This window comes from Erpetoichthys calabaricus, chromosome 9 (assembly GCF_900747795.2).
Source record: "Erpetoichthys calabaricus chromosome 9, fErpCal1.3, whole genome shotgun sequence".
NCBI lineage: Eukaryota > Metazoa > Chordata > Cladistia > Polypteriformes > Polypteridae > Erpetoichthys > Erpetoichthys calabaricus.
The window spans coordinates 6,737,502-7,025,859 of NC_041402.2; the positions used below are offsets into that span (position 1 = coordinate 6,737,502).

Sequence of the window (288,358 nt, forward strand, 5' to 3'; positions counted from 1 at the left end):
CTATCTTATATATAAACATCTACGTCTGTGTGTGTGCGTCTGTTTGTACGGCCCGTAAGTGAGAGGTTAACAGAAAACTCGCTTAGCCGCTAATAACACAAGCGAGGTGAGCACATCAGCAAAACGAGACCTCAGAAGAAAGACAAAGTCGCTCAGCCGCTAACATTGGCAAACCAGTATCCCTTTACTTTACCTCCCGCCGCTAATGCACTAGCGAGTTGAGCACGTCGGCAAAACAAATCCTCCTAGGAGAGAGACGCCCAGAGTAGTTTCTTTCAATTACCTGACATCTCTACATTTCAATTTTTTATCTGACAATTTCAAGTTTCTAGGACCCCAGGCTTTTTACAGCAGAGGCTTACAGAGCTATATATATTATATATATTGTAACAAGGCGCTATATAGGCACCTGACCCGACACAGATAGACACAGAGGCATGTATAAAACCAACAAGACTTTTTTATTTTTCTTCACCCGTGGGCACGTCTTCCCCGTGACCCACAGGCAATACACAGTCCAACAAGCACTATTACAACGCACCCTTTTACCACCACTCCTCCTCAAGCGTAGTCCTCCTCCTCCCGACACTGGCTCCTCGAGTGGTGGTGGCTGGCCCTTTTTATAGCCCACCCAGAAGCGTTCCAGGTGATTGACCACCTGGTCCTAATTGCACTTCCGGGTGGGGCTGAAGATTCGTCCAGCCAGGCTGTTGAAACAAGACCACCCCCCCCAGCAGCCACCCCGGGCCCCAACCAGGTTGTGGAAGACTTCATCTCCCATGGAGCCCTGCGGCAGGTTGGGGAATCACCGTCGGCCAGGGAGGCTGCCATCAAGCGTCCCGGGGGAGGTACTGAGCTGCCCATGACTGCTCCCCTAGAACATAAGCAGCAGGGCCGTCCCGGCCGTTCACCATAATATGTATAATAAACACACACACCAGCCACTTTATTAGGTACACATTGCTAGTCCCAGATTGGACCCCCTTTTGCATTCAGAACTGCCCCCATTCTTCATGGCACTGATTCAGGGATTTTGGTCCATATTGACATGATAGCATCACACAGCTGCTTCATATTTGTTAGCTGCACATCCATGATGTGAATTCACCATTCCACCACATACCAAAGGTGTTCTACTAGATTGAGATCTGGTGACTATGGAGGCCATTTGAGTCCAGTGAACTCATCGTCGTCATGTTCATGAAACCAGTTGGAGATGATCTGAGCTTTGTGACATGGTGGGTCGTTCTGATGGAAAGGAGCCATCAGAAGATGGCGGTCCCAAAGGGATGGACATGGTCAGCAACAATACTCTGGTAGGCTTTGGCTTTTAAATGATACTTAATTGATACTAAGGGGCCCAAAGTGTGCCAAGAAAATAATCCCCATACCATTACACCACCACCACCCTGAACTGTTGATACAAGGCAGGATGCATCCATACCTTCATGTTGTTGACACCAAATTCTGACTCTAGCATCTGAATGTCACAGCAGAAATTGAGACTCATCAGTCCAGGCAACATTCTTCCAATCTTCTGTTGTCCAATTTTGATGTGAATTGTAGCCTCAGTTTTCACTTCTTAACTGACAGGAGTGGCACCTGGTGGCTTCTCCTGCTGCTGTAGCCCACCTGCTTCAAGGTTTGACGTGTTGGGTGTTCAGAGCTGCTCTGTTGCACACCTCGGTTGTGACGAGTGCTAATTTGAGTTCCTGTTGCCTTTCTGTCAGCTCAGACCAGTCTGGCCATTCTCCTCTGACCTCCGACATCATTTTCACCCAGAGTACGGCCGCTTACTGATATTTTCCCTTTTTCAGACCATTCTCTGTAAAACCCTAGAGATGGCTGTGCGTGAAAGTCCCAGTAGATGAGCAGATTCTGAAATACTCAGAGCAGCCCGTCTGGCACCAACAGCCACGCCACACGTTCAAAGTCACTTCAGTCCCCTTTCTTCCCATTCTGATGCTCGGCTGGAACTTCAGCTGGTCGTCTTGACGATGTCGGAATTGAGTTGCTGCCACGTGATTGGCTAATCAGATATTTGGTTTAACTCTTTGAGGGCTGAATATTTTTTCCAAAGAATGATGGTTTCACACAGAAATCAACATAAAACGTCTGTTGCTGCATGCTGTGGCTGCCAGTTTGCCAAGAATGAGTGGCAGGCTTGCTGCCAGGCTGTCTTCACATGGCTGGGACAGCAACGGTGGCAGTCACGGTCGCAGTGCATTACAATCTGGATTCTACCTCTTGTTGGTTTTAAGTGACAGTCCTCCCTGATGAACATTGTCAGTAACACTACTAGCTGGGAACTGATCAGCTGAAGCTGGAACCTAACATTCATTTTCGATCACTTGTATCAAAATCTGATTCCAACAAGTCATAGTCCAGTTCAGAAATGATAGGCAAGACGTCATCCATGGAGCATTTTGCTTGTCACATTGCTTGCCAGATCTCAGTGCTATTTTTGCCATTGTGTGCGCCTTGCTATTCACGTGAGCGCAGGGAATCTCGGTCAAACCAATGAATCTAACTTTCCTTCTAGCAACGAGAGTCCAACGTAACGGTTGGTTTAGTCACAGTTTACAGTTGATTACAATCGTCAACTCGTCCTTTTGACAAAAGTCGACATCAGCCCTGAAAGAGTTAACAAGCAGTCAGACAGGTGTGCCTGTTGAATTGAATTGATAAAACAGTAAACTGAAACTTCTGATCAAACAAATGTGCTGCCTCTGTGGAATCCGAGCACACCCTGAGCAGCCGTACGATCAGAATGCTGCTGTCTCACAATTACAATCAGTTAAGGGGCTCAGTGGCCAGCACTCGTCCTTGTTAATCCGTTCAACACAAAAATCCCAGAGCAACTCTCAACGGTCAGTGATATGCATAAATAATGGATTAACAATTCCCCAAGTAAAGGGAAAAAGCTTACATTACAACATAATTCCCCCCCCACCCCCACCCCAACAACAAATACATTATCAAATCATAGTCTAATATTTACAAATTAGGGAGAATGATGACATTGTAAATATTGACTCATCTCAGCAGAAAGTCACAGGCCGCATTTTAGTCTTTCTAGTCCTGGAGTCGTCAATGGAATATTTAGTTTCTGTTCTGTTAGTGGAGAAGCACAAGGGTAGCAGTAAGGAGAGTGGCGTTCGAGTCCCGGGTCCTCCCTGCCTGGAGTTTGCATGTTTATTTATGTTCTGCTACTCTTATTTATTTACTGTATTTATTTATACATCTCCACAACTGTGGCACAAGAATTTCGCTATGCAGTGAAATTCAGTGTATCTGACAATAAAGATCTCTGATGTAATCTAATGTCCACTTCTACTCAAAATGGTCTTAAAGTAAGCCCCCTTTATAGGTTATTATTTTGCAGTAGACGATTTTCTAATCCAACTCTGGAGGAGTGTGATGATTGTGCGCTAGTAGTGTCACGCCTGTTGCCACTAACTGCATTACATTGAACTGTCTGAAGAAGACTAATCTTGCACCGTTATCTTGTTTCCAGTGGCGTAGATAGGGGGCGGTCCACCCCGGGCAGCACATTTTTGGGGGCGGCATTATTGGCCAAAAGGCTCAGTACAATTCATGTGTAAGCAGCAGGGTTCGGAAAAAATATCACGCATGAATGAACAACGTAAAATTCTCAAATTTTTATCCACAAATGCTTCAAAAATAATTGTCAGACTGTCCTTCTGTGACGGCATCAGGCACGGCAGTTGAAATTTATGAGGCAATAACAAAAATAAACAGAAACATTACACCGGTAATAATTTCTAGAAAGATAAACAACTAATTTACAATTGATAATTTCATTTCATTATCAATCTGAATGCGTTCTTGACCTGCGCAGAAAACATCCCACCTGTCACTTGTACACTACACTGCTTCTGGTTTTCGCAGCACAATTATATTAAACTAATAATCAGAACACGGCTTATCAGTGCGTCTATACTATATTCTTGTATAGTTGATGCTTATAAATAATTATGTGTGAAAAATTATTGGTGTTTCTCTATATACGAGGGGGGACCCAAAAATAACCGGAATTTTGTTGTTGTTAGGTTGGTACTTGTAGTACGTGGTTGGGCCGTTAGGGCGATCTAGTTACACTCCTCACAAGTCAGTCTGCCAAGTGCCATCAGTCTGGAAGGCTGTGCTTGTGTTCAGTGAATTTTTTTTGTAAAAGTAGGTTGCGCAACAGTGTGAGAAGGAAACGCCCCGATTTGTGGGAGTCGGGCGATTGGTTCTTTCATCATGACAACGCTCCATCTCACACTGCTCTCAGCATTTGCCAATTTTTGGCAAGAAACGGTACGACAACCCTGAACCACCCACCCTACTCACCGGATTTAGCTCCGTGTGATTTCTTTTTGCTCCCTCGGATGAAAAAAGATTTGAAAGGAAGGCGTTTTGCTGACGTCGAAGAGGTAAAACAAGAAACGACCAGAGCATTAATGGGCATTACTTCAGACGAATTTAAAAAATGTTTCAATCAATGGAACAAACGGTTAGGTAAGTGTATTTCCGCCAATGGAGAGTACTTTGAAGGAGACGAATTGTAGTTTGTACAGAAAATTAAATTAAACACGTTTTAAAAATATTTCCGGTTATTTTTGGGTCCCCCCTCGTATGAATAAATCTACGCAAATTTTATCTTAATTTTTCTCTATACGTCATTTTCATTTTCTATTTAAATAGGTTAACACATTCAGATAGCGTTGGAGGGCAGCAAATTGAAGTCCCGCCCCGCCCCGAGTGGCACGAACTCTCGCTACGCCACTGCCTGGTGTGTGTGTGTGTGTGTATGTTTGTCCTGTGATGGACCGACGACCTTGTCCAGGGTTTGTTCCCTGCCTTGCCCCCTATGCTAGCTGGGATAGGCTCCAGCAGACATCCCGTGACCCAGTTCAGGATTAAATGGGTTAGAAAACAACTGACTATTCTGTTAGCGCCCTGACAGGTAAGCTTTAGAGTTCAACCATAAGATGCACGTAAGAAAACAAAAACAAATAAAAAGTTGAAAAATGGAATTGAACCCCAAAAACGAAAACCAGGAATCAAAGTCAAAAGAACAAAAAGGGTCAGAACCAAAAGTAACACACAAGTAGAGAGAATTAACAAGGTTGTATTACTCAAGCACTGGTGGGCCGTGGAGAACCCCATAGGAAAAATCACACCCACCCTTACCGCTCTGACGATCGCGTTGATTTACAGCGATAGCAGGTGGATTGTGGCCAATCGCAGGCAACCTTCCTAAAACAACAACAACAACATTTATTTCTGTTGCACATTTTCATACAAGTGATGGAGCTCAAAGTGCTTTACAAGATGAAGAAAAGTTAAAAATATAAAAATAAAATTAGGTAATACTAATTGACAAAGAATAAGGAAGTTCTGATGGCTGGTGGGGGGGGGTCAGGAAAAACAAAAAAAAAACCTCCAGAGGGCTACAGAAAAAAAAAATCTGCAGGGGTTCCAAGGCCACGAGACCACCTGGCCGGCCCCCACTGGGTATTCCACCTAACATAAATGATCTCAATCAGTCCTCATGGTTTTCAGGCTTCACAGGGAAGAGTTAGATGATGATGATTGTCACGCACGCGCGATTAGGGAGCTGTGGAACGATCTAAACTGTAACGCAAAAGCATATACCAGACGGGAATGGCGGAGTACTAACCTCTCTCTCTTTATCTCAACAGAAAGAAAGACACAACACCGCCATGAATCTTCTCACCCCGATGACGTCAGCAATCCCATCATCCATATCGGTTCCTTCCCATCAGCCCATTCAACCATTTCCGGTCCCCCTTCATAAATGTTTCCCCATCCGCCATGATGGCGGACGGTGTTATGAAATTTGTACTTTTTAAATTCAATATTCTGCACTTTCCTACAGTATACGGGGCCGGAAAACCCCAAACCTTTATCTGCATTTTTGTGTCTTTTTTACATGATGATGGCCTTCAATCCATCAAGGTAGGGACTGCATGGTGCCCTGATCAGGCTGACTCGTGATTCATGTCACACATTTGACGATCGTGTGGGACATCCCCACCCTGCTTAGACAATTGCTATAAATTAACAGAAAAACCCAAACCCTGGTTTGTGCCGCTAAATTCATAGATGTGGGGCTCACCCCCCTGTGGCTCGCAGACACGCAGGCAGGTCAAAAGCTGGGCCGTGACGCGTCTTTTTTTCTTAAAGGGTTTTGGAATCTGCATTTCGGATTAGGAAACAAATTTCAAATCTGTCCTTTCACCTTGTCGTGTCAACGACCAGGGGTCACAACCTCAGAGACCACTCCCCTAGAAACACAGGAAGCAGACCTAATGCTGTATTCCATTTATCTCAGAAGTCGGATGTCTGAGCTGGGAAAGACGTAACACCTGAGATGACTGCGTTCCAGTAAAACATTTGGGAAAACCAATATGGACGCATTCCAGGAAAAGCTTTGTTCTGCTTGCTCCATTGGAATAAATAGCAGTCGATACCACCACATTGCAAAGTATTTTGCACATCCAAGCACCGCAGCAACATGTCCATGGATAGCACTATGTGTACGACAGATTTAATGAGACACAAATAGACACAAGTGCTAATAAACAGTATAAAAGGACAGCTTTCACTAAAGCTCGCGGTGTACGTCACCATTTTGGACTGACAACAGGGTCTGAAGTCAGAAAATCTCCAACCTGACAGATCAGCCCACAGTTTCCGAGGTGGAAACGTGGCTTGTGGAGGCATTCCAGTTGAACATTCCAACTATCAAGTCAAGTCAAGCTGGGGAGCATGCACTGGTACAGAGCGTTGCCGCACCCACTACACGTCGAAACAGCTCGGGATCCCGGCTGGCAACACCCCAGGCAGACACGCTGTCCAGTCCTACCCTCCGGAAATGACCCTTTATCTGCCGCAGCCAGGTGTTACGTGGGCGACCCCTTGGCCTGGTCCAGCCACTTGGGTCCCCAACAATGAGGATCTTATGAGCCGGATCACACTCGGGGGACACGCGCCACATGGCCGTAGTGCCATAACTGACGCTCCCTCACAATGCAGGTCCTGTGCCTCATTCGGGACTCCATGAGCAATGCAAAGTCAAACCAACGGTTCCCAAGGATTTTCTGAAGAGACACAGTACCAAAGGAGTCCAGTCTTTGTCTCAGGTCACTGGATAGCATCCATGTCTCACAAACAGGAAGCACCAGGACTCTAAAGACTTGGACCTTTGTCCTTTTGCATAGATATCAGGAGCGCCACACACCCCTTTCCAGCGATCTCATGACCCCCCATGCTCTCCCAATCCATCTACTGACTTCATAGGAAGAGTCACCAGAGACATGAATGTCTCTGCCAAGTTAAGTAAACCTCTCAATGACGAGGTCAACACTCTCTCTGCAGACAGACACACTGCTGATGGCCGTGCCCAAGAGGTCATTAAAGGCCTTGTTCTTGGTTTTTATCAGGACACTCACAAGTCCAGACACTCAAACTCCTCACTCAGTCTCTCGGGCGCCCCGATCAGAACCTCCATTGACTCCGCAAAGTTCACAGCATCATCAGCAAAGTCAAGATCAGTGAACCTTTCTTCACCAACAGATGCTCCACAGCCACTGGACCCCACGACCCTGCCCAACACCCAGTGCATGCCAGCATTGAACAGAGTAGAAGCAGAACACACCCCTGACGAACTATTCCATACTATTCTTCAAAAATAACTATGAACTCAGAAATTCCAACTTCCTACTTCAAGTGGAACACAACATAATAAACAGTACAATACAACAGCTTACCCTAAAGTTTTTGGAGTACGTCGCCATTTTGCATTGACATCATGACCTGAAATTGGACAAACTCTGGCTTGACAGACCAGCCCAGAGTTTCCAAGTTGAAAATCTGACTGAAGGAGGGCATTCCAGTTGAATATTCCAGCTAGGAATCAGAAATTCCAGCTTCCCAATTCAAATGGAATGCAACATAATAAACAGTGTATAATACTACAGTTTTCACTAAAGTTTGCGGTGTACATCACCATTTTGAACTAACGCCATGATCTGAAGTCGAACAAACTAGGACTTACTTGACAGACCAGCACAGAGTTTCTGAATTGGAAATCCAACTTGTTGAGGTATTCCATTTGAACATTTAGTCTTGGAAATTCTGACTTCCCACTTCAAATGGAACTCAGCATAATACCCAATAATACGCCTTTCACTAAAATCTGCTGTGTACGCCGCCATTTTGGACTAAAATTATGATCCGAATTTGGACAAACTTGGACTTGACAAATCAGCCCCGTGTTTTCTGAGTTCGAAATCCGACTTGAGGGGGCGTTCCAGTAGGAACTGAGAAATTTCCGACTTCCTGCTTCAAATGGAACACGGCACAAGAATGGGAATCAAAATGGCGGCATCTGGGGACCCAAAATGGAGGTCGAGAACATAGCAAAACAAAACGAAAACATTGCAAGGAAGCTGCATACGATCGAATTATGACATTACAAAAATAGTTTTATTTATTTAAAATCAGGCAAAATCTTATTTTAAGGAAACAAACAAAACAAAACCTTAGAAATAAATGTTTTTACAAGGAAGTGCATAGGCAAAGTGCAAACGTTTTGGTCCAGATATTTATGTGTCGTTAAGCTGAAGCTTAATCACGGTAGAGAGATTACATATAGGCTTATAAACACAATACAGCATGGTAGACAAATGTTATTATTATTAAATATAATCACATGTATTTAAAATATGGAACTTTTACACTCAAAAAAGCATCACACCGTAAATAAGCTCCACTAAAATTACATCTCTGTACGTCACTTTTAGCAGAACAGTAGCAGAACTCTCAGTCATTGTTAAAGGTGAAGCAAATCCATAGACTGATGGAGGGAGTTTAAAAATGAAGACGCCGTTATTAATAAAGTGAACATGAAGGTGTTTGTGGCCACAAGCTGTGCCGTGCAGCGCAAAGTAAAGCAACCGAACAAACCGAACGACCGATCTGTACGGCATAAAGCGCCCTGAAGAAGCCAACACTGCCACACGTCACGATGTGGTGAGCGACCTGAGGAAGAGTGGGGCACAGACAAAGTTCTGCAGACATCACACGTGCATTCAAAGTCATGGAAAATCCCCAGCTTCCATACTTCCCGTTGTGTTACGTACTGTAAATATGGAGATACTGGCATCTCTTTAAGAAACAGAACGAGGGAAGAAAACCCGCAGTTACGTTTTATTTAGTCCATCTTGACAGAAGACTCGGCTGTTCACTTGTCGTTCTGGTGGACAACATGAGGGTCTCTTGAAATTCTTCACGTCTAATTGTATCCACACAAATAAACAGGAAAAAAAAAATCACGTTGTTTATATACGGTGAAATTATAACTTTTAAATATTTTTTTTCTTATAGCGCTTTTAAGTCATAATTTGTCTTTTGCTTCTAAGCATGATTGGCTAATAATTCAGTTAAGTTTAACTGCCTTCACAATTTATCTATCATGGAATCACAGCCCCAGTGTAAATACTCACAAATCTAAATAACATTTAAATTTAAAATCTCTCCAAGCATGATGTCAACTACAAAACAATTAACATATTAGCCACAATTTAATAAAGATGGTGCATATATGACCAGCCTAGAGTAGAAAAGCATAGGAAGCAGATATTCAGTACGTTTCATTTTAAATGGACGTGTGAAAGTCTGGATATTTTTCTTTCGCAAACGTTAAGATTTTGAAAAGCAGCCAGGCTGGGTAACGACTTAAAGAACAATTCCATAAATTATAAAAGTTCTGCCCTCTTAATGAAAAGAAATAGCAGACTTGCTACACTTGAGAGGTGTGTGGCTCTGCCCGAGACCCCAACAAGACCCTTCATAGGCTCCCCTATTTGATTTCATCTTGTTTTCAGCGAATTGTGAAGTACGGTAAAGACTTTTCAAATGATTACACCTTAAAGCGTCTCGATTATCAGCAATTTAAAAATTTCATTTCTTGAAAAGGAGCTCATTTAATTCTCTTTAGGCATTCAGTGGTCATTCTTGGTGCAGCGGACAGACATCAGGCATCTTCCGGTGGCCTCCATCATCTTCATTGTTAAATCCAGCTCTTTGTTGGTCTACCTAATTAAAAGACATCCCTCCTGGTACAAAAATAAATAAATAAATAAATTTAGTGCCCATCAAACCATTAAAAGATGATAATATTCAAAGCCAAAAAAGAGAGGCACTCTGGTGTTCTTCATATTAAAACAAATCACTTACAAGAACAGAGGCACCGGTAGAGGATCTAATGATTGTCACACGTGTACACCCGTGGATCATCCTCAGGACTCCTCGAGGGTATGTAGTACCACCTCGGGGACAGAGGGGGGCGCTGTTCTTAACTATGTTCTCTCCTTTTCCCTCCAGCAGAAGACGCCCCCTGAGGGCACCTGACTCCGCCTCTTCTGGCTTTTTTCCGTGATATACTGCGAGCTGCCAGAAGGTGGCGCCACTCTGTGGGCACAGCACCACAACGGTCCTGTAACCTGAAGTGAACTTGAACTGAGCTAACTAGCAGCTTATTATTTTGTTGCCTTTGCTCCTGTATTTTTGTTAAACTTTTGAAGAAGTAAACGGGGACGACCAATTTGGCACCCCAACATTCCCATAATCAATCAACAAATTTTATAAGAATAATTAGTTTGAAAATTTTTGTTTCCCGAAAAAAAAATTTTTTTTTTTTGGTGATTCTGCTTCAAGGTAACCCCAATGAAATTTTAATTTGACTGCAACACATAGGAAATCGGAGACGCACGATATGAATGTGAAATGAGTTTAGTGTGTGTTCTGTCTAAAACTTGTAGGGAAAACTCGGGGGGTTTGTGGCAGGATTGGCACTCCAGCCAATCTTCAGTGTGGTACTGAGACGTCACCCGTTGCACAACTGCACTTGGATCTCAATCCAGGTGGTTCACCATGTAGTGGGTGCGGCAACGTACAACATACTCCCAACCTCCTCATCCTCTTCCTCCTCCTAAATCTAAAACGGTGTTTCTCAGCCACTGGGATGCCAGTTGTTATTGTGTATAAATGGTGGTGGGTTGTAAATGTTGTGAACTGGGAATCCCAAGCATTAAAGAGTTCTGAAGCACGTAGTCCCAAACACTTCCAATAATGCCCATATTTTGGAGTCACCATCAAACCCTAGCTATTAATAAGGGCAAGCACCAAATCTTAAAAGGTTTCAACTCACCTCACTGTAATCATGAATGCTCTTTCATCTTTAGCCAAGTCAGAGGTGTTTTAAGGTTTGTTATATTTACGAGGGGGGACCCAAAATAACAAAAATTTTTTCAAAAGTAATCATCTCTCTATTATATAAAAAAATCCTGGGTTCGAGACGTGACCTTCTCGGAAAGACACTTTGACATCCCACGAGAACAACCAATTTAAAACAAGATCACGGACATCTAACCTCTCAGTTGTCGGAATGCTTTTGGCAGACACACTTCATTTGCTCTCAGCTCTTAAAAAAGTTATACGTACTAGATGGCACGTCAACGACTAAGCGAAGAACAAAGAGCAGAGCGTCGAAAAGAGACCCAAAAGCGTTGGAGTAGAAAATAAGGCAAAAAAAGAACAATAATAATGTATATGCAAATTCTGAAAATAAGGAAAGTAATAATCAGCCCGGACCAAGTGGAATTGAAAATCTCATAGGTCCAAACGGGGTCAGAAATAAAAGACTTCATAAAGACGATCAAAAACGTTGGCGCGACACACATGCAGCGCAAGTTAAAGAATATAAATTCAAAAGTATCAAAAAAAAAAGAAAGTAAAGATTGCATTAGCACAAACAAACGGAAATTATTACTCAGTGAAATAACAGAACAGAAAAAAGAGACCGAATACATGGTGTGGAAGATGACCCGGACACAGACAGGCGGACATGTTGAAATGACCCAACACACGTTTATTCACCTTAATAATAATTCATTACATTTATATAGCGCTTTTCTCAGTACTCAAAGCGCTATCCACACAGGGAGGAACCAGGAAGTGAACCCACAATCTTCCACAGTCTCCTTACTGCAAAGCAGCAGCACTACCACTGTGCCACCTGTGAGGACCTTCTCCATATTTACAACTGTGCCACACAACCCCAAAGTCCCCAAAAGTCTGAGCCCACAGTCCAATGCCTCACTTCTTCAGGTCGCCTCCTTGCCTCCTCCCAGACCTTGTCCTTCTTGCACCCGACTCAAGCCCCTGAATGAAGGGAGGCGGCCCCTTTTATCATCACCCAGGTGCTCCAGGTGCCTCCTGACAATCTTCCATTGGCACTCCCAAGTGTGGCGGAATTGCCGGCTGCGCACCCGGAAACACTCCGGGTGTCCTCGATCCTCTTTCCCCCAGCACTTCCGGGTGCATTGGGGCGCCCCCCCCCGGCGGTGACCACGGGCCTCTACAGGGTTGAGCTTACAAAGCTCTATACCCGTGGTCCCCATAGCCGCCAGGGCGGTTACCCCCACATGGTCTGGGGGAAGCGTAAGCCCTCTTCCGGTCCTCCAGGGTGTCCCGGCCAGGTCACCATCCACCCCCCCCCCCCCCAGCCACCTGCGACAATGGACATATGTGATATGTCAGAAGTATGTAGCTATTGTTCAACTTTAAAGTTTAAGTCAGAGACTTGTAGATCGTCTAATTCATGTTGCTATCAGGGAAAAGTAGTGTAGCCTCCCAATGAAGAGGCCTATCCGCAAGAATAAAAAGATTTGTTGTTTGGTGAAAGTGAAATCCACAAACACTACCGGCAAAATGTCCAAGTCTACAATAAACTTTTCGTATTCGCATCATTCAATGCTCAAAACGTAGATTTACACGATTCAGGACCATACGCTAGGAGAATCTGTGGTCCCGCAACAATTAAAGCTACGACAAGTTTAATTTCGAAGAAACTAGAATTCGGTCAGGTGTATATTTATGATCACGGAGAAGCGATGCAACAGAGAATCGAAAGAGTATGTAACAATTCCCATGAAAATAACAATCTCTTTAAATTGTATATCCGCTCACCCACCCCTGGGGTTGGTTATCCGGATAGATAGATAGATAGATAGATAGATAGATAGATAGATACTTTATTAATCCCAATGGGAAATGTGAATTTCCCATTGGGATTAATAAAGTATCTATCTATCTATCTATCTATCCGGATAACCAACCCCAGGGGTGGGTGAGCGAAGCAAGCAGGGGGCGGAGCCTCCAAGTTTTATTTTAAATATTTAAAAACATTTACTAGTCTCCTTCAAAGTACTCCCCCACTGGAGGACACACACTTCTCCAATCTTCTTTTCCACTGATCAAAACATTTTTGGAAGTCCTCAACTGGGATGCTATTTAGTGCTGTCGTCGAAGCAGAGATCATGTCCTCCACACTGTTAAATCGGCACCCTCTCAAGTCCCTTTTCATTCTGGGAAACAAGAAAAAGTCACAGGGGGATAAGTCCGGTGAGTAAGGGGGGTGGGACACGAATGTCATGCCCTGACTGGTCAAAAACTGGCAAATTCACAACGCTGTGTGTGCTGAAGCATTGTCAAGGTGAAGGAGCCACAATTCCGGCCTTGTCCTCCACACTCTCTCTCTCTCTCTCAGCCGTCTTAAGACCCCCAGATTGTACTTTTGGTTGACCATCTGACCCCTTGGAACAAATTCTTCTAATGTCAAAGAAACAAATCAGATTCAATCTCAGCTGTCTGGCTTTTTTGGGCCTTGGTGAATCAGGATTCTTTCACTGGCTCGATGCTTGTTTCGTTTCAGGGTCATACCCGTAACATCAACTCTCGTCACCTGTTATGACCCTGGACAAGAAGTCTGGGTCACTTTCAAGCTCCATTTTCAAGTCTTTGCACACATTGAGTCGAGTGTTCCGCTGGTCATCTGTTAGCAGATGGGGGACAAATTTGGCTGAAACACGCCTCACGCCCAGGCCTTCAGTCAAAATGCGCTGAACTGAGCTCCATGTTACTCTTGTAGCTTCTGACAACTCGTCAATTGTGTAATGACTGTCTTCATTTATTTTATCCTGGATTTTTGCAGGGCGTCCAGAACGGGGTTGATCCTCGATGCATAAATTTCCATTTTTGAAGAGCGAAACCCATTCAAAAACTCTCGCCCGATTCAGAGAACAAGTACTTTGTTCCATGAAATTAGATATCACAATTTCGACAGGGTTGCGAGAACAGCTTCTAAAAACAATGACTGCATGACACGTGAGATTGACTCAGAGAGGCGAGGGATGAGAGAACAAGCACTGACCTTGATCCAACTCCCTCCACTCGCCGTCCAGCCACATGGTGGCCAGTCTTGTTTCTTTAGGGTCCCCCCTCATTTTATTCATTATGTTTTGTTATGTATTATTTATACATAAAATATGAAATAAAAAAACAAAAATACGCGATTGCACTAAATGGTACATGATGGGAAAATTTAAAACGTGATCTTTATGATCAGCAGGCCAAAATCCATAAGGTACACACTAGTGCTGGGTGGTGTACACCAGTTAATATCGAAAACTGTTTTCTATTTTTGTTATGATATGAATTTTTCTTATACCGCAACACCGGTTTAAACAGCCTAAACAACGTTCGGAACGTGGCGCAGCAGGAACTACATGCATTAGTGGAGGTATTGAGCAGTGAAAATGGACAGAGAACATTCCGGAAACTGAAGTTGTAGCCGACGATAAAGTTGAACATGATGACACAGAAGAAGTTTTGCCAAATAAAGGAGCCGTGTCTGTTATCTGAAGATACTTTGGTTTTAAAAGGTCAGATGTGGACCAAACAACTATTTACTGCAAATGCTGTTGAGCTAAAGTTGTCAACACAAGCAATTTGCTGCACCACCTTAGCCACAAACATGCTTTGGAGTACCATGAATGTCACATCACTTCAATTGTAGTCTGCTGGGTATGAAAGCCATTGAGCCACCTCTCTCTGCGCTGTTTTTTAACTCCATTGTAAAAAATATTTTTAATGTCATCGACTAACACACGTAATCACATTTTATAATTGCCATAACTTTTGAATACGACTCACTGTCGCACAACTATCTAATAAACAAAAATGTACTAACTGACTGTTGGATGAAGTAAATAAATAATGTGAAATTTCTCCACGTTTCATATCCGTTACTCAGGGCCGTCTTAATGTACAGGCACCATGGGCACTGGCCGGGGGCCCCAGGAGCATTGGGACCCACAGTGTTACTGATGCCTATGTATGTTTCTGCTTTGCTGTCAAAACAGGGGCCACAGTGCACTACTTTGCCCCACGGGGTCTATCATGCTGTTAAGATGGCCCAGTAACTTGAGTGTGATACCATGCCAACTACTGTCTAACCTGTTAATAAATTTACAAAAATTCTAAAATCATTATTCACTTTGTGTTGTGGTATGAAATTTTGCATACAAGTTGATAAATATTTTGTATGTCTTTATTTGTAACTTGGGCAAAGTAATGTAATATTAGTGTTACATTAGTGAGAAGCATTCATGTTTACCCCCTAGGACTAAGTCAGGACAGTGAATTTTACGACAGGGTTGGGCGAAGTGCCTCAGACCAGTTTGGCCAGTGATTCTCTGCAGGACCCTCTCAGTCAACCCCCACAGGAAAGCCAGACCACCTAGCTGGCATGCGTCACCTTAACAAATGGTTTTGGGGGCAGGTGTGAAGGTATTCTGTGCCCCATTGGTCTGAAGTATGGCTGTTTGGAATTGGCTTGTATCAGAAGCCTTTAAGTACCACAACGCCCTATTGGCTGTTGGGTTTGGCCAGAGAGTCTATATATTTGCTTGCTTTACCCCCCCCCCCCCCCCCTCTTACAAACATCTGATGCGAGAGCATCTCACACACCATGAACTGAAAAGGACAACACAATGAAGAGCACAGCTCGGCAGCCATATTGAGACAGGCATGCGGCCCGTTCTGAATTCAAATGTACTTTGCTTATTGTTATTATCTCTTATATATATTTCTCTTCTGGTTCGTCCTGCTTCCACTTCAAAACCGGTCCCGCCCACGCGCAGCCGACACGGCATTTCTCGATTCCTATTCGTCGTCTTCCATGTCATTCACTATACTGGCCTGCTGAGCGTAATCCATCCAACAAGTACTCGAGGTGCTGCCACGACGGTAAAGTAGCTTTACCACCTTTGCAGGAGCTACCTGTGTCTTCTTACACAGCAAACATCAGAAGCTAAAAATTATCGTGAACACATTTGAGAATACAACTCTTCTCTAGCGTTTGCTTCCATGGGTGCACAGATAACTCAACCTCCTGGCCACGGACCATACTGTTTTAAAATACACGTGCAAATTTATCACCAAATCTCTCCACTATACGCTAACACTTCTACCTCTCCAGGATATGGACAGCTGTATGTTTTTGAGACAGCGCAAGCTACTGAAGTACGATTACAAAATAAAGCAAACTCAGCATGCAGCGAAAATGTACTTCTCCAGCTAGATTCCATGCTCAGAACCATCAACCCCTTCGCTAAATCATACAAACACATGCATGAAGTCGCTCAGTCCAATCCAACAGCATCTGTACGAATGGTTTTCAAGGAAACTCCTAGGCAGGATTTACGACGATACAATGCCCCGACGTGTCACACCGATGTTGCAGCGATTTTCGTCGGAGAAGATGGCGAAACACCTGCAAAAAGGGACATTTGCATCTATCCCATAGGCAACTCCTGTAAACGGATTTCCACGCTCAATATGAATTGCAATCCTATGGTTTACCCACTTTTATTCCCTTATGGAGACATTGGCTGGCACAAAGATTTACAACATGTTCCCGATAAAAGAACCGCCAAGCGAATAAGGCTTACTCAATGCCAATTTTAGGCGTACAGATTAGCAATGAGGCATACATTTAGTATTTTGCACTCCGGCGGCAAACTATTCCAACAGTACGTCGTAGATGTGTATGTTAAAATAGAGGGCGCGCATCTCTACTATCTCTGATTACATCAACAAGATCTGCGCGTCGAACTATCAGACGCACTGCAAGGAAACGCTGAAAATAACGTACATGTAGGAAAAATGATCATATTACCATCCACATTTCCAGGAAGTCCAGGATACATGCAACAAAACTATCAGGATGCCATGGCCATAGTACGTAAATTCGGAAAGCTGGATTTATTTATCACTTTAACATATAATCCTGCTTGGCCGGAAATTCTACATGCACACTGCGTCTTTCAAGAAGTATTTATTTCTTCTTGATTTCTGAATTCCTTTCTCACCGTTTTCCGTTCCTATTCTTACGCCGCTGTATGCTACGGTAGGCGTCAGCTAGTTTATGAATATTATCAATACTACTAGGGGGCTCTGCCCCCTGCTCGCTTCACACTCCAACCCCCCTGCCTGCACTACGCACTAGCCTCTTTGCGGTTCTGTCGCTCGCATATGGGGATGCGGTTGTACAATTTAAACAGATTTTTTTATTTTCATGGAAATTGTTACATAACCAAAATAGAAATATTTTACATTACAGCGAGTAATTAACCATATTAAAAAAGAGTAAAACGTAATAATTTGAAAGTAATTATGTTTCATGTTGTGTTACAGTTATTCATTGCGTAATACGATTTTGTTCTGTTTGGATTTGAAATTAACAAGCAAATACTTTTTAAACACTGTAAAACTTCAGTAAAAACAATTTTTTGAAAGAAATTTTCGTCAATATTGTATTGAATTTTGATTCTGTGTTTAGACTTTCATTGTGACAATGCAAGGTACAGCTGCCCGTGAATGAATTTCGTTTCTTTCTCTCTATTAAATAAAACAATTTTTTCAAATGTTTGGCTCTAAGATCTGTTAATTGTCTTTGTAAAAGCTATTCTAATGGGAAACTATAAACATTTTAATATAAATGCAAAGAATTATTATTATTATTACAAATGGCATATCAAGATCTCCTTTGTTGTATAATGTTATCCCCTGAAGATTACCTTTACCTTTCTTGGATACATCCTTCTTTCAACAGTATTTCGTGCGGTGGACAACCGGACGGCATTAACGGTTGTAGATATTCTTTGTGATATTGTTAGTTGATGTTTTCATCTTCCGCACCATCACCACCAACTGTTTCAGTAGAGTCTATTGATACGCATTTAACCAATTGGCAGTGTAACCGATGGGACATTTTTGGTATTAATTTGTTTGACTTCATCGTTTCTCGGTGCTAGGATTGCCCGTGTACTCATCATGTCTTCTGTTGATAACCCTTCATGATGAAATTCTTCAATAAGATTTGGACATTAGAACATTAGAACACTCTAGACGAGAACAGGCCATTCAGCCCAACAAAGCTCGCCAGTACTATCCACTTATTTCTTCCAAAAAAACATCAAGTCGAGTTTTGAAAGACCCTAACGTCTTACTGTCTACCACACTACTTGGTAGCTTATTCCAAGTTTCTATCGTTCTTTGTGTAAAGAAAAACTTACTAATGTTTGTGCGAAATTTCCCCTTAACAAATTCTGTGTCCCCGTGTTCTTGATGAACTCATTTTAAAATAACAGTCTCAATCCACTGCACTATTTCCCTTCATAAGTTTAAACACTTCAATCATGTCACCTCTTAATCTTCTTTTGCTTAAACTGTAAAGGCTCAGCTCTTTTAATCTTTCCTCATAATTCAACCCCTGTAGCCCTGGAATCAGCCTAGTCGCTCTTCTCTGGACCTTTTCTAGCGCTTCTATGTCCTTTTTGTAGCCTGGAGACCAAAACTGCACACAGTACTCAAGATGAGGCCTCACCAGTGTGTTATAAAGGTTGAGCAGAACCTCCTGTGACTTGTACTCCACACATCGTGCTATATATCCTAACATTCTGTTAGCCTTCTTAATGGCTTCTGAACACTGTCGGGAAGTCGATAGCTTAGAGTCTACTATGACTCCTAAATCCTTCTCATAAGGTGTACTCTCGATTTTCTGACCGCCCATTGTGTATTCAAACCTAACATTTTTACTTCCAATGTGCAATACTTTACATTTACTGACATTAAATTTCATCTGCCACAAATCTGCCCAAGCCTGTATGCTATCCAGGTCCTTCTGTAATGATATAACGACATAATAAGTCTTCTTTAATTGGGAACTTAAAACGAGGAAAACATTAAAATTTATAAGAGCGGAGAGAGCAGGAACTGTGTCTGTGAAAAGCATTCACACCAATGAGAGGTGAGAGGACCGCGGGTGTGGTTGAAAATGGATGAGAGGAGGGCCAAAGTCTCGACTTGTGGAACTTGAAAAAATCTTCCAAAAAGTCTCATTGCATTGCAGAATTTTTTTTTTATATAATAGAGAGACATTATTTAAATTATAACTTAAAACTCCTGCTTGTCTTTTACTACACCTAATTGCCTAAGGTTATAAATGTAGAAGAGAAGGTGGGGAGACGTTATATGGTACCATACCTTACAAACAATGGTAAGTCTGTGAGATCTGAGGCATTCTGACAAAGGCTACATATTAACAATACAAAAGGGGAAAGTAGAGCAAAACCAAGAAAAAACACTTTGTAATTGTATCGAGTGTTTCTGGATGATGGAAAAAAATAAAATGATTTTAGCACAAGACGTCAGTAGAGAAAAACATAAAAAAGTGCAGGGGTCTGAAGTGTTTCTAGATCCACCGCATGTTAAAAACAACTTTATAATGAATGTCAGAAAATGTAAAATGATTTTTCCAGTTCTGTTGTACTCACTCTTTGAACGCTCCTGCTAAACACAGTAGTCATGATATCTTCAGCAGTTTTTAATGTCCATTTTAAGGGATGGTCTCCTCGTATTCCACCGCTCTTGCGCTACCTCATCCATGACATCGCCGATCATCCCGTTGACCGATCCCCAGATGTTTCTTCTTCCTCTTGTAACTCTGCTCATTGGCCCCAAGTCGGACACTAAAAATCTGCCTTGCTTTTGAACGATTTCCACATCTGATTGCTTACATTTTGAATCCATGAGGAGAAAAGAGTTCTCGTCAAAAATACTTTTTCGAAATTCCTCATTTACGGTAAGCACGATGATATTAATTTTTCTTTTTTCCCCTTGACACACCACAAATGGTTGCAATTTAGGTCCATACATTTTATTAGCTGTCTGTATGACATGGTTGAAGAAGTTATTTGCCAAATGTTGAACTGATATTTTGGCTTCATCGATGGCATCTCGTAATTCATTTTCATCCATATTATGCTCCGCTAGTGTAGATGCCAACAGAAACCTTTGCAGTGTTAGGCATTGCTTAATTATTCCAGAAGGTTCTTTATGAATCCTACTATTTAATTCCGGAATTGATGGATTGCATGAACCACTTTGGCAAACTTTAGAAAATTTGGAATTGTTCCCATCCGTCTCCTGGCTTCCTTTTCCTGTACCTTCCTCTTTTCGATCAGTTGATTTTTCCGTCGTCAAGTCTTTTTCAAATGACCCGTAACTCTTTGGATCTTCATCTCCCGATGATGGATCTTCATCTGGATCATTGGAGTAGGAATCATTTTTGCGGTCTTCCAAAAGATGAGATATATCTTCTGCTCTGACCAAGACCCCATATTTGGGAGGACAACTAAAGTACTGAATACCTTGAAATGTGCCATTGTGATAACCTTCTGGTTTATCTAAAGCTACTCCTGCCCAGTATCCACTTGAAAACTTTGTGAGACCTTTAAACTTGAGCACTCCGGGTTTAGATAGGCAAACCAAAACCCTGTCCCCGATCCTGAATGAAGACAGGGGGTCGGAGTTTTCATCATCACTTTCAGTAGGCTTTAGAGTTACAAAAGGAATCTTCTTCTCGGAACCATTATGGCCAATTATTTCATTTCCTCGAGTTTCTTCAGTATGAGTGTCTCTTTCCCTGCTTGTTGAATTCTCCAAAGTCTCAGGTGGGGTCTCACATCCTTTAGGATTATTTCTCTTCATCTCCTTTGTATGAATACTTTCCTTGGCTGTAAAGAACATATCTTCTGAAAGGGATGGTAGGTCCAAACTTTTATCGGAATGATCATCAGCCATACATTGCAATGTTTCTTCGTCAGAATACAAAATGTCATCTGGAGGAGGAGGTAAATCAAGACAATCTGAAATCAGCTCCTCGTTCATCGATGTATGAAGGTCTTCATTGAAAGGCACAGGTAGACCCAGCAGGCTTTCCTCGGATTTAAAATCCTGCTCTGTTTCAAGAGGGCAGGTTAACCCAGCACTTTTGTTTGAAAGGATTTCATTCACTGTGGCCAAAGGATTGACACTTTGCTCTTGGTCTGCAGTGCTGTTATCCAGTAAGGCGAGATCGACATTGTGACTTTCCATCAGGACCTCGTCTTCCACCGAGGAAGGCAGATCTTGGCTGCTCCATGAAAATTCCTTCGATTCCTGCTCACATTCTGAGAAACTTTCATTGCAGGAATACGAGACGTCAAGGGAGCTACTGAAGCTTCTGGATTCTGAATTCATTTCTGCATATTGAGGTACGTTATCTTGACTTTCCCCCATACTATTAACTTTTTCAGGACTTCTTTCTTGACCTTTCATCATGTCATCTGTTAGAATGCCCTCTTCCTCACATTTTACTGATTCCCGGATGGATGAAAGTTCACTATTCTTGCTTACCGAGAAGTCATTGTTCATTTGACTGGTACATACAAACATGTGATTTGTCACATTATGTGGTACTGTATTGCCAAGTCCATCAGTGACATGCTTTTCATGGTCCACATCCTTATATTCATCCCTAATTGCAAACACCTGATCCATATTAGGAGAAATGTTTACAGATGCCAGTTCCTTATACTTCTGATTAGCATCTTCCAACCGTTCATAGTCAGAATCATCTGTGTCTAATGGGATATCCTCTTCAATTTCAGTGGATGACAACGAGGTCTCACTGAGAATGACTTGCACAGCAGATAACTGTTGGAATTCGGAGAGTGAAGGACAAGATTCCATGTTTTTATCAGAAGGGATGGGAGAGAGCCGGAGCTTTAGCAGGTCACTGGAAAATGGCAAGTCTTCTTCACGATCGGAGCTACGTTCTTCTACTGGGTAATGCTCTCTGTTCACAGAGTCCAAGTCATGTTTATCCGTAGACCTTTTGTCAGCCATCCAATTATCTGTAAGAAGTGACAAGTGAATTTCATGAAATTCAAAGTTAATATTGGAATTGCACAATTATTTAAAATGTCTTTTTCAGCAATACGATAATGTATCACAAATTAATAAACATACACTCACGGAGCAAATTCTTAGGACCGCTGCACTAATACTATGTAGGGTCTCCTGCTAATCAATCTTAATTCTTGGCGTCAAAGATTCGCAAGATGTTGGAAGCATTTCTTTGAGATTCTGGTCCATGTTGACATGACTGCCTCATGTAATTCCTGCAGATTTGTCACCTGCACGTTCATCTTCTGTCCTACCACATCCCTAAGGTGCCCTTATAGATTGGCATCCAGTTGCTATGTCTCTGTTATATGTCACCTGGTATCGGAATCATAAAATCAGTTCTAATGTTTGTGTTGCGCCATCTGTTGGAATGACAAATGCAATTTTAAAGGATAAAGATTCTCTCTCTCCTCAGTACAGTACTATACTGTATGTAGTTACTTTTACTATTGCTGTATTATTATGATGATGATGATGTGCAAGATATTTTAGTGAATCTTGATGAATTTCTCAAGTGTTTTATAGGAATAGAAGAGTAAAATCTATCTAATAAAGAAGCAAAAAAGTCTCTCTGTCCTGATGTTGGTCACAACGCAATAACCATGTGGTAGGAAGATTACTGTATATAATCACGTATAAGTCGCGTCTTTAAACCCGAAAAATCAATAATAAAATCAGACACCGGACTTATACGTCCATTCAAAAATACGACACTTAATTTTTTTTTTTTTTTTTACATCTTCTTGCCTCCTCCAATCTCGCATCAGTTTTTCAGATGAATTGAATTTTGTTGTAGCAGCGCAGTTACCAATTTCTTTCGCCACTTCAATGACTTTCAATTTAAAACCAGCTTCATATTTTCTTCTGATCGAAGGCTCCATTGTAGATAAGGGAAGCTCTTACGATAATGGTGTGTGAGGGTGTGAGATACAAAAAACACAAAACAGTGCAAACGTAGCTTCGGAATAGCTCAGGTATTACCGTGTGGGCAGGTAGGCACAATACATAGAAAAAAAGGGCAGTGTGCTCCCGGGTTACTCTCTCTGGTGGGCGTTGGCATATCAGAATCTCTTGGACTAATAGCGTGAGTTTTCCACATTCGACTTATATGACCGACATTATAAAATTCCCGGAAATGAATAAGATAAAATCAAGCCCTGACTTATCCGTGGGAGAACTTAAATGCGAGTTGTGGAACGAGCCCCGGACACAGACAGGCAGACATGTTATTTTTGCACCACCACACGTTTATTTACACTACTACTATTTACAATGGCTCTAAGTGCACCACAAACCCCAATCTTCCCCAAAGTCCAGGCCAACCATTATGCCTCTTCGGACCGCCTCCTTCTCTCTTTCTCCGACCTTGTCCTGCTTCCTCCCAACTCCAGCCTTGAATGAAGGGAGACGGCCCCTTTTATCTCTACCTGATTGTGCTCCGGGTGTGCAGTGGCAATCCCGCGGACACGCCCCAGTGTGGCGGAAGTGCCTCCCAGAAGCACTCCGGGTGTTCCCTCTCTTCTTCCCCCCAGCACTTCCTGGTGTGGCAGAAAGTAGACGCCCCCCTGGCGGTGACCACGGGCCCCTACAGGTTTGAGCTTCCAAGCCATGTACCCGTGGCCCCAAATACAACCAGGGCGGACGCCCCCTCGCATTCTGGAGGAGGTATGAACCCTCCTCCTGTCTCCCCGGGCATCTCGGCCGGGTAGGTATCCCAGCCGGGTGCCACAGAGTATATACAGTAAATATCCAAAAGCTACAGTTTCGGTCATTAATAAAAAATTTAAATGTGTGACTATGATTCAAAAAATTAAGGAAAACAGTAAATTCTAATTTAATTCAGAAAAAAAAATGAATGTAAAAAGTAATCGAGGCTACTATTCTAACCGGTGTCGGAAAGGGAGTGGACGTTTTCATTTCAGGTATACCTATGATTTTCCAGTAACTAGGAAGGCCGCTGAAGAACACTGAACTCATTGTCATGTTCGTGACACCAGTTTTCTTTCTGACATGGCGTATTATCCTGCTGGAAGTACCCATCAGGAGACCTGTGACAATGAAGGACTACACATGGTGAGCAACAATGCTCAAATGGGTAGTGGCATTCAAGAGACGATTGGTTGATATTAATAGGCCAGTGGGGTGCCAGGGAAACATTCCCCACACTATCACACCACCCCACCACCAGCGTGGACTGCTGACTAAGGGCATGGATTCATGTTGTTGGACCCAACTTCTTACCCTACGATCAAGTGTGCCTCAGCAAATACGGAGATTCGTCAAACCAGGTTACATTTTTCAAGTCTTCAACTGTCCAGTTTTGGTGAGCCTTTGTCTACTGCAGCCTCAGGTTTCTATTCTTGTCTGAAAGGAGTGGAACCTGATGTGGTCTTCTGCTGTTGTAGTCCATCTTGATGTTTTGTTGGAAGAAATAAGTGGATAAGACTGGCGAGCTTTGTTGGGCTGAATGGCCTGTTCTCGTCTAGAGTGTTCTAATGTGGCTCAAGGTTCGACGTGTTGTGCATTCTTGAGATGCTCTTCAGCTCACCCGAGCTGGTTGTCTGAGTTACTATTTCTTTTCTGTCTACTTGAACAAATCTGGTCGTTCTCCTCTGACCTCTCTCATCAACAAGGTGTTTCTGCACGCAGAACTGACACTGCTTGTTTTGCCTGAACATTTACAAAATGTTGGTGTCCACAACTCACATTTTGCATTAAAACATCACAAAAAATATTGAGTTCACCTGCAAGTGCATTTTGTAGGTCTGTATGCATTTTCTAGTGTATCTCACACTACTGAATTAAAACATGAATGCTGTCAAAACAAAACCATGCAATCACAAACACACAGATCTGACTTATTCATTTGTCATTTTGTCACATGTCACTGTGTCACTTTATTCACAGGTCCAGTCGCATGTCTGATGTGTTGTTTAGTTAGTCAGATGACTGGCACTGAGGTGTCTGGTGGATTGGAGCCACTGAGGTTCACTCTGATGGAGTCGTTTAAATGTTCGTCTGTCAGTCTTGTTCTGAAGTTTCATTTCATGACATTCATGTCAGACTCACAGAGGTATGGAGACCCAAACAAAGAAGACATTTTCAGAGCCCCTTGGTGAAGATTCTTCTAGTTATCTGGCTCTACTGAGTTCCAGAAATGCTGAGAATGCTGTTGAGACTTGAACTGCACATTAATTTGAAGGTTTACTACTATATAATATGTAAAATCTACTGTCTGTATGTCTGTCCGCTTTAAACGAGAGAACTACTTAACGGATTTAGATCGTTTTTTTCTGTAATTTGCTTGAACATTCATTTGATTTTGCGACTTCTCTCATTTCGCTATGTATCACAGTTCACTTGCAGTACAGATTTGCGCAAATCTGAGATCTACGCAGCGGGCAGAACGGCGGGGCTCTCCTCACTCACTCGCCAGCTTCGGGGCGTGGTCCTCAACTCTACAAACGAGAGAACAATTGAATTCAACTTTGTTTGACATTTAAAATAAAGTGTTACTTAGGTCTTGATGAGTTTGAGTCCGGATATTCTCTTAAGTGTCTGCCTCACTGAAAAGAGAGATTGCAATTCAGAGTGTGGATCGTGATCTTGTGTTACAGCGCATCCGGAAAGTATTCACAGCGCATCACTTTTTCCACATTTTGTTATGATACAGCCTTATTCCAAAATGGATTAAATTCATTTTTTCCTCAGAATTCTACACACAACACCCCATAATGACAACGTGAAAAAAGTTTGAGGTTTTTGCAAATTTGTTAAAAATAAAAAAATTGAGAAAGCACATGTACATAAGTATTCACAGCCTTTGCCGTGAAGCTCAAAATTGAGCTCAGGTGCATCCTGTTTCTCCTGATCATCCTTGAGATGTTTCTGCAGCTTCATTGGAGTCCACCTGTGGTCAATTCAGTTGACTGGACATGATTTGAAAAGGCACACACCTGTCTATAGAAGGTCCCACAGTTGACAGTTCATGTCAGAGCACAAACCAAGCATGAAGTCAAAGGAATTGTCTGTAGACCTCCGAGACAGGATTGTCTCGAGGCACAAATCTGGGGAAGGTTACAGAAAAATTTCTGCTGCTTTGAAGGTCCCAATGAGCACAGTGGCCTCCATCATCCGTAAGTGGAAGAAGTTCAAAACCACCAGGACTCTTCTTAGAGCTGGTCGGCCATCTAAACTGAGCGATCGGGGGAGAAGGGCCTTAGTCAGGGAGGTGACCAAGAACCCGAGGTTCTCTGTGGAGAGAGGAGAACCTTCCAGAAGGACAACCATTTCTGCAGCAATCCACCAATCAGGCCTGTATGGTAGAGTGGCCAGATGGAAGCCACTCTTTAGTAAAAGGCAAATGGCAGCCCGCCTGGAGTTTGCCAAAAGGCACCTGAAGAAAATCCTCTGGTCTGATGAGACAAAGATTGAACTCTTTGGTGTGAATGCCAGGCGTCACGTTTGGAGGAAACCAGGCACCGCTCATCACCAGGCCAATACCATCCCTACAGTGAAGCATGGTGGTGGCAGCATCATGCTGTGGGGATGTTTTTCAGCAGCAGGGACTGGGAGACTAGTCAGGATAAAGGGAAAGATGACTGCAGCAACGTACAGAGACATCCTGGATAAAAACCTGCTCCAGAGCGCTCTTGACCTCAGACTGGGGTGACGGTTCATCTTTCAGCAGGACAACGACCCTAAGCACACAGCCAAGATATCAAAGGAGTGGCTTCAGGACAACTCTGTGAATGTCCTTGAGTGGCCCAGCCAGAGCCCAGACTTGAATCCGATTGAACATCTCTGGAGAGATCTTAAAATGGCTGTGCACCGACGCTTCCCATCCAACCTGATGGAGCTTGAGAGGTGCTGCAAAGAGGAATGGGCCAAACTGGCCAAGGATAGGTGTGCCAAGCTTGTGGCATCATATTCAAAAAGACTTGAGGCTGTAATTGCTGCCAAAGGGGCATCGACAAAGTATTGAGCAAAGGCTGTGAATACTTATGGACATGGGATTTCTCAGGTTTTTTATTAATAATAAATTTACAAAAACCTCAAGTAAACTTTTTTCACGTTGTCATTATGGGGTGTTGTGTGTAGAATTCTGAGGAAAAAAATGAATTTAATCCATTTTGGAATAAGGCTGTAACATAACAAAATGTGGAAAAAGTGACGCGCTGTGAATACTTTCCAGATGCACTGTAAAAGGATCGTGATATGATTTTTTTGGAAAGATCGCCCACCCCTTATTTGACTAATCAAGTTTTCAAATTTATGTAGGACTCATTAACCTTTTGGCGAGCTACCAGTAGCTCGTGAGCGACGTGTTGGAGACCCCTGTTCTAGAGACTGTTGTGTGCCAATATCCCAGGAGATCAGCAGTTACAGAAACACTCAAACCAACCTGTCGGGCACCAACAATCATGCCATGGTCGAAATAACTGAGAGGACATTTTTTTTTCCCCCCATTCTGCTATTTGCTGTGAACGTGAAGCTCCTGACCTGCATCTGCACTGGTGCCACGTGAAGGAGTGGAGTGGTGAGTCTGACGTTAGGGATCTGCGCCGACAAATCGGAATCCCATAAAACGCCAAAAGTGACTCTACTCCGTTGGGTGCAAGGCCCTTAACCTGCAATTGCTCCGTTCCCTGGGTATGACGTTATTCTGTATCCAGCCATGAAAGCAGCTCCTCCAACTTGCAGGGAAAACTTGGGCACACCAGCCACCGTACAAAAAAAAGAATGAAACAACTCCCACTTTTCCTGTTGTGGTGCTGAGGTGTCACCTGATGCCACTCGGGTACCAATCCAGGTGGTTTGTCGTGTGGTGGGTGTGGCAACACGCTATATCAGTGCATGCTCCCAACTGCTGCCACGTGATTGGCTGATTAGATAATGGCATATAGATTAGCAGGTGTTCCTAATAGTTTGCTCAGTGAGTGTACACTATACGTTGCTTTTATTCTATTTATAATCATTACCTCTAGTAACAGTGGAGGCGTCAGAGGACAGTCCGTGTGGGTCAACGGTGGAGTCATTCTGAAGCTGTGTGTTGTCCGAGTCTGCGTCATCCACTGGACACACTTCCATACCTTCAGAAGATGTTGCAGAAGCCTTACGATCTTCACGCGACAAATGACTACCGTCAGGACATTTACCGTCTCCCAGGTCAGTAGTGACAACTCCCATTTCAAAGGATGATGCACAGGAAGAAAGAGTCTGGATATCTGGATGTGAGGAACACAATTCCATGTTCTTCTGCAGTTTCTGCGAGTCCTCACTAGGAACAGATGACATCTGATGTTGTGCACGGTCTTCAGAAATAAACAAGTTGTCGTCACGACCTGCTCGGTGATGCTTGATGTTTTTACATTCTGATTCTTGAGCACAAAAAGCTTCATCTTCAGGGCTTTGTTCATCTGCAAGAAACACAGTGTGACGTCAATTAGGAAAATCGATATTTTGCTCTTACATCAATTACACTGGTCTACAAAAAAATATTTTTTGTTTGCTACTGCACTCTATTAAGTTTTTTACACTCATTTCTTATATGACATCGGAATTAAGCTAGCACGTCAGGCTTTTGGAATGCACATCATTGCCGTTTTGACACTTTTGAATATCAATATATCAACACGATATCTAGCGTTTGGACTCTGTCCCACCAAAATTGTTTTGATGTGTTTATTCTGAAAACAAACCAGAAGACGATACCAGAGACCCTTTAAAACATTTTTATGTCAGTTTAACTCAATATAAAAGTGAGGTCAGCGTACCCAAAATTGTCTGAGGCACTCACTTTTGCGCTTGTACTACACATCCGTCTCTCTTTACATGAAACAACAGTAGTCACCCCATCATGCTCGGAGTGAATTTTCCCTGATGTCAGTTTTCCATCACCTTTATATCTTGATGAAATCTTTCTCCATGCTCATCTCTGACATCGCTTAGATTTGGTGGAAAAAAGTCGAGATGAGAATGTAAAAAATGACGTCTTCAGTGACCTTCTGGGTCCCATAAGCTGAGACGCTTTCAGCATATTCTCCACAAGCTCAGTATAATTCTCTGCTCTGTGACTGTCAAGAAAATTCTGGACAACCCGCATGAATGAGGGGGCTGATTCAGTGGGCTTCAGTTTCCTTTTGAACTCATCGTCAAGCATCAGTTCACGGATTTCAGGGACAAAGAAAACACCTTCCTTAATTTTGGCTTCACTTTTCTCAAAACCAAACTTATTTCTTAAATGCTGAAACGCATCGCCTTTACTGTCCAGTCACCCTAGCTGTCCAAGACTTGGAACATAACCAAAAAATGGGACGTGCTGGATGAAAACGGTTTTCAGATTTGGACTCAGCAAGTGAAATTTGTTAAAGTACAAGTGAAAGAATCCCAGCAGCAAAATGTTTGTTGACCAGTGATATGAATTTGTTCACCAATTCAACACTCCATCTTCTGAGCCCAGTTTTTACATTGATGGGTTGAAGGGAGCTAGCAGGGCCAATCTCCATATGCCATCACACGGCACACTCATAGAAGACCCAGTGGGAGAGAATGAAGATTTTGGGCAAATTATGGATGAAATTAGGGCAAGATGAGATAAAATGATTTATTATTAATATGCAATTCTGGAAATTAAACACATCCACTTAAATGAAAGGACAAGTGGCCATGTGTCTATGTATCCATCCAGTTTCTGTGTCTCTATTATCCAACAGATGGCACATTACAAACCTTTGCACTGCTGTTAAGAATCCCATACCAAATGGCATGTAACAGAGACATAGCAACTGGACAAACACACTGCAGTGGAAAATGTTAACGCTGAATACGTCTAACAGAGAGTAACCATCAGAATACTAAAATCTGTTAAATAACCTTTGTCCTTTTGCTCTCTTACTTACTGTGCACTTTATTACCACAAATAGGTCTTACGTTTACATCATATTGTATTGTAATATCGTACAATATTACATTGTCTATATTGTATATATTATGTATAGATATTGTATCCATATAGCATATAGCAATCACTGTGAAACGATGTGCAATATTTTCTTTCATATTTTATTTCACCCACTGACTGGCTTACATTTATATATATCATTTGTATTTATTGTTGAGGGCAGCATGGTGGCACAGTGGGTAGCGCTGCTGGCTTGCAGTTACAAGACCTGGGTTCGCTTTCTAGGTCCTCCCTGCGTGGAGTTTGCATGTTCTCCCCGTGTCTGCGTGGGTTTCCTCCCACAGTCAAGACATGCAGGTTAAGTGCATTGGCGGTTCTAAATTGTCCTGTGTGAGTGTGTGTCCTACGGTTGGCTGACACCCTGCCCCGGGTTTGTTTCCTGCCTTGCGCCCTGTGTTGGCTGGGATTGGCTCCAGCAGACCCCCATGACCCTGTAGTTAGGATATAGCGGGTTGGATAATGGATGTATTTATTGTCTGTACTGTGCTGCCTTGTGCTGTCTTACCTACTTTCTGTGTAAGAAGTGAAATGTTTGTAATGTCTGTATGTTGTCTTGCGTGAACTTGTCTTTTATGCACCTGTCTTTTATGTCTACACATTGAGCCTGAAAAACAAGAAAAAGGTACTAGAATCAAGCAAAATTATCTGCCAATATAGTGAGAAAGTTTAACTTGTTAAATTTTCTAAAAATGAGATTATATATCTTACACATACAAATCTACTCAAGTCAGTTATTCTTACAATAAGAAAAACAAGATCTATTATCTCTTTTCAAGATTGTCTGGCTTGTTAAGATTTCATTTTTTGCAGTGTAGTAGTTGCTATGTCTTCAATTATCCACAGACATTTGCACTGCTTTTATGGTCCCCCTAATCCAAATGGTATATAACAGAATGATAGAAAATGGACAGACACACTGCACTGCAAAAGATTAATGCTGAATATGTCTAACAGAGAGAAACTACCGGATGGACAGAAATCAGCTTATTCAGCTTAATAAAAGGTGTGTGTGTGTCTCTGCATCTGCGTGTCCATCCAGTTGCTATGTCTCTATTATGTGTCACCTGGCATCGGATTCGTAAAACTAGTTTGAATGTTTGCATTTGTCATTCCAACAGATGGCGCAACACAATTTTAAATGATAAAGATTCTCTCTTCTCTTTCTTCTCAGTACATACTATATGTGGTTACTTTTAATATTACTGTATTATTTTTATGTGCTAGGTATTTCAGTGAATCTGGATGGGTTCCTAAGTGTGTACAGGAATAGAACGGAAAAATATATTTAATAGATAGATAGATAGATAGATAGATAGATAGATAGATAGATAGATAGATAGATAGATAGATAGATAGATAGATAAAGAAATTTTGTCTGTTCCAATGTTCATCACAATGCAATCACCAAGTGAGAGGAAGGGTGAATATCCAAAAGTTACATTTTCAGTCATTAATAACAAAAAAAAATGTGTAACATGATTTGAAAAATTAAGGAAAACCCTAAACAGTAAATTCAAATATAATTTGGAAAAATTGAATGTATCAAGGTTATGAGAAATGTGGCAACAGTGGCATGTCATCCACATGTAATTGAGGCCACCAGAATCGGAAAGGAAGAGGATTTCATTCCATGTTTACCTGTGGTTTCCAATGAACTCCTTTTCAAATTCAAAACAACTTCAGCTTTCAGTACGCCTCATATTTGCGATGTCCAAAAATAAAGAGCAACGCCAGTGACTTCAAGTTACTGGAGTTTACCTCAAAGAACTGTGATTTTCACACGGCCAGCTATATGTCGCCTGTTCTAGAGAAGGATCAGAAAAGAATTTATATGTTCTTGCTCCTAATGACGAAATGAAAAACGTTGTGTATCATAAGGCACTCGAAATGATTCGCAACTATAATCCGTCATTCGTTAATAATGGCAGTTTAACTTCTGAACAATATTCGAATAATAAATTATTTAAATCGAAACTGTTTCACCTTTTGTCAACCCAAGCGACAGCAGGCATCTCTGCTAGTACTACACCTGTATAATAATAAGACAAACATTTTATTAACTGGCACTAAATAAGTATGGTTTGGACCTGCTCTGTCTTGCTTACAAATTTGACACCTACATATTAGACTTAGGAACAGATTTCATTTATAACCCAGAGACTACCTGTACAATATTTGATTAAATACAAATGGAATCCACCTTAATAAAAGGACAGGTATCTGTGTGTCCATTCTGGTTTGTCATGTCTCTGTTATACATCAATTGCTATGGGATTCATAAAAGCAGTGCTAATGTTTGTGATGTGCCATCTGTTGGAATGGGAAATACAGTGCATTTTATTGTTACAAACGTCTGCTGCACCATCTGTTGGAATGACAAATGCAATACATAAATCTCTGTTATATGTCATTTGGTTTGGAATTTGTAAAAGTAGTGCTAACATTTGTGATGTGCTATCTGTTGGAATGGGAAATGCTACTGTCACAGGTGGCTGGGTGTGGTCGGCATTTGGCTGCCTATAAAAGGGTCCGCCTCCCGACAATCAAGGCTGGAGTCGGGTGAGGAGGTGGACGACGTCGGAGAAGGAGGTGGGCGAAGAGAGGCCTGAAGAGTGAGAGAGAGAGAGAGAGAGTGACGGCTAGTGAAGAAGCCAGGACTGTTGAGAGACTGTGGGTGGTGTTTGGTGGCGGTGCACATAGGACATTGTAAATAATAGTTGTAGGAATAAACGTGTGGTGATGGCTAAGACGTGTCCTCCTGTCTGTGTCCGGGCTGTACCCTTTCACACTACACACATGTCTTTGTTATATGGATATGGTAGCGGATTCATAAAAGCAGTGCTGATGTTTGAGATGTGCCATTAGTTGGGATGAAAAACGCCATGCATTTTATTGCTACAAATGTCTGCTGCACCATCTGTTGGAATGAGAAACGCAATACATAAATCTCTGTTATATGTCATTTGGTTTGGAATTTGTAAAAGCAGTGCTAACATTTGTGATGTGCTATCTGTAGGAATGGGAAATGCTGCACACACGTCTTTGTTATATGGATTTGGTAGTGGATTCATAAAAGCAGTGCTAATGTTTGAGATGCGCCATTAGTTGGAGGGACAAATGCAATATATTTTATTACTACACACATTTGTGATGCTGCACCTGTTGGAATGCATTTGCATTACAAAATATATTCCCATTGCTGGTGCACTACAAACGTTAACACTGAGGTCTATTTTGATTACTGAGATTTCAACCTGTCTAAGAAGAGTGGCACAGCTGGTAAACTATAAATGTACAACTTCTTATCATAATTTACTGTAGCTGTTCACTTTATCACGTCTCTGTGTGTACTCCGACAGTGCAAGTGTTGTACAGCCTGCGACAACGTGACTTATGGGTTCTTCTGCCTTGTTACATAATCGACATTGACTGTCTGCTGGCTCTAACAAGATGTTTCTCTGGTGGTATCTGGTGTTGAGTGCCTGGTCCTGAGCTGCGATTATCAAGCTCTCTGTTTCTCATTTAAGACCAGAACTGCTTAGCCATTGCAGAGATGCTTCTCCATCAACACAAGTCTCGATAGAACTGTGTTTTTCTTTAGTAGTTCTATTTTCTATTATTATTATTATTATTATTACATGTGTCCTTCAGGTCTGACAGGCTATGGAGAACATAACATGATACTGTCTACACGTCCCTTCACTACAGGGACAGACTTGAGTGGAACACAGGCGGTATTATACTGTATACCATTTGAAAAGAAAAGTAAAACTTTTCTATAAGCTGCTATTTCATCCCCATGACATCCGATGCTATGCAAGGGATTGGTAAATAATATAATCTTTATATTCTGAAAAGTAATCTACAAAGGAAAATAATGTTTTGTAAACACTGGTCACTTTTTAAAATTGAAACAAAATGACCCAATTCAGAGATCTCTGCTGGTCTACCTCCCATGCTAATCAGTAACGGATTTCGATAATCCATCCTTGTAATTAAAAGAGGCTCAACTGAAATAATATCTGGGACTAAAAAAACAAAGAGGCCATAAGGTGAATAGCCTGCTCTACCAACTACTCAATAGAAGATTGTTAGCTTGAGACCCCCTCGTTTTCTGCACACTTTCCCGTGTTACAGATATAATTTTATATGGATACAATTGTCATTTTTCCCATCAATCTACACTCAATAACTTAAAATGACAAAGTGAAAACAAGAAAGGTTTGCAAATTAGCTACAATCCTTCCCTATGCAACTTGATTCAGGACTTTCTGACAGGCCGACCCAGGACAGTCTACGTTGGAAAGACTATCTCCAGCGCCATCAAGCTGAGTACTGGTACCCCTCAGGCTGTGTACTTCTGTTCACTCTGCTAACCCATGACTATACGGCTGCACGTAGCTCAAGCACCATCTTCAAGATTGTAAATGATGTAACGGGGGGTAGGGGGGTCGAGTCATCTCAAAGAATTGAGATAGGATTGATAGCGGACTGGCGCAGGAGCAAAAATTTGTCTGTTAAGGTGGACAAGACAAGCGAGAGGATTGTTGACCTCAGAAACACCCGCACTTCAATGTGGGTAACGACACAACTTCTATAACTTTGTGATGGCCAGTGTGGTGTGCTGGGCTTAAGAGAGGCTCACCAAATCAAAAGGTTAATTAAAAGGGCAGGATCAGTTATAGGGCACACTCCGGACCCACCTGGAGGTTGTGGTGAAGGAGGGAATTTAAACAAAACTGAGTGCCATTATGAACAGTGCTGCACAATCCTCTCTGACGCACCAACACTGAGGACCATAAGAAGTGTGATAAGAAATGCGACAGGGGGGTCCTTAATGCCAACTGCAATACACCTGTATAGCGCCTCACATGGACTGCAAAGTCAGACGTTTTCTTATTAAATTTTCTTCCTTTTTAGTCAGTCTGGTGTGTGTTCAGACCATAGTGTGTGTGTGTGTGTGTGTGTGTGTGTGTGTGTAGCCATTGCACAGTGTATATCTATCTATCTATCTATCTGTTTATTTAAAGGGCCTCTGTAAAAAGACAAATTTCACCCTGGGGACAAATAAAGTTCATTTGGTTTTCTTTCTTTTCTATTGTTATCCTTTTCCTCAACCCTCCTTTAGTTTCTTTCTTTTTCTTTCTTTCTTTCTTTCTATTGTATTGTGATCCCTGAACTCATCGTTCCTTTAGTTTTCTTTCTTTTTGTATTGTGACCCCTGTACTCAGCCCTCATTTAGTTTACTTTCTCTTTCTTTCTGTCTTTTCTATTGTTATTCCTTTACTCATCCCTCCTTTAGTTTTCTTTCTTTTTCTTTCTTTTGTATTGTGATCCCTGTACTCATCCCTCATTTAATTCTTTCTTTCTTTCTCTTTCTTTCGTATTGTGAACCCTGTACTCATCCCTCATTTAGTTCTTTCTTTCTCTTTCTTTCGTATTGTGACCCCTGTACTCATCCCTCATTTAGTTTTTTTTCTTTCTTTCTTTTCTATTGTTATCCCTTTACTCATCCCTCTTCTAGTTTTTTCTTTCATTCTTTCTTTTGTATTGTGATCCCTGTACTCATCCCTCATTTAGTTTTCTTTCTTTCTTATTGTGATCCCTGTACTCATCCCTCATTTAGTTCTTTCTTTCTTTCTCTTTCTTTTCTTTCTTTCTTTCTTATTGTGACCCCTGTACTCATCCCTCATTTAGTTTTTTTCTCTTTCTTTCTTTTCTATTGTTCACTCTTTACTCATCCATTGTTTAGTTTTTTTTTCTTTTTGTATTGTGATCCCTGTACTCATCCCTCATTTAGTATTCTTTCTTTCATATAGTACCTTTCATATTTCTCTTTCTTGTATGTCAGCCTCCTTGGAAAATGGATAAATAACCCTATAAGAAAGACTTTTTACATAAACAATCTTATCAGCGTTAAGAAAATAGATCTTCTTACATTGAGTGAAACATGGCTCAGCTCTGATGGTGCGGCAGTGTTAACTGAAGCAGCACCTCTGAATTACTATTTTGATCATTTGGTTAGCCAGGGTTAAAAATGGCGACAGTTTAAGGATTATTTCTCAAGATGATTAAACTGTAAAGATTCTGGTTTTAGTATTTTTGTGTTTTTCGATTATCCTGCCATGGTAATTAAAAGAATGTCATAGTCTCTCGTATTGACAGTTTATAATATGCTAGCTATCCCCTGCGGCTATGCCTGCGTAGTTGTGAAACAGGACAAACTTTAAAAATCAATTAAAAAATGTAAAAAAAAAAAAATTTAATTATTTGTATTGAGAAGAATTTATATTGATAACTTTCATATCTGAGGGTGTCTTGATATCCAATATTTTTGGTTTTGCTATCGGGATGAGAATGTAGCTGTGATCTCTTTGCCAAAAATGTAAAAAGTTGGCAAGGTATCTCTGGCCAAGCAGAAGGTAGGTACGCTCCAACGCCACACACTGACACTTTATCTGATCGTGTTCAGCTCTGATGGGAGAGCATCCCCCGTGTGGGGAGAAAAGCATGTGGCTGTGATAGCATGTGGCCAATCAACAGCTACCCTCTTAAACACACGTAGCTCTGATCTCTCTGTCAAAAACATCCAACGTTACTCCTTAACAATCTGTAGATGATAATGTCTGCTGAACAAACCGGTATCACTAGCTAAGCGGAGGCGAAGTGTGCGCCAACACGTGGTGAGAGGTACTGTGACTCGAACGGAGGCTGGTGAGTGAAGGAGTGAGGATGGCCCCACCCGGCTCCCTATTCCTGAGGTTCTGCCTCCCCATCCCCTTGGCCCGCTGCGTGTCTCTCGGGTTTGCGCGAATAAATCGCTACCACAAGCAAACTATGATTATTAGCACAATGAGAGAAGTCACATAATCAACCGGAATGTTCAAGCAAATTATAGAAAATAAAACACGATCTAAATCAATTAAGTAGTTCTCTCATGAAAAGCAGAAAGCAGACAGACAGGTAGACAGACAAACGCTGGATTATTAATATATATATATATATATATATATATATATATATATATATATATATATATATATATATATATATATATATATATATATATAGTCGCAGTTTGAGGCCCTTGTCGTCCTCTTGAACCCTCTGACTCGACTCCAGACACCAGGTAAAAGTCCAAATATTACTTTTACTTAGACAATACAGTGCACAAAGCACCCTCCACTCCACAATACTCATAAACTAATCAATAAACACACTACAGTAATCCCTCGCTATATCGCGCTTCGCGGCTTCACTCCATCGCGGATTTTATATGTAAGCATATTTAAATATATATCGTGGATTTTTTGCTGGTTCGCGGATTTCTTAGGACAATGGGTCTTTTAATTTCTGGTACATGCTTCCTCAGTTGGTTTGCCCTGTTGATTTCATACAAGGGACGCTATTGGCAGATGGCTGAGAAGCTACCCAACTTACTTTTCTCTGTCTCTCTTGCGCTGACTTTCTCTGATACTGACGTAGGGGGATTGAGCAGGGGGGCTGTTCGCACACCTAGACGATACGGACGCTCGTCTAAAAATGCTGAAAGATTATCTTCACTTTGCTATCTTTTGTGCAGCTGCTTCCTGAAACGACATGCTGCACTGTGCTTCGCATACTTAAAAGCTCGAAGGGCACGTATTGATTTTTGATTGAAAAACAAACTCTGTCTCTCTCTCTCTCTCTGTGTCTGCTCCTGACAGAGGGGGTGTGAGCTGCCGCCTTCAACAGCTTTGTGCCGCGGTGCTTCGCATACTTAAAAGCCAAACAGCCCTATTGATTTGTTTGCTTTTCTCTATCTCTGTGACTTTATATGCTCCTGACGGGCACTCCTTTGAAGAAGAAGATATGTTTGCATTCTTTTAATTGTGAGACGGAACTGTCATCTCTGTCTTGTCATGGAGCACAGTTTAAACTTTTGAAAAAGAGACAAATGTTTGTTTGCAGTGTTTGAATAACGTTCCTGTCTCTCTACAACCTCCTGTGTTTCTGCGCAAATCTGTGACCCAAGCATGACAATATAAAAATAACCATATAAACATATGGTTTCTACTTCGCGGATTTTCTTATTTCGCGGGTGGCTCTGAAACGCAACCCCCGCGATGGAGGAGGGATTACTGTATAACCAATAATCAATCCTCCACACTCCCAGACACTTCGCCACCCTTCCTCCCAGCTCAGCTCAGCGTAATGGTTTCCCAGAGTCCTTTATATAGTCCCTGACCCGAAAGTGTTTCTCCCTTCTGTCCATGGGATCATGAACACTTCCGGGTCGGATAAAAAGCTCCTTTCTTCAACCCGGAACCACGTTGTTTCCTCTTGTCATGTGATCATGACGCACCTCCGGGTTATAGGGTAAGTAAGAGTCCGGCAGCCTCCCCACAGCGACTCCTGGTGGTCCCCATGGTATCCAGCAGGGCTGTGCATATAAACTACAAAGTCCATGAGGCCCTGCTGGAATTCGGGGAACGTCCACGCTGTTGGGAGAGCTCCACCTGGCGGCCTGGGGGTGAGGGCCGGAATATTTAGCCGGCCACACACCACAATATATATATTATATATAAACAATCGACCCTTGATATACGACCGGCCTGACATGCGAACAACTTGATTTACAACCAAAATTTTTGTTTTGATTTACGACCAACATCTTGCATTATGACCCGAATGCGGTCATGTGTATCCGATTGTGCAATTGTAAACAATCAGCCGAGAGCATTTGTAAGCGTTAGTCGGAGCCCAGATACATGTTTTTTTGGATGTAATTTCGGTCAGTGCAGTGATTTATATAATTTATTTCGATAATTGCTAAGGAAGGAAGAGAAGGTAACGAAGGTAAAGAAAGCGATCACAACCGAAACGAAAAAGGAAATTGTGCGGAAATATGAGAGCGGTGTTCATGTGACCGATCTCACTAATATGTACAGCATGTTGAAATCCACCATCTCGACAATTTTACAAAGAAAAGGTTTGCATAAGGAGGCTCCTTCCAAACAATAACCACCTTCCATTTCATTCTCCTCCTCCTCCTCCCTTTCTGCAGCCCAAAGATGTCAATTAAATGGTAAGTACAGTATGAAATTGTTGTTTCTGGTAGGCTAGGCACTTTTTATAACTTTTTGGTTAGTACATTATAGAAATTATTGGTGTTCTGGTAAATTATGCACATTATACAACCCTTTTTATTATGAAAAGGTTAAGTAAGTGTTACTGTGGGAGGTTCGGAACGCAGGACACACACAAACACACCCACACACCAAGCACACACTAGGGCCAATTCAGAATCGCCAATCCACCTAACCTGCATGTCTTTGGACTGTGGGAGGAAACCGGAGCCCCCGGAGGAAACCCACGCAGACATGTTCTACAAATAAATGTTGTTGTTGTTGACTGAGCTGTTTGGAGAAGGCAGAGATGGAGAACAGGAAGAAGATTTTGCCAACAGAAATGATTCCCTTTGTTACCAACACTCCACTGATGAGTCATTCTGACCCTTGAATGCTGGTGACTTCAACCAAGAAACTTTGTTCCTTCTAAACGTCTATCAGCATGTTCCACTTGTGGATACTACAAGCTTGGCCTGCTCTATTCAAATGCTAATACCATCCATCCATTATCCAACCCACTATATCCTAACACAGGGTCACGGGGGGTCTGCTGGAGCCAATCCCAGCCAGCACAGGGCGCAAAGCATGAGCAAACCCTAGGCAGGGTGCCAGCCCACCTCAGGGCACACACACCCACACACCAAGCACACACTAGGGCTGATTTAGAATCGCCAATGCACCTAACCTGCATGTCTTTGGACTGTGGGAGGAAACCGGAGCACCCGGAGGAAACCAACACAGACACGGGGAGAACATGCAAACTCCACGCAGGGAGGTCCCGGGAAGCGAACCTAGGTCTCCTTACTGCGAGGCAGCAGCGCTACCACTGTGCCACCAAATGCTAATACCTTTAAATGTAATTTTGTGGCACAACTGGGCAGATCTGACCACATCTTACACCTACAAACCTGTTACAGACAACAGTAGCTCTCTTGTGATCCAAGTCAGAAGTTCTTCTGAGTGTTTGTTTCTGAGAAATGTGGTTTGTTATAATATTTTTTATTTTTCTTGATCTCCTGTAAAGTTTTAATCTCCAACTAGAGACAGGATAGACCTTAATGACACTTCCCTTTGTTTGAGGTCTATACAGTGATCCCTCGCTATATCACGCTTCGACTTTCGCGGCTTCACTCTATCGCGATTTTTTCTCACACACGGTTACGTCACTACGCATGCGCTTTCTGAGAACTTTTATCTAAGCCCCACGATGACTCCTAAACGTGCTGCTTTTTCCAAGCCTTCTGACAATGAAACTAAGCGCCGGAGGAAGATGCTTACCATCCAGGAGAAGGTGAAACTCTTGGATATGATCAAAGATGGCAATACCCTACAAAAGCCTCCTCACGCATATGAAAAGACAGCGCCAGCAACTGCCTATCAAGATGTTCTTCAGCCGCTCTCCCAGACACCCACTGCCTACACCTAGTACTCCTTCAGCGGAAGAAGACAACGACACACCTGCTGAAGATACTGCACCACCTGAAGACTCTCCTACTGAGCTCGTGCCTTCATGGGTTAGTGGTTGTGTGTAAGAACTGTGTGTGTGTTTAATTAAATGTACAGTAAAATAATAATAATATGATATTTGTAATGTCTAATATGCCTTATTTTGTCTAATATATTGGGTAATACGAGTGTAATGGTGACTAAAGGGTGTTATTTCATGTCTAGAGGGCTCTAATAATGTTAAAAAACGTATTTATAAGGTTGTAAACAGGTTTTCTATACTCTAACTGTGAAAATATTCGATTTATAAATAAAGAATCCTACTTCGCGAAAATTCATTTATCGCGGTAGAGTCTGGAACGGATTAACCGTGATAAACGAGGGTTCATTGTACAGACATCTCAGCTGAGAGACCATTAAACAGATTTATAGATTTTTCAACAAATGGAATGAAACAAAAGGTAATGTCAGAGTGCCGACAAAACCAGTTCAGCATCAAGTGACACGTGTTTGGTTTTTTTTTTTTTAACAAGACACTTTATATGTGAAGGACTGCATTTTCACATTTTGACTGGAGACCCATGATTCAGATCTCCTGTTCTTCCTAACCCACCTGTCTTTGTGCTGTCAGCTGTAGAGTGCTGAACTTCTTCACAACTGGCTTCTTTGTTGTCGCTGGGCTTTTCCTCACTAGACTGGTTGTCTGCGTCTTCATTCCTCAAGTCAGACTGAATTATGTTCACAGAATACGGATCATTTTCCATAGATCTGTCATCAGATTCACCGCTTTTTCTTGGCTGGTTGTCCAGTATTGAGTGAGGAAGTCCAAAACTGTACCCTGTGGTCTTTTTAAACCTTAAAGAATTAGAAACATATACTGGTATTTTAGAAACGGGCATTTTCAAATTTTTTTGTAATAAAAGGATGGAGCAAGGCATTAAAAACGTGCAAACTTGCGGAAGCACACAACAAACTAATTAATGTAAACGTCTCAAACTATAGACAGAATGGATAACATAATTATGCAAGATAGCGCATTGAATCAGCCATTGACAATCACATCCACTGAAAAGAAAGAAACAACTTAGAAAATGTAAGCACAGTTCTGTAAGGCTCTGCACTGTAGCCGTCCATGGACCGAGTCCAGTTAGGTGGGTTCTAGAACCTTCACAATCCATTTACTCTGTTGGAATGTATTTTTGTAATGAATGTAGAGAAAAGCCAAGCAAAATTACACCTTTTATTGGCTAACTAAAAAGATTACAATATGCAAGCTTTCCAGGCAACTCAGGCCCCTTCTTCAGGCAAGATCTAATGAATCTATATATATAAAATCCCTATGTGCGTCCAGGTGTCCGTGTGTGGGTGTCTTCTGGTGAAGTGCGCATGCGCAGGGCACGGTGCGATGCGCAATATTACTGTCAGAGAAAGTTAGAGGCGTTTTACGGAAATACAAACCAGTATTACTGCGAGAGGAAGTTAAAGGTACACAATACAGTGACGCATATTACAGCCACATACAAGCCAGTATTACTGTCAGAGGAGATTAAAGGCATATTACCGACGCGCACGCCTGTATTACCGCCAGAGAAAATTAAAGGTATATTATGGACATACAAGCCAGCGGACGTACAAGATGGTATCCTTCAATAAGGGCGCGCACCAAAAGGCGAGCCTCAAAAGGGCGACCTCAATTGGTTGCAGCAAATAAAGGCGCACGTAAATAAAGATCTGCACCTGTTGCTCTTCACATATTCCAGAGCCATTTGAACTAAATTATCTACGAACGCCTTTATTCGCCGCGCTCAATTGAGGTCGCCCTTTTGAAGCTCACCTTTTTGTGCGCGCCCTTATTGAATAGAGCCGTACAAGACAGTATTACTGTCACAGAAAATTAAAGACACACAATACACGGTGGCAGCCCACGAAGAACGGTCAGCTCAGCAAGTAAACATCAACAAAAGAAAGGCTGAAAGAAAGAAAAATACGACCAACAAACAGAATGAGGTCAAAGTCCCTTGCCATTTAATATAGACTGTTCCTACTAATGTTTATGCACTACTGTTCTAGCGCCCGTTATTGTAACAGGCTAAATGACTAGTGTAGTAATAAAATGCATTGTAACTAGTGATGGGCAGTTTTGTGCAAGTTCACAGCTCACAAGAACTCACTTAAAGTTCAGTTCACACAGATTCAGATGAATACATTCACGTTCATAGTTCACCATTTCAATTTTGAACTTGTTCATGTTCAGTTCCATTTTGTATTTTTTAAGGAGTGAGAATAATTGACCCACGAGTTTACTTTTTCATGCCTTATATTAGGCTATTACAGTGTTCTTGAGTAAAATACAATAATTATGAAGACTTTTTTAATTTAAATACACTTTATTGAGTTATACCAACAACAAACACGTATAACCCTATATGCTAATATCCTCCCGGTCAAAATAAAACACAAATGGTGACAGTAGAGCCAGAGTGTTGGTGAACTAACCCTTTATACTGCCGGTCAAAATTCATGTCACATCTTGCATGTTGTGAACGCTGAAAGTCGGAAACAACGGAAGACAAACACCAATTTAAAGTAAAAAGCAATTTCTTTATTCTTGGTGAATAAAAGAGCCTGCAGCGGCTAATAGTTCTTGCTCTGACCCAAAAAACCCAGCCTGCCTGCCAAAAAGAAAAATTCCTCTCTTTATATTACCTAGCTTATTCATTAACCAAAGAGAAAAAAATATGGCAGTTCATTTTGAGGTCATAAATAGATTACTGAAAGTTACAGTTACATCAGAGCACAGAGTTTCTTACCAAAAGAGTTATCAGGGCACTCACATTCCTAACAAATACACCCTTATCAGCACACACACACACAAGATGAGTTTAAAGCAGTTTCTTATAGTTCAGTACATTAGTTATAAAGAAATTACATTCTTACAGCTTTAATATCTTCATTAGATTTTGTTTTGTTAGATTAAAAAATCCTTATTTATTAATTCATAAGTGACATGTTTCTTATAGTTTTAAGCAAGAATTCAGAAACGGTCATAACTGATTTATAATATCACAGGGTGTTCTGTTAGTATCAAGAGGTCAGCATTTTCTCATAAAAGAATGCAAGTTACTCTCATAACTCTGTGCACAAGCCTAATTCTTTTTCTACCTAAATGAAGAACAAATCATATAGAAGTAAAAATCATATACAGTATCTCTCTGCAGCATGATTAATACAAAATACAGTACAGTACTTGGTATTATGAAGTAACTACTTATAATCATTATAGTTAATAATGGTTTTTCTTTCTCAATGTCCAACGGGGAAAAATATAAAGTGGCCTCGTGAAGTCCAACTTTTTCCTAAAAGCGAAAGCGGAGCTTCACTCCGTGCTCATGTCAGTGGGGGTGCAGCTTAAGCACAAGCAGGCAGACACACATGGTGCCTATTTGATTTGACGTTACTTGTTCTGAATACAAATAAATGGCAAAAAATTCGTACAAAATAAATATTCATCAAAAATCTACTATTTGTACTTATCTGGATACTGTAATCGGATTCGGCTCCATCCCTACATTACAGGGTAAGGCAGAATGTTTAAACTGCATCTAAACCAGATCCATAATGTCACATAAAACTGAACTCGCTCACGTTCAAGTTCTTCACTTGCAAATATGTTACGCTAATTTCACCGTTCTTAGAAAAATTTTAAATGAACGCGCTCTTTTGAACTAGTTTATGCATAACACTGATGATGGGCGATTCACAAACAACTGGTCAAGTGAATCATATGATCCAATCTGTGAGAACGAACAAATCAAATCAGTGGAGCTCAACTGGAGCGCTAAAGCGCATGCGTGTCCTTCCTGTGTGGTATCGTCAGCGTCTTCCATTTCGCTGACAGATGTTTAAAGTGCATGCTCAAGGACCACCTGAATCAGGAGTCTTGACAAGTTTCATGAACGAGTCACTACCGGGGAATTAGTCTAAGGATTCTTATTCACCTCTCCTTTAACCGTCACCTTATCGTGGTGGAGGGGTTTGCGTGTCCCAATGATCCTAGGAGCTCTGTTGTCCGGGGCTTTATGCCCCTGGTAGGGCCACCCAAGGCAAACTGGTCCTAGGTGAGGGATGAGACAAAGAGCGGTTAAACAAACCTCCTATGACGAAAAACAATTTTGGACGGCGTTTTCCCTTGCCCGGACGCGGGTCACCGGGGCCCCACTCTGGAGCCAGGCCTGGAGGTGGGGCTCGATGGCGAGCGCCTGGTGGCCGGGGCCTGCACCCATGGGGCTCGGCCGGGCACAGCCCGAAGAGGCAACGTGGGTCCCCCTTCCATGGGCTCACCACCTATGGGAGGGGCCAAGGAGGTCGGGTGCAGTGTGAGTTGGGTGGTGGCCGAAGGCGGGGACCTTGGCGGTCCGATCCTCGGCTACAGAAACTGGCTCTTGGGACGTGGAATGTCACCTCTCTGAAGGGGAAGGAGCCTGAGCTAGTGCGCGAAGTTGAGAGGTTCCGGCTAGATATAGTCGGACTCACCTCGACGCACAGCTTGGACTCTCCTTGAGAGGGGCTGGACTCTCTACCACTCTGGAGTTGCCCCCGGTGAGAGGCGCCGAGCAGGTGTGGGTATACTTATTGCCCCCCAACTTGGAGCCTGTACATTGGGGTTTACCCCGGTGGACGAGAGGGTAGCCTCCCTTCGCCTTCGGGTGGGGGGACGGGTCCTAACTGTTGTTTGTGCGTATGCACCGAACAGCAGTTCGGAGTACCCACCCTTTTTGGAGTCCCTGGAGGGGGTGCTAGAGGGCATACCTTCTGGGGACTCCCTCGTTCTGCTGGGAGACTTCAATGCTCACGTGGGCAATGACAGTGAGACCTGGAAGGGCGTGATTGGGAGGAATGGCCCCCCTGATCTGAACCCGAGCGGTGTTTTGTTATTGGACTTCTGTGCCCGTCACGGATTGTCCATAACGAACACCATGTTCAAGCATAGGGGTGTTCATATGTGCACTTGGCACCAGGACACCCTAGGCCTCAGTTCGATGATCGACTTTGTGGTCATGTCGTCGGACTTGCGGCCACATGTCTTGGACACTCGGGTGAAGAGAGGGGCGGAGCTGTCAACTGATCACCACCTGGTGGTGAGTTGGCTTCGATGGTGGGGGAGGATGCCGGTCAGGCGTGGTAGGCCCAAACGTGTTGTGAGGGTCTGCTGGGAACGTCTGGCAGAGCCCCCTGTCAGAAGTAGCTTCAACTCCCACCTCCGGCAGAACTCCGACCACATCCCGAGGGAGGTGGGGGACATTGAGTCCGAATGGGCCATGTTCCGTGCCTCTATTGTTGAGGCAGCTGACCGGAGCTGTGGCCGTAAGGTGGTCGGTGCCTGTCGTGGCGGCAATCCCCGAACCCGCTGGTGGACACCGGCGGTGAAGGATGCCGTCAAGCTGAAGAAGGAGTCCTACAGGACCCTTTTGTCCTGTGGGACCCCGGAGGCAGATGATAGGTACCGGCAGGCCAAGCGGAATGCGGCTTTGGTGGTTGCTGAGGCAAAAACTCGGGCGTGGGAGGAGTTTGGGGAGGCCATGGAGAATGACTTTCGGACGGCTTCAAGGAGATTCTGGTCCACCATCCGGCGTCTCAGAAAGGGGAAGCAGTGCAGTGTCAACACTGTATATGGTGGGGATGGTGCGCTGCTGACCTTGACTCGGGACGTTGTGGGTCGGTGGGGGGAATACTTCGAAGACCTCCTCAATCCCATTAACATGCCTTCCAATGAGGAAGCAGAGCCTGGGGACTCAGAGGTGGGCTCCCCCATCTCTGGGGACTGAGGTCACCGAGGTGGTCAAAAAACTCCTTGGTGGCAGGGCCCCGGGGGTGGATGAGATATGCCCGGAGTTCCTCAAGGCTCTGGATGTTGTAGGACTGTCTTGGCTGACACGCCTCTGCAACATCGCATGGACATCAGGGACAGTGCCTCTGGACTGGCAGACCGGGGTGGTGGTCCCCCTCTTTAAGAAGGGGGATCGGAGAGTGTGTTCCAACTACAGAGGGATCACACTCCTCAGCCTCCCTGGAAAAGTCTATTCAGGGGTCCTGGAGAGGAGGGTCCGTCGGATAGTCGAGCCTCGGATTCAGGAGGAACAGTGTGGTTTTCGTCCTGGTCGCGGAACAGTGGACCAGCTCTATACCCTTAGCAGGGTCCTGGAGGGTGCATGGGAGTTTGCCCAACCAGTCTACATGTGTTTTGTGGACTTAGAAAAGGCATTCGACCGTGTCCCTCGGGGAATCCTGTGGGGGGTACTCCGAGAGTATGGGGGTACCGGCCCCCCTGATAAGGGCTGTTCAGTCCCTGTACGATCGGTGCCAGAGCTTGGTCCGCATTGCCGGCAGTAAGTCGAACCCGTTTCCAGTGAGAGTTGGACTCCGCCAGGGCTGCCCTTTGTCACCGATTCTGTTCATAACTTTTATGGACAGAATTTCTAGGCGCAGCCAGGGTGTTGAGGGGGTCCGGTTTGGTGGGCTCAGGATTGGGTCACTGCTTTTTGCAGATGATGTTGTCCTGTTTGCTTCATCAGGCCGTGATCTTCAGCTCTCTCTGGATCGGTTCGCAGCCGAGTGTGAAGCGGCTGGGATGAGAATCAGCACCTCCAAATCCGAGACCATGGTCCTCAGCCGGAAAAGGGTGGAGTGCCCTCTCAGGGTTGGTAGCGAGATCCTGCCCCAAGTGGAGGAGTTCAAGTATCTCGGGGTCTTGTTCACGAGTGAGGGAAGAATGGAGCGTGAGATCGACAGGCGGATCGGTGCGGCATCCGCAGTAATGCGGGCATTGCATCGGTCTGGCGTGGTGAAAAAGGAGCTGAGCCGCAAGGCGAAGCTCTCAATTTACCAGTCGATCTATGTTCCTACCCTCACCTATGGTCATGAACTATGGGTAGTGACCGAAAGAACGAGATCGCGAATACAAGCGGCTGAAATGAGTTTCCTCCGCAGGGTGTCTGGGCTTTCCCTTAAAGATAGGGCGAGAAGCTCAGTCATCCGGGAGGGGCTCAGAGTAGAGCCGCTGCTCCTCCGCATCGAGAGGAGTCAGATGAGGTGGCTCGGGCATCTGATCAGGATGCCTCCTGGACGCCTCCCTGGCGAGGTGTTCCGGGCACGTCCAACCGGGAGGAGGCCCCGGGGAAGACCCAGGACACGCTGGAGGGACTATGTCTCTCGACTGGCCTGGGAACGCCTTGGGATTCTCCCGGAAGAGCTAGAAGAAGTGGCCGGGGAGAGGGAAGTCTGGGCATCTCTGCTCAAGCTGCTGCCCCCGCGACCCGACCTCGGATAAGCGGGAGACAATGGATGGATGGATTCTTATTCATTTGTGAAACAAAATGTCTTTTGAGAACATATACAAAATTATAGTAATCTAGACAAGAACAGGTCATTTAGCCCAGCAAAGCTCACCAGTCCCTGGAATCATCCTAGTTGCCCTTCTCTGGACTTTCTCCAGTGCTGCTGAGCTGTCCCTCTGTGATGATTCAATAGAGTCTTGATTATCTGCCAATCCACCTATCTTAGTATCATCTAGAAACTTAACCAGCTTGTTATTTATATTCCTATCCAAATCATTTATTTGTATTAAAAATGGAAGCAGCCCCAGCACTGGTCAGCACTCTTAACATCGGCCAGTTCTGATGACGTTCCTCGCACCATCATTCTCTGCTTCCTGTGTCTGAGCCAATTCCGCACCCATCTACAAACATCACCCTGACCTTCCACTTCTTTCAGTTTGATGCCCAACCTCTCATATGGCACCCCATTAAATGCTTTCTGAAAGTCAAGATAAATAATATTGGATGCCCCACTCTGGTCGTATCCTTTATTTGTTCCCTCATGGATTTCTAGCATGTTGGTAAAACATGACCGCTCTCTTCTGAACCCATGCTAACTGTTCAGTAAAACTCCTGTTCTTGCCATGTGTTACTCAATTTTATCTTTAATTATTCCTTCCATTAATTTGCTTACGACGCAGGTTAAGATAGATAGATAGATAGATAGATAGATAGATAGATAGATAGATAGATAGATAGATAGATAGATAGATAGATAGATAGATAGATAGATAGATAGATAGATAGATAGATAGATAGATAGATAGATAGATAGATAGATAGATAGATAGATAGATAGATAGATAGATAGATAGATAGATAGATAGATAGATAGATAGATAGATAGATTTATTAATCCCAAGGGGAAATTCACATACTCCAGCAGCACCTTACTGATACAAAAAACAATATTAAATTAAAGATTGATAATAATGCAGGTAAAAAAAACAGACAATAACTTTGTATAATGTTAATGTTTACTCCCCCGGGTGGAACTGAAGAGTCGCATAGTTTGGGGGAGGAACGATCTTCTCAGTCTATCAGTGGAGCAGGACAGTGACAGCAGTCTGTCGCTGAAGCTGCTCTTCTGTCTAGAGATGATCCTGTTTAGTGGATGCAGTGGATTCTCCATGATTGACAGGAGTCTGCTCAGCACCCGTCGCTCTGCCACAGATGTCAAACTGTCCAGCTCCATGCCAACAATAGAGCCTGCCTTCCTCACCAGTTTGTCCAGGCGTAAGGCGTCTCTCTTCTTAATAATAATAATAATTCATTACATTTATATAGTGCTTTTCTCAGTACTCAAAGCACTATCCACACAGGGAGGAACTGGGAAGCGAACCCACAATCTTCCACAGTCTCCTTACTGCAAAGCAGCTGCACTACCACTGCGCCACCCAGCACACCACCGCATAGAAGAGGACGCTCGCCACAACCGTCTTGATAGAACATCTGCAGCATCTTATTGCAGATGTTGAAGGACGCCAGCCTTCTAAGGAAGTATAACCGGCTCTGTCCTTTCTTACACAGAGCATCAGTATTGGCAGTCCAGTCTAATTTATCATCCAGCTGCACTCCCAGGTATTTATAGGTCTGCACCCTCTGCACACAGTCACCTCTGATGATCACAGGGTCCATGAGGGGTCTGGGCCTCCTAAAATCCACCACAAGCTCCTTGGTTTTACTGGTGTTCAGGTGTAGGTGGTTTGAGTCGCACCATTTAACAAAGTCTTTGATTAGGTCCCTATACTCCTCCTCCTGCCCACTCCTGATGCAGTCCACGATAGCAGTGTCATTAGCGAACTTTTGCACGTGGCAGGACTCAGAGTTGTATTGGAAGTCCGATGTATATAGGCTGAACAGGACTGGAGAAAGTACAGTCCCCTGCGGCGCTCCTGTGTTGCTGACCACAATGTCAGATGTGCAGTTCCCAAGATGCACGTACTGAGGTCTGTGTTTAAGATAGTCCACGATCCGTGCCACCAGGTATGAATCTACTCCCATCTCTGTCAGCTTGTCCCTAAGGAGCAGAGGTTGGATTGTGTTGAAGGCGCTAGAGAAGTCTAGAAACATAATTCTTACAGCACCACTGCCTCTGTCCAAGTGAGAGAGGGATCGATGTAACATATAGATGATGGCATCCTCCGCTCCCACCTTCTCCTGATATGCAAACTGCAGAGGGTCGAGGGCGTGTTGAACTTGTGGCCTCAGGTGGGTGAAGCAGCAGCCTCTCCATGGTCTTCATCACATGTGATGTCAGAGCAACAGGCCGGAAGTCATTCAGCTCACTAGGACGTGATACCTTTGGGACTGGGGTGATGCAAGATGTTTTCCAAAGCCTCGGGACTCTCCTCTGTTCCAGGCTCAGGTTGAAGATGCGCTATAGAGGACCCCCCAGCTCCGATGCACAGACCTTCAGCAGTCGTATGTAATCTAATGTCCACTTTTACTCAAAATGGTCTTAAAGTAAACCCCCTTTATAGGTTATTATTTTGCAGTAAACAATTTTCTAATCCAACTCCGGAGGACTGTGATGATTGTGCACAAGTAGTTTCACTCCTGTTGCCATTAACTGCATGATATTGTAGCGTCCCAGCCAGGTTGAAGGCCTTTTGGAGTGACTGTTGGGTCTGATTGAGGGAGGGAGGAGAACAGTGCGGAGGAATGACGGCAGGGGTATGATTGACACAGAAAGGGGGGGGGGGCGGTACCCGGGATGGAAGGAGGGTGGAGAGGTTCGTTGGTGAAGGGGCTAGAAGGTTGTATTGTGGGGTTACAAAGTTGGTGTTTTTCTTTTTCTGTTTTTGCTTTTCTTTAGCAGCATCTCTCAGGACCACAAATATGAGAGAAATATAGGAGATTGTAAATAGTTCAAAGTCAAAGACGTTCTTTTTTTTTTTTTACTGTTACAACCCTGTATTTTTTTTTTTATTCTTTATATTTCAAGTAAACTGTTTTGTGAGCTTTACTTCGTCCATCTGTTTTTTTCTTCTTTTCGAACCTGACGCGAAGGTCGCTACAATATTGAACTGTTTGAAGAAGTCTAATTTTGCACCATTATCTAGCTACTAGTGGTGTAGCTAGGGATGGACGGAGGGGGCAGTCCACAACGGGTGGTATTAATAATTCTTTGCATTTATATAGTGCTTTTCTCATATTGGCCAAAAGGCTCAGTACAATTCATATGTAAGCAGCAGGGTTCGGAAAAATATCACTCACGACTGAAAAAAGTAAAATTCTCTGATTTTTATCCACATATGCTTCAAAAATAATTTTCAGACTGTCCTTCTGTGATGGCATCAGGCACAGCAGTTGAAATTTATGAGGCAATAACAAAAATAAACATAAACATTACACCGATAATAATTTCTAGGAAGATAAACAACTAATTTACAATTGATAATTTCATTTCGTTATCAATCCGAATGCGTTCTTGCTCTGTGCGGAAATCATCCCCACCTGTCACTTGTACACTACACTGGTTCTGGTTTTCACAGGGTAATTATATTAAACTAATAATTAGAATACGGCTTATCAGTGCGTCTGTAATATATTCTTGTCTAGTTGATGCCTAAAAATAATAATATGTGAAAAATTATTGCTGTTTCTCTATATATGGATAAATCTATGCAAAATTTATCTTAAATTTTCTCTATATGTCATTTTAATTTTCTATTTAAATAGGTTAACATATTCAGATATGTTGGAGGGCGGCATATTAAAGAACTGCCCCACCCTGAGTGGCACGAACTCGAGCTATACCACTGTTAGTTATACTTCCCTCACTGAGCTAATCAACTTTGTGGTTCATGCACTTTTTCCTATAAGTAATTCTATTTATTTATTTTCTTGTTGCACAAATACAAAACAAAACAAAATAGAACTTACATATATACAGTAAATCCATATTTATAGACATGCAGGGCGAGGTTTGCACAGGAGATTTCATAGTAAAAATGTTCTTTTAAAGACTAGGGGGCTTCGCCTCCTGCTCGCTTCACTCGCCAACCCCAATCCACGGCCTGCGCTATGCGCCAGCTACTTCCCATCTCTGCCGCTCGCATACGTGGATTTCACTTTCACCAAACAACAAATCTTTTCATTCTCCCGGATATGCCTTTTCATTGGGAAGAAACAGTACTTTTCCCTGATGGCAACACGAATTAGATGATCTACAAGTCTCCGACTTAAAGTTTAAATCCGAACAATATATTCGATCTCTTTTCGCTGTTCCGTTATTTCACCGAGTAATAATTTCCGTTTGTTTGTGCTAATGCGATCTTTACTATCCTTTTTTTGAGACTTACGAATTTTCATATTTCCATTATCTCTAACCTGCTCTGCATGTGTATTGCGCCAACGTTTTTGAATTCTTTACGACGTTCTACTTTGTCATCTACTCTTTGTCTTTTATTTCCAGCCCCAGGCATGATTAAATCTCTTGGCACAAAGTCTTGTCTCACGGGACATGAAAGTATCTCTCTGAAAAAGTCGCATCTCGTCACAGGCTAAAAAGTCTCGTCTCGTCCCAGAATTATTTTTATTATAACAGAGAGAAATAAACCTGGAGGTCTCTGAGTATCTGTACATACACATGTACAGGCAGTCCCCGGGTTACGTATGAGATAGGGACTGTAGGTTTGTTCTTAAGTTGAATTTGTATGTAAGTCGGAACAGGTCCATTATTTCAATAAATGCAATTGTTGACCGACTGTAACCAAGTGCTCTGCCAATGAATGATGGAGTTTCACCTCTCTCTGACCTTTTTATTATTTCTGCTTTATTTTCCATGGTGATGGTTTTTCTCTTCTTTACTGTATCACCAGCACTTGCATCAGATTTATGTTTCAGAGACATTCTTGAAGGGTGAAGGCAAAAGTTTAAGATGAGCTCTTCTGCACAGCACTGTACACGCTATCACAGCAGGAAGGCACCAGTCGTCAACACGTCTGATGTACTGACAACAGACAACTTCCTGCTAAGTGCGTAACAGTACAAGCAGGCTTGCTATTGAGAATGAATGGCGCAGTGAGGGGCGGTTCACCACACATTCACCTCCACTACAGTATGCTGCCTGCAGCGTCCGCCTACCGAGAACGAACACGGTGCGGCCAAAGGCCCACCACCACCCCCATTCAACAGGCAGCCAACCAAGGCACACTACAATGCTACCCCCCGCCGCCTCGTTCACCCTCAATGGCCTCCGTTCACCCACAACCGGGTCACCGCTTGCAGCATTACCAGCAACCCACCAAGAACAAACAGGGCAGCCATGTGTGGTGGGCGGGCAGCAAAACGCCCCATCCAGCCTCCGTCCTGCACACGAGCGGTTGTCGCTACCCGATCTGTGGTTCCTGCCCGATTTGTGCGCGCATGCGCACAAAGACATCCCGAGCCATGCGCAGAGCTTTACTATTATGACCCTGCCCAATCTGCGTTTTTTTACTTTGCGACACAAGTCCCCATCTGATTTCTCTCGCGCACGTGCTCTCTGCTTAATTAAAATTGATTTCATGACGCTTCCCAATTTGTTCTGCGCACGTCTAATGTTTTACGACACACATCACTCGGTTTGACTTGTACTTACGAGTCGTTTTTGAGTTGCCGTTTATCTCCATCTGTAAGTGGACTTCTTACTGGAAAAGATGGCAACTTCTGAATTTTATAACATCTTGAAAGAAGATGTCCATCCATCCATCCATTTTCCAACCCGCTTAATCCAAACACAGGGTCACGGGGGTCAGCTGGAACCAATCCCAGCCAACACAGGGCACAAGGCAGGAACCAATCCCGGGCAGGGAGCCAACCCACCGCAGGACACACACAAACATACCCACACACCAAGCACACACTAGGGCCAATTTAGAATTGCCAATCCACCTAACCTGCATGTCTTTGGACTGTGGGAGGAAACCAGAATACCCGGAGGAAACCCACGCAGACACAGTGAGAACATGCAAACTCCACGCAGGGAGGACCCGGGAAGCGAACCCGAGTCTCCTAATTGCGAGGCAGCAGCGCTACCCACTGCACCACCTTGCCGCCCGGAAGAAGATGTGTCACCTGAAAAATTTAACTCCACTCGAATGAAGAGGGAGCGAAATGAAATGTGACGTGTGTCTGTGAACTTTATAACTGATATATACAGCTTTTTGTAACTACATCATTTTTAGTTGCAATACCTCATAATCTCATGGTTTAATCGTAAAAATCACAGTATTTTCCATGTTATGGACCCCAGGTTAATGCTTGCCGCCCACTGAAAATGAATGGGGTGCGCCCGAGGGACACTACACTGTGCAAGCAGCAAAATCGCCCCACCTCCAGCATCCGTCCAGCCACTGCCTGCAGCGTCCCCAGGCCGAAGAGGAGCAGCAGTTACTGAGGTGCATGCGTCGCGTCCCCCAGGTAGATAAAGCAGCAGCTGCGGCCCCGTTCGTAAGTCATATGTCCATAACTTGGGGACTACCTGTATATACACACATTCAACACATTGGATTTAACTGTTAAAAATATTATTAATTATACTAACTAAGGCGGCATAACTTGCCACCTATATAACACTGATACTTGCCGCTTTTTCACTTTTCCAGTATTGACTGACGACTTCTCCTCCGTGGTCTTGTAGCACTCCATCACACTACTGGGGATTTTGTGTTGTTCACCGGCAATTGAGCCAACAGGAACACCATAAAGTATTTTTTCTAAAGACTTGATGTAATCCAGACCCTGTGCAGTTAAAGATGAGGTTATTTTATGTGCATGGGGTTATCTATTATCAAACAGTGGATTTTAGAAAGAACACTAAGACTACAATATCTTGGTTAATTACATGGCTATGCACTATGACATTTTTGAAATGCAGATTAAGTGGACAAGTTGATAACCTGGTTCTGTGAAGAAAACCCTTCATCTCTAGCTTGGATTCTTCTCCAACTCCGGCTATATAGACTGCTCTTCTCTTTTGGACCTTCAGATCATTATATATTTTTCTTTTCTTAGGATCCGATTCTTGTTTCAGCACAAGATGGAAATCCTCCTCACTCTTTCTGACTCCCTCCATTCCTCTCTCGTCTCACCTCATCCTTTGTATGCTAACTGGACACCTCAACCTAGACAAGGTTAACAACATTTTTCTTCCTCTCAAATTGTTCAAAGAATAATTAAAATGTCTTTGCAAATTAATGATAAAATACTGCAGTCCAATAAGGCAATATAAAGCTCATTACAAGGATAACATGACATTTTCAAGACTTATGTTGTGGTCACTAGTATATTTATACCTCACCCTCTCCCGATAAGCAGACATGCCAACTATCATCAAAACATGTAAATACCACAGTATGCCAGATATCACCTAATCGCTTTTATTTAACAAAATTACATTACTAAATTCGAGATAACGTACATGGTTCCTTTCAGATAAAATTTTGGTAACATCTTAAATCATACCTTGTTTTCTGGGTCTCCTTGAAATGGACTCAAGTAAACGTCATCCCCCAGTGTTTCCTGCTCTCTGCTGATCAACTGCAACAAGCAAGGAATTTATTTTTATTCACTTAAAAATAGACTGTATGCATTAAATTGCAACTGGAGATTTTTAATCTATGTCTAAGTGCCTTGAGCATGGGAAACACTCTATATAAATAAAATATATTATTTTTATTATTATGATGATGATGTATGTCGTGATGGTTCACTACTTAATACTTTTTGGAGCTTTTGACCAAAATGATTTTTACTCAGAGCTACTGGTATTACTTGTCTTTTCCACAAATGGCGTACCTGTGTCTTTTCCAAGTCTTTTTTCAGGTTGCCAATTAAGTGATCGATGGCCAGTTCTCTTTTCAGGTGGTCAGCAGAGACTTCTTGTAAATCTTTGTGTAACTGAGCAGCGGACTGCTGGATTCCCACAATCTCCTTCTGGTGCTGTAGTAGAAGTTTCCTTTGTTGTCGAGCAGACTGATGCAAATTCTTAAGATGCTGGATTTCGGCCTGTAGTGAAAACAGACACACGCTGTAGCACTCCAAATACTTTTAATTACGTGCGTTCGCATGTCATGCACAAAGCACCTATTGCAATAGCTATGTCTGCTTGTCTGTCTGTCTGTCTGTCTGTCCAAATGAAACAACTCGGACCCATGTGGACAAATTTTATTGAAATGTGGCAGACTTATTCTTTATGGAAATTTGTCCATGTAGTTTAATTTTCGTCGAGATATCTTGTATTTCAAAATCGTCAACAAATTCCTGAACTCATCAAACTTATAACGGAGAAACGTTGTGTGTGACTTCAACTACGAATAAGTTGACTGTTTCATTGCCAAGATGATCAAGAACCAGACAAAAACAGAGAGTGCAGCCATACATTTGTTTACACTTCTAGCAGTGTGTGCAGTCGTATACTGTATGCTCATTTGTGAAAGGTTGATTTTTTTATTTGCTTGTTTTTTTTTTCCCCTGTGCCCTGATCCCTCACTGATGATGAGGCATTTTTAAGCATAGGAATACACGTTACACAAGTATCCCAGTCTTGGACTTTGAAACTATGGTCCCCCCGCTGTAATTTACCATCAGACTGTCACATTCGCCCGATATCTCCAATGGTCACTCACTGTAATAAAGTTTGTCTTTCAATTTTCCTTAACATTTGTGATAACTGAATAGCTTTGCAAGTCCCATTCCATAAGAATTACTATGGCTAGACATGCTCCAGCAAATAAGAAATTAATTATAAAGGTTTTCTTGATATTTTTTATTTAGGTTATATTAATTGGCAACCTCGCATTGTCACCGTGTGTAAATATGTGTGTGTGAGAGTGAGTGAGAGGGAGAGAGAGACGTTCTTGTGATGGACTAGAGTCCCGTCCAGGAATATTTTCAGCTTTTTGCCCAATCCTGGTTGAATTACCTTTGGCCCCTGAAATGGATTAAGAAGGCTCTTAAAATCCACCTACTGAGCTCAGGCCACATGGAGGGCCACAGTGTCTGCACCTGAATGTTACATCATGTGAACATTTTCTAGCTTATTATTATTATTAAAGAATTATTGAGAAGAAAGGTGCAATAAAAAAAGTTTTATCTCCAGATAGATAGATAGATATGAAAGGCACTATATATAATAGATAGACAGATAGATACGAAAGGCACTATATAATAGATAGATAGATAGATAGATAGATAGATACAAAAGGCACTATATGATAGATAGATAGATACGAAAGGCACTATATAATAGATAGATACGAAAGGCACTATATAATAGATAGATAGATAGATAGATAGATAGATAGATAGATAGATAGATAGATAGATAGAGAGAGATACGAAAGGCACTATATAATAGATAGATAGATAGATGTGAAAGGCACTATATAATAGATAGATAGATAGATGTGAAAGGCACTATAGATAGATAGATACAAAAGGCACTATATAATAGATAGATAGATAGGAAAGGCACTATATGATAGATAGATAGATAGATAGATAGATAGATAGATAGATAGATAGATAGATAGATAGATAGATAGATAGATAGATAGATAGATAGATAGATAGATACGAAAGGCACTATATAATAGATAGATAGATAGATCTTTATTTGTCCCCAGGGGGATGTTTGCCTTTTTACAGAAGCTCTTTAAATAAATACGTATATAAAACAGTATATAAGTAAGTAACTAAATAAATAACTATACACACATTTTTCAACACACACCGGTTATCTTTGTAACATTTAGATTTTTACTGAGCTTCATAAAAACACAAGAAAGTTTGACAAATGAATGGAGACCATTCAGTCATAAGCTTGCCTGTTTATTACATTATAATTCTCCTTTGTGATCCAACATACTAAGCAAAAAAAATATATGTAAATTATTACTTAAAATAATTTTGAAAGTAATCTTATCAACTTTTCTATGCTCTGCAAAATATTGCTGAAAAACATTCAATTTGACAACACACGTAATGAACCGTCAGGATGCAGTTTACTGTACATAATTCACACAAAACACGACTTATATATACAGTATGTTGCGATATTGTGAATTATCTAAACAATGCTGCACGAGTTTAGCAACTGTTGGAAGTTAGCTTTGGTGCACCGAAACTTCATATTGAGCCGATCCATTAAGACAGGTATTACTGTACAGCCACTGAGAGGTAGCAGATGCCATACCATTGAGAGGAAGAGAATTTGAGAGAAGCAAAAGTGAGTGAATAAAAGAGATAATGACGCAGTGTTGAAATGAGACAGACAGGGCATGTAGGCAGGTCTGAAGCCGCTCTGAAGAGTCATGCTACGAAAGTGCAGTCCTACCTAAAATGAAGGTGAGGCAAACATCATTGCAGTGCACACTTTTAAAGAACACCTGAGTTGGATTAAGAAGAATGAACTTGCACGGACATCTCTGTCCTGGTTATATTAAAGCCCATCTTGCTTTCGTGGGCATGGATTTCAATCATTTAGGCTGTATCTTTTCTTCTACTTTTGACTTTTAATATTTAAGGCTTTGTTTCTCTTTAAATGAATATAATTTATGATTAAAGTTTGAACATTTCCTCACTAAATCTTGTCTTGTTTATTGATATCATCTGCCCCAGTGTACTTGTTCAAGTGATTTGTTACTTGTTTAGCTCGTTCAAACGTAGTGATCTGGCCTTGTTGGAGTAAGTCCTTTATGCTTCTCCAGATGAGAAGTGTGATCCTTCCGTTAGAATTGTGCAGTGCTTTCAGGGGTAATGATGAGAGAGCTGAAGGATATAGGTATCTCTCTGGATTCTGCTAAGGTGCTGAAACTTGAAGTCTCCAGTCTTGGCCATATTGCTAGATTTGATTTGTGTTATTGAGATACGAGTGATGACTGGATGTCACATTGAGAAGTAATGCAGAGTGGACATGTAAACCAAGGCCAACAATTTAGGTATTTTCAGTATTTAAAATGTATCATTGTTAAAATGTACTTTTATTATTAGCATCATTATTATTAACTTATCTACCAATGTAAAGTAAACCTTTGAGGCTTTTGTGAACACCACAAAACAAAGACAAAGGTGACTTTACTGCAAATACATACAGTGCAGTATAAAAAGGACTGAAAAAAAATCTCTCTTAGTGGTATAAATATAGAAATCTACTTGTTGACCTTTTTTTGCATGGTGTAGTTTTACACATCTCAAAGCTATCTACAAGACTGGATTATAAATGAAATCTAGTGGTACGATTGTTTTTACCTGTTCCTGGCGCAGCTTTTTCACAACCTCCTCCTGCTTCTCTAGGATATCAGCGAGCTTTTTTTCATCTCCTTTTGCTAAGTACCTGCTAAATGGAATGCAAACCAGTCATAAACGACAAAAGCAGAATTTATAAACCTCCACAACAGACCAAAAATTAGAAAATAAAAAAGGAAACCCTTTCTGCAGATCCCATCCCACATTTCAACTGGTGAAAATTAGACTCAACAAATAAAACTTGAATATACAAGCAGTGGGCGGCACGGTGGTACAGTGGGGTAGCGCTGCTGCCTTGTAGTAAGGAGGCCTGGGTTCGCTCCTGCGTGGAATCTGCATGTTCTCCCCATGTCTGCGTGGTTTCCTCCCAAAGACATGCAGATTAGGTGCATTGGTGATCCTAAATTGTCCCTTGTGTGTGCTTGGTGTGTGCCCTGCCCGGGGTTTGTTTTCTGCCTTGCACCCTGTGTTGGCTGGGATTGGCTCCAGCAGACCCCTGTGACCCTGTAGTTAGGCTGTAGCAGGTTGGATAATGGATGGATGGATATACAAGCAGTCTAACAAATACTGTAACTCATTATATTACCTGGTGCAATAGTATTCTATAAATTTTGTGTTTCATAAAATCTTTAATAATGTTAGTAAATAAACAGCACTTTACACAGTTGTTTCTGAAAACTTGTTTTCATTTTGTCATTGTGGGATACTGAGTATAGATTGATGGGCAAAAAGTGGCAAATTTATCCATTTAAAAATTAAATCTGCAACACAGCAATGCATGCAGCAAGTGAAGGGGTCTGAATACCTTCTGAATCCATATATATATACATATACATAGTACACACACACACACACACATACATATTATATATATCTATATATATAAAATTCTTTTCGTGTTTGAAATGGAAATTACGTATGACCACAGAGGAACAGGAAAAACATTCCTAATAAACCTGATTCTTGCCGAGAGAGCAAATGGTGACATAGCTCTGGCTGTAGTGTCATCGGGAATCACTTCTACATTATTAGATGGAGGCCGTACAGCACATTCGTCATTGCAATTACCATTAAACCTCGCTCACGACGAAAATCCAATTTTGCAACATACGCAAGGGCTCTGGAAAGGCAAAAGTCTTGCAACATTCAAAGATAATAGTTTGGGATGAGTGCACCATGGCACATAAAAGAGCTTATGAAGCCTTGAACTGAACAATGCAAGATCTCAGAGATCCTACCAAAAATAATGGGAGGTACTGTCGTTTTACTCGCAGGAGATTTTCGTCAGACATTACCAGTTATTCCACGAGGGACACCAGCAGATGAACTCAACGCGTGTTTAAAATCCATGCTTTTCCCACGGTCAGTTATATGTCGCATGTTCTCGGGTAGGTACACCAAAAAATGTATACATTTATGCACGTAATGGGCAAACAAAAAATGTAGTTTACCCGAAAGCACTGCAGTAGTACTCAATGTATCTTTACTTCTTAAATGTTAATAGATAGATAGATAGATAGATAGATAGATAGATAGATAGATAGATAGATAGATAGATAGATAGATAGATAGATAGATAGATAGATAGATAGATAGATAGATAGATAGATAGATACTTTATTAATCCCAAGGGGAAATTCACAATGTTAATGTTTTACTGTTTAATAATTTATACGCTTCTTATATGTTGTTCAAATTCTTTTATCAAAATATTTTACTGTTTAAAAATGTATATTTATATGCAATGTGTTTCTTATATATTACTTCATATTCTCATATGATAATGATGTTAATAATGTTATTTATATTGATTTCTATGTTATTGTAAATGCTCTTTATTTGTTGAAAAATAAAATTGGCAATTAAACTTTTTTTATAAATACTACATTTTATTTTTTTTCCCTTGCACTCAGTGAGCGAAGCCACTGGGTAATCAGCTAGTATATATATATACATATTGTGGGAAACAGCCCGGACACAGACAGGTAGACATGATTTTATCACCCCAACACACGTTTATTTACACTATTTACACAATAAGTGACCCACACAACCCAGTGCCGCAGCACCAATCACCCCAAAGTCCAGGCCTCACAATGCCGCTTCTCTCTTCTCAGGTCCGCCTCCACTTCTCTCCTCCGAGCTCCATCCTCTTCCACACGACTCCAGCCATCGAATGGAGGGAGGTGGCCCCTTTTAAACCAACCCGGATGTGCTCCAGGTGCCTCCCGATGATCTTCCGCCGTCACTCCCCAGTGTGGCGGAGTACCGGCTGTGCACCCGGGAAGCACTCCGGGTGTCCCTGGTCTTCTTCATAGGCATTGGGGCACCCCCTGGCGGTGACCACGGGCCCCTATAGGGTTGAGCTTCCAAGCTCAGTTCCCGTGGTCCCCAAAGCCACCAGGGCAGTCACCCCCTCGTGGTCTGGAAGAGACATAAGCCCTTTTCTGGTCCTTCTGGGCATCCCGGCTGGGTACCACCCCCAGCCGCTTGCCACAATATATACGCTAACCAAGCAGGTAATAAAGTAATTTAAAAATGTTTAAGATGGAGAATCTTATCTGTGGCACCTCTGCATGAGAACCACCTTTTTCAGCCCTCGCAAACATATGCAGTTTTTAATATCTGGAAAACATTTGGGATTAAATTGCTTAGAGATCTTTATATAGACAACATCTTTGCATCCTATGAACAATTACATTCCAAATTTAATTTTCCAGCAACACATTTCTTTCATTATCTTCAAATTAGAAACTTTGTTAAACAGAACCTGCCTGATGTTTCTCATCTCCCACCTTCCTCTATGCTGGAAAAAATATTGCTTAGCCTTGAGGACTCACAGACAGCATTTCTATAATATATAAAAATATTTTACAGTCCCTCCCTTTCAAAGATCCAAGAGGATGGTGGGAAAAGGATCTCTCACTCAACATATCAGAAAAGGAGTGGAAGGGAGCAATGCAGAGAATTCATTCGAGCTCCATATGCGCAAAGCATACAATTATTCAACTCAAAATTATATATCAAGCACATCTGTCTCGCTTGAAATGTCCAAAATGTTTCCAGGGCAGGGTGGCACAGTGGCGCAGTGGTAGTGCTGCTGCCTCGCAGTAAGGAGACCTGGGTTCGCTTCCCGGGTCCTCCCTGCGTGGAGTTTGTATGTTCTCTCTGTGTCTGCGTGGGTTTCCTCCGGGTGCTCCAGTTTCCTCCCACAGTCCAAAGACATGCAGGTTAGGTTGATTGGCGATTCTAAATTGGCCCTAGTGGGTGTGTGTGTGTGTGGGTGTGTGTCCTGCGGTGGGTTAGCGCCCTGCCTGAGATTGGTTCCTGCCTTCCGCCCTTTGTTGGCGGAGATTGGCTCTGGCAGACCCCCCGTGACCCTGTGTTCAGATTCAGCGGGTTGGAAAATGGATGGATGGATGTTTCCAGGGCAAGATCCAACCTGTGAACGCTGCAATCAAGCAGCTCCAGCCTCACTGGGTCACATGTTTTGGGCCTGCACCAAATTATCATCATTCTGGACCAAAATTTTTAAGTGCCTTTCAGACAGCCTTGGTGTCCCAATCCCTCCTAATCCACTAACAGCTGTGTTTGGGGTTCTTTCAGATGGGCTTAAAATGGAGAAGGACAAACAAACTGTGATTACCGTCACTACACTATTGGCACGCAGACTTATTTTGCTAAACTGGAGGAATCCTAGCTCTCCTCTTTTAAGTCAGTGGGTAACTGATGTTTTATATTATTTGAAATTGAAAAAAAAATCAAATTCTCACTTAGAGGATCTGTGCAGAACTTTTTCAAAACTGGCAGGATCTAATCAATAATATTTTCTTCTCCATTTATCTGTATCCGCCTATTAAACTCATCAATGTATTTATTTTTACTATTTTTAAGTTTTATTCCATTGTCCATGCTCTCTTTCTCAGGGGTGGGGGTTGATTTGTTTTCAATCCTATATTTTTGTACAAATTGATCTATTTATATGGAATGATTACAATAAAATCAATAAAATTAAAAAAAAAAAAAAGTTTGCTATCTCTTGTCCTGCATGCACTTTCAGCTACTTTCCCCTGTATTTGTGTGTGTGAACATTTCTAGACTGGTGCTCACTTTCTTGAGTGCCTTCCCATAAAGCCTGCCTCTCAGACACTGTCATTATTTTCAAAGCGCAAAATCTGTCCACTTTCAGATTTCATCTTTGAAGGTGAACCTTTGCATGACCTCCCTATGCCATTTTTCCCCTTGGTGGTGCCACCATAGCCAAACTGACCAATCAGATTTCTCAGAAGGACAGGATACAGACTTCAGTATTTTATTTTATAGCAGATATATTGTGCTGCGGTGGGTTGGCACCCTGCCTGGGATTGGTTCCTGCCTTGTGCCCTGTGTTTGCTGGGATTGGCTCCAGCAGACTCCCGTGACCCTGTTTTCGGATTCAGTGGGTTGGAAAATGGATGGATGGATATATTGTGATGGATGGACCAGCAGCCCACCCAGGATGGACCCCTCGTCTATCGCCTGGCCAGGAGGCAAGCAGAACGGATGGTCAGGAAAGGAGGTGTGACATAGCTTTGAGGTGGTCCCTGAAGAGACGGAGCCACCTCCCAAATCACTGGCAGGAGCTGTGCCCTCCTCTCTGTAAAGCTGGAGGGTCTCTCACAGTTCTTGGTGGTTCATTTCAAAGTTGTTTGGGAGTCTGGTGAATGTTTTCTAATTTATCCATCCATCCATCCATTGTCTCCCGCTTATCCGAGGTCGGGTTGCGGGGGCAGCAGCTTGAGCAGAGATGCCCAGACTTCCCTCTCCCCGGCCACTTATTCTAGCTCTTCCGGGAGAATCCCAAGGCGTTCCCAGGCCAGTCGAGAGACATAGTTCCTACAGTGTGTCCTGGGTCTTCCCCGGGGCCTCCTCCCGGTTAGACGTGCCCGGAACACCTCACCAGGGAGGCGTCCAGGAGGCATCCTGATCAGATGCCCGAGCCACCTCATCTGACTCCTCTCTATGCGGAGGAGCAGCGGCTCTACCCTGAGCCCCTCCCGGATGACTGAGCTTCTCACCCTATCTTTAAGGGAAAGCCCAGACACCCTGCGGAGGAAACTCATTTCAGCCACTTGTATTCGCGATCTCGTTCTTTCGGTCACTACCCATAGCTCATGACCATAGGTGAGGGTAGGAACATAGATCGACTGGTAAATTGAGTGCTTCGCCTTGCGGCTCAGCTCCTTTTTCACCACGACAGACCGATGCAGCGCCCACATTACTGCGGATGCCGCACCGATCCGCCTGTCAATCTCACGCTCCATTCTTCCCTCACTCGTGAACAAGACCCCGAGATACCTGAACTCCTCCACTTGGGGAAGGATCTCGCTACCAACCCTGAGAGGGCACTCCACCCTTTTCCGGCTGAGGACCATGGTCTCGGATTTGGAGGTGCTGATTCTCATCCCAGCCGCTTCACACTCAGCTGCGAACCGATCCAGAGAGAGCTGAAGATCACGGCCTGATGAAGCAAACGGGACAACATCATCTGCAAAAAGCAGTGACCCAATCCTGAGCCCACCAAACCGGACCCCCTCAACGCCCTGGCTGCGCCTAGAAATTCTGTCCATAAAAGTTATGAACAGAATCGGTGACAAAGGGCAGCCCTGGCGGAGTCCAACTCTCACTGGAAACGGGTTCAAATTACTGCCAGCAATGCGGACCAGGCTCTGGCAACGATCGTACAGGGACTGAACAGCCCTTATCAGGGGGGCCGGTACCCCATACTCTCGGAGTACCCCCCACAGGATTCCCCGAGGGACACGGTCGAATGCCTTTTCCAAGTCCACAAAACACATGTAGACTGGTTGGGCGAACTCCCATGCACCCTCCAGGACCCTGCTAAGGGTGTAGAGCTGGTCCACTGTTCCGTTTTCTAATTTAGTTCTTTGTTTTTTTTAGGATTCATTGGATTTTTAAGTTTTTCGCTGTATACTTTGACTATTCCTAAGATTTAATATTGGGACTTGTTCCCCTGGGATCGTCCTTGTCGGCAACTCCTTTATACCTTGTGTGCTCTACTGAGCTTCATGTATTTACAGAACTTTTTGTGAAATAAAACTTTTTATTTAATAAAGATATGATGCTTGCCCTTATTACTAGCCAGAGAGGTGAGATGGGAGAATCGTGAAGAATTACCAATTGTAAACTACCTTGACACCAAATACATACTTTTTTTGATGATCAAGCCATGCCAACTCAGCAGACGTTTTCTCACTCAAAGCTTCTTCTCTCAGTTTAAAGAGGGCACTATGGTATCGGGCACGGAGTTCTTCATCACGCAAAGACTGATTGGAAAGTTCCGCAGAAAGGCGGCTTAGCATGTCTCCCTGAACAAAAAATGGGCTCAGGTCATTGCACTTAGGAAAAGAAAGAAAACACAGAATTTCTCAGCTGAGGTTCATAACAAATCGGATTATAGTTTCAAACAGCTTTAATTATGTATTTTAACAAAATTATAGTATTACAATTACATTATTACAGAGTTTTTATGTTAACTCAACAGTTTAACTGATTAATTCTGGGGAATGCAAAAATATAATGTAGTCAGTGACTGCCAATTATCATATACTGCAGCACTACATAGGCCTTACCTCACTGGTGGCTTCATTGTTATCCTCTGTAGAGCTGGCATCAGCGCCCTCTGATATTACACCATTAACATTTAGAGGTTCTGCAACATAGAAAATGATATCCAAATTTTAAATCACTAAAGAAATAACTAACTTACTAGTTGCCTGGAAAACCTGTGTCATACCAGCATTGATATCACTTGTAGTTATAAGCAAGTTATTATAGGCTGAAATGGCTCTTGTGGGATAGCGCTTTATAGGTGCCGACCCGACACAGACTCACAGCAGAAACATGGGTAACATGAATTTTCTTCAGCCATGGGACACGGCTTCCCCATGTCCCACAAGCCCTACACAGTCCCCAAAACACGCACAAAAGAAAAACACAACAGAAATCACTCGTTCTTCTCCTCCACTACTCCTAGGCAGCTTTGTCCTCTTCCTCCCGACTCTGGCACCCTGAGTAGTGGCTGCTGGCTCCTCTTATAGCCCACCCGGAAGTGCTCCAGGTGATGATTGACTTAATTCAGGCTGTACTTCCGGGTGCAGCTCCCCTTGGCGGTGGCCACAGAGCCCAACAGGGCTGAGCTCCGATCTTCCACAATTGTGGCCCCGATGCAACCCAGGGGGGCTGTCACCAAGTGTTCCGGGGGATGTAGTGTGCATCCTATGGCTGTTCCACCGGATCCAGTGTCAAAGGGGCGTCCCGGCCAGGCACGGGTCCCGGCCGTCCGCCACACTCTGAATGCCTGCTTCCAAATGAAAGACTGGGAAATGACAAGGGGATGATACTGAGGGATTCAGCCGCTGCATCACAGAATACAGTAACTCGGAACATAACTCGGAACACAGGGGGACTATAGAAGAAAGGGAAGAGCAGGATCTTTATTCTTAGAAGGCTGCGTTCCTTTATTGTGTGGCATCCTTTACATGTTCTATAACTCTGTGATGGCTAGCATGGTGTGCTGGACTAGTAACATCATTATAAGAGATGCCCACAGAATCAACAAACTAATTAAAAGGGAAGGTGCAATTATAGGACACACTCGGGACACCCTGGAGGTGGTGGCAGAAGAGAGAATGAAGACAAAACTAAGTTCCATAAAGAACAATGCTGCACATCCCCTCCATTACACGCCAACACTGACAAGGGTCAGACAACAAATTATTCTGCAAAAGTGTGTCAAGAAACCCTATGGGGGCTTCTTTATACCAACAGGAATAAGCCGGTACAGTGCCTCACTGGGATTAGGACTGCCAAGTCAGAAATGTTGTTACTTTTTAAATTTTCTTCCCTTTTAAGTCATTGTTGTCTGTATTCAGACCATATTGTTTGTGCATGTGTGTGTGTGTATATGAAACAAGGGTGGACATTTCAGCAAGACAAGGATCTCAAACACACAGCCAAGGAAACTCTCTATTGGTTTCAGAGAAAGAAAATAAAGCTGCTAGAATGGCCGAGTCAATCACTCGACTTGAATCCAATTGAAAGTCTACAGAAAGAACTGAAGATCAGAGTTCATAGAAGAGACCCCCGGAATCCTCAAGATTTGAAGACAGTTTATGTGGAAGAATGGGCCAAAAATCACACCTGAGCAATGCATGTGACTCGTTTCTCCATACAGGAGGTGTCTTGAAGTTGTCACTACCAACACAGGCTCTTCTACCAAGTATTAAATACATTTCAGTAAGTGTGTTCAATAGTTATTCCCTGTGTCATTCCACTTACATTACACATAATTTAATTTATGAACTTATTTGTTGCGATTTCTTTGTATGTGTGGATTACTTGGGTTGTTACCAACATCTGGTGAAAATTTCATGTCAATAGCCCCATTGGACATATTTACTAAGACAAATGTTGATGCGTTCAATACTTATTAGTTTATATACTGTCACACACCCACACACGGGAGGCAGCACAGGGTTTAGCTAACGTTGAAACGCAGGGACAGGGAATAAATAGATGTTCTAATGCCTCTTCTTCCATTCTTACAGGAGCAGTAAGACCTAATTCTCTTCCGGCTCCAGACCACGCCCCTTGATGACCTCACTTCCATTTCTTCCCCAGATGACCCACCTCTTCTGTTCCCTCAGCTATAAATGTCTACCACCTTTGCTCTGCAGTCAGACCCTGACCGTGACTCTGTCTCAGAAGACTACTTGGTGGAGTATCATGCAGTTTTCTTGAACCCAAAACTATCAATATACATGGGTATCAATATATATATATCATATATACAGTACTGTACAAAAGTTTTAGGCAGGTGTGACAAAATGCTGTAAACAAAAAATGCTTTCAAAAATGGAAGTGTTAATCATTTATTTTCATCAATCAACAAAATGCAGTGAATGAATAAAAGAGAAATCTAAATCAAATCAATATTTGGTGTGACCACCCTTTGCCTTCAAAACAGCATCAATTCTTCTAGGTACACTTGCAAACAGTTTTTGGAGGAACTCGGCTGGTAGGTTGTTCCAAACATCTTGGAGAACTAAGCACAGATCTTTTGTGGATGTAGGCTTCCTCACATCCTTCTGTCTCTTCATGTAATTCCAGACACACTCGATGATGTTGAGATCAGGGCTCTGTGGGGCCATACCATCACTTCCAGGACTTCTTGTTCCTCTTTACGCTGAAGATAGTTCTTAATGACTTTGGCTGTATGTTTGGGGTCGTTGTCCTGCTGCAGAATAAATTTGGGGCCAATCATACACCTCCCTGATGGTACTGCATGATGGATAAGTATCTGCCTGTATTTCTCAGCATTGAGAACACCATTAATCCTGACCAAATCTCCAACTCCATTTGCAGAAATGCAGCCCCAAACATTCAAGGAACCTCCACCATGCTTCACTGTTGCCTGCAGACACTCATTATTGTACCGCTCTCCAGCCCTTCGACGAACAAACTGCCTTCTGCTACAGCCAAATATTTCAAATTTTGACTCATCAGTCCAGAGCACCTGCTGCCATTTTTCTGCACCCCAGTTCCTGTGTTTTCATGCATACTTGAGTCGCTTGGCCTTGTTTCCATGTCAGACATATGGCTCTTCCATGAAGACCACTTCTGGCCAGACTTCTCCGGACAGTAGATGGGTGTACCTGGGTCCCACTGGTTTCTGCCAGTTCTGAGCTGATGGCACTGCTGGACATCTTTCGATTTCGAAGGGTAATAAGCTTGATGTGTCTTTCATCTGCTGCAACAAGTTTCCTTGGCCAACCACTCCGTCTACGATCCTCAATGTTGCCCATTTCTTTCAAAAGAGCTTGAACAGCACATCTTGAAACCCCAGTCTGCTTTGAAATCTTTGTCTGGGAGAGACCTTGCTGATGCAGTAGAACTACCTTGTGTCTTGTTGCTGTGCTCAATCTTGCCATGACATGAAACTGTCTTCCACAACCTAACCTTGGTAGCAGAGTTTGGCTGTTCCTCACCCAGTTTGAAGCCTCCTACACAGCTGTTTCTGTTTTAGTTCATGACTGTGTTTCAACCTACGTGTGACATTGATGATCATTAGCACCTGTTTGGTAGAATTGGTTGATCAGACACCTGACTAGAATCCTACAAAATCCCTGACTTTATGCAAGGCAAAAGGTGGTAACACCAAATATTGATTTGATTTAGATTTTTCTTTTGTTCGCTCACTTTGCATTTTGTAAATTGATAATAAACAATCATTATTTATATTTCTGAAAGCACTCTTTGTTTACAGCATTTTTTCACACCTGCCTAAAACTTTTGCACAGTACTGTATATACACATATACTGTATATACATACATCTTTGCCTTGCTTTACAAGGCAAAGAAGTGGAATATTCTTCAATGGCCAAGTCAATCAACTGACCTCAACCCAACTGGACATGCAGTTCACTTGATGAAGACAAAACTGAAGGCAGAAAGTCCAATGAACAAGCAGCGCCTGAAGACAGCGGCAGTAAAGGCCTGGCAACGCTTCACTGGGGTGGACACCCAGCACTTGCAGATGGCCATGGGTTCTGACTTCAGGCAGTCATTGACTGGAAAGGATTTTCAACCAAATATTGTAAATAATTATTATATTTATGATTATGTTAGTTTGTCCAAATACTTTTGAGTCCCTGAAAATGGGGAACCATGCAAAAAATGGCATTCGTTCCTGAACAGTTCATGCGATATTTTTGTTAACCCCCTTGAAATAAAGCTGAAAGTCTGCACTTCAATCACATAATGATTTCTTCATTTGAAATCCATTGTGGTGGCTTACAGAGCTAAAATTATTTTTAAAAATTGTGCCACTGTCTCAATACTTATTCATACTGCATACTGAGACATGCATGCACATAGAGGACAGCTAAAGGGCTCTAGTATTAGTAATAAGGGTTGGCGCTGTGTACTAATGTCTCTTTCTGTTCCGCTCTGTGCAGACTGGAATACTAACAGCATGACCACCACTAATACAGTGGGGAAAAGAAGTATTGAACTCGTCTTTTTTTCACAGAAAATATACTCCTAATGGGGCAACTGACATGAAATTTACACCAGATGTCGGTAACAACCCATGTAATCCACACACACAAAGAAATCAAAACAGATCAGTCCATAAATTATGTGTAATAAAGTGGAATGACACATGGAATAAGTATTGAACACGCTTACTAAAATGTAATTACCATATATACCCGTTGTGACAGTTTAAGGTCTCCGTGACCCCTTGAACCCTCAGACCACACGTCAGACACCAGGTAAAATCCAAAGATGAATATGTATTATAATAATAAAGTGCATAAAGCACCACCACCCCACTATACTCAATAACCAATCAATAATCAATACAATAAACAACACTCAATCCTCCACTTCCAGACACTTAGCCACCCTGCCTCCCAACTCAGCTCACTGTCTGAGATTTCCCATGGTCCTTTTATAGTCCATGACCCGGAAGTGTTTGTCCCTTAGTCCATGTGACTTTCTATCACTTCCGGGTCAGGCAAAAACTTCTCTTTTTCTTCAGCCCGGAAGTATATCATTTCTTCCATTTCCGTGAGTTGGAAATACTTCTGGGCTATATGGAAAATATAAATCTCTGGGCCTCCCTGCAGCGACTCCTGGCGGCCCCGACGTTATCCAGCAGGGCTGTGTATTAAAACTCCATAGTCCATGATGCCCTGCTGGAATTCGGGGCATCTCCACGTTGCAAGGAGGACTCCATCTAGTGGTCTGGGGGTATTGGCCAGGATGAATGGCCGGCCATATCTCACACCGTGTATAAGTCGTGTCTTGAAACCCGAAAAATCGATAATAAAAATCAGACCCCGACTTGTACGCCCGTTCAAAAATGCGACAATTAATAAATTAATTTTTTATATTCCTGCCTTCTCCAATCTCACATCAGTTTCTCAGACACATCGACTTTTGTTGCAGCAGCACAGTTACCAATTTCTTTCGCTATTTCAATGACTTTTAATTTAAAACCAGCTTCATGTTTTCTTCTGATCGATCGCTCCATCGTAGGTAAGGGATGCTCTTACGATAAAGGTGTATGAGGATGTGAGATACAAAAAACACAAAACAGTGCAAACGTCGCTTTGGAATAGTTCGGGTATCACCGCGTGGTCACGTAGGCACAATAAACAGAGAAAGGTTAGGAGCACACGGTGACTCAGTGCATTGCTGCACCCACACAGAAGAAAAAGGCCGTGTGCTCCGTGGTTTCTCTCTCAGGTGGATGTTAGCATATCATAATCTCTTGGACTTAGCGTGAGTTTTCCACATTCGACTTATATGACCGACAACATAAAATACCAGAAATTGTACTGTAAAATCAAGTCCCGATTTATCCACAAGTATATATGGTAAGTCCATAAATTTAGTTATGTGTAATAAAGTGGAATGACACAGGGAATAAGTATTGAGCATATTACTGAAATTTATTTAATACTAAGTACAAAAGTCTTTGTTGGTTATGACAGCTTCTGGTATAAATTTCATGTCTATAGCCCCATTAGAAATACATTTACTGAGAAAAACGTTGACGTGCTCAATACTTATTTTCACGGCTGTATCACTTCCAGTGTCCATCGGCAAGGGCCCATGTCTTCCTGCTTGAAGTCCTCAAAGCCGGAGAGATCCACCATTTTAAGGCAGTAAAGAATGAGATTTGCATCTCAACGTTTGTTTAACGTGTTTATTTTCATTTCAGTTATTTGGGGTTTGCTTTCAGGTGCCCCAACCCTTTATGCTGCCCGGTCTATTCTCTTACAATACATAAATGAAAGAATCTTAAAGAGTTGAAAGGATTCTCCCTCCTATAGTCTTTTGCTTCTTATCCTGCACAGCTTAAAAGATTTGATAAACAACCTGATTTAAACCTCAAGGCTACCATTTTTATTTGATTTCCATTGTTTATGATTCTCACCATCAAAAAAGTCAAGGAAGGCCGTCTAATTTCAGAGCTAAGCCAAAGGGGCTGTGAGCAGCTTATGCAAGGGAAAAAAAAGCACCATTATAACAGCTAAATATGTCAAAATGCTGAGTAAAATGGTTATTATTATCATAAGGAGATTGAGGGCAGAGTCATTGTCTTGGGATTGAAAGAGCAAGCCGTGAGTTTTAAGAGGTTTTAGAGGAGGGCTAAAAGATTTCAGTCCCCTCAGACCAGAAGATATTGCAAAGAGGAAACACGACAATGTCCTGGGATTTAGGTCTGATCCCCCTGCCTTGTATGGGATACAAGGACAGGCTTTGGGAAGATTTGTCCAGACTTCAGTGGGGCTGGCTGACTCATTACACAAATGAGTTTCTCCGTCTTTTCTCTTTTGTTCTGCTGAAGGTCGGGGTCAGCATTACAGCTCGAGCGCACAAATTACTGTTTAAAGTGCATGCGAGGGTCACTGCCGGAACATGCAACTGTATGAATCGGAACAGACGGTCCATAAATCCGATGTGCAGATAATAAACGTTGCTATTGTAACAATAGATAAATAAAAAATAAATAATCTAATTACCTGAAAATTACATCCATTCAAATGAGTAAAGATATTAATTAGTAAAAGACAGGATAAATCACTTTATCCTTAACAGCATTTAAAAACTGCATCATTTAAGAGGAAAGAATCATTTTAAGTAAAACCAGAATTTGTAAATGCTAACACAGATACACTTTTAATGTACTGTAAATACTTGAGGAACTGATTTGAAGACTACGTTTAAATGTTAAGTTTACTGTTATTTTTACAGTGGTGCACTATATTGCCAAAAGTAATGGGACGCCTGCTTTTAGAACATTAGAACACTCTAGACGAGAACAGGCCATTCGGCCCAACAAAGTTCGCCAGTCCTACCCACTTGTTTCTTCTGAAATAATATCAAGTCGAGTTTTGAAAGTCCATAAAGTCTTAATGTCTACCACACTTCTTGGTCACTTATTAAGTGTCTAGCGTTCTTTGTGTAAAGAAAAACTTCCTAATGTTTGTGCGAAATTTACCCTTAACAAGTTTTACACACACATGACATCCCATTCTTAATCCATAGGCTCAAAAGTCTGTTACGGACTATAAACCCTCCCCGCCCCCCTGTGATGATAACACAGACTTCCTCAACATGCTTAACATATATTTTAGCCGGTTTGAGGAAAATAACAACACAACAGCAATAAAAGCCCCTCTCACTATGGACGATGAAACACTCTGTCTCGACCACAGTGATGTTCGGAGAGCCCTGCGAAGGGTCAACCCACGGAAAGCTGCAGGTCCCGACAACATACCGGCGTGTGTACTCAGAGACTGTACCGACCAACTTACAGTTGTTCTCACAGACATCTACAACATCTCCCTAAGACAAGCCATTGTTCCTCAGTGCTTCAAAGCCACTACCATTACAGTGATCCCTCGCTATATCGCGCTTCGCCTTTCGCGGCTTCACTCTATCGCGGATTTTATAATGTAAGCATATTTAAATATATATCGCGGATTTTTGCTGGTTCGCGGATTTCTTAGGACAATGGGTCTTTTAATTTCTGGTACATGCTTCCTCAGTTGGTTTGCCCAGTGATTTCATACAAGGGATGCTATTGGCAGATGGCTGAGAAGCTACCCAACTTACTTTTCTCTGTCTCTCTTGCGCTGACTTTCTCTGATCCTGACGTAGGGGGTGTGAGCAGGGGGGCTGTTCGCACACCTAGACGATACGGACGCTCGTCTAAAAATGCTGAAAGATTATCTTCGCATTGCTACCTTCTGTGTGCAGCTGCTTCGTGAAGCGACATGCTGCACGGTGCTTCACATACTTAAAAGCTCAAAGGGCACGTATTGATTTTCACTGTTTTGTTTTTCTCTGTCTCTGTCTCTCTCTCTCTCTGCTCCTGACGGAGGGGGTGTGAGCTGCCGCCTTCAACAGCTTTGTACCGGCGGTGCTTCGCATACTTAAAACCCAACAGCCCTATTGATTTGTTTGCTTTCCTCTCTGTTTCTGACAGCCTGTGCTCCTGATACGCACTCCTTTGAAGAGGAAGATATGTTTGCATTCTTTTAATTGTGAGACAGAACTGTCATCTCTGTCTTGTCATGGAGCACAGTTTAAACTTTTGAAAAAGAGACAAATGTTTGTTTTGCAGTGTTTGAATAACGTTCCTGTCCTCTCTACAACCTCCTGTGTTTCTGCGCAAATCTGTGACCCAAGCATGACAATATAAAAATAACCATATAAACATATGGTTTCTACTTCGCGGATTTTCTTATTTCGCGGGTGGCTCTGGAACGCAACCCCGTGATGGAGGAGGGATTACTGTATTCCACTGCCAAAGAAATCACCAACATCATCACTGAACGACTATCACCCTATAGCACTCACACCCATCATGATGAAGTGCTTTGAAGGGTTGATCAAAAATCACATCCAGACTGCCTGCTACATTTGATCAACTTCAATTTGCATACCGCCCAAATCGCTCCACTGATGATGCCATAGCAACTGCACTCCATCTGACACTGGCTCATCTGGAAAATAAGAACAGTCATGTGAGGATGCTTTTTATTGACTTCAGCTCCACCTTCAATACTGTCATCCCACAACACCTGATAAAGAAACTAAAGCCACTAGGCATCAGCATCCCTCTGTGTAACTGGTTATTAGACTTCCTCACAGACAGACTCCAGACAGTACGTCTTAGAAAAAACACCCCTGAGACTACCACCATGAACACTGGGGATCCCCAGGGCTGTGTTCTAAGCCCCCTACTGTTCACCTTGTTGACTCACAAATGCTGTGCCAATTACAACTCGAATCACATCATAAAATTCGCAGACGACACAACAGTAGTGGGTCTCATCAGTAATGACGATGACTCCGCATACAGAGAGGAAGTCAATCAACTCATTGCATGGTGTGGAAAAAACAACCTGGCACTGAATGTCAACAAAACAAGAGAGATCATCGTTGACTTCAGGAGAAATCACATGCCACACCGGCCACTTACAATCCATGGAAACAGTGTGAAGTCAGTGAGAAGCACCAAGTTTCTGGGAGTGCACATTACAGATCACCTGACATGGACCACAAATACCACTTCTCTTGTCAAGAGGGCACAACTGTGACTTCATTTTCTCCAAAGGCTGTAAAGAGCAAACCTTCCCTCTCCTGTCCTCACAACTTTCTACAGACGCACTATAGAAAGTATATTGACCAGCAGCATCTCAGTTTGGTATGGTAGCTGCACTGTGGCTGAACCAAGGTTATTATAGTTAATGAAAACTAAGATCAAAACTGAAACTATTATTAAAAAAACATATTCGTAAACTGAAATAAAATAATTAAAGCCGAAATGAAAAACTAAAACTAAACTAAACTATTAAAGTAGCTGGTAAGACTAAAATAAAATAATCATTTACTAAAATATTTTTAGTTTTCGTTTTTGCATGAATATTCTTGCTGTTAGTCTTTAACCCTTTTAACTTTTAACGGGTGTTCACACAGCATTTGCGTCAATATGGTTGGTACAAAATAACAAAGCCCAGAATGGGAGATTTTTTTAATGTAATATTGAAGGCATTTATTATAAGCACATTGTCTTGGAGCAGGAAATGTTGTATGGTATAGACATCTGGAGTAAAAAAAAAAAATCCTCAAATATTAAAATCCACCTAAATTTCATTACAAATTGGCCCATTCTGGGCAATAAAAGAAAAAAAGATGCCAACAGTCAGCGCACATTTGTTCAGCACAAATGACATAGAAAATATTTTTTTAAATTTTAAAATTGTATAACATTGTTCATATTCAGTATATAGTTTTGATTATGCTTGTTTTTACCAGACAAAAACAAAACCAGATAGTAAACGATGTCGTGTTGTAAGCATATCCTAACCCGTTAAGCATACAGTTCTGATTGTGACGCAAAACTAAACTCCATAGTAGCTCTTTAACCAGACCATAATTACTAAAACTAAAACTGAAACTAATAGATGTAAAAATAAAATAGCAATGTCTTTGTGAAGTAAAAACTAAATTAACTTAATTTTAACTGTTGATTGTTGGCGTCAAACTTCAAAGAGTTCACAATCAATGCACTGCCATGTCAACCTACAGGTTTGTAGCGGTCCGGTGCCGCTAAGATTCACACCGTAGAAGAGACGGTGATTTATTTATTTTTTTTTTTTTTGGTGGAGACACCAGGAACCTTGGCCCGACCTGCACACACACTCACAAGCAGAGACACAGAATAAACGAATGAATAAATAGTCTATTAAATGATAACCCAACACAAAACAACAACAAGCAGACAAACCTCCCCCTTTCCCCTACGGCGATACAGTTATAACATAACAATGAACCACAACAATAAACACTCACGACAACGTCCTTATACAGTTCGATACAGGAAAAGCAGGTGAAATGGTATGGTGTGATGATGAGAATCCCGAAAACAGAAAATGAGTGAAACGTTCCTTTCGAGTGGTCCTGGGAGGCGAGGGGTGAGAATTACAAGAGCGCTCCTTTTGAAGATGCACGGTGATAAATCCACTGCTGTAACACACGACAGCCAGGCACGAGACAGTCCATTCATCCTAACGGGAAACAATCCTGGGCACGATCGACTTTTTAGATGACACGTTGGACAGGATACACAAAAACACCAATCTCACTGGTCTACAAAAAATATTTTTTGTTTGCTTCTGGGAACTTCAGAGCAGCTCTTTATGAAGTTTCTTACACTGATTTCAAATATGAACGTCAGGTTTCTTGAAATACACATCATTGACGTGTAATATCAATCTATATATATATAAAATTCTTTTTGCCTTTGAAACAGAAATTACGTATGACCACGCGATATGGAAATTACGTATGAAATGGAATTACGTATGACCACAGAACATATATATAATACAGGAACTAATCACTTCGTTTGTGGACACCATATATCGTCTTTACAAATTGTTATTATTTGTGTGAGAGTTATTTTACTGATATTAAAAGAAGTAAACACAAACACGCCGAGAAGTTTTATTTATTCGTCCACGTGACTGTCGCGGAAACTGACACATTGTAACATTTTTTTAGTTGGCAGTACTTGATAGTAGAAGAGATGAGCAAAACAGCTTTACGTCTTTCTACTTTTTTAACTGCACCGAGCTGTAAACAACAGGTCAGGCAGTGCCCTCTCTTCTCGCACTGTTTGTGACACTTCAAGTGCAATGAGTGTAATCAGCGCCATCGATGCAGGACTCTGTTTGTCCCTTAAGGTGAGTTCGGGTCACTAAAACCCTGCAACATTCAAGGTTGCTTTTGTGATCAATTATTTTAACAAGATGGAGAGTTTACATCTAATAAGATGTACGGATCTCTTCATGTAAAGTGTTGGACTTGGGCATTGTTTGGACCTTCTGTCCATTAAGCGCGAAAGGGCAGCGTCCACATTTATCAGAATTATTTTCTCTTAAATCACAGGCACATAGTGGAAGGTTGTCAGGCAGAAATTTGGACGATCACATAGAAAATGTAATTTCTATACCACAGCGGTCATGTAGCGTCTTTCAAAAGGGATCTACTACCGACAGATGATCCAAATACATTTTAGCTGCTGTTAGTACTACTTACCTAATTAAAATGTAGTTTACACAAAACCACTCCAGTAGTGCTCAATGTATCTTTACTTCTTAAAATGTTAATGTTTTACTGTTTAATAACTTAGACTACATTTTATTTTGTTCCCTTGCACTCAGTGAGCGAAGCCACTGGGTAATCAACTAGTATAATATATCAACACGATACCTGGAGTTTGGAATCTGTCCCACCAAAATTGTTTTGATGTGTTTATTCTGAAAACAAACCAGAAGACGATACCAGAGACATGTTAAAGTATATTTATGTCAATTTTCCTTCAATATAAAAGTGAGGTCAACATGCCCAGAAATGTTGGAGGCCCTCGCTTTTTAGCTTGTACTGCACGTCCGTCTCTCTCTGCAAGAACCAACAGTAGTCACCCATCATGCTCGGAGTGAATTTTCCCCGATATCAGTTTTCCATCACCTTTATATCTCGAAATCTTTCCCCATGCTCATCTCTGACATCGCCCAGATTTGATGGAAAAAAGTCGAGATGAGGGCGGCACGGTGGCGCAGTGGGTAGCGCTGCTGCCTCGCAGTTGGGAGACCTGGGGACCTGGGTTCGCTTCCCGGGTCCTCCCTGCGTGGAGTTTGCATGTTCTCCCTGTGTCTGCGTGGGTTCCTCCGGGCGCTCCGGTTTCCTCCCAGCAGTCCAAAGACATGCAGGTTAGGTGGATTGGCGATTCTAAATTGTCCCCAGTGTGTGCTTGGTGTGTGGGTGTGTTTGTGTGTGTCCTGCGGTGGGTTGGCACCCTGCCCGGGGTTGGTTCCTGCCTTGTGCCCTGTGTTGGCTGGGATTGGCTCCAGCAGACCCCCGTGACCCTGTGTTCGGATTCAGCGGGATGGAAAATGGATGGATGGATGGAAGTCGAGATGAGAATGTAAAAAATGCGCCTTCAGTGAAATTCTGGCTCCCGTAAGCTAATAAACTTTCAGCATATTGTCCGCAAGCTCAGTATAATTCTCTGCTCTGTGACTGTCAAGAAAATTCTAGACAACCTGCACGAATGAGGGTGCTGATTCAGTGGGCTTCAGTTTCCTTTTGAACTCATCGTCAAGCATCAGTTCATGGATTTCAGGACCAACAAAAACACCTTCCTTAATTTTGGCTTCACTTTTCTTGAGACCAAACTTGTTTCTTAAATGCTGAAATGCATCGCCTTTACTGTCCAGTCACCCCAGTTGTCCAAGACCTGGAACATCATAACTAAAAAATGGGACGAAAACGGTTTTCAGATTTGGAGTCAGCAAGTGAAATTTGTTAAAGTACAGGCAAAAGAATCAGAGTAGTAAAAATGCTTGTTGACCAGTGTCTCCTGTTGCTCCATCAGGCCCCTCTTTTAAACTTTCCCGCTGGCCTCTTTCATCCCCAGCAGCCCCTACTTACATTCTAAACATCCTATGTGGGTAATCCCCCTTGGGCTGCTGGGAAATGGAGTTCATCTCATGGTAGCACTGCTACAGGTGTCAAAGTAACCTGCTGAAGCACCTTGAACCTTCTACTATAAAGAAAAACAAGCAGCCATTACAAAACCTTGAACACTCAACACCACAGCCCATTTGCCTGCGGAACTTTGCAGAGATTGAAAAAGCAATCAGCCACATAAACAAATATGAAAATATGAAATAAATAACTTGTTTTGTATGTTGATGTCTAATGCAATTTTTATCTTCTGATAAAAGATTATCTGTATCTTACTAGTAAGATCTTCAGATCCTCCGGCCTGATTTGCAAAGCCTAAATGCAAAAAAACGAATAAACCTTTTGAGAAAATACGTTTTAAGGCTGATCCTTTATGAACTTCGAAATAAAAATACTAATGAAACATAACAGGATTTCTTTCGAGCTTTCTTAGTAGGATTTGATTTGCCTGGAAATAATGATTGGCTTTCACGGCTGATGGATGATTTTTTCGAAAGAGGGAGAGAGGAGAAAAAAAAAAATTCTCTTTGTGTTTTTGCAGCCTGATCCTCGATTTAAAGGGGATTTCTGTTTCTTTGCGACTTTGGGCAGGGTCTGTGGACGTAAAAACAGACCCATTAATATTCTGAGCTAGGCCATTATGCACAAGTCAACTCGCCAAATCCTGCTAAAAGCCTTGCCAAGTGCTTATCTTCTCCAAGTCTCGTGTTTTCAGAATTTTTCAAAAGGTTTTTTCCGCCTCTTTATAAGTAGTCGCCATACAGTCTTAAGGTAAGTTGTAAAGAATCAGAGCACAACGGTGTGCAAAACACAACAATTAAAAAAGGAAAAAGTGTCTCACTCCCAACTTAAAAATTAAAAAGGATTACTTATGGAAGATTGATTTATTAAAACAAATGCCCCACTTCTGACTGTGTTTTCACAACAGAATTTCTTTTTGCCGGTGTAATGCCGTGGGCATGTTATTTGGTTCCTTCTTCATTTTATAAACAAATGGACTCTGCTAAGTGACAGCGAGTATGAACTTCACAAAAAGGCAAAGTGTCACGGGTAACAATTAATACTTTACAATTGCTATTATCATATTAGACAAAGGTCTTTGCTTAATATGTTGTCAGCAGTGGTGAAGGCAGAAAAGCCTGGAAATATCTACATGAGCAAGCCATAAGTAGTTTTTAAAATTCTAAAATTTTTTGTGGACCAGCAGCAAGTTTAGTGTGACTCCACTCATTTATGATTTATGTAAGATCCATGTCCTCCTTAAAGTCAACCCGGCTTAATTCATTCAAGTTTTATATAAAGTCCCCCTTGAAGTTTAGCACCACTTGGTTAATTCACCATCTAAGGTCCACGTTCCCTTGAAGTTTACCAGAGCTGGACTCTTTAAACATTTCCATAAGGTCCATGTCCCCCTTGGAGTTTAGCACCACTTGATTTTTTCAAGATTGAGCTAAGCTCCAAGTCCACTTTAAAGTTTAGACTGGCTTGATCCATTCACTATTAACCTAAGAAGGTCTATGCCCTCCTTGTCCCCTCTCAATTCATTCAAGATGAACCTAAGGTCTATGCCCCCCTTAAAGTTTATCATGGCTCAGTTCATCTAAGATTGCATCAGGAATGGGCTGGAGGAGGTGTATAGGGACCTAATCAATGACTTTGTTAAATGGTGCGACTCAAACCACCTACAACTGAACACCAGCAAAACCAAGGAGCTGGTGGTGGGATTTTAGGAGGCCCAGACCCCTCATGGACCCCGTGATCATCAAAGGTGACTGTGTGCATATGGTGCAGACCTATAAATATACCAATAAATATCTGGGAGTGTAGCTGGATGATAAATTAGACTGACTGCCAATACTGATGCTTTGTGCAAGAAAGGACAGAGCCGTCTATACTTCCTTAGAAGGCTGGCGTCCTTCAACATCTACAATAAGATGCTGCAGATGTTCTATCAGACAGTTGTGGCGAGTGCCCTCTTCTATGCGGTGGTGTGCTGGGGAGGCAGCATTAAGAAGAAAGACGCCTCACGCCTGGACAAACTGGTGAGGAAGGCAGACTCTATTGCAGGCACGGAGCTGGACAGTTTAACGCGCTCAGCAGGCTCCTATCAATTATGGAGAATCCACTGCATCCACTAAATAGGATCATCTCCAGACAGAGGAGCAGCTTCAGCGACAGACTGCTGTCACCGTCCTGCTCCACTGACAGACTGAGGAGATCGTTCCTCCCCCAAACTATGCGACTCTTCAATTCCACCCGGGGGGGGGGGGGTTAAACGTTAACATTTAACATTATACAAAATTATTGTCTGTTTTTCACCTGCATTATTATCAATCTTTAATTTAATATTATTTATTGTATTAATATGCTGCTGCTGGAGAATGTGAATTTCCCATTGGGATTAATAAAGTATCTATCTGTCTATCTATCTATGTTCCCTTTGACATATAGCATGACTCGATTCATTTACAAATCGACCAAAGGTCCATGTCCCCCTTGATGTTTAGCACAGCTTGATTTAATCAAAATCAACCTAAAGTCGTTGTCCCTCTTTAAGTAAAGCATGACTCGATTTATTAAAAATCTATCTAAGGTCCATGCCCCTTGAAGAGTACCAGAGCTCATTTCATTAAAGATTAATCTAAGGTCCATGTCCCTCTTGATATTTAGCATGACTCAATTCGTTCAAGACTGAGCTAAGGTCCAACTCCACTTTGAAGTTTAGCATGGCTTGATTCATTCACTATCAATCTAAGGTCTATGACCCCCTTGTCCCCCCTGTAAGCATAAGTTCAATATGTCACTGTGCTCTGTGCAAACATATCTTATAAAGCCTGATTTTTACTCACATGCGGTACATATAGTCAGATTAAGCACAGAAATGGATATAGGGAACTGCCAGGCAAGCAATATGACAAAAAGATGGACTAGGACAAATGGAAACCATGCACAGTCAGACTGTGAGATGCTGTAGCTGTGTACTATTTCTATCTGTTCAGTCAGCACAAAGTTGGATCCTTGTTTGGTGAGCATTGTTGCCTTATTTGGAATTGCATGTTCATCTGAGAGGGCCCTGGATATGAAGAAACAGTATAAAGCCTTGGAACATTGCTCGCTACAACTTTGAAGCCAACGAACGCATGGAAGACGTCGCCATCTGTTCCTGAGAATGCCTTCCATATCTGCATTGACGGCACGGATGACTCGGGCCCCCACTCCAGGACCGGGTTTTATCACTGGCTTCAATAGTCTTTGTAATATCTGCAGTGTAAGCCAATACAAAACAAAGTTATGTTATTTCTCCTATGTGGTTTCTTACTGCCGTATCACTAGGGAGGGGGTATCGACTTTTATGTTATATCAGAAGAATCAGAAGAAGAAGAATCAGAATCAGCTTTATTGGCCAAGTATATGTACACATACAAGGAATTGGACTCCGGTTTTACCTAGTATTGTCCCTGATGCTGTGAGATTGACTTAAGTGTTCATGAGAGTGATGGCCTGAGGAAAGAAACTGTTCACATGTCTGGTAGTTTTCAGGTGAAGTAACATGCCACAATCACAAAAGAACTCATTCCCAGAGAGCGAGCATCCCCCTAGTGGACCTACTCCCTCAATTCATTCAAGATGGACCTTTAAAGGTTAGTACAGCTTGATTTATTCATATTCAACCTAAAGTCCATGTCCCTCTTAACAATTCATCAAAGGTCCATACCTCTTGAAGTGTACCAGAGCTCAATTCTTTAAAAGACTAGAGGGCGGCTGCTCGCTTTGCTCACCCACCCCCGGGTTTGGTTTACCGGATATACAATTTAAAGAAATTGTTAGTTTCATGGGAATTGTTACATATGCATTATTTTTACTTTAAAACTTTTGTAAAAACAATACTTGTCCTTTACTTGCGGCCCTGGGCATGGTTACATCTCTTTCTCGCAGGACGTATAATGCTGCTCACATTGTGAAGGGGGTGCGGCTGAACGCACACGAAGGAGAAGAGGTCGGATCATCTGCTGGCTTTCTGCTGCTGGCGAGCTACGTGTTTTGCTTGTCACTTGTCGTTGTTTTAAGAGCTGGGAGCACATGATGCGTGTCTGCCAACAGCATACCAACAACTGCTAGGTTAGATGTCCGTGGACTTGTTTTAAATGATGTGTCACTGCCTTGTCTCGCATGACGTTGTAAAAACAATACTTGTCCTTTAATTCCGGCCCCGCGCGTGGTTAAATCTTTTTCTCGCAGGACGTAAAACACTGTTCGCGTTGTCAAAGGGGGGGGAGGGCTATTGAACACATGCTAAGGAAATGCCGTCGGATCATCTGCTGTCTTTCTGCTGCTGTTGTTGCTGTTGCGCTGCCCGTCGATCATTTTAAAGCCTGTACAGCAGCTGTCCTTTTTGCCACTTCGCATCTCTGCCGCTTGCGTTGTAGAGGGGGGGTTAGGGTGGCTGAACGCACGCAAGTAGAAGCGGTCGGATCATCTGCTGGGTTTCTGCTGCTAGTGAGCTACGTGTTTTGCTTGTCGCTTGTTGTTGTTTTAAGAGCTGGGAGCAAGTTAAAGTGTCTCTCGCGGGACTTCAAATTGTCTTCCAAGAAGATCACGTCTCGTCTCCCTTGTCTCCCTCCCAAAGAATTTTTTTTTTTTATAATAGAGAGATTTCTCTAAGGTCCATGTCCCCCTTGAAGTTTAGCATGACACAATTCGTTCAAGATTGAGCGAAGGTCCAAGTCCCTCTTGAAATTTAGCAAAGTTCCACCCATTCCAGATCGATCTAAGATCCATATCCCCCGTGCAGCTTACCAGGGCTCGATTAATTTGTGATGGATATAAAGTTTATGGGGGTGGGGGAGCAGCTCAAATGTTTGACAATGAACAATTAACATAAAATCACACAAAAGTGTTTGGGGGGGCCCCTCCTCCTGTTGCTTCGCCCCTAGTGTTCAATCATTTTCATGTAATTAGAAAACAAAAACACAATAAATGTGCAAGTTAAATACTTGATTTCTGTGCCAGATCTTCTTAATTATCACCCAAAGGTTAATTCACCTCACTTTGTTCTGCACAGCAGATGGAAAGTAAAAGGATCAGAGGAACAAACGTGTTAAAGCCTAGCCGCATTTGTAACTAAGAGTTTTCACCGATCTTTTGGCCAAAACAAAAACAAGACCCTAAATCTCAGTTCAAGGACATGGCAGATAATCTTTAATTTGAAGAAACAAGAAAATCAAAAGCACACAGAAGGTCCACTGTGGATGACCCAGAATGTGTAGAGTTACGTGGTATACCACTAATGTAACAGAATTTCAAGATTTCAGTATTGGAATAAACATCAGCTTTCCTCTCAATCCCCTACTACCTTGAAAACACTCATTATTGCAGTTATAGAATATTGTTGTGGACTTTATGAAATTAAACTTCTTCATAAGGAACACCCGCTATTGCTTTGATGCATTCGGCATTATATGCCTATCAAGACAGAAGGTGTGTGCAGTGTGGCGCAGTGGTGCATCACAACAGGGAGGTGATCAAATCAGCAGTTCAGTAGGATTAAGACAGGGGGTTTTGGAGTCCTCCATTGCTTCAGAACTGTTTTGTTACTATTACAGAGGTCCAAAAGCAGGTCTGAATATCGAAAACAAAATTTTAGTACTGATCCAACACTAGCTGAGTGATCTTTAACGCTGTTGTGAAGATGATGTCAGATGTCGTATATTAACCAAGCCAATACCATATTGACATACCAACAACCACAACACAAAATGGTAAGGCCTAAAAATGCAAGTAGTCTTTTTAAGAATAGAGAGCCACCAAAATGAGTTATGAAAAGAGCAGAGCATCCATTCAGGCCGGTATTACATTGGTGTCAGCAGTGGGATGAAAAGAGGAGCTGCCATCCAATTTTGCATAGAGCAAAAGCCCTATAAATGGACCCATTTGGCTCTCAGAGAAGTTGTTGGAGATTGGGGATGTTGAGATCTGGAATCTTTAGATTAGACAGACAGACAGACAGACAGACAGACAGACAGACAGACAGACAGACAGACAGACAGACAGACAGACAGACAGACAGACAGACAGACAGATAGATAGATAGATAGATAGATAGATAGATAGATAGATAGATAGCAAAGGTACTATATGATAGATAGATAGATAGATAGATAGATAGATAGATAGATAGATAGATAGATAGATAGATAGATAGATAGATAGATAGATAGATAGATAGATAGATAGATACTTTATTAATCCCAAGGGGAAATTCACATACTCCAGCAGCAGCATACTGATACAAAAAACAATATTAAATTAAAGAGTAATAAAAATGCAGGTAAAAACAGACAATAACTTTGAATAATGTTAACTTTAACCCCCCGGGTGAAATTGAAGAGTTGCATAGTTGAGAAACGATCTCCTCAGTCTGTCAGTGGAGCAGGACAGCGACAGCAGTCTGTCGCTGAAGCTGCTCCTCCGTCTGGAGATGACACTGTTTAGTGGATGCATTGGATTCTCCATAATTGATAGCAGCCTGCTGAGTGCCTGTCGCTCTGCCTCAGATGTCAAGCTGTCCAGCTCCATGCCATTTGTAGCATTAGTTGCGTGAGACAGCCAAAAGACTGCTATCTTTGCAGTTGGTACTCTTTTGGGCTCAAGGAACTGGGAAAAAGTATGGCAGATCAAGTTGCCACTGACCCTGGGAGGGCCACATGAAGCAGAGCTGTTGGTAAAACTGCACAGGTAAAAGGATGAGGCAAATCAAAGGGGAATTACAGGGTTAATCTTCCTGATTAAATATAAATTTAGAGTTGGCCCTCACACATGCCTTTCACTCAGGATCATCAAGATGGCAAAACTTGGTACTTTATATCATCACTTACCATAATGAATACTTGCTATTCCTTTAGAGACTACGTGTTTGGATCCAATGGATGCAGCCACTTGTTTTGTTTCCTTGTCTCTTTGTTGACTAGAACAAAATAAAGAATAAAAAATGTTATAATAGAGAGCTTTTAGAGATAACATCCATCCATTCATCCATCCATCCATTATCCAACCCGCTATATCCTGGATTGGCTGGAGCCAATCCCAGCTGACACAGGGCGCAAGACAGAAAACAAAGCCCGGGCAGGGCGCCAGCCCACCGCAGGGCGCAACACACACACACACAAGGGACAATTTAGAATCACCAATGCACCTAACCTGCGTGTCTTTGGACTGTGGGAGCAAACCAGAGTACCCAGAGGAAACCCACACAGACACGGGTAGAACATGCAAACTCCATGCAGGGAGGACCTGGGAAGCAAACCCGGGACTCCTAACTGCGAGGCAACAGCGCTACCACTGCGGTACCGTGCCGCCCAGATAACATCTGAACATTATTAAACATCACCACCTGAATGGCAGTTACTTGGTTAACAAGACAATATGCATTTACTATCACTGGTCAGCCACAGTGGCATTGGGTTGCTAGGAGGTACAAAGCCACCACGGTGTACATTGCAAGGAAGAAGTCTTACCAGTGGCACCTAAACCACAGGGATTTCAGGCTGCCCGCCCAATTATTAAAGAGCCTCTACACATTAACTATTGAGAATGTGTAGACACAAAGTATTATTGCATGGTTTGGGAGCAGCACGACCATAAGGCTCATTGCTAACCTCCAGGATATCAATACCAAGCAATGTCAGACCAGGGCAGAGAAAATTATCAGAGATACCAGCAATCCGAACAGTAGCCACTTCTTTATGCAGTAGTCAGGGAAACACAATGGCTGCCTGAAGACCAATTCAGAGAAACTGAGGACAGTCCATATGCACCCTAAATGAGGACAGTGTCTACAGCTATGTGATGCCCTTTTGTCAACAACATAGGCTCAACAGACTGATGCCAATTATTAATAATACATTTTACTTACTGACGCAGATAATACATCTCTCTATTATATAAAAAAAAAAATCTTGGGAAAGACAGAAGACACTTTGACGTCACGCGAGACAAGGCAGTGAGACAAAAGGACAGCTGCTGTACAGGCTTTTAAATGATCGACGCGCAGCGCGACAAGCAGAACACGTAGCTCACCAGCAGCAGGACAGCAGCTGATCCGACCGCATCTCCTTAGTGTGTGTTCACAACGCGAGCAGCATTATACATCCCGCGAGAAAGACATTTAACCACACCCGAGACCGGAAATAAAGGACAAAGAGTAGATGACAAAGTAGAACGTCGTAAAGAATTCAAAAATGTTGGCACGGTACACATGCACAGCAGGTCTTCTCCGAAGACACTTTGAAGTCCCGCAAGACTACTTGCACATCACGCCCTACTTACAAACACTTTCTCGGAAACACTTTAACGTCTTGCGAGACAAAGAAGTGAGACAAAATGACAGCTGCTGTACAGGCAAAACACGCAGCTCGGCACTAGCAGCCCCGGGGGGGATAACTCATTCACTACAACTTTATTACTGGCAAATATCAAGAAATAAAAAATGAATGAAAATGAATGACATGAAAATAACAATCTCTTTAATTTGTATATCTGGTTAACCAAACCCGGGGGTGGGCGAGCGAAGCAAGCAGGGGGCAGAGCCCCCTAGTTTTATGTATAAAAATGGATTTTTCAGCTTCAGAACTTGACAAAAGGGCACCATGCAAGGTTTTCAACGAGTGAAGTTTGCCATAACGTCCGTTTTATTCTTCACACTTTTTCAGTTGCAATAGTCATTTTATTTAGGAACACGCGTCTCTATTGTCAAATGCGTGAGTGAGTGCAATGAGTATCTCACAGACTTATTCATTCCTGAAAATACGGGGAATGGTTTGGATGCAACATTTAAATCATTTCAAAAACTAGGGGGCTTTGCCCCCTGCCAGCTTCACTTACTAACCCCTGTGATTGTGCCACGCGATAGCCACTTTGCGGTTCAGCCGCTCCCGTATGGAGATAAAGTTGTACAATTTAAACAGATTGTTATTTTCATGGGAATTGTAAAATATGCATAATAGAACTAACTATTTTACATTAGATTGAGTAATTAACCATATTAAAAAAATAGTAAAAAAATAATAAATTTAAAGAAAATTATGTTTCATGTTGTGTTAGAGTTATTCTTGTGTTATATGATTTCATTCCGTTTGGATTTGAAATTAACACTCAAATACTTTTTCAACTTACGCTTTTACTGTAAAACTTCAATAAAAACAATTTCATCCATCCTCTTCCGCTTATCCGAGGTCGGGTCGCGGGGGCAGCAGCTTGAGCAGAGATGCCCAGACTTCCCTTTCACCGGCCACTTCTTCTAGCTCTTCCGGGAGAATCCCGAGGCATTCCCAGGCCAGCCGGGAGACATAGTCCCTCCAGCGTGTCCTGGGTCTTCCCCGGGGCCTCCTCCCGGTTAGACGTGCCCAGAACACCTCACCAGGGAGGCGTCCAGGAGGCATCCTGATCAGATGCCCGAGCCACCTCATCTGACTCCTCTCGATGCGGAGGAGCAGCGGCTCAACTCTGAGCCACTCCCGGATGACTGAGCTTCTCACTTTATCTTTAAGGGAGAGCCCAGACACCCTGCGGAGGAAACTCATTTCAGCCGCTTGTATTCGCGATCTCGTTCTTTCGGTCACTACCCATAGCTCATGACCATAGGTGAGGGTAGGAGCGTAGATCGACTGGTAAATTGAGAGCTTTGCCTTATGGCTCAGCTCCTTTTTCACCACGACAGACCGATGCAGAGCCCCCTTCACTGCGGACGCCGCACCAATCCGCCTGTCGATCTCACGCTCCATTCTTCCCTCACTCGTGAACAAGACCCCGAGATACTTGAACTCCTCCACTTGAGGCAGGATCTCGCTCCCAACCCTGAGAGGGCACTCCCCACTTTTCCGGCTGAGGACCATGGTCTCGGATTTGGAGGTGCTGATTCCCATCCCAGCCGCTTCACACTCAGCTGCGAACCGATTCAGAGAGAGCTGAAGATCACGGCCTGATGAAGCAAACAGGACATCATCATCTGCAAAAAGCAGTGACCCAATCCTGAGTCCACCAAACCGGACCCCCTCAACACCCTGGCTGCGCCTAGAAATTCTGTCCATAAAAGTTATGAACAGAATCGGTGACAAAGGGCAGCCCTGGCGGAGTCCAACTCTCACCGGAAACGGGTTCGACTTACTGCCAGCAATGTGGACCAAGCTCTGACACCGGTTGTACAGGAACCGAACAGCCCTTATCAGGGGGTCCGGTACCCCATACTCTTGGAGCACCCCCCACAGGCTTCCCGAGGGACACGGTCGAATGCCTTTTCCAAGTCCACAAAACACATGGGCGAACTCCCATGCACCCTCCAGGACTCTGCTAAGGGTGTAGAGCTGGTAACAATTTTCTGAATTGACTTTTTGTCATTATCGCATTGAATATTGATTTTGTGTTTGGACTTTCGTCGTGACAACACAACATATAACTGCCTGTTATTTCTTTCTCTTTATTAAATAAAACGACTTTTTTTGAATGTGCCTCTGTGATTTGTTAATTGTCTTTGCAAAAGCTATTCTAACGAGAAACTGTTAACATTTTAATACTGTGGAGACAGGCCAGGACACAGACAGGCGGACACCGAAGGTTCAAAACCACACACACGTTTATTATTCATAATTATTTACAAGTGCACACACAACCCAGTTCACCAGCACCACCTCACAGGTGGCGCAGTGGTAGTGCTGCTGCTTTGCAGTAAGGAGACTGTGGAAGATTGCGGGTTCGCTTCCCGGTTCCTCCCTGTGTGGATAGCGCTTTGAGTACGGAGAAAAGTGCTATATAAATGTAATGAATTATTATCCTCAAAGTGCTGGCCTCTTCTCAATGCCTTTACTCGTTCTGACCGCCTCCACTCCTCTCCTCCGAGCTCCGTCCCCTTCCACCCAACTCCAGTGTGGCAGAAGTGCCGGCTGTGCGCCCGGAAGCACTCTGGGTGTCCCTGGTCTTTGTCCTCCCTAGCACTTCTGGGTGTGGTGGAAGTGCTGAGGGCCAGGGCTCTTCAGGCATCTGGGCGCCCCTTGGCGGTAACCATGGGCCCCTATAGGGTTGAGCTTCCATGCTCCTTTCCCGCGGTCCCCATAGCCACCAGGGTGGTCAGGTCGTGGTCCGGAGAAGGCGTAATCCCTCCTTTGGTCCTTCCGGGTGTCCCGGCTAGGTACTGCTCCCAGCCACTCGCCACAATACGAATTGGGCATTGGGTGTGACAAGGATGGACAGGATTAGAAATGAGGACATTAGAGGGTCAGCTCAGGTGGGACGGTTGGAAGACAAAGTCAGAGAGGCGAGATTGTGTTGGTTTGGACATGTGCAGAGGAGACATGAGGGGTATACTGAGAGAAGGGTACCAAGGATAGAGCTGTCAGGGAAGAGGAAAAGAGTTTTGAAATTTTTGAAAAAACTCCGCTAAGGCAACATCTAACGGGAGCAGCCGCAATAAGATTATTATTATTATGATTATTATTAATGATGTGTGTAAGAATTACATGTAAAACACATACAACGAGGTAAACAGGCTGCCTCCATCGGTCTGGAATTGTTGGTGGGTGTTGGTGGAGAAGGCTATCCTGGCCAAAACAAATTCTGAAAGGCTTTCTGGTTGGAAGTCTATTGTTTGGCCATTTAACTTGACAAGCAGCCAAGCATATCCATCAACACACACAAGTTTGAAAAACAGATTAAAATATTCAATTTGAATTTAATCCAAAATCAGCTTACTGAAATCTCATTATGTCCTGTTTTTTTTTTTGTTCCCCATAATAAGCTGCTCATTTTGTTGCTGCCCTCTGCTTGCCTAAGAAATCTCATAACAGATTAGCATGAGGATGTTTTCTTGCCAAGACGGCATGTTTTTCTGTTATTGCGGTCTTGTTTTAATATGTGGCGTAGAGGAATGTGGAATAACTGATTTGTAGATTGTGCACAGCAAAACACACATAAGGACTACATTTGAGAACAACAACAATAAGTCAGCCATATCTACTGTGGCTCTCCAGCTCAATTCTTATCATAGCACTCTTCACAGAGTACAGGCTCAGAGCCCTTGTACTGTAGATATTTACAGCTATCTGTATTTGTATGTATTAATAATAAAGTACAGTATACATTTGTGTACAGTGTCACACGTGTGCCTGGGGACCACCTTCCTGGCTCTGATGAGGTAAATAATACTACTCTGGGATGAGAGGGGACCCTGATGCTAACTGTTTCTTCTCTTTCCACCACAGGTACAGGAAAAAAAAAACACCCAAAGAAGATGCCTAGCCCCGCCCACAGCATCCAGAGCTGACTCCGCCTCTTCCATCTAGGAGACCATAAAAAAAACAGGCGGCCCCCAGAAGATGGGGTTCAGTCTGGACCCCGACCCTCAATGTGGACAGAACTCCTGCTGACGTTCCTTATTTTGAGAATTTGGTAGGCTGCGTGAAGCCAAACTTATTATGTGCCAACAGCATTGTTATTTTGTGTGCGCCAATTAAATTTGGTAGCCCGGCTGATGCCCCAACTATTCTTTTTGTGTTCCTCAGCTTGTTCACCCAGTCACAACATTGAATTATGACAACATGAAAGTTATCACCAAACAATGAAAGTCAAAACTCCTTCCATCCATCCTCTTCCGCTTATCTGAGATTGGGTCGTGGGGGCAGCAGCTTGAGCAAAGATGCCCAGACTTTCCTCTCCCCGACCACTTCTTCTAGCTCTTCCGGGGAATCCCGAGGCATTTCCAGGCCAGCCGAGAGACATATTCCCTCCAGTGTGTCCTGGGTCTTCCTCCCGGTTAGACGTGCCGGGAACACCTCACCAGGGAGGCGTCCTGGAGTTATCCTGATCAGATACCCGAGCCACCTCATCTGACTCCTCTCAATGCGGAGGTGCAGCGGCTCTACTCTGAGCTCCTCCCGGATGACTGAGCTTCTCACCCTGTCTTTAAGGGAAAGCCCAGAAACCCTCCGGAGGAAACTCATTTCAGCCGCTTGTATTCGCGATCTCATTCTTTCGGTCACTACCCACAGCTCATGACCATAGGTGAGGGTAGGAGCGTAGATCGACTGGTGTATTGAGAGCTTTGTCTTTCGGCTCAGCTCCTTTTTCACCATGAAAGACCGATGCAGAGCATGCATCACTGTGGACGCCATACCGATCTCCTGCTCCATCCTTCCCTCACTCGTGAACAAGACCCCGAGATACCTGAACTCCTCCACTTGGGGCAGGATCTCGCTCCCAACCCTGAGAGGGCACTCCACTCTTTTCTGGCTGAGGACCATGGTCTCGGATTTGGAGGTGCTGATTCCCATCCGATCCAGTGAGAGCTGAAGATCACGGCCTGATGAAGCAAACATGACAACATCATCTGCAAAAAGCAGTGACCCAATCCTGAGCCCACCATACCGGACCCCCTCAACACCCTGGCTGCGCCTAGAAATTCTGTCCATAAAACTTATGAACAGAATTGCAGACAAAGGGCAGTCCTGGCAGAGTCCAACTCTCACTGGAAATTAATTTTGACTTACTGCCGGCAATGCGGATCAAGCTCTGGCACCGATCGTACAGGGACCGAACAGCCCTTATCAGGGGGTCCGGTACCCCATATCCCGGAGTACCCCCCACAGGATTCCCCGAGGGACACGGTCAAATGCCTTTTCCAAGTCCACAAAACACATGTAGACTGGTTGTGCAAACTCCCATGCACCCTCCAGGACCCTGGCAAGGGTGTACAGCTGGTCCACTGTTCCGCGACTAAGATGAAAACCACACTGTTCCTCCTGAATCCGAGATTCAACAATCTGATGGACCCTCCTCTCCAGGACCCCCAAATAGACTTTTCCAGGGAGGCTGAGGAGTGTGATCCCTATGTAGTTGGAACACACCCTCTGGTCCCCCTTCTTAAAGAGGGGGACCACCACCCCGGTCTGCCAATCCACAGGCACTGTCCCCAATGTCCATGCAATGTTGCAGAGGCTTGTCAACCAAGACAGTCCTACAACATCCAGAGCCTTGAGGTACTCTGGGTATGTTAAATTTTATCATAACTAGGGGCCTCCCCTTGGGCGGAGTGGTGGCTCTGAGGCTAGGGATCTGCACTAGTAATCGAAAGGTTGCCGGTTCAAATCCCATAAATGCCAAAAGGGACTCTTGAGCAAGGCCCTTAACCTGTAATTGCTCCGTCCTGGGTATGACGTTAATCTGCATCCGTCCCTGCATGTAGGCCCTCCAACCTACTGGGAAAAACTTGGGGGTTGATGGCAGAATTGGCACTCCAGCCACCATAAAAAACACTCCATCTGAACTAGTGAGGTGCTGTGGTGTCACCCGTTGCAAGGTTGCACTCGGGTCCAAATCTGGGATCCTGAGTTGGTTTGTCGTATGGTGGGTGTGGCAATGCGCTGTATCAGCGCCTGCTCCTAACCTCTCTCTCTCACTAGGGGGCTCCACCCCCTGCTCACCTTGCTCGCCCACCCCTGGGTTTGGTTACCCAGATATACAATTTAAAGAGTGTTATTTTCATGGGGCGGCACGGTTCGCTTCCAGAGTCCTCCCTGCGTGGAGTTTGCATGTTCTCCCCGTGTCTGCGGTGGGTTTCCTCCCACACTCCAAAGACATGCAGGTTAGGTGCATTTGCGATTATAAATTGTCCGTAGTGTGTGCTTGGTGTGTGGGTGGGTGTGTGTGTCCTGCGGTGGGCTGGCGCCCTGCCCTGTGTTGGCTGGGTTTGGCTCCAGCAGACCCCCGTGACCCTGTAGATAGGATATAGCGGGTTGGATAATGGATGGATGAGATATTATTTTCATGGGGATTGTTACATATGCATTATTTTCACTTTTACTTTAAAACTTCAGTTAAAACAATCCTTGGAATTAACTTTTCTTTACATTGAATTTTGATTTCGTGTTTGGACTTACATCGTGACAACGCAACATATAACTGCCTGTGAGTGAATATTTTCTTTCTCTCTAATAAATAAAACGACTTATTTGAATGTTTGTCCCTGTGATTTGTTAACTGTCATATATTGTATTCTGCCAACGTTTTTGAAAGTCTTTATGAAGTTCTACTTTGTCTTTTACTCTTTGTCTTTTATTTCTGACCCCAACTGGACCTGCGAGGTTTTCAATTCCACTTGGTCTGAGCTGATTATTACTCTTTCCATATTTTCTGAATTTGCACATAGATTATTATTGTTCTTTTTTGCATTCTTTTCTCTTCAACGTATTTGGGTCTCTTTTCGACGCGCTGCTCTTTCTTCTTCACTTAATTGTTGACATGTCATCTAGAATGTATACAGTTATTGTCCTGATAAAATTTGTAAGAGCTGAGAGTGCAGGAAGTGTGTCTGCCAAAAGCATTCACACGACTGAGAGGTTAGATGACCGGGACTTGCTTCCAAAGGTTGTACGTATGACGTGACTTGAAAGAATCTCAAGTTAAAAGTCTCCATCTCGCAGGACTTCATTCCAAAAAGTCTCTTCAGAAAATCACATCTCGTCCCAAGATTTTTTTATTATAATAGAGAGATGTAGCTATGGTGGACTGAAAGTCCCCAAAGTATACAAGCCCCAAAAGCACTTCCAAAAATGTCCATTAGTGGGGGAAACTCTTGTCAAAAACCCTGGCTAGACACAAAATAATCCCTTTGTATCTTTATAAAATAAATTGGTTTATTCCTAATGAAAAAGTTCAGACATAACATGAAGCTTCGTCAAGTGCAAAAAAAAAAACCAAAGGAGATGCCTGAAACAGGCAAATATGAAGGCAAAAATCAAAGGAAAAGGTCAAAAATCCAGAAATCCACAGAAGAAGTAAACTCACCAGTTACCTAGCACAATCACAATCAACCACCAGCAATTGTAGGAGACCTGCTGGAATTTAAAGGGCGGAGGGCAGTTCCTGCCAATCTTTGGGGTGGACCACCCACAGCATAAATGGAACATCTCTGAGGCATTGAAATAAACACAAACGATAACAAATAAACATAAATAAAATTTCGTACAAAAGAACTGAATAAAGATAACATAAAATGCGAATTTGAACCCCAGCAAAGGGACGAACTCTACTAAGATATGTCAGTAGCAAGCATTTATGTGTGATGAATGGAGACCATGCAGTGTTTTGTTTTGTTTTTTTTATATTCCCCCTTTTCCGGCGTTGTGATTATTTAAGCAGTTATTTACTGTCACCATCTAGTCAGAATTTCTAAGTTCCCAGTAGTGGGTTTCAACCGGAACACCCCCACAAGTTGGAATTCCTCCTCAGAACGTCAGGAGAGCCTCACAAACTTTGACCTCAAAATCCAAGATGGCTGTACTGTGCATCAACCGTTAAGTGAAAGCTGAAGAATGATATTGCAGCGACTCCCCCACCCCATAACAGGTTTGGAAGAAAGATACAGCGGGACAAAGAAGTGATTGCAAGAACAGTTTACAACAAAAACTACACAAAGAACTGTACAAAAAAAACTGTATGGGAACTATTTACAATGACCCATAATCCTCTCATTGTTGTGACCATGAAAGATGCCCTAAATACTCCGCCTTCCTACACAGAACCCTCCTCTGCTCCCACACTCACCCTTTTATACCCCCACCTTCCACAACTTCTTGTGGTTCCCCTGAATCGTCCAGAAAAATCGCACCCCCTTTTCCAGCTCCTCCATTCAGGGTACCACCCCTTCTCTTCCTTCTAACATCAATCATTTACTTGATGGCAGTCCTCCACGCCAGACTCAGAAGACATGCCACGCCAGTCTACACTCTGGCTGGGATGCTACAATGCTGCTTCTTAGCACTTCTGCCTATTTGTATCCCATTAAATCAGTCTCACATGCACAGTGCTATCCAACTTCTAACTTCTGTGTACGTGTTGCTATGGTGTTTGGATGCAAAAAAAAACACGTAATGCGTTGCCGAGCAGTTGTTTGTATTCTGCAAGAGCAATGAAAACAAAGGTTTTCCTGGAGGCGTCTGTATCTGTTTTCTGAATGTTTTACTGGAATGCAATCAACTCAAGTGTGACGTCATTCCCAGCTCTTATGCTGCATTCGACTAAAACTCGAAACTCGGAACTACCAACCTCCAACAATTAAAACAGATAACAAAAACGCAGGCTGAACTTGGAAATCCTATTCAGAAAGTCTGGCCTGGTCTCTCAAGTCCGAGTTTGTTCGACTTAAAATTATGACATGAACTCAAAATGATGACAAAAACACCACAATCCGGAAGTACAGAGACACTTTACATGTTTCATTTGTTTATTAGAAGAATTTACTCGAAATGAATCACCGCAATCTATAATATTGATTATTGACAAGGTATTAGTTAACATTAACTGCATCTTCTAAGCCTTCTGGTGGTAGTGAGCCTAAGCGCTAGAGGAAGACCTTGACCATTCAGGAGAAGGTAAAACTCCCGGATATGCTTCGGGAAAGAAAGCGTTACATGAACGTCGCTCGCCATTACAAGTTTACATGTGTTTAAAGTGTGGGAGGGGTATTTTAAGGCTTAAACTATAAAAAAAAAAAAAAAAAAAATGTTTATTTATATGGTCTTTCTATATCATGGATTTTCACCTATCGCGATAGGCGGGGGATCACTGTATATATAAACATCCATCCATTATCCAGCCCCACGGGGGTCTGCTGGAGCCAATCCCAGCCAACAAAGGGCGCAAGGCATGAAACAAACCCCGGGCAGGGCGCCAGCACACACACACACACACACACACATACACCAAGCACACACTAGGGTCAATTTAGAATCGCCAATGCACCTAACCGGCATGTCTTTGGATTGTGGGAGGAAACCCACGCAAACACGGGGAGAACATGCAAACTTCCACGCATGGAGGACCCAGGAAGCGAACTCCGGTCTCTTAACTGCAAGGCGGCAGCGCTACCCACCGCCCGTCGTATAAACATGTAATAAGAAAGAAAGAAAGAAAGAAAGAAAGAAAGAAAGAAAGAAAGAAAGAAAGAAAGAAAGAAAGAAAGAAAGAAAGAAAGAAAGAAAGAAAGAAAGAAAGAAAGAAAGAAAGAAAGAAAGAAAGAAAGAAAAACTATATGATAGATAGATAGATAGATAGATAGATAGATAGATAGATAGATAGATAGATAGATAGATAGATAGATTAGTTAAGCATTTCAGTGCGGGGCTTTACAGCGTCTTGCCTAAACCAGGGGTGGGCAGATTCAGTCCTGGAGGGCCGCAGTGGTTGCAGGTTTTTGTTCCAACCCAGTTGCTTAATTAAAAACCAATCCTTGTCAATTATTTAATTGCATGGCTTGTGAGTGCTTTAACTCTGCCATGTCAGGTCATTCTCATATCCTAGATTTATTTTCCTTTCTAAGGATATCATCCAAATGATTTGAAGTCTAAAACAGATGAGTAATTCTCAGTGCTTCACTTTTTTCTCTTCACTTTCCTTCCAAGTATTTAATTAAACCAAATAGTGCGTGATAAATACACACAGGTGTAAATGAAAACAAGCTAAATGGAGAAATGCTGGTCTCTTTTGTCATTTGCATGGCATTGCTAATTAGGAGCAATTAAAAACCAAGAATACAGCTGTTTAAGACTAAAATAAGCAATAAGGTTCAAAATCTTAACGAGCGAGACAACTAACGTGAAGCTGAAGTGTTACTTGAGCAATAAGGGTTTCTAATTAAGCAATTGGGTTGGAGCAAAAACCTGCAGCCACTGCGGCCCTCCAGGACTGAATCTGCCCACCCCTGGCCTAAACTGCCGCAGTTTTATCTCAAGCTACTAAAAGCGGCAGATCGCCTCGGACAGGCCCGGAGTGTAAATGCTATCCGGTTCAGCACAAGCTGAAAGTAGCGTGGCGAGCATGGAGCCGGCCAACCCCCTCATAGTTGTCTGTTATCCGCTTGGCTTTCTTTTTGAAATCCTCTTAGTGCCGAGAAAGACAAATGTAATTTTTTTTTTTTTGGTTTTCTACGAACACGCAGCGCCATCTGTTGGTGTCGGACGGACATTTTTTCCCGATAAAGTAATGTATTCCAGTTTGCCTGGCGCTTCTCATTGTACGGAGAGTCAGACGGGGGGGACGGACTCTCTGGAAGTGCTTGAGGCTGCCCTGCTTCACACGTCATCCTGGCAGTGAACGCTGTGCTACCCCCCCAACAATTTTCGACATGTAAATGGGTTTGAATAAAATGAACGGAAGGATCGTTTCAGAAGCGCGTGTAATGTCGTTATCTGTCGCTAAATCTGACATAATTTTATATTCAAGTCGCGTCTATTTAGCGTTGATCCTAAAACGCCTTTTTAAATTTGAGTTACCTTCGTTCTTGCCTTGCAAACGAACGTGGACTATAAGAAAAAAAATGTATTGAATGGTCCTCCCAGTCCACCCTTAGAAATAATTCCTTACATTTACAGTGGGTATAGAAAAGAATCCCCCACTTTCGAAATATTCCCATTTTTTTGCTTTACAGCCTTAAATGAAAACACACACAAACCAATATTTCTTCTCAACTTTACTTACTCAATGTAACCTATAACATTCAAGTGAAAGATAAAAATCAAAAACAAGAAATCCTGAGATTAATAATGGATCAACCCCCAATGTCAATATCATTTTGTTGATCCACCTTTTGCTTTAATGATAGCCTTCAGTCTGTAGGGATTCTTCTCTATCAGCTTTGCACACCTAGATAATCCCACTCAATGTTTACCCACTCTTTACAGTTTAACTGTTCAAGTTCAGTCACATTGGATGGTGAGTGTTGGTGGTCTGCTATCTTCAGATCTTTCCACAGATTTTGACTGTGATTTAGGTCTGGGCTCTGACTGGCCACACCAGGACATTCACTTTTTTTCTCCTTCAGCCACCGTGTGGTCAATTTTGCTGTGTTCTTCGGGTCGATGTCGTGTTGAAAGGTGAACATTCTGCCCATCTTTAACTTTCTGGCAGAGGGTAGCAGGTTTTCCTCAAGAATTTGATGGTATTTTGCCCAATCCATTTCTCCTTCTACCCTAACGAGAGCCCCAGGCCACCTACAAAGGATACTGCCCCCTCCATGCTTTACTGTAGGTATGGTGTGTTGTGGATGGTGAGCTGCACTGGTGTACCGTTTGGTATAGAGGACAAATAGTGTGATTTTGGTCTCACCTGACCATAAGACCTTTTTCCCACTTGGCATCAGAATCTTCAAGGTGCATTCTGGCAAAGCTCAAATGAGTCTTAATGTGGCCTTTCTTGAGAAGTGCGACCCTCCCGAACAAGCCACAATGATGGTGTGCTTGTGAAATTGTTGTTCCAAATTTTCTGAATTTGCACATAGATTATTATTGTTCTTTTTTGCATTCTTTTCTCTTCAACGTATTTGGGTCTCTTTTCGACACACTGCTCTTTCTTCTTCACTTAATCGTTGACATGTCCTCTAGAACGTATACAGTTATTGTCCTGATAAAATTTATAAGAGCTGAGAGTGCAGGAAGTGTGTCTGCCAAAAGCATTCACACGACTGAGAGGTTAGATGACCGGGACTTGGTTCCAAAGGTTGTACGTATGACGTGACTTGAAAGAATCTCATGTTAAAAGTCTCCGTCTCGCAGGACTTCATTCCAAAAAGTCTCTTCAGAAAATCACATCTCGTCCCAAGATTTTTTTATTATAATAGAGAGATGTAGCTATGGTGGACTGAAAGTCCCCAAAGTATACAAGCCCCAAAAGCACATCCAAAAATGTCTATTGTGTTCCTTTTATTAAGAGGAGAACACAGCTATAATCTAACAAGGACCCTTTCTAATCTGCCAGCTCATCAAAAGTGGACTATCCTATCAAATAATGGAATTTCTGCAGGATCTCCAATTCATTTAATAGAAGTCTCTTTAATGTTTTCAAGTTAAACCTTTCACCTCATACTGGAAATGCAGCTTTAGAAACTTGGAATAATTACTTCCATGCAAAAAGAAAAAGCCGATAAAGTCGACCTGGCCATAGTAAACAAATGTAACAGATGTAAGTGCAATTGTGTGGATTGTCTTTTTAAGCAAGTGACATGCAATCTCCTTTAAATTGTTAAGACATTTCAGCATAATGCTGTATTAGTGTTATTGTTATTTTTTTCACTTATGCATTAAATATATGGAAATTGAAGGATCATCCTGATTAGGTAACTGTTTATTAGATCCAAAAACTATTTTGAGCTATTGTCTAAATGATGCATCTCGGTGGCTTTTAGTTTTATTCCGATGTAATCTATTTGAGCCCTTTATACAATTTCAGAGAGTAGTGAGCGTGTTTATTTTTTAAATTACAGATAAGGGGCACTGGCTGTCCTAAAAAAAATTCCCTGTTTACCCACAAGCCCTTCAATACTACTCTACAACAATGCCTAGAGCTTCTCAACAATTAATAATTAAAAACCTGAATAAGCACAAGCCACCCAAACTCAGGGTGTTTGTATAAGAAATGTAACTATTTACTTTGTAAGGGAAAAGTACATAATAAACAAGAATAGCCACATCAGGCAATTGAAATATTAAAACGTGTGCTTCAGTTTATATGTTTTAAGTCTGAATATTTTTGATTGTAACAGAAATTTGTCACTTTTCTCTCTCTGAGAGATCCACAGAAGGCTAGTAAAGGATCAAAATTCAAAAATAACATCAAATTCATAATAACTGACTTTGAAGTAGTCCAAAATAATACCCAACATGCTTATATTTGAAATCTGTCATTGTTAACATTCTAGGAGACTACCAATCAAATATCAAAAATCTTTCTATATACAAAAAGTGTCTGTGCTTCTGCTCAGGTATAATGTTGTCCACAAGGGGGCAGGAATATCCAATGAACAAAGGCAAGTGGCGGGTATAATAGTCTACCATGCGGCATGTGTCTGTGTGTCACGCCATCCAGCGTCTAGAACAACAAAGACAGGCAACAGGAAGCACAAAGAAAGAGGGATGAAAGGGCAAGAATTTCCATGGAAGAAATGCAAAAAGACGTACAAAGAAAGAGGGACATAAGGCATATCTGGTGATCAAGTCAAGTCAAGTTGGGGAGCATGCACTGGTACAGAGCGTTGCCACACCCACTACACGACAAAACAACTTGGGATCCTGGTTGACAACCCCCCAGGCAGACATGAGGTCCAGTCCCACCCCCCTGGAAATGACCCCCCCCATCTGCCGCAGCCAGGTGTTACGTGGGTGACCCCTTGGCCTGGTCCAGCCACTCGGGTCCCCAACAATAAGGATCTTACGAGCTGGATCATCCTCGAGGAAAGGCACCACATGGCCATAGTGCCGTAACTGACGCTCCCTCACAATGTAGGTCATGTGCCTCATTTGGGACTCCATGAGCAACACAAAGTCAAACCAATGGCACCCAACGATTTTCCGGAGAGACACAGGAGTCCAGTCTTGGACCATCGTCCTTTAGCAGAGATATTGGGAGCGCCACACACACCCCTTTCCAGCGACCTCATGACCCCCCATGCTCTCCCAATCCGTCTATTGACTTCATAAGAGGCATGAATTTCACTGCCAAGGTAAGTAAACCTCTCAATGATGAGGTCAACACTCTCTCCGCAGACAGACACACTGCTGATGGCTGTGCCCAAGAGGTCATTAAATGCCTGGCTCTTGGTTTTTATCAGGACACTCGCAAGCCCAGACACTCTGACTCCTCACTCAGAGCCTCCATTGACTCTGTGAAGATCACAGCATCGTCATCAAAGTCAAGATCCGTGAATCTCTCTTCACCAACAGATGCCCCACAGCCACTGGACCCCATGACCTTGCCCGACACCCAGTCCATACAAGCATTGAACACACCGCTGACTAACCCCAGAATCAACTGGGAAGAACACAGAGGTCCTGCCTCCACTCTGCACAGCACTCACAGTTTCAGTGTACAGGCCGGCCATGATATCCAGCAACCTTGAGGGGATCTCACGAACCCTCAGGATGTCCCACAGGGCAGCTCAATCAACGGAGTCGAACACATTACGAAAATCGACAAAGGCTGCAAAGAAACTCTGCTGATATTTGCGTTTGGACTCCATGAGAACCCTCAGTACCAGGATGAGGTCGATGATAGACTTCTTAGGCGTAAAACCGGACTGTTCCGGTTGCTGGTAGGTGAGCAAGTGATCACAAATCCTACTGAGGACAACACTAGTGAGGACCTTACCTGGCACCGAGAGCAGTATTATCCCCCTGTAGTTGATGCAATCCAGGCAATCACCCTTCCCTTTCCAGATAGGGACAACAAGTCCTGTTTTCCAGTCAGTTGGGATGATGCCAGTCTCCCAAATGGAAGCAAAGATTGCTTGCAATGCCAGGAGGACAGCCTTACCACCAGCCTGGAGAAGTTCACCCTGGATACCACAGATCCCTGCAGCCTTTCCTCCCCTCAGCTGGTTCACCACCTGTGCCATCTCGGTGAGACTGGGGGGTTCACAGCTAATTGGAAGATCAGCCTCAAGGACCGAAGACCCAGAAATATCCAACGTCCTAGCCAGAGGATCAGCTTTGAACAACTGCTCAAAGTAGCCAGCCCAGCGGGTCACAACTGCAGTGTCATCTGTAAGGACCGTTCCATCAGCTGCCCTGATCAGAGGTTCGTAAATGCATGACGTGATCGAATCAGGTGGACTTACTATTGTATCATTAAGCCTGTTTTTTTAAACCAGCATTTTGCTATACTAGTATGTTCATACTAGCCAACCCACGGCGTAGCATACGCCGCATAATTATTTATTGATGGGTGAACACTTCCTGAAAGACACAGTTGTCCAAATGGGGTGGGTTTGCGGATACGACTGAGTGAATGAAAAGATGGAACTCTGGAGAGAGCAACATAAAATTGTCCGTGACTGAAAACTGGTTTTGGCAGATACAAGCATATGCTTTTGAAAGTTTGGCCCTGTGCCTTATTAATTGTCATTGCAAAGGCCAATCTAACAGGAAATTGTCTGCGTGTAAAAGTAAAAGGCAAATTTGAATCTGATGGGGTCAGGGATATCTCGGAAGTGAATGGGGATAGTAGCTGGAAGCATTTGGGACATTGCCACAATTTCTGCCTCGCCACCATAAACTCCTGAAGTATTCATGTAGTCAGCGTGTTGTTGAGCAGACAGTATGACTATGCTTCCGCGACTAAGAACAACGCTCTGTCGTGCGTACCCCATGCGATCTGCCTGCTCATGCCTCGAGGGTGGACGCAGGAGGAAGGTTAGAGTTGGCGGGCAGGGCTCTGTCTTGTGTGCGTGCGTATCCCATGGTCGGGCGACTTGGTGGATTACATATAGAAAAGCAGCCGGAACCGAAAAGAACAATGAAAAGTCAATGTGGCTCAGAGGTGCATGTGGACTGTAGCAGAGACGAAAGCGACTGAGGCAGTGTTTGGTGAGGTGTTGCGTGTGGGCACATGAGCAGGCAGTGTGCATGCCTCAAGAGCGAGGGTGGACGCGGGAGGAGGGTTAGTGTTGGTGGGCAGAGCTCAGTCGTGCATATTCCATGACGCGGGAGGAGGGTTAGACTTGGCAGGCGGGGCTCAGTCGTGCGTATCCCATGGCCTTAGAGTTGGCAGATAGAGGCATGTCTTTTTGAAAGTTTGGCCCTGTGCCTTATTAATTGTCATTGCAAAGGCTAATCTAACAGGAAATTGTCTGCATGTAAAAGTAAAAGGCAAATTTGAATCTGATGGGGTCAGGGATATCCGGGGAATAAGGACAGTTTGTGAGGTAGCAGCTGCGATAGTTTTACACTCCAGTACATTGCGGTGAATGCTGGTAACAGTCAGGCGGGCGGGCAAGCCAATAAAAACACTATGCTCTTAGTATGGTATGAATCAGGTTTTTGTAGACAAAGGTTTTCCCTGTTCCCGCAGGACCATCTAAGAAGAAGCATGTTTGTCACGGATGGGAATCGCTGTATGCCGCGTGTAAAAATTTGCGAGGGTGGACGCGGTCGTGCGTATCCCATGACGCGGGAGGAGGGTTAGAGTTGGCGGGCGGGGCTCTGTCGTGCGTATCCCATGGTCTCTGTATTGTGCGCCATGGTCGGCTGCTTAGTGAAATGTTGGTGGGCGGGGCTCTGTGAGTTGGTGGGCGTGGCTCTGTCGTGCGTAACCCATTGTCTCTGTCTTGCATGTGTCTTGCGTGCCATGGTCGGCTGCTTAGTGAATTATATATATATATATATATATATATATATATATATATATATATATATATATATATATATATAGATTCATGATCAACAACCTATAAAAATAGCATAAAACAACACTCCACATGACTATGGTACCATCCATCCATCCATTGTCTCCCACTTATCCGAGGTCGGGTCGCGGGGGCAGCAGCTTGAGCAGAGGTGCCCAGACTTCCCTCTCCCCGGCCACTTCTTGTAGCTCTTCCGGGAGAATCCCAAGGCGTTCCCAGGCCAGTCGAGGGACATAGTCCCTCCAGCGTGTCCTGGGTCTTCCCCGGGGCCTCCTCCCAGTTGGACATGCCTGGAACACCTCACCAGGGAGGCGTCCAGGAGGCATCCTGATCAGATGCCCGAGCCACCTCATCTGACTCCTCTCGATGCGGAGGAGCAGCGGCTCTACTCTGAGCCCCTCCCAGATGACTGAGCTTCTCACCCTATCTTTAAGGGAAAGCCCAGACACCCTGCGGAGGAAAGTCATTTCAGCCGCTTGTATTCGTGATCTCGTTCTTTCAGTCACTGCCCTTAGCTCATGACCATAGGTGAGGGTAGGAACATAGATCGACTGGTAAATTGAGAGCTTCGCCTTGCGGCTCAGCTCCTTTTTCACCACGACAGACCGATGCAGAGCCCGCATTACTGCGGATGCCGCACCGATCCGCCTGTCGATCTCACGCTCCATTCTTCCCTCACTCGTGAACAAGACCCCGAGATACTTGAACTCCTCCACTTGGGGCAGGATCTCGCTACCAACCCTGAGAGGGCACTCCACCCTTTTCCGGCTGAGGACCATGGTCTCGGATTTGGAGGTGCTGATTCTCATCCCAGCCGCTTCACACTCGGCTGCGAACCGATCCAGAGAGAGCTGAAGATCATGGCCTGATGAAGCAAACAGGACAACATCATCTGCAAAAAGCAGTGACCCAATCCTGAGCCCACCAAACCGGACCCCCTCAACGTCCTGGCTGCGCCTAGAAATTCTGTCCATAAAAGTTATGAACAGAATCGGTGACAAAGGGCAGCCCTGGCAGAGTCCAACTCTCACTGGAAACGGGTTCGACTTACTGCCGGCAATGCAGACCAAGCTCTGGCACCGATCGTACAGGGACCGAACAGCCCTTATCAGGGGGGCCGGTACCCCATACTCTCGGAGTACCCCCCACAGGATTACCCAAGGGACATGGTCGAATGCCTTTTCCAAGTCCACAAAACACATGTAGACTGGTTGGGCAAACTCCCATGCACCCTCCAGGACCCTGCTAAGGGTATAGAGCTGGTCCACTGTTCCGCGACCAGGACGAAAACCACACTGTTCCTCCTGAATCCGAGGCTCAACTATCCGATGGACCCTCCTCTCCAGGACCCCTGAATAGACTTTTCCAGGGAGGCTGAGGAGTGTGATCCCTCTGTAGTTGGAACACACCCTCCGATCCCCCTTCTTAAAGAGGGGGGACCACCACCCCGGTCTGCCAATCCAGAGGCACTGTCCCTGATGTCCATGCGATGTTGCAGAGGCGTGTCAACCAAGACAGTCCTACAACATCCAGAGCCTTGAGGAACTCCGGGCGTATCTCATCCACCCCCGGGGCCCTGCCACCAAGGAGTACCGATTCCCATTATTTCAAAGTTTTGTGAAAAGGAGTAACTTTGACCCCTCGTATCCCATAAGATGGTCAATCCCTAGGGTTGTTTGATGGGACAGGCACAACTTTATGTCCTTCTGATCATTTAGAATTAATTAGATATACTTTACAGAAGCTCAGCAGAATGAAAAAGTGCACACACACACACACACATAATAGAACAGAATATAATAGAATAGAATATATATAGTTTGATGGAACTGGAATGTCCGTGAGACCCAAACCCCAACACAATCACACAAACACAGTCCCTGGGTTCAAATAATGGATGGTTTATTAACCAAAATCACCTTCAGAAGTTGACAAAAGCACAGGTTCAAGTAATATCTCTTACAGTCTCCTTACAATTCCTCTCCTCTCACCAAAGCACTGCCCTCCTCCAGTCAACTGTTGCCTTCCTTCATCCCAACTCCGACTCGCCTGAATAAGGGAGTACGGTCCCTTTTATTGTGGACCAGAGAGTACTTCCGGTGCCAGAGCTGCTGCCCGCTGGAAGTACTTCCAGATCATATGGAAGTCCAATATAACAGGCAGCACATCTCCCTGCACTGCCCTCTTGTGGCCCGCTCAGACCCCAGCAGGGCTGACTACATCTCCCAGCATGCCCCACTAGTTCCCTACTGGGTACTGATATCTGGGGGCGCTGCCATCTAGTGTATATACTGTAATTTGTATTATTAAATTTATAAAATATCACGGGGCACTGGGAAAAAAAAAAGGTTTGCCTAAGCTGGCCACACAGCAGATTTTGTGGTGAACTCAGCAAAGTCACTGTTGAAAAAACATAGAGAGGCTATCCGAGGAGCTAATCCACATAATCAGGCAAAATTCTTTCAATTCAACAGTGAATCATGTATTTGAAATCACTGGTGGAGATTAAAAGAAAGTTCATTTAACTCTTTGACGGCTGAATATATTTTCCAAAAAAACAATGGTTTTATTAAGAAATCAACATAAAACATCTGTTGCTGCATGCTGTGGCATGAATGTGCGGCAGGCTTGCTGCCACACTGTCCTCGCGTGGCTGGGACAGCAGCAGCGGTCACGGTCGCAATGCATTATAATCTTGTTTCTACCTTTTATCATTGTTAAGTGGCAGTTCTCCCTGACGAACACTGTCAGTACCATAGATAGATAGATAGATAGATAGATAGATAGATAGACAGATAGACAGACAGACAGACAGACAGACAGACAGACAGACAGACAGACAGACACACACACACACACTTTATTAATCCCAAGGGGAAATTCACATTTACCAGACAAACAGATTAGCTGGGCACCAATCAGCTGAAGCTGGAACCTCACATTCGTTTTCGATCACTTGTATCAAAAACTGAGTCCGACAAGTCATAGTCCAATTCACAGATAATGGGCAAAGCGTCATCCACAGAGTATTTTGCTTTACGTATTTGCTTTGACCTCTTGCCAGATGTGACTGCCATTTTTGCCATTGCGTGCGCCTTGCTACTCACGAGAGCGTAGGGAATCTTGGTCAAACCAATGAATCTAACTTTCCTTCTAGCAACGAGAGTCCAACTAAAACATAACGGTTGGCTTTCTCACAGTTTACAGTTGATTACCATCGTCAACTCCTCCTTTTGACAAAAGTCGACATCAGGCCTGAAAGAGTTAAGCCTGAAACCAGGAAGCACTTCACCATACAAAGCGTCATAGGAATCAAAAGCAAACTATCAAGTCATGCAGATGGTGCAGAAGCCGAGACATTTTTTTTTTTTTAAATACGTATATCTTGATCATGGGTGTCAAACTCAGGTCCTGGAGGGCCGCAGTGGCTGCAGGTTTTCATTCTAACCATCTTCTTAATTAGTGACCAGTTTTTGCTGCTAATTAACTTCTGTTGCCTTAATTTTAATTCACTTGACTCAAACTCCTTTGTTGTTTCTTTTTCCTTAATTACCAGCCAAATAATAGTGAGACATAAAACAAGCCGCCTCATGACCAGCTCACCTGTGCCCATCACACAATCTCTGAAAATAAAGAAAAGGTGAAGGTCTCGGTAAGGTTGATCTCTCAGGTCACCAAAACATTAAGACAGTGTTGTAAGAAAAAAACAAAACAGAAAATCAACAATTTTGGAAATGTCTGCTGTGGTAGACTGAGAGCAGCAACAGCTGTGGAATTAAATAACGGGCTTAATTAACAGAAAGAATTGGCTTCTCATTAAGAAAGTGATTGGAGTGAAATTGGTAGGAGTTTGAAGCCCCAATTTAGCTGGTCATCTGTTGGCTCGTTTCACATCTCATTTCTGTTTGGCTGCCATTTAATGAAGAAAAGAATCAATTTAGAGGACTGAATCCTTAAAAACAGGGCTATTAAAATGAAGGGAAAAGGGAGTTAATTAGCAGTGAAAACTGGTCACCGATTAGGAAAAGGGTTAGAATGAGAACCTGCAGTAACTGCAGCCCTCCAGGCCCGGAGTTTGACACTCCTGTTCTAGATATTGAGGCAACTTAGCTACATGCTAACCAAATGAAGAAGACTGCCCAAATGGTCTTCCTCTCTTTTGTCAAGCTTAAGGCCAGCATGGACAGGATAAACTTTCAGGACTTATCTCTGTAAAGTACTGTTACCACACAGCATTGGTAATTTTTTACAAAGGAGTCACATGGGATGAGATACTGTATGTCTGGAAAAATTGTAAAGATAGATATGTCTTCTATGGTTATGCAATGTTGCCACCTCAAAACAGCCACACACTTGTTGGGAACAGAAGAACTAAAGAAGAGAACTCTTTGTTTGGAGCTCCTTTGTCCACAAACTTGTCTACTTGACTGGTGCAGTATGAATCGTTGTGATGAACTGGTTCAATGAGGGTCACACAAAACATGGACACGTTCTTTGACCGCCTACATTTTTTCTGTGAAAACCTCTAAAATCCTCGAGGAAATGCAGTTTTTACATGAAATTGTGAAATTTTATATCATGTCAATTTGCATGGGATGAGTTTAACCAGGGCTTATTTTTCCTTTCACACTTTATATAGAAGGTAAAACGCTACTCACTCACATGGGTGATTCACATGAGATTAAAATGGCTCCGAGGCTAGGGATCTGCACTGGCAATCGGAAGGTTGCCGGTTTGAATCCCGTAAATGCCAAAAGGGACTCTGCTCTGTTGGGCCCTTGAGCAAGGCCCTTAACCTGCAATTGCTGAGCGCTTTGAGTAGTGAGAAAAGTGCTATATAAATGCAAACAATTATTATTATTAAAATTACTGCGGTCTTTCAGTAATAATAACTTTTTCCCACCTCAGCACAGGACTATTTCCGTCCAAATAGGGTTTTACTTTATTAAAATTATTTATTTATTTTTTTCTTACTAGCAACAAAAATGTGAATTGGTTTAAGCAAATTTAAGACATGCATCGAAAAGTTATTGCTTAAGCCAATGATAAATAAGGTGGTGAAAAATGCAAAGAGAAGAAATGAGACAATACCTTACTAAATGACTCGGTCCTAATATCTCCAGTTTGTGGGCTCCCCATGCTCTTTTTGGACTCCATGACCTCTTAACTTCAGGAACTGAAAAATATCATATACCATTATGTCACATACATAAGACCATAACTTGAGGTAGAAAATAAACTTCAACGCAGATATTAAAGATAAACTGTACTTTGTAGTAACAGAAACATGATATATCTGAAAATAACTAACATTTGAAGGAGCGTAATTAGAGCTATTTGACATCTTACTAGGACTAGGCTGTTGTACCATGTTAGCCATTACAGATGTAATAAGAAGTCAAGTAAGATGACACCTTTTATTGGGTAACTAAAAAGATTACAATAAAAAGATTACAATATGCCAACTTTCAAGGCATCTCCGGCCCCTTCTTCAGGCCAGATGTAATCATTTTGCTTGCCTTCTCATTACTTCTTACTAGAGTACCTACTAGGGTAAGAAATAAGGAGACCACGGTTCACATCCAGGTCCTCCCTGCGTGTAGTTTGCATGTTCTCCCCGTGTCTGTGTGGGTTTTCTTCTGGTGCTTCGATTTCCTCCCACAATCTAAGGACATGTAGGTTAGGTGAATTGGTAACACTTAATGGGCCCAAGTGTGTGGTTGATTGGTGTGTAAGCGTGTGCTTACACTGCAATGGACTGATGCCCCATCTAAGGGAACTGTTCCTGCCTTGCGCCCTGCGCTAGATGGGTTAGGCTCCCGTAGCACCCAAACCAGGACCATGTTCGGGAATAAGTGGGTTAGAAAATGACCAACTGTCTCCAAGACTGCACATTAGAACAGGAGTTCTCAATGTCGGTCCTGGGGGCCCACTGTGGCTGCAGGTTTTTGTTCCAACCAACTTCAATTTTTAATTGGAGTCCTGAGCTAATTAAGTGAACTGTTAGAAAACTAAGTTTGGTGTATATATATATATATATATATATATATATATATATATATATATATACATATATATATATATACATATACATATATACATCTATCTATCTATACACATATATTGTGAGACTTGCCTGGACACCACCAGTCAGAACCCACATCTTTATAAAAGCACACGTTTATTTAAAGCACAAATAACACAGTCCCGCACAACACACAGTGCTCCCAGCTCCAATCACCCCTATTCCGGGCTTCTATTTCACAGTCTGTGGCTGCCTTTCCTTACGGGGAGCTTTGTCCTGCTCCCACTCCCGACTCAAGCTCCCAGACTGTAGTGAGGCGGCCCCTTTTATTTCTCCCCGGATGTGCTCCAGGTGTCTTATGACGTTCTTCTGGCAGCACTTCCTGGTGTAGCGGAAGTGCTGCCCTTTGCACAGGAAGCACTCCGAGTGTCCCTGGAAGGCTCTTCCTCCATCTTCCCGGATGTGGCAGAAGTAAATGTTTCCCGGGTCCCATGAGGCTTGAGGCGCCCCCTGGCGGTGGCCACGGGTCCCACCGGGTTGGAACCTCCTTGCTCCTTTCCCGTGGTCCTCTGCTAACCCAGGGCGGTTGCACCCTCGTGACCTGGAAGATATAAATGCCACCTTTCGGTCCTTCCAGGTGTCCCGGCTGGGTAAGAACCCCAGCCATCTGTGACAATATATATATTCACCAAAACTGAAGCTCTTTTAATTGGCCCCCCCCCCCCCCATCAACTTCTTCCCTCTGTAAATTGTATTTCCTTTTCTGACCGTACCATTACCCTCTCCCATTCTGTTACAAATCTGGGTGTCAAGTTAGACTCCTGTCTGTCATTTGATACATTTATCCTTAACCTTTGTAAAATTGCATTCCTTCATCTCTGAAACATAGCCAAACTCCATCCCTGCCTCTCCCTTTGTGATGCTGAAAAGCTGGTTCATGCCTTTGTCTCCTCCAAGCTGGACTATTTTAATGCACTCCTCATCGGGATCTCCAGCAAGAGCCTTCAAAAGCTCCAACAAATTCAAAATAGTGCTGCAAGAATCCTGATGAGGGTGAGGAAATATGAACACATTTCACAAATCCTTCGGTCACTTCATTGGCTCCTTATCCACCTCCGTATCGAATACAAACTCTGTTGGTTTACTCACCAGTGTATCCATGGAAATGCTCCACAATATCTTATAGAACTCCTTATACTACAATCCACTACAACAAACCTCCATTTTACAAATACCCACCGCCTTCACCCCTGTGACCAAACTTCATACAATGCGAGACCGAGCCTTTGCAGCCGCTGCTCCACAGCTCTGGAATATTCTACCAGACAGCCTAAGAATACAGCAGATTGTGAGCTGTTTTAAAAAACAGCTAAAGACTTTTCTATTTAGGAAAGCTTATTAACAAGAATGCTATAATTATTGTTGTTTAACCACTACATCCTAACTACAGGGTCACGGGGGCCTGCTGGAGCCAATCCCAGCCATCACAGGGCGCAAGGTAGGAAACAAACCCCGGGCAGGGCGCCAGCCCATCGCAGGGCATACACACACACACCCCTATACACACACACACACACACACACACACACACACACACACACACACACACACAAGGGGGTTCACCCCCTGCTCGCTTCGCTCACCAACCCCTCCAGCCTGCACTACGGGCTAGCCACCTTCCGTCTCTGCTGCTCGTTGTGAAAAGGGAGGCTGAATGCACCCCAAGGAGACGCAGTCGCTCCTCCGAAACCCCCTCTTAAAACGGTGATACAATGGGAAACAAAAATTTTATTTATTTTTTTTTTTTTACATCCTCTTTGCTCGATCGCTGCTGGCTTGCTGCTGCTAGCTTTAAATATATATACATATAATAGCGGGCTCCACCCCCTGCTTACTTCGCTCGCCAACCCCCGGTTTGGTTAACCGGATATACAATTTAAAGAGATTGTTATTTTCATGTGTGGCACGCGGCTGAGGGTGGTACCCAGCCGGGACGCCCAGGAGGACCAGAGGAGGGCTTGTGCCTCCTCCAGACCACGAGGGGGCGACCGCCCTGGTTGTGTTGGGGACCACGGGTGCAGGGCTTGGAAGCCCAACCCTGTAGGGGCCTGTGGTCACTGCCAGGGGGCGCCCTGATGCCTTGGGAGCCCTGGACCTCAGCACTTCCGCAACACCTGGGGGGGGGGGTTGAGGATCGGGGAAACCGGGAGTCCTTCCGGGTGCGCAGCCGGCACTTCCGCCACACAGGGGAGTGTTGGGAAGCACCTGGAGCCCATCCGGGTGTGCATGAAAGGGGCTGCCTCCCTCCATTCGATGGCTGGAGAGAAGTGGAGGCGGACCAGAGACAGTGAAAGGCCAGGACTTAAGGGGTGATTGGTGCTGCAGCACTGGGTTTCTGCAATTTATAATTATTGTAAATAGTGTAAATAAACGTGTGTGTGGTGAAACATCATGTCTACCTGTCTGTATCCGGGCTGTACCCCACACATGGGAATTGTTACATATGTATTATTTTCACTTTTACTTTAAAACTTCAGTAAATTAAACAATATTTGGAATTAACTTTTCTTCAAGATTGCATTGAATTTTGATTCCGTGTTTCAATTTACATTGTGACAACACAACGTATAACTGCCTGTGAGTGAATATTGTTTCTTTCTCTCTAATAAATAAAACTTTTTCGAATGTTTGTCCCTGTGATTTGTTAATTGTCACAGCAAAACTACTCTAACAGGAAACTGTAAATGTTTTAATACGAATGGCATATCAAGATCTGCTTTTGTGTGTAATATCATTTGCGGAAGATGTACTACATTATCTTTCTTGTTGCCTGTTAAAATTTTACGTTAGAATTGTTTGACCAATTTTTAATACATGTGAAGGACAGCCGGGTCCCATGCCCGGCAGGGACGCCCCTGCTGCACCTGTTCCAGGGGAGCCACCATGGACAACTCAATACCTCCCCCAGGACGCTTGGTGGCAGCCTCCCTGGCGGACGGTGATCCCCCAGCCTAGCGCATGGCTCCAGGGGAGATGGAGTCCTCCACAGCCTGGTTGGGGACTCGGCTGGCCGCTAGGGGGAGCTGCATGGAGTTTGCAGCCCGGCTGGTTGAATCTTCAGCCCCACCTGGAAGTGCAATTAGAACCAGGTGGTCAAGCACCTGGAATGCTTCCGGGTGGGCTATAAAAAGGGCCAGCCACCACCACTCAGGGAGCCAGAGTTGGGAGGAAGGAGACGAAGCTTGCGGAGGAGTGGTGGGAGAGAAAGGATTGTTGTTGTGTGGAAAAGAGCTTTTGGGACTGTATTGCCTGTGGGTCACGGGGAAGACGTGCGCCCACGATGAAGAAGAAAAATAAAAAGTCCTTGTTTTATACGTGCCTCTGTGTCCTTCTGTGCCGGGTCAGGCGCCTATATAGCGCCTTTTCTACATATAACAAATCTTGTCCTATTGCATAGCCCATCACTCAGATATAAATTACGCAATAACATTCCTTCTTTCAACAGTAATTCAGCCGGTGGAAGACCGGACGTGTTAACACTTGTAGATATTCTATGGGATATTGTAAATTAATGTTTTCATCATCCTCATGATCACCACCAACTGCTTCAGCATAGTCTATTGATACGCATTTAACCAATTTGCTGTGTAACCGATTTTCGTGTTAATTCGTTTGACTTCATTGTTTCTTGCTGCCATATTTAGATGAATGGGTGATTCTAAACTGGATCTTCGTAAGTGTGTGTGTGTGTGTGTGTGTGTGTGTGTGTGCATAAGTAAGCCGTTTAATGGATTGGTGTCTGTCCAGATTAAGTGCCGGAATGCACCTGAGGACCATGGTCTGGTTTGAAAATAGTTGTAAGTAGGGCGTGACTTGAAAGAATCTCATGGCCAAAGTCTCTGTCTCACAGGACTTCCTTCCAAAAAGTCTCTTCAAAAAGTCCCATCTCATTGCAGGATTAGTCTCGGCTCGTCTCAAGATTTTTTTTATTATAATAGAGAGATATATTAAAATGTACCAATGTATCTTAATTTTCATTCTATTTTTTGCCGGGTGTTCTAGTTGTTTAATTAATTCATTGTTTTCTAATTAGTAGGTCTGACGCTAAAGTAGTTGCAGCCTTTGATTATTTATTCAGTGTTGTTTGTCTGGCTGTCGACTTTGCTGGTTGTCATTATTAACTCTTTGAAGGCTGAATATTTTTTCCGAAAAACGCAGTTTTGCTGAAAAGTACGCAATGCGATGGTTTCACACATATATTTTCATTACGCTATAACTTATTAAGTTTATTACATAGCGAATTCACAGCACCTGCCCTGCACGTAGAGATTTCACTTAAAATTATTTTTGTTGCCGATAGATGGCAGCACCTGCCCTGCATTCCAAAATGGCGGGGAGATGGTTGTCAGTTGAACAGTTGCATAATTAGATCTGGACCACCCTATAGATCAGGGGTGTGCAAAGCCATTCCTGGAGGGCCGCAGTGGCCGCGGGTTTTTATTCCAACCCAGTTGTTTAATTAGAAAACAATCCTTGCCAATAATTACATTTCATGGCTTTTTAGTGCTTTAACTCTGCTATGTCAAGTCATTCTCAAATCCTAGATTTTTTTTTCCATTCTAAAGATATCCAAATATTTTGAAGTGTAAAACGGATGGGTAATTCACAATCCTTGACTTTTTTGTCTTCTCTTTCCTTCCAAGTATTTAATTAAACCAAATAGTGCATGATAAATACACACAGGTGTAAAGGGTAACAAGCAAAATGGATAACTGCTGGTTTCTTTTGTCATTTGCATCTTATTGCTAATAAGGAGCAATTAAAAACCAAGAATGCAGCTGTTTAAGACTTAAATAAGCAATAAGGGTTCAAAATCTTAACGAGGGAGATAACTAAAATGAAGCAGAAGTGTTTCTAGAGCAATTAGTGCTTCTTATTAAGCAATTGGGTTGGAACAAAAGCCTGCAGCCACTGCGGCCCTCCAGGAATGACTTTGCACATCCCTGCTATAGATCAACATTAAACATCTGTTACGGGGTGCTGTGGCCGCTAGTTTGCCGTCTCTTGTGGCTCAAGCCACTCACAGGCGGCACGACAGCTGATAGGAATGTGTGGCAGAGTGGTTTCCAGGCGCAGAGAAACGCAATCAGGTTTGTATCTCTTGTCATTGTAAGTGGCAGTCCTCCCAGGCAAACATTGACATTGCATCACTGACACAAACATATTCAGCACCCTGATAATAATAATAATTCATTACATTTATGTAGCGCTTTTCTCAGTACTCAAAGCGCTATCCACACAGGGAGGAACTGGGAAGCGAACCCACAATCTTCCACAGTCTCCTTACTGCAAAGCAGCAGCACTACCACTGCACCACCTGTGAGGATTCTTCACCTGTGATCAGCTGATGCTGGTACCATACTTTCATTTTTGAGCTTGAACTCCAGATCACATGCACCAAAATCGGAGTTCGACAAGTCACAGTCCAAAAACAAAGCAAAACGTCGTCAATGGAGTATTTTGCTTTGTGCATTTACGTCACTCTCTCACCAGATTTCGTTGCCATTTTTGATGATGTTTGCTTTTCACTACTCACTCGAGTGCGGGGAATCTTGGGACAAAGCAACAAAACTTAGTTCAACTCACTTTGCTAGAATGAAAGTTAAACGTAAGAGGCAGGTTTTGTCATTGTTTACAAGTTGATTACCAGTCTCAACCCCTGCGGTTGTCAAAAGTCGACATCCACCCTGAACGAGTTAAGATACAATGACGGGAGCAAACTGCACAGAGAAAGGGCAGAATATAATGAAATCAACAAAAGAGAGTTAAGCATTTAAATCTCTAGGAAAAATGGAAATATTCCTAAATGTCTTATAAATGTAAAAATAACGCTGCGGTGCTTTCTTAATGTAGAATAAGAGAAGAGAAAAAAATACCAGCTAATTAAATGAGATCAGTGTTATCTCAGGTGTTGTCACCGATTATGAATCTGGTTGGAACAAAAACCTGAATCCATGGTGGGCCGCCAGGACCGAGACTGAGAACCCCTGCATTAGAAGGCTATAAAAAGACAATAAACAGTAAAATAGTCCACAGCATGCAGCTTGAACTAACCTGAACGGTCTGCTCGTATCTCTCCAACTTCCTCACTCCAGGGAAGCTCCTCACTGATGGACGTAGAGTCATCCAAATCAAGTGCAATCTGAGGCCTGTGACCACCCAGTACAGGTCGTGGCTCTCCTCCAGTTGGCAGCTTTACTTTCCCTCCTCTGGCAACCAGCTTGGCAGCCTGAGTATCGACACGGGCAGCCAGTGCATCAGCCACTTCTCGGAGAGCCTGCACTCTCTCCACTTTAATCAGTAGAGCATCTCCCACTGCTTTGCTCAGGGTAACGCTTCCATCTGAAACGCTACCTTGTAGGGCCAGATCTGCTAATCTCAAAGGACTGGAATTGCAAACAACACTTGCACTGTCCCTACTGATTACATTTTCAGCAGCTCTAGAGAAAAAGAAAAAATAAATGTTGGTTATCAGGCATCTACAAGGTGGAGCGGGGGGTGCAATTTTCAAAGATAGGACGTGTCTTATTCCTGAAACCTATGAAAAAGCTCGTAATCCCGGCCCACCTTCGCACCTCTACCATCAGCGTCTTTTGTTTTGTAAATGCGTCGATCAGCACAAGCAATATGCGCCCAAACTTTACACCAGCTGTTACAAACTGAAATCAAAGGCTTCTTATTTTTGGGCGCATACACCGTAGGCATGGCGCTGTCAGGTCTAAACCCTAGCGTGGCGATTTGCTCGCGTACTAAAGTGACTATAGCTGCAGGTAGAAGTCCCATTTTACTTTATGGTGCCAAGCAGAGTTGTGTTGTGTTGCAGCAGTCTATTAGCCAGCAAAAGTATGCTGTGAAGAAGCTGTCTGTTGTTACAGTCCTGCCTTTGTCCAGTCGAATAGCGGTCATGGGACATCGTATCTTTGATTGCCGCTACAACAAACGGTTCTGAGCAGGCATCAGCCACACCGCCACTCTTGTGAAAATAATGGAGATAAACGGCACCAACTCAGAAAGGGACAGGCAAGTTCATTGTACCACGTGAATGTCACTGAGAGAATAAAACTGAATAATAAAATAGTCAAAGTCAAAGTCAGCTTTATTGTCATCTCACCCATATACAAGTATACAGATAGACAAAATTGCGAAGCTCAGGGTCCACAGTGTAACAACATGACGTGCAAATAATAAATTAAAAATACAATTAAAATTTAAAATTAAAATTACAAACAAAACAAGACATTGTGCAAAGACAAGACAAAGAAGTAGCATCAATATTGATGTGAAAGATATGAAATAAATAAATAATAGATATCTGCGGTGGGTTGGCACCCTGCCCAGGATTGGTTCCTGCCTTGTGCCCATAGATAGATAGATAGATAGATAGATAGATAGATAGATAGATAGATACTTTATTAATTCCAAGGGGAAATTCACAAGTCTGCTCCAGCAGACCCCCGCGACCTTGTGTTCGGATTCAGCAGGTTGGAAAATGGATGGATGGATAATAGAAATAGATAGTAGCGAAATTATCAGTGTATGATAATAGTTCTTTAAGACGTGTAAACAATGACAGGTCAGAATGTTTCACAGCAGAAGGATATCAAGAGTGTCAAAATACTTATAGGTCAGTATGAGATTTTCAGTTCTTTTCTACCTGCACACTCGTCTTTGGAGGACAGTGGCTCGCATGTATAAAAGTTCTGTTTTTAGAGGTGGTTGAGGCCGTGTGGAAGATCCCAGGGGGCAGCCTGGTGTTAAGGAGTCTAACAGCTTGGGGGTAAAAACTCTCCTGCAGCCTGGCAGATCTGGGTTTAATGCTGCAGTATCTTCTCTTGGACGGCAGAAGTGTGAAAAGTCCATGTGAGGGGTGTAAGGGGTCCTGCACAATGCTGCAGGCCTTTGCAGACACTGCATTTGTGAAATATGTCCTGTAGTGAAGGGCGAGGCACCCCAATAATGTTCTCTGCTGTCTTCACCATCCTTTGCAGGCACTTGCAGTCAGATATGTTGCAGTTGCCATACCTGACAGTGATGCAGCTGGTCAGAACACTCTCAATGGTGCCTCTGTAGAACATGGTGAGGATGGAAGGGGGAAGACTTGCTCGCGTCAGCCGCCTCAGGAAGTGTAGTCGCTGCTGGGCTTTCTTGATTAGTGATGAGGTGTTATGTATCCATGTAAGGTCCTCAGTTATGTGCACACCGAGGAACTTGGTACTCCTAACAGTCTCCACATCTAAACCGTTGATGCTGAGTGGGATGTGGGCAGGATGTGATTTTCTGAAGTCCACGATTATCTCTTTTGTCTTGTCAAAACTGAGAGATAGATTGTTGTCTTCACACCATGCAGACAGCCGTTCCACCTCATCTCTGTATGCTGTTTCATCATCCCTGCTTATCAGTCCCAGCACCGTCGTATCATCCACAAACTTGATGATGTGGTTGGTGTTGTGCGTGGCTGTGCAGTCGTGAGTCAGCAGGGTGATCAGCAGTGGACTAAGTACACAGACCTGTGGCGCTCCAGTGCTCAGTGTGATGATGCTGGAAGTGTTGCAGCCCATCTGAACTGACTGGGGCCTCTCTGTCAAGAAGTCCAGGATCCAATTGCAGAGGGTGGTGTTCAGGCCCAACCTGCTCAGTTTTACAACCAATAACAAGCGCTAACTTTTACAAGTAGCCAAAATTTACACCGGGTGTTACAGACTCAAATCAAATGTATGTTTTTATTATATTGTAGAAATAACAATAATAATAGCAGCTCACTACTCAAAACACAGAGCGCCCCGTCTCGAATCCGGGACCTTCGGGTTACAAGGCAGTAGCACCATTCAAGAATACGTGTAAACTCCCTGTCGATTGACATTTGAGTTTGAATTTGTAACTCATTGACAGCCACATGTAAATCAAATGTTTTTTTTTCCATTGGTTATAATCTTGAATAAAAGTGCACGCGTTTATTTGAGATTTGGACTAAAGTCTTCACACATTATACACTTCTCGTCATTATTAGCATAACATGGAAAAAGTTTCTGCTTTAGGTACGTGTTCAGCATTTCTTGCATTTCCTTTCATCCTACACTTACCCCGATCTTTGTAGACACAAAGCACACATGAAATGCATGTAGTCCAAATAACGATATACTGTATTATTTACCCTGTACAACTCCAGGAACCTCACATCACACACAGATAAGGAGCCTTGGCTTGAGCTGGGAGAACTTTTTGCCTGAGTTGAGCTAAGTCAAGGGGGGCGATGGGATAACAGGTTGCTTGTGCTGATCGACACATTTACAACACAAAAGACGCTGATGGTAGAAGGTGTGAAGGGATTTAAGGTGGGCTGGGATTCTAAGTTTTTTGTAGGGTTCAGGAATTCTAGTGTAAAATGTAATATTTAAAAAGAAAATGCAAAAAGGTTAACTGTTCATTGACCACTTCCAAGGCAGAGCTACCCCAACTGAGGGCCTGTTCATTTAAAATTTATCAACTTTACTTAACCCTTGTATGGTGCCCCAAATTCACATGCATACACCAGCAGAAACACAAGGATACAGACTCACAGGACAAATAATACAGCCAATCAATCAAACATGATATGTCAAGTCAGTCCGTCAGTCATTTCCAAATGATATATCTCTCTATTATATAAAAAAAAAACCCCTTCGACGTGATGAGACTTTTGGGAGACGAGATTTTTGCCTTGAGATTTTTTCAAGTCACGCCCTCCTCTCAAACATTTTCAAACAAGACCTTGGTCCTCTTGCACCGAGAAAAGAGAAAGTCAAACAAATCAACACCAAAAATGATGAGCAGTTACACAGCAGATTGGTTAAATGCGTCCAAAAATGTCCATCGGTTACACGGCAATTTGGTTAAATGCATATCAATAGACTATGCTGAAACAGATGGTGGTGATCGTGAGGAAGATGAAAACAACAACTTACAATATCTCGAGAATATCTACAACCGTTAACACCATCTGGTCTTCCACCGCCCAAACTACTGTTGAAATAAGGATATATCCAAGAGAAGGTAACGTAGTACATCTTCCACGGATAACATTGGACAACAAAGGAGATCTTGATATGCCATTCATATTAAAACATTAACAGTTTCCCATTAGAATACCTTTTGCAAAAACAATTAACAAACCTCAGAGCCAAATATTTGAAAAAGTCGTTTTATTTAATAGAGAGAAAGGAACTAAATTCAATCACGGGCAGTTATACGTTGCGTTGATGTATATGTAACAATTCCCATGAAAATAAAAATCTGTTTAAATTGTACATCTGCATTGCCATACGCGAGCGGCAGAACCGCAAACAGGCTAGCGCATAGCGCAGGCCCATGGGTTGGTGAGCGAAGCGAGCAAAGGGAAAAGCCCCCTAGTAATTAAAAAAAATAAATATAAATGAATATTGTTCAGATATTTCAAAATGGCATTTGAAAATAAACTTAACGAATGCCCCGGGAAGAAGCATTCAAATTCCTGGTAAAAGTGGGCTGAAAAGACCCCCAGAGGCGCTTCTTAGAACACCGTGGAGGGATGAACCTGTGGGTACCAAGAGTGCACCTCCTGTAGGGCATGGAGGGTATTTTACTATAGATGGCATCCAATTTTGCTACCATCCCCTTTACTACACCAGCTTCCAGCGTGTCCAGTGTCTGCCCCGAGATGGAGCAGACTTTCCCGATGAGTTTATTCAGGCATTGTGTTTCTTTTGAGCTCAAGTTGCTTCCCCAGGAAACTGCAACATAGACCACCACACTGGCTACTATGGACTGTGTGATGGACGGCCGGCAGCTCATCCCAGCTAACACACTGAAGGCACTAGATGGCGTCTTTCCTACAGCATGGAGGTGCCCCAGATTCCCGCAGGGCACCATGGGAGATGGAGTTCGGCTTCACAGCCCTGCTGGGTGCCATCGTGTGATGCTGCAGGGAGACGCGGGGATTTTTATTTTCACTACAGCCCGAAAGTACTCCCAAGTCACGGGGACGGAAGAACAGAAGTACTTCTGGGCTGAAGAAAAATGCAAGTCTTCATCTGACCTGGAAGTGCTATTAAATCACATGGACAGAAGGACAGGAACACTTCCGGGTCAAGGACTATATAAATGACTATGGGAGACCCAGCAAGCGGAGCTGGAGTTGGGAGGGAGTGTAACAGAGCTGCTAGGAGAGGAGGATTGATTTATTGGATTGTAGTATTGATTTATTGTTTATTGGGGTGATTGTGATGTCTTCTGTGGCCCAATATCGAAAAGAAAAGAAATTAAAAAGATTATTTGTGCTTTTACTTGGTGTCTTGGACGTTTGTCTGCGGCGTTTGAGGAGCGACAGCGCCCTCTAGTGTCACAACTGCTAGAACATTTCCAGTAGCTTGCTGCACAAGTCTCCTTAAGCAAGTACAGTCTGCCCTGGCCCTTCTTATACTTGTCAGACCAGTCCAGTTTGTGGTTTATATGGACCCCTATGTAACCTGTAGTTCTGCACCACTTCTACATCCTCAACCTGAATGGTGACTGGTCTTAGAGGCTCCTTGGCATGATGGAAGTCCACCACCAGTTCTTTTGTCTTGCTGATATTGAATGGCAAGTTGTCGTTCCTGCACCACAAGACAAAGTTCTCCACAAGCTTCCTGTACACCAACTCCATTATTGATGAAGTTTATGATGGACAAGTCATCTGAAAATTTCTGCAGATGGCAAGTACTAGTATTGTGCTAGAAGTCTGTTATGTAGGGGTGAACAGGAAGGGAGACAAGAGGTGCTCCAGTATTACACACCATGCCTTCATGCACAGCAGGCATGACATAGAGAAGCTTGCCTGAGATATTTCTGACCTGCTGGACAATTCCCTGAGAACTTGACGTGGTAATCAATATAAACAGACAAAAAACCCAAAAAAATTCTTCAGTAAAAATATGCAACATTGACCCTCTTAAAGGGGACTAAATTAAGAGTTTGTGCGTCATATTCATCACTTTTGAGGTTTCATATGTTTGTCATGCTCACTGATATGAATTATCATGCGTGCGAGTTATTATTTAGCTGATTTTGCTGCATTTCCCTGCTTGATCAAAGGTGCCATCACTTCCCAGTTTCCACAAAATGTTGTGTACAGATGGGTCAGACTTGTCATAGTTGCCAGGCTACAAAGAAGATAAAGCAACACTATGAGAAGGATTTAGAAGTCAGAGTGGACTCATCACTATCAATTTCCAGACAGTGTTCAGAAGCCATAAAGAAAACAGAATAGAATGTCAGGGTATATAGTGGCGGAGTGGTGGCTCTGAGGCTAGGGATCTGCACTGGCAATCGGAAGGTTGCCGGTTTGAATCCCGTAAATGCCAATAGGGACTCTGCTCTGTTGGGCCCTTGAGCAAGGCCCTTAACCTGCAATTGCTGAGCGCTTTGAGTAGTGAGAAAAGTGCTATATAAATGCAAATAATTATTATTATTAAAATTACTGCGGTCTTTCAGTAATAATAACTTTTTTGAAGCTTTATAACGCACTGGTGAGGCGTCATCTTGAGATCTTCAGTCCTGGGTGCAGTTTTGATTTCCAGCCAACAAAAAGGACATAGCAGCACTAGAGAAAGGTCCAGAGACGAGCAACTAGACTGATTTCAGGGCAACAGGGAATGAGTTATGAGGAAAGATTAAAAGAGCTGAGCCTTTACAGTTTAAGGAAAAGAAGATTAAGAAGAGACGTGACTGGAGTGTTTCAGATTATGAAGGGAATTAGTCCAGTAGTGACTTTAACACTAGAATCCCTGAAGTCTACAAAAAAAAAAAAAGGCATAATACCGGGACACCTTAAATTCGTTCAAACCTCTTCATCATCATCTTTGTTAGGCAAATGTGTCAATCAGCACAAGTAGCAAGCAGCCTGCCATCCCATTTCCCCCACCAACACAGCTGAAGTTCTCCTGACTCACGTCTTGTTTATGTGGGTGTGAGGTGCCTGGAATTGTACAGGGTAAATAATATATTATTATTTGGAATACATATATTACATGCGTGTTCCATGTCTACAACGATCTGGGTAAATGTAGGATGACAGAAAATGCAAGGCAAGAAATGCTGAACACATAACTAAAACAAACTTTTTTCATGGTATAGTACCAATGACAAAATGCTGATGTGAAGTGTAAAATGTGTGAAGACTGAAGTCCATAAACACTTTCACAAAGTGTTTATATTGAAGAATATAACCAAAGAAGAAGAATTCATTCAATTTACATGTTACTGTCAATATGTAAAAACCAAAGCACTTTTATCAATCACATGGTTGGTTTAGAGGTAAGAATGGTTGCTGTTAAATCAAAAGGTTGCGGGTTTGATCCCAGGTCCCCCCTGCCTTTTCCGTTTTCAGTAGTGAGCTGCTATTATTATTACTATTTTACTGCCTATTACCTCACTAGGACGCCAGCTGGGAGGAAGGACAGGGGCAGAGGGCATATGCAAGGCACTGCCGCACCTGGGACATCAGACGGCATCCCCCTGGGTGGTTGTGGCACCATGGCTTCCCGCAGGGCACACTGGGAGTTGGAGTTTGGCACAACCCAGTTGGGTTCCGTGGGGGCCACCAGGGGCAGCTGCAGAACCCTACTTTGGGCTTTCACCACACCTAGAGGTGATTCCAGGTCTGATTAATGAGCCACCTGGAACATTCCCAGGACCAGCTTAAAAGGAGCCGCCTCACTCCATTCAGGGAGCCAGAGTCAGGAGGAAGAGGAGAGAGGAGGAAAGGAAGAGAAAGAAAGAAGAAGAAGAAGAAGAGTGTGTTTTGTGCTCGGTGCTTGTGTTGCTGTTGGAAGTGAGAAAAAAGCATTTCTCCACGGAAATAAAAATGTGTGCTGTACAACATTTGAGTCTCTACTTGACTGTGTTGGGGTAAGGTGGCTGTATGCATCCCAGTGGTCCACAATACATGTATTTTTAAGCATGCACAGCAGAGGATCTCCTTATGCTGTCTCTTAACAATATCATCTCCTTCTCTCTCCACAGTTCAAAGAAACAGTGCTCCGTCCCTTCCAGTTTACTCTTCATAAAAAGAAGGGCTTCCTGTAAGGAGGCATCATTTTTGGCAAGAGCTACCCACCGGATGGACCTCCTCTATAAACTGACCTTGTGACTAACCAGTTGATGACTTTGATATAATTTTTCAGCACCGATACTTGTGGGATGAAGAGCATTTAATTTTGTTTAAATTATTGGACATTAAAACGGGACAACTGGCCACTATATATGACAGACAGATAGACAAATATGCAAAGGGGCGAAGGTCCAAGTCTTTAGAGTCCTGGTGTTTCCCGTTTGTGAGACATGGATGCTATCCAGTGACCCGAGATGAAGACTGGACTCCTGTGTCTCTATGAAGAATCCTTGGGTACCACTGGTTTGACTTTGTGTTGCTCACGGGGTCCCAAATGAGGCACATGACCTGCATTGTGAGGGAGCGTCAGTTACAGCACTACGGCCATGTGGCGCGATTACCCGAGGGTGATCCGGCTCGCAGGATCTTCATTGTTGAGAACCTGAGCAACTGGACCAGGCCAAAGGGACACCCACGTAACACCTGGCCAATTGGTGAATCGAGCACTATGATTAGTGCTGTTCCCCCCCTTTGGTGAATCGAGCACAAACAACAGAGCAGCAACCCAGGGTGACCATTATAAACAATAGCAACTCGTGACCCACCGGCCCACAGGTTAAGAAACTCTGGTTTAGAGCAGCTAGACTGGAAATTAAATTTAATGTTCATTAAATATTATTTTGAATTAAATTATTATTTGTCTTTACACATTTACCAACTCCAAGAAAATCTGTAAACACTATAATGTCAAAAACAGACTGGTCTTTAAAAGTAGTAAACTATTTAATGCTACTTCACCTTCTCCTCCACACAAATCCATTCAGTTCTTCATTAACATGCCGTTCGTCTTGAGGGATTGGGCCATGTGCCTTCCACATCATTTCTTCTTTGTATTTTTTTGCACTTTCATCATGAAGTATCAAACCAGTTAAATGCTGTCCCTTCATCTGGAAGAAAAAAAATATCCTTCTTTAGATACTTTTAATTCCTACATGCCTTTAATAATCACTACTGTTGGTGAAATATGAAGCTTAAAAATATGGTACTGTTGCAATACAGCAGGGGTTCTTACACTTTTAGATCTGAGGACATAAATAAGAACATCAGTAACAAACTACGACTAAGAACAGAATTATTCAAAAGTCTCAATGTGAGAACATTTGCAAACCACACTGATATTCAGACTGATATTTTGGCCGAGGTCCGGCTTACTTGTCTGAACTTATGACTTTAAGATCTCAAGATGCTGGTCTGCTTATGGTTCCAAGGATTAATAAAATAGCAGTGGGAGGTCGAGCTTTTAGTTACAGGGCCCCTAAACTGTGGAATGGTCTGCCTGCTACTATAAGAGATGCCCCTTCGGTCTCAGCTTTTAAATCCCGGCTGAAGACTCACTACTTCAGTTTAGCACACCCTGACTAGAGCTGCTGATTGACAACAGAGATGCAGTCTGTACAGTTAGTCATTAGCACTAAAACATAAATAACATGATAGTTATAATTGGATACTCACCCTCACCTATTCTGTTTCTCTTCTCGGTACTCAAATGTGGCACTTGGTGCCACGGCCCACCTGCCAAGTTGTTTTGCCTGCCTAAGGTAAAGTCATCCCTGATGGAGGATCACAGGAATCATGGGAAAGAGGGGTCCTTTCATCGGATTGGCTGGCCCAACACTGTTTCAGCCGTGGTATGGCCAAATGGGGGAGGCAGCTTGATGGATGAGGTCTCCAGGAGTATAAAATTATCCAAATCTTATTATGTGATATCATCTACTGTACTGTTAAATTCTGCTCCGTACTTCTAAAAAATTTTTATTTTTTATTGAGGATTTGTTCTGTTCTGTGCATTGTATTGTATTGACCCCCTTCTTTTGACACCCACTGCACGCCCAACCTACCTGGAAAGGGGTCACTCTTTGAACTGCCTTTCCCAAGGTTTCTTCCATTTTTCCCTACTAGGTTTTTTTGGGAGTTTTCCTTGTCTTCTTAGAGAGTCAAGGCTAGGGGGCTGTCAAGAGGCAGGGCTTGTTAAAGCCCATTGCAGCACTTCCTGTGTGATTTTGGGCTATACAAAAATAAACTGTATTGTATTGTATTCAAACACTCCATAACCATCAAATATCACCTACTGTACGTGAAAAGCTTTGCAGACTCTTATCACATACTGTATGTGGTCTTTTATTCTTTCATTTCTCTAATATCCTACCTTACGCGCTCCTCGATCCAGCCTCTTGCGCTGACCTGGGCTGTGCCTGGTCTTACCAACGGCCTCACGTTGCTTCTTGAGGACCTCCAGGATTCGCTCTTTCTTGGTTTCCAACTCCAAGTTGGCTTTATGCCTGTCCTGAAGAGCTTGCTTTTTCCTCTCCTGCTCCCTGCGGTCCATGAATGCTCGCACTTCCTCCACATTATAGCTTCGAGCTTTCTGAGGACCCTGCGGCTGGTGCAACTCCGTATTCTCCTTATTTCCGTTAGATGCTATTTTGCCATTTGCTCCACAGTGTTTAGAGGCGGTAGGTGTACGACAAGGTATCGGTGTTTCTAATTTCATACAGTTGTTCTCCGGAGCATTTTTCAAAACAATGGCACCTGGATTGCAAAAAGGGGAAAAAAACCCTTCATTTCATAAAAACATATTTGTTACTCATTGCAAAGCTAATTTTATGATTTGTGGCTCCTTTAGTGCAAACCATTTCAAACTTTGAGCTACAGCAACGTATAAAAAGTATTCAATCCCCTTGAAAGTCACCCTAATTTTCAGCATGACTAAAGATTTGCCCACATATTAAATCCATTCAGTATTTTTAATGTGAACTCCTATGCTGTAACTTTACATCTCCAAAATCTAAAATACAGTCAACTCTGAATAACTCTTAACACTGCTTAACTCGATAATTTAGCCAAGACCCCGACTAAATATTCAGTTTTCTTCTTCTTCCTTTGGCTGCTTCTGTTAGGGGTTGCAACAGCGGATCATCATTTCTTCATCATCCCTCCTTTTAAACCCCTCTGACCACCTTTGACTCCAACAATCCCTGCAGGGACTGCTGGGAGATGCAGTTTTAACTACTAGTAGCACTGCTACACTGTCCTCTTCATCTTGCTTGGTTACCCCCATCACCTGCATGTCCTCTCTCAGCACATCCATAAACCTTCTCTTAGGCCTTCCTTTTCTCCTCTTACCTGGCAGCTCTATCCTTAGTACCCTTCTCCCAATATACCCAGTATCTCTCCTCTGCGCATGTCCAAACCAACGCAATCTCTCCTCTCTGACTTTGTCTCCCAACCGTCCAACTTGAGCTGACCCTCTAATGTCCTCATTTCTAATCCTGTCCATCCTCATCACACCCAATGCAAATCTTAGCATCCTTAACTCTGCCACCTCCAGCTCTGTCTCCTTCTTTCTGATCTGTGCCACCGTCTCCAACCCATATAACATAGCTGGTCTCACTACTCTCCTGTAGACCTTCCCTTTCATTCTTGCTGATAATCGTCTGTCACAAATTACTCCTGACATTGTTCTCCACCCATTCCACCCTGCCTGCACTCTCTTTTAAAAAATATTTGTTTTACTCGATATCAGATAACTCGATAATCCACTTAACTACATAAAACTTAGGCGTCCCCAATGGAAAAAATCCACTCAACTCGATATTCTACTTCTGAGGTGGACACTGAAGAGATCATGAAGTTGTGAAAAGATTTTGTGGAAGTCGCCCATCATCTCGGAAGGAGTTTCTGCACATTTCAATTCTTCGTGGAAAAATCCAGCTGCACGGAAGCAGTTGACAACTGTGCTTTCCTTCACTGCATCCCATGATTCCCAGAGAAGCTCCCCAGCATCCAGCAGACTGAAAGAAAAGTCAACGTTTTCATCATGATCCATCAGCCACTTTAGTGCCAGCCTTCTTTGGCAGAAGTGCTTGATGTTCTTAATGATGCCGCAATACATCGGTTGTGTACGTGCAGTAGTATTGGGAGGAAGAAAGAAGAGTTTGATGGGGACTTCTGTCTTGAAGAATGCAAGCTTCTTGCTTGGCAATTAAATGGGAGCTGGCTTAAATGAGATTCTCTCACAGTTGCGCCAAGTGTGTAGGGTAAAAAAAAAAAGTACTTCAAAAGTCGTATCCGGTGTCACACACGTGCACATGGGAGGCAGCTACAGGGTCTAAATGAGTGTAATTCCACGCCAGACCAGGGGGTGGCGGAGTGCACTGACCTTTTTTTCTCACTTTCCTGCAGACCGTTCACGGGAAACTCTCCCTGGGCCTAATGACCTCACTTCCGGTTTCTGAACACTTGGTTGACTTTACTTCCAGTGAAGAACCCATGACCGAAGAGACTTCCTGTTCCGGCCCTTTTGATGACGTCACATCCGGGTCTGAACCAATGGAAGACGACCCTTCCGCCCTCGATGACTTCACTTCCTTTTCTAGCCTTTAAAACCGCCATATTTGACTAACCCAAACTGTTCTGTTTTGGACCCCATTCTGAGCACATCAGTGCTAGCAATTTACCCATTTGCAGCCAGGGAATATTATACCGGTGGCTGCCTCAAACCTTATTATGACTCTTGTGTCTGCTTTTTGTGACACCAGGTATATCAATAATCCAGTTAAATCGATAATTAACTTGAGCACCAAGAATATTGAGTTATCCGGAGTTGACTGTAAACCATTTTGATTTACCTGAAAATGGACAACTCCAAAGTTAGTCTTTACCTAAGCATTCAAGGCCTACACAGTACATTTCCCAGACACCGCCGGGACTCATACAATCCCACAGAAGAACACTGCAACGACCACCACCACATTTTACTGTGGGTACCATGCATTTTTCATCATACTCCTTGTCCCTTGTGACACCATATAATTTGGATGCCTTCAGTCCCAAAAAGGTTTACCTTTGTCTCATCACTCCAAAATACAGAGTCCCAATAGTCTTAACCTTTGTGAACATGGGCCTGGACAAATGTTAAATGGGCTTTTTTGTGCATGGGCTTCTTTCATGGACAACACCGTTGCATGCCACTCCTCTGCACCATACGTCATAATGTGTCACAGGAAACAAGTCACACCCCCAGTTTGGCTTTGTACTGCTTTAGCTAACTGTGATGAACTTGCACGGCCATTTTCTTCAACTATTTTTATCACAAAATGCTCATGTCGATGCGTTTGCTTCCGTGGATGTGCTGGACATCTGAGAGAGGCTGCCACATGTCCATCCGTTTTGAACTTCTGAATCACTTTTTGCTACTGTATTCTGACCGATTAGCAATGCTTTACTAAATATTCTTGCAGCCTTGAATGATGTTGGTAAAGAAATTACTTTCTTTCTCAGTCTGGTGACATACCTTTTCCATGGGGTGCCATTATTGTCAGCATTGAATGCAAGGGGATTTTACTTGTTAAATACCCCCCTTAGTTGTCAGTTATCTGTTGGTCACTTGTGTGATGAATGATTAATCTCATCGGTTGTTGAATTAAAACATTAGAACAATCAAGATGAGAACAGGCCATTCAGCCCAACAAAGCTCACCAGTCCTATCCACTTAATTCTTCTGAAATAACATCAAGTCGAGTTTTGAAGGTCCCTAAAGTCCTACTGTCCACCACACTACTTGGTCACTTATTCCATGCGTCTTTGGTTCCCTGGGAAAAGAAAAATGTCCAAATATATGTGTGAAATTTAATCTGAACAAATTTTCAACTGTATCCCCGTGTTCTTGATGAACTCATTTTAAAGTCAAAGTCTTGATCCACTGGACTAATTCCCCTCATAATAAACACTTCACTCAGGTCTCCTCTTCATCTCCTTTAAAGGCTCAGATCTTTTAATCTTTCCTCATAACTCATCCCCTGTAGACCCTGAATCAGCCCTGTCGCTCTTCTCTGGACATTTTCTTGTGCTGTTATGTCCTTTTTGTAGCCTGGAGACCAAAATTGCACCAAGTTCTCCAGATGAGGCCTCACCAGTGTGTTATAAAGACTTCAGCAGAAACTCCTGTGACTTGTACTCCACACATCAAGGCACTATATAACCTGACATTCAGTTACAGGCTTCTGAACACTGTCTGGCAGTTGATCATGTGGAATCCACCATGACTCCTAAATCCTTCTCACACGGTGGACTCTCAATTTTCAGACCTCCTGTTGTGTATTCAGACCTCACATTTTTACTTCCTACATGTAATATTTTACATTTACTTACTGTACATTAAGCTGTTAAAACTTTCAACTTCTTTCATCTTTCCTCATCACTCATCCCCTGTAGCCCCCCATAATCTTCTCGTCTCTGGACATTTTCTAGTGCTGTTATGTCCTTTTTGTAGACCAAAACTGCACCCAGTACTCCAGATGAGGCCTCACCAGTGTGTTATAAAGCTCGAGCAGAACCTCCTGTGACTTGTACTCCACACATCAAGGCGCTATATAACCTGACATTCTGTTAGCCTTCTTAATGGCTTCTGAACACTGTCTGGTAGCTGATGATGTCGAATCCACTGCAGCTCCTGGAAATCGGCCCAGTTGCTCCTGTCTGGACTTTTTCTAGTGCTGCTATGTCTTTATGGACACCAAAACTGCACACAGGACTCCAGCTGACACCTCACTAGTGAATTATAAAGCTTGAGGCAGAACCTCATTGGACTTGTGCTCTACACTTCAAGGTGCTATATACTGTAACCTGACATTCGGCTAGCCTTCTTAATGGCTTCTGAACGCTGTCTGGCAGTTGATAATGTTGACTCCACTAAGACTCCTAAATCCTTCTCCTAAGGTGTACTTTCGATTTCCAGATCTCCTATTGTGTATTCAAACCTCACATTTTACCTTCCTATGTGTAATACTTTACATTTACCAACATTAAATTTCATGTGCCACAAATCTGACCTAGCCTATCTGCTGTCCAAGTTCCTCTGTGATGACTCAACAGATTCTCGATTATCTGCCAATCCTCCTAGCTTGGTATCATCTGCAAACTAAACCAACTTGTTATTTATAATCCTATCCAAATCATTTACAAAAAATACACTAAAAATAGCAGAGTCCCTAGCACTGCCCCCTGCTGGACACCACTGTTAACAGAAGATCAGGAAAGAAGCTGGCCCTGATGGAGTCTCACCTCGTATTCTTAGACATGGTGCAGATCAGTTAGCACCCGTCTTTACTGACATATTTAATACTCCTCGTGCAGCTTGGCAAACCTCCGGACTGCTTTAAAGTAGCCACTATCATTCCAGTCACCATGGAGGACAAAAACCTCGGACCTTAATGATAATTGCTTTGCCAATTGTTTTGACCTCATTCGTTATGCAAGTATTAGAACATCTAATACTTTCCTGCCTAAAGTTCATCACTGACCCTCTCCTTGATCCACTTCAGTTCACATATAGGGCAAATCGTTCAGTGGAGGATGCAATTAATTTATGCCTCAACATTCTTCATCACCTGGACTTGCCTAACATCTATGTGAGAGTCTAGTGCGTGGATTTCGGATCAGCTTGCAAATACCATTGTTCCGGAGTTGCCTCAGAGTAAACTAATCCAGTTAGGTGTACCCAGTGCTGGTGGCTAGGTTATTTTGCACCCTTGGTCAAGCTTATTAGTGCACCAACTGTCTGTTCGGTAGCTAACCCATGTGGCTGGGTCCCCCCTCCTAACAAAGTTCTGTGCCCTTAGCAAATGCCTAATTCACCTTATTGGTGGTACCAGCCCTGGGTGTACCCTATGGTGTCTACCAGTGGATTACAGTACGTGTTTCTTGACAGGTAGGAAGCAGTATGTGAGACTGGGCCTTAATCTGTCGAATCCAATGTCAATTAGCATAGCCCCCCCATTAAGGCGGTGTTCTTTCACCCCCCTCCTTTCATTTTATACACGACTGTAGATCTACGGACAAATCTGTAAAAATCCTAAAGTTTGCAGATGAAACAAGCATAGTGGGTCTCATTTCTAATAATAATGTGTCTTCCTATCAAACAGAGGTGGGCCATCTTGTAGAGTGGTGTTTTTGTAACACCTTGGAGCTCAATGCTATAAAGACAGTGGAAATGAGGATTGATATCTGCCGACAAGTCACTAACCATTCACCTGTACAACTTAATGGCCAGACTGTGTTTGTGGTCCAGTCATTTAAAATTTCTGGGGACTACTTTCACGAATACATTAAACTGGAACGTGCACATCACCTCCATCATCAAGAAAGCCAGGCAGAGATTGTACTTTCTTCACCAGCTTAAGAAGCTTGGCATATCAAGGTGTACACTGGTACATTTTTACTCTGCCATCATTGACAGTATTGTGACCTGCTCCATCACTGTTTGGTTTCCTTCTGCCTCCTCTCTTTCTGAGAGTCGGTAGCAGTGGGTGATTTGTTCAACTGAGAAAATAATTAGCTGTTATCTTCCAACATTAAAAGATCTGTTCATCACCAGAGTGAAAAAGACAGCAGGAAAGATTACAGCTGACTCCAGCCACCCCAGCAGCCATCTGTTCATTAAACTGCCACCACAGAGGAGGTGCAGATCTATCGTGACCCGAACTACACACCATCTCCGCAGCTTATTTCCTCCAAGTATTCAGATCCTAAATAAATTTACATAGGGTTATTCCAAACTGTTATTGTAACATAACATGTAACAGAGCGGTTTGTCTATTCGTAAATACTTCATACTTGCTCAACTTATACTATTTGATATCTATACAGTCATATGAAAAAGTCTGTGAACCCCTCTCAGCCTGCATAATAATTGATTCTCCTTTCAACAATAAAGTTAACAGTGGTCTGTCTTTCACTTCCTAGGAACATCTGAGTACTGCGGTGTTTTCCGAACAAAGATTTTTAGTGAAGCAGTATTTAGTTGTATGAAATTAAATCAAATGTGAAAAACTGGCTGTGCACAAATGTGGGTCCCCTTGTCATTGTGCTGATTTGAATGCCTGTCACTGCTCAATGCTGATTACTTGGTGTGATGAGCTCGTTAAGCCTTGAACTTCATGGACAGGTGTGTCCAGTCATGAGATATAAAGATATTTAAGGTGGTCAATTACAAGTTGTGCTTCCTTCCCTTTGACTCTCCTCTGAAGAGTGACAGCATGGGATCCTCAAAGCAACTCTCCAAAGATCTGAAAACAAAGATTGTTGAGTCTCCTGGTTTAGGGGAAGGCTACAAAAAGCCATCTCAGAGGTTTAAACTGTCAGTTTCTGTAACTGTAAGGAATGGAATCAGGAAATGGAAGGCCACAGGCACAGTTGCTGTTAAACCCAGCAGGTGTGGCAGGCCAAGAAAAATACAGGAGCGGCATATGAGCAGGATTGTGAGAATGGTGACAGACAACCCACAGATCACCTCCAAAGACCTGCAAGAACATCTTGGTGCAGATGGTGTATCTGTACATTGTTGTACAATTCAGCGCAATTTGCACAAAGAACATCTGTACGGCAGGGTGATGAGAAAGAAGCCCTTTCTGCACTCACGCCACAAACAGAGTGGATTGTTGTATGCAAATGCTTATTTAGACAAGCCAGATTCATTTGAGAACAAAGTGCTTTGGACTGATAATACAAATTTTTTATATGTGGTCAGAACAAAAAGCACTTTGCATGGCAGAAGAAGAACACTGCATTCCAAGAAAAACACCTGCTACCCACTGTCACATTTGGTGGAGGTCCCATCATGCTGGGGGCTATGTGGCTAGTTCAGGAACTGGGGCCCTTATTAAAGTCGAGGGTCAGATGAATTCAACCCAATATCAACAAATTCTTCAGGATAATGTTCAAGCATCAGTCACAAAGTTGGTTGGATATTCCAAACACAATGACCCAAAACACTGTTGGAAATCTACAAAGGCATTCATGCAGAGGGAGAAGTACAATGTTCTGGAATGGTCGTCACAGTCCCCTGACTTGAATATCATCGAAAATCTATGGGATGATTTGAAGCAGGCTGTCCATCAAATTGAACTGAACTGGAGAGATTTTGTATGAAGAATGGTGAACAATACCTCCATCCAGAATCCAGACACTCATCAAAGGCTATAGGAGGACAGCGTCTAGAGGCTGTTAGATTTGAAAAGGGGGCTCAACTAAGTATTGATGTCATATCTCTGTTGGGGTGCCCACATTTATACACCTGTCTAATTTTATTATGCTGCATATTGCATATTTTCTGTTAATCCAATAAACGTAATGTCACTGCTGAAATCCTACTGTTTCCATAAGGCATGTCAGATATTAAAAGGAAGTTGCTACTTTGAAAGCTCAGCCAATGAGAAATGAAAATCCAAAGAATTAAGAGGGGTTCCCAAACTTTTTCATATGGCTGTATTATTTTATATAGTTTCTCTATTTATCTGAGGATACTACTGAAGTTTGCAAATGTCTTTGTTCAAGAACCTGCTGCATTTGCATAGTGGTCTGCACAGTGTCAGCTAAATGGTGGGTTGAAATGGTGTTTGTCTTGAGTTGGTAGTGTCATGTATTGCATGATTTGCACCAAACCAAAGTCAATTCTGGGATGTTTCACATGCTAGCAATTAAATGATTCTCATTCCAATTCAGATCACCCAATTCTGATAGGGCTCCTTGCTCTATCACACACTGCTTCCTGTGTCTGAGCCAATTACACACAGCACCCTAAACTGCCACTTTCGAGTTTGATGCCTGACCTCTCATGTGGCACCTCATCCAATGCTTTCTGAAGGTCAAGATAAATAACATCGGGTGATCCTTCTGGTCGTATTATTTTGTTGCTTCCTCATAGAATTTCAGCAGATTAGTAAAACACAACCTCCCTCAACTGAACCCATGTTGATTGTTCAGTAAAACTCCTGGAGTTGCTATGTGTTGCTCAGTCTTAGTACCTTCTGGTCCTGGAGGGCCACAATGGCTGCAGGTTCTCATTCTAACCCTTTTCCTAGTCAGTGACCAGTTAACTTCTTTTCCCTTCATTTTAGTAGTCCTGTTTTTAAAGATTCAGTCCTCTGAATTGATTCTTTTCTTTATTAAATGACAGCCAAACAGAAATGGGACGTGAAACGAGCCAATAGATGACCAGATAAACTGGGGCTTCAAACTCCAACCAATTCCATTCCATCCACTTTCTTAACGAGAAGCAGATTCTTGCGGTTAATTGAACCCTTCTTTAGTTCCATGGCTTATTGTTGCTCTCATTCTGCCACAGCAGACATTTCCAAAACTGATTTTGTTTTTTCTAACAACGTTAAAATGTTTTGGTGACCTAAGAGATCAACTTTACTGACATCTTCACCTTTCTTTATTTTCAGATATCGTGTGATGGGCACAGGTGAGCTGGTCATGAGGTGGCTCGTTTTATGTCTCACTATCATTTGGCTGCTAATTCAGGAAAAAGAAACAACGAAGGAGCCTGAGTCAAGTTAATTAGAATGAAGGCAACAGAAGTTAATTAGCAGCAAAAACTGGTCACTAATTAAGAAGCTGGTGAGAATGAAAACCTGCAGCCACTGTGGCCCTCCAGGACCGGAGTTTGACACCCCTGCCTTAGTAGTTCCTTCCATTAATTTACCTGTGATGCACATTAAGCTTACTGGCCTATAGTTGCTTGGATCCACCCAATCACTCTTTTTATATCTCCCTATTATGATAAAAAAATCCTGAGACGAGACAAGACATGACTTTTTCAGAGAGATACTTTCACATCCCGCGAGATGAGACTTTGTGCCAAAAGATTTAACCAGGCCCGGGGCCGGAAATAAAAGACAAAGTGTAGATGACAAAGTAGAAAGTCGTAAAGAATTAAAAAATGTTGGTGCGGTACACATGCAGAGCAGGTTAGAGATAATGGAAGTACTACAATTCGAAAGTCTCAAAAAAATGATAGTAAAGATTACATTAACGGTAACAAACGGAAATTATTGCTCGGTAAAACAGTAGAACAGTGAAAAGAGATCGAATATATTGTTCGGATTTAAACCAGGGAAAAAGTAAAGTAGTGTTTCTTCCCAATGAAGAGGCGTATCCGCGAGAAAATAAAAGATTAGTTGTTTGGTGAAAGTGAAATCCACATATGCGAATGAAACGTGAAGTGGCTAGCATGTAGTGCAGGCCATTGGGTTTGGGGCTTGTGGGTTGTCGAGCGAAGCCCTCTAGTGTTCTTATATAATACAAACGGATAGCCATGGTAGCGTATGTCCAGTATTTTAAATCGCCTGTAGCTCGCAAACCGTTTGACCTATTAACGTGAAATTTGGTACACATATACTACGTGACCTCTATTATCCGCTTTCAGGATGATGATTGACCTCCAAGGTTATTTCCCTTTATAGTTTTATTTTATTTTATTGTAGAATCAACTCTGGGCAGCGGCCAGCAGGGCAGCCGTGCAGTGCATGCGTGTGGGTGCAGTTCTCATCCCTACCACCTTTGCCGTCACTTCCTCTACCTCTTCATACCTTAAATCATTCTTGAGGCAGATTGAAGACTTAAGTGCCAGCTTAAGTGAAAAATTAAGGAAAATGTACTAAGTAATTGGAACACAAACACTGACTTAATCAGTTTTAATGTAAAAAGATGCCAACGGAAGAAGAGAAGAAGCGGGCCGCTAGGGTGGAGAAAAGAAGAGCTGCTCAGGCGCATCAACCTCTGAGCAAACAAATGCTAAACGTACACAGAAAGAGGATGAAAACTAGGAATGATCACGTCAAGTGTATTCACTGCATGTTATCGTGCAGTGCGCCGTTACTGGTAACATAATAATAGTTGTCATTTTCCTTTAGTGCCCAATTGAGTGTCAGTGCCTTAAAAATGTGTGTCAAGGGTTTATATATCCATTCGCGAACTTCCTTAATTCCCACTAATTAGCAATTTGTCAAGTGTTTTTCCCCCCAAGACCTTCATTGGAGTGGACTCATTTTTGCACCATGGTCTTAAAAAAAAAAATTTAATTTTGTTTTTTTTTTTTGTACTGACAAATCTCATTTGCAACCAATAAACCAGATTTGCTGGACTGGTTTTATGGAATAAGATCCCACAGAAAGTATTCATCCTAAAGGGAGACAAAGGATTTTCTGAAAGACCTTTTGCTGTTGTGATAGATGGCTGGCAGCTCAATCTGGTCGGGACGTCCCAGAACAGGAAGAATGGAGAAGTGCAGCCTTTCCAGGACACTGCTTCCCCCAGGACACTAGGTGCCAGCTCCCCTGGACGGTAACTGTACCCCGGATTCCCTCAGGGCATCATGGGACATGGAGTCCATTTTCTCAGCCCTGTTGGGTGCCACCAGGGGGAGCTCATAAAGGACCTGGGGACTCCTATTTTTCCTACAACCCGGAAGTACAGTGGAACCTTGGTTTGCGAGTAACTTGGTTTTGCAAGACGAGCAAAAATTTTTAATAAATTTTCACTTGATAAACGAGCGAGGTCTTGCATTACGAGTAGTATGTACTGAATACGCTTTGTCTGCTGAGCGTCATGTGATCACAACTGAGCTGATGGTTCTTCTCTCTCTCTCACTGCGGGATTGTGGGCAATCGTCTCCTATTCCCCGTCTGAGTCGGCGTGCCTCACTCATATAGTCAACATCTGTACGAGCGTATAGTGTTTACTACAGCATTAGCATTGTGACTGTATGCGCGCGTGTGTGTGTGCATGCGTGCGTGCGCTCGTGTGTGTGTGTGCTGTGACGTGCAAGTCCCAGTCTTGCACCCTAAAACACGAAGCTGAGTTTCAGTACTTTAGCAACACCAGCCTTATTCAGCTTGAAACAGCAACAGCACGGTTATTTATACACAGACACAGCAGTCAGGCAGGGTCCTGCACATTTATAAAGTTCCTTGTATCACCCATTGACAGCAGGTGCTTATAGCATGTCCGCGATCTTTTCAGATTTGCTTTTACGGAGAACTGCTACAGCGCTGGGCGACTGCGATTGCTTTGGGACGCTCTTCCGCGTGTCGTCCCGTTGGGTGCAATCCCACAAGAGTTTACAAACTCACTCACACCAGCCATGATTCTTTTCAAAGGTAAAGTGCAAGTTAATTTGTTTTATGTATTTTTACTTTATATTTTGTATTAATCATTTTTATATGAATAGTTTTGGGTTGTGGAACAAATCATCTGAGTTTCCATTATTTCTTATGGGGAAATTCACTTTAATATACGAATGCTTTGGACTACGAGCACATTTCTGGAACGAATTATGCTCGCAAACCGAGGTGACACTGTACTTCAGAGTCACGAGGACGGAAGCCCACAGTACTTCCGGGATACTTGAGGACTGATGATGTGGCGTTTGACCCGGAAAAAGAGAAGGAGCACTTCCGGGTCGAGGAATATATAAAGGACTGTTGGAGACCCAGCAAGGAGAGCCGGAGTTGGGAGGTTTGGTGACGAAGCTGCTGGGAGTGGAGGATTATTATTGTATTGTTGTGATTATTGATTATTCGTGAATTGTGGCATGTGCAGTGCTTTGTGCACTTTATTGAAGAAAATAATTTTGAAAATTCTTCTTGGTGCTTTTATACGTGTGTCCTGGACGTCTGTCTGGTGGGTTTCACAGGGCAACAGCGACCCCTAGCGTCCACACTGTGTACTCAATTATGAGGACTGCCGTGTATACGTGCACACAATTTAGGTTAACAGAAGCAGTTCTATTAACATAGAGAGCATTATATAGCAATTAAAAGTAAAACATTTGCTTTCAAACTTAGGAAAAAAAATGAGTAAGTACCGCTGGGGCAATCCTGGACTCTTTCCTCTTTCTCAGTCTCCGAGATGAAGTGTTTTGGAGGAGGCCCGAGCAGCAGTCTCACCAGCCTTTGTCCTTCCCGCCAAGACGACACTCTTATGGATTGTTTACCTGCATTAAGACCAGCAGTTCAAGGATTAGTTGAGTCTTCATTGATAAGAAACATTCGCAGTGAAGAACCCCGAGATACTTCTCACAAATGAAGTACGATTTCAAGAAAAATTCTGGGCATCCGGCTCTTTTACTCAATGTCACATTTTCTATAGCCGCATTTTAAGAGGAGTAAATCACTTGTGTTTACGGCATTTTTATCACTCAACAGGAATCTAAACGCACCTTGGGGAGAGATTTGTCGAAGCAGTTAATCACTTTTTTACACCTCATCCCAAGGACAGATCACCGGGAGGTTAAAATGATACTTGTAATGTCGATCACTGGTTCACAAGATATATCAGGGCCTGAATTAGTCGTTAGTATCCGTATGAAATAACACCTATAAATTATGCAGGCATTAAAAAAGCAACATTTTTAATGCTCGTATCAATGAAAGAGGTTAACAAAATTAGCGAAGAATGAAAAACTAAACTGTTTCTCTTCTGTCTCCTTCAACAAACAACTAAAAAAACTGTGCGTACTTTGATTGCTTCATGAAAAACAAAATGGTAAATTCTCTTCCAGTTTCATTTTCAACTTTGTGTTTATAAGATTTTTATAAGGACATTTGATTCCTTAAAAAGGGACTGAGCTGTGGATTAAATGAGCGGGCAAGCACAGCATTTATTTTGTAGAGTACAGAGTACGGCAACATGGGCACAGTGGTTCGCAAAGTGTCATATAAAGCAACAGATTAACATCAGTAAACTAAGTGTTGATCCATTTGTCAACATTATTGCCGTTTACAGTGCCCTCCATAATGTTTGGGACAAAGACGTATTCTCCTTTGATTTCCCCTTCTGTTCCATAGTTTAAAATGGCAAATCAAACAATTTAGACTTGTGATTAAAGTGCACATTGCAGACTTTTAAGGGGATTTGCAGACATTTCAGTTACCACACTTTTTCTTCGTGGTTGCCCCCATTTTAGGGCATCACAACGTTTGGGACACAGTAATGGCAGGTCTGTTAAAGCTGTCATATTTAGGACTTTGTCACATATCCCTGCGATTCATAGGTATCACCAGGTACTGGGGATCTTCTCTGGTGATGCCCTGCCATTCTCATCTCCTTCTTGTTTCGGGGGGCTTACCCCCACCCCCATTTCAGGGCACCATAATGTTTGGGACACAGTAATGGCAGGTCTGTTAAAGCTGTCATATTTAGGACTTTGTCACATACCCCTGCCATTCATAGGTATCACCAGGTACTGGGGATCTTCTCTGGTGATGCCCTGCCATTCTCATCTCCTTCTTGTTTCAGGGGGCTTACCCCCGCCCCCATTTCAGGGCACCATAGTGTTTGGAACAATTGGCGTCCCAGGCGTTTTGTGATCACTCAGGTGGGTTTCATGGCTTCATAAGGCACCTCTGCCTGCTTCTCCCCTTTGGAGTCTGTAGCTGCCATTGTTCAACATGAGGACAAGAGCTGTGCCAATGAAAGTCAAAGAAGCCATCATGAGGCTGAAACACAAGAATAAAACCATTGGATACATCAGTAAAATCTCAGCATGACCAAAATCAAGTTAACATCATGAAGAAGAAAGAACACACTGGTGAGCTCAGTAATCACAAAGGGGAAGACCTGCACTGCTGATAACCGAAGAATCCTCACTACGGTCAAGAAAAAGCCCCCAAACGCCTGTGTGACAGATCAGAAACAGTCTTCAGGGGGCCAACGTGTGTGTGTCAGAGATGACTATCAGCAGACGACTTCATGAACAGAAACACAGAGGACACACTGCAAGATGGAGACAACAAAAACAGGAAGGCCAGATTACAGTTTGTGAAAAAGGACTTCAAAGAACCTGCAGAATTCTGGGAAAAGGTCTTGTGAACGGACGAGACATAGATGAACATCATCAGAGTGATGGTGAGAGCAAAGATTGGAGATGACAAGGAACTGCCCGAGATCCAAAGCAGACCACCTCATCTGTTAAACATAGCGGTGCTGGAGGTGGTATGGCTTGGGCTTGTATGGCTGCCACAGGTCCTGGCACACTTCTCTTTGTTGATAATGGAACTGCTAACGGCAGTAAATTCTGAGGTGTGCAGAAACATCTGATCTGCCCACGTTCCAGTTAGTTAGTTAGGTCCTCCCATGTTCCTTAGCACATCAGGCAGCAAGTGCTCTTCAATGGACTTAGTCAGTTACAGTGAGTTCAGCTGTGAGGGAGTAGGTTGACGGTTTTTCTGGTCCCCCAAAAAAGTTGACCTACGTGGCCTGCCTGGTTTTCATGTCCTCTTTGATGGTATCCAGTGCATGGCGAGCTTTGGAATGCGTTGATTAGGGAGAGTTGGAGCGCAACCCAAGTTCTGTAACGATGTCTTCCGGTGACCTCAGGCCACTCTGCTTCAGCACCTCATCATTTGTAACATTCTCTTTATGTGAGATCCCGAATATTTGTGAGCAATCCGTTTCATGTCCTTCCAGGTTTTGCTGGCATAGATGGCATTTTGACTGTATGCCCCCCCATTGTTATCCAAATTCCAGTAAGTGCCTCATTGGACGGTGCTTCATCCTACAACATGGCAGTGATCCCAAATATACCGCTAAGGCCACACAGGAGTTTGTCAACACTAAAAAATGGAAATTTATTGAATGGCAAAAGCCCATCACCCAATTTCAATCCAGCTGAGGAGGCCTTCCATATGCTGAAGGGAAAACTGAAGGGGACAAGCCCTTAAACCAAGCAGGTAAAGACGGCTGCATTAGACATCAAAGGAGAAGATCCTCAGCACCAGGTGATGACCATGAATCTCAGTCTTCAAGCAGTCATGGCATGCAAGGGATATGCAACAAAGTCCTAAATATGACAATGGCTTTAATAGACCCACCATTGCTGTGTCCCAAACATTATGGTGACCTCAAATGAGGGGATCATTTAGAAAAAGTGTTGTGATGACCAAAATGTATACAAAACCCCTTAAATGAAAGTCTGCAATGTGCACTTTAATCACAAGTTTGATTTGATTTCGAACTGTGGAGCAGAGAGGGTAAAAATCAAAGAAAAATGTGTCTTTGTCCTAAACATTACGGAGGGCACTATAAATCTCCTATAAGCTTTATTGAATCCAACCTTCACGCCAAGTATTCGGACACTGTGTTCATACAGGGAATGAATAGCATGCAAAAGTGGTCATGTTGCCCAACCTCCCATCACACATGAGGAACATGGTCATATGCCTTTTTCCAAATCTGCAAAACACATGTAGAATGGGATATCCTACTACCAGGTACCCAGCAGAAACTGTGCCAGGGACAAGAGCGGGTCTACTGTTTCATGGCAAGGATGTCGATTATAAGACTTCATCAAGGCTGGGTCTCGTCACCACTCCTGCTTGTGGTTTTCACGGACAAGGATATCAAGACACAGCTGAGGATGTGAGGAGGTCTGGTTGGGGAGGTGAGGGTTAGCATTGTTGGTATGTGCAGATGTTGTTGCCCACTTTGCCACAACCAACCACGGCCTTTGGCATGCACTCGAGTGAGTCACTACCAAATTTGAAGCGGTTGGGGTGAGGATCGGCACCTACAAGTCCGAGGTCATGGTACCCTCTTGAAAGAGTAGATTGCTTTCTCTAGGTGAGGGGAGAACAGCTGCCCTTGGTGGAGGAGTTCAAGTATCTTGGGATGTTGCTTTCAAGTGGAGGAAAAAGGGAACATGAAATCAAATGTGGATTAGAGTGTTGCCCCAGTGTGGAAAATCTTCTGGGTCTGAACTGCAGACTGTTTCGATTACATTTTTAATTATTTTGCTTTAACAAACCAGGATGAACTAAATTTACAGGACTTTAATCACAGGCATCGCAAGCATTCTTTTGCATTGTACGAGTAGTTTATGCATCTTCTCCCATTAGTTTCTTTTCAATTATGTGATGAACTGAGAAGAATGTGAAATAAGTGCAGATGCCACAAAGTCTATCCTGGGAACGGATGGATGCCATAGACCTAGGAATTGCAGAATTAGTTTACAGCTTGAGAAAGTAAGGAGTACGGAAATTCTTGAAGGATTAAACACTTTGATCAGAGCCAGATATCACCTGGACAAGACAGCCAATCAAATGTGAACAACGACACATGTCCCGAAACCCCAGGTGTTCATTTTAACATGAATAAGGCTCGACCAATGGGCCAAAATGAAGAAGAAAAGCAATGACAGAAGGGCAACATAGGAAGCAATGTCAGAGATGAGATCAAAAGATGTGAGATGATCTGATCTGGATGTCAGTAAGCATAGTCATTGTATAACATCCCATCCAACCATTATCCAACCCGCTATATCCTAACTACAGGGTCATGGGGTCTGCTGGAGCCAATCCCAGCCAACACAGGGCACAAGGCAGGAAACAAACCCTGGGCAGGGCACCAGCCCAGCGCAGGGCACACACACCCACACACCAAGAACACACTAGAGACAATTTAGAATCGCCAATGCACCTAACCTGCATGTCTTTGCACTGTGGGAGGAAACCCATGCAGACACGAGGAGAACATGCAAACTCCACGTAGGGAGGACCCAAGAAGCGAACCTACGTCTCTTAACTGCGAGGCCCATTGTATAACATTGATAGCTAAACCAAAAGCTGCCCATGCTAACATTTACCCCTTGACATTTTTGATTTTTGGTAAGCTCTTCTAAGACTGTTAATATCCAGGCTTTTCTGTCTATTCTATTTTCTTCTATTTGATAATGTTATGTGTTAATAAATACCATGTTGCCCTTATATACTGCTCAAAAAACTGAAAGGACCCCTTTTTAATGAGAGTATAGCATCAAGTCAATGACACTTCTGGGCTACTGATCAGGTCAGTTAATTAGCAGAGGGGCTTGTTCATCAGTTTCAGCTGCTTTGGTGCACTAGAGGGGCAACACTGAGACGACCCCCAAAACAGGAATGAATGGTTTAAGGTGGAGGGAGGCCACTGACATTTTTCCCTCCTCATCTGTTTTGTCACTCATTTTGCATTTGGCTACGGTCAGTGTCACTACTGGTAGCATGAGGCCATACCTGGACCCTAAAGAAGTGGCACAGGTAGTCCAACTTCTCCAGGATGGCACATCAATACGTGCCATTGCCGGAAGGTTTGCTGTGTCACCCAGCACAATCTCAAGGGCATGGGGGAGATTCCAGGAGACAGAGAGGTATTTACTCTAGGAGAGCTGGACAGGGCCCCTCGTAGAAGGACCTTAACCCATCAGCAGGACCCATAGATATCTGCTCCTTTGGGCAACGAGGTACAGGATGAGCACTGCCAGAAACTACAAAATGACCTCCAGCAGGCAGGCAGGCCACTGGTGTGAATGTCTCTGAGCAAACAATCAGAAACAGACTTCATGAGGGTGGCCTGAGGGCCCGACGTCCTCTAGTGGGCACCGTGGAGCTACGATTGGCATTTGCCATAGAGTACCAGAATTGGCAGGTCCACCACTGGTGCCCTGTGCTTTTCACAGATGAGAGCAGGTTCACCCTGAACACATGTGACAGACGTGAAAGGGTCTGGAGAAGCCGTGGAGAACGTTATGCTGCCTGTAACATCGTTCAGCATGAGCGGTTTGGTGGGGGGTCAGTGATGGTCTGGGGAGGCATATCCACAGAAGGACACACAGACCTCTACGAGCTAGACAATGGCACCGCAGGACTGTCATTAGGTATCGGGATGAAATCCTTGGACCCATTGTCAGGCCCTATGCTGGTGCAGTGGGTCCTGGGTTCCTCCTGGTGCACGACAATGCCCAGCCTCATGTGGTGAGAGTATGCAGACAGTTCCTGGAGGATGAAGGATTTGATAACATTGACTGCCCCCGCCCACTTACTAGCCTGACCTCAATCCAATAGAACACCTCTGGGTGGGACATTATGTTTCGGTCCATATGACCACCTCAGCCTGTCCAGGAGCTCAGTGATGCCCTGGTCCAGAACTGAGAGGAGATCCCCCAGGATACCATTCGTCATCTCATTAGGACGTTGTCGGGCATGCATACAAGCACATGGGGGGCATACAAACTACTGAGTACGATTTGGAGTTGCTGCAATGAAATGTCGGCCAAATGGACTCGCCTGCCTGCTTGCTGTATCATTTTTTCCCTTTGATTTTCGGGGTGTCCCTCTGTAGGTTGATCATTTTCATTTCCATCCTTTTGTTCCTAACACATCACCATATCAGTCCATAACAGTAGACATGTCCAGCAGGATTTTAGTCCCATTGAGATCTGATGTGTTTTTCAGATTGTTCCTTTGATTTTTTTGAGCGGTGTATTTTCTAAAGTTTGTCTTTTATCTACAGTAATCCCTCACTAATCGCGGGAGATAGGTTCCAAGGCCGACCGCGATAACTGAATTTCCGCGAAGTAGGGACACCATATTTATTTAATTATTTAACGTGTATTTGGACGTTTTTAAACCCTCCCTGTATTGTTTACAACCCATCCTTTACTCTATTAATAACAGGGACAACTGCTAAGCAATATGAAATCTGTAGATAAGTTTACATTTACTGTATAGCGAAGTACACGTAGCAGCTTGTAGGCGGTCATGACGTCGTCGACCTTGTTGCAAAGATTCCTAAAGCAGATTCCATCCAGACTACTGCCTTATCACGTCCACTTGCATCTCTAACCCTAACCCTGGTTAAAGGACACTGCGGCCGTAGATCTTATATGCTTTTCCTCCTTTTTAAATAAAAAGAATCGTGGACTCATTGAAACTTTTACCTTTTCTGCAATCATTTGCATCTTCTGTTGGCGCTTGGACCTGAAGCAGGAGCACGTTAATGCTGAATGAGTGAGATGAGACTTCCTGGTTAATGCAACACTTCGTCGCTGAGCCAATCAGCAGCACACAGGAACTTAACTGCGTGCTCTGATTGGGTAGCTTCTCAGCCATCCGCCAATAGCATCTCTTGTATGAAATCAACTGGGCAAACCAACTGAGGAAGCAAGTACCAGAAGTAAAAAGACCCATTGTCCGCAGAAACCCGCGAAGCAGCGAAAAATCTGCGTTATATATTTAGATATGCTTACATATAAAATCCGCGAAGTCGTGAATCCGCGAAAAGTGAACCGCGAAGTAGCGAGGGATTACTGTAGTGCAATTGAAATAATAAAAAGGGTACCAAGTGGGAGCTGAATTGCTGCTTTCTTATTCACAGGGTTTTTAACAAGGCTACTGATGTCACTACTTAATAATGAGAACAACTGGGGTAAAATGAAGACATTGCTTGGTTAGCAAGTGGCATAAAACCAAAAGAGTGTGTCACAAGGACACACACACACACACACACGTTTGTTAGTGCTGGTGAGACTGAGTCCCCATGTAAAGAATCCTATCTGGAATATTGTGGAGTGACTGGCAACTGACACCACCCGAGACTTTGTCTGGAAAGAATCGCCAGGTGTATGTGTGTGCGTCTCTCTGTGTGTGTGCGTTAATCTTCAAGGGCGAGAGTAGATGAATCCAATACACGTTCCTGGTAAGTCTCACAAACGTCATGATAATACAAGTGGCGGCAGCAGCTGTTCCTGTGGGCCCTGGTATCGGTCCGTGGTGGTGAAGCGGGAGCAGAGTTTAAAAGCAAAACTCTCGCTTTACCAGTCCATCTCTATCCCTGTCCTCAACTCTAGTCATGAGCTGTGGGTAATAACTGAAAGAATGAGATTGCGAGTTACAAGCTCCTGAAATGAAGTTTCTTCACAGGGCGGACCCTCCATGATAGGGTAAGAAGCTTAGCAGTTCAGGAGAGCATCAGAGTAGAGTGTCTCGGCTCTTCTGGATCGAGAAAAGCCAGTTGAGGTGGTTTGGGTATGTTGTAAGGATGCCCGAAAGCAGCTTCCACTAGGGCTGGTCCAAGGACGTCCCACTGGGCAAAGACCCAGCAGTAGACAAAAGACGCGCAGGAAGGACTGTATCTCTCAACTGGCTTGGGAACCCCGGGGAATTCCCCAGGAACAGTTGGAATCTGTAAGATGGGGACAAAGAAGTCTGTCGGGGCTGAACGGCTTGGCCTGCTGCTACCACAACTCTCAATAGAATAAGTGGATGGGAAAGATGAGATGAGATGTTAGTGTTATATTTTCAAAATGCACTAGTATTACTTCCAAGACAAAAAATTTTAATATTGAGAAAGCACATTGTTTAACTTGTCAGTAAGACTCCAATTCTCCCATCCATCCAAGACAACAGCACAACACACGGGCACTCCCCCTAAAACACAGAATTGCTTTTAACTACGAGTTCTCATTGATCTTTAAACAAATTGAGAAGCTGAACTGGTGACCTGCGAAACACCATCCATCTTCTCTGGCAGTGACCCCACTCACCCTGCCTACAACACATGAGTGATGAACATCCACTGACAATCCAATGAGCTCCGAGTCGGACAAGGTCAGTGCCATCATATGAATAAAATTCTGATCCGGCAAATCACGGTGAGACATCGTTCTGTGTCAAGGGCTTAATAACAGAGGCTGACTTCTTCATGAACCTACCCCTCCAGTTATCCCTATTCGATCCAAAGTTAAATATCAAGTGCACATCTAATATGGCAAAACCCCGGGGCGCACTATACTGGCTCCTTCATTCAGAAGAGTATAAAACAAAAATAAATTACAGAAGAGAATGCTGCAGGACTCCATATAACAGGAGACCGCACCTTTGGCGATATTCAATAACGCCATAAAGATCAAAAAAAAAAAAATTTGAATGCAAGTGTCAGGAGGCTTTGTGTCCTAGGAATCAATTTACCCAAACTATCCATCCATCCATCCATTATCCAACCCGCTATATCCTAACTACAGGGTCACGGGGGTCTGCTGGAGCCAATCCCAGCCAACACAGGGCACAAGGCAGAAAACAAAGCCCGGGCAGGGCGCCAGCCCACTGCAGTACCCAAACTATTCTCTAACATTTCAGTAATGTATTGCTCTGATCTTTCTGACCATAAAAATAGTTCTTTATGATACCAACTGACAAAAAGAATTGATAATTCATTGCAGAATTACAGTATTTGAGGGTTCCTCTCGAGCGCCTCTTTTTCTCACACGATTTGGCTCAAAAACTAATCAGCACATCGTCATCTCATAACAGGCTTAAGTTTCGAGTTTGGTATTTTCCCGTCCTGCCGTTTTACCTCTAGACACACACCCATCATTGAGATATTGATGTTTTAGGTATCAGGGGTCCCTAAAAACTTTGAGATCTAGAGATTTAAATTTTTGACGAATCTAAAGCTTCTGCTCTTGTCCCATAGATGACAGGTTATGGTGGAAGTAGGGTGCAAAGCAAAAATCAAACAAAATTAGTTTAACCATCCTTGGTTTTAACCCAGAGTGTGATTCGGGCTTGGAATTCTATACCAGTCAAGTCAAGTCAAGTTGGGGAGCATGCACTGGTACAGTGCGTTGTCACACCCATTACACAACGAAACAACTCACGATCCCGGTTTGCAACCCCCCAAGCAGACACGCGATCCAGTCCCACCCTCTGGAAATGACCCTCTATCTGCCGCAGCCAGGTGTTACGTGGGTGACCCCTTGGTCTGGTCCAGCTACTCGGGTCCCTAACAATGAGCATCTTATAAACTGGATCACCCTCGGAGAAAAGCGTCACATGGCCTTAGTACCATAATTGACGCTCCCTCACAATGCAGGTAATGTGCCTCGTTTGGGACTCCATGAGCAACACAAAGTCAAACCAACGGTACCCAAGGATTTTCCAGAGAGACACAGTACCAAAGGAGTCCAGTCTTCATCTCAGGTCATTGGATAGCATCCATGTCTCGCAACCATATAGCAAGACAGGAAGCACCAGGACTCTAAAGACTTGGACCTTGGTCCTTTTACAAAGATATCGGGAGCGCCACACACCCCTTTCCAGCATCCTCATGACCCCCCCCATGCTCTCCCAATCCGTCTACTGACTTCATAGGAAGAGTCACCAGAGACATGAATGTCACTGCCAAGGTAAGTAAACCTCTCGATGAAGTCGACACTCTCTCCGCAAACAGACACACTGCTGATGGCCGTGCCCAAGAGGTCATTAAAGGCCTGGCTCTTTGGTTTTTATCAGGACACTCGCAAGCCCAGACACTCTGACTCCTCACTCAGTCTCTCGAGCGCCCCGATCAGAGCCTCCATTGACTCCACGAAGATCACAGCATCGTCAGCGAAGTCAAGATCCGTGAACCTTTCTTCGCCAACAGATGCCCCACAGCCGCTGGACCCCACGACCTTGCCCAACATCCGTTGCATGCAAGCATTGAACAGAGTAGGAGCAGAACACACCCCTGACGAACTCCAGAATCAACTGGGAAGATCACAGAGGTCCTGCCTTCACTCTGCACAGCACTCACAGTATCAGTGTACAGGTCGGCCATGATATCCAGCAACTTCGAGGGAATCCCGCGGAGTCTATACAATTTCAGTTAAACACGAGTCAGGCTCGGGTGACATGTAATGACCCGCTTTACAGCGTTAAGCCCAAATAACTCCAAGGACAATATTCTTCTGCCATCATCAGGCTGCAAAAAATGCATGAAAATTAGAGAAGTTTTCCCATATCGCTAGAACATCAGAAAAATGACGAGAACTGGCCATTCAGTTAATCATGCTCATCTTTCCTATTCAGTTCGATTATCCAAAAATAACATCAAGTCAATATTTGAAGGCCCCTAAAGTTGTGCCTCCACTGCACTACTTGGTAATTTATTTTATGTGCCTATGACTTTGGCGTGAAGAAAAACTTTCCAACATTTGTACAAACATTGCCTTTAACAAGAGTCCAACCCCAAGGAGCAATTGGGATCTACTGTACTCTTTTCTTTCATAATTTTAAACACTTCAATCAAGTCCCCTCTCTGCCTCTGTGACCCAAGACTAAAAAGGTTCAGCTCTTTCAATCTCTCCTCATCTCCCCATGTACTTTGCCTTAATAGATGGATAAGTGTCCACCCGGCTGCTATGTCTCTATTACGTGCCATTTAGTATGTGATCTGGCATGGGAGCAACGCTAAGGCTTGTGGTGCACCATCTGTTGGAATGACAAATGCAATGCATTGGATAAATACAAATGTTTGTGTTGGGCCATCTGTTGGAAAGGCGAATGCAAAGTATGTAATTACTACACGTTTGTACTGGGCCACCTGTTGGAAAGACAAATGCAATGTGCACTTGATTACTACATATGTTTGTGCTAGGCCACCTGTTGGAAGGGCAAATGCAAAGCATGTAATTACTACACATGTATGTGCTGGGCCACTTGTTGGAAAGACAATTGCAATGTGCACTTCATTACTACAAATGTTTGTGCTAGGCAACCTGTTGGAAAGGCAAATGCAATGCATGTAATTACTACACATTTGTGCAGGGCCACCTGTTGGAAAGACAAATGCAATGTGCACTTGATTACTACAAATGTTTGTGCTAGGCCACCTGTTGGAAGGGCAAATGCAATGCATATACTGTAATTACAACACGTTTGTGCTGTGCCACCTGTTGGAAAGACAAATGCAATGTACTTTATTACTACAAATGTTTGTGCTTGGCAACCTGTTGAAATGACAAATGCAATGCATTTTATTACTGCATGCATTTGAAAATTCATTCCAATTGATGGTGCACTTACTTTTACTACAACACAGTGTCAGAAAAAGGAATTGAGATCATAACAAATGAATTTAACAAAACTGATAATGTAAACCTTAATATCTGTGGTCTCTGATAAAAATAAATACAAAAAGTTGGCTAGAGACTATTAAAATTGTGCATTAAAAAATGAATTACAAACCTTGTCCTTTCACTCCATCTTTCTTGTTATCTGATTTTTTCTCGCCGTCATTTTGTAGTTTCTCACGCCTTCTATCTTTTGACTTGATCCCTAGGAAAGAAATAAATAAAAGATGATTAACCAAATTACATTTATGTATTTGGCTGGCGCTTTTATCCAAGGAGACATAAAGGATTTGAGATACAACTGGTTTCATTTCCCCCCCCCCCCCCACCCCCTTTGGAGCACAGGCAGGTGAGATGACTTGATGATAGACAAAAACTGGTGTCAGTAGTGGGATCTGATCCCACATCAAATGTTGTTGTGGTAAGTACCAAAACAAGATTATTATTCTGAGACAATCAATCAATGAAAGCACAGATGAAAATATATGAAGTAGAAAACACAATTCAAACCAAAAACCTTTTGCATTGTAGACATACTATGTACCTGTAGAAGGAGGAGGAAGGGTAGCAAAAGTGACTTTCCTGACCTTCCTGGTGATCTCACCCTGCTGGTAGATTTCTATTACATGGTCCAGGCCATTGTTTAGAGCTGCCTGGTGGTTCATCTGCTGCTGAAGGATTCGGTCCCGCAAGACATGCAGTTTCAATCCCGGTGCAGAGCCAGTCCTAAGAAGCTGCCTACGATGGTCCATCTCTTGAGAGGTTAAGAAGTGGGCACTACAAAGACATAAGGGAATTTGGTCAAATGTTTTGTTCTCCTCCCACTTACAAAATAATGAACACCCACTGGAGCACAAACTGAATGCAAAAAGTTTTCAACTGTTGAGTCAAAAAGTTTAGAAAAACATATTGCTAAAAGGTGTCAAATTTCAGCCAGGATGGGCTGGGGTTCAAATCCACGTGTTATGTCGGGTTTTCATTCGTTTATTTAAGTTAATGCTACTTTGTTTATTTTTGGTTTTGTCTATGTACGTATGTAAACTGCCTGTGTTATGTTCCATGTGTTTTGTGGGTTGTCCCCCAAGATGCAGGGTTACCTGCCAATCACTGCTGACAGCTGCCCTCCTAACTATAAATCCAGAGGGTCTCCCACAGTTCCTGGCACTGTGAATGCGCTCTGGAGTTGGTGAGCTCTTCTGTCTTTTACTGTGCTCTGTGAATTTCTGGATTTTTGACCTTCTGCTCTGCGTGTTTTTAATCTGTTTTTGGGACTGTTGGATTGCCTTATTGTTTAGGCAACTCTGCTTTGCCTTCTCTGCTCCACCAAGCTTCTTTTCTGCAAGAAAGCATTTTGGAAAAAATACATCTTTTTATTGTATAAAAGATTCTGTGCATAACTGGTCAATCCATTGTTGCCTAGGCTGCCTACACCCGAGTGGTGCCATTTATGAAACTAAAGTGGTGTACCCGCTATACTCTTCCATTATGTCCATGTTGTGTACAGAGAGGGGCGCTGCTTTGGTAATTCAAAGGACACACACTCCTTACCTTTCCGCTACATCCACACAATGGACAGCAAGGGGCGCACACTACAATCAAATCCACACAAGTGTTATAATACTGAAAGTCTACTAAAGACAACAGGGGGCACCATTTTTGGCAAGTCAAGGGGCGCGTGCCACACAGACATCAAGGGGGACCACTAACCCCAAACTCAGTCCTCAAAGTCTAATAATATTGAAAGTGTGCTGTTTATGTAACACAAGCATCAGTAACTCCTGACCTCTTCACCTCTCTCCTCCTTCGTCCACACTATAGACACCAAGGGGCACCATTTTGGTAAGTAAAGGGGCGCACAAACCCCTTCCCACCCACTAGGGCTCCAAATGGGCTTCCACCAGCACAAATTTATGTGTCTGCCTTTCTATCCAGCTGAGGTTTGGTGGTATACCCCCCTCTAGTGGGCATTTCTGGAACTGTTCAGGACTTTAATAATAATAATAATAATAATAATCTTTATATATAATTTGCTACCGTGGCTGTCTGTTTGTATGTCCAGGATTTTAATTCACCTATAGCTCGCAAACTGTTTGACCTATTGACCTGAAATTTGGTACACATATAATACGTGACCTCTACTGTCCACTTTCGGGGTGATTCATTTTTATTCCTCTTTTTATTTTATTTTATTGCAGAAGAAATTCTTGGCAGCAGCCAGCAGGGCAGCTGTGCGGCGCATGCATACGGACGCCGTTCTCATTCCCTACCACCTTTGCCATCACTTCCTCTACCTCTTCATATCTTAAATCATTCTTGAGGCAGATTGAAGACTTCAGTGCCAGCTTAAGTGAAAAATTAAGAAAAACGTACTAAGTAATTGCAACACAAACACTGACTTAATCAGTTTTAACGTGAAAAGATGCCAACAAAAGAAGAGAAGAAGCGGGCCACTAGGGTGGAGAAGACAAGAGCTGCTCAGGAAGGAGCAAGCACATCAACCTCTGAGCAAACGAATGCTAAACGTACAGAGAAAGAGGATGAAAACTATAAGTCAAGTGTATTCACTGCACGTTATCATTACAGCAGTATGCCGTTACTGGTAATAATAATAATATTTATTTACATGTATATAGCGCTTTTCTCACTACTCAAAGTGCTTTCCACACACTCCTAGTCATAATAAAATACACAAAGTGGAAAGCACTTTCCATTTAAATTGTATTCCCACGTATACATATACATATGTACGGACAAAAGCAGGTTTACAGTTGCTTATATGTAGAGAAAAGCCAAGCAAAATGACACCTTTTATTGGCTAACTAAAAAGATTACAATATGCAAGCTTCCGAGGCAACTCAGGCCCCTTCTTCAGGCAAGATGGAATCATGAAGAAGGGGCCTGAGTTGCCTCGAAAGCTTGCATATTGTAATCTTTTTAGTTAGCCAATAAAAGGTGTCATTTCGCTTGGCTTTTCTCTACATTCATAATGGCTAACATGGTGCAACACCCTAGTACTACAGTTGCTTATATGTAAAAAAGGTATTCAGGTTATGAGTATAACAATAACTTCATTAACCTAATAGCTTCCAGAAGAAGACAAATACAATAATTAAATACAAGAATAAACTCTGTGTTTTGCACACTCACAATTGTAAACCTACTTCTGCCAACCCCGTGTGTGTATAAATAATATATATACACATACACACCTGCACTGGCATGGATACCAGGTAGAGATAAAGGCAAAAGCATCCCAATTTAGGGGAAAGACAGTGTGGAGTGCACACCTCCAGCCCTGCAACTGCCGTCAGCAGGAGGCTGCTATCAAGGTCCCTATAGGCCTGCCTGCCTGGTCCTTTGGTTAGAAATGAGCCGGCAACCTCAGCAGGAACACCTGAGGCCACCAGAGGAAAATCTGGGCAAACAACCCAAAGCGGTTTTTTAGGGTTATGCCTGACCAAGAGATAATTCAGAAGAGGCGGGAAGCGACCTCAGAACTGGTCTAGGGATTGGGTATAAAAGAGGCCAGAGGCCACTGCTTCAGAGAACTTGAAATCAGGTGGTGTGTGGATGTGAACAAGCCGCTGAGCCACCACAAGCATCTGTGTGCTCCGTTTTCAGCTCCATTGTCAAGTGCTGCTAAAAAGCCGATATTTAATGTCATCTAACACCACATGTAATCACATTCTATTACCACTATTACTACATGACAGATAGATAGATAGATAGATAAATAGATAGATGTGAAAGGCACTATATACTATGTGACAGATAGGGGGCACTATCGCTCCCTTGAACCCTCTGATCAGAAGCCAGACACCAGGTAAAAGTCCAAATACTGTTTTTATTTGAACTACACAGTGCACCAAGCACCCTCCACTCCACAATACTCAAACTATAACAATAACACTACAATAATCAATCCTCCACCCTCCCAGGCGCGTTGCCACCCTTCCACCCAGCTCAGCTCAACCCTGGGATCTCCCACAGTACTTTATATAGTCTGTGACCCGGAAATGCTCCTGAACCCCTGTCCATGCGACTTCTTAGCACTTCCGGGTCAGATCCAAAAGTCTTCTTTTCATCCCGGAAGTACGTCATTCCTCCCGTCGCCGTGACTAAGACATATGTCCGGGTTATAGGGCACATAAGAGTCTCTGGGCCCCCCTGCAGCGTCCTCTAGCGGCCCCCAAGGTATCCAACAGGGCTGTGGATAAAAACTCCATTGTCCAGGATTCCCTGCTGGTCTTCGGGGCAGCTCCATGCTGCAGGGAGGGCTCCATCTGGCAGCCTGAGGGTATTGGCCGGGATGAAAGGCCAGCCATATCCCATAGATAGATAGATAGATAGATAGATAGATAGATAGATAGATAGATAGATAGATAGATAGATAGATAGATAGATAGATAGATAGATAGATAGATAGATAGATAGATAGATAGATAGATAGATAGATAGATAGATATCTCCATGGGAAATTTGCCTTTTTACAGAAGCTCTTTAACTAAGTAAATACATAAATAGGTAGATAAGCAAGTAAATAAATAAGAAATGCTCCAGCTTTCATATTAGGTAACCTTGTCACCATAAGCATCTGAATATTATGCCATGATTATATTGATACAGCATATTGCCGCACCCACCACATGACAAACCACTTCAGGATCCCAAATAGGACTCAAGTGCAGTCCTCACAGGTGGCACACTGGTAGTGCTGCTGCTTTGCACTAAGGAGACTGTGGAAGATTGTGGGTTCGCTTCCCGGTTCCTCCCTGTGTGGATAGCGCTTTGAGTATTGAGAAAAGCGCTACATAAATGTAATGAATTATTATTATTATTATCTATTGTGATTTACGTATAATGTGTAATGTGGTCTTTTGTGTTATTAAAAATAACTGCATAGACAATATAATTAAAATGACATTGTTAATACAGTATTTCTGGCTAAAATGTGGATGGGTGCAGAGTTTCTGGTTAAATAAAATGTGAGAGATTAGAAAAAAACGTACAAGTTCTGCTTGAAAGTTTAAACACACACACACACACACACACACACACACACACACAACACAACCACAAGATGGCAGTATAAGTACAGCATCTGAGCTATGGTTGGAGTCCTCCGTCACTAACAGGTTAGCATCTGTCTAAGACAGGAGTACTCAGTTACGTTCCTGGAGGTCCAGAGCGGCTGAAGGTTTTCAGTTTAACCAGTTTCCTAATTACAATCCGTTTTATTGACTAATAAAGCAATATTTTTGTTTAGTTAACTCATTTTTTATATAATTCAGAACCCTTCATTGCCTATTTTAGTTTTACGAGGTACGCTGATGCATTTGGGTTTTTATTGTCTTCTGTTTTCTTAACCAGCCAACAGTTGATAATGAGGTGTAAATGACAAAAGAACAAGCGGCTCTCCTGTTATTTAAACCTGTGCACGCACATCATGAAGTGTCTGCCTTAACAGAATGATTAGAAATAAACAAGAGAAAGGACAGACCAAAAACATATGCATAAAGTTCTCAGAAAACAACAAAAAAAACATTCTTGGTCTTGGAAGAATGAAAGCACTAACAAGCCATATAATTATGAGCCCAGTCTCATTACCTGTTAGGCCTTCCTTATAATTACAAAACTGGTGGGAACGAAATCCTGCAGCCAGTGCAGACCTACAGGACTGTAACTCAGTACCCCTGGTCTGACATATAAAGCTGAATGTGTGTTTGTCTGGTGTGCAGAACCACACCTTTGAAGAGATCGCCTCCAAATTTTGCACAGGGGAGGACGATAGGCCATGTGATGCCATTTTCTAACCCTCTTATTCCAGAACAGGAACCTATCAACGCTAGCATTGGACACAAGGCAGGGGCACATCCTGAAGAGGGTGTCCGTCCATTACAGGGCAAACACTCCACACATACACACCCAGACAATAGTTCTGCCAATTCACCCTCTTTGGACTATGAGAGGAAATAGGAGAACCCACAGGAAAACCTCAGAGACAAAGGGAGAACATGCAAACCCCACACATGAAGGAACCGAGGGTGCAAACCCAGGTTTCCTTACTGTAGCAATAACACTGTGACAACCCCATAGGACACGTTTCATTTCAAAATGTAGTTGGTGCCCTTTCCCCAGCCCAGTGCCAGGTACCCCCACTACCATTACTATATTCATTGGTGCACACTGCACACCTTTGTATATAAAAGGATTGAAATTCATCCTAATAAATGAACATTAAATACACTGACCTGGGAAAAACGTGCTCTTCTGCTCTGTTCCTCTGCATCTTTAATGGCGTATCATCAGTCCAACTTAACTTCCTTCGGATATTTTCATTCCTGTCTGTGTACCAGAAATATCTCATGAGTGAAAAATCAAAACACATCAAAGGGTGAGCTATGACAAGAAATATAAAAAGGAGGTGCAGTGTGTTCTTTTCCAAAAGTACACAGAATTGTGATGACAGAGGGCTTTACTAAAAACTTAAGTAAACCTTGTTTAGAATTTTATAAGTAAAACACACCCATACAGACGTGGCTGAAAATATCGATACCCTTTTGTGATGCAAAAGAGGTTTGTGGCGTTCCAAATTATAAATAGATTATTGGGAGTCCCAGAGCATGCGGGCTCCGAGGAAGTGCAGGTGTCCCTAAACATTTGGACAGTGACACAATTTTCAGAATTCTGGCTCTGTGCTCCACCACAATGGATTTGAAACAAAGCAATCAAGATATGATTGAAGTGCAGACTTTCAGCTTTACTTCAAGGGGCTTAAGAAAAATATTATATTAGCCATTTAGAAAACACGGCCATTTTTGTGCATGGTACCCCTATATTGAGGGGGTAACTAACATAATCATAAATAAACTGCTCAAAAAAATGAAAGGACCCCTTTTTAAGGAGAGTATAGAATCAAGTCAGTGACACTTTTGGGCTATTGATCTGGTCAGTTAAGTAGCAGAGGGGCTTGTTCATCAGTTTCAGCTGCTTTGGTGCACTAGTGGGGCAACAATGAGACGACCCCCAAAACAGAAATGGATTTTAACAGGTGGAGGGAGGCCACTGACATTTTTCCCTCCTCATCTGTTTTGTCACTCATTTTGCATTTGGCTACGGTCAGTGTCACTACTGGTAGCATGAGGCCATACCTGGACCCTGCAGAGGTGGCACAGGAAGGGCAACATAGGAAGCAATGTCAGAGATGAGATCAAGAGATGTGAGATGATCTGATCTGGATGTCAGTAAGCATAGTCATTGTATAATATCCCATCCAATCATTATCCAACCCGCTATATCCTAACTACAGGGTCATGGGGGGTCTGCTGGAGCCAATCCCAGCCAACACAGTGCGCAAGGCTGGAAACAAACCCTGGGCAGGGTGCCAGCCCAGCGCAGGGCACACACACCCACACACCAAGCACCCACTAGAGACAATTTAGAATCGCCAATGCACCTAACCTGCATGTCTTTGCACTGTGGGAGGAAACCCACGCAGACACGGGGAGAACATGCAAACTCCACGCAGGGAGGACCCGGGAAGCGAACCTACGTCTCTTAACTGCGAGGCCCATTGTATAACATTGATAGCTAAACCAAAAGCTGCCCAGGCTAACATTTACCCCCTTGACATTTTTGATTTTTGGTAAGCTCTTCTAAGACTGTTAATATCCAGGCTTTTCTATCTATTTTATTTTCTTCTATTTGATAATGTTATATGTTAATAAATGCCATGTTGCTCTTATATACTGCTCAAAAAACTGAAAGGACCCCTTTTGAATGAGAGTATAGCATCAAGTCAATGACACTTCTGGGCTACTGATCAGGTCAGTTAAGTAGCAGAGGGGCTTGTTCATCAGTTTCAGCTGCTTTGGTGCACTAGAGGGGGGGCAACAATGAGACGACCCCCAAAACAGGAATGAATGGTTAAACAGGTGGAGGGAGGCCACTGACATTTTTCCCTCCTCATGTGTTTTGTCACTCATTTTGCATTTGCCTATGGTCAGTGTCACTACTGGTAGCATGAGGCCATATCTGGACCCTGCAGAGGTGGCACAGGTAGTCCAACTTCTTTAGGATGGCAGGCACATCAATATGTGCCATTGCCAGAAGGTTTGCTGTGTCTGCCAGCACAGTCTGAAGGGCATGGAGGAGATTCCAGGAGACAGGCAGGCAGTTACTCTAGGAGAGCTGGACAGGGCCCCTCGTAGAAGGACCTTAACCCATCAGCAGGACCCACCGGTATCTGCTCCATTGGGCAAGGAGTACAGGATGAGCACTGCCAGAGACTACAAAATGACCTCCAGCAGGCAGGCAGGCCACTGGTGTGAATGTCTCTGACCAAACAATCAGAAACAAACTTAATAAGGCGTTATGTTATTCCTTGGTTATGTTATCAGCAGTTCTGGGTCAAGAGGCTCCAGGGAGCAACCCGGGATCGTGGAGCTGACCCTGATTGTCACACCTTTAATTAAAAAAAAAAAAAAAAAAAAAAAAAAAAAAAAAAAATCAAATTGGGATGGAATGGTCCATATAGCAATTCCACGTAAATTACAATTTATCTCTGAAACTACTCAATAGACCTGGTCCCATGACTGAACAGAACAGACTGCATAAAATCTTGATTAAACAGTCCCTACGGCATTGTTGGACAATGGTTAAATGTTTTTTGAAGGACTAGGGGGCTCTGCCCCCTGCTTGCTTCGCTCGCCAACCCCCAGGCGGGCGCTACATGCTAGCAACTTTGCGGCTCTGCCACTCACGTATGGGGAAGCGGATGTATAATTTAAACAATGTTATTTTCATAGGAATTGTTATATATGCATAATAGACTATTTTACATTACAGCGAGTAATTAACCATAGTAACAAATAGTAAACTGTAATAAATTGAAAGAAAATTATGTTTCATGTTGCGTTAGAGGTATTTGTTGTGTTATATGTTTTCATTGTGTTTGGTTTTGAAATTAACATGCAAATTCTTTTAAATCTTACACTTTTACTGTAAAACTTCAGTAAAAACAATATTTGGAATTAACTTTTCGTCAATATCGCTTGGAATTTTGATTCCGTGTTTGGACTTTCATTGTGACAACGCAACGCTTAACTGCCTGTGAGTGAATATCGTTTCTTTCTCTTTAATAAATAAACCGACATTTTCAAATGTTTGTCCTTGTGATTTGTTAATTGTCATAGCAAAAGCTATTCTAACTGGATAGCGACAAATGGCATATGAAGATCTCCTTTGGTGTCTAATGTTATCCACAGAAGATGTACTACATTACCTTTCTTCCATCCATCCAATTTGCCAACCCGCTGAATCCGAACACAGGGTCACGGGGGTCTGCTGGAGCCAATCCTAGCCAACACAGGGCACAAGGCAGGAACCAATCCCGAACAGGGTGCCAACCCACCGCAGCATTACCTTTCTTGTCGTCTGTTAAAATTTCACATATTAGAATTGTACGACCAATTATGAATACAACTAATGTTATCCTATTGCATAGTCCATCATTCAGACATAAATTACGCAATAACATTACGATACCTCCTTTCAACAGTAATTCGGCCGGTGGAAAACCAGACGGTGTTAACGGTTGTAGATATTCTACAGGATATTGTAAGTTAATGTTTTCATCTTGCTCTAAATTTTTGAAAGGATGTAGTCATCCAGGAGCTCTGCGAAAGTGTCACTCAAACAAAAGTGGGTCATAGGGCGGCTGCCGGTGAGTCACAAGGGTTACAGTTGTTTACAATGGTAGTGGTTTGCCACTCCAACAGTTACGCTTGGAACAAAATTGGACTGTCAAGCTCAAGTCACAAAAGTCCGTTAGTGACAACGGCCCCTCTCATCCCAGGGTGGTACCACATACAGTACCTTAGGTGAGCCTAGAAGGTGACCCCTCTGGCATGCATCCGTGACAAAATTTATTTTGGCAAATTCCTTGAGGACACATGTTATTTAATTATGTTTACATTTCTGACGCTCTTTTTCAGTAGAGAGAATTTCAAACCATATGACTAATGATGGGCGGCACGGTGGCGCAGTGGATAGCGCTGCTGCCTCGCAGTTAGGAGACCCGGGATGCGTGGAGTTTGCATGTTCTCCCCGTGCCTGCGTGAGTTTCCTCCGGGCAATCCGGTTTCCTCCCACAGTCCAAAGACATACAGGTTAGGTGCATTGGCGATTCTAAATTGTCCCTAGTGTGTGGGTGTGTGTACCCTGCGGTGGGCTGGCACCCTGCCCGGCGTTTGTTCCTGCCTTGCGCCCTGTGTTGGCTGGGATTGGCTCCAGCAGACCCCCGTGACCCTGAAGTTAGGATAATGGATGGATGGATGACTAATGACAGATGCTGTTGTAACAGGAGCCGTCCTTGGCCTAATGCAGGGGGGTTCTTAAACTTTTTTAATGTGAAGAACCCAAATAAATCAAAACTATACAGGGATCCAAAAGGAGGATAACAGTATTACCATGACGACAGCAGAGCTATAAACAGACATATCAATGGCCATGTAATAATAATTTACATTTCTCTGCTAAGCAGACACATTTATCCAAAGCGACTCACAAAAGAGGTCAACATCATCAAGTAACATCAGTCTGGGGCCTGTTTGGGAACAGGTGTGACAGGACAAGGTGACAAAATTGATTTGCACAAGTGAAAAGCTCAAAACAAAATACAAGCAGGTTTCAATTCCCAGATTTACAAAATCTAAGAGTCATTTCTTAGAAATTCACCAGATAAGCAAGTCTTGAAAACGCTTCTTGAACACACTGAGGAAGCCGGAGTTTCACATGGAGGTGGGCAGCTCATTCCACAATTCAGGAGCTACACAAGTCTAGACAGTAATTTGATACCACGCTGAGGCGGCATCATCAGACGCAGCTCATCAGTAGATCTGGGTGGTTGAGAAAGGAGCAGAAGACCTCAAAATTGCTTCCCAGCATGTGGGTCAGCATTAAGGATCTGAACTTAATATATGCTGCTACTGGAAACCACTATACTGATCTGAAGAGACGAGTAACATGTGCCAACCTCGGCTGGTTGAACAAAAGATGCGCTGCTGCATTTAATAAAATAAATATGCTGGGTACAAGTGACAGGCAAAATCCAAAGAAAAGTTGTAGAGCCAACCCAGCCACCATGTTGAATAACAAAACAAAAAATGGCTCTTGGCAGCAAAATAAACAGAAGATCGAGGGAAATAAGCACAGAGACAATCAAACACACAAATTGGACCCTCTGACAGCTCACAGCTAAGTGTCTGTCTGTGGAACTCCATCCTGCAGTAGACTCAGGTCAAGACTGAGACGCTTCCTTCTGTAAATGGCCACCTTTATATTAGAACATTCTAGATCAGGACGGACCATTCAGCCCACCAAAGCATACAACAAAACAAACTTGTAACCAGCTTCAGCGCACCTTAAATGAATGTAGGTATGGGTGAAAGCAAACACAAAAGTAACCACTTCCAGTTCAAAAGGTCCTACCAGGCTCTGCCATTAGGCCTCCGTCCATTCTTGCTCTCAGATTGCACGTTTGTTCCATCCCAAGGCTTACAGAAGCTCCTGAAATGAGCAAATGAAGATTTGGTTAAGGAAAAAATAAAACTACATAAAAAACATGAAAGAAAAGTAAAGGTCTATAATCTTTAAAAAAAAAAAAACATACTAAATAACTGTTTATTTTCTTTGCTGTTGAGACATGGAAATTGGAGAATCTCATCATTCAGACGCTGAGCACAAGAAAAAAAAAAAAAAAAAAAAAAAAAAAAAGCACAGTATCTTAATTATATATTACTAGACAAAGAGCCCGTTTCGACAACGTAAGATGAAACGGGCACGAGTTTGTGTCAGCAGTGTATGAAGAACAAATGATAAGTAATGAAGAATAATGATTGTAGTCCGCTTTACTCATTACTGTACGAATTTTCCAGGCCTATAGTATAATATTGAATGATGAATGTTCCAGTACAATATGGTATATAGGTGTATTGAATGAATGCGTAATTGAATCAGAATGTGTAATTAGGCCTCGAGCTGTAGTCGAAATCGCCTTTCAGGCCTCTAGAGCTTTAATCGAAGTCGCCTTTCTCTTTGAATTTTTGCGGCCATAAATCCGCCGCCTGCCACAATGTTGGGGTTGGATGTCGGTCTCGTAAGGTTTTTCGGGCAGCTGCGCAGAAGGCGAGTGCGCATTCGGCTTCGGACGGACGTGAGTGAGTGAGGAGGCAGGCGAATTATGTATTAAGATGTTCAACACAAACTGCTTGTAAATTGCTAGGTATGAAGTATAAAGTGAAATGGGCCCCAACTTTTAGCTTCAAAACGCTGATGAGGAACCCTGTTTTATCTTCACTTTGGATAACATAATAAAGCCGGAGTTCCAAAAGTCCATTTGCTTTATTTTATATTAGTCAAAATACCCAGCACTGCCCGGTTGTTTTTGTAGAATGGATTAAGAAAATAAAGCAAAAGGTTCTGGGATTGTTACATCTTTACTCCTCTCTCATCTGCCTCACACTTGCACTTTCATCATGTCAAACAAATCCAAACCGACCAATTAGATTGATCTCTGGGGCAGGACACACAGACCATAGTGTTTGTATAGATAGGTCTCGTGGCCTGGAACGCCTACAGATTTTATTTTTTTTCTCCAGCTTTCCGGAGTTTTTTTTTTTTGTTTTTTGTGTCCACCCTGGCCATCGGACCTTACTCCTTTTCTATGTTAACTAATGTTGTCTTATTTTAATTTTGTATTTTGTCTTTTATTTTTCTTTTCTTCATTATGTAAAGCACTTTGAGCTACTTTTTGTACGAAAATGTGCTATATTAATAAATGTGGTTGATAGATAGATAGATAGATAGATAGATAGATAGATAGATAGATAGATAGATAGATAGATAGATAGATAGATAGATTATTGTGTTTTTCAAATGGTGACCCTATTGTTATTGCTAACTGTCTCATCCATCATCTACACTGCCTCTCTGTCTGTCTCTGCTCTTGTGAGTCAAGACTTTTTGTTCATTTTAGGTCTGATTGGATTCCAGAATTGTGGTAAATGCTTCCTTCGTTGTAAACATGAATGCGGTCATGTCTGAATTGTCCTCTTAGTTCAAGGTGGACAGTTTGCAGTGCTTAAATTATAAAGAAAAGCTGACAAAGCTGAAAGTAAACAGCAACCCCTTGATTCTCCTTTGTGTTGCACTTCACTTCCACTCTCCATCAAGCCTCACCCAACAACCCCTACAAAAGCACACAATACTCCTTTTCATATTATAGTAAATACATAGAAGCGGCCCGCGGTGTTGTCCGGGTAAGTAATATTAACCTCTGGTCATTTTGTCTGCTCTTCTGGCTTCAGTTTGTTCAGATGTTTCACTTTGGATTAGTAAGGTGGGCTTTGGAAGGTGTTGGTCATAAAGTCTTTGATTATTTAGTTGTACTTCTTTTAAAGCCTGCATATGCCAGGCTCAAGTCCAGGTATCTGTTAATGGCGCTCTCATTAAGAGAGAGTATCTCAAAGGCAGGGCACAAAGCAGGAGTGGGGAATTAAGCAGCTAAGAGTTCTGGTTGCTCAGTTCAACTTCGTCTAACCGATATCAAGTCTACGGTTATGATGGATAAGTCTTCCAGGCCCAAAAAGTCTCCTAAAAGACCGCTGCAAACTAAATAAACCATGTGCCATGTGTGTGGAGAATACAGGCATTAAAAATAACTTTCTACAAAAGAAAGATCTTCTTTCAGAACCAGGTTATGCTTTAGTATTCAAGCATGTTACAAGAGCATGAGTGAACGAAGCACTGCCCCAGAATGTACGTGATCAATATCGTTCACAACTATGAGTCAGTCAGAGGCAATGCAGGACACAGAGAACTGACAGCTATGTTCATAATAAAAATGAAAAACTATACAGTATCTGTTCATACTAAACAAAGTGCCATCCCACCGAGTAAAAGAAGGGAGTGAAGACAGCACCCGTCAAGCTACTGATGACGAGGACCTACAGGAACAGCAGATTTTGGTGCACCAGACCCTGGACACAGTTAATGTGCTGAACGGCACTCTAGCATTACCACAAACCACAGACAAGGCTGCCCAAACAACTACAGTAAGTCAACATTATGGTCTAAATGGAAACACCAAAAATTGGTCAAACCAGAATATACTCCCAGCACTTAAACACACAATATATACTGTACACATAAAATAAAATCAATGTTCTCATATACGTATCCATTTAAAAACCTTACTATTAATGTCGCCTCAACAAACTGAAAAAGTCTGAAGTGGCATAAGATGAACAAATTCTGGGTGTTTACAAGAAATGTTCTTCTACCTTATGAAGTAAATCTTTACATCATAAACAAGAATAGTTGGATCAAATATTTGAATATGTGTACTTCAAATCAATATAATGTAATAGAAATGACGGAGTCAGTTCTTGAGTTCTTAAGGCCTGTGCTGACCAACTTTGTGGTGTCCTCCATCACCTGTTCAGTCTGTCCCAAAGGCTATAGAAAGTGCCACCACAGTGGAAAACATCCCGCAAGGAGAAGGTAGGAGCCTCTTCACCTAATGACTACAAAGCAGAAGCATTTGTGTCTCACAACATGAAGACCTCTGAGATGCTGGTCCGCGACTACATGAGTCCTCTTGTGAAAGCCAATCTGGACCCACTGCAGTTTGCCTATCGGACAAAGAATGAAGTGGAAGATGCAATTATCTGTCTGCTCCACACGGTTTATTCTCACCTGGACAAAGCTGGCAGCACTGTGAGGATTCTGTTTTAGATTCTCTCAGTGTCTTTAATACCACTCAGCCATCCCTGTTAAACAATAAACTCAGAGATGTGCCTGTGGTGTCCTGGATGATGGACCGTCAGTCAGGCAGATTGCAGTTTCTGAGACTCAAGGACCACGTGTGCAACACTGGAGCACCACAAGGAACAGGTCTGTCTGCTCTTCTCTTCACTCTGTACACCTCAGACTAGAAATATCCCACCAGGTCATGTCGCATACAAAAATTCTCTGATTCTACACTTATGGGGTGCATTGATAAATGGGATCAGACAAAGGAGAGGAGTCAAGGGGAGAACTTTGTTTCTTGGTGCAATAAGAACAGTCTGCATCTTAAATATCAGCAAAACCAAGGAACTGCTTACTGACTTTTGCCGCACCAATAAGCCGCTATGTCCGGCCATTATTCAGGGAGGGAATGTAGAGGTCTGTGGTGGGTTGGCGCCCTGCCCGGGATTGGTTCCTGCCTTGCGCCCTGTGTTGGCTGGGATTGGCTCCAGCAGTCCCCCGTGACACTGTGTTCGGATTCAGCGGGTTAGAAAATGGATGGATGGATGGATGGAATGTAGAGGTGATGCACTCCTACAAGGACTTGGGGGTCCACATTAATGACTGGTTGGACTGGTCTTGGAACACAGAGGAACTGGAGAAGAAACAGCAGAGCAGGCTTTTTTTTCCCCCCCTTAGAGAGAGACTACGTTCCTTCAATGTGGAAAGCAACATCCTTCACATCATCTAAAGCTCTGTGATGGCCAGTGTGGCGTGCTGGGCTGGTAATATCACTTTAAGAGAAGACCACCGAATTAACAAGTTAATTAAAAGGGCAGGTTCAGTTATGGGACACACTCTGGACACCTTGGAGGTCATACAAAAGGAGAAAGTTACAAAAAAAACTGAGCGCCATTATGAACAATGCTGCATATCCTTTCTATTGACACAACAAAACCGACGACTTTCAGCCATAAATCTTTCAGCTAAACTGTGTCAAGAAACGCAACTGGGGGCTCCTTCATACCAACAGCAATACATCTTCACTGGGACTGTGACAGTCAGAAGTTTTCTTTTATTTAATTTTCTAGCTTTATATCACTTATCATTTATATCATATATCAGTATCATCTCCAGACAGAGGAGCAGCTTCAGCAACAGACTGCTGTCACCGTCCTGCTCCACTGACTGACTGAGGAGATCGTTCCTCCATCACACTATGCAACTCTTCATTTCCACCAGAGGGGGTAAACATTAACATTATACAAAGTTATTGTCTGTCTGTATACCTGCATTATTATCACTCTTTAATTTAATATTGTTTTTTTATCAGTATGCTGCTGCTGGAGTATGTGAATTTCTCCTTGGGGATTAATAAAGTATCATCTATCTATCTTACAGTCATTCAGGTGTGTGTTCAGGCCATAGTGTGGGTATATGTGAATTTCCCATTGGGATTAATAAAGTATCTATCTATCTATCTGATGTATTTATTTATTTACTTACCTATTTATCTAACTACCCAGTGAGCTCTCTGGCAAAAGGATCTGGGCTGGTAATTTGAAGGCTGCCAGTTCAAATCCTGGTAGTGACAGAAGAAGGAGTGCTACTCCATTGGGCCCTTGAGCAAGGCCCTTAACCTGCAGCTGTTCCAGGGGTGCTGTACAAATAGCTGATCCAGCACTCTGACTCCAAAAACTCTCTGGAAAGTAAACTGGGATATGCAAAAAATGACAAATTCCTAATACAAGAAATTGTATTTAAAATTCTTTTTTTCACCATATACAGACTATTTATTTAAAGAGCATCGTAAAAAGCCAAATTTCCTCCTGGAGACAAATAACGTTCTATATAAATATGTCATTTTTCACCCCCTGATAGGTCCATCATATTCATAAAATGATACTCTAAAATGATACCACGCATGCGGAGGTTTGAAATTTGTCATCTTTAACCATCTGGGAGTGGCGCTCGTAGGGCTAGAAAGAACAGTAAAGAATCAAGTCAAATCAAGTTAGGGAGCATGCGCTGGTACAGTGCGCTGCCGCACCCACTACACGACGAAACAACTCAGGATCTCGGTTGGCAACCCCCTCAGCAGATTTGCGGTCCAGTCCCACCTTCCGGAAATGACCCTCTATCTGCCGCAGCCAGGTGTTCCGTGGGTGACCCCTTGGCCTGGTCCAGCCACTCGGGTCCTCAACAATGAGGATCACCCTCGGGGAAACGCGCCAAATGGCCGTAGTGCCGTAACTGATGCTCCCTCGCAATGCAAGAAATGTGTCTCATTCGGGACTCCGCGAGCAACACAAAGTCAAACCAGCCGTACCCAAGGATTCTCCAAAGAGACACAGGAGTCCAGTCTTCGTCTCAGGTCACTGGATAGCGTCCATGTCTCGCAACCATATAGCAGGACAGGAAGCACCAGGCCTCTAAAGACTTGGAGCTTCGTTCTTTTGCATAGATATCGGGAGCGCCACACACACCCCTTTCCAGCGACCTCATGACCCTCCCATGCTCTCCCAATCCGTCTACTGACTTCACAGAAAGAGTCACCAGAGACATGAATGTCACTGCCATGGTAAGTACACCTCTCAATGAGGTTGAGACTCTCTCCGCAGACAGACACACTGCAGATGCAGTTTAGATTGCCCAGAGGGGGCTGGGTGGTCACGTGGCCTCGGAACCCCGGCAGATTTTATTTTTTTTCTCCAGCTGTCTGGAGTTTTTTTTGTTTTTTCTGTCCTCCCTGGCCATCGGACTTTACTTTTATTCTATGTTAAAAAAGTAAAATTCTCCGATTTTTATGCTTCAGAAATAATTTTCAGACTGTCCTTCTGTGTTGGCATCAGACACAGCAGTTGAAATTTATGAGGCAATAACAAAAATAAAGTTAACATTACACCGATAATAATTTCTCGGAAGATAAACAACTAAGGTACTTGAGTAGTAAACGGATGGCATGGATGGCTAGTACCCTTTTCTATTTTCCTTCCATCCATTATCCAACCCGCTATATCCTAACTACAGGGTCACAGGAATCTGCTAGAGCCAATCCCAGCCAACACAGGGCACAAGGCAGGAAACAAACCCCGGGCAGGGTGCCAGCCTACCGCAGGGCATTATGTTAATTAGTGTTCCCTAATTTGAATTATTTATTTTGTCTTTTTTCTCTTTCTTCATCATGTAAAGCACTTTGAGCTACATAGTTTGTATGAAAATTCATCCATCCATTTTCCAACCCGCTGAATCCGAACACAGGGTCACGGGGGTCTGCAAATGTGCAATAGAAATAAATGTTGTTGTTGATGGCTGTGCCCAAGAGGTCATTAAAGAATCAAAACATCATAAGCATTACCAATTAAAGATCAGCAACCTTGAAACAACACTCCACATGCTTATGGATGTCCCCAACCATCCCTCTTTTTTTTTAGGTTTTGTGAAAAGGAGTAACTTTAGATCCCTTGAATCTCATTATGGGGTGAACTCCTGGGGCCAGTTGATATAGCAGGCACAACTTCAAATCCTCTGTGGTGGGTTAGCACCCTGCCCGGGACTGGTTCCTGCCTTGTGCCCTGTGTTGGCTCCGGCAGACCCCCGTGACCCTGTGTTCGGATTCAGAGGGTTGGAAAATGGATGGATGGATGAACTTCAAATCCTTCTTATCATTTTTGCTGATGACAACTATTGGCTTGTTCTTTATTACAAAGCCATTATTTTCCACTTGCAAAGGTGGGGTTTTGGGTCTATATGATCAAACGTTGGCACCCTGCCCGGGATTGATTCCTGCCTTGTGCCCTGTGTTGGCTGGGATTGGCTCCAGCAGACCCCCGTGACCCTGTGTTCGGATTCAGCGGGTTGGAAAATGGATGGATGGATGAACTTCAAATCCTTCTTATCATTTTTGCTGATGACAACTATTGGCTTGTTCTTTATTACAAAGCCATTATTTTCCACTTGCAAAGGTGGGGTTTTGGGTCTATATGATCAAACGTTGGCACCCTGCCCGGGATTGATTCCTGCCTTGTGCCCTGTGTTGGCTGGGATTGGCTCCAGCAGGCCCCCGTGACCCTGTGTTCAGATTCAGCGGGTTGGAAAATGAATGGATGGATGATCAAAAAAAAAAAAAGGGAAGCCTCAAATATGTCGCCGTGTTGCATGACTAGACATCAAGATGTGTGGAACGGCAAATCATAGCTGGGAGTTTTCCTGTACCGGTGAATCAGGAGTGCGCTGAACAGACAAAAAAAAAAAAACGAATCGTTCAGATGTAATTCTTACGAACACAAAATAGATACTTAATTATAAGAGGCGTGTCGACAAATCTTACGCTCCATGTGTCCTGACAGAGCCTCATCAAGATTAAACTTCTATTTTGAAAGGCCATCATCTGTCGCGCTTCTTACCTTACAAACAGCAGTAATGGAGTTCTGTGGTTTCCAGCATTGATTTTGGAGTTGCATTGGGTCTTTGGATGACCCCGCGAATACTTCCACCCGTTTTAGAAACTGCCATGACCCGGTCGGGATGTTAGCACTCTACCCTCGCGTCAACTTTAGCGTCCCCGGTGCGCACTTCATCTGATTTGACGCGTGCACGAGAAGTCCCGTGTCGGCGGGTGCTCCAAGCGAATGGCGTGAGCGCGGTGTGGGTAACACATTACCAGTTCGGACTCCAAAAAATAAGGCACCGCGAAAAAGCTGCGAGCTGCGCTGTTGGTTTTGCCGATTTACATTCGAATGGACTGAACTCGAATTTTAAATTCAAGTCCTTCAAATATGCAGCTGAGCTGTCATCGCGAGACCTGAGCGGCGGGAGAACACTCTGTGTGACGTCAGTGTGCGCGGGCACTCACAAGGTTTGTGTAGATTGAAGGAACCAATCTGACAAACCTCAGCCGAAAAAGTTTAATCCTGTAGTCTCGTGTTCGTTTTCCAAAGTCAAAGTGAACTTTATTGTCATCTCAACCATATACAAATATACAGATAGACGATATTGCGTCGTTTGTGAGGATTCTGCTTTATGCTTAACGCACGTTAGTCTGTTTTCAGGTGACGCCTATAGACTGGATGTCCATTCTCATTATTGGACACTTTGCCAAATGAAGACCGGGGACGGCGAGAAACAAAAATGTAAGGTGCGCGATACGCAACGCGGACCTGAATGTACTGTTAACAATTAAGAATATCAATATTTTTCTTCTGCACAGGTCAACATTAAGGGCATTGTTTAGCGCTACATGTTTAAACGATGCGTAAAAATTGTAGATTTTTAAGGCCCTGTGCACTCGGGCGTTCAGATCTTAGTTAAATGAATGCGCTCTCGATTGACTTCAATAAGACGTTACATTCGCGTTCGTTTGCCTCTGTAAAACGCCAACCTGCAGCCCAAATTGTAGTTTTGGGTGTTTACCAGTGGGAGGTATGGGGGTTGTGTGCAGTTATCAGCAGTCCAGAGCATAGACATATATAGATAGACTCCGCATTCACTGTGTTGCCCAGTAGACACGATACGTCAGCGCGTACGCCATATTGCGAGTGGCAAAAGTGCAATTTAAACTAATACAGGTAAACGTGGAAACCGGGTTTTTTGAAGAAAAAACAATAACGTTTAAAACATTAGATTTTGGTGAATCGTTTAAATGCAATCCATTTATACACTAATAATGGCAATTATTAAATAATAAATCATTATTATTATCCAACCCGCTATATCCGAACTACAGGGTCACAGGGGTTGGGACAAATAATGCTGTAGTATATTTAAGTATATATGACAATTGCTCACTCGGACAAGGGGGGGCCCTAAGCTATAGCTTGTGTAGCTTATACGTAAATCCTGCACTGCACAGGGGTCTGCTGGAGTCAGTCCCAGCCAACACAGGGCGCAAGGCAGGAAACAAACCCAGAGCAGGTTGCCAGCCCACCGCAGGGCATACACACACACACACGGGACAATTTAGGATCGCCAATCCACCTAACCTGCATGTCTTTGGACTGTGGGAGGAAACCCACGCAGATACGGGGAGAACATGCAAACTCCACGCAGGGAGGACCCAGGAAGCGAACCCGGGTCTCCTAACTGCGAGGCAGCAGCGCTACCCACTGCGCCACCGTGCCGCCCCCATTATTATTATCTTCTTATATAATACGCTACCGTAGCTGTTCGTTTGTCTGTCCAGAATTTTAAATCGCCTGTAGCTCGCAAACCGTTTTACCTATTGACCTGAAAATTGATACACATAGACTATGTGACGTCTACTATCCACTTTCGGGGTGATGATTGACCTCCAAGGTTATTCCTATTTTATTGTAGAATCGACTCTCGGCAGCGGACAGCAGGGAGGCCGTGCAGCACATGCGTACGGGTGCCGTTCTCATCCCTACCACCTTCACCGTCACCTCTCCTACCTCTTCATATCTTAAATCATTCTTGAGGCAGATTGAAGACTTAAGTGAAAAATTAAGGAAAACGTACTAAGTAATTGCAACACACACACTGACTTAATCAGTTTTAATGCGAAAAGATGGCGACAAAAGAAGAGAAGAAGTGGGCCACTAGGGTGGAGAAAAGAAGAGCTGCTCAGGAAGCACAAAGCACATCAACCTCTGAGCAAACCAATGCTAAACATACAGAGAAAGAGGATGAAAACTATGAATGCTCAAGTCAAGAATATTCACTGCACATTATCATGCAGTATGCCGTTACTGGTTATTAAATAATTCCTTCCATATAAGTAACATTTCTCAGACTGCCTTCTTCCATTTCCCAAACATTTCTAGACTTTGTCCTGTTCCTATGCAACATAATACTGAAGTATTGGTTAATGCCCTAGTTACCTCACGTATAGATTACTGTAATGCTATTCTATCTGGCATCCCACAAAAACGTATCCATCGCTTACAACTTCTTCAAAATTCTGCTGCCAGGATAATAACCTGCTATTCTAAATCCACCGAACATATTACACCTATTCTCTCTCAACTTCACTGGCTCCCTGTTAACTACTGAATACAATACACAATATTGCTCTTAACATTTAAAGCTCTCCACAGTCTCGCTGATCTCCTCTAGACTTACACTCCTCTCGCTCACTCAGATCCTCATCTGCAGCTCGACATTCTGTACCGCACATCAAACTCTGTTCTATGGGAGCTCGGGCGTCTCTCAAAGTGCTCCTCAACTCTGGAATACTCCATCCATCCATTGTCCAACCCGCTGAATCCGAACACAGGGTCACGGGGGTCTGCTAGAGCCAATCCCAGCCAACACAGAGCACAAGGCAGGAACCAATCCCAGGCAGGTGCCAACCCACCACAGACTCTGGAATACTCTTCCCTCTCATATCCGTCAGCTCGATTCAATAACACATTTTAAAAGTACCCTCAAAACTTATCTTTTCAAACTGGCATACCAATTATGAATTTTGCTCTGTTACTGCCAGTTATCTTTGTTTGTCTTTCTTTTAACAGTGAAATGATACACTTAATGACAAAAATAAAGAATTTAATTGTATACAAATTGGCTTAATAATTTCCCTAGTCTGTAATAAAAGGAACGGCATTCCAGGCAAGCTGGAGGCAATGCTTGACTGGAGGAGGGCAGTGTAGTGGTGAGAGCAATTGTAGTGGTGTGAATTGTGGAGAAAATAAAACTGTTTTTGTGCTTTTATTACTGGTTGGGAGAGTTAAGGTGAACAAACCAACCTTATTTGAATCCGGGATTCACTGTGTGTTCGTGTTTGGGGCTCATCGATGCACTGGTTTTCATCACAATATATATTATTAAAGCTGCGAAACTGCGCAATACTTAACACTTTTATTTTTTTGAAATGGTTGGAGTAAGCTTCCCTAGAATAAATACTATTCTAAAAATTACAAAACAAATGCTGATGACATCAGACATGCTCTGGTATTACGCTCCTTTAACTCAATTTTGAAAGGCTTTCTAAAAAGATTTGTTTAAAAAAAAAATTGTGTGTGAATTGTCCATAACTACAGCGAGTCCACACAGATGTCTGAACTGAGCGTTTTTCTGCCATTTGTAGCATCACGTGAACGCGGATCATACAACGAGCGTTTCTCTGCTCATTGCAGCAAATCGGACCATCCACATGAGCTTTCATCACTTGCGTTTGGTTAGATGGCTTCAAAAAAATGTTGCATGCAACTTTTTCTTGCCGTCAATTTCTTACAAAATCCTGAAGAAAGCAAAGAAAACGTCTTTATTGTGTTCACGTGTCGTTTGTTTAACGTTCTGGAGGACCGGATATCCAGGCCTCCAAGACAATTGGGGAACTGGAATCTCTGGCAGAATCCTTCAGCAGTGTCAGTCCATAGCTGGTCTGTTGGCTGTGGCATGACAAGAGACTGGAGACATTCCCATAGCACTCGACATGTCACATGCATAATCTTCTGAATGGTGGACTACACACACACACACACACACACTATTTTACACTCGATTCTATTTTCAATTAGTTTATTACCTGGGAATGGGAAATAATCACAGATGCTACAAAACCTGTTTTAATTAATTTATAACCTGGGAACTGATGGATGCCGTAGGACAGCCTGGAAGAGAATAAGAAACACAAGATCATCCAATTTGGCTGTCAGAAAACGTAATTCATGAACAACACCAATCACTAGACCTTGACACTTCTGATTTTCACTTAGCTTTTCTAAGACTGTTTATATGCAGACTTTGCTATCTAATTTTATTATTTTCTATTATATTTTCTTCTGTTTGGTAATGTTACATATTAATAAATACTGTGTTGCTTTTATGTTTTCTATACTTTGTCTTTTATATAGAGCAGAGGCGTCGAACTCTGGTGCTGGTGGGCCACAGTGGCTGCAGGTTTTCATTCTAACAATTTTCATAATCAGTGACCAGTTTTCACTGCTAATTAATTTCTTTTCCCTTCCTTTTAATAGCCCTGTTTTTAAGGATTCAGTCCTCTGAATTGATTCCTTTCTTCATTAAATGACGGTCAAACAGAAATGAGATATGAAACAAGCCAACAGATGACCACCTGAACTGTGATTTCAAACTCCAAACAATCTCTTGATGAGAAGCCGAGTCTTGCAGTTCATTAAACTCGTTATTTAATTCCGAGGCTTGTTGCAGCTCTCATTTTGCCACAGCAGACATTTCCAAAATTGTTGATTTTCTGTTTTTTTTTCTAAGAACACCATCAAAATATTTTAATGACCTGAGAGATCAACCTTACTAAGACCTTTACCTTTCTTTATTTTCAGATATTGTGAGATGGGCACAGGTAAGCTGGTCAGGTGGCATCTCGTTTTGTATCTCATTATTGTTTGGCTGCTAATTAAGGGAAAAGAAACAGCTACGGGGTCTGAGTCAAGTTAATTAAAATTAAGGCAAAAGAAGTTAATTAGCAGCAAAAACTGGTGACTAACGAAGATGATTAGAATGAAAACTTGAGGCCAATGCGGCCATCCAGGACTGGAGTTTGACACCCGTGATCTAGAGTGATTGAAACAATAAGAGGGCGCCAAGTGTGGGCAAAATTGCTATTTTCATGCCCATAGGGTTTATTAAGGCTATTGAGGTCACACTTTAATAATTAGAACAACTGCAGTAAAAGCAAGAGATTGTTTGGTTAGTAAGTCGCACAAAACCAAAAGAGTTGAGCTTTTGTGTGTGTCGCAACAACGCCCGTGTGTTCCTTAGAGCCAGTGATAGTCAGTTCCTGTGTAGAGAATCCAACGTAGAATATTACAGAGCAGTGACGTGCAGTGAGGTTCATGGCTGGTGAGGCAGTGACTCCTTCAGGGTCAGTTTTACAAATATATGAACCCAAAAGAGTCGCTTATTCACTATTCAGGTGGCAGCCTGCACATTGACTACTGGTTATGTTTCATATTTCATGAACATTCTTTACGCACACATAGACAGGTAAGGTGCATATTTGGCTAAGGAAGAACGCTACATTTATAGCGGCGAGAGAGAGCGCATTTGCTCCTCACCCTCCATGTGTTGTAAATTTTCCATGGTAATTCCACAATTCATACTCATTCAATACAAATGAAAGTATAGAGTGTTGATTTCAATTTTGACCTTAATTGAAATATGTTGTTGTTTTTAAAAGCTTTTAATTCTGATGCTTTATTCAATTTTAAATCAGACTGTTCACGAACAGGATAACAAGATTAACAAAAGAAAATTTTATTTAAGGTCAAAATTAAGTTTTTAAAAATATTGGATTGTTTTTTTCTTAGTCTGATACCATTTTTTATAACATTGAAAACTGTTTATGGTCTTACCTTTATTTGTAAATTAAGTCCATGTGCCTATCCTTCTCCACGAAAATCTCTTGTCACTTTCTTGTAAAAGTCCTCCTTGTTTTCCTTTAGTTTTAGAAATCTTAAATTTTCCATTTAGCAGTCAGTCGGAACAAAAAATCAAAATAAACAGCCCGCTGCAGTGCACTTGACTTTCTAATATTGCTAACTTATTGGCGCCTCAGCGTAGAAGAACAGCAACAAGCACCTGTTGGGCTCACATGCGCCCCCTTCAGGGTGGTACAGTACTGTCTACCTCACCTTGTGCCTTCTCACTCCAGATCAGCAAGACTAAATATGTCACACACATTCATTAAAGATATTAGCCAGACTGTGGAAAGTCAGGGTGTATAATAAACATGTCTGCAAACCTTAGACTGGCAACATACAGGGAGACAGCAACAGGCACGCGCCAATCACATGCATCAGCCCAGTGGGTGAGGAAGAGCGCAGTCCAAGGTGAGGGGAGATGAGGCTCGTCGCTGCCACACCTTGTGTTTCTCCCTTGTATTTGAACAGGAAATGCACCAGTTCAGCAATTTTGACTATAAAAATGATCAAAATTATTGGAATCATACAGAAAACAAATTTATAGCACAGACCAGTGGACACATTTATTATTAGTTTTTTTACTTTTAGCCTCACCTGCCTCCCCTGACCACACGTCCCTGTTACGGAGTGACTGGCAATTGGCACCACTTGAGACTTTGTCTGGACAGGATCACTATACATGTCTATGGGTGTTAATCTTCAAGGACAAGATTATTGGGTTCTCAACGATTCAAGAACCTAATAATAAAATAATAATAAATATTCCTGGTAAGTCTCACAAATTTCACAATGATACACTTACCCTCTTTGTGAGTCAGAAAATGACATAGCGTGACATTCTGACATCTCAATTCAGCGTTATGGGGGTAAAAGTAGCCAGTCTGCAACCAATGTTTGTGAAGAAATAATTTTGATTGGAAAAATACCAAACTTATCCTTTAACTTTAAAAAAAAATTATATATATATATATATAAAATGGCGTAGCAAGGTTCACAGGGGCCCGGGTGCAATCATCATTGAATGGGCCCCCAAACCTGCGCGCTTTGTGCGCTCGGGGGAAAAAAAAAAAGAGGCCTGATGGGCCCTCCCGGGGCCCGGGTGCATTGCACCCCTTGCCCCATTGTAGCTACGCCACTATATTATATATATATATATATATATATATATATATATATATATATATATATATATTGCATAGTTTACTGTCAAATAATGCAAAGAGTATGCGACACGTGTTTAGCCCTAATTCTGGGCTCATCATTATTTGACAGTAAACTATGCAACATTCTATGATCTGCTTCTCACAACTGAAAGAGGGCACCGTGGTGGATGTTTGCCAACTTGCAGACCAACCACAAGCATTACCTGGTAGGTAACCACCCATATATATATATATATATATATATATATATATATATATATATATATATATATATATATACACACACACACACACACACAGGAGGTCCTCAGGTTGCAACATCGCGACATACGTTTCGAGTTTACAATGCTCACTCCCATAAAAACTTTAAAAAAAATTGAGATGTGAGAAGGAATAAAGGTAAGGATTTTTTTTACACTCATTTTTTCTGTTACTACAGTACAGTGTACTGTACAGTATATTTATGTCCTTTTCCATGGCTTAGTTGTGTTTTTATGTACTAGATTATAATTTTGCAATTGTGTTAGGATAGGTAAGTGACTTAGGCTAGGGTGTGCTTCGACTTACACCAAAATTCGGGTTACATCACTGTTGTAGGAACAGAACTGTGTCGTAACCTGAGGACCCCCTGTATATATATGCAACTATCCTCTATTTGCATAAAGTAGGATCATTTGCATAAAGAACTGCCCCCTTTTATTAACGGTGTGTTCAAAAGGATTTGCTCACCTTTGTGCAGTTGGAAAGAAAGTTAAAGACCATTGGTAATTTTTTTTTTTTTTTTCCAGATGCCACGGAAGTTGTGTGGCTGTGGAAGCTGATATGTGACGCTTTTTTGATAAAGTTATGTAAAAATACATTTATATAGTGCCTTTCCCATGCTCAAAGCTCATTCAGAAAGAACAGGGAATATACAACATTGGATAGAAATAACATCTGTGTGAAATACTAAACAAATACAGTAGATACAAAGCATTGAAATATAATAAGTGACAATAAACCAGAATAAAATACAAAAATATGAACACTACAAGAAAACCCGGAACAAATAGCAAAGGTTATGGTAGAAACACAAATCTTTCTGCACATCAGGACAGAGAAGGGTCTGGACCTCTGGGTCAGTTCAATGGCTTCCTGAACAGAGGCGGCCGAAGTTGTTGTTTTTTTGCAAGAATGAATTGCATGAGATGATCTCGTTAAATTTCGTCAGGTCATTCCAAAGTCTGAGCATTACAAAGCTGAAGGCCACAGAGCGCAGGTTAGTTTGGGGCAGAACTAGTGGACCAGCATGGCAGTTTACTCTAAAGATTATGCAAACAGTGTAATCAACAGAATAAAATGAGTTCATCTTACATTGTAGAATATAAACCATTAGACACATTTGCACCTAATTTTGTAATCTAATCAAGACAGATAGTTACAGTGTGTGTACCAAGGGCAGACTGGCCATTAGGGCATTTGGGCAATGCCCGGTGGACCGCAGACTCTGGTCTGGCCATGGGTTGGCTGTATCAAGAAATACATTTTAAGTACTGGTTACTGTTTGACATTATATAATTAATTTTCTAAACTACTAAACATTATCAGTCCGGTACTGCAATTTATATAGTCCTATATAATATACGGTATTACGTCACCAAGTTGTTTTTTAGTTGTCAGTACACAACGTTGCAGCGAAAAATCTGGTCAAAACTGCCTTTTGCGGATTTCTGTTTCGATCCTGCTAAATTTCGGTTAGCATATACTGTACGTCTCCCACAGTCCAAAGACATGCAGGTTAGGTGGATTGGTGATTCTAAATTGTCCCCAGTGTGTTCTTGGTGTGTGGGTGTGTTTGTGTGTGTCCTGCGATGGGCTGGCACCCTGCCCGGGATTGGTTCCTGCCTTGTGCCCTGTGTTGGCTGGGATTTGCTCCAGCAGACCCCCGTGACCCTGTGTTCGGATTCAGCGGGTTGGAAAATGGATGGATATACTGTACGTTATTGCAATTTATTTTATCTCATATCTAGTATTTAAATTCTTCGGTACTAATAATTAGTTTAGATTATGTATTATGCATTTTATTGTTCTCTGGTCGTTGGCATGAACGATAATTAGTGGTTTTCAGCTGTGATTATTAGTATGATGAAGTAAAGTTATAAAGCACAGGATAGGAATTTTTCATATTAGGACGGAATATTTATAGTTTATCGTTAAGTTAATGGAAAACTTCAATCATGTGAGGTTTTCATTATAACCTTGGTTATAACTTATTCCAGTTTAAATGAGCAGCTACTAGCCTACTAGGGTACTGGCACTTGGACAGGACATTGACATTTGACATGTACTCGAATAACGTGTAAGCCGTGTTACTAGATTTTTATTTTTCATTATATTTAATTTCTAACCATGCCGTCAAATTTTAAGTTGTGTCTAAACAACAGTTTGGCAACAGTTTAGATAGAGTTCATATCACAGACGCGCCACATACTCATCACAAATTTTAAGAAAATTACAACGAATAATAGGCCGAGGGGGTCAACCTCATCATCTCACTCGTTGAAGGATGCCTGGGCCGCTTTTAAGACCCAGTCCTCTCCTGGGGCCTCATGTATAAACGGTGCGTACGCACAGAAATGTTGCGTACGAACCTTTCCACGCTCAAATCGCGATGTATAAAACCTAAACTTGACGTAAAGCCACGCACATTTCCACAGTAACTCATTCCTTGGCGTACGCAATTTATCCGCCCGGTTTTGCAGACGGGCGGCACCTAGCGTCAAAGCAGTGCTACTGTTCCTATGTGGTTACTCTTTCTTAGATCCACATCCACGGCGGCGTCTTTATCAAATACACTGAAATTAACCGCATATCGTTCATAAATTTAATGCATCTGATTGTAATTGACCTGTAACAATATAATGGTCCACAGAATGGTCAAACTACTGTTCCTGTGTGCTCATCCTTTCTTTCTTAGCTCCACATTCCTGACGCGGCTTTATAAATACACTGAAATTAACTGCATATTGTTTATTAGTGTAATACATCTGATTGTAATTAACCTGCTGCAATATAATGGGCCAGGGAATAGCCATAGTATTCCAAATACCAGAACTGCTTTAGCGTTGTTACGCTCACTGCATCTTGTTCTTCTTTTTGCTGTTCCCGTTAAGGGTTGCCACTGCAGATCATTTTTTTCCATATTACTCTCACTGCACCACTCGGAGTATTTATATCACTGTATCTGAGTGTGAATCACAGCAGCAGATGATCGGAAAGAGAATTATCGGTATACAGTTTCAAGTACACACTACCTCAACCGCGGCAAAAAGCGTCAAACCCTTTCCTGTACGGACCTCGCGTTTCAGAAACAGTTTCATCCTAAGAACTATAAACGCACTCAATCACCTCACTGTAAACTTGCACTACAGTTATAATATTGCACAACCTGCGCTACTTTATAAAGCGCGTATGATGACAATATAATTTTTAAGATGAAATGCAGCAAAATATGTTGCTTATAGTATACAGATAAAACTTTAACTTCATTTAAATAATCTGTATTGCTAATAATTCAACATGTGAGGACACGGTGCCGCAGCGCTAGCTAGTTCACGGATAGCTCCTGCCTTGCGCTGTATTCTTGCTGGTGCTGACGCGACACTGGAAGGATAGACGAATAGAATAATTAAACATGTACTACGAAGATATTTCAATGTTCCTTAAAAGTTTTGAAGAATCGGCGTTCTAAGCTTACAAATGGCTTCACGTCTATTACAGAGCTGATTGTGTGGCGATTGGAGAAAGAAAAGTATGGACAGGAATTGGAGGTTAGTACGTTTGAAAGAGACAGTACTTCTGTAATAAATTATTTCATCGAAGGTCACACATGGTGCAACAAGCCTCTTGCGTGAGATATGAACAATCACTGCGCCACCGTGTTCCCATGTTTAATAACATGCTTTCATTCCTATCATCATGAAAATGATATCACGTATACATCTCAGTATTTTAATTATTCAGAGAGCTGTAATATCACGAATGTAATGGATTCTGTGTCCTGTCGGAGAAAGAGAAAGAACGGAAGCACGTAGTGATTCACACACATAGAGCACATAGAAGATCAAACACAGAAAAAAGCATTTAACATGCTACTTGAGAAACTACGGTAGTAAAATAAACGATTTTAAGAAATTTCGAGATTAAAGTTGACATTTCGTGCTTTTTTCCCACTGTGTGCCTATGTTTTTTGTTTGTACCCTAATACGCTTTCATATGACACTCAGACGGTGGGCTACAACTCGCCTTTTCACAGCGACTTTGATATGTGATTTCTTTTTTATTTCGGGCACTGTGCGACTTTGTGAATTTGATCTTTCGAGTTTTTCCGACACTCTGTCACTCGATCAACTTTCTTTTGTTGATTATACCACTGTTTAAACCAACAAATAGTACGTTTTTCCTTTGCCTCCACTTGGTATTCGCTGAAATTCTTATATTTTCCCCTGTGCTTTTCACATTGTCTTTTCACAGAAGGCTATTTATATTGATTTGCATATTCAAAGAGGCGTAATTCTGGGAGGAGTTGGGGCGGGACAGAAGGCGCGTGCACGTGCGTTACTTTTCACGCAAATCGGGATTTATGTAGTGGAAGAACGTGAAAGTTTGCGTGCGCACAGATTCCTGCATCTGGATTTTTCTGTGCGTACGCACAATCCCGCTTTTGTGCTTACGCCATGTTATAGTGTGAGTTCTACGCACGGCGTTATACATGAGGCCCCTGGTGTGTACAGACTCGGGGACTGGAATCAAAGCAAAAAGGGGGTCCACAAAGTACTGACACAGTAGGGAGGGGGGTGATCCTTTAACCATCACCGTGATTGTTTTATTTTTCTGCTGCTGTTTTATCTTTCTCTTGGCTGTTAGAAGTTAAATTGAGTAAATACAGCTAGAGAAATACATTTTTTGTGTTTCTTCATTTCAGGCTGCAAAGCAACAAAAGTTAAAGTACATATTTAAAATTTAACAAAAGTTTTGTGCAATCAGTATTAAGCATTTTGTAATTGCATGTTGATATTACTTAATGGAGTATATGGATTCTAATAAACACACTAAGTGCATTTTGTGATTCAATGTGTAAGGCTTAATTGGAACTCAAGTGAAAACCAAAAGCTAAGAAACTTATTCAGGTTCACATTTTGATTTAACTTTAAAATGGATTTATTGCCAACACATTAAGCAGAAACTCCTATCTTGAGTTTATTTGAGGACAAGCAAGTAAACTGCCCTAGTTGTTTAATCCAACACATCGCTTTTTTCATTTATGGGAATCATTGATCCCCGATGGCATTGCTCTGAAGTGCCAGCCTGGCAACCTTTATTTTAATTTTTTTTTAAGAGTTTATGGTCATCCGTTTTTGTCCCTTTGTCCTGCTCCACTTGTCCCCAAACAGTCCGCAGATTTACGTTACTCGACTCCTTTGTAAGTCGCTTTGGACAAAAGCACCTGCTGAGCAAACAGATGTAAATGTAAAATGAACACTGACGGATGTGTCTATAAGGGCGCAGTGCAGGCTGCTACTTTGTTTGGAAATCCAAAGCCCGTTTTATTTAAAGCGAGTCGGAGATCATCAAATCTCTTCTGTTTGTTTATTCGGACTCCGATCTCCTCTCAGAACAATGCGTCACACACGTTTACAAACTAAAAACAGCAATCGAAAGATTTGAAAGCACGCGAACACCTAATCTAGAATTTTACCTGCTACCTTTATGAGCGCACGGCTTCATCGTAACACCCGCATCTTTGTCTTGAAATACAATCGCGCATTTTACAAACAAATTTACAACATTAAAGTGCACACATCTGAAAGAAATACGATTCCTTTTCTTTTTAATTTACTTATTTTTTTTTTAGTTACATACCACTTCATGCGCAGCTCCGCAGGTGACTCCTAAGCCGTGAAATATGCCGCCACTGAACGCTCCAATCCCGGGGATTTTTTTTGGGACTCCCGCTGCTACTAGCGCCGGCGCCTCCGCTTACCTCGGACAGAATAAAAGGGCGGAGCTTAAACTCCACCCCGCCTCCCGCGCGCCCATCACACCCTGCGACCTTCAGTCAATGTGCAAACGGCAACAGGTGCGCTGTGGTTGTCAAGCGTTGAGAACAAAAGGTGTACAGAAGAGCGGGTCCAGGTGCCCGTGGTTACTTGCGGTGCCAATTTTATTATCTGAAGCGCTTAAAGGGCAAAGCAAATATTAGTGAGAAGTGAAGTGATTGATTTGCACGCATGCCAGGAAGCTTTAAGGACGGCTCAGTGCGAGAATCCACATGCCGCTCCTTGGAATGTTTCCAAATTAAACAATCGTTACAAGTCTTTTTTAGCACTTTTTATTTTTCTTGACTACAGCTAAACATTGACGTTCATAATAGAGGAGAACATTGTGCACCTTGAATGAAAGAATTACGCAAACACGGCGGCACAGTGGGTAGTGGCTGCTGCTTCGAAAGGAGATGAGGGTTCACGTCTCATGGAGTTGGCATGTTCTCCCTGTGTCTGCGTGGGTTTAAATTTCAGGAACGTCTTAACATATGGGAACTGGCTGGCAGCCCCAGGAGCATACGGACCCACGATGTTTCCTATGTATGTTTTTGATTTGCTATCAAAACAGCGCACTAATTTCCCCGGGATCTATGATGCTGTTAAGAGGGCCCTGGGTTTCCTCCTACACTGCAGACACATGACGTTTAGGCGAATTGCAGACGCTGAATTGACTCAAGTGTGTGTGTTTGCCCTGCGATGGACTGGTGTCCTCTGCTAGCTGGGATAGGCTCGGTATTTTTTTTGTTCAGTTCACATTTTATATATGCATATGTCACATGAAATTAAAACAAATTAAAAAAAAACCTTGCCTGCTCTAATACATGACAGTTGTCAAGTATTGATCTGCACCTTCTGTGTTACTACATGCATTACAAAATACATTCCAGTAGAGGGCGCACTGCAACCGTTATCTATCTGTCTATCTCTGTTATAAAGTGCCTTTCTTCTATCTATCTATCTATCTATCTATCTATCTATCTATCTATCTATCTATCTATCTATCTATTATATAGTGCCCTTGCATATCTATCTATCTATCTATCTATCTATCTATCTATCTATCTATCTATCTATCTATCTATTATATAGTGCCCTTGCATATCTATCTATCTATCTATCTATCTATCTATCTATCTATCTATCTATCTATCTATCTATCTATCTATCTATCTATTATATAGTGCCTGTCATATCTATCTATCTATCTATCTATCTATCTATCTATCTATCTATCTATCTATCTATCTATCTATCTATTATATAGTGCCTGTCATATCTATCTATCTATCTATCTATCTATCTATCTATCTATCTATCTATCTATCTATCTATGTATCTATCTATCTATCTATCTATCTATCTATCTATTATATAGTGCCTGTCATATCTATCTATCTATCTATCTATCTATCTATCTATCTATCTATCTATTATATAGTGCCCTTGCATATCTATCTATCTATCTATCTATCTATCTATCTATCTATCTATCTATCTATCTATCTATCTATCTATTATATAGTGCCCTTGCATATCTATCTATCTATCTATCTATCTATCTATCTATCATCTATCTATCTATCTATCTATCTATTATATAGTGCCTGTCATATCTATCTATCTATCTATCTATCTATCTATCTATCTATCTATCTATTATATAGTGCCTGTCATATCTATCTATCTATCTATCTATCTATCTATCTATCTATTATATAGTGCCCTTGCATATCTATCTATCTATCTTCTATCTATCTATCTATTATATAGTGCCTGTCATATCTATCTATCTATCTATCTATCTATCTATCTATCTATCTATCTATTATATAGTGCCTGTCATATCTATCTATCTATCTATCTATCTATCTATCTATCTATCTATCTATCTATCTATCTATCTATTATATAGTGCCTGTCATATCTATCTATCTATCTATCTATCTATCTATCTATCTATCTATCTATCTATCATATAATGCCTGTCATATCTATCTATCTATCTATCTATCTATCTATCTATCTATCTATCATATAGTGCCTGTCATATCTATCTATCTATCTATCTATCTATCTATCTATCTATCTATCTATCTATCTATCTATCTATCTATTATATAGTGCCTGTCATATCTATCTATCTATCTATCTATCTATCTATCTATCTATCTATCTATCTATCTATCTATCTATCTATCTATCTATTATATAGTGCCTGTCATCTATCTATCTATCTATCTATCTATCTATCTATCTATCTATCTATCTATCTATCTATCTATCTATCTATCTATCTATCTATCTATCTATCTATTATATAGTGCCCTTGCATATCTATCTATCTATCTATCTATCTATCTATCTATCTATCTATCTATCTATCTATCTATCTATCTATTATATAGTGCCCTTGCATATCTATCTATCTATCTATCTATCTATCTATCTATCTATCTATCTATCTATCTATCTATCTATTATATAGTGCCTGTCATATCTATCTATCTATCTATCTATCTATCTATCTATCTATCTATCTATCTATCTATTATATAGTGCCTGTCATATCTATCTATCTATCTATCTATCTATCTATCTATCTATCTATCTATCTATCTATCTATCTATCTATCTATCTATCTATTATATAGTGCCTGTCATATCTATCTATCTATCTATCTATCTATCTATCTATCTATCTATCTATCTATCTATCTATCTATTATATAGTGCCCTTGCATATCTATCTATCTATCTATCTATCTATCTATCTATCTATCTATCTATCTATCTATCTATCTATCTATCTATTATATAGTGCCCTTGCATATCTATCTATCTATCTTCTATCTATCTATCTATTATATAGTGCCTGTCATATCTATCTATCTATCTATCTATCTATCTATCTATCTATCTATCTATCTATCTATCTATCTATCTATCTATCTATCTATTATATAGTGCCTGTCATATCTATCTATCTATCTATCTATCTATCTATCTATCTATCTATCTATCTATCTATTATATAGTGCCTGTCATATCTATCTATCTATCTATCTATCTATCTATCTATCTATCTATCTATCTATCTATCTATCTATCTATCTATCTATTATATAGTGCCCTTGCATATCTATCTATCTATCTATCTATCTATCTATCTATCTATCTATCTATTATATAGTGCCCTTGCATATCTATCTATCTATCTATCTATCTATCTATCTATCTATCTATCTATCTATCTATCTATCTATCTATTATATAGTGCCTGTCATATCTATCTATCTATCTATCTATCCACTTCCTTCCTGCTTTCGCTGTGCATGCTGGGTGTTTGCTCTGGTGCGAGTGGCTGTGGTGGACGTTGAGTGCGGTGAGTGTTTTTTTTCCCTAAACTTTATCTCTTTTTTCATTCTTTTTTCATTTCTATCATGCTTTTGAACTATTATTGAAAGGTTTTGAGCGTTGTTTGTACTGAGTGGCGTTTTGGCCACTGCAGCCGGTATGGCTGCGAATTTAGAAACCCTGAGCCGCCGCCACGGAATAAAACTTCTGTTAGAGGAGTTTGTCCCGTTGGAGACGGCAGTTTTAGCAGTCGGTCAGGTGGTCGGTTGTGAAAATATTAAATCGGCTTCCAGAATGAGCGGCTCGATTGTTTTATTCTTAAGTTCAGTAGATCTGGTCTCAATAGTGGTGGAAAGAGGTGTAGTTGTTGATGGATCTTTTGTTCAGGTAACTCCGCTGGGCACCCCAGCACGCAAAGTAATTATTTCAAATGTGCCGCCGTTTATAAAGAATGAAACAATTGAAAAAGAGCTGGAGCGCCATGGCAGACTTGTTTCTAAAATTCGTTTTATTCCATTGGGGTGTAAATCCCCAGCATTAAAACATGTTCTGTCCTTTCGAAGGCAGGTTTACATGGTTTTGAACAGAATTAACGAGAATCTCAATATTGCAATGAAGTTTAAAGTTGATGGATTTGATTATGTGATCTTTGTGTCTTCTGATGAAATGAAATGTTTACGGTGCGGGAGTGAACTCCATCTGATTAAACATTGTCCCGAAAAAGGAAAAGAAAAACGAGGCAATGAACATGAAGTTCAGGAAAGGTCGGAAGGTGAAGTTCAAAGCCGTCCTGTAGTAGCTGGGAGCCGAGAGATTGTAGACGAGGGGGAGGCAATGCCTCAGGGGGATGAGGAAGACATCCCAAAAGGTAATCCAGATGAGAATGAAAGTGGTTTGAATACGGAGATTTCCGTAACAGTACCGGGCAGATCATGGGGAGATGTGGATGTGGAAGAGGAGGATGGAAATATTGATATTGAGAAAGACGGCGAGTTTAGACGCCCAGGGCGGAAAAGGCATGGAGTAGAAGACGGTGGTACAACTAAAAAGCGGATGAACACGAGTCGGGGATCGGGCGTAGAGGGCGGAGATCCTGCTGATCCTCTGTTTAATGCTAAGGGGGCTTTTGCAGTTCTCGCAGAGACGGTCGATGACGGTCCTGCCGTGGTGAGCGCAGGGGAGGAGGGTGATGGAGAAATGTCAGACTGTTCAACCATCTCGGACTCCCAAGATTTAAGTGGCAGGGGCGGTTACAGCGCCCAGAGTGTTAAACAGTTTTTACAGGCGACGGAGGGCAGGAGAAGGGTGAATGTGGCGGATTTTTTTCCCGATGTGAATCTTTTTATATCATCAGTGAGTAGTTTGAGAAAAGACAAGACCATGGCCACGACGTTTAACATCAAAGAGCTCGTGAGATTAAAGAATATTACGAATAGGTTGAGGAAACAGGCTAAAAAATGAAAACTGTAATGGATAACATTTTTGGGAATTTTCCGCCGCTGTATCTGTGGTGGTCACTTGGTTTGGTGCTAAGTTGCTGTTTACATTTAATCAGTATGGCGAACTTGAAATTGGGAAGTTTAAATATTAATGGTGGGAGGAATCCAAGTAAGAGACTGACGCTTTTTGAGTTTCTAAATCAGAAAAATCTGACAGTCACCTTTTTACAGGAAACCCACATAGATGAGACAAACCAGTGGGAGTGGAGCAGGGACTGGAAGGGGGACTGCTTCTTTAGTAATGGGACAAATGTCAGTGCGGGGGGTGGCGGTCTTGTTTTGTAGCAGTTTTCGAACAGAGGATCATAATGTGCATGAGGTAGTGAAAGGGAGGCTACTGAAAGTAAAAACGAAAGTAAATGGCTGTTGGTTCACTTTTCTTAATGTATATGCTCCAAATAATGGGAATGAAAAACTTGATTTTTTTAAAGTATTAGCAGATGTTTTAAGTCAGTGTGACCCTGAGGAAGTGGTGATATTGGGTGGGGATTTTAATTGTACCCTTGACCCTCAGAGGGACAGAAATAACAGCTTGGAGCCACACCCCCTATCTGCACGGGAATTGGGGGAGGATAGTGGGGGAGACGGGGCTGGTGGATGTGTGGAGGAGTAAGCATGGAGACAGCAGCAGGCAGTACACATGGGGAAAGATAACTAGTGAGATCCTTTCTATGGCAAGACTCGATAGATTTTACACCCTTAAACACTTTTTGGGTCTATTTAAGGAATGCTCCATTGTCCCCACTGGTTTCTCAGACCACAGCTTAGTGGTCTGTACAGTTCTATCAAGCACCTACAGGCCCCGCAGTGCTTACTGGCATTTTAATGTACTCCTACTACAGGATCAGAGATTTAAAGATATTTTTAATTATTTTTGGAGAGGTTGGAGGGATTCAAAGAAGGAGTTCAACAGCTTACAGCAGTGGTGGGAACTGGGGAAGAACCACATTCGATCCTTGTGTCAGCAATATACCAGAAATGTCACACGGTTGTTACAGTCAGAAATGACAGAGCTGGAAGGCAGAATATCTCAGATTGAACAGCTCTTAGGGAATGGCTCAGATGAAACACTTACGGAGAGTCTCAAAGCAACAAAGAGGGGGCTCTCACATTTACTAGATACAAAGGCTCAGGGGGCTCTAGTAAGGGCTCGCTTCCAGCAGTTAACTCAAATGGATGCACCAACACAATATTTTTTTAGTTTGGAAAAAAAGAATTCTCAAAGCAAAATTCTACACTGTGTGAGTAAAGCTAATGGTGAAAAGACACAGGACTTGGGTGAGATAAGAACTGAGGTCCGTGAGTTTTATAAAAATCTGTTTTCTACTGAGGGATGTGGTAGTGACGAAGACTTGCAGTCCTTTTTAGAGGACTTACCACAGCTTTCTGAAACAGATGCCACCGAGCTGAACAAAGAGCTCACTATGGCAGAAATCTTGGCAGCAGTGAACGAACTTCATAATGGAAAAGTCCCTGGGATTGATGGCATTCCAATTGAATTTTATAAAGAATTTTGGGATGTCATTGGCCAGGATTTGTTAGAAGTGTTAGAACACAGTGTTAAATCAGGTGTGCTACCTCAGAGCTGTAGAAGGGCAGTGATCACACTTCTGCCAAAAAAAGGTGATTTGTGCCATATTAAGAACTGGAGGCCTGTGTCTTTACTTTGTGCAGATTATAAAATCCTGTCTAAAGCCTTGGCTAACAGAATGCGCACAGTGTTAGTGAAACTGGTGCATCCTGACCAGAGCTACTGCATCCCTGATAGGTCCATTTTTAATAACATTTTTTTAGTTAGAGATATTATTGCTGCAGCAAAACTGTTCAATTTTAGAACAGGATTTATTTCAATTGACCAAGAAAAAGCCTTTGATAGAGTCAGACACTCATATCTATGGAACACTCTCAAGGCCTTTGGATTTGGGGAACAATTTATAAAGTACATTCGGCTGTTGTATTGTGACATTTCTGGTATAGTTAAGGTCAATGGTGGTTTATGTGCGCCTTTCAGCGTCCAAAGAGGAGTCCGACAAGGCTGTTCGTTATCAGGGATGCTGTACGCCCTCGCCTTAGAGCCATTCTTAGTGAACCTGAGAAAAGTGCTGACTGGTCTCTCCATTCCTCACTGTACTGGGAATCCTGTAAAGGTCACGGCCTACGCAGACGACATTGTTGTTTTTATCACAAATCAAGAAGACTTTGATAATCTTACTGACTGTCAAAGGAAATATGAACTGATTTCCAATGCTAAAGTAAACTGGAGTAAAAGCAGTGCTTTGTTAGTTGGAGACTGGGCTGGATATAAGACACCGAGTTTACAAGGAGAGATGCAATGGAGCACAGGAGGGATTCTCTACCTGGGAGTACATCTAGGAGATGATCATTATGTCCAGAAGAACTGGGATGGACTCTTGGAGAAAGTGGTGGCTCGGTTGGCCAGATGGAAATGGATACAATCCCAAATGTCGTACAGAGGTCGGATGTTAGTAATTAACAATCTGGTGACTTCAAGTCTGTGGCACCGGTGTATCTGTCTGGAGCCTCCACCACAGATTATTCAAGAGATTCAAAAAACTGTTGTTAATTTTTTTTGGGATGGTCTTCACTGGTTGAGGAGGGGCTTATTATACTTGCCACTTGATGAAGGTGGGCAGGGGATTATGGACATTGAAAGTAGAATTATTGCCTTCCGCCTTCAGACAGTGCAAAAACTGTTATACTCCATAACGCCCGAGCCCTGGATGAATCTAGCACTGCTTTTTTTTAACCATGTGGGACAAATGGGATTGGGCAAAAGCTTAATATGGTGTCATCTTGAGAAACCTGAGACCTTACAAGTACCAGACTTTTACAAGAGTCTTTTTAAAGCTTGGCAATTTTTATCAATTCAAAGAGACTGTGATGACCTATCATTGTTTTGGATTCTAGAAGAGCCCATTGTATTTAATCCAAATATCTGCACCACAATAGGACAGTCTGCAAGCTTTATTCATAGTCTCTGTAGAAATAACATTACACAATTAAAACATTTAATCAACTGGGATGATTTTAATTGGAAAAGTCCAGAAACGGTAGCAGCAGAAACAGAAGTGCACTCAGTGCGGCTTGTGGGGAATTTCCTAACACAAGTTAAAGCATCTCTAGGAAGTGAAGTAAGGACACTCCTGCAGACCACTTTTAAAGACAAGCTGAAACCACCCGAAGATCAGACTTTCAATACACTTGTGGTGTCTCCAGGAGGAGATTGGGACAATAGTAACACCAACAGATTACTTTCGACAAAAGATCTGAGAGACTTGCCCTTGCACACCATCAAAGGAAAACAGCTCTACAGGATCTGCGTAAAAGTAAAGAATCAGGATCAACTGAAAGCAGTGAAGGCTGACACACCCTGGAGGACGAAGATTGCCATTCCTGAAGGAACACTGCCAGCCTGGAGAGCGCTATATAGACCACCATTGACCAGTAGGGTAGGGGATTTACAGTGGAGGATATTGCATTGTATAGTTGCTGTGAACTCCTTTTATCAGTTATTTGTCCAGGGGTTTTAGATACCTGCCCTTTCTGTGGGTTAAGGGAGACTGTATTTCACTGTTTTATGTTTTGTGAAAGATTGGGGACTTTTTTTAAAATGATAAAGCAGTTGATTGAGGGTCTGGGGGGTCTGTTATAATAGGATGGTGTTTGTGTTTGGGGTAAAGAGCTCAAAAAAAACAAATACAAATGTTAACCTGGTTAACTTTATTTTAGGACAGGCGAAACTGGGAATATGGAAAACTCGGAAAAATAAAGTTAAGGGAGCAGGCAGCACAGACCCCTCAGTATTATTTAAAATGACTTGTAAAAGTAGAATAGAAGTAGATCTGAATTTTTATAAATCTACTAGAAATCTTTCACAGTTTAAGGAAAAGTGGTGTGTAAATAATGTATTGTGTAATTATGACAATGATGAACTGCACTTTGTATTCTAGTTATAATTTGATTATTAATAGAATATGTATGAGCAGAAATCTGTATAGTTTTTGTAATAAATGAGTGGAATTGTGGGAATGGAAGGGATGAATGAAGGGGCGAGGGTTTGGGTGGGTATTTATGAAATAAAGGGATGGACTGGGAGTATTTAGAAGTTCAAAATGTGATTTTATTATAGTTTTTGTACCCGTGGTTAGATTTTGTGTTTTTAATGTATTTCATACTGAATTTAATAAAGTTGTTTTTTAAAAATAAAAAATATCTATCTATCTATCTATCTATCTATCTATCTATTATATAGTGCCTGTCATATCTATCTATCTATCTATCTATCTATCTATCTATCTATCTATCTATCTATCTATCTATCTATCTATCTATCTATTATATAGTGCCTGTCATATCTATCTATCTATCTATCTATCTATCTATCTATCTATCTATCTATCTATCTATCTATTATATAGTGCCCTTGCATATCTATCTATCTATCTATCTATCTATCTATCTATCTATCTATCTATCTATCTATCTATCTATCTATCTATCTATCTATCTATCTATCTATCTATTATATAGTGCCCTTGCATATCTATCTATCTATCTTCTATCTATCTATCTATTATATAGTGCCTGTCATATCTATCTATCTATCTATCTATCTATCTATCTATCTATCTATCTATCTATCTATCTATCTATCTATCTATTATATAGTGCCTGTCATATCTATCTATCTATCTATCTATCTATCTATCTATCTATCTATCTATCTATCTATCTATTATATAGTGCCTGTCATATCTATCTATCTATCTATCTATCTATCTATCTATCTATCTATCTATCTATCTATCTATCTATCTATCTATCTATCTATCTATCTATCTATCTATCTATCTATGTCCCACACAGGTCTGGACCCAGGGTTGCTTCACTGCCCTCTTCTCAGAACCCTCATCCTTGAAGGGTAAAAGACAATCTGGTGTGCTCTGCCTGAAGCGAGACATCATATGCCTCATCGGGAGTTGCACCAGAATTAGTGCTAAACGAGTCCTCCATCTCGGGGCTGCAAGTCAGTTTTTCATCCCAGCTCTGCCACCAGTGAGTGGCCCTAAAAAGGATGTTTGGCTTCTTCAGTGGTCACTTCCATCACGTCTCTCGGGTGTTCTGCTGTTCCATGCACTCCCAGCTGGTCCGATTTTTTTGCCCACTCATTTACGTCACCCTGCTACGCCTCACCCTGCTCATTCAGGGTCAGTGGCGTCTGGTGGGTATGCATCAGGACCAATGGACTGTAGGAGCTGGGAGACTCATCCTAATTGCTCTCTTAAGTGTTGTGTCTGCACCCCACCAAACCTGCTGTTATGCCAGTTGCTCTGGGCAGCCCTGCCCCTGAGGAGTTTGTCCCACTCAAGCCTGGATCCAAGGGCACTACACTTCCCTCTTCTCAGAACCCTTGTCCTCAAGGGTGACATGAAGTCCATCTACCAGGACATTCAAGGGGTATGAGGCAATCTGGTCTGCTTTGCCTGAAGTGAGCTGTAGTGAGGATGATCGAGTGGTCCACCAGTGTTAGTACTAAACCAGTCCTGTGGGTCGTTGGTCATTTTTTTTTCTATTCCACTTTTGCCTCTAATGTAACTTGGGTGAGAATCGAGGAAAGGAATTAGCCACTTTGTAGCAGTGCTACTGAGAAATGAACCTTCAACACCCAGCAGTCCCTGCGGTGGCTCTGATAGGTCATCTTCTAAGGGTGCAGGGGCTGCTGGGCACAAGGAGGCCGGCGCCACATTAGAACACTCTAAACGAGAACAGACCATTCAAGACCAACAAAGTAATTCCTTCCATTAATTTTCCTGTGATACATGTTAAGCTTACTGGCCTATAGTTGCTTGGATCTGCCCTCTCAACCTTTTTATATAACAGGATGATATTTGCCATTTTCCAGTCCTTCAGAATCTCTCCAGTGCGCAGTGACTTCCTAAAAATATGTGTCAAGGGTTTATATCTGTACTCACTAACTTCCTCAAGAACTCTGTGGTAAATATCATCTGATCCTGGTGATTTGTTTGATTTCAGCTTATTTAATATGAGCAGCACTTCTCCCTCTGCAATTTCCAAATCCCTCAGTACCTCCTTAGTAGTCCCTGTTACTACTGCGAGGTTATTCACTTGCTCACTTGTAAACGTAAGTTTAGGGCATCCGCTATTTTACTGCCTGTATCTTTTAGTTCCCCTTTACTATTTCTGATGCACTTGACGTCCTCCTTGACTGTTCTTTAACTACGAAAATACTGAAAGAATCTCTTAGTGTCTTTGTTCGCCTTATCTGCTCTATTCCTCTCCAACTGTCTTTTCATTGTCATTTCATTTAAAAGGAGTCCAGTTCTGCAGAGGAAAAACGTCTTTTGTGTTTCGTGTCTGGAGTTGCCTGTCTGTTTACCTTCCTGTTTTGCTACCTGTGCGTTCTTGTTCTTGTTCTCGATCATCTCCTGTTCGGTGTTTGGACTGTATGAGGATTGTTTGTTGACCTGCGAAGAAAGGAGCTCTCCTGGTCCCATTCACACGGAAATCCCAGTAGGACTGATCTTTACATTCACACACAGCGTGATGATCTCTGGACTGTCTGCCTCGATTATTTTATTTCATCAGTTGTCGTTTTCATACACTTCGTCGGGTGTTTGTGTTTATTGTATAATCGTCGTAAGGGGAACTGGGGTAGGATCGTTGTAGTTTGCCTATATTTAATTTATTGTTGCTTAATACATTTTTTAATCTGCGGTGGGCTGGCGCTCTGCCCAGGATTTGTTCCAGCCTTGCGCCCTGTGTTGGCTGGGATTGGCTCCAGCAGACCCCCGTGACCCTGTGTTAGGATATAGCGGGTTGCACAATGACTGACTGACTGACGTTCTTTAATTTCTGTTTTATTACTGGTTGCTTTTTTGTCTCTATGAGGGAGTGTGTGTGTGCGTGTGTGTGTGTGTGTGTGAGTGTGAGTCGGGCCAAGGCTTGGGTGCGTTCCTGGGATTCCCCACCAAAAAAATAAATAAATCACGGCCTATCGACAGTGTGAATCTTATCTAGGTTTTAGACCACTACAACTTTATGCTGACTGCTGGTGAGTGGCCCTGAAGAGGACTTCTGGCTTCTTCAGCAGCTGCTTCTGCCTCACCGCTCAGGTGTTCTGTGGCTACCTGCTCTCCCAGCTGCTCCAATCCTTTGCCTGCTCATACACATCACCCAGCTATGCTCATCCAGTGTCAGAAGCAACCCGTATGTCGCTCTGCCCTCCCAGTCGTGTGAGCTGACCCAAAGCCATGGTGCACATCTGAGGTTCACCAGGAATGATGAACTGTAGCAGACGAGAGATACGCCAAAAGGAGTGTGTCCGTCTCAGGTCTGGACCCAGGGGTCCTACAATTCACTCTTCTCAGAACCCTTGTCCGTGAGAGTGACTGTGACGATGCAGGTCTGCTCCATGCTCCCATCGTCCTTATGGGGAGCCCTGAACCCGACACCGTCGGTAATGTCGCCAAGATGAGCTGACATATGAAGACAATCCTCTGATGAAGCCAGGGGATATTTCCAAAAAGTGACAAAGTGCTTTTATTTTAAAATCAACAAAACAGTGTCCAGGGGCGGCACGGTGGCGCAGTGGGTAGCGCTGCTGCCCCGCAGTTAGGAGACCCAGGTTCGCTTCCTGGGTTCGCCCTGCGTGGAGTTTGCATGTTCTCCCCGTGTCTGCGTGGGTTTCCTCCCACAGTCCAAAGAAATGCAGGTTAGGTGCATTGGCGATCCTAAATTGTCCCTAGTGTGTGCTTGGTGTGTGTGTGTCCCCTGCAGTGCCCGGGGTTTGGTTCCTGCCTTACGCCCTGTGTTGGCTGGGATTGGCTCCAGCAGACCCCCGTGACCCTGAAGTTAGGATATAGCAGGTTGGATAATGGATGGACGTGCTCTTTTTGGCCGACCTCCGTCTTAGCTGCCTGCATGCAATGCTGCCAGACCGTCCGAGGTCGGCTCTCCTCCCTTCATCCTTCGCGCTCCCTCGGGAGGACACCTGCCTTGCTCACCCCACTCACTCGAACATTCAGTGGGGTAGACTAGCCCCTAGAGCACCACAACCAAACGCTCCTACGCGGGGCCCCAGCTCGCTCTGTCTCCTGCTATAGGTGTTCCAGATCATCCTGCTATGACTGCTCTTTCCCGTCCTTTAACCTCCTTTCTCTTTCTCCTCGATTTATCTATCCATCCATATTCCCCCTTTCCTAATGTCGACCCGTATACAGTATATAGCCCCATCACACCGCTCGCCACCATGGCCACAACGCCTTAATTACACGCCGTTGGAAGCCAATGAAGCAATTGAGAACGAACGCACCCACACGTGCAGGTGCGACTCGCTCCAACTACCTCATTAACTCCCCGCGGTCGTGCAATTGCACCCATGGAGAACGACATGGCTATACGGATTAAAACCTCGCCCTTTTTTTTTTTTTTTTTTTGACGCCACGGACCCGCTATACCACAGTGACATAATCTCCATCCCATGGGAAATTCAAGTGGTGTGAATCAATCTGGTCTGCCCTGCCTGAAGTGAGCTGTAGTGGGCGTAATCGAGAGGTCCACCCGCATTAGTGCTAAAGCAGTCCTCTGACTGGGGGTCGTTAGTCATTTGTTTAATCCCACTGCTGCCACCAGGGTAACAACCTTTGACTTCTTCTTGGACTGAACTGTAACAGATGGGAGATGTACTTGAATTGCTTTCTAAGTTCTCCAGGTAGTCCTTCCCCCTTGGACTGGTCTTGGCCACCTGCGGAGGGTGTCCCCTGTGGATACAGCAAGGACCCTTACCCAACTACTCAGCCAAGAGGCCAATATAATGGAGAGTCCAGGGGAGATGATTCTTCCCCCGATATGCTAGATGGCAGTATCCCTGGGTTAGGATTTTCACTGGGACACCTGCAGGGCATGCTGGGACGTGTAGTTATTGAAGGGACTTGAAGCAATCTGGTCTACCCTGCCTGATTCGAGCTGTACTGAGTGTGATCGAGAGGTCCACCCACATTAGTGCTAAAGCAGTCCTCTGGCTGTGCGTCGATAGTCTTTTTTTTTTTTTAATCCCACTTCTGCCACCACTGTAACAGCCTTTGGCTTCTTCTTAGCTTGAATTCTAACAGACGGGAGATACACCTGAAGTGACTTTCTAAGTTCTCCAGGTAGTCCTGCCCCTTCAGACTTGTCTTGGCCACCTGAGGAGGGTGTCTCATGCTGGATACAGCAAGGACCCTTACCTAGCCAAGAGGTCAATATAATGGAGAGTCCAGGGGACATGATTCTCCCCCTGATAGGCTAGATGGCAGCATCCCTGAGTTAGGATTTCCACAGGGCATGCTGGGACCTGTAGTTATTCAAGGGGTGTGAGGCAATCTGGTCTGCCCTGCCTGAAGCGAGCTGCACTGAGCGTGATCGAAAGGTCCACCCACATTAGTGCTAAAGCAGTCCTCTGGCTGTGGGTCGTTAGTCATTTGTTTAATCCCACTGCTGCCACCACTGTAACAGCCCTAGGCTTCTTCTTGGCTTGAACTTGAAACAGTCGGGAGATGCACCTGAAGTACTTTCTAAGTTCTCCAGGTAGTCCTGCCCCCTCATACAGGTCTCGGCCACCTGAGGAGTGTGTCCCTCTCAGGTCCAGACCCAGGGGAGCTACATTATCTTGCATGGCCACTTTAAAACAGCTTGTTGTGTCTGTGTTAGAGAGTAACATAAAGGTCAAGGTAAAGTAATGTGAAATCTTTTCCAGCAAGTAATGAGGCTCTAGAAGCCAATTCTGGAACCACAGACTTTCTTGCAGTATGGGCAGTGGCGGGAGGTGCAGGGAGTGGGTTGTGCGAGAGCCTTTTTGGTGGGCACTCTTTCCTTTCTTTGCTGCTGCCTGGACTCTAGCAGCCTGTCAGAGATCATCTTCATGGAGTGCGGTTCCTTGACGTAAACTGCTTCTGTTTTGAGGAAGGTCTCTCCAGCATTTTGTGTGGAATATTTTTGAGACGTTAACCTTGAAACACATTTTCTGACTTCCAGGGGCCCGTTGACTACTATTTGGTTTCAGAATAACAGGACGGTCCTGGATGTCATTCCTGTTGGGACAGGTCCCAGTCCCTTACCTGGCCAGGAGGCCATAGCAATGAGTAGGCCAGAAAAGAGGCAAGACATTCATTACTTGAACCAGAAGATAACCCAGTAGATACAGCAAGGACCCTTACCCAGCCAAGAGGCCAATATAATGGAGAGGCCAGGGGTCATGATTCTCCCCCTGGTGTGCTAGATGACAGCATCCCTGGGTTAGGATTCCCACAGGGACACCCGTAGGGCATGCTGGGACCTGTAGTTATTCAAGGGGCGTGAGGCAATCTGGTCTGCCCTTCCTGAAGCGAGCTGCACTGAGCGTGATCAAGAGGACCACCAGCATTAGTGCTAAAGCAGTCCTCTGGCAGTGGGTTGATAGTCATTTGTTTAATCCCACTTCTGCCACCAGTGTAACGACCTTTGACTTCTACTTGACTTGAACTCTAACAGACAGGAGATGTGACTGAAGTGCTTTCTAAGTTCTCCCGGTGGTCTTGTCCCTTTGGACAGGTTTCTGCCACCTGAGAAGTGTGTCCCCTGTGGATACAGTAAGGACCCTTACCCAGTCAAGAGGCCAATATAATGGAGAGTCCTGGGGACATGATTCTCCCCCTGATATGCAAGATGGCAGCATCCCTGAGTTAGGATTCCAACAGGGACACCCGCAGGGCATGCTGGGACCTGCAGTTACTCAAAGGGTGTGAGGCAGTCTGGTCTTTCCTGCCTGAAGTGAGCTGCACTGAGCGTGATCGAGAGGACCACCAGCATAAGTGCTAAAGCAGTCCTCTGTCTGTGGGTAGTTAGTCTTTGTTTATAAATCCCACTGCTGCCACCAGTGTAATGGCCTTTGACTTCTTCTCGGCTTGAGCTCTAGCAGACGGTAAAGGGGCCTGAAGTGCTTTCTAAGTTCTCCAGGTAGTCCTGTCCCCTCAGACAGGTCTCGGCCACATGAGGTGCATGTCCCATGTGGATACAGCAAGGACCCTTACCCAGCCAAGAAGCCAATATAATGGAGAGTCCAGGGGAGATGATTCTCCCCCTGATATGCAAGATGGCAGCATCCCTGAATTAGGATTCCCACAGGGCATGCTGGGATCTGTAGTTTTTCAAGGGGCCTGAGGCAATCTGGTCTGCCCTGCCCGAAGCGAGTTGTAGTGAGCGTGATCGAGAAGTCCACCCGCATTAGTGCTAAAGCGGTCCTCTGGCTGGGGGTCGATAGTTCTTTTTTTAATCCCACTGCTGCCACCAATGTAACAAACTTTGGCTGTTTCTTGGCTTGAACTCTAGGAGACGGGAGAGGGGGCCTAAAGTGCTTTCTAAGTTCTCAAGGTAGCTCCTCATACAGGTCTCAACCACCTGAGGAGTGTGTCCCTCTCACATCCAGACCCAGGGGAGCTACATTATCTTTCATGGCCACTTCAAAAATTCTTGTTGTGTTTCTGTTGGAGATTAATATAAAAGGGTAGGGGTAGGCTAAGTTCTCAAGGTAGGGGCTTGGGGTTAGGGTTAGGGTAGGTAATGTGAATCCTTTTTCAGCAGGTAATGAGTAACGTAATTCTGCTATAATTTGAGAGATGTAATTTGTAATGGATTAGCTACCCTAACTGCAATTACTAGGTTTTTGGGGTCCTTACCGTCACGTGAAATTGCTAATTGCGTGTGCCCGACGGCTCAATCCAAATATCCAGTCGTTACATGACTGCGACACGCGAAGCTCTGAGATCTTCTTGTCATATGTGAATGAAGCAGAGGATTTCAGAGCTAACTGCTGCATGTTTGGCAAATTGCAGGCCACTTGCCTGCCCGCAGTCCACAGTGGTGGTGCGGGCGGCGATCCAAAGGGTTTTCTCCTTTTACTGAGGTGTCATTTCTGTCTTTAATGGGTTTAGGTGAGGCGTCCTGGTCTCCATCTTTCAGCCAAGCTACCCTGCAGTCTAACTCGAGTAGATGTGCTGCTCACGCAGAAGAAAACAACACTCGAGGCGAGTTATTTAGTCTGCGGATTTCGCTTTTTTGGAAGGCAGACCTTTATTTTTCAGAAGCTATTGTGTTTCTCCTGCTGTGGCAGACAGTGATGGGTTTGGAAGAAAGGATGGGGGGAGGCGAGTTCTGCCAAAATGGCCCTCCTTGTGTGCAGTAATTACAGCTTTCTCGGGTTTCCCAGAAGAAGACTTCTGATTGGAGAATCTCCCGACTTCTGGCACCGAGGGAGAGATCCTGCGGCCAGCTGAGGCTGGAATGGAGTCTCGCAGTTCCTGTGTGGCAGAGTGCCTCCCACCACAGAGACCACCAAATACCACTCACTGGATTTCTTTGTCCAGTTCATTATTGTTAAGTGTGCATCTGTGGAATTTTGTTGGTGCATTTAGGAATACGTTTCATATCATTGAGTTTAAAGGATAAGGCACATGGATGGGCATCCTTACCTGGATGGTAGGCCAGCACTTTCAGAGGCTCAAGAAGAAAGGCTTAGCCAGGAAGTTGGCATTAGTTGCCAGTTTAGAAGTGGGAACACTGGTGCCCCAGCAGGGCAGGACCGAGGAACAATACCTGGCCTGGAGGGCAGTGTGATGGAAGGTGTGGTAGAAATTGAACATCTATCTATTATATGACAAAATCTTGGGTCGAGACGTGATCATCATGACGTCCCGCGAGACTAGACATTACAACCTTAGGAAGCAAGACCCGTGAGACGGTGACTTTTGCACGTCACGCCCTACTTACGAACAATTTAAAACCAGTTCACGGACATCTAACCTCGCAGTTGTTGGAATGCTTTTGGCAGACACATTTCACGTGCTCCCAGCTCTTAAAAATGTTATACGTTCTAGGTGGCACTTCAATGACTAAGCGAAGAAGAAAGAGCAACGCGTTGAAAAGACACACGAAAGCGTTGGAGAGATAAGAAGGCAAAAAAAGGATGCACAAGAGAACAATACTAATGTATGTGCAAATTCAGAAAATAAGGAAAGTAATAATCAGCCCGGACGTCCCACGAGAGACACTTTAACCTCCCGCAAGACAAAGCAGTGAGACAAAAGGAGAGGCTTTTAAATGATCAACGCGTAACGCGACAAGCAGAACACGCAGCTCGCCAGCAGCAGTAGAAGAAAGACAGCAGCTGATCCATCCGCATCTCCTTAGCATGCATTCAGCCCCCCCTTCACAACGCGAGCGGCAGAAACGTGAAGTGGCAAGCTCTTAGCATGTCCCCAGGGGGTTTTGGTGACAAGCTTTGGGGGGGAGCGAGGACAGCTGCTGTGCAGGCTTTGAAATGATCAACGCGCAGCGCAAGGAGCAGAACACGCAGCACGGCAGGAGGAGCAGTAAGGAGAGCAGGTGATCCGTCCGCATCTCCAAAGCGTGTGTTCAGCCACTCCCTTCACAACGTGAGCGACAGAGACACGCGCCCCGGGGTGGGCTCGCAAAGCCCCCTAGTCTTATTAACCCCTTAACCGCCCTCTGCCGGATATATCTGGCATCGTAGCTTTAATGCTGACGCCTTACTGCCGGAATTATCCGGCACATTTGCCTGTGGTTATGTGAATGCCTGGCGCGTAGTATAACTGACAGTTTGGCGTGGGTATTATTACTACGTTGTATTTCGACAACTCTGCGCTTGTATTGGCCGATCACGTGATGTGATTCGAAAGTGAAAGCTGTGAATATGGCGAAACGTAAACTGACTTCAAGTGAGGTTTTCCAGGCGATTTTGGACAATAATTCTGATCATGATTGTAGCAGTTCTGAAGAAGATTTTAGCGACAATGATGATCAGCAACGTGCGCTGCATGATACTGTGAATGATGGCGCATCGGATGATGGCGATGAGTGGGTGTATCCCCAGCATCTCAACTGGACTGCTGCCCGAGGTGAACTACCTTTTCTGCATCCGTTTGAGGCAACATGTGGCTTTACTGTTGATGTAAACAATTACACTGCTGAGCAGTTTTATGAGCTGTTTGTGTCACCTGATTTGATCAGACATTTTGCTCATCAGACAAATCTGTATGCAGCACAGTTTATTGAGAAAAATCCCAATTTACCTCCACATTCCCGTGTTCGTGCTTGGGTAGACACTGATGAAAACGAAATGAAAAAAATTCATTGGGATTTTGATGTTGATGGGAATAATCAGAAAACCAGATATTGAGATGTACTGGTCTACAGATCCTATGTATGCAACACCTATTTTTGAAGCTATCATGACACGTAACCGATTCTCTTTGCTGCTGAAATTCTTTCATTTGAATGACAACAGAAATGAGCCAGATAAGAAAGATCCAAACCGCGACCGCTTGTTCAAGCTACGTCCTTTGATTGACCATTTATTTGAAGCATTTCAGTTGCCCTACATGCCAGGACCGTCAGTTACAGTTGATGAAAGTTTATTGTTGTGGAAGCCTGAGAAAAGGTACATTTTGTGTTTTATTATGTGTTTGCCCATTTCTAGAACTTGCACAACATTTAGTGGTCAATACTGCTTGAATAAATGTAAAAAATGTAAAAAAAAAATGTAAAAAAGTAAAAAAACGAAAATTGTTCAGATTTCACCTGGCGTGGGGAATATTTAGGGAGTTGGCGGTTAAAGGGTTAAAGAAAGGAACATCCTCCAACAGGACAAACCCGTAATCAGGCAGGAGAAGGGCTGTTCATTGCATCTTTAAAATTACTCCTGTGCACAATGCCATCGAGCAGCGGTTCTCAAGACTGTGGGGTGCACCCCCAGAAAAAGGGGGGCGCAAAGATGTTTTAAAAAAAGAAAACAAGAATTGAAAATATGAAAAATACATCTATCGAAACCAAAACAAATTAACTTAAACTACATTCAGAAATTTATAAAAATAAATATAGTTAGATAAATGTCGATAAAAGTTAAGTAGGTATAATAAAATATGCATCTATGATATATCCATCCATTTTCCAACCCACTGAATCCGAACACAGGGTCACGGGGGTCTGCTGGAGCCAATCCCAGCCAACACAGGGCACAAGGCAGGAAACAATCCCGGGCAGGGTGCAAACCCACGGCAGGACACACACAAACACACCAAGCACACACTAGGGCCAATTTAGAATCGCCAATCCACCTAACCTGCATGTCTTTGGACTGTGGGAGGAAACCGGAGCGCCCGGAGGAAACCCACGCAGACACGGGGAGAACATGCAAACTGCACGCAGGGAGGACCCAGGAAGCGAAGCCGGGTCTCCTAACTGCGAGGCAGCAGTGCTACCACTGCGCCACCGTGCCGCCCCCTCTATGATATATCATTAATTAAAAAAGAACAAATTGGTATTAGTGGGCACCTTTCAAAAAAACGTTAGGGGGGGGGCGCGATTAAAACTGTTATGAAAACTTGGGAGGCAAATACTTAAAGGTTGAGAAACGCTGACTTAGAGGGAGGATTCTTCTAAAGCAATCTGTCACAGCCTGGTCGGAGAATCCAAGCATAGATAAACGACTGAATTTACATACAGTGTCAATCAATGCACACACTGACTCTGGTTGGTTCGTTGGTTTACACCCAAATGACTTATGTAAAATAAAAGTCCCTCCATCCATCCATTATCCAACCCGCTATATCTTAACTACAGGGTCACGGGGTCTGCTGGAGCCAATCCCAGCCAACACAGGGCACAAGGCAGGAAACAAACCCCCGGGCAGGGCGCCAGCCCACCTCAGAAATAAAAGTCTATTCTATTACATTCTGGTACAGTTGAGCCAACACCCTTGAAAATTCTGCGCATATAACAACTGTCCATTTTGGTTCTTTACAAGACATCTGCTGATCTCTTAGTCATCTCTTAGTACATTTTGTTGCTCACTTGACCTTCGTCAGGTTTCTGACATTTATTAACCCTTTATGCTCTTTCTTGAAGATGAAAGCTATGTTACCCTAAAATTATTCTTCCATAAAGGACATGGTAAGACGACAACAACAACAACATTTATTTATATAGCACATTTTCATACAAAAAGTAGCTCAAAGTGCTTTACATAATGAAGAAAAGAAAAATAAAAGACAAAATAAGAAATTAAAATAAGACAACATTAGTTAACATAGAAAAGGAGTAAGGTCCGATGGCCAGGGTGGACAGAAAAAAAAAAAAAAAAAAAAACTCCAGAAAGCTGGAGAAAAAAAATAAAATCTGTAGGGGTTCCAGGCCACAAGACCACCCAGTCCCCTCTGGGCATTCTACCTAACATAAATGAAATAGTCCTCTTTGTAGTTCGGGTTCTCACGGAGCCACTTGATGCTGATGGTCATACAGACTTCTGGCTTTTAATCCATCCATCATTGTTGGAACATCATGGTGCTTTGGGTAGATGGTGTTGCGCCACCACCAAAAGGACACCGGAAAAGGAAACAGAAGAGAGAGTAGCGGTTAGTACAGATTTTAGAACCACCATGAAAAGTTATTATAATGAATTGGATATACAGAGCTGCGGTGGGTTGGCACCCTGCCCAGGATTGTTCCCTGCCTTGTGCCCTGTGTTGGCTGGGATTGGCTCCAGCAGACCCCCGTGACCCTGTGTTCGGATTCAGCGGGTTGGAAAATGGATGGATGGATGGATGGATATACAGAGTATCAGGATTTAATTTACAGTGAAGTTATGAGAAGGCCATGTTACAGTAATGTGTTTTCAGCAGTTTTTTTAAAGTGCTCCACTGTATTAGCCTGGCGACTTTCTATCAGTCAGCTATTCCAGATTTTAGGTGCCTAACAGCAGAAGGCCGCCCGCCTCACCACTTCTTTTAAGTTTTGCTCTTGGAATTCTAAGGAGACACTCATTTGAGGATCTGAGGTTACGATTTGGAATATAAGACGTCAGACATTCCGATATATAGGATGGGGCGAGATTATTTAAGGCTTTATAAACCATAAGAAGAAGTTTAAAGTCAATCCTGAATGACACAGGTAACCAGTGTAGTGACATCTAAACTGAAGAGATGTGTTCGGATTTTCTTTTCCTGGTTAGGATTCTAGCAGCTGCATTCTGCACTAGTTGCAAACGATTGATGTCTTTTTTGGGTAGTCCTGAGAGGAGTGCGTTACAGTAATCTAGTCGACTGAAAACAAACACGTGAACTAATTTCTCTGCATCTTTCAATGATATAAGAGGTCGAACTTTTGCTATGTTTCTTAAGTGAAAAAATGTTGTCCTAGTGATCTGATTAATATGTGATTTAAAATTTAGATTACGGTCAACAGTTACCCCTAAGCTTTTTACCTCCGTTTTGACTTTTAATCAACGGGACAGGGATGTATACTCTCCTGACACATTCAGTGGCAGCATTCCTGGGTGGTGCTACCAGTATGAACACCCACAAGGCATGCTGGGAATTGTAGTCTCATGGGGCATCCTTGTTGGGTTCTGGATGTACCGCCATAGGGTGATGTGGGGGTTTGTGATCCCTGCTTTCGGGGACTAGTACTCTTAGGTCATAGATGAAAGAAGCTTGTGTGACAAAGGCGCTATATCAACACCTGACCTGACACGGACAGACACGGGAGGCACACTTCTAAAACAAATAAATGTTTTATTTTTCTTCGCCTGTGGGTAACGGCTTCCCTGTTCCCACAGGCACAACACAGTCCCACAAACACGAGCACCAAAACACAACAATACTTGTTCTTCTTTCTTTATCTCCTCCACTCCTGTCCGGTTACCTTTGTCTCCCGACTCTCGCTCCCAGAGTGGTGTTTGATGGCTCCTTTTGTAGCCCACCCAGATGTGCTCCAGGTGTTTGGTGACCCATTTCTGGCTGCACTTCTGGGTGTGGCGTGAGAACTGCCCACACGGGCTCAGGAACCACTGCAGCACCCCCTGGCGGCACCCTTTGATCCCAACAGGATTGCAAAGGACTCCATCTCCCATGGAGCCCTGGGGGAATCTGAGGCACCACTGCCACCCAGAGGGGCTGCATTTTGTGTCCTGGGGGAGGTACTGTTCTGACCCGGCTTGCTCCCCGAGTCCATACAGTGAAGAGGCGTCCCGGCCGGGGTCTGTGACATTGGTCAACCTCACCCAGGCGAGTCGGAGTTAGGGAGCAAGTGGACGAAGATCACTGAGGAGGAGTGGAGAGACAGACAAGGAAAGAAGAGAAGGCTTTATTGTATTTAACAGAGGATCCTGTATGATAGTGGTATTTGTACAATAAATCATTTGTTCGCTCCCGGGACTTGTGTTTGTGTTGTTGTGTCTGTTGTTTGGGGGGGGGGGTGCTGGTACCCCCCCCCTTACTGGTCACGCTAGAGGAAAAGGTTCCACTGGAAGTCCATGTGACCATCATCATCAAGTCCTTCCATGAGAACTCTGAATACAATGTGGACTGATCATTGATGTTAGGTAGAAGGCCTACAGGGGGCTGGATGGTCTCGTGGCCTTGAACCCCCTGCAGATTTTATTTTTTTCTCCTGCCGTCTGGCGTTTTTTTTTTTTGTTGTTTTTTCTGTCCTCCCTGACCATCGTACCTTACTCTTATTCTATGTTAATTAGTGTTTTCTTATTTTAATTCTTACTTTGTCTTTTATCTCTTTCTTCATCATGTAAAGCACTTTGAGCTCCATTATTTATATGAAAATGTGCGACAGAAATAAATGTTGTTGTTGTTGGAATAAATCAGGGAGTTTCTCCTTGTGTGCATTAGAGTGGGATCCAAGCTCCTTAGATGGCCTTCTTTCTGCATTTGTTCTCTGGCTCCTCCCACCAGCACCTGTTGCCTAGCAGCGCTAATTAGTCCCATGATGGGAGGGGCCAGTGCTTTACTGGGCTCTTGTTTTTCTTTATTTGCCTTTTGTTTGAAGGTTTGGATCGTTGTGCCCGTGCCCTGCTTTACTGGCACGTTTGTTAGGGCTGCTGCCAGACAAGTCCAGCATTCGGGTTCAATTCAAGCATCGAATTCTTTTCTTTGTGGAGTTGGCGTGTTTTACATGTGCCTCCCACATCTGGAGGAATATCTCTGACAAAATGACATAAATAAAATAAATACGAAAATAAATAAAAGTTCTGGGAAATGAGAGGAGGAGGAGTTTAGGAGCCCACATTGACGCACCCACCACATGACAAACCACCTCAGGATCCCAGGTTAGGACCCGAGTGCAGCCATGTGACGGGGGACACCTCAGCACCACACCAGTTCAGATGGAGTGGAACAGTGGGAGGTTTTTTATGGTGGCTGGAGTCCCAATTCTGCCACCAACCCCCAAGGTTTTTCCCTGCAGACTGGAGGGCCTACACGCAGGGCTGGATGCAGAGTAACGTCATACCCGGGACGGTAGCAATTGCAGGTTAAGGTGTAGCGAGTTCCTCTTAAAGTATGATGAGGAGCACGGCACACACGAAAATCTCCTACTGTTAGGAAAAACTAATATCAGGAACGGAACCAGACAGAACCTTAGCCCCAATTTGATCCCCTCGGCTGGAGATGACCTTTATGTATTTATAAAAGGAAATAAACACCCAAACAATTAAATTATTTAAACAAACAAGAATATATATTATAAATCAATCAAACTATAAACACCCCTTAAGCAGTCCTCCCCAAAACCATAAGAACTAAACAAACACTAATTAATATTCCCTCCTCATTGAACCCTTCTATAATACACTCCCCAGAAAATGGTGAAACAGAAAAGAAAGAAAGAAAGAAAGAAAGAAAGAAAGAAAGAAAGAAAGAAAGAAAGAAAGAAAGAAAGAAAAGGAAATATCACCTATCTACTGACAGCACAAATAGATTCACAGCCCAGACATATATATATATACAAATATATACAAATACAAATTATACACACACACTCTCCACACGTTCCCCAGTCCCTTTTATAATAACTTTATTTTAAGTCTATAATCCAAACGGCCCTGGAAGTCCACCAAAAAGTCCAGCGTACAAGTCAGATATGTTCCAGTGACTCGCTATACTGTATATATATGTAAAAGAAGCGATCTCACTGGCATGGCGACGACTCTTTTGTTGAAGGCCGCTTCACCCGGGTGTATTGGCGTTAACGCCCGCATCAAACAATGCTAAGTAAAGCCAAGTGCGCCAAAGATCATTCATGGTTAGCCAGCCATCCTTTTCTAACCAGGGATCAAAGAAAGAAAGAAAGAAAGAAAGAAAGAAAGAGTAAAGGGTGCACAAAAAGAAAGAAAGAAAGAAAGAAAGAAAGAAAGAAAGAAAGAAAGAAAGAAAGAAAGAAAGAAAGAAAGAAAGAAAGAAAGAAAGAAAGAAAATGAAATGGGGATGAGTACAGGGTTCAAAGAAAGAAAATGAAATGAGGATGAGTAAAGGGATCAAAGAAAGAAAGAAAGAAAATGAAATGGGGATGAGTAAAGGGATCAAAAAAAGAAAATGAAATGAGGATGAGTAAAGGGATCAAAGAAAGAAAGAAAGAAAGAAAATGAAATGAGGATGAGTAAAGTGATCAAAGAAAGAAAATGAAATGGGGATGAGTAAAGGGATGAAAGAAAGAAAGAAAGAAAGAAAGAAAGAAAGAAAGAAAGAAAGAAAGAAAGAAAATAAATGGGGATGAGTAAAGGGTTTAAAGAAAGAAAGACAGAAAGAAAGAAAAAAGGGAAGAGTAAAGGGTGCACAAAAAGAAAGAAAGAAAGAAAGAAAGAAAGAAAGAAAGAAAGAAAGAAAATGAAATGGGGATGAGTAAAGGGATCAAAGAAAGAAAATGAAATGAGGATGAGTAAAGGGATCAAAGAAAGAAAGAAAATGAAATGAGGATGAGTAAAGGGATCAAAGAAAAAAGAAAATGAAATGGGGATGAGTAAAGGGATTAAAGAAAAAAGAAAGAAAGAAAAAGAAAAAAAATGGGGATGAGTAAAGGGATCAAAGAAAGAAAATGAAATGGGGATGAGTAAAGGGATCAAAGAAAGAAAGAAAGAAAGAAAGAAAAAGAAAGAAAGAAAATGAAACGGAGATGAGTAAAGAGATCAAAAAAAGAAAGAGAAGAGTTGTGTTGTGTTCCGTTTCTGCCAGTTTTTGAACCTTTGTGTAAGGTGTTAGTGAAAATAAATCTTTTTATTATACCGGGAGTTGCATTTGGGATTTTGGGTGCTGCAACACCCCCTAGTGGTCACAATGCTTATTTGCATCTTTCTTTGTCTTTGCGATTGTCTGTTTATCAATGCCTTTGTTATGTGTCTTGTGTTTTGAGTGTGGTCTCCCAAAAGGCCTATAAGCTGCAAGCTTAAGAGTGAATGGTAACGGAAAAGAAGAAGCAAGATATGCCAGCTATCTCACGCAAGGGGCAGAAGTTAGCTAGGTTAAGTGGCAGTGATGGTTTTCCATATTTAATTTAGATACAGAAGATGTCTTGGGGATAAAATCCTTTTATTCTGAAGCTACGCACAAAGACATGCTCACACTTCGTACTTAGTCGGAACGAGGTCAGGTCAGGTTGAGGAGCCTGCACCGGTACAGCTCGTTGCCACACTCACCACACAATGAAACAATTTGGGATCCTGGTTGGCAACGCGGTCCAGTCCCACCTTCTGGAAATGACCCTCTATCTGCCACAGCCAGGTGTTACGTAGGTGTCCCTTTGGCCTGGTCCAGCCACTCGGGTCCTCAACAATGAGGATCACCCTTGGTGAATGGCGCCACATGGCCGTAGTGCCATAACTGACTCACCTGTTCCAAAGACTCCCCCCCCCCCGCAGACGTCTTCATGCAGTGAAAGGTAAAGCAACACGTCACCTAAACAGTTTTTTTTTTTCTATGTGCAGCTATTCTTGCTAATCAGGTCTGAGCTTCTACTCAGTATCTATGTATCCCTGCACACCGGACTCAGGTTAGGTCAGGTTGGTGGGGTACAGCATGGTGCTGCCCCCTCCAAACGACAAAGCAGCTTGAAATCCCAGTTGGCAACCCCCCAGGCAGGCACGCAGTCCAGTCCCACCCTCTATCTGCCGCAGCCAGGTGTTACGTGGGAGTCACCTTGGCCTGGTCCAGCCACTCGGGTCCTCAACAATGAGAGTCCTGCGAGTTGATCCCCCTCGGGTAATGTCGCCCCATGGCTGTAGAGCCGTAAGTGACGCTCCCTCACAGTGCAGGTCATGTGCCTCATTCGGGACTCCATGAGCGACACAAAGTCAAACCAGCGGGACCCAAGGACCCTCTGATGAGACCCAGGAGTCCGGCCTTCATCTGAGGTCACTGGATAGCAAACAGGGAGCAGTGGTGTGTGTGTGTGTGTGTGTGTGTGTGTGTGTGTGTGTGGCGCTCCCAATTATCTTTGCAAAAGGATGAAGTTGAGAATGAGGAAGAAAAAAAAAAGAATACCCGCACGGGTCACATGTCAGCCAATAGCATTCATGGGAGAGCACAGCCTAACCTGTTTGCGAGGGGCGAGGGCGGGTGTTTTTTTTCGGTCTTGAATGTTTTTCCACCATGCTGCTCTTCTTATTGTGCCCACTTTGATGAAAGGCGAAAGGAAGAGGGACGGAGGGGCAGTTGTTGCAGTGTCTCCTCGGTGATTCAGGAGTGACATTTGACTTGACTTTTCTCACCAGGGCACACACTTCTCTGTGTTTCTAATTCAAGAACAGCCAACCTGGTATTCTTGTTTTTCCAGTGTCCCCACCCAGACACTTTCCTCTAATAAATGCGAGTCAATCCTGTAGCTTCTTTGTTAAGACTGTGGCGGACGGCCGGGACCCATCCCTGGCCGGGACTCCCCTTTGACACTGGATCCGGGGGAGCAGCCAAGGGGTGCACACTACGTCCCCACGGAATGCTTGGTGGGCATCAGGGCCACAATCTTGGAACACCAGAGCTCATCTCTGTTAGGCTCCGTGGCCACCACCAGGGGGAGCTGTACAGCTTCCTGAGCCCATGTGGGCTGTGATGGAGCCACACCTGGAAGTGCAGCCTGAATTAGGTTAATTATCACCTGAAGAACTTCTGGGTGGGCTATAAGAGGAGCCGGCAGCCCCTACGTGAGGCGCCAGAGTCGGGAGGAGGAGGACGAAGCTGCCTGTGAGGAGTGGAGGAGGAAGAAGAAGATTTTTGATTTTTTTTTTGTGTGGTGCTTTGTGGGACTGTGCTGTAGCTGAGGGACACGGGGAAGACGTGACCCCCCCCCCCCAGTTTTTTTTTTACCTGTGCCTCCGTTGCCAGTCTGTGTCAGGTCAGGCGCCCATATAGCGCCTTTCACAAGACGTTCTCATTTATGACATGCCTTAGGGTCACAGACATGGTCACCAAGTGCCCCACCACCACCATTGCCTCACCCGTATAACACTCCTCATTTTGTTTTTTTTCTGTTGTGGCACAGGAAGGTGAAACGAGTTGCTCGTGGTCACAGTGTGTCAGTAGTGGGATTCAGAATTCTAAAAAACAAATTGGAAACGGAACTCATGCCAACTAATGATTGCCTGGCACAGCGGTGACCACACTTTAAACCAGTCTAACATGGGTTAGCGAAGTGACCGCACCTCAAACATGTGTGAGCGCCAGGGGGTGCTGTCGCCCTGTTCAACCCAACAGACACAGGATCAAAGCACGAAGAAGCTCTTTTAATCGTTTTAATCGTTTTTTTGAAGCACCACAGCCACCATAAAGAAGTAAACAAGCAAGAAATCCACACAAATCTCTCCTCCCAGCAAGCTCTGTCCTACTACCTCCCAACTCCACCAGTTGGGTCTCCACCAGTCCTTGACCTGGAAGTCTTTTTCCGTCCACGTGACTCGTCAGCACTTCCGGGTCAGATGGAGAACTTGTTGTTTCTTCAACCCGGAAATACTTCTGTGCTATGGAAACAGTAGGGACTCCCCAGTCTCCCTGCAGCATCTCCTGGTGGCACCCACAGTACCCAGCAGGGCTGTGTTGCCAAACTCCAAGTCCCATAGTGCCCTGCGGGCATCTGGGGCACTGCTGCCATCTATCGTCCTGGGGGAGGCAGTGTCCCTGATAAGCTTCCTTCCCTCATCCTTCCGTTGCTGGGGCGTCCCGGCCGGGATATGTTAGAAATCAAGTGTCTCCTGCCAAGTGCTAGTATCGTGTAGGAGTGACTCTCTGTTATCTTACTGTTAGAAATGAAACTCATGCTGCCCAGTGATTGCATGGCATGGCAGAGACCACACTCTGGACTCTGCTTGAACCAGTTGTGAAGGATGGCATGGGTGGTTTGGCATCTCGGCCACATTAAACCCTGTACCCTGAATCTGTCTGGTGGCTGGCACCATGTGCCAACATGGATGGGCTGGCATTCTGGCGGAGTGGGACAGAAGACCCCTTCCAGTATAATGGAAGGACAGGGGGAGACAACCCGTCAAGACTGTATGAGATACACTAGGTTTCAGCCTGCCTGGACTGGTGCACCCATGCGCATGCCCGCGGGGCATACTGGGAACCGTAGTCCGATTGGACAGCCCTGCAGGATTCCATGGGTACCATCAACACCAGGGAGGGCAGTAGAGAGGGAGACAATGTCCTAGCGCCAGATGTACTCCCGGGTCCAGGATCAAAGAGGCCGTCACAACTCATTTGGGGAGTTGGAGTCGGGAGGTGGTGGGTAAGGCTTGCCTGGTGGTCAGGTCAGTTTGGGGAGCAGTAACAGACCATGCAAGGTTGCCCAAACTTTTGCATGCCACTGTACAACTACCTTATGCAGTTTTGTTATCTGGTCCTGGTGATTTCTTAGATTGCAGCCTGTTTAATCCAAGCAATTCTTCTCCCTCTACAATTTCCAAGTCACTCAGTACCTCCTGTCACACACGTGCGATTAGGAGGCAGCTAAAGGGCTTAAGTAACGGTAATACTATGCCAGGCCAGGGTGTGGCAGAATGTGCTGACTGTCTCTTTCAGTCTCTTGTAGACCATTCTTGGGAAATCCCATCGGGATCCGGCACCACTGATGACGACACTTCCGGTTCCACTGATGACGACACTTCCGGTTCCACTGATGACGACACTTCCGGTCTCGAAGACTTCACTTCCGGTTCCGGCCTGGACGACCTCATTTCCTCTCCCTACCTTTAAAACCGCCATCTTACCTCCACTTGATCAGTTCTGTTTTGGACTCTGTCTTGTAAATATCTCAACCTTTTTTCAAACCTTTTGCAGCCAGGAACATGTTATACGGGTGGCTGCCCCAAACCTTTGTGACTGTCTGGTGTCGATTTTGTTGCATTCCTTAGTTGTCCCTGTTACTTTTTGAAGGTTAATTATCGACTTCTTCACACATATAAACGTCAATCAAAGACTTTATCTTGTGATGCCTTTCTGTGTCTGCCGTCAGGCTCAGAGACTCCCTGCTAGATCGAAGTAAGTCTTAGTTGAGAAGGTGCTCTTTGCTATCTAATGGCTCCTTCCTTTCCGTCACACTCTGCACCACCAGTACACCTGCTGTTTATGCCATCTACTAAAATTGGGGAGCATTCACTGGTACAGCGCGCTGCCACACCCACCACATGACGAAACATCCTGTTTGGATATATGAAAAATAACAAGCTAGCCTTCCTAGACTGTGAAATTTCCATCGTCAACAGGGGACATTTGAAAGTGGATGTGTACCGTAAACCCACACATACGGACCAGTATCTAAGGTTTGACTCTCACCATCCACTAGAGCACAAACTAGGTGTCATTAGGACTCTACAACACAGAGCTAACCCCATTCCCACAGACTCAGAGGCCAGGGAAGCAGAAGAACACCACGTCAAAAAGGCCCTGAGTAAATGTGGATATCCCAGCTGGTCCTTTGTCAAAGCAGGGAGGACACCTAAAGAACACTCCAAGCGATTCATGAGAGAGGAAGGACATCCACTGCCTAAGCGAAAACCCTTAGTGATCCCGTATGTGTCAGGAGTATCGGAACAGCTGAGGCGCATTTTCTCGAAACACCAGGTCTCAGTGGCTTTCAAACCCCAAAACACGCTACGCCAAAGATTGGTCCATCCCAAGGATCGGGTCCCACGGCACAAACAGAGTAACATAGTTTACGCAGTTAAGTGCCAGGAGGAGTGCCGTGAATTGTACATCGGGGAAACCAAGCAGCCACTGGCTAAGCGCATGTCACAACACAGAAGAGCTTCCACGTCAGGCCAGGACTCCGCAGTCTATTTACATCTACAGGATAGTGGTCACTCCTTTAAAGATGAAGAGGTGCACATCCTGGACAGGGAGGAGCGCTGGTTTGAGAGAGGAATCAAGGAGGCCATTTACGTGAAAAAGGAACGACCATCTCTGAACAGAGGAGGGGGCCTAAGGGTACATCTGTCGCCATCTTACAATGCTGTGATTGCAGCCATTCCTCAACCCTCTATGAATGGTTCACACGTCTACTAATCAGTGGACAATTTGCATATCACTGATCAACTGGCCCTTTGTCAAAGGTGCTAGTCTCTGTGATTAAGCAAAGGTACTGTTTATAAGGTTGGGGAAACCTGCAGTCAATTGAGACTGAGGAAGAGACTTGGATAAGTCTCGAAATATTTCTCCCACTTAAAAACTTTGTCCAGATGAACAGAATCAAATTTCTAGGATTTCCTTACCTGGATTATTGAGCATGCATCGAGACATCCTGTTTGGCCACCCCCACCAGGCAGACACGTGGTTCAGTCCCACCATCTGGAAATGACCCTCTTTTTGCTGCAGCCAGGTGTTACATGGGCGTCCCCTTGGCCTGGTCCTTACATTCAACAATGAGCCGGATCACCCTCGGGTAATCGCGCCACATGGCCGAGGTGCCGTAACTGACTCTCCCTCACAATGCAGGTCATGTGCCTCATTCAGGACTCCGTGAGCAACACAAAGTCAAACCAGTCAAACCCAAGGATTCTCCAAAGAGACACCGAAGGAGTCCAGTCTTCATCTCAGGTCAACTGGATAGCCTCCATGACTCGCAAACAGGAAGCACCAGGACTCTAAAGACTTGGTCCTTTTGCATAGATATTGGGAGTGTCACACACCCCTTTCCAGCGACCTCATGATCCTCCATGCTCTCCCAATCCATCCACTGACTTCATAAGAAGAGTCAGCAGAGTCACATGAATGTCACCGCCGAGGTAAGTAAACCTCTCAATGACGAGGTCGACACTCTCTCCGCAAACAGACACACTGCTGATGGCCGTGCCCAAGAGGTCATTAAAGGCCTGGATCTTTGGTTTTCATCAGGACCCTCGCAAGCTCAGACACTCAGACTCCTCACTCAGAGCCTCCATTGACTTTGAGAAGATCACAGCATCATCAAGATCAGTGAATCTCTCTTCACCAACAGATGCCCCACAGCCACTGGACCCCCTGACCCTGCCCAACACTTAGTCCAGTGTTTCTCAACCTTTAAGTATTTGCGACCCGAGTTTTCATAACAGTTTTAATCGTGCCCCCCTAACATTTTTTTGAAAGGAGCCCACTAATACCAATTTGTTCTTTTTTAATTAATGATACAGTGCATCCAGAAAGTATTCACAGCCCATCACTTTTTCCACATTTTGTTATCTTACAGCCTTATTCCAAAATGGATTAAATTCATTTTTTTCCTCAGAATTCTACACACAACACCCCATAATGACAACGTGAAAAAAGTTTACTTGAGATTTTTGCAAATTTATTAAAAATAAAAAAATTGAGAACGCACATGTACATAAGTATTCACAGCCTTTGCCATGAAGCTCAAAATTGAGCTCAGGTGCATCCTGTTTCCCCTGATCATCCTTGAGATGTTTCTGCAGCTTCATTGGAGTCCACCTGTGGTCAATTCAGTTGACTGGACATGATTTGGAAAGGCACACACCTGTCTATAGAAGGTCCCACAGTTGACAGTTCATGTCAGAGCACAAACCAAGCATGAAGTCAAAGGAATTGTCTGTAGACCTCTGAGACAGGATTGTCTTGAGGCACAAATCTGGGGAAGGTTACAGAAAAATTTCTGCTGCTTTGAAGGTCCCAATGAGCACAGTGACCTCCATCATCCGTAAGTGGAAGAAGTTCGAAACCACCAGGACTCTTCCTAGAGCTGGCCGGCCATCTAAACTGAGTGATCGGGGGAGAGGGGCCTTAGTCAGGGAGGTGACCAAGAACCCAATGGTCACTCTGTCAGAGCTCCAGAGGTCCTCTGTTGAGAGGAAGAAGAACCTTCCAGAAGGACAACCATCTCTGCAGCAATCCACCAATCAGGCCTGTATGGTAGAGTGGCCAGACGGAAGCCACTCCTTAGTAAAAGGCACATGGCAGCCCGCCTGGAGTTTGCCAAAAGGCACCTGAAGGACTCTCAGACCATGAGAAAGAAAATTCTCTGGTCTGATGAGACAAAGATTGAACTCTTTGGTGTGAATGCCAGGCGTCACGTTTGGAGGAAACCAGGCACCGCTCATCAGCAGGCCAATACCATCCCTACAGTAAAGAATGGTGGTGGCAGCATCATTCTGTGGGGATGTTTTTCAGCGGCAGGAACTGGGAGACTAGTCAGGATAAAGAGAAAGATGACTGCAGCAACGTACAGAGACATCCTGGATGAAAACCTGCTCCAGAGCGCTCTTGACCTCAGACTGGGGCGATGGTTCATCTTTCAGCAGGACAACGACCCTAAGCACACAGCCAAGATATCAAAGGAGTGGCTTCAGGACAACTCTGTGAATGTCCTTGAGTGGCCCGGCCAGAGCCCACACTTGAATCTGATTGAACATCTCTGGAGAGATCTTAAAATGGCTGTGCACCGACGCTTCCCATCCAACCTGATGGAGCTTGAGAGGTGCTGCAAAGAGGAATGGGCGAAACTGGCCAAGGATAGGTGTGCCAAGCTTGTGGCATCATATTCAACAAGACTTGAGGCTGGAATTGCTGCCAAAGGGGCATCAACAAAGTATTGAGCAAAGGCTGTGAATACTTATGGACATGGGATATCTCAGTTTTTTTATTTTTAATAAATTTTCAAAAACCTCAAGTAATCTTTTTTCACGTTGTCATTATGGGGTGTTGTGTGTAGAATTGTGAGGAAAAAAATGAATTGAATCCATTATGGAATAAGGCTGTGACATAACAAAATGTGGGAAAAGTGATGCGCTGGGAATACTTTCCGGATGCACTGGTATATCATAGATGCATATTTTATTATACCTACTTAACTTTTATCGACATTTATCTAACTCTATATTTATTTTTCTAGTATCAGAATGTAGTTTAAGTTAATTTGTTTTGGTTTTAATAGATATATTTTTCAGATTTTTGATTCTTGTTTTCTTTTTTTCACATCTTCGTGCCCCCCTTTTTGTTACTTCACGCCCCCCTAGTGGGGGCCAACCCCACAGTTTGAGAACCACTGACTTAGTCCATGCAAGCATTGAACAGAGTAGGAGCAGAACACACCCCTGACGCACCCCAGAATCAACTGGGAAGAACACAGAGGGTCTGCCTCCACTCTGCACAGCACTCCCAGTCCCATTGTAAAAGGCGGCCCACTAGACTGCCTTTTAATCCTACTATCTCTTTATTTTTTTTTTACTCGGGGGCTTTGCCCCCTGCTCACTTTGCTCGAAAACCAACCCCCCGCCCCCCGATTGCCTGCGCTACGCACAGTTTTTAAGTTTTTAACACTATAGGGTGTGAGACTTGCCCGGACACCACAATTAATCTCTATCACAGTCCTTGGCCGCCTATCTCCTCCTGGGAGCTTCGCCCTGCTCCCACTCCTGACTCAAGCTCCCCGATTGTATGAAGGCGGCGCCTTTTATTCCTGCCCGGATGTGCTCCAGGTGGCTGGTGACAACCTTCCGGCAGCTTTGCACCGGAAGCACTCCGGGCATCCCTGGCAGGTTCATCCGCCATCTTGCCTGGTGTGGCGGAAGTGACAGTTCTCCTGGTCCCACAAGGCTTGAGGCGCCCTCTGGTGGTGGCCACGGGTCCCAACAGGCCAGAACCTCTTTGTTCCTCTCCTGTGGTCCTCTCCTAGTCCAGGGCAGTTGCCCCCTCGTGACCCGGACGCTATTCATGACCCTTTCCGGTCCTTCCAGGCATCCTGACCAGGTAAGAACCCCAGCAAACTGCCACAAGGGGGACGTAAAACTGTCTCTCTGAGAAAGTCACGTCTCGTCTCGTCCCAAGATTTTTTATATAATAGTGAGATATGAATTGTTGTTTTTTTGGGGTGAGTTGGGTTTTTCTTTGTTTGCTTTACTTTATTTGCTATTGTAAATGACATGTTGAGTATTGATTAATAAAGTTCAATTCAAAATTCAAACAAAATCTTTCTTTCTTTCTTTCTTTCTTTCTTTCTTTCTTTCTTTCTTTCCCAGCAGCAGCAGCAATCGGCCTGCCAGAAGAGCCAATCAGGACGCAATCTCCAGTAGAACGTGCCTCTGCCGCTTGGCCCCTCCTCAGTCTCCGCCTCCTTCACGCCCCGTGCTGACGTCACAGCTTTAGGCGGGCTCTGCCCGTATGGTTTATTTGCAGAATACATCACTTCCTCGGCAGCTGCCATCAGCGCAGATCTACTGAAAGAAAGTGGAGGAGGAGGAGGAGGAAGCAGCGGCGACACGGCAGGCAGGCTCACAGAAGGGGTAACTCTCAGCGTCTCATGGCTTTGTCTGCGAATGGTGCTGACCCGGATCCCACATGCAAACGACTGCATTCAAGGTAAGCACGAGGGTCTGTCGAGAGTATTGAGGCGGGGGAGTTAGGCTACCGGGAACAGTTAGGCAGCGTGCTGTCTGTCCGTTTCAGTAGCGGCTGGTTGGACTATCGAGTTTGTTTGTATTTCCACCCTGAAGGAGGAACTTGTAATTAAGCGTGCTTGTTGAGCAAAACGGGGTTCAAACGGTATTGGCAAGCAGGGGACGGCTGTCTTTTGGCGCAGCTACGGGCGGTGAGTTAGAATGAGAGCAGTAAAGTGCTTGACCCCTGATTGAACTGTTAAGAGCTTGAGGTCATCCGTGGAGTGTAGATAAAGAAATGGGAAAAAAAAAGAAAACGAAGGAGCTGTTTAACTGCGAGTTACACGAAGTGAGCTGTCATTCTGTACCTGTTGCTGGATGTTCGGTCCCCCGTGGTCACAGGGGTCTCAAGGGTGAACGCCACATGTTAACTTGTGGCAAAGCTGACTGTGACAGTTCATGAGGCTTGGCTGCTCCTGTTTACTTCTGACAGGCGATGGCTGCCGTCCTCCTCCTCCTCCTCCTCCTCCTCCTCCTTCTTTTCCCCTTCTGACCAGAGCTAACATGATAGAGCAGCGCCCACACCTCATCATCATTAAGAGACTGAGAGACAAGTGCTAAGACATTTGGGAAAGTGACACACCCCATGAGCACGCTCTCACAGCTTGAACCCCAGTGATTACATGGCACAGCAGAGAGCACACTTTGGACTCCTCTTGAGCCAGTCTAACTTGGCAGAGCACTGACCACACCTGAGACATTCTAGAAATTCAGTGTCTCCTGTCAAGTGCTGATATTGTGTAGCGGTGACCCCCATAACTACATTTGTTTCTGTATAGTATTTACCTGGCACAGCAGTGACCCCACCATGGACTCGCTTTTAGAAGTCCTGTCAGGTACAAAGATCAAGTCAGAGTGACACCCCAGAACCACACTGTTGGAAGTTGAGCCTATGCTGTCTAATGATTACAAAGCACAGGAGGGACCAAATTCTGGATTTACTTTGAACCAATCAAATGCAGCAGTGACCACACTTAAGATGTATATGTAATTAAGTGCCAGTATTGTGTAGGGGTGACCCCAGTGTAACCATACCATCTGCCTAGTAATACCATACCATAGCAGTGCCCACATTGTTGGACCACAGTAGACTTGAGTGTGCACAGCAGTGTCCACACCTCCACTTCTATTAGAAATCAAGAGACCTCCATCAAGTGTTAACATGGCTCTCCCTTAATCACACTGCTGAAAACTGAACCTATGCTGTCCAGCAACACCATGCCACACAACTAACTACATTACTGACTCACTTTGAGCCAATCTAACTTGGCAGAGCTCTGACCACACCTCAAAACATTTTAGAAATTTAGTGTCTCCTGTCAAGTGTCAATATTGTGTAGAGGTGACCCAAATGTAACCACACCTTTGGAAACTGAACCCATGCTGTCTAGTAATACCACAGCATAGCAATGCCCACATTGTCGATTAGCTCACGGTAGACTTAACACCTCAAACATTTTAGAAATTAAGCACCTCCTGTCAAGGTCTAATACCCAGTCAGAGTGACTCCCTATAACAATTCTGTTGGAAATTGAACCAGCGCTGATTATTAGGTGGCACAGCAAGGAGCACACTATGCATTCATTTTAAACTGGTCTAACATGGCACAGCGGTGACCACACCTCACTTCTATTAGAACTGAATTGGCTCTTGTCAAATGCTAATATTGTGCAGGGGTGACCCCACTGTGACCATTATGCTGCCTAGTAATACCATAGCATAGCAGTGCCCACATTGCTGGTTGGCTCACAGTAGACTTGAGTGTGCACAGCGGTGGCCATACCACCACTTCTATTAGAAATCAAGAAACTTCCATCAAGTGTTAACACGGCTCTCCCTTAACCACACTGCTGGAAACTGAACCTGCGCTGCCCAGTAATGCCATACCACACAACTACAGTGGTGTGAAAAAACTATTTGCCCCCTTCCTGATTTCTTATTCTTTTGCATGTTTGTCACACAAAATGTTTCTGATCATCAAACACATTTAACCATTAGTCAAATATAACACAAGTAAACACAAAATGCAGTTTTTAAATGATGGTTTTTATTATTTAGGGAGAAAAAAAATCCAAACCTACATGGCCCTGTGTGAAAAAGTAATTGCCCCCTTGTTAAAAAATAACCTAACTGTGGTGTATCACACCTGAGTTCAATTTCCGTAGCCACCCCCAGGCCTGATTACTGCCACACTTGTTTCAATCAAGAAATCACTTAAATAGGAGCTGCCTGACACAGAGAAGTAGACCAAAAGCACCTCAAAAGCTAGACATCATGCCAAGATCCAAAGAAATTCAGGAACAAATGAGAACAGAAGTAATTGAGATCTATCACTCTGGTAAAGGTTATAAAGCCATTTCTAAAGCTTTGGGACTCCAGCGAACCACAGTGAGAGCCATTATCCACAAATGGCAAAAACATGGAACAGTGGTGAACCTTCCCAGGAGTGGCCGGCCGACCAAAATTACCCCAAGAGCACAGAGACGACTCATCCGAGAGGTCACAAAAGACCCCAGGACAACGTCTAAAGAACTGCAGGCCTCACTTGCCTCAATTAAGGTCAGTGTTCACGACTCCACCATAAGAAAGAGACTGGGCAAAAACGGCCTGCATGGCAGATGTCCAAGACGCAAACCACTGTTAAGCAAAAAGAACATTAGGGCTCGTCTCAATTTTGCTAAGAAACATCTCAATGATTGCCAAGACTTTTGGGAAAATACCTTGTGGACTGATGAGACAAAAGTTGAACTTTTTGGAAGGCAAATGTCCCGTTACATCTGGCGTAAAAGGAACACAGCATTTCAGAAAAAGAACATCATACCAACAGTAAAATATGGTGGTGGTAGTGTGATGGTCTGGGGTTGTTTTGCTGCTTCAGGACCTGGAAGGCTTGCTGTGATAGATGGAACCATGAATTCTACTGTCTACCAAAAAATCCTGAAGGAGAATGTCCGGCCATCTGTTCGTCAACTCAAGCTGAAGCGATCTTGGGTGCTGCAACAGGACAATGACCCAAAACACACCAGCAAATCCACCTCTGAATGGCTGAAGAAAAACAAAATGAAGACTTTGGAGTGGCCTAGTCAAAGTCCTGACCTGAATCCAATTGAGATGCTATGGCATGACCTTAAAAAGGCGGTTCATGCTAGAAAACCCTCAAATAAAGCTGAATTACAACAATTTTGCAAAGATGAGTGGGCCAAAATTCCTCCAGAGCGCTGTGAAAGACTCATTGCAAGTTATCGCAAACGCTTGATTGCAGTTATTGCTGCTAAGGGTGGCCCAACCAGTTATTAGGTTCAGGGGGCAATTACTTTTTCACACAGGGCCATGTAGGTTTGGATTTTTTTTTCTCCCTAAATAATAAAAACCACCATTTACAAACTGCATTTTGTGTTTACTTGTGTTATATTTGACTAATGGTTAAATGTGTTTGATGATCAGAAACATTTTGTGTGACAAACATGCAAAAGAATAAGAAATCAGGAAGGGGGCAAATAGTTTTTCACATTATCGACTCACTTTAAACCAATCTAACTTGGCAGAGCTCTGACCACACCTCAAAACATTTTAGAAATTTAGTGTCTCATGTCAAATGCTGATATTGTAAACTAAATAAAGTATCTATCTATCTGTCATTATATAGTGCCCTTCATATCTATCTATCTATTATATAGTGCCTTATCTATCTATCTATCTATCTATTATATAGTGCCTTTCATATCTATCTATCTCTATCTATTATATAGTGCCTTTCATATCTATCTCTATCTATTATATAGTGCCTTTCATATCTATCTCTATCTATCTCTATCTATTATATAGTGCCTTTCATATCTATCCATCTATCTATCTATTATATAGTGCCTTTCATATCTATCCATCTATCTATCTATTATATAGTGCCTTTCATATCTATCTATCTATCTATTGTGTAGCGGTGACTCCCATAACTACATTTGTTTCTGTATAATAGTTACCTGGCACAACAGTGACCCCACTATGGACTCGCTTTGAGCCAATGTAACGTGGCACAACAGTGACCACATCTCAAACTTATTAGAAGTTCAGTCAAGTGCAAATATTAAGTCAGAGTGACTCCATATAGCCATGCTGTTGGAAGTTGAACCCATGTTGTCTAACGATTACATGGCACATGAGGGACCACACTGTGGATTTCCTTTGAACTAATCAAATACAGCAATGACCGACCGCACATCAGCACCGCAGTGACCACACTTCAGAAGTATGTGAAATTAAGTGGCTCCAGTATCATGTAGGGTCGACCCCAATTTAACCATATCCATCCATTATCCACCGCTTATCCGAGGTCGGGTCGCGGGGGCAGCAGCCTAAGCAGGGAAGTCCAGACCTCCCTCTCCCCGGCCACCTCCTCTGGGGGGACCCCGAGGTGTTCCAAGGCCAGCCGGAAGATATAATCGCTCCAGCGTGTCCTGGGTCTGCCCCGTGGCCTTCTCCCAGTGGAGCATGCCCAGAACACCCCCCTACCAGATGCCCAAACCACCTCAACGGATTCCTCTCAATGCAGAGGAGTAGCGACTCTTCTCCGAGTCTCTCCCAGATAACTGAGCTCCTCACCCTATTTCTAAGGCAGGGGTGTCGAACTCCGGTCCTGGAGGGCGGTTTTCATTCTAACCACCTTCTTAATTAGTGACCTGTTTTGCTGCTAATTAACTTTTGCCTTAGTTTTAATTAACTCAGCTCAGACCCTTTAGTTCTTTCTTTTTCCTTAATTAGCAGCCAAATAATAATTTGACACAAAATGAACAAACAGGTGACCAGCTAAGCACGTTATCTGAACATAAAGAAAGGTGATGGTCTTGGTAAGGTTGATCTCTCAGGTCAGTAATCAGAAACAGAAAATCAACAGTTTAGGAAATGTCTGCTGTGGTAGAATGATAGCAGCAGCAAGCCATGGAATTAAACAGTGGCTTTAATTAACAGCTAGAATTGACTTCTCATTAAGGAACTGGTTGGAGTTTGAAGCCCCACTTTAGCTGTTCATCTGTTGGCTCGTTTCATGTCTCATTTCTGTTTGGCTGCCATTTAATGAAGAAAAGAATCAATTGAGAGGACTGAATCCTTAAAAACAGGGCTAATAAAATGAAGGGAAAAGGAGTTAATTAGCAGTGAAAACTGGTCAACTGTTAGAATGAAAACCTGCAGCCACTGCGGCCCTCCAGGCCTGGAGTTCGACACCTGTGCTCTAAGGGAAAGTCCAGCCACCCTGCGGAGAAAACTCATTTTGGCCGCTTGTATCCGTGATCTTGCTCTTTCCACCACTACCCAAAGCCCGTGGCCGTAGGTGAGGGTAGGAACGTAGATCGATTTAACCATATTGTCTGAAAAATGAGCTTATGCCGCCTAGTAATACCATACCATACCATAACAGTGCCCACATTGCTGGTTGGATCACAGTAGACTTGAGTGTGCACAGCTGTGTCCATACCTCCACTTCTATTAGAAATCAAGAGACTTCCATCAAGTGTTAACACGGCTCTCCATTAACCACACTGCTGGAAATTGAACCCGTGCTGCCCAGTAACGCCATAACACAGAACTGCGTGATTGACTCACTTTCACTATGTTGTCACTACATACTGGTTACCTGGCACAGCAGTGACCACCCTATGGACCCAGCACTTTAAAACCAATCTAACATGGGACAGCCGTGACCACACCTCAAGGAATTTTTAAAAATTTGGTGTCTCAAATCAAATGCCAACATCAGGTCAGAGCAACTACCTACAACCATACTATTGAAAACTCAACCCGTGTATAGCTACTGCATACTGGCACACACTTTGGACTCACTTTGAACCAATCTCTCATGGCATGGCAGTTGTCATGGCCCAAACGTTTTTGAAATTCAGAGTCCCCTGTCAAATGCTAATATAAAGTCGGAGTGACACCCTATAGCCATTCTGTTGAAAATTTTAAATTTGTGCTTCTTGACTATTGCATAGCACAGCTGGGGTCACACTATGTTCTCCGTTTGAACCAATTTAACATGGCACAGGAGTTGACCGCATGTAAAGTGCATTAGAAATTTCATGGCTTCTGTCTGATGCTAATATTCTGTAAGAATGCCATGTAAACATAATGTTGAAAATTAAATCTGTGCCCAGCAATGACATGGTAACAGCAGAGACAGCACTATTGATTAACGTTAAACCAACCTGTCATGGTACATCAGTGACCACAACCTGTCTGTGAGAAGTGCTGTGGCTTCACTCAAGTGCTAGTGTTGTGCAGGAGTGACCCCTTATAATGCCAGCTGGTTATGATGTATGGCAGTGACCACTCCGTGGACTCGCTCTGAACCAATCGAATATGGCACAGCAATGACCACAGCACACCTAAATTTGAAACCTAAAGGTGCTGTCAAACGCTAATCTAGTATTGACGTGACTTCCAACAATCACATTGTCATAAATCGAACCTGGGCTTACTTTGAATTAATCAAGATTGGCACAGGAGTGACCACACCTCACCTCCATTAGCACTTGGCAGATGTCCCTCATTTTTTAATGTGGTGCAGAAGTGATTGCTATATACACTGTTGCTGCTGACTGATTACATGACACAGCAGTGACCGGTGAGCAGTGCCAGTGCTGTACTGGCACAACTGTGACGGCAGTGACCGCTCTACACTGTCACTTTGAGTCAGTCTGACGTGGCACAACTGACACGGCAGTGACCGCTCTACACTGTCACTTTGAGTCAGTCTGACATGGCACAACTGTGACCACTGCTGGGAATTTACACAACGATGCCCAGTTATTAGATTTGTACAATTAATGGTGACTCTCTTTGAACTAATCTAACACAGCATAGCAGTGACCGCACTGGACTGTGCTGACCAGTGATTAAATGACACAGTTGTGACCATACTGTTGACTCATTTTGAACTAGTCTAGCATGGCACAGCAGTGACCACACCTCGTCTCCTTTACAAATTAAGCCACTTCTGGAAAGTGCTAATACTGTGTAGGAGTGACTTCCTATCGCCGAATCCCACCTTGAACATATCGGAAATCCAGGGGCTCCTATCAAGTGCTAATATTGTGTGGCTGTGACCCGCATAACTACATAGCTGCTGCATAGTGCCTACCTGGCATGGCAGTGACCACACTATGGACTCTCTGAACCAGTCTAGCATGGCATAGCATTGACCAAACCTCATCTCCATTACAAATTAAGCGCCTTCTGGAAATTTCTAGTATTTTGTACCAGTGACTTCCTATAACCATACTGTTGGAAATTGAACCCGTGCTGCCTAATGATTGCATGGGACAGCAATGACCACATTATGAGTTCAGTTTGAACCAATTTAACATGGCACGGCAGTGACCACACCTTCAGGGGCTCCTGTCAAGTGCTAATATTGTGTGGCCGTGACCCCCACATATTTACATTGCTGCTGCATAGTGCCTACCTGGCATGGCAGTGACCACACTATGGACTCTCTTTGAACCAGTCTAGCATGGCACAGCAGTGACCACACCTCATCTCCATTACAAATTGAGCAACTTCTGGAACTTTCTAGTGTTTTGCATGAGTGACTTCCTTTAACCATACTGTTGGAAGTTAAACCCATGATGCCTTGTGATTGTATGGTGCAGTGGTGACCTGATTGTTGATTGGCTCACACTGTAGCTGACCTATCACAGCAGCGACCACACCATCTCATCATCAGCCAGGTGCTCACAAGCTTTAGGAACGACCCTGCACTGCTTCCATCGATGGAAATTTTGAACCCGTGTTGCCCAGTAATTATGAGCCAAAGAAGACCCCATTGGTTGACTCCCAGCATGGCAGAGCGATTAATCTCCTCATTTAGAAATTCAAAGACATCATACAGTATAGGAGTTACCCTGCCATGATGATGCTTTGGGAAGTTGAACTTGGGATGCCAAGTGATTATGTGGCATGACAGTGACCACACTATTGACTCACTCTGACCAAAACTAACATGGAGCAGTGGTGACCGCACCCCCCTGTACTTTTGTAATAAAGGGGCTAACGGCATCCCCACCCATAACCACAGGAATCAAAACATGGTGAAGCAGTGACCACCCAACCTCTCCGTTAAAAAATGAAGCAGCCTTGGCAGATATTAGCAAGGAACATCTGTGACCTTCCTGTCTGCCCAACGTCTCTATTAGAAATATGCTTAGTACTCAACACGAGTCATTGCGTCTGACTGGTGCCAATTTGGCACCTTATTCAGGATAAGATCGCAGTCGTCTTGCGGGAGAAAGACTTTCCGAGACTGTGGTCATAAAGCTCATGGAGCCGTTTCTGGACAAAGGCAGAACCGTAACAACAGTTGTGTAAAGTGTGACGGGAGTCCACCTGCAGCTCGCGTCACTTCAGTACACTTGTACTGTGCCAGCGTGCCCATGTCGATCAAACACAGGAAGCTCTGCCGACAAACCTGTGACTTTAGACTGTAGGAAGAGAAGTAAATAAATCAAAGTAAATAACATTCGATGTGGCGGTGTGATGATGCGGATTCAGCTCCACGCTCCCATCTGGCTTCTCTTGAACCTGACACCATCGGTAATGTCACCGGATGAGCTGATCAGTGAGGACATCAACGAAGCAAAGGGAATGGTGCAAAAAGTGCAAAGTCCATCCATCCATCCATCCATTTTCCAACCCGCTGAATCCGAACACAGGAACACAGGGCACAAGGCAGGAACCAATCCTGGGCAGGGTGCCAACCCACCAAAAGTGCAAAGTGCTTTTATTAAAATCAACAAACCAAAAACAGTGTCCAAATAGTGCAGTGCTTCTGATAAGTCATTAAATTAATAATCCAGTAAAACCAATGAAAGGGTGGAGGTTAAAAATCACATAAACCGATCCATAAAACAAGAAGGTTAAAACAGTGCTGCCATCTTTTCCTGGTGACTCCCCTGCTTCTCCCATACAGGCTATGCACCAGGGGGACCAGTCACCCTACCTGCAGCTGACCTTCTTCACTAAACTGGTCTGGTGGCCTCCCGATCCCTGGCTTCGTTCAGCCCCTGCCGGATCGAGACTTGGCCTCCCCCACCGGCCAGGACGCTCCAAATCTCCAGCCCGAAGGCAAGCCAACCTTCTCCCGGTCACTCCTGCTCCATACAAGCGTTCAGCAGGAGCGACCACTACTGTCGGCCCCCCCGGTGTCGGCCAAACACCCCGCTAGGGCTCGCTTCTCCCAGCTGCCTGCAATCATCTGCGAGTCTGCTCTCGCTCGCTTTCTCTCTCACACACACACACCGGCTCCCTCGCTTCCAGCTGCCTTCTTCCTGAACCTCCATTTTGTTTTGCCTCTTTAAGTTTTCCTTCCCTTTTCTGCCTCGCGCTTCTACTATATACAGTACTGTGGAAAAGTTTTAGGCAGGTGTGAAAAAATGCTGTAAACAAAGAATGCTTTCAGAAATATAAATAATGATTGTTTATTGTTATCAATTTACAAAATGCAAAGTGAGCGAACAAAAGAAAAATCTAAATCAAATCAATATTTGGTGTTCCTACCTTTTGCCTTCAAACCAGCATCAATTCTTATAGGTCCACTTGCACAAAGTCGGGATTTTGTAGGATTCTAGTCAGGTGTCTGATCAACCAATTCTACCAAACAGGTGCTAATGATCATCAATGTCACACGTAGGTTGAAACACAGTCATGAACTGAAACAGTAACAGCTGTGTAGGAGGCTTCAAACTGGGTGAGGAACAGCCAAACTCTGCTACCAAGGTGAGGTTGTGGAAGACAGTTTCATGTCATGGCAAGATTGAGCACAGCAACAAGACACAAGGTAGTTCTACTGCATCAGCAAGGTCTCTCCCAGACAAAGATTTCAAAGCAGACTGGGGTTTCAAGATGTGCTGTTCAAGCTCTTTTGAAGAAGCACAAAGAAACGGGCAATGTTGAGGATCGTAGACGCAGTGGTCGGCCAAGGAAACGTAGTGCAGCAGATGAAACACATAAAGCTTATTACCCTTCGAAATCAGAAGATGTCCAGCAGTGCCATCAGCTCAGAACTGGCAGAAACCAGTGGGACCCAGGTACACCCATCTGCTGTCCGGAGAAGTCTGGCCAGAAGTGGTCTTCATGGAAGAGTTGCAGCCAAAAAGCCATACCTCTGACGTGGGAACAAGGCTAAGTGACTCAAGTATGCACGAAAACATAGGAACTGGGGTGCAGAAAAACGGCAGCAGGTGCTCTGGACTGATGAGTCAAAATTTGAAATATTTGGCTGTAGCAGAAGGCAGTTTGTTCGTCGAAGGGCTGGAGAGCGGCACAATAATGAGTGTCTGCAGGCAACAGCGAAGCATGCTGGAGGTTCCTTGAACGTTTGGGGCTGCATTTCTGCAAATGGAGTTGGAGATTTGGTCAGGATTAATGGTGTTCTCAATGCTGAGAAATACAGGCAGATACTTTTCCATCATGCGATACCATCAGGGAGGTGTATGATTGGCCCCAAATTTATTCTGCAGCAGGACAACGACCCCAAACATACAGCCAAAGTCATTAAGAACTATCTTCAGCGTAAAGAAGAACAAGAAGTCCTGGAAGTGATGGTATGGCCCCCACAGAGCCCTGATCTGAACATCATCGAGTGTGTCTGGGATTACATGAAGAGACAGAAGGATGTGAGGAAGCCTACATCCACAGAAGATCTGTGCTTAGTTCTCCAAGATGTTTGGAACAACCTACCAGCCGAGTTCCTTCAAAAACTGTGTGCAAGTGTACCTAGAAGAACTGATGCTGTTTTGAAGGCAAAGGGTGGTCACACCAAATATTGATTTGATTTTGATTTCTCTTTTGTTCATTCACTGCATTTTGTTGATTGATGAAAATAAATGATTAACACTTCCAGTTTTGAAAGCATTCTTTGTTTACAGCATTTTTTCACACCTGCCTAAAACTTTTGCACAGTACTGTATTACGGGGACGTGGATCAGGTGTGCCGATTAGCACTGGCAGAGCCTACAAAATGACCTCTAGCAGGCAGGCAGGTCACTGGTGTGATTGTCTCTGACCAAACAATTAGAAATAGACTTCATGAGGGTTGCCTGAGGGCCCGACGTCCTCTAGTGGGCACCGTGGAGCTCGATTGGCATTTGCCATAGAATACCAGAATTGGCAGATCCTGCACTGGCAGGCGCCCTGTGCTTTTCACAGATGAGAGCAGGTTCACCCTGAGCACGTGTGACAGAAGTGAAAGGATCTGGAGAAGCCGTGGAGAACATTATGCTGTCTGTAACATCATTCAGCATGACCGGCTTGGTGGTGGGTCAGTGTTGGTATATCTGGGGAGGCATATCCATGAGGGTATGCAGAGACCTCTACAGGCTAGACAACGGTGTGCACCGCAGGACTGCCATTAGGTATCGGGATGAAATCTTTGGACTGATCGTCAGACCCTATGTTGGTGCAGTGACTCCTGGTGAATGACAATGCCCGGCCTCATGTAGTGAGAGGATGAAAGAACTGATACCATTGACTGGCCCCCCCACGCTCACTCTCCTGACCTCAATCCAATAGGACACCTCTGGGTGGGACATTATGTTTCGGTCCATCCGAACCACCTCAGCCTGTCCAGGAGCTCAGTGATGCCCTGGTCCAGATCTGGGAGGAGATCTCCCAGGACACCATCCATCGTCTCATTAGGACGTTGTCAGGCATACAAACTACTGAGTACGATTTGGAGTTGCTGCAATGACATTTCGGCCGAATGGACTCGCCTGCCTGCCCCATCATTTTGTTCCCTTTGATTTTCGGGGTTGTCCCTCTGTTGGTTGATCATTTTCATTTCCATCCTTTCGTTCCTCACACATCACCCTATCAGTCCATACCAGTAGAGATGGCCAGCAGGATTTGTTTTTCCCATTGAGATCTGATGTGTTTTCAAAGTGGTCCTTTCATTTAATTTTTTTTGAGCAGTTTATAAGTAACATATAAATGTTTTTCATATAAAGATAATCACAAACAGGACTTTGCACGATACGTTGGTGAGCTCCATAAGCCCTGCTGTTTTATTGAAGAACGTGTGTGTGGCCAAGTGACTGGCAGATTGACGCCGGACCTCTTGCTGCATCCAAACAGTGCCATCTTTCGTCTTTATGCCTGGTGCAGCTGTGTTGTCCTTATATGTGAGTGGAGGTTTCTTGTGCGGAGGGCTTCTGTTCTCTTTCTCCGATGTTGAATCCTCGTCCTCATCTGAGGTCATCTCTGTTATTGCATGTCGTCATTTGAAAACAGCAGTGTCAGATCGGGTGGTGTGTGTGTGAATGTGACTGAGAGAATAAAACTGAACAAAGAAAAACCAAAAGCTAACCTTCACAAGTACCAAACATTACCACCGTCTGTTACAGACTCAAATCAAATGTCTGTTTTTATTGTTTAATAGTAACAATAAGAGCAGCTCACTACTCAAAACGGTAATTGTGGAGAGCGCCCGAATTCGAACCTGCGACCTCTCGATTACGAGTCCGCAGTTCTTCCCTCTGTACCACCCAAACGGTCGTGTCAGCGTCGTACCCTAACTCGTTTTCTTCGGTTATATTCTTGAATAAAACTGCACTTGTTCTGTTATATTTGTACCCTTTGTGAAAGTGTTTATTTGATATTTGGACTTCAGACTTCACACACATTATACACTGTGGCAGGCGGCTGGCGTCCGTGCCCAGCCGGGACGCACCTGCACACTATATTCAGGGGGAGCAGCCCTGGACAGTGCAGTACCTCCCCCTGGACGCTAGATGTCTGCACCCCTGGGGTAAAGCAATGCCTCAGTTTCCCACAGGGCTCCTTGGGAATTGGAGTTGGGTTGCAGCCCTGTTGGGTCCCACAGGCACCGCCAGGGGGTGCTGTGTTTAGGGCTCCTGAGCCCGTGTGGGCAGCAGATTCATCGCAGCCGGAACTCGTGATCAAGCAACTGGAGCACTTCCGGGAGAACTATAAAAGGAGCCAGCGACCACCACTCAGTGGCTAGAGTCGGGTGGAGGAGGACAAGGTTGCCTGGGAGGAGTGGTGGTGCTAAGGAGGGGAAAGTGCTTGTTGTACTGGTGTGAATAGTGCTGGGACTGTGTATTACCTGTAGGTCACAGGGAAGACTTGTGTGCCCACAGGGGCAGAAAATAAATAGTTTATTTTATTGTACACGTGCCTCCGTGTCAGTCTGTGTCGGGTCGGGCGCTATGTAACGTCAGGCTTACAGCACTTAATGTCAAGGTTTTGTTGTTGGTACTATAACGTAATAAAAGTTTCTGTTTTAGTTATGTGTTCAGCATTTCTTGCATTTCCTGTCATCCTACGTTTACGCAGATCGTTGGAGACACGGAGCACACTTAACGATGTATTATTTACCCTGTACAACTCCAAGCACATCACACGCAGATAAACTGACTTGAGCTGGGAAAACTTTTTCCCCCCTGAGTTGAGCTGCGGCAGTGGGAGGGATGGGACAGCAGGCTGCTTGCTGCTTGTGCCGATCGACGCATTTACAACACAAGACACTGATGGAGAGGTGTGAAGGAATTTAAGGTGGGCTAGGATTGCAAGTTTTTTTGTAGGCTTCAGGAATTCTAGATTCCTAAATCCTGACATTGGCACTTGGCCAGTTATAGGCAATGAAGGTCACCCTTCTTAAACTGACTGTCCTGTGCGTAAAGGGGTACGACAAAGCCCATGACTGGATAGCCACTTAGTGCCAGAACTTGGTCCAGCAGTGCAGGGATTCAGGGTGTCAGGTGTGGCCATTCCCTGCCGAGGTGGTCTTATAGAGGGTTCAGTACTCACTGCCCTCAATTCGGCTACTCGCAGGATTAGAGAAGCAGCAGAAAGAGCCTTCCTGCTTGTTATGCTACAAAAGGGAGGAAGCTGGGGTGGAAGTCAGGAGATATGATAGGCAGTGATTTGGCCCCCAATCGCCAATCTGCCAACGAGAGGGCGTCGAGGTATGGGGTCAGAACACCAGGGGAAGGATGGGCACCGTCTGACAGGATCAGCTTCACTGAAAGAGTGAGTGAAGTTGAGGCATCTTGGGATGAATGTAAGAATGAAGGGTCACATGAGCAGACAAGAGTCTGCTTAATTCATTGGATGGTTGAGAAGGAAAGGAGAAGATTCTTTATTTCGCCTTATATAATTTCTTGTATTAGGAATTTGTTAGTTTTCACATACCCCTTGGGGTCAGAACGCAGGGTCAGCCATTGTACAGCAGTCCCTGGAGCAATTACAGGTTATAAGGGTCTTGCTCAAGGGCCCAGCAGAGTAAGATCCCTTTTGGCAATGACGGGGATTTGAACCGGCAAACCTCCTGGATACCAGCACAGATCCTTAGCCTCAGAGCCACCACTCCGCAGCCTTGTGTTTCAAGCCCACCAAACCTGTAGTAGGTAAGAAATGAGAGATTCTTGGCACCACTGGAAAGTCTTAAGTTCAAGTTACGCCTTCTCTGTTTCTTTGTTTTTTTTCTTTTTTTTTTAATTACCTGCTCAATTGCTTGCCGCATTCCACAAATCTTTTGCATAGCCCTCTGTCACCGCATTGGAAATACCAGAGCTGCCACTGCGGCCTCAAGTCACTTGGCTTTAATTTAAACTTGGACTTCACTTCACTTTCAGTGTAGGATTCCTGCAAGTTGCTCATTCAGTGGCATCCAAAATATGTGAAGTAAAGGTGACCGATGATGGACAGTGTGTGGGTGGGTGTGTGGGTGAGTATGAGTGTGTTTTAACAGAGCCGTATGTCATTCGCAAAAAAAATAAAAATAAATGGAGACGGATGGGCTTAGGGCTGGCAGCGTCCCTTACAGTTTACTGCGAGGCCCCCTCTCTTCCCACCCTCAAGCCCTCCTGCTTACTCGATCACTTCTCTCTGTAATTTACTGTTTCTGCCACTTCTGTGCCAAGTCAAACTTCCTAGAAGCTCACAGCATACTTCGCGACCGAGTGACGTCAGGACTTCATTACTCAGTTAAGAAGATAGATTTTATATTTTACTGCATGTAAATGTAACGTTCTCAAGTCCAGGGTAAGACAATAAGCGGTGACAAAATAAAGTGTATGCGGGGGGCTGGCGCCCTGTCCGGGGATTTGTTTCCTGCCTTGCGCCCTGTGTTAGCTGGGATTGACCCCCGTGACCCTGTAGTTAGGATATAGCGGGTTGGATGATGGATGGATTGATAGAAAATAAAGTGTTGGGGACCACCCTGGTACCCCTTTTAATACCGTATATACTCTTGTTTAAGTTCTCCTGCGGTTAAGTCAGGACTTGATTTTATTTACCGTATAATTTTTTGTATTTTATAATATCGGTCGTATAAATCGAATGTGAAAAACTCACGCTATTGGTCCAAGAGATTATGATATGCTAACGCCCACCTGAGAGAGTAACCACGGATCACACGGCCTTTTTTTCTATGTATTGTGCCTACGTTGCCGGTATGAATCCCGTAAATGCCAAAAAAGGGACTCTGCTCTGTTGGGTCCTTGAGCAAGGCAATTACTGAGTGCTTTGAGTAGTGAGAAGAGCGCTATATAAATTGAAAGAATCATTATCATGATTAATTGACCACACGATAATACCCGAACTATTCAGAAACGACGTTTGCACTGTTTTGTGTGTGTCTCAACCTCATACACCTTTAGATAGATACTTTATTAATCCCAAGGGGAAATTCACATACTCCAGCAGCAGCAGCATACTGATAATAACAATATTAAAGAGTGATAACAATGAAGGTATAACAGACAATAACTTTGAATAATGTTAACGTTTACCCCCCCGGGTGGAATTGAAGAGTCGCATAGTGTGGCGGAGAAATGATCTCCTCAGTCTGTCAGTGGAGCAAGACGGTGACAGCAGTCTGTCGCTGAAGCTGCTCCTCTGTCTGGAGATGATCCTGTTCAGTGGATGCAGTGGATTCTCCATGATGGGCGCTGAGCAGACTCCTGTCAGTCGCTCTGCCACGGATGTCAAACTGTCCAGCTCCATGCCTACAATAGAGCCTGCCTTCCACAACTGTCTGATAAAACATCTGCAGTATCTTATTGCAGATGTTGAAGGACGCCAGCCTTCTAAGGAAGTATAGCCGGCTCTGTCCTCTCTTGCACAGAGAATCAGTATTGGCAGTCCAGTCCAATTTATCTTTAAATTTAAATTTATTTTATTGTAAGGGCGTCCCTTATCTACGATGGAGCGTTCGATCAGAAGAAAATATGAAGCTGGTTTTAAATTAAAAGTCGTTGAAGTGGCGAAAGAAATTGGTAACTGCGCTGCTGCAACAAAATTTGATGTGTCTGAGAAACTGGTGAGAGATTGGAGGAGGCAAGAAGATGTAAAAAAAAGAAAAAAAAATTTAAACGGTTTGTGCCGTTTTTTTATCATCGATTTTTTTCGGGTTTCAGCACCCAACTTAATAATAATAATAATACATTTTATTTATATAGCGCCTTTCCCATGCTCAAGGCACTTACAGAATATAATAAAGAACGGCAGTGTATACAGTATATAGCATTGTACAAACCAGATAAATAAATAAAGAAGATTAAGACAGTGAATTCTGCACTTATGCACGAATATATACGGTATTCACTTTTCTTCCAGTCATTATTGGAGGACGTTGAACGTTTCAGTTTCTATTTTTACTGGCCTGTCGGACTTCAAAGACAAAATCTCATCTTCATCCTCCGTCTCGCCACCCATCTCGGCATCTCTAGTGCCGCCAGTAGTAGTCACGAAGGCTTGATGGGTTAGTCACGTCACATGACCCTGCAACAGCCAATGATAGTGCACACCATTGGGAACCCAATGCCTATTCAAAGAGGACGGGCATAAAGACAAAAATCTAAATACTCACTTAAGCAGGAACATTACAGCATGATCTAGCCTAGTGAAAACTGGGACAGTGTCCCAATTAAAAGGAAGGAGCAGATTGAGGCACGACTGGATTTCTACAAGAATTGCATTTACTTGAAAAACAACAAACTTGAAAATCGTATCTGAATGATAGAACTACAGATTACAGTCGAATGCAGAAAACTCACGCTATTGGTCCAAAAGATTACGATATGCTAAAGCCCACCTGAAAGAGTCGCCACGGGGCACATGGCCTTTCGTTTTCTATGTATTGTGCCTACGTGACCACACAGTGATACCCGCACTATTCTGAAGCGACGTTTGCACTGTTTTGTGTTCTTGTATCTGGCACCCTCATACACCTTTATCGTAAGAGCATCCCTTATCTACGATGGAGCGTTCGATCAGAAGAAAATATGAAGCTGGTTTTAACCCCTTAACCGCCCTCTGCCGGATATATCCGGCACCGTTGTTTTATTGCTAACGCCATACTGCCGGAATTATCCGGCACATTTGCCTGTGGTTATATGAATGCCTGGCAAGTAGTATAACTGACGGTTTGGCGTGGGTATTATTACTACGTTGTATTTCGACAAGTCTGTGGTTGTTTTGGCCGGTCATGTGACGTGATTCGCATGTAACAGCTGTGAATATGGCGAAACGTAAACTGACTTCAAGTGAGGCTTTGCAGGCGATTTTGGACAGTTCTGATCATGATTGTAGCAGTTCTGAAGAAGATTTTAGCGACAGTGATGAGCAGCAACGTGCGCTGCATGATACTGTGAATGAAGACGCATCGGATGACGGCGCTGAGTGGGTGTATCCCCAGCATCTCAGCTGGGCTGCTGCCCGTGGTGAACTACCTTTTCTGCATTCGTTTGAGGGAACGTGTGGCTTTATTGTTGATGTAAACAATTACACTGCTGAGCAGTTTTATGAGCTGTTTGTGTCACCTGATTTGATCAGACATTTTGTTCATCAGACAAATCTGTATGCAGCACAGTTTATTGAGAAAAATCCCAATTTACCTCCACATTCCCGTGTTCGTGCTTGGTTTGACACTGATGAAAACGAAATGAAAAAATTCATTGGGATTTTGATGTTGATGGGAATAATCAGAAAACCAGATATTGAGATGTACTGGTCTACAGATCCTATGTATGCAACACCTATTTTTGCAGCTGTCATGACACGTAACCGATTCTCTTTGCTGCTGAAATTCTTTCATTTGAATGACAACAGAAACGAGCCAGATAAGAAAGATCCAAACCGCGACCACTTGTTCAAGCTACGTCCTTTGATTGATCATTTATTTGAAGCATTTCAGTTGCCCTACATGCCAGGACCGTCAGTTGCAGTTGATGAAAGTTTATTGTCGTGGAAGGGCCGCTTACAGTTTCGACAGTATCTACCATTGAAAAGGGCACGGTTTGGTATCAAGATGTTTTGCTTAGCTGAGAATTCAGGTTACATTTATAGATTTCGTGTATACACTGGCAACTTGCACAACATTTAGTGGTCAATACTGCTTGAATAAATGTAAAAAATGTAAAAAAAATGTAAAAAAGTAAAAAAACGAAAATTGTTCAGATTTCGCCTGGCGTGGGGAATATTTAGGGAGTTGGCGGTTAAAGGGTTAAATTAAAAGTCGTTGAAGTGGCGAAAGAAATTGGTAACTGCGTTGCTGCAACAAAATTCTATGTGTCTGAGAAACTGGTGCGAGATTGGAGGATTGAAGAAAATTTAAATAAATAAATAAGTGTCGTATTTTTGAACGGGCATGTAAGTCAGGGTCTGATTTTATGATCGATTTTTTGGGTTTCGAGACCCTGACTTATACACAAGTAAATACGGTACATAAGGCTAAAGAAATGAAAAGTTTGTATGTAAACAACTGTACAACAGTTGCTTCCTAAGATTTTAAGAGTGTCGGCTAGGGAAGCTCTGTCCTCTTCGGGCGCGGGTTCGAGACTGACTTGTCGAAAAATGGGTGTCTGCAAGCACTTGTTTGTGGACCAGTAACGTCCCTACTCTTGATTAGATTACATATGATTATACTTTATTTGTCCCTGTTACCCACTATGCCCTGCAGTATCAGGAGACTGAAAACGGTGACATATTGTCCACAGTGAGAGGCTACCAGTGAACCGTGTCAAGCAAATGTGACGTTTCAACGATTATTTCCTTCACCAGACACTCATCGAGAAATCGTAAATGGTCCAGATAATCTTGATCAACAGACATCTTTAGACCGAGTTTACCCAAGGAGGTGCAGGATTGTCAGCAGTAGTATGAAGCCGATACCTTCATGGAAACAAGGTAGGTCAGAATCTACCGAACAGGTGTCTGCTTCACTGTCTATGACAATGTCCGATGACCAATTCACATCGTCGTCACAATCGCTAGATTTGAGCCACGGTTCAGCTTGATCTAAAAACCCGCTTTACCGCTTCTCATTTCCTATTGTGTTATTGGTTGACAGCCCCAACCCTCTCATGAATATTGATGAGTTACCTTTGACTTCTCCAGCACTAGCCGTCCCCCGTGGCTCCGCCCTCATATTAGTGAAACAGGACAAACTTTAAAAATCAATAAACAAACAAGTATCCCTAATTAAGCGGAGGTGAGGTACGCTCCCAAAACGCAGAAAATATAGAGCGACTCGAACAGAGGCTGGCACGTGAGTGAGGAGGGTCCTGCCTGGCTCCCCAATCCTGACGTCACGCTTCCCCTTCCCCTCGGCCCGCAGCCTCTCTCTCAGATTAGCGCAAATAAATTGTTCCCGCAGGTGAATTATATGAGAAAAGTCCCAAAATCAACCGGAATGTTCAAGCAAATTCTGGAAAAAAAACCCGATCTAAATCCGTTAAGTTCTTTTGTGAAAAGCAGACAGACACACAGACAGACAGGTGTTGGATTTCATTTCTCCACAAGGATCCCAACACAAGAGTCCAATGTTGTGTTGTCCATGAGGAGCGAGGAAAACATTGGAAGATGGAAGGGAGATTTTTTTGTGAATGAAGGAAAATTAAAAGACAACCCGAAAAGCAACAAAAAATATAAAATCACCCCCCTCTGAAAATTGGTTAGCCAGGGTGTATGGACAGCCTTAAAAAGGTGTGCAGGTGGCGGACAGCGGGCGGATCGTTGTCTACCTTTTTTCTGATCTGCGTTGATAGAAACCGTCTTTCCTGTCTTTGCCTTAATTGTAACTGCTATGTAGATCGGCCATTCCTCCAGATGACTTCCTTCTCCCAGGTTTAATTATGACGGTCAGACCAGCCATTTGCTAACGACCAGAACAGTTTCAGATCCCACCCACCCACAAAGGGTGATGCCGTCAGACACTGACTTTGCGGTTCACAGTCCTGTCCTGTGAAGAGCTCCCCCTGCCTGTATTTTAAATGTGTGGAAGCCCAGTCGGTAATGAGCAGCACATGAAAAAGAACAGACAATGCACAATACAACACACACAGGTATACTACAGTATTACTACGTCATGTGGCAGTGCTACAAGACGACTCTCAGCGCTCCTCCTACGCCTTTCTGCAGTGTCCTCAGGTGGGTCAATCTCTCTTGCCTGGCGCTTCCTGTCTTGATTGTATTTGACTGAGCAACAAAACTGGCCAATCAAGACCAACGGCAAACTGATCAATGAGATTGATCGGAGGTTCCAGACACACACACAGACATTAGTGATTTATTACTGTATGTAGTAGATTAGCCCTGTTACCTTGTTTATTTATTGTTTTATAGCCCTGTTTATTGAGGATTTGTTCTGTGTATTGTATTGTATTGACCCCCTTCTTTTGACATCCACTGCACACCCAACCTACCTGGAAAGGGGTCTCTCTTTGAACTGCCTTTCCCGAGGTTTCTTCCATTTTTTCTCTACTAGTTTTTTTTTGGGAGTTTTTCCTTGTCTTCTTAGAGAGTCAAGGCAGGGGGGCTGTTAAAGCCCATTGCGGCACTTCCTGTGTGATTTTGGGCTATACAAAAATAAACTGTATTGTATTGTATTGTACCTATCGAAAGAAGGTAATGCGATAAAATAAATAGTTCAGGTAGTCCCCAGGTTACGAACACCCGACCTATGACTTACGAACGAGGCCGCAGCTGTGACGCATGCGCCTCATTAACTGCCGCTCCGTCATCTTTGGCTGGAGGACGCTGCAAGTAGTGGCTGGAGGGGTGCGATTTCGCTGCTCGCGCAGTGTAGTGTCCCTGTGTCCCTCAGGCGGCTCCTGGCGGCCCGTGGTCCATAGTCACTGGGGCCACAGCTATCGCTTGTGTGCAGGACGGAGGCTTAATGGGGCGGTTCGCTGTCACACCCACTACGCTGCCGCTGGGTGGATGGAGCGGTGTAGGGCGTTTCACTGCCCGCCCACTACACACGGCTCTCCCACGAATCGTTTTCGGTGGGTTGCTGGTAATGCTGCAAGCGGTGACCCGGTTGTGGCTGAACGGAGGCCATTTGAGGGTGAACGGGGCGGCGGGGGGGTAGCATTGTAGTGTGCTTCGGGTGGCTGCCTGTTGAATGGGGGCGGTGGCGGGTGATTCACTGCACGCCTTTGGCCGCACCCTGTTCGTTCTCGGTGGGCGGACGCACACTGCAGGCTGCATACTGTAGTTGGAGGTGACTGTGTGGTGGGTGGGTGGTGAGCCGCCCCTCGCTACTCCCATTCATTCTCAATATCAAGCCTGCTTGTACTGTTACGCACATAGCAGGAAGTTGATGACTGGCGCCTGCCTGCTGTGATAGCGTGTACAGTGCTGTGCAGAAGAGCTCATCTTAACCTTTTGTCTTCACTCTTCAAGAATGTCTCTGAAACACAAATCTGATGCAAGTGCTGAAGAGAAAAACCATCACCATTTGAAAATAAAGCAGAAATAATAAAGTTCAGAGAGAGGTGAAATTCCATCATTCATTGGCGCAGAGCACTTGGTTACAGTCGGTCAACAATTGCATTTATTAAAATAATAGACCTGTTTTGACTTACATACAGTACAAATTCAACTTAAGTACAAACCTATCTTGTACGTAACCCAGGGACTGCCTGTATTGGATATCTCCAGCACTCCATGTACCTTTGAAGCTTAGCGGCTTCAACATTGACGGTACTTTAGAGGGCTAACACCTTTCTTGTCCTTCCGTTTGATTGCAAACATTTTGCCTTTTTGACACACAGCTGCTGTTGCAACAACAGTTTATTTATATTACACTAGCTGTGTAAGTCTGTGCTGTAAAAAGCCCGAGGTCCTAGATACTATTGAAATCGTCAGGAAAGAAAATTGAAATGTAAAATGTAGAGTGTGTTGAGCAGATGGAAAGAGGACTGTGAGAGGCTGATGAATGAAGAGAACGAAAGAGAGAAGAGGTTGGATGATGTGGAGATAGTGAATCAGGAAGTGCAACGGATTAGCAAGGAGGGAAGTAAGGACAGCGATGAAGAGGATGAAAAATGGAAAGGCCGTTGGTCCAGATCAGAGGTTCTCAGTGTCGGTCCTGGGGGGGGCCCACTGTGGCTGCAGGTTTTTGTTGCCACCAGCTTCTATTTTTAATTGGACTCCTGGGCTAATTAAGTGAACTGTTATTTGTCAAATTCTGTGTTTTGGGAAAAATGTAGAAATTAGAAAACTAAGTTTGGTATATTAAAATGTACCAAACAGTTATATTGGAATAATGTATTTTGTTTTCTTTTTAACAATATTTTCATCTTGACTTTCATTCTGTTTTTTGTAGAGTGTTCTAATTGTTTAATTAATTCATTATTTTCTAATTAGTGGGTCTAACGCTGAAGTACTTGCAGCCTTGTTGTTTGCCTGGCTGTATGCTCTGCTGGTTGTCATTATTAAGATACAATGAAGGGAGCAAACTGCACAGAGAAAGGGCAAAATAGAATGAAATCAGCAAAAGGTTGTTAAACATTTAAATCTATAGCAAAAGTAGAACTATTCCTAAATGTCTTATAAATGTAAAACATGCTGTGGGGCTTTCTTAATGAAGAATAAGTGAAGAGAAAAAAAAATGTCTGCTAATTAATTGAGCTCAGTGTTATCAGATGTTGTCACTGATTAGGAATCTGGTTGGAACAAAAACCTGAAGCCACAGTGGGCCCCCAGGACCGACATTGAGAACCCCTGGTCCAGATGACGTACTTGTGGAAGCATGGAGGTGTTTAGGAGAGATGACAGTGGAGTTTTTAACCTGATTGTTTAATGGAATCTTGGAAATTGAGAGGATGCCTGAGGAGTGGAGAGAAGTGTACTGGTGCCGATATTTAAGAATAAGGGGGATGTGCAGGACTGCAGTAACTACAGGGGATAAAATTGATGAGCCACAGCGTGAAGTTATAGGAAAGAGTAGTGGAAGCTCAGTTAAGAAGGGATGTGATGATTAGTGAACAGCAGTGTGGTTTCATGCCAAGAAAGAGCACCACAGATGAGATGTTTGCTCTGAGGATGTTGATAGAGAAGTTTAGAAAAGGCCAGAAGGATTGCATTGCGTCTTTGTGGACCTGGAGAAAGAATATGACAAGGTGACTGAGAGGAGCTGTGGTATTGTATGAGGAAGTCGGGAGTGGCAGAGAAGTACGTAAGAGTTGTACAGGATATGCACGAGGGAAGTGTGACCGTGGTGAGGTCTGCAGTAGGAGTGACGGAGGTGGGATTACATCAGGGATCGGCACTGAGCCCTTTCTTATTTGCAATGGTGATAGACAGGTTGACAGACGAGATTAGACAGGAGTCCCCGTGGACTATGATGTTTGCTGATAACATTGTGATCTGTAGCGAGAGTAGGGAGCAGGTTGAGGAGACCCTGGAGAGGTGGAGATATGAGAGGAGAGTAATGAAAGTCAGTAGGACCACCAAGACAGAATACTTGTGTGTGAATGAGAGGGAGGTCAGTGGAATGGTGAGGATGAGGAGAGTAGAGTTGGCAAAGGTGGATGAGTTTAAATACTTGGGATCAACAGTACAGAGTAATGGGGATTGTTGTAAGAGAAGTGAAGAAGAGAGTGCAGGTAGGGTGGAGTGGGTGGAGAAGAGTGTCAGGAGTGATTTGTGACAGACGGGTATCAGCAAGAGTGAAAGGGAAGGTCTACAGGACGGTAGTGAGACCAGCTATGTTATATGGGCTGGAGACATTGGCACAGGAGACAGAGCTGAAGGTGTCAGAGTTAAAGATGGTAAGATTTGCATTGGGTGTGACGAGGATGGACGGGATTAGAAGTCAGACAGTCAGAGAAGTGAGATTGCGTTGGTTTGGACATGTGCAGAGGAGAGATGAGGGGTATATTGGGAAAAGGATGTTAACTCTTTTAGGGCAGATGTCGACTTTTGTCGACAGGAGGGGTTGAGGGCGAATGTCGACAAAAGTCGACATCCAGGGATAGAGGGCGACAATCAGCTGTTAATGGCGACAAAGCTCACTGTCACGTCGCAGGCATTCCCTCTGTGCTTGGAGGAATGTTAGACTCGTTGATTCGGCAACTAATCCTTGCGTGTGCGTGAGCTGCGAGATGTAAACAGTGGCAAGATGGCATCAACATGTCACAAGGGAGCGAAGCGAGTGCAGAAAAGAAAACACTCAGCAGACAATGTTTTGCACATTATCACGGAGTCGGACTCTGATTTTTCAGAATCGGATTTTATTGACAGTGATCACTAGATCGAACAAGAGAGTGAGAAGCCGGCATCAGCTGATCGGACACCAGCCAATGCCGCGCCAGCTGATCCACTGCCAGCTTAGCGCATTCGCGCAGCCGATGCATCTACGGCAAGGTTCGCATGGGAGGAATACACAGACATTGATCCGTGGGAGCTGAACTGGCTACCGGACTTCACAAGACGGCATGGCTTGCTGTTGGACACGACAGATCACCAGCTGCTGAACTACTTCAGGCTGCTCTCTCCTGATTCTGCTTTTCAGCTACTGTCAGACGAGACAAACAGGTAGGCAGAAAAATGTTTTGAATCGCGGGCTGCGTTTGCATCGCATTCTCGTTTTTTCAAAGTGGAAACCCACAACAAAAGACGAGATGAAGCGCGCTGTGGCATTACAAATAGAGATGGGACAGAACTGGTGATATAACTTCAGGGAGCATTGGTCCAAACGTGCTTTGTCCCCTGGTGGCTTTGGACAGGTTATGCAGTGTGATGATAGGTACGTGATGCTGCAAAGTTTTATTCACTTCTGTAATAAACAGAAGCACATCCCATGGGGTGAGCCAGGCTATAACGCCATGCATAAAGTTCAGCCCCTGCTTGACATTGTGGAACCAACATAGAAACAATGTTATCAGCCTGGCTGTGATTTGTCTGTGCATGAATCTATGATAAAATAAAAGGGACGCCTTTTTTTCTGCCAATATATGCCAGACAAGCCCACAAAGTATGGCATAAAGGATTTTGTACTGGCAGAAGCAAGCACTGGTTTCTGCCTGAAAGTAATCACATATACAGGAAAGCATTTCTTTCAAAGAGAGAACTGTCCCTTGACAAGTCAGGTTGTGCTGGAGCTGCTTCAGGGCTATGAACATTTGGGTCATGTTGTGTACATTTGTATAATTTTTATACTTGCCCAGAATTGTTCATGGAGCTACAGAGCAGAGGAATTGGAGTTGTGACAACGCACAGTGAGGGTGAACAGGAGACACATGGCTTCACAGTTGAAGTCAGACAGGCTGAAGATGAAAAGAGGTGACAATACGGTTTTCATGCGGGCAGAAAACTTGGTGGCAGTGGCATGGCACGATGGCAAACGGGTGACTTGTCTCTCTACAGACACACTAAGAATATATGTGAGAGAGTGCAGCAACAGACAATTGAAAAGTAGGCACCAAAGCAAGACATATTGTAAGCAGTGCAATGTGGCAATGACTGAAGTTGGCTGCTTTGAGCGAGATCAGACTTTGCAGGACTTTGCTGTGTAAAATGTATGTGATATGTATGTTAAATCATAGAGTATGCAGGCTCATACAACATGCAAGACAGTAACATTTGTCAAAAGGAAATACTTTGTGTTCTTTTTTTAAAAAAAGTTAGTTTTTGGAAAAATATTCAGCCCTGGGAGAAAAGAAACCAAAAAAAAAAAAATTAGCCCTAAAAGAGTTAAGGATAGACCTGACAGGGAAGAGGAAAAGAGGAAGGCCTAACAGAAGGTTTATGGATGTGGTGAGAGAGGACATGCAGGTGATGGGGGTGACAGAACAAGATACAGAGGACAGAACGATATGGAAGAAGATGTGGCACATCTCGTTAACTTTGATTAAATAATGAATACTGCTAATAGATACACATATGGGGTGGCACAGTGGCAGAGCAGTAGCGCTGCTGTCTCACAAGGAGTCACGTCCCTTGTGATCCCTGCCTGGAGTTTGCATGTTTTCTTGGTGGGTTTTCACAGTGGGCTCAGTTTTTCATCCAAAGACATGAAGGTTTGGGGATTTGGTGAAGCTACAATGATGCCAGTGTGTGTGTGTGTGCTTGTGTTCACTTTGTGATGAGCTGATGCCCCGTGCATGGATTTTGTTTCTGTTTTGCGCCCGATGCTTGCTGGAATGGGCGCCTTCCTGAATTGATGGATGTAATCCTTCATTAAATGGCCAAGGTCCGGCTGACTTGTCTGGACTTATCATGACCTACAAACCTGAGCGCACATTAAGATCTCAAGATGCCGGTTTGCTTATGATTCCAACGATTAGTAAAATAACAGTGGGAGGTCGAGCTTTTAGTTACAGGGCCCCTAAACTGTGGAGTGGTCTGCCTGCGTCACATCGCGTGAAGTATAAACCTGACCTTAGGCGCCTTACTTTTCAGCTGACGATCTTGACTAGGGCTTATTTTTGGGGTAGGGCTTATATTAAAGAGCAGCCTGAAAATCCTGCTAGGGCTTATTTTCATCAATATTCATGAGTGGGGTGGAGCCTTCACCGAAAAACACAAGGGCAAACAAGAAACTGTAACGGCAGTTTTGGAACAAACTGAAACTTAACCATTGCTTGACCCGAGTGAAAGTGATGACGATGGTCATCAGATGTTGACACGGATTGTAACTTTTACTGTACAACCCGAACCACCATGATATAGCCAGTGAACTCAGTTGTGTAAAGCTTCATTGTGGTACAATTTTTGTCACCCATTGCATGCCCAACCTACATAGAAGGGGGTCTAACTCTGAATTTCCCTTTACAAGATTTCTTCCTTTTTTTTCCTGCCGTTTGGTTCTGGTTGTACAGTAAAAGTTACAATCCGTGTCAACGTCTGATGACCCTCGTCATCACTTTCACTCAAGTCGAGCAATGGTTCAGTTTCAGTTTGTTCTAAAACTGCCGTTACAGTTTCTTGTTTGCCCTTGTGTTTTTCGGTGAAGGCTCCACCCCACTCATGAATATTAATGAGCCACCTTAGAGTTACCATAAAGTGGTAGAAAGCATATAATTAATGCTTTATTTTGCAGCGTGATGTTATTTCATCCACTAGATGGCAGCAGAATACTGTCGCTTCCTTCTATTACATGTCTCCCAAGGATAACATAGCTAGGGACTGATAAAGAAAACTAAGAACAACAGTGGCCGCTGCCTGGCAGCAAGCCTGCCGCACATTCTTGGCAAACTGGCAGCCACAGCATGCAACAACAGATGTTTTTTGTTGAATTCTGTGGGAAACCATTGCTTTTCAGAAAACTGTTTTTTGTAAAAAATATTCAGCCCTCAAAGAGTTAAAGAGCAGGGTATATTCTGATGTCCTGGCTAAACTGCCCGTCATGGCCTAGAAAGAAAACTACTGACTTGGCAGACCCAGCCACATAGAGGCACTATTCAGTGGATCATAACATGTCACTCTGACTCTGACTCGGGTTTAACCGTAATGGTATAGAATTCCGAGTCCTAGTAGCACTCAAGGAGTTTACTTGATTTTAGCACAAGACCGCAAAATAACGAAATGTACAGAAAAGTGAAGGAGTCTGAATACTTCCTGAGTGCACGGTACATTTAATAAGCCTTACACAATTCAGTCTGTGTTGGAGGAGGAAAAGAAAATGAGAAATCAAAGGAGACCACAATTATGCAAATGGAGACATTAAAAGAGATGGAGCTCAGGAATACAAAGTGACAGTGACTCATGTGTTGTAATTAAGCGCAAGGAACAAAGAAAATGCATTCTAGAATTATTCAACTTCTGTAACTCGCAAATGAACAAAGCAAAGGAAGTTTTGGCTTTGTGAGGGTTTCTGATGCACAAAAGGGCTGACAGGCTGAAGAGGATGGCATTGAGACAGGATTATGCTCAGAGATGCACACAAGGCGAAAACTAGGAGGACCGCCTGAACACTAGAGGGCAAGCCACCTAGCAAGTGAAAGTGTCACCTGACCATCTGTCAAGAGTGAGAAACGGGCCACTGTGATTTTGTGCAAGGTTTTAATGTCCCCCGGGTGATAAATGGCAGCAGATGGCTCCAGGTGGACAGGATAGAGATCTGGTTGCTCTTTTTAAACTTAGGACTTACTGCAGGGCCAGTTGTTTCACTCACTCAATCTCTAAGCAGTAGGATTTGGGACCATGTCATTCTCATAAGTACGGTGGACAGGCCTTGGGGTTGGGGGGGTCTGCTGTTAGAGGATGGCAGAAAGCAATATGGTTTGGCGCTTTCAAGGTTTTATAAACCCACCTCTGATTCAGATGGCACTTAGAAGGGAGTCCAGGACGGAATTGAAGTTGCCTCAGAGGGCCATTGGGTAAACTGACAAGGAGATCTAAAGCAGGAGGATGAGAAGACAAGAATATGAGCCAGAGGGAGACGAGAGGTGAAAAGGGTGGTCTTATGGTCAAGCCAGGGCTCCTGCCCAGCTTTTGCTCTAAGTGCTTCTTTTTGTCGTGTATTTTGTACTTTACATTATTGGCCATTGTTTTCAATGTGTTATACTATTATTCTGTTCATTTATTATTTGTTTGATTATGCATTACCTGCTATTGTTACTCTGTTTGGTTATTATTTAGGATGTAGTAGGCTCTGCCCCCAGAGGTGGGCGCTACGTGCCAGCCACTTCACGGATCTGCCGCTCTTGCATATGGGGAAGCGGATGTACAATTTAAACAGATTGTTATTTTCATGGGAATTGTTACATATGCATAATAGAACTAACTATTTTACATTACAGCGAGTAATTAACCATAATAGCAAATAGTAAAATGTAATAATTTGAAAGTAAATTATGTTTCATGTTGCGTTAGAGGTATTCATTGAGTTATACGTTTTTGTTCTGTTTGGCTTTGAAATTAACATGCAAAAACTTTTTAAACTTACACTTTTACTATAAAACTTCAGGGAAAACAATTTGTTGAATTACCGTTTCGTCAATATCGCATTGAATTTTGATTCCGTGTTTGGACTTCCATTGTGACAACGCCACGTATAACTGCCCGTGAGTGAATATTGTTTCTTTCTCTCTAATAAATAAACTGAATTTTTTGATTGTTTGTCCCTGTGATTTGTTAATTGTCACAGCAAAAGCTATTCTGATGGGAAACTGTAAACGTTTTAATACGAATGGCATATCAAGATCTCCTTTGGTGTCTAATGTTATCCCCTGAAGATGTACTACATTACCTTTCTCGTCGCCTGTTAAAATTTTACATGTCAGAATTGTTCGACCAATTTTGAATACAACTAATCTTATCCTATTGCATAGCCCATCACTCAGACATAAATTACGCACTAACATTACGATGCCTCCTTCTTTCAACAGTAATTTTGCCGGTGGAATACCGGATGGTGTTAATGGTTGTAGAAATTCTATGGGATATTGTAAGTTGATGTTTCCGCATCATCACCACCGTTTCAGCATAGTCTATTCATACGCATTTAACCAATTTGCCGTGTTACTTATCAACAACTTTAGCGTTAATTCGTTTGACTTCATCATTTCTCGGTGCTAGGATTGCCCGTGTACTCAAGTTTTCTTTTGATAACCCTTCGGGATGAAATTCTTCAATAAGATTTGGACATAATAAGTCTTCTTTTATTGGGAACTTAAAGTGAGGAAAATGTAAAAATTTATAAGAACTGAACTGTCTCTGACAAAAGCATTCACACGAATGAGAGGGGGAGAGGATACCGTGGGTGTGGGCCGTGATCCAGAAATGGTTGAGAGGAGGGCAGGACTTGAAGAAATATCTTGGCAATGGCCTCGTCTTGTCTCTAGATTTTCTTTTATAATAGACAGATATGTGTATTGCAAATCTCGTAACGTTCCTTGGATCATCAAGAAGCAGTGTCTCCCGTCCATCACCATAAAGGTAGGTTCGGAATTGAAGTCTAGTCATTCATTCATACCACTTTTCCAGGGCCGGGTCACAGTGACAACAGTCTTAGCAATGAGGTCCATACAGTACGTCCCTTTCCCCAGAAATGCTTACCAGCTCATGCTGTGGGATCCCAGGCCATCTGTGAGATATAATCCCTCCAACAAGTCCTTGGTCTTCCCCAGGATGTCTTCTAAGATGGTAATTCCTGTAAAAACCTGCAAATGGAGGCTTCCAGGAGGCATGTGTATCAGATGCCTGAACCACCTCAACTGGCTCCTCTCGATACAGAGGGTCAGCGGCATTACCACGAACCGCTCTCTGATATCTGTGTCTATAATAACAATAAAAACTCTTTAGATTTATACAGCACTTCTCTACTCAACACACTTTTCATAGTGAGGCACTTCAACCACCAGGATGATGCGACAGAAGCCTTTTCTTGTGCCAGTACACTTACCACACATTAGCTGGTATTTTGTGAAGGGGTGAGAGATAGTTAGCCAGTTAGAAATAGTGGATGATGATTAGGGCAAGAATGACTAGGCCATGGTGGGCAGTTTAGCCAGGACATCAGGATACACCCTGCTTTTTAACTCTTTGAGGGCTAAATATTTTTTACAAAAAATATGGTTTTCTGAAAAACAATGGTTTCCCACAGAATTCAACAAGACACATCTTTTGTTACGTGCTGTGGCTGCCAGTTTGTCAAGAATGTGTGGCAGGCTTGCTGCCAGGCTGTCTTTGCGTGGCTGGGGCAGCAGCAGCAGTGGTCACTGTCCCAGTTTTTTGCAGTCTGGTTTCTACCTCTTATCATTGTTGAGTGGCAGTCCCCCCAGGCGAACAGCGCCATAGGCATGTCAGCTACTTGAACCTGTTAATTTTAACAAATAGCTGGGGACCAATCAGCTGAAGCCGAAACATCACATTTGTCTTCAATCGCTTGTATCAAAATCGGAGTCCAACAAGTCATAGTACAGTTCAGAGAGAATAGACAAAACATCGCCCCCGGGAAATATTCTGCTTTACGCATCCCCTTTGGTCTCTTGCCAGGTGTCAGGGCCATTTTTGCTCTTGTTTGTGCCTTGCTACTCATCGGAGTGCAGGAAATCTCAGTCAAAACCAGCGAAGCTAACTTTCCTTCAAGCAACGAGACTCCAAATAAAAACATAATGTTTGGTTTTGTCCCAGTTTACACTTGATTACCATTGTCAACTCCTCCTTTTGACAAACGTTGACATCAGCCCTGAAAGAGTTAAAGAAGGATGCCCAGGGAACTTTTATGACTTTTATGGTTTTAAAAACTTTTATGGTTTTTATGTCTCATCCGAAGGACTGTGCCATCTTTACAGCACAGGGTCCCCGTCACTGCATATTGGGATCCACATTCAGACCAAAGGGTAAGCGCCCCCCTGCTGGCCTCACCAACACCTCTTCCAGCAGCAACCCAAGCTTTACCTCCTTGATCTCCCATCCAAGTACTGGCCTGGCACCGAACGTGCTTGGCTTCAGGTGGTTGACCTGTCCTCAAGTGCCAGTGGTCCAGCTGCTTCTTCTCCTAACCTCATGCATTAAGTTCAAATCCTTGGTACCTGCTGTGAGAGCTAGCCCGAACACCATCAGACTGACACCAGTAGAGTGGTGGCTCTGAGGCTAGGGATCTGCACTGACAATCGGAAGGTTGTCGGTTCGAATCTTGTAAAATGCCAAAAGAGACTCTGCTCTGTTGGGCCCTTGAGTGAAGAAGGCCCTTAACCTGCAACTGCTGAGCGCTTTGAGTAGTGAGAAAACGCTATATAAATGCAAAGAATTATTAATTAGTATTTCTATAAAACACCTGTTTGTTTACAGTTTTGCACACACACAGTGCCCCACACCAATCACCCTCACTCGAGCCTTTCAGTGTCTGTGGGCCGCCTTTCTTCCCTCCGTCACTGGAGCTTTGTCCTCCTCCAGCTCCCGACTCTTGCCCTCTAACTGTAGGAAGGGGGGCCCCCTTTATAGTCACCCAGACGTGCTCCTAGGTGCTCGCTGACGTTCTTCCGGCGGCACTTCCTGGTGTGGCGGAAGTGCCGCATGAGCACCTGGAAGCACTTCAAAACATCCGGCACATCCGGGAAGGTGGAGGATCTCTCTGGCTTTATGAGGCTTGGGGCGCCCCCTGGGTTTGAACCTTCCTGCTACTTCCCTGTGGTCCCCTTGCAATCCAGGGCGGTTGCCCCCTCGTGGCCCGGGGGATGTATAGATCTCCTTCCAGGCGTGTCCCGGCTGGATCTGCTCCCCAGCCTCCTGCCACACTGCGTACAGAGTAGTCAGTGGGTCAGTGCCCTTTGGAGATACCTGTGAGGTTCCAGGATCCATTCAGGTCTGCTAGTAAACATCATCTGGTGACACCACCATCAAACCAAAGAGTGTGGGAGCTACCTACAACCACACGCAACTTGTGAATTTCCCCGTGGGATTAATAAAGTATCCATCCATCCTCACTCTAGACTCTTCATGTGGTGGAAGGAGCTTTCGTTCAGATATGAGCTGTCAGGTTTTGTAACCTTGGAATTGTAACTCGCTTGTATTTTGTTTGAGGCTCTTCACTTGGTGGTGTCCCCTTTTCTTGCCACACTTCTTCCCAAACAGTCCCCATGACAGATGTTTACTTGATTATGATAACCTGTTTTGTAAGTTGCTTTGGAACAGAAGTACCTCAAGTCCGGATTCCTGGATTGCTCAGCGTGGTGGTGCTAGAGATGCTGTTCTGCCTTGGAGTCTCTCTGTCTGTCAAGAAGTCCAGGATCCGGTTGCATAGGGAATTTAACAGGGTTGAGTAGACCACGTTATGTAATGGCTTGCTGTATAAACCCAATTAATGCCTCGTTATTATTAATTATGATGGAAACAAGTGCAGAGTTTGTAAACATTCAAGCAAGTAGATGTGTCAGACATGCGCTCCATTTGTATCACGTCGAGCGTTGCTGATTGCTGTAATGTGCTGAAGGACACGGGGCTCCTGAGAAAGAGCTGTGAACGCTAATTAAGGCAAAAGTGCTAATGACTGTCGCGCAGGGATCCTCAGGCGCCTTTTATTCTGGCATCTTGTCATTTCCTGCTTGTGTGTAATATGTGAGATTATTTTTTTTAATCGCTCTCGGTTGTGGTGGGACCTTCTCAACGTGTCAGATGTAACTGGTGTGCGATTTTGTAAGTAGGTTTTGCCGTCGGCGGGTGAATATCCAGCATTTTGAAAGAGTGTGTCTACTAAGACAATAGCTATTTGGTGGTGGTGGGGGGGCTATCAAGAGATTCTGGATGTTGACACTATTTGGGTGTGATGGATGACATGCACGGGCCACTTCCTTAACTGGTTGGGAGGCCAAAGACAGTGAGAGAGGAGGAAGAGAGGCGCCCTGCCTCAGTCAAAAGAGGGGCAGAAGATGCCAATGTGGAAGTGGGTATGCTGGCATTCAGGCAAGGTTGGATCCTCGGGCACTCAAGCCCGCATCAGCATGTTGAGTGCCTTCATCAGAGAAGGCCGACAATTTATGTTGTCCTCTGTTGCTATGGATCTGCACGTGCCGACTTGGGGTGCCGTATAAAGTATGCGCAAGAATAATAAAATACCAAGATAGGTGGATCAGCAGATAATTTGGAATCTGTTATATCATCACAGAAGGACTTGGATAGCAGACAGGCTTGGGCTGATTTGTGGCCGATGGAATTTAATGTCAGTAAATGTAAAGAATTACACATAGGAAGTAAAAATGTTACAGTGCATCCAGAAAGTATTCACAGCACATCACTTTTCCCACATTTTGTTATGTTACAGCCTTATTCCAAAATGGATTAAATTCATTTTTTTCCTCAGAATTCTACACACAACACCCCATAATAACAACGTGAAAAAAGTTTACTTGAGATTTTTGCAAATTTGTTAAAACTGAGAAATCCCATGTCCATAAGTTTTCACAGCCTTTACTCAATACTTTGTCGATGCACCTTTGGCAGCAATTCCAGCCTCAAGTCTTGTTGAATATGATGCCACAAGCTTGGCACACCTATCCTTGGCCAGTTTCGCCCATTCCTCTTTGCAGCACCTCTCAAGCTCCATCAGGCTGGATGGGAAGCATCGGTGCACAGCCATTTTAAGATCTCTCCAGAGATGTTCAATCGGATTCAAGTCTGGGCTCTGGCTGGGCCACTCAAGGACATTCACAGAGTTGTCCTGAAGCCACTTCTTTGATATCTTGGCTGTGTGCTTAGGGTCGTTGTCCTGCTGAAAGATGAACCGTCGCCCCAGTCTGAGGTCAAGAGCGCTCTGGAGCAGGTTTTCATCCAGGATGTCTCTGTACATTGCTGCAGTCATCTTTCCCTTTATCCTGACTAGTCTCCCAGTTCCTGCCGCTGAAAAACATCCCCACAACATGATGCTGCCACCACCATGCTTCACTGTAGGGATGGTATTGAGGGCCTGGTGATGAGCAGTGCCTGGTTTCCTCCAAACGTGACGCCTGGCATTCACACCAAAGAGTTCAATCTTTGTCTCATCAGACCAGAGAATTTTCTTTCTCATGGTCTGAGAGTCCTTCAGGTGCCTTTTGACAAACTCCAGGTGGGCTGCCATGTGCCTTTTACTAAGGAGTGGCTTCCGTCTGGCCACTCTACCATACAGGCCTGATTGGTGAATTGCTGCAGAGATGGTTGTCCTTCTGGAAGGTTCTCCTCTCTCCACAGAGGACCTCCGGAGCTCTGACAGAGTGACCATCGGGTTCTTGGTCACCTCCCTGACTAAGGCCCTTCTCCCCCGATCACTCAGTTTAGATGGCCGGCCAGCTCCAGGAAGAGTCCTGGTGGTTTCGAACTTCTTCCACTTACGGATGATGGAGGCCACTGTGCTCATTGGGACCTTCAAAGCAGCAGACATTTTTCTGTAACCTTCCCCAGATTTGTGCCTCGAGACAATCCTGTCTCGGAGGTCTACAGACAATTCCTTTGACTTCATGCTTGGTTTGTGCTCTGACATGAACTGTCAACTGTGGGACCTTATATAGACAGGTGTGTGCCTTTCCAAATCATGTCCAGTTAACTGAATTTACCACAGGTGGACTCCAATGAAGCTGCAGAAACATCTCAAGGATGATCAGGGGAAACAGGAGGCACCTGAGCTCAATTTTGAGTTTCATGGCAAAGGCTGTGAATACTGTATGTACATGGGATTTCTCAGTTTTTTTTTATTTTTAATAAATTTGCAAAAACCTCAAGTAAACTTTTTTCACGTTGTCATTATGGGGTGTTGTGTGTAGAATTCTGAGGAAAAAAATGAATTTAATCCATTTTGGAATAAGGCTGTAACATAACAAAATGTGGAAAAAGTGATGCGCTGTGAATACTTTCTGGATGCACTGTAGGTTTGAATACACAATGGGCGGTCAGAAAATCGAGAGTCCACCTTATGAGAAGGATTTAGGAGTCCTAGAGAACTTGAAATGATCAACTGCCATTAAGAAGGCTAACAGAATGTCAGGTTATATAGCGCCTTAACGTGTGGATTGCAAGTCACAGGAGGTTCTGCTCAAGTCTTTATAACACACTGGTGAGGCCTCGTCTGGAGTCCTGTGTGCAGTTTGGGTCTCCAGTCTATTAAAAAGGACATAGCAGCAATAGAAAAGGTCCAGAGAAGAGCGACAGGGGTGATTACTGGGGGGGCCTTCGTATTTCTGTTGTTTGGCAGTGGTTTTCGCCTTGCAACTCTCTGATGGGTACAATTTTAGTCCGGCGACTTTCTACTGGTGGAATCGTGAGAGTTGACTTGAACTGAACTGAACTGAACTGAACTGAACTGAACTGAACTAAGAGAGGCCTGCGGTTGCTTCAGATGTTCGCCAGGGTTTTTTCTGTAACTTTCTCTTTGACTTTTCTATGCACTCTTGGAGTCATTTTGCTTGTATGGACCAAACCTGTTGGTTTGACTTTGTGTTGCTCATGGAGTCCCGAATGAGGCACATGACCTGCATTGTGAGGGAGCGTCAGTTACAGCACTAGAGTGGAGTGAAATCGGCTGGAGTTTGACGATCCAATCTAGCTGGTCATCTGTTGGCTTGTTTCACATCTCATTTCTGTTTGGTTGCCATTTAATGAAGAAACGAGGACTGAATCCTTAAAAACAGAGCTTTTAAATTGAAGGGTTGAAATGTTAGGTTTGAATACACAATGGACGGTCGGAAAATCAAGAGTACACCTTATGAGAAGGATTTAGGAGTCGTAGTGGACTCTTAAGCTCTTGACTTCCCAACAGTGTTCAGAAGCCATTAAGAAGGCTAACAGAATGTCAGGTTATATAGCGCCTTGATGTGTGGAGTACAAGTCAGAGGAGATTCTGCTCAAGTATTTATAACACACTGGTGAGGCCTCATCTGGTGTCCTGTGTGCAGTTTTGGTCTACAAAAAGGACATAACAGCACTAGAAAACGTCCAGAGAAGAGCAACTAGGCAGATTCCAGGACTACATGGGATGAGTGATGAGGAAAGATTAAAAGAGCTGAAAGTTTTAACAGCTTAATGTCAGTAAATGTAAAATATTACATGTTGGAAGTGAGGTCTGAATACTCAATGGAAGGTCGGAAAATAGAAACTACACTGTTATGAGAAGGATTTAGAAGTTGCAGTGGACTCAACACGATCAACTGCCAGGCAGTGTTCAGAAGCCATTAAGAAGGCTAATAGACTGTCGGGTTATATAGCGCCTTGATGTGTGGAGTACAAGTCACAGGAGGTTCTGCTGAAGTCTTTATAACACACTGGTGAGGCCTCATCTGGAGTCCTGGTTGCAGTTTTGGTCTCCAGGCTACAAAATGACATAGCAGCACTAGAAAAGGTCCAGAGAAGATCAACTAGGCTGATTACAGGGGTACAGGGGATGAGTTATGAGGAAAGATGAAAAGAGCTGAGCCTTTACAGGAGATGAAGAGGAGACCTGACTGAAGTGTACAAAATTATGGAGGGAATTAGTCCAGTGGATTGAGACGGTGACTTTAAAATGAGTTCATCAAGAACACTGGGACACAGTTGGAAACTTGTGAAGGGGAAATTTCACACAAACATTAGGAAGTTTTTCTTTACACAAAGAACGATAGACACTTAGAATAAGCTACCAAGTAGTGTGATGGACAGTAAGACTTTAGGGACTTTCAAAACTCGACTTGATGTTTTTTTGGAAGAATTAAGTAAAGAGGACTGGTGAGTTTTGTTGAGCTGAATGTCCTGTTCTTGTCTAGAGTGTACTAATGTTCTAAAGGTGGTGTGACCACCAGGGGGCGTACAGCATATAAAAGTCCCACTCCACTAAAAAAGTGCCCGCCTGGCGCTATAAAATGGTCTTTAAAATCTTATGACCTGTTTTGAAGCCTGGCCTGGGTGCCAGCGGATGGGAGAGCTCATCATCGTCTCACGTTTCCTGGGAGATGCTGTTTGATTTGGGGGGAGAATAAGCTGTCTCCTAAGTGCTCCATTGTGAAGATTTAATCAGCTATGTATTACTGTAATTATAAGAGTGACATTTTGTGTTTTTACTTCTCCAATGTTTAGAATTGGATTCAGTGTGTATTGCAATAGAAGCTCTCCCCATTGTCGCTGCTCAATGAACTGTGCTCGGTGAATACGGATGGCTGTTTGACTTGGCACACTGAAGGGAAGCTAGGTGGGCCATCAGTTTTGTTTCTGACTATGTTGCTTTTGAACAGAACTGGGATTTATGCTCGGGGAGTTAACCAACAAAAACAAAAACGGTATTGAGCTGTTATAATTAACTCTGGTGGCTCAGCAGCAAGCTGCAAAATATGGGGACCATCCTGAGAGTTCTGGGACTCCCCTTGTTTTGTATCTCAGCCAAGAACCCTCCCATGACTGGGGTTCCAACTCATGTTTTATGTCTCTTTTGTTCATTCTTGATTCTTTTATTTATGTTGATTATGTGTTCTTTATTTTATCTACTAGGGGGCTCGCCCACCCCCGGGTTTGGTTTACAGGATATACAATTTAAAGAGATTGTTAGTTTCATGGGAATTGTTACATATGCATAATTTTCACTTTTATTTTAAAACATTTGTAGAAACAATACTTTATTTCCGGCCCCGGGCGTGGTAACTAGGAAATCCATTCCCAGGAATTTGGGAATCCTGCATTTCATTCCCGGGTATCCCAGGCTCCCGGGGATGACACAGTGCACGGGCATCTCACATGTGAATGGTTTTAGAACAACCGACAATTATCTCTATATATAATCTTCATTTGGATCTTGATCTTTGTTTGTCCACGAATGAATTAGAAGAAGCAGCACTAGATGGCAGTAGAGAGACAGCTAAAACATAGGCATTGCATTAAGAATCTCCTCCAGGCTTATAGTACTGAAGACTGTAGAACTCCTGTCACACCTCAAAACACAGACATTCAAACTAAACAAATTGTTGTGCTTTAAATTAACTAATCTTTATATATAATCTTCATTTGGATCTTGATCTTTGTTTGTTCGCAAATTCATGTTCAACCGACACGGTATCCTTCAATAAGGGCATGCACAAAAAGGCGAGCTTCAAAAGGGCGACCTCAATTGGGCACATCGAATAAAGGCAAACGCAACAAAATTATTACAGAAAATTTATTAGCCAAAGGCAATGATTGAACGTATAAAAAGGCGAAAGCAAGAATATCAAAACATCCAATTAATTAATGCATGAACGTCTAAGCGAGACAAACATTTTCCAATCCTATGTTCAGTGCATTTTCAGATGTGTTTCCCGTTGATAGTTTTCTCCTTTCTGAATGTGTAGCCTTTGACTACGACTAGATCTGCACCTTTGTTGCTCTTCGCATATTCCAGAGCCATTTGAACTAAATCATCTACGAACGCTTTTATTCACCGCGCTCAAGTGAGGTCGCCCTTTTGAAGTTTGCCTTTTTCTACGCGCCCTTATTGAATAGAACATATAAGTCGGATACATTTCTGTGATTTTCCATCAGTCGGCGTTTGGAGTTCAAGAAAGAAGCATTGGTTCTTCCTTACTCTTTGGATTGCCACAAAACAACCTGCGAGATTGCACAACGTGAAGACGCCGCTTATGATTAACCATCCATAAGTCGTGGGAAGAGAACCAGAAATGCTCCTCCACCACCACATAATTACTATTAGGACAGTGATTCCGAGTAGGCCGTTCCTGTCAAATAAATGTCCAAGGGTTTTGTTTTGTAATTTTGTTTCCCTTATTAAAAAATCAGAATGCTTTGCGACGAAGGGCCCAGTTCACGACTGACAGCCACGTTTAAACAGGGAGCCCTTCACAGACAACTTTAACACGCGCAACGTAGTTGTGCGCACATGGCTAGTTTTTAATAAAACTACTGCAATATATTGACACAAATAAAAGACTAACCTTATCTACAAGCCGTTCATGCTGTCATATAAGTACATGTATCTTTAGTTACGGTAATAAGAGCATAGAAAGCACAACGTGTCGAGCGTGCAGTCATCCAGGCAAGAACACACCTTCGTGCAGAAGTACGCCAGCCACTGAGAAAGCACGCTCTGCCTCCACTGAAGTAGGCGGCACAATCATCGGATACCGATACACTTGTTCTAAACAACGTCTGCGCTTGTCGTTGCTCTGAAACACCGGCACTTCAGCTTTTACTGATGCATCCAGTTTCTTGTCATCATTCTGTGATGGCAAGTTTCTTGGCACAGATAATGCGGATACAACAGACTGGCGCATTGCAATTTCAAGTTGCTGTTCAAAGCTGTTGTCTGATGAAGTGCAAGCTGCAGCAATGGCACCACCTTAATTATTTTCAACTATAACTGTTATTTCTTGATCGATTTTTTACACTTTTGCACGCTATATATGCGAGCTTGGCCGTTCCCATTTTCCCGGGAATTACAGTAGTTTCATTCCCAGGAATGAAAAATGTCCGGGAATCCCGGAGCCTGGGAATGGATTCCTTAGTGGTAACATCTCTTTCTCGCAGGACGTATAACGTTGCTCGCGTTGTGAAGGGGGGGGCAGCTGAACGCACGCTAAGGAGATGCCGTCAGATCATCTGCTGTCTTTCTGCTGCTGGTGAGCTGCCTGTTCTGCTTGTCTTGTTGCCCGATCATTTCAAAGCCTGTACAGCAGCTGTCCTTTTGCCACTTCGCATCTCCTGTCGCTCGCATTGTGAAAGGGGTGGCGAGGGTTAGGTTGGCTGAACGCACGCTAAGGAGAAGCAGTCTGATCTTCTGCAGGCTTTTTGCTGCTGGCGAGCTGCGTGTTTTATTTGTCTCTTGTTGTTATTTTAAGAGCTGGGAGTACATGAAGCATTTCTGCCAACAGCAATCCAACAGCTGCTAGGTTAGATGTCCGTGGACTTGTTTTAAATGATGTCTCACTGCCTTGTCTCGCGTGACGTTGTAAAAACAATGCTTGTCCTTTATTTCCGGCCCCGGGCGTGGTTAAATCTTTCTTGGGACGCATAACGCTGCTCGCGTCGTCCATGGGCTGAACGCATGCTGAGGAGGTGCCGTCGGATCATCTGCTGTCTTTCTGCTGCTGTCGCGCTGCTATCAGTCTTCCGTGCTGTACTCCGCCCTCCCTCAGTCGGACCTAACAGTCACTTAAAGCAAAAAAGGCTTCAACCTGGCTGGGACGCTACAATACTTTCGAAAATTACTGCTTTCATATTCTTTACCTTTCTCTGCATGTGTATCGCGCCATCGTTTGAGGCTTTCGAATTCCACTGTCTTCATAATCTCTTATCTGCCTTTTTTTCTCTCCAACACTTTTGGGTCTCTTTTCTCCGCACTGCTCTTTCTTCTTTGCTTGTTAACGTATTGTCCCTATATGCTTTATATAGTTAGGTCCATAAATATTTGGACAGAGACAACTTTTTTCTCATTTTGGTTCTGTACATTACCACAATGAATTTTAAATGAAACAACTCCGATGCAGTTGAAGTGCAGACTTTCAGCTTTAATTCAGTGGGGTGAACAAAACGATTGCATAAAAATGTGAGGCAACTAAATCATTTTTTGAACACAATCTTTCATTTCAGTGGCTCAAAAGTAATTGGACAAATTAAATAACTGGAAATCAAATGTTCATTTCTAATACTTGGTTGAAAACCCTTTGCTGGCAATGACAGCCTGAAGTCTTGAACTCCTGGATGTCACCAGATGTTGGGTTTCCTCCTTTTTAATGCTCTGCCAGGCCTTTACTGCAGCGGCTTTCAGTTGCAGTTTGTTTGTGGGCCTTTCTGTCTGAAGTTTAGTCTTCAACAAGTGAAATGCCTGCTCAGTTGGGTTAAGATCAGGTGACTGACTTGGCCATTCAAGAATGTTCCACTTCTTTGCTTTAATAAACTCCTGGGTTGCTTTGGCTGTATGTTTTGGGTCATTGTCCATCTGTATCATGAATCAATTTGACTGCATTTAGATAGATAGATAGACAGATACTTTATTAATCCCAATGGGAAATTTAGCTGGATTTGAGCAGACAGTATGTCTCTGAACACCTCAGAATTCATTCGGCTGCTTCTGTCCTGTGTCACATCATCAGTAAACACTAGTGTCCCAGTGCCACTGGCAGCCATGCATGCCCAAACCATCACACTTCCTCCACTGTGTTTTACAGGTGATGTGCTATGCTTTGGATAATGAGCTGTTCCACGCCTTCTCCATACTTTTTTCTTGCCTCTTTCTGATAGAGGTTGATCTTGGTTTCATCTGTCCAAAGAATGTTTTTCCAGAACTTTGCTGGCTTTTTTAGATGTTCTTTAGCAAAGTCCAATCTAGCCTTTCTATTCTTGAGGCTTATGAGTGGCTTGCACCTTGCAGTGCACCCTCTGTATTTACTTTCAAGCAGTCTTCTCTTTATGGTAGACTTGGATATCGATACGCCTACCCCCTGGAGAGTGTTGTTCACTCAGTTGGCTGTTGTGAAGGGGTTTCTCTTCACCATGGAAATGATTCTGCGATCATCCACCACTGTTGTCTTCCGTGGACATCCAGGTCTTTTTGCGTTGCTGACTTCACCAGTGCTTGCTTTCTTTCTCAGGACGTACCAAACTGTAGATTTTTCCACTCGTAATACTGGAGCAATTTCTCAGATGGGTTTTTTCTGTTTTCGCAGCTTAAGGATGGCTTCTTTCACCTGCATGGAGAGCTCCTTTGACCGCATGTTGTCTGTTCACAGCAAAATCTTCCACATGCAAGCACCACACCTCAAATCAACTGCAGGCCTTTTATCTGCTTAATTGATAATGACATAACGACGGACTTGAACACACCTGCCCATGAAATAGCCATTGAGTCAATTGTCCAATTACTTTGGAGCCCCTGAAATGAAGGGATTGTGTTCACAAAATGCTTTAGTTGCGTCACATTTTTATGCAATCGTTTTTGTTCACCCCACTGAATTAAAGCTGAAAGTCTGCACTTCAACTGCATCGGAGTTGTTTCATTTAAAATTCATTGTGGTGATGTACAGAACCAAAATTAGAAAAAAGTTGTCTCTGTCCAAATATTTATGGACCTAACTACATGTGCTGAGAGCACAGGATCTGTGTGTGCTACGTGCCTTTACATGACTGAGTGTTCCAAGCTCTTATTTGATATTGTTTGCGTCTCGCGGGTCTTTTAAGCGTCTTCCGAGAACTTCTGAGAAGATCACATCTCGTCACCTTGCTTTTCCTTTCCAGGATTTTTTTTTATAATGGAGAGATGTATGATGTAAGCTGCCTTTATTTTGTTCCATGTGTATTTGTGGATGGTTCCCTGAGAGGCGAGGCCACCTGCCAGTCACCTCCAGAAACTGCCCTGTACATCTGGAGGGTCTTCAGATTCCTGGTGGTTTGTTGTGAATGTACAGTTGAGGGCAAAAGTTTGTAGAACAACCCAAGTGTTGGTTTTCACAGAGTTTGCTCCTTCAGTGTTTTTAGATCTTTGTGTCAGATGTTTCTCTGGTATACTGAAGTAGAATTGCAAGCATTTCAGGAGTTTCAAAGGCTTTTATTGACAATGACATGAAGTTTATGCCAAAAGTCAGGTATTTGCAGTGTTGGCCCTTCTTTCTTTTTCAAGACCTCTGCAATTCATCCTGACAGACTGTCAGTCAATTTCTAGGCCAAATCCTGACTGATGGCAGCCCATTCTTGCAGAATCAATGCTTGGAGTTTGTCAGGATTGGTGAGTTTTTGTTTGTCCACCCGCCTCCGGTGACAACTTTAGCTTGACTTTAGCATTTGCAGTAAATAGTTGTTTGGCCCACATCCAACCTTATAAAACCAAAGTATCTCCAGACAACAGACACGGCTCCTTGTTTCAGCAAAAGTTCTTCTGTGTCGTCATGTTCAACTTTATCGTCTGCTACAGCTTCAGTTTTCGGAATGTCCTCTGTCCATTTTCACCGCTCAGTACCTCCACTAACGCATGTACTCCGTTGCATGCGTGTTTAGCGGTGTAGCAGTGAAAAAGGTCGCCCCCTTAAACAGTTTTTTGCTGCGCCACGTCGTAAACGTTTTTTATGCTTTTTAAACCGGTGTTGTGGTACCTTGAGATACGAGTTTAATTCGTTCCGTGACCGAGCTCGTAAGTCAAAATGCTCGTATCTCAAATCCGTTTTCTCCATTGAAATTTATTAAAATGAGATGAATTCGTGCCAGCCCTCAAAAAACCACCCCAATTTTTTGTTAAATGTTTTCAACAAAAGAAAAATGTATTTATAATGAACAAATATTGTATACAAACAAAATAAAACCTAATACATAAAAGAGAATCTAAAGAAATAAACAGATGTTGGCGGAGCCGAGTAGCGTATTGTATTGTTTTTTTCTTTCACTTCACTTTTCCTTAAGTTAATTTTCTTTTTTGCCACACTTTCGTCACTTTCATTCGCAGGGCATTTCAATAGAAACCTGTTCGAGGAGTTTTGTTTCTTCCTCCCCTTTAGAACGTTTCTGAAATGAGTTAGGCAAGTGTCATTAAATAGCGCCGCTGCACAACCAGTTGGCAACTTTTTCAGGGTGTTTCTTTTCAATAAAGTCCGAAACTTTTTCCCACATTGCCAACACTTCCTTTATCTCACTTGAAGAGATAACCTCCTCCGCCTCTGGCTCCTCTGTGATATCAGTCTCCTGCAGAACTTCCATATGTTGCTACGTCTGTAGTTGCATCAACTCCTCTGTTGTCAGTTCCTCGGAACGTGTGGTGACAAGCTCTTTGATGAGGCTTGTATCTCGAATTTTGGCTCGTAACTCAAGGCAAAAAATTGACCTAGTGACGGCTCGTATCTCAAAAAACTCATGTTGGGCACTCGTATCTCAAGGTATCACTGTATGAGAAAAATCCATATTTTAACAAAAATAAAAAACGCTTTTCGGTATGAACCGGTATACCGCCCAGCACTACGGAACTGCGAAAAGAGACCGAATATATGGACATAGGTAATGTGACAGAAGTATGGAGATATTGTTTGGCTTTAAAGTTTAAGTCTGAGACTTGTAGATCGTCTAATTCATGTTGCCATCAGGGAAATGTAGTGTTTCTTCCTAATGAAGAGGCGTATCCGCGAGAATTAAAAGATTTGTTGTTTGGTGAAAGTGAAATCCACAAACACTACAGGCAAAATATCCCAATCTACGATAATCTAATCTTTTCGCGTTCGCATCATTCAATGCTCAAAATGTAGATTTACACGATTCAGGACCATACGCTATGAGAATCTGTGGTCCCGCAACAACTAAAGCTACGACAAGTTTAATTTCAAAGAAACCACAATTGAGTCAGGTGTATATTTATGATCACAGAGAAGCGATGCAACATAGAATCGAAAGAGTTAAACGATCAAATGTAGTAGAAATTCTACAGCCAATAATGGATACAGATCCATACGTACAAAAGTATCGCACTTTACACGAAATTTATCTGAAAAACACGGACAAAGAAGTTTTGTTAAATTTCTATATGAATCTGAAAGATCTGCATATATAATAGACCAACATGTGATGAATTGTCAGCGATAATAGTTTCAAAAGACAGAAATATCAAAGACAGAGATATTTGTGTTTATCCAAAGACAAAGCACGAGTAGTCGCAAACGGCAGATCAGGGAAATGACGAGCACTTTGGGCGAGTGAAGCGAGCAGGGGGCAGAGCCCCCTTGTAACCAATATAAACAAGTGCACTTTTAAAATTCTGGCAGTTTCACACAATGTTAAAAAATATTTTAGAGTTTCAGTTTCAAGTTGGGATCAACAGCCACATAACTGTAAAACAGATTTTTTTTTAAAATATATTTAAATGTAAACATAAGTACAAGAAGACTGTCTCACAATCATTCTAGGTAAAAACATTATTATAATAAACCAAAACAGAGGAACAAGCAGACAAAATTAGAGTTAGAAAGGTAGATGATGAGGTAGAAACAGGTGAAGAATCAAATGTCCAGTACCTCTGAGCCCTTTCTTATTTGCAATGGTGATGGACAGGTGGACAGACGAGATTAGACAGGAGTCCCCGTGGACTGTGATGTCTGCTGATGACATTGTGATCTGTAGCGATAGTAGGAACAGGTTGAGGAGACCCTGGAGAGGTGGAGATATGAGAGGAGAGGAATGAAGGTCAGTAGGACCACCAAGACCGAATACATGTGTGTGAATGAGAGGGAGGTCAGTGGAACGGTGAGGATGAGGGGAGTAGAGTTGGCGAAGGTGGAGGAGTTTAAATACTTGGGATCAACAGTACAGAATAATGGGGATTGTGGAAGAGAGTACAGGCAGGGTGGAATTAGTGGAGAAGAGTGTCAGGAGTGATTTGTGACAGACGGGTATCAGCAAGAGTGAAAGGGAAGGTCTACAAGACGGTAGTGAGACCAGCTATGTTATATGGGCTGGAGACGGTGGCACAGGAGACAGACAGCTGGAGGTGGCAGAGTTAAAGATGCTAAGATTTGCATTGGGTGTGACGAGGATGGACAGGATTAGAAATGAGAACATTAGAGGATCAGCTCAAGTTGGATGGTTGGGGAGACAAAGCCAGAGAGGCGAGATTGTGTTGGTTTGGACATGTGCAGAGGAGAGATGAGGGGTATATTGAGAGAAGGGCACTAAGGATAGAGCTGCCAGGGAAGGGGAAAAGAGGAAGGCCTAAGAGAAGGTTTATGGATGTGGTGAGAGAGGACATGCAAGTGATGGGGGTAACAGAACAAGATGCAGAGGACAGAAAGATATGGAAGAAGATGATCTGTTGTGGTGACCCCTAACGGGATGAGCCGAAAGAAGAAGAAGATCATACAATATTTACGTATTTTATTTATTACTTAGGGCATGTAATGAGAGGTCCGTCAAAATGACACCTTTTATTGGCTAACTCAGGCCCCTTCTTCAGGTAACATGCAATTCACAGGGCATTTAAGGCATTTGTGTTATTTTTACCTTAAATTATTTGTATTTGCTGTTTAGGTTTATTGAAATGGGTATTTGGGATTAATAAAGTATCTATCTATCTATCTATCTATCTATCTATCTATCTATCTATCTATCTATCTATCTATCTATCTATCTATCTATCTATCTATCTATCATAGATAGATTTGAAAGGCACTATATCTATCTATTGTTTAGGGTCTGGGAACCGATTCATTCACATTCCATTATTTCACACTAGCCGTCCCCCACGGCTCTGCCCACATATTATTGAAACAGGACAGTGAGTAGTGCCCCCTTGATGTTCCGCTGCCCCCTCCCCTCGACCTGCAACTTCTGTCTCAGATTAACACGAATATATCGCTCCTGCAGGTGAACTCTGATTCTTAGCACAATGAGAGAAGTCGCAAAATCAACTGGAATGTTCAAGCAAATTCTAGAAAAAAACCCGATTTAAATCCGTTAAGTAGTTCTCTCGTTCGCTAGCTAAGCAGATGTAACATATGCCCCGAGGCAGACACGTGAGTGAGGAGGGCCCTGCCGCCCTCCCCTCGGTCTGCTGCAGCTCTCTCAGATTCACGCAAATAAATCGTTACCGCAAGCGAACTCTGATACTTGGCGTGATGAGAGAAGTCACAAAAACAACCGGAATGATCAAGCAAATTCTAGAAAAAAAACGATTTAAATCCGTTAAGTAGTTCTCTCTTGAAAAGCGGACAGACACACAGACAGACAGGCAGACAGACGTTGGATTTTATATATGTAGAGATATGGAAAATTGAGTCAGACTTCAGACAATTCAGAGTTCAAACGGCCTCTTCAAACGAATTAAGCTTGAAGTGCGAGGCACCACCGTTAATGTTGTATTTCACAAAAATTAGAGCAAAACAAGGGTACAAAGGAAGTTGCCTTCCTCAGAAAAGCAGAAGAATCCACAAAACAATATTTACATAAAACGTCTTTAAAGAAATTGTTTCCACTTTTAAGTCTTCTCCACCAGATTAAAGAGTTGAGAGTAAGGCTCAGAAGTGGTGACATCAGGGTGGTCTCGCCTCTTGGGGTCCCACCCACACAGTGACAGAACATAATTATAACATCACATACTGCGCCGTGAAAAAGTTCTTGTTTTTGATTTATTTAAATTCTTCTGAACTGTAGCTGTGATATCTTTCACTTGGATGTTAGAGATTGTATTGAGTAAGTAAAGCTGGGTTGAAATATTGGTTTGTGTATTTTCATTTATGGCTGTAAAGCAACAAAAATGGGAATATTTCGAAGGGGGGATTCTTTTCTATACTCACTGTATTTCCCCCCCTAAACATTATGCTTGTTTTGTCCACCTTTAGCTATCAACAACTGCAATCATACGCCTCCGGTAACAGGAGTTCAGACTTTGGCGTCGCTCTGGAGAAATGTTGGCCCATTCTTCTCAACAGTTTAGTTTAAATTGAGCCACACTGGGGTGTTTTCGACTGTGAATTGCCCATGTCAGGCCTCACCACAACAACTCAGTGGGGTTTCAGTCAGGACTTTGGCTTGGCCACTCCAAAACCTTAGTTAGGTTTTTTCTTCTCAGCCATTCTGAGGTGGACTCGCTGTTGGGCTTTGGATTGTTGTCGTGCTGCATAACCCAATTGTGCTTGAGCTTCAGATGATGGACTGATGACCGGATATTCTCCTTGAGTACTTTCTGGTAGAGAGCTGAATTTGTACTTCTCTCAATTATGGCAAGTCACCCAGACCCTGAAGCAGCAAAGCATCCCCACACCATCACACCACCACCACCACCATGTTTGACTGTGGGCGGGATGTTCTTATTATGGAAAGCTGTGTTAGCTTTATGGCAGATGTAACGGAACCCTTGTCTTCCAAAAAAGTTCCACTTTTGACTAATCCACAAAACAGTGTCATCTCCAGACAGAAGAGCAGCTTCAGCGACAGACTGCTGTCACCGTCCTGCTCCACTGACAGACTGAGGAGATCGTTCCTCCCCCAAAATATGCAACTCTTCAATTCTACCCGGGGGGGTTAAACGTCAACATTATACAAAGTTATTGTCTGTTGTTACCTGCATTGTTATCAATCTTTAATTGAATATATTTTTTTGTATTAGTATGCCGCTGCTGGAGTATGTGAATTTCCCCTTGGGACACTCTTGATATCCTTCTGCTGTGAAACATTCTGACCTGTCATTGTTTACACGTCTTAAAGAACTATTATCATACACTGATAATTTCGCTACTATCTATTTCTATTATCCATCCATCCATTTTCCAACCTGCTGAATCCGAACACAAGGTCGCGGGGGTCTGCTGGAGCTATCTATCTATCTATCTTCTATCTATCTAAGTATCTATCTATCTATCTATCTATCTATCTATCTATCTATCTATCTATCTATCTATCTATCTATCTATCTATCTATCTATCTATCTATCTATCTATCTATCTATCTATCTATCTATCTATCTATCTATCTATCTATCTATCTATCTATCTATCTATCTATCTAATTCACAGAATGTTATCCCAAAGGTGTTGGGGGTAATCACTGTGTGTTTTGTTTTGGTCAAGTGTTGCACAAGCCTTCGTGTTTCTGTTGTTAGGCAGTGGTTTTGACCTTGCAACTCTCCCATGGGTACCATTTTAGTCCGGCGACTTTCTACTGGTGGAATCGTGAGAGTTGACTTGAAGTGAACTGAACTGAACTGAGAGAGGCCTTTCAGTTGCTTAAGATGTTCACCAGGGTTTTTCTGTAACTTTCTCTTTGACTTTTCTATGCACTCTTGGAGTCATTTTGTTTGTATGGACCAAACCCGTTGGTTTGACTTTGTGTTCGTCATGGAGTCCCGAATGAGGCACATGACCTGCATTGTGAGGGAACGTCAGTTACAGCACTAGAGTGGAGTGAAATGGGCTGGAGTTTGACGATCCAATCTAGCTGGTCATCTGTTGGCTTGTTTCACATCTCATGACGTCACTTCCGTCATATGCCCGCCTCTTCCTGTCTGGATCCCATATAACCGGCTGCTATTCCACCGCGCTTCAATCTTGTCTTGGATCTCAGTCTGAAAAGACCTCATCTTTATCGATTCTTACATTTATTTTTGTCTTTTTTTTGGGCATCCCTACAATATACTGGGATCACATTCATGCCCCCCACCCCTTATGACCTGTCTATGTCATTGTCACACTGGATTTTCAGTGACTTGGATATTTTTTGTTTCTCTCCATCCCCTGACTTGCGCTTTTCGTGGAGTTGCTTGTTGTGTTCTGTTTGTCTTCGTTGTGTCACCACATTTGCCCACCAGAAGCTGGACCTTCCAGATACAATCAACGCAAATCCCAGACGTGTGACCTCCATTGAACCAGTTCAGCAGTGACAGTTTACGGGTGTCCTGTTAAAGGAGGTGAATACTGATGTCCATTATTATTTTTGTATTTGTAGTTAATTTAGACTGCTTTGCAGATTTCTGTTTGCACTTTGACATTAAGCAGCCATTTCCTGTTGATCAGTGTCAAAAAAGCCAAATTAAATCCACTTGGATTGCTGACATCCATCCATCCATTTTCCACCCTGCTGAATCCGAACACAGGGTCACGGGGGGTCTGCTGGAGCCAATCCCAGCCAACACAGGGGGCAAGGCAGGAACTAATCCCGGGCAGGGTGCCAACCCACCGCAGGGCACGCACACACTAGGGACAATTTAGAATTGCCAATCCACATAACCTGCTTGTCTTTGGACTGTGGGAGGAAACCCACACAGACACGGGGAGAACATGCAAACTCCACGCAGAGAGGACCCGGGAAGCGAACCCGGGTCTCCTAACTGCGAGGCAGCAGCACTACCCACTGTGCCACCGTGCTGCCCGGATTGCTGATAGTAAAATGTAAAAACTTCCAGGGTGGGGGGTTACTTTCCATAGGCTCTGTAGGTGTGTGGCTTTGACCAATTGGTATCTTTTGATTTCAGCTACAAGACAGATATTGTTCCCCCCTCCCCGCCCCCACTACCACCACCACCTCGATGTCTGTGGCCACAGATGCTATGCTCTTAACTGAGAAACTGTGGTCGCGTTGGCATCGCTCGCTCTCAGACTGGCGGCTGTAATTAGATAGCAGTAATCCACAGTAAATTAGAAGGGTCGGAGTCTAGTTGCCATAACAACAAGAGGACAAAAAGGCAGGGCAGGGGAAGCCGGCAGCTCCTTAAAAAAAAAAAAAAAATCACAGTCTGTCTGTTATTTGTTGCCCCTGACAGACCCCCAAACCAGGCCTAACCTCATCACCCCAGGGTGGCCCACCCAGGTTGCCAGACGGGTAGAGACCTGAATTCTTGAAACCCTGTTACAAAACCTGCGCGAGAATTTCAAAAAGCGTGGCACCGATGAGGGTCTCGCTGTGTTTAACTGAAGTGCTGCTCTCAAAATCAAATGAAATCGTTATGTGAGGGACACCCGGCGTTCTTACCCAGCCGGGATGTCCTCGAGGTGGAAGGACAAGGGGCGACAGCTTACACGGGGCTTTGTTCTCCCCCAGGATGCTAGATGGCAGTGAGTACAGGCTCGGATCCCCCACATGGATGCCCCCAAGGCATGCTGGGTATTGTAGTCCTGGGGGTTGACAGCCTTGTTGGACTCAGGACTCTGAACAAATCCAATTCCTATTATGTGATGTCATCTGATATTGAATAGTCCATTGTATGATTGTATTGGGGTGGCACAGTGGTAGCGCTACTGCCTCGCAGAAAGGTGGGTTCGCTTCCCGGGAGCTCCCTGCCTGGAGTCTGCATGTTCTCCCTGTGTCTGCGTGGGTTTCCTCCCACAGTCCAAAGACATGCAGGTTAGGTGCTTTGGTGATCCTAAATTGTCCCTAGTGTGTGTGTGTGTGCCTTGTGGTGGACTGGCGCCCTGCCCAGTGTTTGTTCCTGCCTTGCTCCCTGTACTGGCTGGGATTGGCTTCAGTAGACCCCCATGACCCTGTGTTAGGATTTAGCGGGTTGGAAAATGACTGATGACGGACTGTTGTATTGAGGTTGACTTGTGGTCTGTTCTGTGTATTTTGTTGCATTGACTCCGTTCTTTTTGACACCCACCGCACTCCCATCATACCTGGAAATGGGTCTCTCTTTGAACTGCCTTTCCCAAGGTTTCTAACACGATTTCATATGTGTATAAAAATTCATGCAACACAGCAAGGGGGGACCCACTCTCAAAAAACTACTCAATTTTTATATGCTTGTAAGAATATGTATGGCACACCAAGGGGGCAACCATCCATCCATCCATCCATCCATTTTCCAACCCGCTGAATCCGAACACAGGGTCACGGGGGTCTGCTGGAGCCAATCCCAGCCAACACAGGGCACAAGGCAGGAAACAATCCTGGGCAGGGTGCCAACCCACCGCAGGACACACGCAAACACACCCACACACCAAGCACACACTAGGGCCAATTTAGAATCGCCAATGCACCTAACCTGCATGTCTTTGGAATGTGGGAGGAAACCGGAGCGCCCGGAGGAAACCCACACAGACACGGGGAGAACATGCAAACTCCACGCAGGGAGGACCCGGGAATCGAACCCAGGTCCCCAGATCTCCCAACTGCGAGGCAGCAGCGCTACCCACTGCGCCACCGTGCCACCCAGGGGGCAACCATTTGATGTAATATTCATATAAAAACACAAGAAGTGAAACACATAGAGGGGACTGAGATCCTCATAGCTGAAAATCCTAGAAATGCCCCGATTCCATTGGCGCTGAGGAATGTAGATTACAAATCTACTGTTAGTTGTTGCCCTTTTAGTTTTTGTAATTAAGCCATTATTTTGTTATGTTAATTTTCTTTTTACTTTTATCGTCGCCATATTGTGTAGGTATGGCCAGCTCCTTTTTGTTGTCTGGTTGCTAGGGCTGACCTTGCATCTCTAGGGGGTGTGGCTTCGTGGGACATCCACTTCCTCCTTGGGTTTACAAGTTGTTGGTAAAAGTCGTTTCCCTACCTGAGCCGACAGATTCCAAATCAAACCTTCTGCCGTGTGCTTGTTTGATCCTCATCTGTGTTTTTGTCTTGGTTCACAGGGTGGTTGACTTTTCTGTTCTCGGTCTCTTTTATTTTTACTGTGTCTCTTTTTCCGGTTACTATTTCAAACCTTCTTTCTAGTTTGCAAGCATAACATTATTTTGGTTTTCTGTTCATTTAAATGTTTTGCCCTCTTGTCTGTCTCTTCTCATCTTCTCTTCATTTTAAGGTAAGTCTCTGTTTAGGCAGAACAAACACAATGAAAGGCTACCAGAATTAGTGAAGATATCTAGGGAGTAGTGTTGGATCTGTACTAAACGATACCAGCCTTTGGACCTTAGTACCGGGACCAAAACAAATAACCGTTAACTCCAAACACACATGGTATCTTACTCCAGCCTCTCTCTGTGCCGCACAATGTCTCGACTCCTTGGTGCTCCGCGTTATGCACTACATGCCACTTGATAGCCATGAAGTCCCAATGGTATCAACACGATGGGATCGTGGGGGGAATCCCGCGTGAAGTCACGATTACATAGAAGCAAATACTCTCATAAAGTCCACAATATATACTGGGCAGGATAGGGGGTCGGGTCGTCCTACTCTGTTCAATGCTTGTATGGCCTAAGTGTTGGGCAGGGTCAGGGGTTCCAGTGGCTGTGAGGCATCTGTTGGTGAAGAAAGATTCACTAATCTTGACGATTCAGTGATCTTCACAAAGTCAATGGAGGCTCTGAGTGAGGTGTCTGAGTGTCTGGGCTTGTAAGGGTCCTGATAAAAATCAAAGATCCAGGCCTTTAATGACCTCTTGGGCACGGCCATCAGCAGAGACAGTGTCGACCTTGTCATTGAGAGGTTTACTTACCTTGACGGTGACATTCATTTCTCTGTTGACTCTTCCTATGATGTCAGTAGATGGATTGGGAGAGCATGGGGGGTCATGCGGTCGCTGGAAAGGGGTGTGTGGCGCTCCCGATATCTGTAAAAGGACGAAGGTCCAAGTCTTTAGAGTCCTGGTGCTCCCTGTTTGTGAGACATGGATGCTTATCCAGTGACCTGAGATGAAGACTGGACTCCGGTGTCTGTTCGGAGGATCCTTGGGTACCGCTGGTGTGACTTTGTGCTGCTGACAGAGTCCCCAATGAGGCACCTGAGCTGCATTGTGAGGGAGCATCAGGCCATGTGGCACGATTACCCGAGGGTGATCCAGTTTACAGGATCCTCATTCTTCTATTTTGCCTTATACAATTTCTTGTATTAGGAATTTGTTAGTTTTCGCATACCCCTTGAGGTCAGAGCACAGGGTCAGCCATTGTACAGCGCCCCTGGAGCAATTACAGGTTAAGGGTCTTGCTCAAGGGCCCAGCAGAGTAGGATCTCTTTTGGCAGTGGCGGGGATTCGAACCGGCAACGTTTTGGATACCAGCACAGATCTTTAGCCTTAGTGCCACCACTCCAGTGTTGAGGACCTGAGTGGCTGGACCAGATGCTCACATTACAGCTGGCTGCAGCAGACAGAGGGACATTTCCGGTTGGCACTGAACCGCATGTCTGCCTGGGGGGTTGCCAACCAGGATTCTGAGGTATCAGTACCAGTGTATGCTCCCCAACCTAACCTGACCTGGCCTGACCTGAGGTCCAGATTGCACAGAAGCAATACTCCCAAAAAGCCAATATCATGTCAGAGCAATAAGGGAGGAGGGTCCCGTCCGCCATGTGAAGTTCCGATCACGACAAAGGGTGTTGTTTTATTTCTTGCAGTCTGTGAAACTGCAATAATGAGTATATGATTGGGGGGTGGGGGGGGGGGCTGTGTATCCAGCAGAGGGCGCTCTTTCTCCCCTGGGATGTGTTTCTTGATTCAGAACAAACGAGAGCCAATACCACTCATTAAGTACAAGACAGAATTACGGTACAAAAAGAGATACAGAAGAACCTCGGTTAGTGAGCATAATTCATTCCGGAAACATGCTTGCAGTCCAAAGCACACGTGTATCAAAGCGAATTTCCCCATAAGAAATAATGCAAACTCACGTTTCACAACCCAAAACTATTCATAAAAAAATGATTAATACAAAATATAAAGTAAAAATACATAGAACAAATTAACCTGCACTTTACCTTTGAAAAGAATCATGGCTGGTATGAGTGAGTTTGTAAACTCTTGTGGGATTCCACCCAACGGGACGACATGCGGAAGAGCGTCCCAAAGCAATCGCAGTCTCCCAGCGCTGTAGCACTTCAAAGTAAAAGCAAATCCGAGAAGATTGTGGACATGCTATAAGCGCCTGCCGTCGATGGGTAATACAAGGAACATTATAAATGCCTGACTGCTGTGTCTGTGTATAGGAGAGTGGCAGATCCCGCTACAATAAATAACCGAGCTGTTGCAGTTTCAAGCTGAATAAAGCTGGGGGGTATTTTTCATACGTGGATTAGTCGTTTAGCCGGATGTAATTGTTGACGATTTGGCCTGATCCTGGATCTGTCAGTTTTTCGAAACATAGCAACACATCCAAATCCTCAGTCCTGCTCAGAGCAGGTTTGTTCTACATAAACGAGGATTAGCTCACACACGTAGTCAGTGTCCGTGCATGGAATTCATTCAGTCATGGCTTCGCCGTTCATGAATGAGCGACCAATTGATATTGGTGCGCAAATTATAAGATGAGATTTCATATAGAGAGGGGTTTGCGCGATCAGCAAGATCCTTTATTGCTCCCGGAGGAAATTCTTTTCTAAAGATCCTGCTTTAGCTGAGAGGGAATATTGTACCTCAAAGATTTATTAGCTCCATATATTTGAAGTCAAACTCGGTGAAGTCGGGCTCTCACCACCACACAGACAGTAGGCATTGCTTTGAGGTTTTTTTACAAGCGGCACTTTTTTATGTACTGTAGGCGATGCGCAAAATCTAACTAAAAGTGCAGTTTGCCAGGCAATTCGTAAAGTCTGTTTGGCTCTGAAATACTTCCTTCGGGTTTTCATAGTGTTACCTGGACACCTGCGTGTGCAGACAATAAAAGAGGCGTTTTGTGGCATTGCAGGTAGGTAATACACAGGCAAAAACACCCACAGTTCCATAAAGAATCTCAATCAGCCTAACATTCTCATTACCAGGATTTCCAAATGTGATTGGGGCACATGGAACTGATCAGAGTGGAGTTTGATCAAACATTATTTGGAAAATGTACCTCTCCTCCTGATGAATAATCAGACATAGTGTCTTCATCAAATATTTGACCTTCGTCAATATCTCGTTGGTCAGACACATGTTCTAGGGATATGACATTCCCTGCAACTGACCCAACAAAAAGAGGGCTATTTGGAACATACCTATGGCACACATGGAGGACAAATATATGCAATGACCATCCTTTACCTGAAATGAAGTGACCACTGCATCCTGCCCCTGGTTCTGAGGAGGAGCTTCCCCCTGGAATGCCCTCAGAAACAGGGCGACGGGCATTTTGCTGGAGAGCCAACTCTTCTGCAGGGGTTAGGTCTGGACCGTGTGGACCTCCACCTGTTTTTTGCTTGTCTGCCTTATTAGCTTTAAAATTAATGTTTTTTATATTATATATGATTATTTATGTCAACAATTCTTTAAATAGTTATATACAAATATTTACCAGTTTGAAGTATATTCTTGTACTTCACTTTAACCTGTTTCCATTTTCTCCTTGTGCTCACGTTTGATCTGGAATTATGACATATTAAATAATAATTAATCTGACACATAGGAAATGAAACACTGCACTCAGTAAGTACAATACTTAGCGTTTAATTTGTCGGCCACTTTTTGCCAGCCGTCTTTTCTGGTCTGGGCTGCTTTTGCAGTGTTGCCCCTTGTGCATATTAAATCTTGACATTCTTCATGTCCTTCGAATAAAAGGTCTTGTGCCGCGTGTGTGAAAAATAAAATCCACCCGTTCTTTCGTCATTTTGTTACAGCCTATCAAAGACTTGCTGATCATGTTTTCTAGACTCAGTATATATGGGCTTTTCACTCAGCGCAGGCACGCGCATTCATCTCGTATGATTAGATCCAGCTCGACTAATCTAATACATGGCTGCGTTTGAAAAACCGACCTATCCCGGATGAGTGTCACCGGCATTAACTTATCCAAGATGAGGCACCTGATCTCGGATGATTTAAGCGACGTACGGAAAATACCCCTTTGGTGTTGCTAAAGTACTGAAAGACGGGGACTCGCACGTCACAGCACACACACACACACAGTCACAATGCTGTAGTAAACGGTATACGCTCGTACGGATGTTGACTATATGATTGAGGCACGCCGACTCAGACGGAGAATAGGAGACGATTGCCCACAATCCCGCAGCGAGAGAGAGACAGAAGAACCATCAGCTCAGTTGTGATCACATGACGCTCAGCAGACAAAGGGTATACGGACTACTCATATTGCAAGACCTCGCTCGTTTATCAAGTCAACATTTATTAAAAATTTTAGCTCATCTTGCAAAACACTCGTAAACCAAGTTACTCGCAAACCCAGGTTCCACTGCATATGTATTTAACTTGCTTTAAAAGATAACGTTCATTCCCAGTAATACAATGTGTAATCATGCGTACATACCGGTACATATTCAGGCCGGAGAAAAGCCAATGGACGTCACGGTCAAGTGGGGGAATGCTGACAACCAGATGTCCCATCCGGTGGGGAACGTCGACGTCCCGGAGGCTCTTCTCACTTCACGCTGCATCCTCGTCATTATAACCACTCACATATTTACATACAGTGGTGTGAAAACTATTTGCCCCCTTCCTGATTTCTTATTCTTTTGCATGTTTGTCACACAAAATGTTTCTGATCATCAAACACATTTAACCATTAGTCAAATATAACACAAGTAAACACAAAATGCAGTTTTTAAATGATGGTTTTTATTATTTAGGGAGAAAAAAAATCCAAACCTACATGACCCTGTGTGAAAAAGTAATTACCCCCTTGTTAAAAAATAACCTAACTGTGGTGTATCACACCTGAGTTCAATTTCCGTAGCCACCCCCAGGCCTGATTACTGCCACACCTGTTTCAATCAAGAAATCACTTAAATAGGAGCTGCCTGACACAGAGAAGTAGACCAAAAGCACCTCAAAAGCTAGACATCATGCCAAGATCCAAAGAAATTCAGGAACAAATGAGAACAGAAGTAATTGAGATCTATCACTCTGGTAAAGGTTATAAAGCCATTTCTAAAGCTTTGGGACTCCAGCGAACCACAGTGAGAGCCATTATCCACAAATGGCAAAAACATGGAACAGTGGTGAACCTTCCCAGGAGTGGCCGGCCGACCAAAATTACCCCAAGAGCGCAGAGACGACTCATCGAGAGGTCACAAAAGACCCCAGGACAACGTCTAAAGAACTGCAGGCCTCACTTGCCTCAATTAAGGTCAGTGTTCACGACTCCACCATAAGAAAGAGACTGGGCAAAAACGGCCTGCATGGCAGATTTCCAAGACGCAAACCACTGTTAAGCAAAAAAGAACATTAGGGCTCGTCTCAATGTTGCTAAGAAACATCTCAATGATTGCCAAGACTTTTGGGAAAATACCTTGTGGACTGATGAGTCAAAAGTTGAACTTTTTGGAAGGCAAATGTCCCTGTTACATCTGGCGTAAAAGGAACACAGCATTTCAGAAAAAGAACATCATACCAACAGTAAAATATGGTGGTGGTAGTGTGATGGTCTGGGGTTGTTTTGCTGCTTCAGGACCTGGAAGGCTTGCTGTGATAGATGGAACCATGAATTCTACTGTCTACCAAAAAAATCCTGAAGGAGAATGTCCGGCCATCTGTTCGTCAACTCAAGCTGAAGCGATCTTGGGTGCTGCAACAGGACAATGACCCAAAACACACCAGCAAAATCCACCTCTGAATGGCTGAAGAAAAACAAAAATGAAGACTTTGGAGTGGCCTAGTCAAATCCTGACCTGAATCCAATTGAGATGCTATGGCATGACCTTAAAAAGGCGGTTCATGCTAGAAAACCCTCAAATAAAGCTGAATTACAACAATTTTGCAAAGATGAGTGGGCCAAAATTCCTCCAGAGCGCTGTAAAAGACTCATTGCAAGTTATCGCAAACGCTTGATTGCAGTTATTGCTGCTAAGGGTGGCCCAACCAGTTATTAGGTTCAGGGGGCAATTACTTTTTCACACAGGGCCATGTAGGTTTGGATTTTTTTTTCTCCCTAAATAATAAAAACCACCATTTACAAACTGCATTTTGTGTTTACTTGTGTTATATTTGACTAATGGTTAAATGTGTTTGATGATCAGAAACATTTTGTGTGACAAACATGCAAAAGAATAAGAAATCAGGAAGGGGGCAAATAGTTTTTCACACCACTGTATTCGTAGAATTCTTGTCAGATGGGGGCTGTGTGACAGAAGAAAATCTTCCCCAGTTCTCCTCATCGATGGCTTCCGCAGACTGTGGCTCTGTTTTGGTCCTGCAGTACTTCAGCACTTTTGAATTAACCTGCTTGTGTCTCCTCCACTTGTTTTCTGTCCATTTCTGTTTTCTGCCCTCCAGTTATCATTTGTCCATCTCTCTCTCTCTTTCTTTTTCTCAGTTGAAGTCCATGGCTTTGACGTAAATTTCACTGATTATATTGGCACAAAATTACCTTCTTGCTGCAGGGTAAGGGTTGGGATTTTTAAGGGGAAACCTGATATTTGCTTATGGTACCAAAAATCCCAATTTGCTGTTACTGTGCCATTTTAACTCTTTCAGAGCTGATGTCGACTTTTGTCAAAATTCCAGAGTAGAGGATGGTAATCAGCTGTTAAACTGCAACAAAACGCACCCTTACATTTTAGTTTGATTCTCTTTACTAGAAGTAAAGTTACATAACTTTGTTGATTTAACCTCGATTCCCTACGCGTGCATGAGTAGCGGAGAGCAAACAACCTCTAAAATGGCGCCGACATCTGGCAACAGAGACCAAAGCGAATGTCAGTCAGTCATTTTCCAACCTGCTATATCCTAACACAGGGTCATGGGGGTCTGCTGCAGCCAATCCTAGCCAAGGCAGGGCGCCAGCCCACCGCAGCCAAAGCGAATGTGCAAAGTAAAATACTCCATGGAAGTTTTTTATGTACAGTTATGCTTGAAAGTTTGTGAACCCTTTAGAATTTTCTTTACTTCTGCATAAACATGACCTAAAACATCATCAGATTTTCACTCAAGTCCTAAAAGTAGATAAAGAGAAACCAGTTAAACAAATGAGACATAAATATTATACTTGGTCGTTTATTTATTAAGAAAAATGATCGAATATTACATATTTCAGTAGAAGTAGAAAGTAGAAAATCGAGTTAATGATGGCACCCTCTTCTAAGTGAAGTCACTGTTCCTCTGCCTGATGAGCCTGTCTGTACTGTGGACAAAGAAGAAGACCACAATAATGGTGGCGCCCTCTCCTAAGTGAAGTCATGTTTCTCTAGCCTCGGAGCATCTGGACTGAGGACAGAGAAGAAGTCCAAGTTAATGGTGGCACCCTCTCTGAAGTGAAGTCGCTGTTCCATGATCCCCTGTGCTTCTTGACTGTGGACAGAGAAGAAGACTGAGTTAGTGATGGTGGTCTCCTTTAAGTGAAGTCACGGTTCCTCTGACTGCTAAGCTCCTGGACTGTGGAAAAGAGAAGAAGGTCAAGTTAATAATGGCACCCTCATCTAAGTGAAGTCACTGTTCCTCTGCCTGATGGGCTTCCATACTGTAGACAAAGAAGAAGACCACAATAATGATGGCACCCTCTCTTAAGTGAGGTCACTGTTCCTCGAGCCATGGAGCTTCTTGACTGTGGAAAGAAAAGAAGATGGAGGTAATGATGGCGCCCTTTCCTAAATGAGGTCACTGTTCCTTGTGCCACTGAGCTTCCTAGACTGAGGACTGAAAACAAGACTTGAGTTAATGATGGTGTGCTCTCCTAGTGAGGTCATGTTCTTCAGGCCACAGAGCTTATGGATTGTGTACAGAGAAGTCCAAGTTAATGATGGCGCCCTCTCCTGTCCTGGGGTGGAATTGCTTACTTTCTTATCACCCCGAATGCGACCCCTAAGCGCTTGTGCCCAACACAGGATATCTGTAAACTCGGTCGATGATGAATCTAATGCGTAGCTTTTTATTGCATCATGCCAGTGATGTAAATGCATGACATCTGGAAACAGACAACCGATGTAACGTCGACGACTCAAAACGACACCGTTCTGGGGAAAAACAAAGTGGTGACAGAAATTGTGCAGGCTCATTCTCTTAAAAATCGAAAACAGTTTTAAAAATAAAATAATCCAGTTATGAAAATATTGTGGACGGCCTCAGAAATCCCCTATTAGAAAAGAAACAATAAGAAAAATCTGATATGTCCAAATGTAGAGAATCAAAGAAATGCAACCAGAGACTAACAAAGCAGAGGCTGTGGTCGGATTTGCATGAAAGTCAGCCGGCGAGTGTAACGGCACATGCAAAGGTAGACATTTGCATACCTGGAGATGTACAGTACTGTGCAAATGACTTGGCACCTGTGACACAAGAATGCCGTGAAGCATTTCAGTAAAGTTGTTAAAAAGGGCAATAGACAGAAAAACAGAAATAAATAAAGGAACTCCATATTTGGTATGGCCACCTCAGCAGTTTCCTTTGCATGCAGTTTCTGAGGGCCCTGGCCTGGTTGGTTGTTTCAACCCTCTACAACAACAGCAAGTCAAGTCAAGTTGGGGAGCATGCACCGGTGCAGCGCGTTGCCGCACCCACTACACGACAAAGCAACTCGGGATCCCAGTTGGCAACCTCCCAGGCAGACACGCACTCCAGTCCCACCCTCAGGAAAGGACTCTCTATCTGCCGCAGCCAGGTGTTACATGGGCGACCCCTTGGCCTGGTCCAGCCACTCGGGTTCCCAACAATGAGGATCTTACAAGCTGGATCAACCTCGGGACTCCATGAGCGACACAAAGTCAAACCAATGGTACCCAAGGATTCTCCGAAGAGACACACATGAAGGAGTCCAGTCTTCGTCTCAGGTCACTGGATAGCATCCATGTGTCGCAACCATATAGCAAGACAGGAAGCACCAGGACTCTAAACACTTGGACCTTCGTCCTTTTTGCAGAGATATCAGGAGCACCACACACCCCTTTCCAGCAACCTCATGACCCCTCATGCTGTCCCAATCCGTCTACTGACTTCATAGGAAAAGTCACCAGAGACATGAATGTCACTGCCAAGGTAAGCAAACCTCTCAACAAGGTCGACACTCTCTCCACAGACAGACACACTGCTGATGGCTGTGCCCAAGAGATCATTAAAGGCCTGGATGTTGGTTTTTATCAGGACACTCGCGAGCTCAGACACTCAGACTTCTCACTCAGAGCCTCCATTGACTCCGCGAAGATCACAGCATCGTCAGCCAAAGTCAAAATCCGTGAATCTCTCTTCACCAACAGATGCTCCACAGACGCAGGATTCCACGACCCTGCCCAGCACCCAGTCCATGCCAGCATTGAACAGAGCAGGAGCAGAACACTCCACTGACGGACCCCAGAATCAACCGGGACAAACACAGAGGTTCTGCCTCCGCTCTGCACAGCACTCCCAGTCCCAGTGTACAGGCCGGCCATGATATCCAGCAACCTCGAGGGGATCCCGCAAAACCTCAGGATGTCCCACAGGGCATTTCGATCAACTGAGTCGAACGCTTTACGAAAATCGATAAAGGCTGCAAAGAAACTCTGCCAATATTCGCGTCTTGCGCTCCATGAGAACAACAACAACAACATTTATTTCTATAGTGCATTTTCATACAAATGATGGAGCTCAAAGTGCTTTACAGGATGAAGAAAGTGGAAAAAAAGACAAAATATAAAAAATAAAATTAGGCAATACTAATTAACATAGAATAAAAGTGGGGTCCGATGGCCAGGGGAGGACAGAAAAAACAAAAAAAAACCTCCAAGAGTGCTGGAAAAAAAAAATCTGTAGGCCACAAGATCATCCAACCACCCTGGGCATTCTACCTAACCTAATGAATGATTACAGACCATTGGCACTCACCCCGGTAATTATGAATTGCTTTGAGAGGCTGGTTCTAAAGCACATTCAAACCAGTCTCCCACTGACCCTGGACCAACACCAGTTTGTGTTATAGAGCGACAGACGATGCCATTGCTATCTCTCTTCACACGGCCCTGAACCATCTGGAGCACAGTGGGACATATCGCAATTCACACGGCCCTGAACCATCTGGAGCACAGTGGGACATATGTGAGGATGCTCTTTGTCTATTACAGCTCGGCATTTAACACAATCATCCCAGACACCCTCATCAAAAAGCCATCTGACCGTGGCTTCTCCTCTCATCTGCTGCTAGATTAAGGACTTTCTGACCAGTCAACCCCAGACAGTGAAGTATGGCTCCCATACGTCCAGCACACTCACCCTCAACACCAGCTCTCCACTGGGCTGTGTGTTGAGTCTTTTTCTGTACTCACTGTATACCCATGAATGCATCCCCTCCCATCCTAGTAATCTTATAAATAAATGTCTGCACGTGGAAGTGTGTGTGTGTCTGTCCGGCCAGGATGTGTGAGGCTACAGCATGAAGCTCAAAGAAAGCGACTCTGTTGCCAAAGTGAAACCGCAGAGAAATGAGAGAAACTCACTTAGCCGCTAATACACAAGCAAGGCGAGCACATCGACAAAACGGTATCCCTTTTACTTTACCTCCCGTTGCTAATACACAAGCACGGCGAGTATGTCTGCAAAATGAAACCTCAGAGGAGAGAGAAACTCGCTTAGCTGCTAATTCACAAACGAGGCGAACACGTCTGCAAAAACGAAACCTCTGAAAAAAGACAAACTCTCTTGGCTGCTAATTCACAAACAAGGCGAACACGTCTGCAAAACGAAACTACTGAAGAAAGACAAAGTCGCTTAGCTACTAATTCACAAATGAGGCGAGCATGTCGGCAAAACAAAACCTCAGAGGAGAGAGAAACTCACTTAGCTGCTAATTCACAAACGATGTAAGCATGTCGGCAAAACGAAACCTCTGAAGAAAGACAAACTTGCTTAGCCGCTAATTCACAAACGAGGCGAACATGTCGGCAAAACAAAACCTCAGAGGAGAGAGAAACTCACTTAGCCGCTAATTCACAAACGAGGCGAACACGTCGGCAAAATGAAACCTCAGAGGAGAGAGAAACTCACTTAGCTGCTAATTCACAAACGATGTAAGCACGTCGGCAAAACGAAACTACTGCTGAAAGACAAACTCGCTTAGCCACTAATTCACAAACGAGGCGAACACGTCGGCAAAATGAAACCTCAGAGGAGAGAGAAACTCGCTTAGCTGCTAATTCACAAACGAGGCGAACACATCTGCAAAACGAGACCTCTCAAGAAAGACAAAGTCGCTTAGCCACTAATTCACAAATAACGCGAGGACATCGGCAAAATGAAACCTCAGAGGAGAGAGAAACTCTCTTAGCTACTAATTCATAAACAAGGTGAGTACATCTGCAAAACGAAACCTCCTAGGAGAGAGACACCCAGAGTACTTCCCTTCACTTACCTGCATTGTTGTTGTTTTTTTTTTGTTTTTTTTTTGTGAAATCTGTGCTGTGCCAGTGCTACTCTAGACATGTCATTAGGCACACTGCTCGATGTCCTCATGTGATAATCTTAGAATGGGTTTTCTCTTAGATTGTGGCGCATGATCAAGCCCAAATTGGCCCGCCTCACTGGCAGAGTTGTGGCGTCTACAAGTTGGGCACACCACACACACAAATAGCCAAGCGGACCCTCCACTCCACTCGCACTACATGACAGTCCCATTGTCCCCACAGGACTAAAGTCCCTTCATTCTTTTATCCTCTTCTCATAGCTTATGCCTTTTATCCCCTGGCTAAGCCGAGCCATGCATCTGCACGGTGTGACGTTTGAGGACGGACTCACCATTCTGCTGACACTTAGCCATCGGAAAGGGCTTTTCACACCCACCTCCTGCTCCTTTGACACGCTGGGTTTCAGCTGCCGTCTTGTCTTGCTAAATAAAATATTAACACTTGGATACACTTGAGATCACAACTGCTGTTTAATTGTTTCTGTGAAAGATTTATGAGCCAAGTGAATAATTAATGACCAGTCAGAGCCACAAGAGGGAGTCGGTTAAGGCTCATTTAATGGCTCTCAGTGGAGGCAAACTGCTTCTTCCTCAGGCTGGCATAACATCTGAAATAGCAGGGCAGAGAGCAGACGCATTGAGTATGGGAGAGGTGAGGTGGTCTTGAGAGTGTTGGGTTTGCGATTTTAATGGAATCCCATCGTGGTTGCCAGTTTGGGACAGCCCTTTACTTTAAAGGTGTCAGAATAATGAGACAAAGCCATTATGAAAGTTTGGGGCAGCCACCCGTATAATGTGTCCTGGCTGCAAAAGGTTTTAAATAAATGTGATATGTTTACAAGTCAGAGTCCAAAACAGAACTGGAGTCTTAGACCTAAGATGGCAGCTTTAAAGGCCAGTTAAGGAAGTGACATCATCTTTAGGGCTGGAACCGGAAGTGACTTCATCTCTAGGGCCGGAAACAGAAGTGACGTCATCTGTGGCGCTGGAACCTGGCGGGATTTCCCAAGAGTGGTCTGCAAGGAATCGAGGGAGATAGTCAGCGTACCCCGCCTCCCCCTGGTCCGTCATGGAATTACCATTACTTAGGCCCTTTAGCTGTCTCCTATTTGCACATGTATGACAAAGGTTTTGGATAGATAGATACTTTTTATAACTCTGAAGCAGACCCCATACCCAAAAAGATGCCAGTATAGCCCAGACAATGGTCAGGGAGGGGTTTATTGAAACAACAAAACACAAGGAAGTGGTGGCATTTCTGGATTAATGGCAGCCACATGAAATGTCATGCGAAATAACTAATAAGCTCGCCTCAGTAGTTCAACTTATTATTAAAATGTTTATAACAAATCTGAGTTTTCACTTCTTAGGCAATTTCTTCCAATTTTATTAAATGACTGTATAATAAAACACTAAGGTCTATGTGTTCTGTCCCTCAGAGCAATCCGATTGGTCAGTTTGCTTTGGTTTGATTGGTCAGTTTGTGCTGCCAGTCTGTTTCCGGCAGAGAGACATGCTAAGCATTGCACTGCCATTGCAATGTTGTTCAATTAGAGCGCCAGACATGGCAAAACATTGTGAGGCCTCCAAAATAAGCCACAAGAGCAGGCCAGGAGCTTCACTGTCCAGCCCAGGAGAGGCCGACCCCAAGACAACCAGTCTCCTCATAGGTTTCCAAAACTATGGAACGGGTTGAAAAAGTTCAGAATACAAGGAAAGTTCCAAACTTAACAAAAATGTCTTTCAAAGGGAGACAAACCATAAAAACACAGGCTTAGGAAGACCATCTGATTGGTCAGTTTGGAAAAGGAAGGAGTGGGAAACACGTGAGGAGGAATAAAAGCATAGGAGGCATGCTGAGCGAGTCGCCTTCAAAGACTGCAGACAGCTTATGGCTTGAGGAAGTGTGATTACCTGCCGAGCCAGGGGATGGCACTATACTCTGATCCTTTCTCTCTTTCTCCCTCTGCAGATCCTGCCGACTATGCCACTGTAAATGAGGGAGACAAAACACAGAAAAAGGTTTGGGGGTATCACCTTGGTAACCCCATATACTTTAAGTTAGGCAAAGAAATAAAATGGACACAATTTCAGAACAGAACTAAGAAATGGAAGTCGAGTGCTGGTTTATATTGAGGGCAGGCAGGAAGGGGCGGGTCCAGGAGAGCAGAAACTGGAAGTGATGTCATTGGTCGCAGAGTTGACAGTCGGCAGGTGTATGGTCAGGTTGGGGAGCATGCACTGGTAACGCACCCACCACATGACTAAACCGCTCGGGATCCTGGTTGGCAACCCCCCAGGAAGACACGTGGTCCAGTCCCACTCCCAGGAAATAACCATCTATCTGCCACAGCCAGGTGTTATATGGGCATCCCCTTGATCTGGTCCAGCCACTCCTCAGGTTCTCAACAATGAGGATCACCCTCGGGTAATCATGCCACATGGCCATAGTGCCGTAACTGACGCTCCCTGACAATGCAGGTCATGTGCCTCATTCAGGACTCTGTGAGCAACTGCTTGTTTGACACAAAATTAAATGAGTGGTATCCAAGGATTCTCTGAAGAGACACAGTACTGAAGGAGTCCAGTCTTTGTCTCATGTCACTGGATAGCGTCCATGTCTCACAAACAGGGAGCACCAGGACTCTATAAAGACTTGGACCTTGGTCCTTTTGCAGAGATATCAGGAGCGCCACACACCCCTGTCCAGCGACCTCATGACCCCCCCCCATGCTCTCTCAATCCGTCTACTGACTTCATAGGAAGAGTCACCAGAGACATGAATGTAACTGCCGAGGTAAGTAAACCTCTCGACGAGGTTGACAGTCTCTCTGCAAACGGACACACTGATGTGCCCACGAGATCATTAAAGGCTTGGATGTTGATTTTTATCAGGACACTCGCAAGCCCAGACACTCAGACCCCTCACTCAGTCTCTCGAGCACCCCGATCAGAGCCGCCATTGACTCCACGAAGATCACAGCATCGTCGGCAAAGTCAAGATCCATGAATCTGTCTTCACCAACAGATGCCCCACAGCCACTTGACCCCACGACCTTGCCCAACACCCAGTGCATGCCAGCATTGAACAGAGTAGGAGCAGAACACACCACTGACAAACCCCAGAATCAACTGGGAAAAACGCAGAGGTCCGGCCTCCACTCCGCACAGCACTCCCAGTCCCAGTGTACAGGCCGGCAATGATATCCAATAACTTTGGGGGGATCCCGCGAACCCTCAGGATGTCCTACAGGGCAGCTTGATCAACTGAGTTGAATGCTTTATAAAAATTGACAAAAGCTACAAAGAAACTCTGCTGACACTTGTGTTTGCGCTCGATAAGGACCCTTAGTGCCAGGATGTGGTTGATGGTAGGCTTCTCAGTTGTAAAAAAAGACTTCTCCAGTTGCTGGTAGGTGAGCAAGTGACCACGAATCCTATTGAGGGTGACCCTAGTGAGGGCCTTTCCTGGCACCGAGAGCAGTGTTATCCCCCTGTAGTTGCCGCAATCCAGGGGCCTCATGTATAATGCCGTGCGTAGAACTCACACTATAACATGGCGTAAGCACAAAAGCGGGAATGTGCATACGCACAGAAAAATCCAGATGCAGGAATCTGTGCGTACGCAAACTTCCACATTCTTCCGCTAAATAAATTCCGATCAGCGTGAAAATTAACGCACGTGCACGCGCCTTCTGTCCCGCCCCAACTCCTCCAGAATTACGCCTCTTTGAATATGCAAATCAATATAAAATAGCCCTTAAGCTCAGCCTTTTGTGAAAAGACAATGGGAAAAGCATGGGGGAAAATATAAGAATTTCAGCGAATACCAAGTGGAGGCAAAGGAAAAACGTACTATTTGTTGGTTTAAACAGTGATATAATCAAGAAAAGGACGTTGATTGAGTGACATAGTGTCGGAGAAACTCGAACGCTTCAAGTTCACAAAGTCGCACAATGCCCGAAATAAAAAAGAAGTTGTCATATATCAAAGTCGCTGTGAAAAGGCGGAGTGGTGGCTCTAGGCGGAGTGGTGGCTCTAAGGCTAGGGGTCTGCACTGACAATCGGAAGGTTGCCGGTTCGAATCCCGTAAATGCCAAAGGAGACTCTGCTCTGTTGGGCCCTTCAGCAAGGCCCTTAACCTGCAATTGCTGAGCGCTTTGAGTAGTGAGAAAAGCGCTATATAAATGCAAAGAATTATTATTATTATAAAAGGTGAGTCGTAGCCCACCGTCTGAATGTCATATGAAAGCTTATTAGGGTACAGAGAAAAAAAATAGGCACACAGTGGGGGAAAAAAGCATGAAATGTCAACTTTAATCTGAAAATTTCCACTTTAATCACGTAGTTTATTTTGTCATTAAAGTAGAACATCATAAACTTCATCTTAAAATCGTTTATTTTACTAGTTTCTCAAATCCCATCGTAACTAAAGTAGCACGTTAAATGCTTCGTTCTGTGTTTGATCTTCTATGTGTGTGAATCACTACGTGCTTCCGTTCTTTCTTTCTCCGACAGGACACAGAATCCATTACATTCGTGATATTACAGCTCTCTGAATAATTAAAATACTGAGATGTATACGTGATATCTTTTTCATGATGATAGGAATGA

At 43.5% G+C, this 288,358-nt stretch overlaps 3 protein-coding genes across 4 annotated transcripts in view; 1 reads left to right on the forward strand and 2 right to left on the reverse strand.

Moving 5' to 3' along the window:
• Nucleotides 1-8,508: 8,508 nt before the first annotated feature.
• LOC127529098 (centrosome-associated protein 350) lies at nucleotides 8,509-22,174 on the reverse strand. Its single transcript, XM_051931589.1, has 2 exons — nucleotides 19,776-22,174; nucleotides 8,509-10,151 (listed from the first exon to the last, which is right to left on the reverse strand). Exon 1 carries the CDS (start codon nucleotides 22,168-22,170, stop codon nucleotides 19,816-19,818), a length of 2,355 nt encoding a protein of 784 aa, XP_051787549.1. The 5' UTR covers nucleotides 22,171-22,174; the 3' UTR covers nucleotides 8,509-10,151; nucleotides 19,776-19,815.
• Nucleotides 22,175-28,194: 6,020 nt separating this feature from the next.
• Nucleotides 28,195-183,856, reverse strand: LOC114657340 (uncharacterized). Its single transcript, XM_051931494.1, has 19 exons — nucleotides 183,635-183,856; nucleotides 162,911-162,985; nucleotides 157,672-157,765; nucleotides 151,965-152,197; nucleotides 151,536-151,625; nucleotides 139,583-139,711; nucleotides 127,082-127,464; nucleotides 125,674-125,822; nucleotides 116,829-117,214; nucleotides 109,781-109,865; nucleotides 86,352-86,440; nucleotides 65,990-66,069; nucleotides 65,568-65,755; nucleotides 59,361-59,445; nucleotides 55,908-56,117; nucleotides 55,575-55,649; nucleotides 54,697-54,851; nucleotides 41,363-41,604; nucleotides 28,195-28,649 (listed from the first exon to the last, which is right to left on the reverse strand). The coding sequence occupies exons 2-19, from the start codon at nucleotides 162,966-162,968 to the stop codon at nucleotides 28,195-28,197; spliced, it is 3,186 nt and encodes a 1,061-aa protein (XP_051787454.1). The 5' UTR covers nucleotides 162,969-162,985; nucleotides 183,635-183,856.
• A 35,310-nt stretch (nucleotides 183,857-219,166) lies between these two features.
• The window catches only part of gpsm1b (G protein signaling modulator 1b), a 248,614-nt gene continuing 179,422 nt past the window's right edge, over nucleotides 219,167-288,358 (forward strand). The window contains exon 1 of one of the 2 annotated variants that reach the window (XM_051931592.1): nucleotides 219,167-219,359. In XM_051931592.1, the coding sequence (XP_051787552.1) occupies nucleotides 219,301-219,359 (59 nt within the window). In that variant the 5' untranslated portion in view covers nucleotides 219,167-219,300. The remainder of the gene's footprint in view (nucleotides 219,360-288,358) is intronic. The other variant, XM_051931590.1, reaches the window with a different exon arrangement.

Coding starts and splice junctions, on each gene's coding strand:
- LOC127529098 (XM_051931589.1), bottom strand. CDS start 22,170: ATGGCTGACAAAAGGTCTACGGATAAACATGACTTGGACTCTGTGAAC.
- LOC114657340 (XM_051931494.1), bottom strand. CDS start 162,968: ATGGAACAAACGTGCAATCTGAGAGCAAGAATGGACGGAGGCCTAATG. Junction 127,465..139,582: donor AGTCCAGGATTGCCCCAGCG/GTACTTACTCAT, acceptor TTTGCAATCCAG/GTGCCATTGTTTTGAAAAAT. Junction 28,650..41,362: donor AGCTGACAGCACAAAGACAG/GTGGGTTAGGAA, acceptor TGTTTCTTGCAG/ATGAACAAAGCCCTGAAGAT.